This window comes from Phyllostomus hastatus, unplaced genomic scaffold (assembly GCF_019186645.2).
Source record: "Phyllostomus hastatus isolate PE091 unplaced genomic scaffold, TTU_PhHast_1.1 phas_contig_159, whole genome shotgun sequence".
NCBI lineage: Eukaryota > Metazoa > Chordata > Mammalia > Chiroptera > Phyllostomidae > Phyllostomus > Phyllostomus hastatus.
The window spans coordinates 21,150,216-21,438,573 of NW_025333640.1; the positions used below are offsets into that span (position 1 = coordinate 21,150,216).

Here is a 288,358-nt window from a genome sequence, read left to right on the forward strand (position 1 = left end):
TGAGAGGGCAGAGAAGGAAACAGGTGCTCTAAGAGGAAACAAAGTAAAGGAAACCAGGTGTGTGAAAGTGTGCTGTGTGCTGGGGGGCGAGTATGGCATGCGGCCGTGGGGTGTGCACATCTGGTTGGTGGTGGGAGAAGCTCAGGTGCCGAGTTTGGACTGGCCATAGGGTGCCAAGGTAGGCATCGGAACCTGGAGAACTAACTGGAGACACCAACAGAGCTATTTGAAGCTGGAGCAAGGGCTGTGTAGTCTTCCTTTTGTGAAGACTATAGAAAAGTGTTAAGTTTCTAATACTTATGCCTCTTTGTGGTAAACGTGAGTTTTATAAATCCTGCCCTTAGGATCCTGACTCCCCATCAGTCAAGATTTGTCAAATGTCACTATCTGTAGTTAGAAAATACAGTTGTAAGAAAAATTGGCCTAACATTTTGTTAAAATTAAAAATCATAATTTTGGATAAGCATTTCCAAATCACACATTTGATCTTGCATGCTGTAGATGGGAGTGTAATTGTTATAACTTTTAGGTGGATAGTTTTCTGCAATATATTGAAACTGCTTGACCTCTTTGGCTAACTGTTAGAAATGAAATTACTAGGAAACTTCATAATAGGAGTAATCTGCCAAGTGTACACAAGCAAGTTTATTGCACCTCTGTTCTTCAATAGTTACAGCTCGCCCAGCCGTCCTATTTATAAGGGACTGGTTTAATAGATTATGGTATCTTTGTGGAATTTATTTCAATCAATTAAGAGTGAAGAATGTTTTTGGACTAATAAGGTGTCCAAACTTTACTTCTATGTTAAAAAAAAAAGTGCAAGCACTGGTAAAACGACTTGTTAATGCTCTAAAAGGTAATGGGGAAGTAGCACCACATTGTTGTCAGTGACGTTGTGAGGGAGTGGGATTATGGGAGAACTTTCATGACTGGCTATATATTTCTATGTTTTAATTTTCTATAAGCATGTATTGTAAACTTAAATAAATTAAAAAAAAAAAAACACTACACTTGCATCCCTGACAGATTCTAATATGAATTCTAACCAAAGAAAAATCAAAGGCAGTCCCCGTTATTCTGCCTAGTGAGGCTTCAACTCGTGTTAGGCACAAGTACCAAATTCTAAATAGCATTTCAACAGTCCATTTCCCTGCTTCATGATTTCCTGTATCGTGGTGGTGTTCTTGAACCTTCTTGCAAACATCTACCATATGTAGTCATGAATCCCATGAAAATTTAAGTGGGATTTCATGTGTGTGCCCTTCTCTTTGGTAGAACCCTAACACAAATTAAACCCAAGCGTCTTCCTGCGCCTCCTTCAGTACACTCGAGTCGTAGGCTGTGAGCAGGACAAACAGCTGTGCTACTGGACTTCAGACTTATAACCACGTACCTCAAGGGGGCCATCGGTAGTGACCACTTAACGTATTTCCACAGTTAGTGCCCTTTGCTGCCTCTTCAGAAGGACGAGCTCCCCACCCAGGAACAAGTTCTGCAGGACACAGACAGTTGTGGCCTTAGACTAATCTACTCAAGGACTTGCTCCCCTGATTCACCCCTTTCTCTTCATAAATTCCTCCCCTCTTCACCAAACGATTCTCAACAAATTTATGTATTTAAATAAATATGCCTGACTTTAAAAAGACAATTGATGCTTGTCTTAAAAAACAAAACCCCTAACATTCCCTTCTAAGTATGTACCCAGTTTCTGTTTCCTTTTATCATCAAACTCCTAGAAAGTATTCAAAACCTTATCTCAACTTCCTCACTTCCCATTCTTTCAACTGACTCGGACCCAAAAATAATGAAAAGTCTGTTAAACATTGTTCTTAGAAATGTTGACACTATTGCAGATGTCCCCATTTTGTCCCTCCTTCCCTGCTCCCCCTTCCCCTCGCCCCTCCTCCCCTCTGGCTGTCACCACATTGTTGTCTGTGTCCAGAAGGTGAAGGCATTAGTCAATGCACTTCAAATTTTTCTAGAACCTACATAAGAAGGAAAGCTTTCACATGTTTTAAAATGTGGTACGCAAAGATACCCAAGATACCCAAGTGAAAATGAAGATACCCAAATCTAATGAAGCATAAATATGATTTCACATTGCTTATCAATGTCAGGGCGAACGTTTATGAAGTCTACTATAAAGGATCAAGGAGCACATACCCAAGTGAAGTCATCCTAAGAGTGCAAAGAAGGTTTATTACTAGGAAATAATATCATTTACCACATCAGCTTGTGTAAGTAGAAAAATTATGAGCAGAATGCAACTGGAAGCCAACCGGGAGAGAAAAAAAGAGCCTGGAAAAGGGTCGTGTTTTGACCTTCAGCCACACAGCATCCATTACAAAGTGGAGGACAGGATATGAGTCCGGGGCCGACTGCTGTAAACACCCAGCAATCGCTTATGTGAGAGTAGTGTAGATGTAGAATTCCAGCTTGAGATACAACTATAAGGATTTTTTTTTTGTTAATTTTATACATACTTTTGGTTGCCTGTTTTGGCACTCAAACGTTTTGAGTGTTTTGGGTGGGGTTGGGCAAAAAAATATCCATGATAACCGGAATGTGAGGTGTCGTAAAAGAAGTGCCACACTAGGTCCCCTCAGAATAGCCATAGAGATGCCGAAGAAGAGCAGTTCGTTCAGACCTGGGTCCCTGAAGAAGCTTCAAGAATCAGAGGCATTAGAATGGCACTTACATAACGAAAGAGGAGGAAAGGGGAAAGCATTCCCAGATGGACAAAGAGATCAAAACCGGACGTGTGAAAGGGTGAAGTGTGTTCTGAGAATAGCCAAGGTTTGGTGCCCCTGAGTAGAAAATAAGGCGTGTTGGTTTGGGATGGGGAACGAGTACAGTCACGTGGGAACAGGAGCTTGTTGGAGAACTTGAATGTTGAGCTAAGAATTTGGTTTCTGCCCTGGCTGGCATAGCTCAGTGGATTGAGTGCGGGCTATGAACCAAAGTGTCGCAGGTTTGATTCCCAGTCAGGGCACATGCCTGGGTTGTGAAGTCATCCTAAGAGTGCAAAGAAGGTTTATGGGCCCCCAGAAACCACACATTGATGTTTCTCTCTTTCTCCCTCCCTTCCCTCTCTAAAAATAAATAAATAAAATCTTTAAAAAATTAAAAAATATATATTAAAAAAAAGAATTTGGTTTCTTTTTCTGCCAAATAATGAATAGGCAAGGGGAAATCATTCAAGGACACTTGGAACCATGGAACAAGATCAAGACCAGGTGTATTTGAGGCCAGATTAATGACAGTAGAGGGCAGTGGGTCTCCACCTGGTGGGACCCATGGCCCTACCAACCAACAGACACTCAGGGGTCCTACCCTGGGAAATCTCTATAACACCTACTGCGAATCATTGCTTTGTTCTGCTCACATCAGCCAAGCCCAGTTTTGTTCAAATTTCTTTTTCTAGTATTCAAAGAGAGTGATTTTTAATACAAAATGTATATGTCCAAAAATGGTTTGTTAATTATATTAATGCTACACTCATAAGCTATTGAGGTAAATGTAAATTGCTAAGGTTATTTTGTGAACAATTTGACAATGCACGTTATATTTTATTCACCAATGCATTTTCAGCACCTAGAACAGTGTCTGACACTTAGTAGGCACTCAGTATGTTCTGTTAGATCACTGAAGTCAGATATTCTAAGTAACTGGGAAATTGGAAGAATTGTTTTCCAGTAATCTGATTTGATTTTTTTACTTTTGTAATGAAAGTTAATTATTGAATGAATTATTAAACAATGAAAGATTGAAAGTAATTTTAATGAAGATAATTTATACTTTTATGAATTTCAAATGTAATTAACAGTTAACACTTAGCAAACATAGCTTTAGAAGATACTTTGATGGCATGAAGCTGAATTTAAAATGTGTGAGTTGAATCTCACAGTATTTGCACTCAGAAAAAGTAGCAACTGGAACTGGAATAGAAATCACCCCTAGAAAAGCAATATCTGATCGATATCTCTGCCGTCATTTTTAGAAATATGTTTATTGATTTTAGAGAAAGAGGAAGGGAGAGGGGGAGAGAGAGAAAGACTGGTTGCCTCCCATTTGCGCCTTGACCGGGATCGCACCTGTAACCTAGGGATGTGCCCTGACTGGGAATCGAACCTGCAGTCTTTTGGTGTTTGGGATGATGCTCCAACCAACTGAGCCATGCTGGCCATGGCACTGACATCATTTTTAAAATAATGCTTGTGAATTTCTTTAAAACGTTCAGACAATTTCGTTTTCCCACAGTCAGCAACATCCTGATGATCCATCTTGTTACACTGTCTTTTCTCCTGATCAAATGGCTGCACCTCTAGAGGAGGCGAGGGCAGTGGTTCTGAGCACAGCCCACCCTGGTGTGACTCTCATCCTACCACAGATTGACAGGTGCAGCGCACCTGCTGGCAAGTTACTAAACTAATCTCAGTTTCCTAACTGGCTAAAGTGGGGTAATAACAGTACCAACCCCCTAGTGTTGTTGCGCTTCTTTAAAAGCCAAGTGTTCATAACGGGACTTGGCAAATAGTGAACACTCTATAAGTATTAACTGTTATTTCCCTGGATACGTTGACTTTCATCATTCTTAGTTGGTGCTGTTTTTAAGTCTTTTATAATTGCCTAAAAAGTGTTACAGATTCTTCACTCTCACTTCTAGCTGGAGTTGGTAAATTAGAGTACTACACTCTAGGGCATTGGTCTCTGCCAAGGAGATTGGAAAAGCTGCTCTTTTTTTCTTCACCTGCAAAGCAAGCCATCCCTGGACAGCACCACCTACAGTCTCGAAAGGAGCAGCTATGCCTTTTGCAGACTTCCCTTGGAAATGTGTTTCGTTATCTTCCGCACCACACACTTTTCTTCTCATACCGTGTGTGTGCGTGTATATAAGATATGTGATATATAAAATACACTTGAGATATTTGACTTTAATTGTTGTTTGTTTAACTTAGAAAATATTAGTGGAAACTTGTTTACTTGGTTATTTATAATGAAACAGGTGAATTTTCCCCACCATCTAACCTTCTACTAGGTACCTACCTATGCATTCAATTCTATACAAACTCCCTTTCAAAGACCAAAGAGACTGTGAGTTAATATCCGATAGCCAGTCTCATCTCCTTTCTTAGTAAGAGAAGCCTTATTTTGGGGGATAGGGAGGTGGGCAATGCATCCATCTAAAATTTAGCCACATATCTCAGACTGTATTGTGGGAAAGTCCTGGCTAGTTGTGTGAGACCTCCAGGAAGGTTGGTTAAAAGTTATTGATGCAGCTGGGAGGTATGAATTTGCATCCTTTCTTCTGTCAAAAACCAAAGGCAGTGGTTGGAAGTCCAGCCCTCATCTTGGGACCTCGAGATGGCAGCCAGAACGAGGACAATGGAGCAACAGCACAGAAGCCTGGGATCCCTTTGGCCACAGAGCCGTTATCCCAGCCCTGCACTGCTCTCCTCTGGACTTCCACCATACGATGGAGAAAGAAACTCTTATCTTCCTTAAGCTACTGTTACTTTAGGTTTTCGACTATAGGTAGCTATGTGGAATCTCAGTGGATAGAGAGGACCTGTTTTTCGGTGTCCTCAGAAGTGGATCCCCCTTTGGGCCAGTGCCCATGGGGACTCACCCAAGTCTCACGGCAGGGAGAGGACAAGGGTGAGGGGATGGCTGTTTTGTTGAGTGGCCAGTGGTCACAGTGCAGGCAACAGTGAGAGGAGGTTGTAGCATCTCAGCCAGGGGCAAGATGATGGGCTCACAGGAATGGCAAGGGACAGTCCCGCAGGTGTGGGCCGGCCTCCTGGTGCTGCCAAGGGCTGGAGCAGCACTGGGTCGACTCTCTCCTTTGGGAAGGTGATCAACTCTCCGTCCTATTCCTCTCAGTACTTCCCCTTTAAATCTTAAAATCTTAGTTTGGGAATCAAAAATAATAATACTATAACAGTTTCTTTCTCCTTGAATTCCTTGTTCTAACCATCTTAATTCTCCTTTGGACAATATGATCGCCTCTGACTGTTGGGTAGAAAAATCAGGAAGTAGGTAGAGGAAAGCACAAGATTAGTATTATGATTAGTATCTCACTACAAGTACGTCCCATCAGAATGTTTTCTAACATGTGGTAATATGAAAAAACTTTTACTCAAATCACAATCTGTGTAGTTTCTTTTTATCTTGAAAAATACCAACAAAAGAAAAATACCCATCAAACCTCCTAAGAAGTATCATCTTGTATTGAACATGCCTATTTTAAGAGAAAATTCTTGAAAGGAGAATCTATGAATACAGTAGCTCTTATCAAAAAGTTAGTGTGACCTTATCAACATTTAGTAAATTGTTTTAGAAGTAACAACCAGCTGTTTGAGTATATAGCCTAGCCTGTCTACCAGCTTTTTGGAAACTATTTATAATCACACTGCTTTCAATACCCTTGGTGACATTTGAAGTGAATGAAAATTTTGTTTTCAATAAGGAGTTAACTGCAGAATTTTCTATTTTGTTCTTACAGGGTGTTCAGCTGGAGGAGTATTCTGGTCACCCCTTTACCCTGGGAATGTTGCAAGAGAAAGAACTGAAAAAAATGGAGAGTGTCCCTGAGATGGTGGGGAGGCCACAGCCACTGCAGGTGAGGAGGGTGGAGTCAGAAATCCCAAGTACTGGTGTGACTGGGAGTGTTGGTGAGGGAAAGGGAACAAGATTCCACAGAGGGTCTGGGACCCAGTAAATGTGCCAGAGTTCACCTTCACTGGGGTCAGAGTGCCCCTCTCTGTTCCCCACTGGTGTTTGACAGATTTGGTATTCAGCTGTTTTCAACAAGAGTTCAAGACACCAGTAGAGACAGCTGGAGGGAGGTACCCCCGATGTAATGAAAGTAGCTGTTTTCTTGATTCCTGGTTTCTAGCTGTTGTCTTCTCTGTAGAAGATATTAGAACTTTGCATGATTCATTCACTTGTTCATTCATTCAGCAAACATTTATTGACACGCCATCCTACCCTCCTTCCAGCACAGATGTGATTATTCTCTGTTTTTATTTCTTTTAGTATTTTATTACTCCAGTCCTGATGACAGCTCATGTGGAATCCCAGGTGTCCGGATTCTCCTCCTACGATGGGCGGCAAGCCCCCTACAGGGGCCATGTCCACAGTCCAGTCAGGGTTTGTCCCTGGAGAGCATTCGCTCCACCAGCTCCTCCTGCAGTGTCTGCCCTCCCTTCACCTGCCCTTCCAGCAGAGCCCCGGCTGGTGAGTGGAGGCCTGACTTCCTGGCTTGTTTGCTTTCTTTTAAATAAGGAGACAAATTCTATGAACCACAACTTTCTTCTGATTTGGTCATGCAAACCAATAAAAAAAATGTGATCTCTGATAACTCTGGAAATAAACATACATGTTACTTTTATAAGGTGTAAAAAAACATATGTAGGTAAAAATACCCAAATCAAAGGCTGACACCAGCTTTACTTTTTAAAAATCCCCAGCCCAACTTTAGAACAGGCAGAAATTTCAGGATCCTTTATAATAATAGGCAGGAATTTCAGGAATATTCTTCTCATGAGGCGAAGTGAAAAAAACATTTAAAAATCTCTAACACCCTAGTGAGGCTTCTTTTCTTTAAAGGTTTGCCTCTTTCCATGCACGTTGCTGCAGGCTTTTCTGCGCACTGTGCCCTGGACTCCAGGAGACGTGTCCTAGTTTCCCTCTCCAAAGCTGCTCCGTCTTTTTTCCCCAGCCCGCGCCTTCTCATGGAACGAGATATAAACATTGCTGTAGAAGTGCTTGTAGTTTTTGTGCTACTTAATTAACAGACATTCAAAGAGTGAAATACACAAAGCATCTGTGCTGCTTTCAGGTCCAGAAGAAAATGGCCTTTTGCAATGACACATGTCCATATGAATGTGGACTCCCTTCCTTGCTTCTTCCAGTAACAGGCCGTTCACTACCTCGAAAGAATTTTGCATTGTCCATTTGCCTTGGAGTTTTATTTCTTCTTCTCAGATTCTGAGAATCTGAACCTCCTTGACAAGTCTACTTTTAAAATCAATCATACAAGAGAGTATAATTATTTTTTAAAACCTTGATAATCATTGTTGCTTTCTTAAAGATTATTCATTCACCTGTTTTGTCACGTAGATAAAACCCAAGAGAACACCCATCGTGATTTTCAAAGCCATTTTGAAATAATGGAAACCCTGCCCAACCCTTTAAAGAAAAGAGCTCACTTTAATGGATTTTGAAGGGTATCCTAGCAACCACTCCATAGTGAAATTTATCAATTTCTCTGAGAGAATTTTGCACTAAAGCCATGAAAGGGACACTTCAATTTTAGCTCCTTAGAACCATTTTTTTTTCTTCATTGTTCCAAGAATTGGATCGTCTTAGATATCTTCACCCTTGATATTTATTTTAATGACCATTAAAAACATATTTGGTGTTATCCTGCTTAGGCTCTTTTAATGGCACTGGATTTTACCAGATCATTGATAGATCGATAGATAGATAAAGGTAATATTTTTAAATTGCATAGTCTAAAATAATGCAAAAATAGAACATATGTTTGTGTTTTTTGGTTTTACTTCTGTACATGCAAAAATACGAGGCAAAACCTTCTTGATTCCAAGGAAACGGTGACCGAAGCTGAGTCCTGGGAAGCACATGCACACTCACTAACCTCATTTTTTCTGGACGCTACAAATGGGAGAGGATTTATTTCGTCGTGTTTTCAGATAGCAGTTGTTTTCACATCAATGAGTTTTTTTTTAAAAGAATTCTGAATGCAAATTAAAATAGGAATTTCTCCCAGGTGTGCAGACAAGTCAAGCATAAAAGAACAGGATGGCGCACACCTTCTGCAAACAGGATTCAGAATTGAAGAGGCTATTAAAATTAAAGAGCGTTAACAATGCCGCTCTGGATAACCAGGAAATGATGTCTGCATAGAAAAATTGTATGTGTGAGCAAGACTTATTCTCATCTGTTTGCTATCTTGAAAAGCAATATGAAATTATAATATGCACTAGCCTATGTGGATTTAGAATCTATGCATTGTTTAGAAGGCAGTCATTTGGTGTTGCCCAGGTATCCATGCGGATCTGTTTTGAGGACATAGATGTATATGGGCAGAGACTTACTTTAATTAGCCTTGTAATAATTTAGTTATAGGGGGAGAATTTCCATGATCTAGGAGGCTTACTCATAATGTTTCCTTAATGTGTTCTATTTCCTTAATGTGTTCTAGCATGTAGAAGTCAATATATACAATTATAGCCTTCTTCTGACAAAATGCCCATTAATAGATTTAGAATTTATAGCAAATACTTTTTCTTTTAAAATATTTTAGTAATATTTCATAAAGATTTGTTGATCTCACCATACTAAGTATTCTTTATGAAATTTATTTAAGTATAGTCTGAATTATTCAAAATTTTATTCGAGTTATTTTTTGGAGCTATATTAACATAAATATAGCTTTTTATATCTTTAAAAATTTTTTAGCCATTTTTAACTTGATAGCTTTAAAGATTACTATTTCTTAAACTTTGGATCTTTAGCTCATTGAATCCTGCTTTATTTGTTTTCCTTTACCTGTGTGGTCTTCTGGAGGGAGCTGGGTTATTCTTAGTTCTGGGTATGTCGTTGATAACGGCAACAAGAAAGTCTGCGCACAGGGTGACGGTGGTGGGAAGCGCCCACATCTTGGAGGTGTAAGATGTGGAAACCCATCCACTTCCCCGCATGTCCTCCTTCTTCGTCTTCTTTCATCCTCCCCCCCTGCCCCGTGCTCTCCAAGTAATCTTAGCCAGGGGGATTTAAGATTCCCATGGACTAAGAAAGCTTTTCCAATCAAAACTGTCTCTCTGTTCAAACAGCACACTTGAATCTCTATTGCCTTAGGCCACCTACAGTTTACAACTCACGGAACAGCAATTATTACTGAACAGCGAAGGCATGCTGAGTTTGTGCCATGTGTTCGCTGCAGACTGGCTGTTTGGAACTCGGGGAGCACTTTTCCCCAGACAGCGCCATCTTTGTCTCTGGTTTCCTGGGCTGGTCCGTGAAAGCCCAGAGGTACTGGACCAGCTTAACCACTGCTTAAGTCTTCCCCTCCTTCCTTTCTTGTATTAAAAACAAACAAACAAACAAACAAAGATAAAAACAGTCCTGGTACACTGAATATCTTTCTGTTTACATTTACAACAATCTCAAGGAATTATATTCTTATACAGGTTAGTTTTAAGCCACTCTATCCAGATGTAATTGAGATAAAGGGAGACATAGACAGAGAAGGCAAAAACTGGGCAGAAAGGAAACTTCAGCCTCAGAAGCCTCCTGGTGGGGCAAATAGGAGGCCAGTTCGGGGGAAAATGCCGGCCTGAGGGACTGAGGCAGACCCTTGGTGGGCACAAACTCTGGCTGAGTGAAAATTTCAGAAGTATGTTGACCATGCTGATGGGAGAACAGATGCAGAGAACCAGGCCCTGGGGGATGCATTTTATTTTTTTTTAAATTTAGGAGCATCTCCCTCAAACAAACAGCCCATGTGGGAGGCCGCCAAAAGATTCCAAAGAACGTGGGATATTGAATGGAATTAATTAGTAATTAATATTACTAATGGCTTTCCTCTCAGTCTTGATGTCCTCAAACCCGTTTTTCCTTCACGTCTTAAATTTCTCAATTTCCAACTCCACTGCCAAGGGGATTGCAGGCAACCAGCCACTGAACTGGAGATCGAACACTGAAAGCCATGAAAAACAGCATAGTGATGTTGCAATGCCCTGAATTCAAAGTCAAGAGCACTAAATGCATTAGAAACGAAACTGTGATGTTTTGAAAGCCGGTGCTTAAGGGAAGGCAGGTCTAATTAGAGGAGGATGGAGAGAGTCCAGTGCGACTTGTGGCTGCCGTCAAGGACTTTCAAAGCTGGAGGCAAAGGCTCCTTTTGAACCCGTTTCTTTTCAGTGTCTCTGTGAGTCTGGACCTTTGCCCTTTTCCCCTGCCTGGGTGTTGTAGCTTGGCTTATAAATGGAACAAAAGTATAACAAGAAATGGAACAAAAGAAAGATTCCTGAGATAAACTGGCAGAAAGTGGGAGAAAGAAGAAAAAGGAAGGAATCAAAGGTTATTGAGGGGAAAGATTTCTCGAAGCAGAAATGAGAGGAGGGGGAGAGACAGAGGGGAGGAGAGAAGTGTGAGCAGGGTGGGAAGACAGTGAGAGGACAGAGAAAGAGCACAGTGGGGAGGGGGCAGGCGAAGGGAGAGAGAAGGAGGGGAGGTGAAGAGAGAGAATGGAGAGGGGGGAGAAGGAAACCGAGGGCCCCGTCTTATGGTAGCAATCTCTTGTCAGGTGGCGAGTGCAGAGGCACACTGGATCTCACAGTTCTCTAAGCTGGGGCCAGAGTGGGGCTGGGGACCTGGGCGTGCTTTAATGCTGGCCGCACATTAGATCCACCCAGGCCTCGCTGTTTAAAAGCTCACCTGGTAGTTCCCATGCACGGCCAGCATTGAGAACCTCCAGGTAGGTCTGAAGACATTGGAGCAGCATGCAATTGACTGTGTTGTGTTTGTGGGATGCTGTTTGTAAGCTGGTTGTCACACTTAGGATCATGTCTGCACCTTCTAAGGAGCTGGACTCTTCAGAAACCATAGAAAAAACATGACATTCAACATAATGATCCAACAGCTTCATTCAACCACATCGTCTTTACATTATAAAATCTTTGTAAGACAAATGTTCTTATTCCCTCTTTGGTGACCTCTCCTGCTGCTCAGAGATACAAAAAGGGAAGGGAGCTCCTTAGCTTTTGACTGTCGATTCACATTGCCAAATTTCTCCAACAATATAGAGTTCTGTAATTGGTCAATACAAAAATTACTGCAACTGGATTTTTGAAGTGGCGGGGGGGACAAGAAATTTGAAAGAAAAGATCCTTACTAGTTAAGTTATCATCATTATTATTTGATAGCTATTTTGATTAAGCACCTATTATGTGTCAGACATGGTATTAGGTGAATTATACAGGGAATCTCTTGTCATTCACAGAACTCTCTTTTCAAGGTTCAAATGTTGTTGACAGTGATTACAAAAGTCAGCTTGGACATTTAAGAGTTTTTTCCACATCCCCTGAGAAATCACTGTGGTGTGATGGAATCTCTGTGTGAAGTTAGAAACCTGGGAAAACTCATTCATTCAAGTTGTGGTTTCTTCCTTTCTTAAGTGATATAGTCAGACTGATTGATTTTTTTATAAATTTATGAAAATCTTGGTAAGATGATATAGTGGCTATAACTATGAACTGCTGAGTGAATTACTAATGTTTGGTGGGGGGTGATGCTTTACAATTTCCACTATAAATGTTATTATTTTTAATCTCTACTCACAGCTCCCTTGTGAGGTAAGAAGGATAAATATCACCTCACCATGTTCACTGGGAACAAGCCTGGGAATGTTATTCTTTCTGAAGAAATATTACAGCAGGAGCAGTCAGTTTTTGTTTTCTTTCTTGAAGTGCGAGGCGGTGGGAAAAGTAAAGGAAAGATTCTGTGATGGCTAAAACAAATACACAAAGAAATGCAAAAGCTTGACTTTTTCACCATGCTTTGCAAACATCTTACAAATTTTCATTTTACTAAAGAAGAACATCATGTGAATTGTTCCCCTCTAAAATACTCTACTTGAAAAGGCAATTCAGTCTCCTAGCAACCACCACGTCTCCAAATGAGAAAAATGTCTGGAGGAAGGGAGAGAAACTACAATTACACATAATGAATAGAGCAGAATTCTCGTGGGCCTGGAAGAGAATCATAAAGGGCCTCTTAGCCCATTTCCATTCTCCCAGTGTCAGCTTTTGGGGTCCTCAGAGGCTCCAAGCAGGGTCACCAGCAAGGTCAAATGTAGTGGCCTGCCTACCCTTCCTTTCCTACCCTCCTCCTGCTGAAGAAGCAGCATTTCTATAAGCAAAGTCTGGAAATCCCCTGGGGCAGCACAGTACAATATAATACCCACTGGACTCATTTGCCTATTTAATTTTAAATTGGAATTAATTTAAGTCAGTTCTTCATTTACACAAGTCCCATTTCAAGTGCTGGACAGCTGCACGTGGTGATGGCTGCCACACTGGACTGCACAGACCTGGACAGCTTCCACCGCTCCGTGCTGCTCCATTGCGATGCTCTGCGGTGTCTGCAGAATGGATTTGCATGGAGACCTTTCAGTCTCGAGACATCCAGCTGGATGAGGAGCCTTGCTGTTGCCTCCCTGAGTTCTACCTCTAACTTTTGATTTTTCTCACCATATTTCCACATTCAACATTCACTTTTCCTATCATCCTCTTCAATAGGAAAATTGATTTTTGTAACTGGTACGATGTGTTACAACGTGACTAAGGGTTGTAGTGGGGAAAACTGAGAGGACAGGGACCTTTTTGCAATGAAGTGATTGATGTTTTCTACAGGTTTAAATCTAGTCAAGTTGATAGCAGCGACAGGAAATGCAGGTCACAATTCACACAATTCTCCATCAAGATGACTCAGTGGGGAAGAGTCTGAGAGCCTCAGATGTGGTTATTTTTCATTCCTGCTTTTGGATCCTGCTATTTGGCCAGCCTGGGAGGTGGTGCGGGCCCGCAGGCTTGGGAACGGAACAGGACTTCCAGGCAGATTGGGGTTTTCTCCTAGATTCCCTCACCTTCTCATACACTGACCTGATCAGCTTGTTCAGTCTCCCATCAATGAAACAACCTGGTGCCTTGGAAGAGAAGATGAAGCAGAAGGAGAGTGCGGTGGTCCTGCACTCGGAGCCCGTCTGCAGCAGCGACACACCAGGTTCTGGAGATGCAGACTGTCAGCGAAGCACCTGGCATGGACCGCCACCAGCACGGATTCCCCAGCTGGAGCCTTACTCCCATGTGGCATTAGGGAGGCCCAACAGATCCTCTGCATGTATGTCCAAAATGGACACTGTCCTTCTTGCCTGCATGTTGGTGTGTGGATGGCGGGGCTTCCCCGAATGCTATGGTAGGTGATTTGCATAGGTCCCAAGTCCAAGGAAGTTCTCATGATAAAGCTTTTCATTTTAATTCCATGGCTTTCCTCATTAGGCTAGTTTATAAATGTCTGTCCTATGTCACCAGAAAACAGTTCTACGTTGCTATTTTTCTTTTCTATAGCATTGCAAATTTTTCAAAACATCATTTCACAGACAGATCTCCAGAAGTCTTTTTTTTTTAATTTGAGAAAGTGTATGTCATGCTGAGAGGTGATATAGTAGAAGCAAAAGCAAGAATTCTCTGAAACTCTGAACTAGTATGCACGAGGTGAGGAGTGCTAATGAAAAGACAGATGCAAGGGCTTTGTGAGCTGCTGTATGCGTGAGACACCGGGCAGGACGTGATTGAACAGCAAAGCCAGCAGAGAGGGAATTTTCTGACATGCTCAGCATATAATACAGCACCCATATTTCTGCTCATGGGGAATTGATTTTAAATTACAATCCAAGCAAGGATTGATCCATAGCACTAGTGGAGGCTTAAAACCCTCCTTCCTTCGTGGCTGCAACATGCAGAAGGGAGACCATGGCAGAGGAAAAGCCAGGTGCATCAACCTAAATGAGGGACAAAAAGCCGTAGGTTCCTAGTCCTGTTTCCTTAATACCGAGAGCCGGCAGCCCGCAATGCGGAGCGGAGCAGAGCGAAGAAGCACAGGCCACCTTCCTGGAAATCGATTAACAAATAAAAATAAAAGAATTGTAAATAGTCTCCGTTTGGTAACATTTTTATGCAAGTCAACCTAGTCCTCAAGTCCGGATTTCTGCCTAGTTCTGGGGGAGAAATCTTCCCACTCAGTCACTTCTGGTGTGAAATAGTCGGGTCAGGATTTAAACTGACTCCAGTAGAATTTTCCTGCCCCCGCCCCCACCCCGCTTCACACGCACAGGTAGACACATACACACCCTTACCCTCCGCGTGTTGGAGGCCCGGGGCACAGCCGCTTTTCTCCCCCGCGGCTCCTGCTGCCGAAGGGTCCTTTGGGAAGCTGCCTGCCGGAGCTGCAGACGGGAACTGGGGCACGGGCCTGCGGTGCTTTTGGAGACCTAAGTGGGTTTGGGGTTTCAATGCCGCCTTTTTCTGGGATGAGAGTGATGAGGAGGAGGCAACGGGGTGGGTGGGGCAGAGACAGGCCGCTGCACTGGTGGTTTCTAAATACCCGTTCTTTCTCATCTCCCCGACCTTCTCCCTCCGGTCCAGGGAGGGCTGCCCTCTCCTCTCTGTGCGGAGGGAAACTGTGTGTCACTGAGCTCTTCCTCTTGACGTCGTTCACCGTGTGAACCCCGGGCCCCAAGCCCTCCCCTCTCTGGGCTTCTGGAAACACAAATCCTTGTCTCTCTCAACAAAGCCGGAGTCTTGCAAAACGAATGGTGTGCTTTCCAGGTTGTTATTTCTATAATAGATTGACAAAAATTAATGTAGCACTTTAATTAAGGTTAAATGATTAATTCTTGTTCTTACCCGTTCTCCTCCCGGAAACAATGCATGGCATTGATTCTCGGGTGAAAAGCTCTGGGCGGCTGGGAGCTATGAGGAATCGATGGGAATGAAGGAAGCACATCAGCTGGCAGGTGCCCCATTATCCGGACAGAACATCACTGACCCCCCACACCCAGGCCACCATCACCGCTGTGGCTGTGTGGCCTGCCACTTGTCTGTTTCCTCTTATAGTTTATTTTGGCTTTCAGCAATACCAGGCAAGAAATATTTGTCTTTTGCCCAGGGCTCAGCAGTCCTGAAAATCTCACTTTCGTAGCGCCCAAATTGGGGGTGTTTCATTAATAATGGAACATCCCAGAATTCCTGGGCCAGCCAGCAGTGAGTGGTGTATACCAGCATAGCAAACTCAGCTCAACAGAACAGATACGTCAGGAACAGAGGCAGAGGGAGTGGGAAAGAAGGACCTGGGCTCCTTCTGGCATCTGTCCCCAGCCCAGCCACCATCCCCCCTGTGGCCGAAGCTGGCCCCTTGGCCTTCAACATTTTTTAAAAAATCTTTTTAATGGTCAAGATTCTTAAAGAAGAGTAAGAAGGAAAATTGAGTTTCGGAGATAATGTTAAATTGTTTCAAGCACTTCAATTAGTGGAGTTATTAATAGTATCAGCGGGATGATTTCATTTTGCAAACACTTCTTTTTGGCTAGTGGCTGAGTGTGAAGTTCGTTCTGTGTCATAGACCCTGCTTCCTCTTTCAGCAACCCAAGCGCCAAGAAGCCTTCCCTTGGATTGATGATTTTTAAATTCACATCTTCGGCTAGCCTTGCCTCACCTTTTCCATTTCCCTACTTTATCATAGTCATGGTGGAGGGGGAGGGAGGCCGGTTGAAAAACAGACGGAAAGACAGCAGCTGAGCCAAAGAGCCAGGCCAGGGTTCGCCGTCGGCTCCGCCGGCCGATCGTTGCCATGATGAATCCACTCAGACTTCCTTTTTAGTATTGACGCACCGGTATTTATAGGGCATGAACTGGTAATTAGTTATTGACTGTGAAAAACAAATTATTTGTAAAGCGTTTATTTTAGGATGGTCCCTGATACAAATGAGCTTCAGGGTGACCGATGACTTTGCAGGACAGTCCAGTTCATTCCTATGTACAAAAAAGCCCCCTGGGGCCCCCACGCTGCTTATGAGAAATCCAGTTCTGAAGTCGCTTGAGACAATGACTCGGAGAACAGACTTAAAAAAAAAAAACAGACACTAGTCTAGGTGGTGAAATGTTAACTGAGAAACAGAGAAAGGAAGAAGAAGGGAAAAAAACCTGTCCCCCCCTCCCCCACCCAAAGCAGGATGAAGAAGAATTTGGGAATTTCTGCGTGTTCAGTGTGCTCCCTGCCCACTCATGCCCTCTCGCTGTTCAGGCAGCTCCTCTGAGCCGAGCCCTGGTGTCCCTGGGCACGGCACTGCCCCCCCCCACCTGCGTTCACTTATTTCTAATAGTTGTTGAAGCTGTGTCAGGGATTTTATTACACTATTCTTTCTGCTTTTGTATAGGTTGTAAAAGTCCCATCATAATAAGTAAAAAAAGAAAGAAATAGGTTGCAACCAGATCAGAGAAGTTTTTCTAGCTCTAACATTTTTTTTTATTCTGCTATTTGGAACAATAAAGTCTCAGCCAGTTTTACTCTGAACATTTAGCTTATATAACTGGTTTTTGAGTTTTATACAACTGCCATTTTCTTACTACAAAAGTAATGTGAGATGATTACAGTAATGTAGTTAATTACTGCCCTTCACGGCACCCTTCCCCAAGGTCCCACTTCTCCTCCAGTAATGAGGGGTGCTCACAGGAACATTTATATACATATATCAACTTGCTTGTTTTTGTTTTACTTATTTACAAATTTTGGGCTATTTATTTTTCACTTAATTAAGGTGGGGTTAAAAAATAATGAAATGAGCTAGATTCATGTCTATTTACTAGGGGATGTGCTTGATGTATCCGGTAATCGAGTGATAAATAAGCAGCCCAAATTTTGTAAATAAAAAAAGGAAAAACACCAGTGTTGATATATGTATATCACTGTTCATACGACCATCGCAAAAAGAGTGGGGAGATACCCTGGCTACTCATCCTTGGGTAGTTAAGATTATGCGGTTCATCAGTGTTTCAGGATGGACTTGAAATTTCAAAATGCAGTGTCTGATTCAAAAATGTTAGAGGAACATTCACCACCACTTGTGAAGTTGTCACTGGATCTGCTGCCCATTTATTCGCTTATTCTTTCAATAAGCAGTGCTTTAGGACTTTTCAAACTTATACTGCAAATAAAGTCGGTACACTGCTGCCCTCATAGACTAACAGCTGTGGTCTGGAACTCGCATTAATTTTTTAAAACCAGGGACTTTGAGAAGTTCTCCAGTAAAAGACCTGACCCTGCAAATGGCTCTCAAATAAACGTGTCCTTCAATATCCTTACGTTTTCTGGTTAAGGGAAACCAACAAAACTCACAAAAAAAGTCACTAAAAGTAGAGGCATAATTTGAAGTTTCTAGTGATAATAAAGTGCTGTTCATGTTAAGGCCTGGGAAAGAGGAATGGTGAAAGGAATGTCCAGTCCTCAGCTCTTCTTGTTTATACAAAATTTTATGGTTCAGTTTGTTTCCCACCTTCTTCTGTGATCACAAGATGGCAGTGTTTCTGAGCTTTGCTGATGTAGCAGTTTGACTTAAAATGGAATCGGGAAGAATTGCTGTAGGGAAGTCAGAACAAATGATGTGGAAGAACCTTAGTGTGTGAAATAAAACCAGCCAGCAAAGAAAAATCAACTGACTGTCCATAAGTCTGCATTTCCAGAGGGGTGAGTGTGTGCCTAGGTCTTGAATACATTTGAATGTTTATAATTTAGTGACGTTTTCTAGAACTCCTAACAGACGAGAGCTGGTTGGGAGGGCAGGAAGGTGGTGAGGCTGAGAAGTACTGAAAGGCAGTGCCTGCAGGACTAAGGAGAGTTGGTTCGGGTCCTCACTGAGGAGCCCCCGAAAGGTTTAAACAAGGTGAGGGGTAGGAGGGCAGATTGCACTCTGGAGAGATAACTATGGCAATATTTGGTAGGATGACAGTGGAGGGGAGGGAACATGCTTAGGTACTTAAGGCAGGCTAGCTAGTCAAGAAGTGGTTCCGAAGGTTTAAACAAGACCTAATCGTCTAGATTAAAGCAACGTCAAACATAGAGAAGAGTCTTGAACTGTATTTAAAGGTGTAGTCAATAGAACTCAGCGATTGTCGGGGGTTTTGAGAGAGAAGTCCTACTTTAGGTGACAGGGTAGATGATTACATTATTATAATTGAATGAATTATATCAGCGAGAGAGAAAACAAGTTTAGGGGGAAAGTGATATATTGGGATTGAGAGGACAATAAAATATCTTCTGGAGAAGACTGGGCACCAGCTGAGAATTAGAAGTTAGTACTGGAGAAGAAAGTGTGGGTAATCTTGAAGTCACGGTTTGGGGTTCCTCAGGGTCTAGAAAACTGAAGCCATAGAAGTGGGCATGTGCTACCAGTCTTGGGGAACAGGTTATCCCCCCAATAATAATCACCTTGGTAATAAAAATATTCTCTCTGGTAGCTAATGTTTTCTGAATCTTATGTAAGTTTTGAATGCATGCATTTTACAATGGCTTTCATATAAACTGTGTCTAAGGGAATCCTGAAACTTTTTACTTACAGCATTCTGGAAACATGTAATCCAAGGGAAAGAGATGTGTTTGCCACACAGAGGTGGCCATAAGGCAAGGAGTCTGGTCCCACCTCCCATTCCAACAACCACCTTTATGTTCCCCCCACTGCCCTTAAGTTTTAAACCATCCCTGGATATAAAAATGAGAAGAGAAGCAAGCCTGGGGAACTGGTTGTTAACCTGGCTGCCCGTGTAGCAAAACTACCTGTGGCTCTTCAGAAGAACACGCGTGCTTGAGTCCTGTCTAAGGCAACTTTCATTCAGCAGGTCCGGGAAAAGAAAGCCAGGAGAGAAAAGTGTTGCGTAAGCCACAGGGAACACGTTTAAAAAGGAGGGACTGGTCAGCCTTGTCTGGCGCATCAGAGGCCACATAAGATACGCGCGAGCAGTCCCTTGACCGTGGCCGTGGGAAGCCCACTGAAGCCCTTTCAAGGGCCCTGCTGTTGGCACATGGGTGGGTGGGGATGCGGGGGCATCATTTGCAGAAGAGAATTGGGGGAGTGTTCTCAAAACATTTGCTGGTTTAAGGGTTTGTTGAACAGCTGTGAGGACCCAGCTGAGGTTGGAAGTTGTGGATTCCAAGTAGTGTTACCCTGCATTGATTCATAAGTTCATTCAATACTGTGCTGGCTCTGGGGGTAGAGAAATAAACATGATATGCAAGCATCTTGCATTTCAAAGGAAAGGCAGACAATAAACAGGCAATGAAATAAGGGTGTTACTTTCAGAAAGGGTTAAGCACTACAAAGGAAAACCGACAAACCGCAGTGATGTGATACAGTGTGAGAAGAAGGTTACCTGTGGTGGCAGTTAGCTGCTAAGGAAGACCAGATAAAGGAGGAAGGTGCTTGGATTAATCCCAAAACATGTGGGGGATGGGGAGGCTATCGATGGGGCTGGAGCCTCGGAAGGATCAAGGGCCCAGGATGTTAAGGTTGCTGCTGAGTGATGGTTGACGCAATGAACTCTCTTAGCTGCATTGGATCTGGGTGACAGCAAAGGTTTCCCCTGAGTTCCCCAAGGTTTTTGGCACCCCTTATAGTAGCATTATTTATCGTGGAGCGTAATTAATTTTTGTTATCTGCTTCCCCTAGACTCCGAGTTCTTCTGAGGAAGGGATTTTGTCCTACCAATTTCTTCCTAGAATTCCTGATGTGTAACCGACTTAATAGGTCTGGAAGGGTTTTTTTCTGGAAAACCAACGGGAAAAACTTGGCTCTCACGCCCCCTTGCGGTAGTTCCATATACCCCAGTAATCTGCTTATGTCGGGAGACTGAATTCTCCCCAAATCAGGCAATTTGTTTGTCTATACAACAGAAAAGCAATGTTGGATAAATCTTCAAAAATAACCAAACAGAGTTCATTGACTTAAACTGCCTTCCTTATGTGAGTTTAAAGACTGCTGGAAGAAACCAAAAAGCAATCAGGAAAGGACTTCATATTTTTAGAGGCCCTGGCCAACAAGTGAGGAAAAACAATTTTTCTTCACATGTGAAGAAAAACAGGTTAAGATAATTCACCATGCAGTAATTTATTTATCCAACAGTACAGAAGACAATTGCATATTTCCCACACTGAGACGTTGTTCTTACTGCTTTATGCTTCTGTCTGCAAGCACCGCCAACAACGGAGGGCTTACATTCATTTAGATGCTGTCCCTTGGGAACAGCTTTGGAGTTTGATAGCTGGGCTTTCTGGAATTAATAGATATTTCAGATTTAAAAAATCCTAACATTAATTTAATTTAATTTTTTAAAAATATTTATTTATTTTTAGACAGTGGGAAAGGGAGGGAGAAAAAAAAGGGAAAAAACATCAATGTGTGGCTGCCTCTCACACGCCCCCTACTAGGAACCTGGCCCACAACTCTGGCATGTGCCGTGATTGGGAATCAAACAAGCAAACCTTTGGTTCGTAGGCCAGAGCTCAATCCACTGAGCCATACCAGCCAGGTCCTATCATTCATTTTAAATGTCTTTAGGTTTCAAAAGTTACTCATCATAAATTAATTAAAAATAGCTATCTCTAAAGAAAAAACTATAAAATTTAACTACTTTTTGTATTTGTCTTTAATTGCTATGTCTTTAACTCCTATCAATTAAATAGTCCAAGGGTTGAATATAACACTTTCTCAAATTGAATTGATAGGGTCCTCTAATATCTTATGAGTCCAAATCATGGCTTTAGACAGTTGTAGAGCTTCAGCCCGAATTGGAGATGAAAGCTCTCCTATGGCCATGCATCTTGAATGTTCCAGAGGCTCATGATTTCTCTCAGCATCACAAATCAACACCCTATTTTCCTTCAGGGCTGGTCAATCTATAGATATTAGACTTTCCCTTCAAAATCCTTATTTGACATTCTGAATGTGTTTCTCCTTATAAGCCACATTTTAAACGAGGTACTTATTGAACCAGATGAAGTTCTAGTTCTGGACAAGTTGGGTAGGTGAAACTTTTCTGTGTTCAACGCTGACATTTTCCTTGAGTAACTATTTGACAGAGGCAACGATTTCTTGGTATCTTTTCAGCTGTCTTGTAACACCCAACATCTACCCAGCATCCTTTGTTTTGTCTTCCTATCCTTTTGCATAAAAGAGACCCTGTCCTTTCTCCTGAAACAAACAAACAAGAAACTTCCTGATTGAATTCGATGGGACTTAAAACCAAAGCTAGCCCCCAATCTAGTGTGCCCACGTTGCGGAACCTCGCGCTGTGACCTTGCCTCTGTTCTCAGTCAAGTCGTGTGGGCTCCGCTTCTCCTTGTACGGTAAATCTTTATTTTCCCTAAATCAAAGTAGCTGGGGACGCTCATTTACATTCTGATTTATTGACTTGCTATATTGAGGGCAAGAGGAAAGCCATTTTGATATATGGCAATTTAAAATAATCGCTCCTCTCAAAACAGAAGGGAAGTTAGCTGACATGGAGGATCGGCCTGGGCTGGCAACGTGTCCCCACATGTCAGTGCTGTTCTCCGCCACACCACCTGCTGGAGTCCCCTTCAGGGACGCAGACCGGCGAGGTCACCGCAGCAGGCTATAGATCTTGGGCAAGTTAACAGGTCTGGTTTTGCTTGGTAATGAGGAGAGTGTCTCTGAAAAATGGGAAATTGGAATCTGTCACCTCTCTGCAAACGGATGAATGATGGCTATTGTTTTACATCTTGGTGGGGATAGCACAGTTTATTAACTATTCCTCAGCCCTGGGAGTTGGGTGTCATTCTTATTTTACAGGCAAGAATCTTAGAAGTGTGTTGTGAAGCATGGTTATCGAAAACAGAGTGAAGGAGGTCAGAGTCCTCTGAGGCTAGGGTGCGAGCATCGCCTGTCCTGAGCAGTTAGCCACAGGGAGGGAAGGTGATTCTTGAGGTGGTGCTGGCTAAGATGGTAAATCGAAATGCTCTGGGGGAGACAGAGTGACTCACGATACTGTGTCCCCGAGACAGACCCTGGTTCCCCAAATTCCTGACATCACAGTTCACGAACACCAAGGCCAATGTGCCCTCACCCAAAAAAGTGACAATACTTTTAATAATTCCTTATTTTGATTAGGAAGTACTCACTGAAGGACAAGAAATGTCAGAATTATCTTACAACACACATTTATTTATTAAACAAATTTTGCTGAAGGGAAGGTTTCCAGTTGTCACTCTTTGCTTCATTATATCAAAAAAAACCCTTTGGATAAATAATATTCCTCTTGACAAAAAAAATACAAAATCATAAACTTGGAAAAGACCTTAAAGGTAGTCAGTTCAAAACTATTATGCCATTTAAAATTACTAGATAATAATGAAAAAACTCATTAATTGAGTTTTAATTGAGAAAAAATATGTAGTGATAAAAAGTGCTAATAAAGTTGTGTTTTTAAATTGCCAATACGACCACTTCGTGAGTCCTGGCCAGCATTTAAAAAAATAACAATGAAAAATAATAAAAATTCGGAAATTAGGGTACATCTCACTGTGAGAGTGAGTCGGGTACCATAAAACTGTGGTTCCAGTTTGCTGTATGTGTATATGTGGCTTACAATGTAAAATGTATTTCTTAGAGTGGGTCAGAAAAGTTTGCAAACCACTGCCTTTAGCACTCAGTACGAGCAGAGGAAAAGCAACAGGTCCTCCGTGTGCATTAGCAGGCTTCCTGTCTCTTGGGCCAGTGACCCCACCATTGAGTAGATTTCATGGGCCTTTATACATAACACCCAGGTTGTTTCCAGAGTCAGAATTTATGTCTCTCCGTGATACAAGCCTAGCCCCATTTTCTGGCCGTCAGGCCAAGCGCTTGGCTTTAAAAGTAAACTTCGTGCTCTAAGCCCCTTCCACAACGGCTCTGTTGTCCTCCTCGGATGAATTGTGGCTGCCTCTCACTCACACCCGCAGGGCATGTCTACTTAAGATTTTAACACTTGTGTTCTCTGTGCACAGTATTCTTTAATCTTTTAAACGATGTTTTTTGGCAGGCATTTTCCTGAAACATTTCGTATAAAGATGAAACTTTTGGAGAATGTGTTTAAATCAAAAACGAAAACCTGTCTTGACGTTGTAAGAATCACATTCTCTGCAATCAATCTGCCCAAATTACCAGCAGGAGCTAATCCCTGGAGAGGAAGTTGGCTGGAAGCAAAACCGGAGGGAAGATGGCTTCCCCCTTCTTTGTCAGGAGAATTTACATGCTTAAGAGATTGTAGGCACTGGGAATATTGCTATTTGGAGGATGCAGGAAAGGGGGCAAACTAGCTATGTATTAGTTTCTTATTGCTGCTGTAACAAATTCAGAAAAATCAAGGTGCTGTCAGGGTTTTGCTTCTTCTGGGTGCCGAGGGGAATCTGTTTCCTTGGCTGTTCCAGCCTGTAGAGGCTGCCCGCGAATTCTGTCTCTCATGGTCCCTTCACACTGTCCTCAGCTTCCACGGTCCCAGCTCTTTCTCTGGCTCTGACCCATCTGCCTTCTTCTCTCATTACAAGGGCTTTTGTGATGACACTGGGCCCACCTGGACAATCTCCCAACCTCAGGATCCTTAACTTAACCAAGTCAGCGAAGTCCTTTTTGTCCTGTAAGGGTTCTAGGGTTCAGGATGTGGGCATCTTTGGAGGACCATCATTTTATCTGCTGCGGGGGACTAAGAGGATGCATGTCTAGGAGCATGGGAACGTGAGGTCCCCAGTAAGTCTTCAGATGGTTTTGATCTGTGACTACGGCTTTGCTGCTGGGGCCATGCTTGCAGAGGAGAGACGGGAGTCATCCCCGTGGCCCCGACAGTGTTCCAGGACCAGCAGCTGTGAGGCCTCTCTGCGGCCTTGCACGGCTCTGCCTCCTTCCTCGTGGGCCACGCTGCACACTTGCTCAGAAATGAACAATCACTTCTCTGATTGCCGGTGCTGGCTTCCCAGCATTTAACATTCATCTGTGTCTCCTGAAGAGCTTTATCATTTGGGTCTTTAAAGCATCTCTCCTATAGTATATATATATTTTTAGGGCTGTTAGTTTAAGCTTACGCCTTCTGCCTGGACTGGAGAGCAGGGCTTAAAAAAAAGGAAAGAACGGTGAATAAAACCCACAGGTGAAGCAGGTGGGCTGGGGATCAAAACATATGGTATGGGAGGTTGATGGCCTTCAAAGGAGATCTTGAAGATAAAGCACACAGCAAAAACTCAGAGGCTGGGCTTATATATAAAGCCGCGGAAATAAAAGCCCATGAAAGCCAAGGAAAGAAACAAAAAGAAACATTTGCAGACACAGGAAGCTGGGTTTAAAGAGCAGCCCCCGTCTCTGCAGTGATGGTCCTGCCAGCAGAGACGCTGGGGCTCAGTGCAATGGCGAAAACACCGTGTGCGGCGGTCGGAGTGCGTGTCTTTGCCCGCGGGATCAGGCCGGCTCTCCAGCAAGACCATGGTTTATTAATTGAGTGCATCTTGCCAGGCCAAGGGCTTCTGGAATTTCATCCTCTGTTTCATTCTCTTTTTTTGCACTATACAAACCATTATGGGAAATAAGGAATTGGCAGTCGACAAAGGAAAGTTGAGGAGCACCTGAATTCAGGACGCGGTTTTGGTCCCGGCCTCCCCAGGGAGGACAAGCTCGTTTTCCGGGGGAAGTCATTGGGTGGAATGGGCTCTCCCAAGGCTTTGGGTTTCTCGAGCCCTCGGACTCCAAGTCTGCGATTCCTCAAAGGACAGGTTTTCTCCTCAGGATTAGCTCAGTCTGCGATCTAAAAACAGCTTTAAAGCTATTAAGCTATGATGTTCTCCTTATACATTACAATAGCTATGGGAAACCTTTGCATGCCTTCGCATAAGTAAATTCATTCATTATTTAATTTGTGTAAACATCTGCCAGATTTTCAGGGCCAATACAGCAATCACAAATTGCTGAAAAAATATTTGGAAAATGTGAACAATGTAAAATAAGTTTATATCAAAAAAATGGAAATATGTGGACAATGTAAGTTGTGATGATAGAGATAATTTTTTTTCCTCGATTCACGTGTGTTCAGAAAGATCTGGAACATTCCTGTTATGATCCCATTACTGTGTCGTTGATCATACTAAAGAAAAACAAGGTTGACGTTCAATCTTGCATTTCTCTGTACACGCTGAATCTGAAGAGCCAGGGCAAAACACCCAGATCCTGTGTGACCCAGGAAACTTCATCAAGGAGCAGCACTGCCAGAGCCACACATGTTCCATGAGGAAAACAACCGAGACACCGACACGGCCAGCAGGCAGTGGCATGAGCTCTCCTCCCCAACGTCTGTGTGTTCAAGGAGTTTCTCGCAGATAGTATCTGTAGCCTGTACATCCCCCTCTGCATGTGCTAATCATGAACGCTGCTGGAATCCAGCAGGATCCACTTACTTCCAAAATAACTGTGTCTTGATCAAATAGGATTCATGTGTGCCTGTCGCAGTGCAGAGACACACTGGGCCGGATGTGGTTCTTTTCCCCCCGACTGCCTTGATTCAATGGGATCCAGGCATTTTCCAACTGAACAGCTGTGGCTTGGGGAGAATCCAGGTGTTTTTCTCACTGAATATTTGTGGGATTGGCAGGGTTCTGGGTATTTCCTTTGCTTTCTCTTGCCTGGAATTATTATAACATACATTATATGTATGTATTTCTGTGAACTTTGCTTTGTCCCAGGAAACAGATCAGCTTCCTTTACTTCACACAAAGAGCAATTACACCTAGAAAAATATGGACAGGATTAAATGCTACTTACATTTTTCCTTGCTAGCTATGTGCTTCATGCTGTGTTATACAAATACATACGTGAATATTCTGAAAATCCCTCTGAGTAAAAGTAAATACCTTTGCACACTGAACAGCTATCTCCTCAAAAAAGGTTGCTTTATTGGAATTGGGGGCATAACACCTGTTCTGACATCCACTTGTTAAGAACCTGTTGGACTTGGCTTTGATTTCTGACTGAAGAAGTAAGTCAGCCCCCCCTAGGTTTGGCAATGCATAGGCCCTGTTAGAAAATGGTGTGTGGTTTTGGTTTCCATTTCTTAAACAACCTATAGGGAAATTGGAAAGAGTTCAGACAAGAGAAACAAAATGATTAAAGGGTTGGGGAAATAAGGAGTGGGATTATTTCATCTAAAGAAGGGCTTTCGGGGAGGGGGCGGAGGATAGGGGAACAAGATGTGTGTGTGTGTGTGTGTGTGTGTGTGTGTGCACGTGTGCGCGCATGCACCAAAGACAGAGAAGCCAAATCTTAAAGGTTGTGTGTTTGAGCAGGTTTGATTGGCCTTTGTAGGCCATCTGGAGTCTGGTGGAGGCAGTGGGGAGAAGCTGGTTTGCCTTACCACTTACTGGGAAGGAGAATAGTGATTTAGGAGAAAGAAGGGGATTTGGGGGAAATTGGGGAGGAACTACTTTCACAGGGCTTCTGTGTCAGACCTACTTACTGGGTCATCTTCAAATACCGGGGGAACTTCAGTGTGTGCTAACTCTTACATTCCAGCTTTTACTAGATTTGAAAAATATGTTTTGATATAGTATATCTAAATCTACTTAATGATAAGCTATTATACTTGTCTCCAACCGTATGATGAAATGTTGGTATGAAGTTTTTCTTTATCTTCCCAAGAATCAGAGGAAATAATTACAGTTGACTTTTAAACACATGGGGTTTAGGGGCTCCAATTCCCACACAGCTGAAAATCCTTGTATGACTTTCGATTCCCCCAAAACTGAGCTACAGTCGTCCCTCGGTATCCGTGGGGGGTTAACTCCAGTGGCTAGTCCCCCGTGCCGACCCGCCATTTACACGAACATGCTGTTCAGAATTCTTCTTTCTGTTGTTCTTCCAGACTTTTTCAAAAACTGTTACTATGTCACTGCATTGATTTCAATGAGAATTCAGAAGCCAATCAGCTTTAAGCAGAAAATCACAGAGACAATAAGTGACCAGTGAAGAGCTCAAAAGGCCATGGACACTGGACAAAACTGTCTGGGTTGAGATTCCAGTTCCACCCCTTACACCTATTTGACTTTGGTCAACTTACTTGCAATGTCCTTGAACCTCAGTTTCTTTATCTGTAAGATGGGGGTAATAGTTATAATTACTTTCCTAAAAGGGTGATCTGAGATGCTTTGGACACTGCTTTGAGCACTTATTATTAACTATTTAGACTACTTAAATTAACCATTGCAGAGCCAAGGACTATCTACAGTCTGGGAGAGCATGCTTTTGACAATGGACTTCCCGTACTACCTAAACCACGTCACACCAAGTGAAGATCTGCTCTGGGCCTTTTGCCCATGGTAGTGTCTGTGCATGGTACTGGGAATTTTCCTTTTTCCCTCTCCATGCAGTCAGGGGGGCTAAGAAGTCAGAGCTTGACATTACTGAGAATCCCAAAACATGTCACCCCTCAAAATATTTCCTCACACAATATTGCATCACACAAACAGAAGGCAAGAGAAGTTAATGTTTACGGAATGCCTTCTGTGCGCTAGTTCACATACACTGTCTCATTTAAGGCTCATAACACCCCTGTAAATTAGATAATATAATCCTCAATTTGGAGAGGTGAAGTCTGAGGCTTGGCAAGGTTGAAATAACTTGCCAAAAATTATACAACAAAACCAGGGTTGCCCACTGCAAAGCCCTAATTCCTGCCAGCTACACTGCATATCTCACTACGCATCTCACAAGAGGGTCAGGCCCTCACCGATTTTTGCAGGCTGGTAGCTCCTATGCTCTCTAAAATTATTTTTTTTCATGTTTGAGAGATGCTCTTATTTCTTTCATTCAACTAAACTGAATCCTCTATTCTAGCATGCTGCTCAGGACAGCATGCTAGAGGGGAATTGAGAAATGGGCAGGAGACCTTGAATTCCACATGTTCAAAATATAAAGCCCAGAAACTAATGGAAAAGTAGATGCTTGAAGTTCCTGATTTTCCCTTTGTTTCTAAAGTAAGCCACTGTTTACAAAGATTGTGTCAGTGAAAGATGCAGAAGCATTAGCTGCCTTTCCTTTTAGACTCCAGTAAATATTTGACAGCAATACGGTTTTCAAAATAAGTTGAAGAAGTTAAAAAATAAGCTCACGAAGCCCCAGAGAGTGATTTAAAGGAGTAAATAGTGAAGACGCAATTCATCACAGTAAAGGATCTCACGGCCAATTAATTCTGAGTTATGGCTCCAAACCACTTCTTTAACAGACTTATCCTTCATCTACCCGTCAGTTCAACCAGCCAGCCACCCAGTCATCCACTACGTAGTTAGGGCTGGTGAGTAGAGGTCCATTACGTACTATGTGCTGTTCTAGGTGCTGGGATAGAACAGCACCTAAAGTGTATAAAGAAGGTTGAGATCACAAAATCTTATAAACAAATGAATAAAACAAGCTGATTTAAGGGACTAATAGGTGCTGTGAATGAAATATATGACAGGGCTCGTGGTGCAGAAGCTGCAGAGCTTGGGTGGTCAAGGAAGACCACTACACATTTGATGTGAGACCTAAAGGAGAAAGAGCCACATAATCACAAAGCAGAGGAAAGAACTAACTCCCAGGCACAGAAAGGTCCCAACAATTCAAACTCAGGCTGTCTTAGCCCATTCAAGCTGCTGTAATAGAGGACCGTAGACTGGGTGGCTTACAAACAAAAATTTACTTCTCGCGGCTCTGGAGGATGGAAGCCTGAGATCGCAGAGCCAGCAAGCTCCAGCCTTGGTGCAGACTTCTTTCTGGTTGCGGACTGCCTGCGATTTCTGTGTGGGGAGAGCAGGGAACAGGGCTCTCTCGTGGCTCTCATAAGGGCACTAATCCCAGGGCCTCATCTAATCCTAGTCACCTCCCAAAGTCCCTGCCTCATCACACCCTCACGCTGGGGGGTAAGATTTCACCATAGGAGTTCTGGAGGAGACACGGACATTCAGTCCACGACCACCACCAAGGCCAGAGAGAAGGCAGGACAGCTGGATGCAGAGTAGGGGGGAGGAGGCGAAGTCAGAAAGTTAAGTAGGGCCGTGTAGGGAGGGTCTTGTACTATTAAAAGGAGTCTGAATTACAATCCAAGTATAATGGAAATATGTCGGCAAGTTTAAAACCATCAATCTGAATGCTTGGTTGAGAATTATTTATACAGGGGCAAGAACGGAGGCAGGGGAACCAGTTAGGGTGAACTTGAAGAGGTTAAGAGGAAAGAAGAGTAAATACCTAACAAATCTCCTTCATGGTAAGGAGTCTGCACTGGTGAAAGGAAGCTGATGTATTTTAATGTTTCCATTTACACGTGACATATCTGCTATAAAATGTTTAATCTCTATGTGGGGGGAGATGATGGTGTGGGGGAGATTACCAGGTGCATACACTCCACTGTGCACTGAAGGGCCTCTCGCTGCTGCTTCAGGAGCCACCATGCAGGGCCTCCGGCCCGCCCTAAAGGAGAGAGCTACAGGATCTGGAAAATGAACTCTTCCCTCCCATCTGAATGCAAAATTGCAGAAACCATTTGCTACCATATGGCCACCCATTCTCCAGAGGTCACAGAGTCCTTCCTCAAGCATTCTTTATTAGAGGCCATTTATCAATTTCTACCAACTATTATGGACAAGTGACAGGAAACTTGCAACTATGGCAATTTATTGGCACTTTTCTTGGGCTCAGCCACAAGCTACCTCGAAAGCGTTCTGGTTCTCCACACTGCCTCTGCCGGCCAACTTCCTTGCCCAGAGGCGATGGTGGGGCGCTGGGGGGTGATGGGGCCGCAGCCACCCTGTCTTTCAGCCCATAAATCAGCATCTTAAAACATCCTGGAGTGTCGTGATGGCGCTGAATGTATAAAAAGTGTTCGCAGGCTGAATTCATTGTCTCCGTTCCTGTTGGCAGAGGGGAGTGACAAGACAGACGCTCACGTGTCGCTGAGTAGTAACGCGGCATAGCAGAGCGTAGTTTACACCGTGCGTGTCACAGATTTCTCGGGGTTTCTCGACGGTTTTCTTCAAGTTCTCCCTCCCCCACTTTGCAGTTATCCTGGCCCCAGCTGTGCATCGGCTTTTGACTTCATCTGCCCTTCTGCTGGGGATGAGCGTCCCTTGCCAAATGGAGCACACAAAGTTTGGCTCCCCGAAGTGATTACAGCCCCACCCTCTGTGCTCAGCCTGAGCCAAGCGTCTGGTCGGCGGAAGGGACAGTCGAGGGAATGGAAGGAGGGGGGCGCGGAGAGATTGCTCCCCTCGCCTCCCCCTGCCTGCGTCATTTTGCCCTCAAAGCCAGGGCAGATGCCCCGCTGCGCAGCCCCCGCCGGCCTGCGCAGCCCCCAGCTGCCTGGCACCCCAGATCTCCGGTTCCTTTCTCTTCTGCTTCCCTTCTCCTCCGACCCTGGCCCAGGCGAGAACGCGCCCTGCTGCAGAGCTGCGACTCACAGGTTGGGATTTACCCTCGCGTGCACCGCGTCACAGGGCTGGGAGGAGACCGGAGGGGAGGCGCCGCAAGCAAGCTGAGTCGGTCCTCTGCTCCCTCAGAGGCGGCGGGGAGCCGCCACCCCCGGCAGCAGACAGCACTGCCGACCCAGCCGCCTCCCCCTTCCTTCGTGCCTCCCTCTCTCGCTCCGCCTGCTGCGCTCAGTTTCGGCCTCCCCGCCCTTACTCCACCCCCTTCCCCTGCAAGACCCCCATCCTCTCCTTGTGCTTGAGCGCTTTAAATAAATTTCATCCTTTTTGGCAAAAGAAATAATGCACCTGACTTTACCAGGGGAAAACGACCCACCGAGCAGGACAAGGAACGGGAGAGGAAAAAAAGATGAGACTCGTTTAAAGAAATCCTGGGGCTGAAGAGGTGGCCGCAGCGGCAGAGGCATCCAGAGCGTCCCCCTCTGCGCGAGCTGCAGGCGGAGGACCTTGTCACCAGTTGCAGATGTAACCTCGGGAACTCCTGGGTCTGTGGGTTTGTTTGCCAAACAAAGTCTTTTCTTCTTTGGCTCAGACGCTGGAGAGGCTCCTGGATTTTCTGTCATCCCGCCACAAGCTGGCAGTTACCCAGGAGCCTTCCCAAGGACCCGGAGAAGCAATGAGCCCTTCTGCACCGAGGATGGGCGAAGGGCGTCAGCAGCAAGAGGCTCCCGCGGAGAGGCGAGGGTCACCCCGCAGGCGGCCAAGCGGCGGCGGCGACGCCAGGGCGCAGCGCTTCCTGCTCTGGTTCTTCCTGCATGCGTGGATGTGGGCGGTCTCGGGCTCGTCTGCCCAGGTGTTCAACCTCAGCCTTTCCGTGGACGAGGGGCTTCCTCCGGACACTCTAGTCGGCGACATTCGCGCCGGGTTGCCGGCCGCGCAGCAACAGGAGGGGGGCGGCTTCTTTCTGTCTGAGGACTCAGAGGACTCCCCGCTGCTGGACGACTTCCACGTGCATCCGGACACTGGCATCATCCGTACGGCGAGGCGTCTGGACCGCGAGCGGCGGGACCACTACAGCTTCGTGGCCGCCACCCTGCTGGGCGATGTGGTGCAGGTGGAGATCCGTGTCAACGATGTCAACGACCACTCGCCCCGCTTTCCCCGAGACTCCCTGCAACTTGATGTCTCCGAGCTTAGCCCCCCAGGTACGGCTTTTCGCCTGCCAGGTGCTCACGACCCCGACGCGGGGCTGTTCAGCACACAGGGCTACACCCTGGTGCAACCGTCCGACACTTCCGAGGACCCCGCAGGACCCTTCTTCCAGTTGCGGTATGGGACCCCCGGGTCGCCGCAGTCCTCGTCACCCCTGGAGCCCCTAGACCTGGTGCTGCTGCGGCGCTTGGACCGAGAGGAGGCGGCAGCACACGAGCTGCAGATAGAGGCATGGGACGGTGGCCGCCCGCGGCGCACAGGCCACTTGCGTGTGGACCTGCTCGTGCTGGATGAGAACGACAACCCGCCGGTCTTTGAGCAGGACGAGTACCGCGCCACGGTGCGCGAGGATGCTCAGCCGGGTGCGGAGGTCTGCCGCGTGCGTGCCACGGACCGTGACCTGGGGCCCAATGGCCAGGTTCGCTACAGCATCCGTGCCCGGCAGGCGCCCGGGGCGGGCGGTGGCGGCGGGCCTTTGGGGGATGCGGCCTACTTCGAGGTGGAGGAGCTGAGCGGCGTAGTGCGCCTGCAAAGGCCGCTGGATCGTGAGGATCAGGCCTGGCACCAGCTGGTAGTCGAGGCCCGCGACGGAGGTGTGGAGCCCGAGGTCGCCACTGTACGAGTGTCCATAGCTGTGCTAGACGTGAATGACAACCGGCCCACCATCCACCTGCTCTTCCTCACCGAGGGGGGCGCAGCGCAAGTCTCGGAGGGTGCCCGACCTGGCGACTACGTGGCTCGAGTCTCGGTGTCCGATGCAGATGGTGGCCCAGAGAAGGCAGAAGCTGGGGAACTTGATATGAGCCTCGGGGACAGGACCATCTCTCTGACCTTGGAGGGCTCGGAAGGAGCCTTCGCACTGCGGCCTGGCGGCTCCCCAGGGGTATTCTTCCTTTGCGTGGAGGGGCCCCTCGACAGGGAGAGCCGCGACCTGTATGATTTGCGACTGGTGGCCACAGATGCCGGGTCTCCACCGCTGAGCACGGAGGAGACGTTGCTGCTCCGCATCGCCGACCTCAACGACCAGCCACCTCTCTTCAGCCAGGAGCATTATGAGGCCTCAGTATCCGAGGCGGCGGGCCCTGGCACCGCGGTCGTGTGGGTCAGCGCCTCCGACGCGGACGAAGCTGGAACCAGTCACGCCAGCCTGCGGTACAAGCTGGTCCACCTTCCTGCTCGCTGCAGCCAAGAGGCTCTGCGGCCCATGGTGGAGTGTGAACCATCCTTCACTATTGATCCCCAAAGCGGCCTGATCAGCACCACCCGGAGTCTGGACCGAGAAGTCCAGGAGGCTGTAGAGCTGAGAGTGGTGGCTCAAGACCTCGGGGAGCCCCCGCTGTCCGCCACCTGCCTGGTGAGCATTACTGTGGAGGACGTGAATGACAATGAGCCCATCTTCTGGAGGCAGGTGTACAACGCCACCCTTGTGGAGCATGCCCCCGTTGGACACTGCTTTCTGCAGGTGAGTGAACCCGAGCCTGTGGGTCAAAGGAGGTTCCACAATGGGATGAAGCAGTAGTGAGTTTGTCCAGGGAAGGAGAATTGTGATGTGGTGGTTGTATCTCAGCTTGATAGCAGGGAACGTGGGCTTTAGTTCCCCCATACAGTGAGAAGAGTGGGCACCCTCTGGCCACCTAGACTTTCTTCCAGGGGCTCGGTCTGAATGAGCTCTAGGTTCCTTTCTACTTCACAGTGCTACTTGGATCTGGCTTTTGCTTATGGGGTCCTGGCTTCCTGCATGTCTGGTACGTGCACCCTGGCGGGGAGGAGCCACCCATTCGCAGACAACAGGGGAACAGCGATGTCTCATGTTTTGGGGCATCATTTTGGGGCATCCTAGGGAAATAAGGTGGCCCTCACAAATGAGTTTTTCACACAAGCAAGTATATGCCTTTAAACACTGAAACTCGTGTGCGTAATCATTTCCAGAGACTTCTTACACATCGTCCTACCTTTACTAGAAGCCTGCAATGGCTCATGGAGGACATCAAGTCATTTTTATGTGTTGTGGGCCAAGCTCCTCCGGTGGTGCCCTTCAGGGCCAGGAAGAGCGGCGGGGGCGCAGCCATCCTGCTTTTGGGTGTGCTACCTGTCAGAGTTCCGATCCCTCCTTCCCTCTCCGGATGTTGTGAGGCGCACCTGTCTGGCACCATTGCTTATGGAGTCCAGTTTCCTAGTTCTTGTCTGATAGGAAATAACAAACTAGATTTCCAAGGCTGATCTGTTTACTCCAAGAAAACTTGAGTAAATAAATAGAGCCCGGGAAGCAAACTAGTGAATGAAGTCCTAAAGCTTTCATTTGCTCTCAGGCTGGGTTGTTGTAAGACCTCAGTGGCTTATTTCCTGGGGCTTGGTTGGGGGCCGGGTGGGTGGGCAGTTAGCCTTTGTAAGTTATGTCTCAAATCGTAACCTTTGGGTAAGTGAGATGCTACTATATTGTAAATATGAGCTTTGTGACTGCTTCTACTTAAAAAAAATCTTTTGGATCTATGGTCAATAATATAATAATTTCCATCCTTTTTTTCCTGGCACAATTGGCAACTCTTTGAGCTGCTAGATTATTAAAAGAAGGCTTGGAAATCAATGAGTGCTTGCTGATGAAATGGACAAATCCACAATTGTCAGTGAGTAATACAATGGAAGATTGTTTAGCACTCAAGCAGAGGCTGATGCGGTGCGGGTGGGCTGGTCCTCCTCCACCCAAGGCAGGCCCAGGCCTGGGAGTGACTTAGATCGGGTCCACCAACATCCGGCTGCTCGGAGCTCAGCCACACGGCCTCAGGTGTACTGCAAAGGAAGCTGAGAGATGGAGAGGAGCCCGTGGGTGCCAGGGCAAGCTGGTGGTTTCCGCCCTGCGTTTCTAAAAATAGAGTCGTAACAGGTGAGAGGTTGGACTAGATTTCTCCCATCTGGAAGACCTTAAGGATCTTGACATAAAACAGTGCGACTTGGCTCCATTTGAAGGAAAATGAACATGGTGGGTTAATTGTCATTCCTTTGATTGCCACCTGCCTTGAGAGCCATTTCTAGCACTGTGAGATGACTCTGCCAGGAGGTGTGCATTTACCCCATGGCTGTGACTCTGTGTGTGGCATATCCATTATGGTGAGCTGAACTTGACTCGAGCGTAGGACTGCATCTCTCACTGCAAAAAAAAAAACATTTTGGGTTGCCAAATATCGCTGTAGATAGTATTAAATTGTGCTGATTAGGATTTCCAGAAATGCCAGCGATCTAGCCCCTCAAGACTGCAGAGAAACCCTCTTGTCCACTGGGCTTTCTGGCGGCCTCTCCGCTGCAGCGATGGGAACTTTCTGTGTTCTGTAAGCCCTCGAGCTGACCATGCTCCCTAAGCCTCAGTGGATTGTCTTCCATATGCTTTCTTTATATTCTTCTTCTAAAAAGTTAATTATACTAGTTTATAATATAATCTTTAATTATATTAAGTATATTAGTATCATGTGCACAATATAGTGATTCAATGCTTTTATAACCTTACAATGCGATCACCCTACTAATTCTAGTGACCATCCGTCACTGTGCAAATGCATCACAATATTATTGACAATAAGCCAGTTTTTTACCTTTTCTACCCATACCCCACCCCCCTCCTCTGGCCGCCATCCCTCTGATGTCTGTTTCTACGAGTCTGTTTTTGTTTTGTTCTGTTTGTTTATTTATTTTGCTTAGATTTCACATATAAGTGAAGCCATATGGCATTTGTCTTTTTCTGTCTGACATTTCACTTAGCATAATACCCTCTAGGTCCATCCATGTTGTCTCAAATGGCAAGATTTCATTTTTATTGCTGCATGATACTCCTTTATTTATGTATCCACATCTTCTTTATCCGTTCATCTATCAACAGGCATTTAGGTTGCTTTCATATCTTGGCTATTGCAGATAATGTTATAATTAACATAGGCTGTCTGTCATTTTACTCAATTTTTTATACCACTTTGTAAAAACGAACCTCCCCAGCTAGGCTTCAGATCTCACGGCCTAGCCTTTCTTCCATCATATCAGTTCTAACTGTGCCTTATTTTGGTTGCATTCTGCCAATTTTCTCCCTATAGAGCTCTTATCTGCCAAATTCTACTTTGTCAGAATCAAAACAATCTGAGAAATAACAGGATAAGAAAATTCTTTTCTAGATTCTCTGTAAGTGAATACCATGTTATCTAATACAACACACCCTTGAACCTTCTAAGTGTCTTGGTAGTTTCTCCACATCACTTATCTGCTCTTTTTACCGCTCACACCACAGTGCGGCCCCTGCTCTCGACCCCTAGGGCTGGCCGAACCTTTCTATATTCTCCCACCCAGACAGGAGCTTTGCAAATACTTCAAAGGTGGGGCAGATTTAATAGAGTATAGGAACCAGTCCCAGCCTGAGCCAGGTGACCTCTTGCCCCAAAGGGTTTTCACAATCTTGTGGGCACTTGCTTGGATTTCTTAATTCCTTGCTCCCCACTGCCACCTCCCCCTCACTATGTGGAGAACCCCTGCTTAACAACTCACCCCTCAGGAGCACCTTTCGGTATCTCTTGGTGCTTTCATGGCCAAGGCAGAGGGGAATTCTACTCTGCAGACAGACACCAAGGGGTGCCCCCTCCTAACCTAGTGTCTGTCTTGAAAGGTTCTCATTTTCCTCAGATTACTACTGTCAAAAAGACTAACTTCAACCCCAAAGGAAGACCTCATTCTCCACCTGCACTAAGTCCAATGATGTAAACTGCACTTACAGACTTTATCCTGTAACCAGGTCTTAAAACAACATGCCATCATAAGATTCTTCTTTTATATCCCTCAAATATCAGCACTGTATTCATGTACTCATTCATTTCTTGCATCAAACAGCATCCATGGAATGAACAACCTCCAGTGGACAAACACTCATTGAGTGCCTGTTGCATGCCAGGACCTGGTCTTGGTGCTGGACATGCAGCAGTGGAGACGGTGGGTGAGGCCCTTGTGCTGACAGAGTCCTACTGTCCTGACAGAGTCTTTCTGTCCTTCCCTGCACTAAGTCCTCGGGAATGAATGACATGTGCCCTGTCTCCCCCTGCTGATCACTTCTCAGCCCCTTGTCCAACCTTCCCCCATCACTAAATTCTGCCTTTCAAAAGGCAGTTAAGTTCATTTCAAGTCCAATGGGCTTTTCTTACTCATAACCTCCCTCATTGCTCCTAAAGCTTGTTGGGCCGTGGCCTCTCACTCCTCTTTCTTAGAGCACCTATGTCACCGCCTTTGTCGCCCGCACTGTCCCGCCAGGCCCTGTCCCTCCAGTTCCCCCTCTCCCTTTGTGCCACCCACTCGGTGTGCGACAGGCATCTCCAAGGGTTCTGTCTTCCTCTCACTTCTCTCTTTTCTGTGTTTTCTTCTTATATATTCCCACAACATCAACTTTTTTTATTTTCTCCCTCCCAGGGTCAACCTTCCTTATAAACTCCAGATTAAATATGTATCTACTTGGTCTGTATCTCTACTTGGATGTTTTCTTGACACCTCAAATCTAACGTTTCCCAAATTGAACTCATTTCCTTTCTAATAGTAATTTCTCCTTCTTTTAGTTTCCACCTTCATTAATCAGCTCCTTTTGGAAACTTTCCTATCTTTGTGAATGTGTCCTTTCTACAGATGTGTTTATGTGTTTGGTGGTTGTCTGTGTGATGTATTTGCTGTTTGTTAGCGTGGTTGTGTTTGCATTGTTGAGAATTACAGGGGTAAAGAACCAGGTCATGTCTCACTCATGTCAGCTGGATGACAAGCAGGTCTTGAGATTCCAAACCGGGGCTGTGGGAGAGAGCACCTGGCTGTGCCTGTTTGATTATTCTCGGGTCTGACTTTGAGGGGCCTCCTAGGAGGGGGCAGGGTCTGGACAATGGACCTTAAAAACAGTTGCTACCATCTGGGAAAACGTGAGAAATTGGATGGCTTGATTCCCACCATGCTGCATAGACTGAAAAGGACTAAACTATTCTCTTGTTTCTGATTCATTCTGTCTTTGAGGTTATTTCCCTTTTATTAATCTCCTAGCCTTTAGTAAAGTCTTTCTAAGTGTGTTTGTTAGCTTTTTCTTAACTGTGCTGTGGAGCTAAAAACTGGAGAACTGAACTGGTGGTGGTATGATATGGGAGGAGTTGTTAATTAGCTTCAGTCCAAGTGTCCAGGGCTAGTAGTCCCTCCCCTGAAGTCTGAGTGGTGACAATGAGACAGGATCCTAGGTGAGGTGGTTTTCAGAAGAGTGGGAGGCCCCTGCCAACTTTAGAAGTAAGATACTTTATTAAAGAAAATGTTTCCTAAAATCTTAGTGTCATCTTTGCTTCCTCCTCAAATTTGACCACAGTAGTGGCCAAGCCCTACAGTATTTCTTGCATCTGTCACTTTGTGTTTACCCACGGGCATCACCCTAGTCTGTCCACCACCACTGTTGCCTCTTGTTTGAACTGGAGAGATTGCAGGCACATCTCAAATGCCACCTCTTTGCCGTGAATGCTGTCTTGATCAGTCTGGCTCTTTCTTAATGTTCTTTATGGCTCTACAGGCATTTCCGTACATTAGTAACACAGAGGATTTTTAGTGCCTTGCGGGGTTGCAGTGTAATGGTATTTGAGTCCCTTGTAATTTCTGGTGTCCTCCGTCTCATGTACCAGAAGGTCAAAAACGTTGTTGAATTACATTGAAGAGCTACATAGCAAAAACCAAAACCTGCTGGTAGCAGTTACAACTGGTCAAGTTTTTTTTTTTTACTTTTTCACTTTTCACATTATATAGATCATATATAATGTATATATTATTTTATTGTAAAATTTATTTACTCGATGTATTTTATCATTGGTCCTTTGGAAATGTATTGCATTGATTTTCGCATCTCCATCAACTTACTACTAACATACTTTTATTGCTTAACTTACATACATACTAACAGACTTCCACAGTGTGCACCGCCTTGGACAGTCACATCAGCGTATTGCTTGTGAATGGTTGTCTTGTTCTGACCGCCTTAAGCGGACTGCATCTATCTGTACACGTGCATTGAGCGCATGTCGATTTCCGCCGCAGTCATTTGTGCTGGTCTCCAGGATGTGTCGAGATACCTGCCAACTGTCGTTTTCCCCAATTATCTGACTCTTCCTGGCTTTGGACCTTAGTTCCAGTATGTGCTGTGTGTGCCTGTGGTTCTGCTTTGACAGCTGTTAGGTACTCGGGGTCCACTGTAGACTTCTCTCTCAGACTTCATTGTGATATCTCTCTCCCTTTCCCTCGCACAACTACTGCCCAAGAGCAGTCAGCTGGATGTACTTCCTTTCCCCTTCCACTTGGGAAAGGTGATCAGATACTATATATGTAATAAGGAGGATATAATCTAGAATCTGTGGGATGTATCTCTAGTTACAGTCAATATATAATTTACTAGTAATTTGTCTAGTTCTTGGTTTTATAACTAAAGATGACTCCTTAGAAACTTCTACTGAGACAGCTTGGAAAAAAGACAGCACTGGAGTCAGAAAACCTTGATTCCAATTCTGACTCCACCATTTACTGCTTATATTAACTTTTCTGGCCACAGTTTCTCATCCATGAAATGTTGTGTATTAGTCAGGGCCCTCCAGAGAAATAATAAATAAAATATATCTTTATATATGTATGTATATGAGTATATACATATATATTATGGTGAGGAATTGACTAGAATGATTTTATATTGTAATACATATTATATATAAATTACATTATATATAAAAATATAAAATCTATTGAAATAAATTATATATTATACAAATGTATTATAGTATAATATATACAATATTTTATAATAAATTTATTTTATAGTATAATACAATAAACTTATTATATAGCATAGCATAATATGTAATAGAATATAAAATGTATGGTATGATATATAATATTTTATAATAAATTTATTTTACAATATTATATATAGTATATTATAGTATAATATGATGTATAAATTTTATACAATGTTATAAAAATTTATTATGGATTCTAAATTTATTATATTATATTTATATAATAAATTATAATAAATATATTATAATATATCTTAATACATATATTTACTTACCTATGTATATATTACCTATATATTTATACCTAAGTGTATATTATATATAAAATATATACAATTTATTAGGAGGAATTGATTCATGTGATTAGGGAGATAGAAATGTCTCGATCTGCTCTCTGGACACTGAAACAAGGCCAAGGGTGTAGTTCAGTCCGAGTGTGGAGGCCTGAGAACCAGGAGTCGGAGGGCTTGAGAAGTCTGATGTCCCAGCCATGCCAGTGAATTCATCCTTCCTTCTCCTTTTTGTTTTGCTCAGGCCTTCGGTGGATTGGATGAAGCCTCCCCACTTGTCAGGGATGGGAGGTGAGGGGGGACACGCTTTATTTATCCTGCCAATTCAAATGTTAATCTCAGCCAAAGACACCTCACAGATGTACCTAGAAATAACGTTTAACCAGATAGCTGGCATCCTGTGACCTCATCATAATGACATATAAAATTAACCATCTCATGTTGTAATTGTTTTACCAACACATTATTGTGAGGATTTGGGGTAATTTGTCCTATGTGGTAGAAAGTAGCCAGCATAGTAACAGTGAAGGGACCTTGGAGACGGGAAGGACTTTTGAGGGCATCAGGATGGAGGTCTCCATAGATATGGACTTTGTAGGGGGTCCTGTGTTGTGATATATTTTTATTTACAATTTTTCATGGATGAATGCCACCGCACATCTTTTCCTTTTTTCCATACAAATGTGTACATTGCTAGGCATGGTCACCTTGAAAAGTGAATTACTCACGATGGATTTCTGAAAGCTGTGATCAGTAACATTTCTTTTCTGAAGATTGAAATCTGACAATAAATTAATTTTGTTAACACCTACACAATGAACTTCTACTAATGAGCCCCTTGCCTTTTAAATTATAAATCGAAAGTGAGCAACTACAGAAGTAATTTGTACTTTCATAGCCCATGAGGGAAATTATGCTTAATCATTTTTACAAATACCAGGTTAATTGCTTAAAATCTTAATTAAAATCTTCATTTAAAAGGAATATGTGCTTTTGTGGTGCAGGTAGATCAGGTGAATATCTTAACAAATCCAAATTTTAATTAAAACTCTAGGATTACAGAGTCCAAGCAGGGATAATATGCATTGAAATAGTTATGGTGTTTCTGGTTCCTATAGCGAAGTAATGGAGGAGTTTCGAAGATGTGGGAGGAGACGGCCCATGAAGCATTTGCAGGGTGTGACCGAAGAGTTTGGGCTAAATGTACAGATGATGCATTATAGAACCGTGCACTGGAAACTTATATAATGTCATTAACTAGTGCCATCCCGATTGATTTAATAAAATAAAAAAAAAAACAGGAGTTTGGCCTTTGTTATGGAAGCAAGTAAGAGACATGGGGGTTTTTTGAATAGGGCTAGACTATGTAAAGTGAAGTTTTAGGAGCATTTGTCTTGAATCAGTTGAGAGGAGAAAGTAGGGAAACCCTGTAAGAGAGTCCTGATAATATTCTCATAATGATCTGCATTCAACCATGAGAACCTGAACTGAGGGAATGGTAGTGAAGTGTAATAAAAGGGATGGCCTTGCTCTAGCTCCTTCTCCGTCCACCCGGGACTCCAGCATACACCAAGTTAACCCTTGCTCTTCCATACCTGTGCACACATTATTGACACTGGATTAATTTAGCTACGTGTCCTGCTCCTCATCACTTGGACTGTGGAGCTTTGCTGGAGTAATTCTAAGGATGCTAGCTTCTACTGGAAGTGTAGGGTATCTGGGCACTCAGTACTGCTGGGCGAGTTTGTTGTCTTCACCTTAGCACCCATCCATAGCTTCACTTTCTTCAAGCATTGCATCTTGATCCCTTTACTCTTTATAGGCAACCTCCTGCTCAGTAGAGACTAGAAGGTGAAAACTTGCTTGTGTTTTTGCCTCCCATCATCAGACTTTTTCTGTATCTGTACCATCCAATCTCCCCAAGGACTAGGTGATTCTCCTCTGACCACATCAAAGTCATCCATTCATACTTTACATTATACTTCTCCCATCTTGTCTGACATTGCTTCTCAATTATCCCCATCCTCCTCTGCCTTTCACCCTCCCTCTAAAATGCCTCTCCAGTTGTTGACAGTCATCACAAGTCAAGTCTATGAGCATCTCACCCTGTTTGCTGCACTTCGTTCCTCAGTGCCTGTAAGATTGAGTTTGCTGCTCGTTGGCCTCTCTCTCTCCAGACCTGGCCACATACTAAGGGCCCTTTCCCACCCAGAGAAGGAAGGGTGCTGGAACTCTGCTGTTGCCTTGTTCAGTGTCTCGCATCTCTTGCTGATGGATTCAGGACCTCTTGAGCTAAAATTGTCTTCCTCAGCATCTATTAGTGTCAGGAAGTTGTGAAGAAAATGTGGCTGCTAAAGTATAAAAATGACATGTGGGATTTATTATTGCTCATTTCTTAATATTACATCCTATAGTTGATGGAAGCCATTAACTGTGTCTTTCATATGAGAAGTACGGGTTGAATCAGGTGAGACGGGACATTCTTTTGAACAGACAAAAATACTTTAGGCTTGATTATTGTTAAATAATCTTGCAGCTTTTACCTTTTTACTCCATGGCTTTTGGGCATCCTGACCCTGTCCTATGTGTACAAGAGGACACTGTGTCTTTCTTTCTCAGCAATTCTGTTTCAAATTTTCTTTTATGAAGCCCATGCCGCTCACTTCATTTCAGGCTTTACCATTTTCCCATAAAAATGCAGATCTCAGACTGCCCATTGATGAAGTGTGGGGAAGCTCTTCAGGAGAGAGGATGGAAGGGGTTTACTGGTCCTCATTATTTCCAGCTGTCCTTGTTTTGGACAGAGGAAGAGCGATCTAGCAGTTGAAAGCTTGTACTATGGAGCCAGGCAGAACCGGGTTTGAGTTTCAGTGCTGTCACTTAGTAACTTGACCTTGAGCAAGTTTCCAAACCTTTGCAGGCCTCAATTTTCTCATCTGTAAAGTAGGGATGATAACAGAATCTTCCTCAAAGGGGGTTTGTGGAGATAAACGAGATGCACATCCAGAGTACAGGGCAGTGCTGGACACAAGGCAAACCCCCAGGCAAGTTTATCATTGCATAGAGCTTCAACTGAATTTCATTAACCCGAGGAGCTATGTGAGGATGAAAGAAGTGTCAGCCTCCTGTTCTAAACATCTCAATGTCTGGTCATGTTAAATGGGTAGAAAATGATCCTGAACCTCAAATGACACTCTAGGAAAGCACACTGTCATAATTACTATGGGGACTTCAGTCCCAAATTTAGTCTGCTCCTTACCATGGCCTGCCATAGGATCTGTATGACCTCAGAGGATACCTTTACCTTCTTGGTTGAAAGTGAAGATTAGAGTAGCCTGTTCTCTGACATTTTTAAACGGTTCATCTGTGGACATACTTGCCTGCCCCAGGGCCTCCATTATCCTGGATGCTTCTCTCGCCTTCCAAGGTCAAGGGGATTTCCTAAGAAAGAGGTACTGCAGGGTTTGTCTTACTATGCTTGTCACCTAACTTATAAGTTATCCCAGTGAAGGAGAAAAACATTGACTTTTTAGGATATGTCAGACTTGCGTCTTTTTTTGGATCAATTATCCTGAGAACTTCTTTTTCTCATTCAATAGGTAGAAGTGAGGTGAATGGAAGAAAGAGATGCTTTGAATTTTCTTTTAATTAGAGTAAAGAGGAGCATTATCATTCATAGCACCCTTTAACAAATATTTATTGATACACACCACTTTGAACATGGACTTAATTGTAAAATAAAGTCATGGTGTGGTTTTGAATAACTTATTACAGGAATTTTACTAACAGAAGAAAAGGACATCAATTAAAATTTATTTGGATAACTCCTTTCACAAAACTGATTATTCCTTAGAAGTTCTTTTGCATAAGCAAAAGGAAACATATACTTAAAATATTATTTTAATATTAATGCAAAACTTTCTTAGTTGTATTTTTGTACATTGTACATGGGCTTGGTACCCTGAGATCCCTCATGTAATCAAGTTATTTGTTTAAGGTCACTTTACAGAAATTAGAATCCATGTTTTCTATTTTAAAAGATGTCAGTAATTGATGATTGTTTTTGATGATATTGTTGGTTTATTTTATACTAAATCCTCAGACCAGAAAGCAGCATCACTTAATGCTTTGGAGGGTGGGGATGTAGTGTGGCCAAAAGCAAGAAAAACTTGTAGCATAGCTGTTCACAAGGAGAACAAAGAGCAAAGAACAAAACAGAACTCAAGGCAATTTCTCATCATTTTGGTAACTGTTAATCCAAAAATTTGTTCAGTGCAGGAGACAATCCCTTACCTTTTAAAGCTTTTTTGTTCCAGTCATTTGGAAAACTCTTTGTTCTTCATTGAAACTGTATGTGTAGAAATAGCCATTGTTATGGGTAAGTTTTCAAGAGATCAGATATTATTTCTAGCCCTACCATAAATAGACTTAAATACTACCTGATTTTTAACAGTTGTCTAATTAGAAACTTCTCGTGTTGTACACTCTTCTTGATTGCTGCATTTGGAAACACAGAGGAAGTTTTTGTTTACATAGGGATTGACTTGTCTAGTTCTTAAGAATTTCTGTTATAAAAGGACCAAGTCATGAATCTAAGCTTATGCACTGTTTACTTTGCTTTGAAGTATAGATTATTTAAAGTACCAAACTGTTAAGAATAATACAAAGGCTGTTCTGTTATATTATGCATAAACAAGAACATGATATTTCAGTGCTGGCAGATGCTTTATTTCCTGGACTCATCTTGCAAGAATTTTAATGTGGTTTTTCCTAGTGCAGAATCTAATTGTCATGCTTATGTCTATTCCACTTCCATTGCCTCTATCAGCATCCAGCATGAAGAAGAGAGGTGACAGGAAGGGCAATTTATAAATTAATGTTTGACATTTATAAATTAGTTAATGTACTCTAGGTAATTTGCTTATTTGAAGTAAAAATATAGATTCTTTGTATATGGTAGCACACTTCTAACACCACAAAATGCATTTAATAAGTTCATCTTGAATTTTGAATCTTAGTGTATTTTAAAAGAAAGATAATTTTGGGGGGACATGATATTTACTTTTGACATACCAAGCAGAGTACAATTGTGCTCTTATTTAAATTTATAATATCTTAAGAAATATTTGCTATTATTTCTCTAAATGCAATTTAACATATGAAATATAGTTACCACTTTTATCTATCATATGAAGATAACCTTTTTAATGAGAATGTTAAGCTTGTTCTATGTATTAAGAGGGCTTTTCCTAAAAACTGCTTTTTCTTTATTTTTAAAGACTTTTTTTGCCTTTTTTTTTCCTGTGTTCCTGAGATTATGAATACACATGTTAGACCTTTTGGTCTGAGGTCTTAAGGCTCTGTGAATTTCTCTTTCTTACAATTTTCTCTCTGTTCTTCAAGTCAGATGGTTCCTATTACTTTATTTTCAAGTTCACTGTCTTGTTTCTCATCTTCATCCTGCTGTTAAGCACAATCAATACATTTTTAAAAATTCTGATATGGTAGTTTTTATTTGTACAATTTCTATTTTATTCTGTTTCAGAGTTTCCATTTTTCTGCTGATTTTCCCTCTCTTTTCATTCATTACAGGAATGTTTTCCTTTACTTCCCATAGCTATCACAGCCACTTTAAAGTCATGTGAACTGCAACATCTGGATCACCCTGGGGTTGGTCTCTTTGTTTTTTTCTCTTGAAAGTGGCTCACATTTTCCTAGTTATTCACATGTTGAATAATTTTGCATTGTATTTTGGACATTGTATACATTATGTTGTGGAGACTCTGGATTCTGTTATGTTCTTTTGAATAGTGTAGATATTTTTGTTCCAGCAGGTAATTAACTTGGTTGGACTCAAGCTGCAAACTCTGATTCTTGGGTACCAGTGCAGATTTCAGTTTCCTTCTGCTTTTCCTCATCTGGGCTTTTGCAATATGCTCCACACATGTGTAGTTCAGGGTTAGTCTGAGATTTGAGGACAGTTTATACAGAATGCACGGCTTGCACAGATGGTTTTCTCCTATCTGTATTTCCTTCCCATTTCTAATGTCTGTGGTCACCCCACACACTCAGGCTTCAGGTTCTTCAGTTCAGAGGGACTGTGTGTTTCCACTGGTGCTTTAACTATCTGAATAAACACCTTGACTGACATCTGTTTCCTTTGGTAACAGGCTTACAAAAAAAAAGAATAAACTTAAAAAATGGGAAACCCACTCCACAGCAGTGCATTCCAATTTTTTGTCCCCTTGTGAACATCTGACTGTTTTTATTCAGTCCCCAGATCCTTTGCTTTTTCTGTTTTATTCAGAGCCTATGGTTGTTACGCTCAGGAATGTAGGTTATCACAGGGGTGTAATTGGCCATACCAGAAGCAAAACTGCTTTTTCCTTAAATCCAAATTTCTATTAATTTCAGTGCGATTCAGATGATTAAGAGTTAATAATAAGAACACTTTGAAAATAAAGCCTGTAGAATTTTACTCTATTTATAATATATTAGATTAGGATTGAATGGCAGCTAATGTGTACAGTCACAAAGGTCTATTAAGTCATTGTTTCATGGATTAATGTTATTAGTAGTAAATGCTGGGAGTTTAAAATCACTTAAGTATATTTTAGCTTCATCCAGGTTCAACAAATAGTTTCATGTATTTATAATTCTGGAATCTTAATTGAACAGAAGATAATCCTTCATGAAAAAGTAGGAATAAAAATCAACTTCATGAACCAGCTCATATTTCCAACCACATTTGTGTTTGGCTGAGACATGCAGGAAAAATAATACACTGTGACCTATTTGAGGAAAATCAGGCCTCAGCAAGCCCTGTCCAAATTTCAAAAAAAAAAAAAAGCTTGTTAAAAATCATTAAGATTCAGCTTTAATATAACAAAAAAGCGTTGTCTAAGTAGAAATTCATTTTGCTATTTTCCTTTTGTAAATCAAGTCTCTAGAGCCAAAATGTCTCATGATTATGTTTTACTAAGTGCATTGTTCTCGTATGATATATAAGCTGGAACATGACACTTCTTTGGTAATTACTTTTTTCAGAAATATCTGTAACATAGATCTGATTATATTATTTATGCTTAAAGCTTTCAGTGACTGAATTAGTTGTAAAGTCAAGTTCAAAATCCTTGCCCAATCCATTCTGTGTGCCCTTCTATTCTTGTTCCAAGGAACTCTCCCTAACTCCTTCACATTTCATGAAGGCACCATGCTCGTTCTAACCTCTGCCCCTTGTTCTGTGTTACGGACCTGATGTTTGTATTCCCTCAGATGCTTCCATTGAAGCTCTAGCCCCCAATGTGATGACACTGGGAAGAGGGGCCTTTGGGAAGCAATGTGGTTTGGATGGGGTCACGAGGGTGGGGTCCATGGATGGGATTAGCATCCCTATAAGAAGAAGACAAGGCCAGAACTTGCTCTTTCTACCTAGTGAGGAAACCGTGGAAAACCGGCCACCTGCAAGCCAGGAGGAGGGCTGTCGGTAGAGCCTGCCCATGCCGGCTCCCTCACCTTGGCCTTCCAGCCTCCAAAGCTGGAAGAAATAGAGTTCTGTATTTTAAGCCAGCCAGTCCACGGTACTTTGTTATGGCAGCTTTATTATGATTATGACACTAATTTTTGGCCTTGCATGAAATGTGCTGTTCTTGTCCTCTGCCACGGGTCCCTCTTCTTCCAGTGTCTCTAACTTATTCCTTGAAAATATTGTGTCTTTGGGAAGCCCCCTTTGACCATCTAAGCTCCTCACACCACCCCTGGTAATGATGTCCTCTCTTATCAACACCCATAGACTACACACATCATGCAAGACACCTCCTTTGTAGCATACCTCACACAGGTGAGATCTTTCGTACAGCTGCCCACTGTACGCTCCATGAGATGATGGCAGAGCCTTATCTGTCTTGCTTACTGCCAAGTGCTTAGTAAAATACCTGGGCCCTAGTAACAGTGAGATTTGTTCCATGACAAAATGGCGTGACCTGCATGGAGCCCGCGTAAATGAGTGCGGACCGCGTCAGGAGTTGGGTGCAACCCACAGCGTTCTGCCGGCTTCATGAAAAGCAGTACTGTCATTGAAACATCGACCATAAGCCTTATAATACAGTAAGACAGTTACTATCCATTTTATTTTGTCATTTAGCACCAATTCTCATTTCATGTAAACAAACATGATTTTTGTTAGTGCCTCTTTATGCTGTTAGAATATAAAGCTATGAATTTTCCCTATTAGCAGAAACACCACTACTAGTCCTTTTGTTTCTTCAGTGTCTCAAGGTAACAATCTGCTGTTTCATCCTTTAACCTGCTCTCGAGCAGCTGATTTGAGGGTATAGCAATATAAACTTTTTTAAAGATATCTTCTCTTTTTTTAAAGATTTTATTTCTTTATTTTTAGAGAGGGAAGGGAGGGAGATAGAGAGAGAGAGAAACATCAATGTGTGGTTGCTGGGGGTCATGGCCTGCAACCCAGGCATGTGCCCTTACTGGGAATAGAACCTGTGACACTTTGGTTCACAGGCCGCGCTCAATCCACTGAGCTATGCCAGCCAGGGCAATATTTAAACTCTTTAATTTATTCTGACTGTTCTCTACCATGAAAAACAAACTAACCAGTTCAAACCTTTCTTTAAAAAAGAACGGTGGACATATTTTCTTTCTTTTTTTTTTGAAGGAATGCCAATATTGTAAATCATTTTTTTCAATCCTTTTGAACAAAATACAAGCCGGCTTATGAATAGCTGTGTGCTCGGTGAGAGGCAGGGGTGGGAAGAGCACAGATGGATTGCACCCTGTGGGGCTCTGGATGGGATAAAGCTGTGTCTTTGGAACCTTGTTTTATTCATTTAGAAAATGGGTTGATAATATGTACTTTGAAGGGTTATTTTGAGAATCAAAGATAATATACTTTAAACACTAGCACAAAGTAAGACTTAAAAGTCATAACTATTTCTTTTTTAAAATGATTTTTAAAGATTTTATTTATTTATTTTTAGAGAGGAAAGGGAGGGAGAAAGAGAGAGAGAGAAAATCAATGTGCAGTTGCTGGGGGCCGTGGCCTGCAACCCAGGCATGTGCCCTGACTGGGAATCGAACCTGCGACACTTTGGTTTGCAGCCCACGCTCAATACACTGAGCTATGCCAGCCAGGACTCATAACTATTTCTTACAAGTGGAGAGATGGAAGCTCAACCAGATATTGTTCTTAGGACTGGACCTGACTGGGCTGGGTGAGGTTTCTGTGCGAAGCAGTGAAGGATGTGTACGATACATAAAAGCAAATAGCAGGTGAGTCCTCTGTTTGTGGGGTTAATTTTCCATGTTTTGTTTATGTACTATAATCCACTCACCTTGTCTTAACAAATAATGAGATAGGGTGAGTCATGCCTGATACAGCCTAATCTTGAGAAAAACTGACCTATGATATGGCTGCATGAAGTGCAAAAAAAGTGTTGCTACTTTATTCCTTTAAGGTTTCAATTTATAAACCGTATGAATCTAGTGTTTCTATTGCTCTCCAAGGGTTAATTTCTAGCTTCGATGGGCAGAACTCTATACAGCATCAGGCATTGATATAGAACAGCGATTTTAAACCTTTTTCATCTCATGGCACACATAGACTAATTACTAAAGTTCTGTGGCACACCAAAAAATATATTATGTTTCTTGTCTGACAAAAACATATAATTTTGATTTATTCACACCAGACAGCTATTGTGTTGGCTGTTGTCATTATTTTATTTGACAGTCTAAGGGACAAGCCATCAGTGCCCCTAACTAAATAGTCAGGTACTGTGTGTTTTAAAAATTCTTGGGGCACACTGGTTGAAAATCACTGACGTATAAGATCCAGAACTACTATAAAATATCAAGGCTTCTTTTTAAATTGCAGTTTTTCTCCTTTTTGATTTTTGTATGTTAAATTTAGAATAAATATATGAATTTACAGAAGGAGTTAAGTACATTTATTCCTTTGATATGTATAAAGAATACAAAAATGATTTTATTCCTTTACTGAAAAGCAACTAACCTGGAAATGATGATACTGTAGTAGTGATCTTAAAAAGTATTAATATTTTAACTTTATTACAATTGGAATGTCAGAAATAATGTAAACTATAACTTATTGCATTTGGAGTCATTCTTCTGATTTATAACTTAGGGAAAGCCAAAGAATATGATATTAATATAAAAATGAATTCATTCCCTTATGAATGTTTTTGCTACAGAAGAAAACATGCTCATAATAACAGCTCCTAGTAAACATTTACTTAGTACTTCCTATGTGCCAGGCACTGTTCTAAGACATTTGAGTGAATTGACTTGTTTCATTCTCACAACCGTGCATGGAAGGCGCTCCTGGGATCTCCACTTTGTGGGTGAGAAAATGCAGGGGGAGAGCAGTTAACCATCTCGTGCAAAGTTCCCCAGCTAGTAAGTGGCGGAGTGTCTTGGGTCAAGTTCCCTGGAAACAGGTGCTGAGGTGGAGACTTGCACGGAGGCGGTTTCCTGGAGCGTGCTCTTGGGAATGACGCCTGGAAGCGGGTGAGGACAGTGTAATTGAGCAGAAGAAGGAGGTGAATTGTGCAGGTGCAGCACTGTCCTCAGCCTGCCCTCTAGGGAGCTCAGAGCTGAAGGAATCTTTAGATCCATCTTGAGCTGAATCTTGGGGTTCCCCAGAGGAAGGGGCATAACCTTTGGTGAAGCAGCTGCCTTTGGCTGAGGGCACTTCCCAGGAGAGATGCCAGCAGCTGGAGGCAAGCGTGCCTGGGGCCTGAGGCCTGCTGGGGACTCTGGCTCGCAGAATCTGCGACAGCCCACCTGTGACCGGGACCTTACTTAGAAAGCAGGGTTTTGCAGATGTAATTAAGTTAAAGCTTTCACAATGAGGTCATTCTGGATGGGAGGACCCCTCCTGCAACAACTGGTAGGGAATAGAAAAGAAAGGGAGGTTTGAGACACAGAGCGGAAGGAAGGCCATGAGGAGATGGAGGCAGGGACTGGAGTCCTGCTGCCACCAACCAAGAAACGTCCAGGAGTCACCAGGAGTTCTAGGCAAGGAAGGGTGATCCTAAGAGCCGCCAGAGGGGCGTGGTCCTGCCGATCCCTTGATTTCTGCCTTCCAGCACAGTGCCAGGACTGTGGGAGAACAGGGCTCTGCTGGTTGAAGCCCCCATTTGGAGGTGCTTTGTTGTGGCGGCCCTAGAGCTGAGTCCAATGCGTCTTGTTTCTCTGGACCGCTGGCTTCCTCACTAAGTTTATTCTGTCTGGGGACTGCACCCCGCCCCCCACCCCAGGCTTCTGTTAGTTTCTTTTCCTGGGGGCACTTAAAAAGGGATGATCAGTAGGAGGAACCATAGCCCTGCCCCTGTACCTGGTTTAGGGACTGCAACTGACACCCCCCCTTCTTCCTCTCCTACTGCCCATCCCAAAACCCCCTCCCTCCCAGCCAGCACCTCTCCTGCTCAAAGTGGTGTGACTCCGACCTTTGTTCTGAGGAGTCTTGAGCTTCTGATTACCATAACCCTTCCCAGCCTATATCTGCTGCATTTGTCCATTTTCTTCTACCAAAATTGGGCAAGACAGTACCCAAAAATGTTTCAGTGTATCGCCTGGGGGTCAAGTGCATTCTCCCTGATCTCATTGTGTAAAATCGGCTCAGCCTCGCCTTCATGGTCAGGGTTAAGGACTCTTGTCGGGGTGGTAACTTGGCACAAGGAGGCTGAAGTGACAGGACATCAGCCTAAGCTTACTTGAATGAGATTCTTGCTGTGTCCCATGGGGAAGTGCATGGCCACCCTGCGAACGAGGATCTCTAGACACACAGGGCCCAGAGTTGGGATGCTGGTGGTCAGTTATTTTTTAGCTAGGAGGTGGACTGGTCATTAGGTCCAGCTATATTGAAGGATTGCTTTGAAGTAACTGTAGACTTGTAATTTCTGGAGAGGATAGAGCCCAACTGGTCTGCTTCCCTCACTTTATAAGCTCAGGGAAGTGCCCCAGGATGGCACCATGACGTAGCAGGTGAGCAGAGACTAGAATACACCTTTTCTAGCCAGGAGAGTCATGCTGCTTCCCATTACTTCACGTGGATTAATCGTACTTAATTATTAAAATAAGTGAGTTGATATTTGAAATAGACACCTGTTGAAAGATTTTTAAATTCGGTTTCTAACTGAAAAGTTATTAATATAATGAAGCAGCCTAGTGATGGGAGATCTAACCCTGTGGAGTGTGGGTGCATGCATGCGCATGTATTGGGCAGGACTGGATCGCTGCTGACCCATGTGTATCTCATATCACTTGTGAGATCCAAGGCCATTGTGCAATGAATTCATGCTTCCCTCATTTGAGCTGCTCATTAAAAAATAAACATTATAAAATGCATTCAATTTTGGACATTTCAGTGAGAATAAACATTTTCTCTTGCAGTAGGTCTTAATAAAAATTTTCTTCTAAGTGCTGTGTATGCCAGAATTTTAGGGGGGAAATGGGCACTTCCTAACATGTTGATAAAAAGAGCAGTATTGCTGAAAAACATACCCAGAACCTTAGAGTACGTGTGTGCTTATCAGTGTTACCTGCTTGGTTGGGATTGTGGTGGATCGACGTGCTGACAATAGTCCCATTTGTCTTTAAGCACTTGACCGAGCTTATTTTTGGATGCTTTTATTATTGCAAAACTTAGCAAAACTCACTGGCACCAAGATTACTCTCATGCTGTCCCGTAATCACAAATGTTAGACTTGGAAGAGATCTCAGTACAGAGAGTTACAATCATTGTCAGGAGGATAAAACATCGAAGAGAAAGGGCCTTTTAAAACCACGGATTATTTGCATATGTGTGACACTGCTGACTGGCAGCCCGAGAGCTGCTTTGTGGTTTCATGTCCTGCAGTGTTGCTGTCACATTAATTAATAACTCCATGCAATCCAAACCACCTTCTTTGCCCAAAGCTGTGCTTTAAATAGCAAGTTGCCTTTGCTAGAGACTCACAGGACAGAAGACAGAGAAGAGTTGCAGGGGAATCCTTAATGGCATCACTGTTAATGACACGACTCCGTGCTTCACTCGGAAAGCTCCAGCCACGTTCAAATCACTCACTGAAATATGTGTCGCCTTCAAAATCTGGACCGTGAGCCTTTCTGTTCTCTGCTTCTGCCTGTATTTCTTCCTGCACTGCTTGTGAAGATTTGGCATAGATTTGCATTAATAAGCACTACTCTTCCAGGAAAAGTCCGATCTCAGAATCCAAAACATTCTCTCAAGTTTGGAGAATGGAAAAGACACAGAACAAATGCTAGGCACGCGACCACAGTGAGGCTTCGGTTCTGACGACAGAGATGCTTGCTCCCTGAGACAGTCGCCCTGTTAGGATGGTGCGGATGTGTCTCAAGAAGGGTCAAGGAACCTTAACGGTGACCCAGGATTTACTAACTGAAAAGCAAAAATTATCTGTGATTGAGGATGGCCAGGAAGGTCCTAAGATAAATCATTTCAAACACGATTAGAAGCATGATGACTTTTCTTTGTACCACTAACTTGAAAGTAAAGGGAAAGCATCATTGGATCGCAAGTGGGAAGGCTTTCACACCAGCTACCCTCGTGCTGTCATGTAAAACGAGTATTATCCAGAACACATTTTTTTTTAAAACCATAATTTATTTCAGACCTATGCTGGAATAAACTAAACATACAAGCCTTAAAAGATGCAAATAATATGAAGTAATCTCTGTATGAATAATTTAACAGACTGGGTAGACTGTGGAGCCATTCTGATACAGAACTGGGCTGTCAAAGACCCCGTGGAGCTGGGACATTTGTAATGCAGAGCTTTAAGAAAATCATTGTGGCCTTTACCCCCTTGGCAATGGTTATAACATCCAGCCAGCTAACAAACAAACAAACAAACAAACAAACGCTGTTCAATCCGGGGCCCGTTGATAGATATTTGTAGTTTCCTTCCCATCGGCCACCGCGAAGGGGCTGAAAGAAAGTTTTAATGGCGGATTTTGTCTAGAACATGGGTGCTAAGAGTCACTATCCAGTGGGACTTTTCCAGGGTTATTCCTCTTGATTGCTAGGTGTGCTTCTCCAAATCCAAGGTCTTTATGAAACTCCGTCTCTGCTGGACTGACCAGCAGCTAACGGTGTCCAAGTCTTACAATAAAAAAGTATGGGGATAAAAATCTCCTTTTCAAATCCTTAGCTCTGCTTTATTAATTGTTCTGAGGGGTTGGGAATGCTTGGAAAACGTAAATTCACTGTAAGTTTCACATGTCCAGGGAGCAGTGAAACTTCTAGTACTTTTCCAGTATGAGTTTTCTGGAGATACGTAGCTTATGAAATGTGTGACTCTGTCTATATACAGTGGCATCAAAACTCTGGGCCCTAAGTAACATCAGTTGGAAATAATGGATAAGCCGTTGGTGTCTAAAATCTTACGTGAGGTGACATCAGTTAGCTGACAGATCTAACTTAAAATTAGCCACAGCAGTTTGGTTCTTGTTGAATATTTAAACACTTACTTCCTTCTCTTTCTTCACCCTTTCCTCCCTTCGCTCTTCCTTTTCTTTCTTCTTTCATTCTCTTACTCAATCGCTCATTCATTGTCATTAGTTCATCTAGTATTGACTGGCCACCGCCTTCTTCCAAGCCCTGTTCTGAACCCTGTTCTAGGTACTAGAGATACAAGATAGAGAACTACTTTCAGGGGTTGTTTTCTTGTGGGAGAAGACAGACAGAAAATAAAAATAATAGAAAATAAAGTAGCAGACTTTAGTAAATGCTATCAAGAATATAATATAAAATATATTACTCTCACTGAAATGTTAAGGAGTGGCCGCAGGTAAGGTGGTGCTGCTTTAGCAAGAATGGAGAGAAGGCTTCTGAGGAGGGTGAGATTCTAGCTGCGACCAGACACTCTCTGGGGGACAGCACCAAAAGCAGAAAGGAACAGTAAGTACAGAGGCATGGAGACAGGCAGGACTTGTTATTGGTCGGTGGACAGAGGGATGACCAATGTGGTCAGAGCTTCCTGATCAAGGGGAAGAGTGGGAGAGCAGATAGGCAGGGACCAGGTCACGCAGGCTGTCGCAGACCATGGTAAGAAGTTTGGATTTACTCTTACTAAATGGAAGGCTGTTGGAGAGCTTTAAGCTGAGGCATGATTTGAAAGGCCCTGAGCATGAGTTTAAAAGACGTTGCTGAGATCACCATTCGCTGGATCCACAGAATGTCCAATTCATGAGTATACAGTAAAGAGGCTTTTTGCAGATTGCAATATTCAAGAAACTATGTTAAAAAGTTAAGCTTATCCCTGATTCTTGTAACAATACAATTTCCCCCATTGAATATGATTTGAGAGAAGTTCAAAACTATTCATAGTTTTTCTTCAGCAATTATACACTACTGTGTAGTATACATTTTTCTTTTAAAAATCTTATTTAAAGAGGTAATACATTTATAATGTCCCAAAGTAAACAAACAGAAATATTCATACTGAGAAAGTTTTCTCCCACTTCTGTCTCTGCCCAAGTCACCATTCACCATGCCCCCTACACATTCCCTCTTACATTTGTTTCCTGAGTCTTCCTAGTGTCTGTTTATGTAAGTATAAATATGTATTGTTATTTCCCTTCCCTGCCTCCTTCACCAAAAGGGCTGTGTGTTTGTGTATGTGTGTATTTTTTTCCTCGGGCTTTCTCTACCTAATTAAATCTAGAGAATTTTCCCTTTCCACACATGGAGAGTTTTCTCACTCTCTTCTAGCGTAGGAAGGGTTTTCACTGACTAGAAGAATAAAAATACTACATGCTACTTCATGGATGACTTCACTCATCGAGGGACTCGAGTTGTTTCTTATCTTTTGGTATTGTAAACGCTGCTGCAGTGAATAACCTTTTTCATATGGCATTCATATTCATGAGTTACAACTGTAAGGTTAACTCCTGGAGGTGGGTCTGCTAAATCAAAGTGGACCTTCCACGATACATAGTGTTGGTTGATGTTTGTGTTTGCTGAGTTGTGCCTTTGTGCACCTCCATTAACAGAATGTGGTAAGTTATAGTGTTCTTATGGTTGGTTTTACCGCTTCCTTACTATTTGCCCATACTTTTTCTTAGTCCTGGATCTCTAATTTATTTATTTATTTCTATCCTTCTGCTTTGTATATATTTTTGGGCAATCATGTGTAGGCTACTCTCAATTATTGGTTGAAGGAGGCATTGAATGAATACATAAATTTTACATACTTTAATTTTTAATGCACTTAATGCTCTGTGTTATGAATATTCTTTTATATTTCTACCCCTTCAACCACTGGACTCTAGGTGGTTCATAATACCCCAGGACATATTTTATAGCCCTTAGGAGACCAATGACTGATAGATGGTAGGCAAGGACTATTTGGTATATTTTTGAATAGTTTAAAGTATAACAGTATTATGCCCTGCCTGGTGTGGCTCAGTAGATTGAGCACCAGACTGTGAACCAAAGGGTCACCGGTTTGATTTCCAGTCAGGGCATATGCCTTGGTTGAGGGCCAGGTCCCCAGTGGAAGTTGTGTGAGAGGCAACCACACATTGATGTTTCTCTCCCTCTCTTTCTCCCACCTTTCCCCTCTGTCTAAAAATTTTAAAAATATATTAAAAAAATAAAGTATGACAGTATTACTACTAAGCCAAATAGAGCTAAGTAATACTTGATATTCAGAGAAGGAGTCAGTCAATAATTTAATGAATAAGTTATGGCAACTTATTATATCAATAGCAATAAAGAAGTATTGTTATGAAATGGACTAATCTTGTTTTATTCAACTGGATGCTATTATAAATATATATTAAACTGATAAACCATCAGTACATAATTTTAGAGAAAATGAAATTTTATACTGTATAGTAGATGAGAATTTTAATGAAAACATTCATAAGGAAAAGTGTCCAGTGAATAAATTGGAAACTTAACATAGAGAATTGGCTAGGCAAAAGCATGATTCTGGGGGAGATTAGTCTGCATTAGGGAGCTTTCAGTAACATAAATGCTCTAAGAAAGTTCTGAGAAACTTTTAAAATAAAATGCTTACACTTTTCTATGAGTAATAATATATGGTTGTACCTTATTCATTCAGTAATATTGCTACACATTCTGGTCTGATTCTTTTATGATTTGTGTCTAGGTGAGCTGAAGAAACATTCTAAAACATTTAAAATGTGATATGACTGCTCATGAAACACGTATGTGCAGTGAAACTCTGTCATTGGGTAGGAATGTACAGCCGGAGTGCTGCTCACATTGAATAATTCTTTGTCTCTGAAGCAACTGATCAGACACTAACAGGATAGCAGGCCGATGAGGTTTTGCTTTCAGGGTAATGATGGCCAGCCATTAAAACAAACTCTAGCCAATCACACTAAGTTAAGTGTGGACCTGCCAGATATTACACATCAGAGTGACTAAACATGCATGCATCTTCAAATTGTTTGCATGCTTATTCATGATCTTGGCATGAGCCTATGACAGAGCGAGTTCATCACACTTCAGGGACTCCGGTCTTAAATATCACTCAGTAAGCACTCATAAAGCACGGAAAAATGTAACCTTGCTTTAAACAAATCTGATGTACAAAAATCCACTTATGTTATGAAAAGAGGATTTGCTTTATAAACGATTTCTTTTTTTTTAAAGATTTTATTTATTTATTTTTAGAGAGGGAAGGGAAGGAGAGAGACAGAGAAACATCAATGTGCGGCTGCTGGGGGTCATGGCTTGCAACCCAGGCATGTACCCTGACTGGGAATCGAACCTGTGACACTTATAAACGACTTCTTTAAAAATTATCTTTAAATATTATTTTCATCATACATTTAAATTATGTAATTCAAACTATAAATATTTTTATTAAATTTTTCTAGAAACTTGTAAGTAGTTTAAGTATTATCCTTGAAAATTATTATACCTGTTTATGGTAAATTACAAATATTTTTAAAATTGTTGATATTTCTGCAAACTTCTTATAAGTGTTTAAAAGCTGGCTAATACTTCTGTAACATTTCCATTATTTTAGCAAATCTAAAAGATTAACTTCTCTGTTCAAATGACTATAATGGCTACAGACTATGCGTATTTAGAATTAAAACCATTTAAAATAAAGTCTTAATCAAAGTAAAATATTGAGGTATGCCTTATTTTGCTAATAACTACTATTACATAGTATCATTTCATGTCTGGCAATACTCCTTACTTGTTTGTACAAGACTCAAGTTAAATATATAACATAATGGTATTAACTCTATCCAGAGTATCAAACAACCAAGACATATATGGTATACTAAATGTATAAGTTACTTTGTATTCTAATGTACTTTATAAACATATGAGTAGATTTTATATTCATAAACAAATTTCAATCCTTGTTTTAAAAAAGTGTATACCAGATTAGTTGTAATGATCTTTGGATGTAATTGAAACTATCTCTTGCTGTGGATTTTTAGCAAAACTTTTTAAACCAGCAATTTTGTGTTAACCTTCATAGCTCTTACACTAAATTCTTAGAAATGCATCTTTTGTATCAGATCTGATACAGTTTTTGTGTATAATCTTTGACACCTGTGAGTATAGGAAAGAGAGGTAGTTAAACTCCCAACAAAGTCAAGAACTTTGTTGACCAAGTATTACCTATATTACTAGTAAAGGAAGTTGTAATAAAAAGGTGTTATAGTAAAATCTAGTTAAACCTTAAATGTCCTTTATATAAAAAGTGTAACATACACTACCTGTATTTCTTGAGCTAAAAACGTAAAATCTTGGATCAATTGCTTAAACTGAAGCTCTAGCATTAATTTTCTTCTTTGGTGACTAAGCATTTGGTATATAAGCAGTCTGGTTTCTTTAGTTGGCAAAGAATACTTCAGTTTCTCGGGCTATAATCCTGACCTAGCTAACATTTTTCACTTTGGTGAAACACACAGCTTTAGACTAGGTCCTACGTGTCTCGCTGGGTATGCCCAGAATGCAAGGTCCTGACTGCTCCTCACCTGGGCTGCTTCTCAGGCTTGTGTTTGCCACGAGCAGCCTTGGGGGATGAGATAGTATCTTCATTCAGGACTAAGATCAGGTTTGGTGACTGCTTGCTCTGAAACAATGGGCTTTTTAAGGCCAGGGTTCCTCTCCTGTAAAGCAACCTATTATGTGTGCAGGCATTATCTGGCCTTCCACCTCTCCCTTCCTAACTGGGCTTGAAGAACTGACTCGAATAGGCTGACATTATGATTACTGCTTTTGCTGTGAGTAATGGCCTTTTATCTCTGGTCCAGGAGTCTTGTGTTTTGTCTTTTCTCAGCCTCTGGCCTGGATGATTTAACAGTGCCTTGTGGTTTCTCTCAGTTTAGGGATCACAATTTTACACTCTGTGTTGTCTGATGTCTGAAGAAAAGAGTTGTTTCCTATATTTTGTTCAGTTTTCTAGTTGTTTATGACAAAATTAAAAGGCCAGTCTTGGTTATACCAAGCCTGGAAGTAGACGTCTAAGGATCACTTTTTTTCACTTTCTTCCTTCCTCCCTCCCTCCCTTCCTCCTTTCCTCCCTCCTTCATTCTTTTCTTTTCTTTTTTCTTTTTTCTTTCTTTTCTTCTTTTCTTTTCTTTTCTTTTTTTCTTTTCTTTTCTTTTCTATTCCATTCTTTCTTCTCCTTTCCTTCCCTTTCTCCCTCCCTCCCTTCCTTCCTTCCTTCCTTCCTCAGTTTACAGTTAGTTACCTATTAAAATTTGTCATCTTTTCTTTTTGTTCTTTATAAGCAAAATAAATATACTGGTTCTAAGCCTTTGACAACTCAACTCCACTATCTGGAGCTTTAGGAATCTGTTGTCATCCATTGTTTCCACTGCATTTTTCTTTTTTGTTTTTTATCTTTGTATTTCTGGTTATCTTTGATTATAGCTAGATATTGTATTTGTATAGAACTCCTCTGCAAATACAATAGTTTGCAGAACTATTTGTAAAATATAATTTGAGGCCTGGGACAATGAGGTGGCCAGACTCTGAGATGGTCCCTGTTGACCCCTTCCTTGCATGGTCTCCTTTGTTGAGCTTGGGTTGGATTTGGCAACTTGATTCTGACTGATAGGAAATGGCAGAAGTAAAGTATGTTACCTTTGAGATTCGAATTTAAAAGGCTATGCTGCCATGTAGGTCTCCCTCTTTTGCTCTTGAATCCTCTGCTCCAGGAGAAGACACACTGTGAGCAGCCTTAGGGTGAGAGAAGCCTGCATGGTGAGGAACTGAAACCTGCCAACAGCCACATACGTAAACTTGAACGTGGCTTCTCTCATCCAGACCCAGTCTCAGTTTAGATGACTACGAGATGCTTAGATGAGCACCATCTGGCCCCGTGAATGAAGCCTTTTGGAAATCCTGAGCTAGACCCACTGAGCTGCTCCTAGATCCCTGACCCACAAAAACTGTGAGATGGAAAATATTTATTATTTGTAGTCATTAAGTTTGGAATAATTTTTTAATGCATTTGCTAACCTAAGTCAGACCATGATCTCTTTTAACAGCTAGGATTTCTCTTTACTTCTTCCAGTTGCCTGGGGGTGCTGGCACTCGAGGATGCCTGGGGAGACTCGTAGCCCAGAATCTCTCCTTTCAGGCTCAGGAACTGAGATGATTCAGGCTGAGCAGCTGCTCCTTTGAGGACCTGTCTGTGGTCCACCCTGACTCCTCAGGTACAGCCATTAGAGACCCCAGCCCACAGTGAGGGAGTTCAGTGGGGCTCTCCCATCTCTTTCTAGGCCTGGGTACCACCGGCCTCTGTGACCGAAGCCACAGGACGCTGTTGCAAACTCTGCTCTGCCTCCCAGCCTCACTCCCTCCTTCCTCTGGGATTGGGGTGTATTAACCTGCTCCAAACTTGGGTGTATTAACCTGCACTCCCTTCCCTACCATCCTCCCAGTAAATCTTTACTATATCATGAGCTTGCTGAGACCTTCGATTGGTTATTTCTTCAACTATTTTGTCCAATCTTTTTAGTTGTCCTGTGAAGAGGCCTGGACTGTGTTACTCAGTCTGCCATTACTGGAAGTAGAAGTGAGACTCCACCTTTGCTTCTCTATCAGGGAAGTCACATACTTCTTCGGGCACAAAGCATAGTCAGCAGCAGGTTTCATGTGACCGCTGACTGAGTGCGGCAGGAATCCGGTGTGTGCCCTCCACCTGGCACTCTGAGGTGGCGGCCGGTCTGACGCGGCCTGCTTGCACGTCTTCCACGGTGACGCTGCTGGTTTCCGAGCAGTGCAGTGTTACCACCGGTGCCAACCTTCTGAGTTTTACTCTGGCCGACAGGGGTTGCATTTTGATGTCACGTGCATAATGGGGGTGGTTATATGACATATTTTCTAACATATTCCATCTCTGAATGTTCGTTATGATCTGCAAAGTTCATCTTGATGGGTTAATTTTCGCATGTGACTTCTGGCAAAGTAGTGAATAAGCTCGTGTGGGTTAAGTACAACTACAAATCACAGAAAATACATGTGTTTTTGAAAAATTCTATGAGGAGGGAAATAATAGTTGGGAATCTTAAGACCTTATGTTGGGGGGAAAGCCTATATAATTTTAAAAAGTAGATATGTGTATGCTGACTTAGAAAAACACACTGAGATATATATATGTGTGTGTATATGTGTATATACACACACATATATATTTTATTTTTTTATCTTTAGAGAGGGGAAGGAAGTAGAAAGAGAGGAAGAGATACATCAATGTGTGGTTGCCTCTTGAGTGCCACCCCACCAGGGACATGGCCTGTAACCCAACCATGTGCCCTTACTGGGAATTGAACCAGTGACCCTTTGGTTCACAATCCAGAGCTCAGTCCACTGAGCCACACCAGCCAGGGCCATACCAAGATATATTTTGAAAAAATAAAAGGAGCTATATACCCAAAGCTCCTCCATATATGTGTGTATATACATACTTGTAAATGTATATAAAATATTTAAAAGTTACAGAACAAACTGAGAAAGGGGTTTGAGGATTTGATATGAGATGAAGACTTATTTTTTTCTTGTACACTTTAAATTATCTGACTTTTTATGATTTCATGTGTCATTTTCCCAATTAACAAACTATTTAATAACACCGAGTGGACATATATTAGTAATGTACTTTTATATTAGCAGTAAAGAGTTATATGTAATTATTTCCCTTTATCATCTATTTTGTTATCTCTCTTTCCCATTGTCTCTACTAGATACTGGGTTTATACATTTATTTAAGTTATGGATGGTATGCATACTAAGTTTCAGAGTTTTCCCCTTTATCCAAATATTTAAATGCTTTCTGGCTATTTATGTTGGAGTTGCTAAATCTCCCTAAGTCACATTTCAGACTTCAGCAGTTGTCACTTCATATAGACAAAATCCAGAGCCAGAAATTTTGGAAGGAATTTAAATTCTATCACTTAATAGTTTTAAGACCTGGTATAAAAAAAACTTAACCAACCATTTTCCTCTCGCCTGTCTCCTCCATCCATCTGTGCTCACAGAATCAGTATTAACAGCTCTTTTCCAGACACTTAGTTTTCCGTCTGAAAACACGAATAATGGTAACATCTTTCTCACCTAAAGTACAGGTTTGTGATGAGGAACAGAAAATAATATGCATGACAGCTCTTGTAAGCTGTGCAAACTTAAAGTGTGATTCTTTGAAGTCCTTTCTCTATCATAAAGTTTTAAGCAGAGACCACTGCATGAGATATCCAATTTTCCATGTAGTATCCACGAAGCCAAACATTTAAGAAAAATCCATTGAATATATCAATTGCAACTTGAGGAAAAGAATGACAAAAGATACTCTATGGTGAGAAGATGAAAATTCTGGATAACAAAACAGGTTGGTTGTAGTAAGAGGCGGGAATGCAGGCATCTCATTTTGGGGGGCGGGGAGAGGGAAGTTCCTACCAAGTGGCTTCTGTCCCTCTCCTACCTCTGAATTTCAAGAGCGTGACCTGCCTCTTGTGTTTTGGGCTTTTGATGAGTTTAACATCACGTACAAGGCATTGAATATCAGCTCCTGACCCCAGGGAGAACTTTCTGGGAAGCTGTGGAAACTGAACAAGTATGGGAAAGTCTTCCTCTGGAAAACTTCCCTCTTTGACTATCCCGTGCACTACCCGTGAAAAGTTTCCAGGGTCTTGGTCTGCATGTCTCTAAACGATAAATACAGTTCCTGAAGGTTCTATCGGATGCAGCCAGATGGTAACGAGCTTAAGAGCACAAGGGGGACAAAAAAAGCAACATTGTAGCTCTTCTTACCACACGCAAATTTAAACCAGGATATTTGTAATATAATTCATTAAAAATAGTTTATAATTTTTCTCTTTAATTACCTGTATCTTCCTTGAGTTGTGATGCACCGTTACAGCATGTCTCCGTCTTTTCTACTTTATTTATTCTTTCTCCCTCTTATTCTCTCTCCCTCAGAAAATGTGCCTAGGAGGATAGAGAAATAAATGCATTTCTCAAAAGGTGGGTAAATACAAATTTCCTGTTGAAATTACAAACTACTGATATATCCTGAGGTGTAAAGTAGAATGATTTGTTTTCATGGCTCTAGAACTATGTTTTTTTTAATACTATCTCCATCAGCTTTATTTAACTATGGTCTGGGTAGCTATGTATTGGGTATATAGTATAAAAACTGATATGGAAAGAGAACAGAAAATATTTTATAGAAGAAAGGATAAATATGTTTTTAATTAAAAACTCTAGATTCTTAGAGGATAGGCCTAGAATTCTACTTGAATTTTGCCTTGGTCGGCTTGGTCTGCTGGAGCGAAACACAGTGAGTGGCTTGTTGGTGGCTTCCAGGGCAGACGTTTCTTTCTTGCAGCTCTGGAGTTGGAGGTCCACCCTCAGGGGGCCTGCGGGGGCAGGTTCTGGCCTACAGATGGCTGTCACCTTGCCACGGCCTCGTGGGTGGAGAGAGAGACACTGCGTTTCTCCTCCTCTTTGTATAAGGCCATGATGCCATAACGAGGGCCCTGCTTTAACGCTGTAATGTAACCTAATCACCTTCCAAACATCTCACCTCTGAACACCATCCCATTGGGACTGAGGAATCTGGGGGGACGCAACCGTTCAGTCCACAGCAAATTTTAGTGATGGCACCCCTCCCCTGGGTCTGGGCCTGGGACTGGTGAGGCTCCCACCTGCGCCCCTCTCCGCGCTCAGCAGGGCTGGTGGGAATAGTCTCCAGAGGGTCCTATGTGTGTCTAAGCCTCACGCTTTCCGCATGACTCTTCTGCTCTCCAAATTGCTCCTCCTTTTTTGCCTTTGAACTAATTTTCATTTTCCTTGGTCTGAAAGCTCCATTAAGAAACACTGCCATATATTAATTCAATTATACCTTTTAGTTGAAAGCTGAGGCTAAAAATAGGGTTTGTAAATATTATATGGATATTTAAGGCTAGTTTTATTATGCTTATTTTAATCAAGTAATGTATAAGTCAGCAACATTTTCTCATTATATCTCTTTTTTGTTACTGGTATGAAGTTACAGGCTGGCAGTAAAGTAATACCTAATATTTATTGAGTTCTATTCTGCGCTAGGCAATACCGTGCACTTTATATGGAATATCTGACTTAATCATCACAACAACCCATGAGGCAGGTTCTGGCTCTAAGCTGTTCTATAGATGTGGAAACTGAGGCTTATTGCCTTAGATTAGTGTGCCGAAGGTCAAACACACCACAAATGGTAGAGTCACATTACCTGTGCTGGGCACATCACTGAGGTTGACAACTTTCTCAGGTGACAAATGCCCCCCAGGAAGGAGTTCTGCTTCACACACCCACGGAAAGGAGTGGCTATAATGCCCATCTATGCGGTGATTCTATGTCATTCACAATTTAGTTTGTCTTTCATTCATCTGGCATACAGTGCAGTACTACACACACACACACACACACACACACACACACACACACACAGAGCATTGAGTAAATAACTCAACAAGATGTATGTCTAAGAATAGTGGTAAGGTTTGAGGTAATGAAAATAATACTTAACATTTACATAGCAGTAGGTTTTTTTGCCCTGAAAGCATTTCTAATTAAACCTTTGGAGACATTTGTAAATTAAATCCATATGATTAATGCCAGATAAGATGGGAAAACTGAAGCTGAGATTTATAGACAGCATAAATTTATTCTGACAGTGAAAATGCACCAGTGCCCCTTGAGCAACCTTGGTACTGCCCAGTATTCGTGGCAATATTGCTTCACCTTCTATGCAGAGACGAGCCCCAGTCAACCACGAGTTCAACAGGTGTAAAACCGGTGGCCTAGCAGGGTGAGTGAAGGGAAGAACCTACTAAGCACCAAGTTAGTAACTGTTGGGTTGATTGCGTTGATTTCAGTTCTGAAGGTTTTACTATTACATCTTGTTTGGGTTTTGTAAGTTGGAAACAATGAGTGTGTGTTTGTGCTCAGGTGTGTGTCTGTGTGTCTTCCCTAAGACCACAGAGAAGATGCAGCCATTGCTACAGACACCTCTGGAGGCAGAGAAGGGGTGGAAGACCTTGGGGTTTCCCCTCTGCTGGCCCTCAAGTCTCCTGTGATTATGCAAATCTAATGAAAGCAGCTGGCCAGGGAACCTGTGAGGTAACATGCAGGGTGGTCCTCTGAGACCCAGAGTGGAGCTGGGGATGGGGAAGTAAAGGATGAGAGTGCCCACACACAAGTGCCAGGGGCCGCACATGTAGGGCAGAGGTCTGCATGCTCTCTGCCTTTGTCCTCCCTTCTGTAACCAGGGAGGAGAATAAACTCCTGTGCTGGCTGGAGGACTTTCCTACGGTTCTTTCAACTCTTCTTTGTTACCATTCTTACGACACTTAAAATTTTTCTTAGTAATGGTGAGACCTTTGAAAGCAGGAGTCTTATCACTTCGGTGTCTGCTTCAATTTTAACCTTCCCTTTCAGGATTTTTAAAGGAGGGTTTCCAAGTGGACTCTACCCTCAGGGGTATTCCATTCATGATGAGAAAATGCATTAGAGGAAACATAACCCCCCTGACGAATCCAACTGTGAAATCGTGTCTCATTGGTGGGAGCCACTGCTCCTGTTCTGGCCTCTCTCCACACGTGATGTGCGGGAATTCCTCACGGCTCTTCACAACTCTGTGAAGCCCCCATTAGGCGACTGTGAAAATGCTGTCTTCTTGGAAATCTCTCATTATATATTTATGTGTGTGTGTATATATATATATAAAATGAAAAATCTCTCATCACATATATTTGCAATTTAGGAAGCAGTTACTTTCTGTTGTTGAGTCTCTACTTGCTTTTTTGGGGGGAAAAGATTTTAGTAACTGAAAGCATTGTAATAATATATTTTTTGTTTTGAGGGGTTGGATTTGCTTTGCACATATCTGTGGAGTGTGTGTGTGTGTGCATCTGGGAAATTGCAGCCTTAAACCTTAGAGGAGGATGTAGTGTTTGGACTGGTTCCATAACCAGTCCAATGAACTTGAGAATCAGTGAGCATTATAACCGATCAACTCTTTAAGTCAGAGGATGAAGTTTGTTTTATCTTCTTTACACTTTTCAGTATATATAAATATACACACACATATATGTGTATATAATGCATATTCATACATTACTTGTAGATAATTTGGTTGCAACATGGAGGATCATTTAACAACTATCTAAATATACATTTTATATTTTAATATGGTATATGCAGGAGATGACATTTAATGTCATAACTGAGCTCATCAACTTTTAGAACTTCATGAGCCCAGACCTGAGTAGCCAATAATCACCTTTTGAATTTAAAAAACAAACAAACAAACAAACAAACACAAAGTGAATTTCAAAAGGGGGAACACTGTGAAGCACTTCAATTATAAACCATAAAGACCAGCTCTTCCCTGTGAAATGACGGCAGGGAGGGGGAGGACCACGACAGCTGTTTTCCGGTTCGTCCTCTGGCAGCGTGAAGCTCCTACGTCCTAAGTTTGTGAACCCAGTAACTTGATTCTATAATGAAAATTTCATTCCTTTGGAAATTTGAGTCTGATTTCCTATTTAAAGAGTTAGCAGATTTTCTTTAAAATTTTAGCAAAGTATTGTTTCCGTTTGGGCAAACGAAACTTGTTCTACATTGAAATACTTCATTTTTAAATAATTACTGTTATTCTAATTCTCTACAGTTACCCATCCCTTTTGTGTTGAGTATTTTTTCTTCTCCTAACACATTTCAATTAGGAAGGGGATGAATGAAACTGTAGTTTTTATAAAATAATTCATATGAAGAAACATTTATTTCTGTATCTGACTGAGGACTGATGTGGGGTAAAAATACTTAACCAAAAAAAGTTTGACATAAAAACACAAAGCATACCAATGTAATTGCAATAATGGAATTATGCTGGCGTTATTCTATTTTTGCATCTGGTATCAATAGACTGATTTTCCAGATCAGTCGTTCTCAACATTCCCTGGATCAGCAGCATCCACATCACTGAACTTGTCAGAAATGTGAATTCTTGGGCCCCATCCCAGATCCACTGAAACAGAAGCTTTCAGAAGGAGGCAGGAGGAAAGCAATCTGTGTTGTAACAAACCTTCCAGGTGATTCTGTAGACCCCAGAATAATGATCATAATTGGGTATCCCTTTCCAAAAACCAAGATTACTCTATTATGAACCAGGTACAATAAATGGCACAGATAGTGTAAAGAAGAAATCATTCATGCTACTGCTGCTGGTTATTTGATTTGTAAGGTTCCTTCCTCTTGGGGGAAAGGTGGCGTGACTGTTTTTGGTTTCGGGCAGTGATGGTTCTCAGGACGGTGATCTGTACACCCTTCGTAAGTTTGGCCGCCGCAGCACTGCGGCCCTGCCGATGCGCTGGAGAGAAAGCAAGTGTGGGGGATTCTTCAGGTGGAGTGGCACGTGATTTCCTCTGTGTGGGGTTAGTAACATAAAAGAAGATAATAGATATGAAAAATGTTTGCACAGTGTAAAGCACTATACAAATGTAATTTATGCATTTGTTCAGTCCACGAATGTTAAGTGCCAAAGGAATGTTAAGTGTCTAGTCCCAGTCCCGAAGGCACCGGGGAGTCAGCAGTGAAGGAAACACACACCCAGCCTCACGGGACTCGTGCTCCGGGGACTTGCGGTTGTATTTAACTGTGTCTATGTTACACACACAGCTAACAATGAGTACTTACAAGTAAACAGAAGTTGATTCGTAGAAAAAAAAATTACAGTTCAACACAGGCCCCGGGAGCAATGACAACTGACCTGCTGTTTGCTCAGTGGTATGGCAGTTTCCAACCCGTCTAACCGCAAAGTGAGAAAACAGACCTCTGCAAACCCCAGATAGATGTCAAGAGGCCCATTTACTCACCCAAGACAGACTTCGTGCCTCTGTGTGTCCATCTTCTCTGCTGGACCATGGATTCCTGGAGGATGGGGACCACGCCTCAGGGAACTCTGGACACCAGAACCTACCAGATCGTTGGCAATAAATACAAGGGGCTTTATGAATGCTCATTGCATTAATGAGTTTAATGTGGCCGTCTGGTTTCTAGCCCCACAGCCTTTTAGAAATAGGAAATGAAAAGACAGGTTCCTGGTGGAGACATGAGAGCTGGGAGGAGGGACTCTTGACAATTTTACAGCAAAAGCAAAACAGAAAATCCATTTCTAAAAAAGCACAGAAGCGCAGCAACCTGGAGAGCAGACTAATCACTTTATAACACAGAAAATTAATCTCTAAATGTAAAGAAAAGACCACCATGCATCTGAGTGTGTAAGAGTTACAGAAGCAGTCGCCTAAAATGAAAACCATCCACTCTCCGGGACACGTGGCTCCCCGGAGTGTCTGGCTAACCGGAGCCCCAGAGCTTTCGGGTTGTTTTTTCAATTAGAACGTTGGTTGACTCGCTGCAGTTCTCAAAAACGACTTCAAGTAATGACACTTAGTGTATTGGTGCATCTAGTATTATCATTTTCATTCATTTGAATTTGATCACATTCTCTTCCAGGAGAAAATATTATACCTTATGGTTCAGCTAGAGAAAATGTACTCTTAGTTTTCAGAAACATACTTATGAATGTTTTCCTATTTATATTACTTTTAACCTTTTGAATCCTATAGCGTGGTGATTTTTTGTGGCTGAGAAATACTTTCTTTAGCATGCATTAATGTCTCTTTGACACACTGTGCTAAGAGGAAGGAAAGACTGTCTGGCGTAAGACAAAGCTGCAGGAGAGTTCTCATCCGGGGTCTAGTCCCGGTCTGCCGCATAGTAAATGTGGGTCTCATCTGAAGCACTAAAATCTCGTCAGCAGCTGTTTCCTTATCTGCAGAGGGGAGCCAACACAAACGTACTGCACAGAACTGTTTTGACAATTAAATGAAATAATGTGTGTGAAAAGCATTTAAAAAACAAGGACCCCTTATAGCATTGGTGGGAACCTATATCATAAAATATATGTTAAAAGACAGGATCCAAGCAATTACCAAAAATTTAATTTTTCCATTCCCATCGCTTCCTTCCGATGATATCTCCCATGACAATTTACGAAGTCAGATGATTCTTTGTTTATGTAAAATGGCCCAGATCCAGTTGTTCTCATGAATGGGCCTGGACCTTTCTCAAGTAGGTTTGCGACTGAGCTTAAATGGTTGGTAAATTAATTATAAATGTTAAGGAGGAAATCAGATGTTATTAAATGAGCATCAGTAACAGAAAGTAGGTCTTGACCTGGTGCATTAACAGTGGGGGTTTTCAAGGCTCATGGAAGTGTGTGTACCACATTGGGCTTCTGACATACTTACAGACAGATGGGATGTTTTTCTAAAGATCTCTCTTATTTGAAATTTTTGTCTTCACACAGTTCTTTAGCAGCTGCCTCACATTAATGTCTTTGGAGAAAAAGCCTGCAGTAACGCATTTTGACAAGGAATAGTTAGAAAGCTGTGGTTCAGCATAAAAGAGGAAGTCAGTTATATGTCACTTATGAAGTCCGTGGGGCTTTGCCTTTAATCCCTTTAGATCCAGGTCACAGGCTTAGGTTGGCAGGGCAATTTAACTGCAGTTAAGATGATTTTCTTCCTGAAAAGCAACTGTATTGTGAACTGCTATTACTCGTTCATACCCTGGAGGACACCAGTTGTCCTCGCATTTGTGAAAAAGAAAAATATTCAGAAGAGAATGGAATACCTGGACCTGGAGACTGGTGGAGGGAAAAAACCTGGGGCCTGAAAGTGCCTTTTAGGGAGGCGAGGCCTGCGGGGAACTCAGCGGTGAGTGACGGGGACAGAGTCCGGGCACACCCAGAAAGGAGCAAGGAGGTGGAGAGAGAAATTTGAGGCTGAGAATGCAGGGGAGGGTGTCACAGACAACTTTACCTGCGTGGCGGTTGGCCTGGTTGTGATGTCCAGGGTGCTATAGAAACAAAATAAATAAATGTTTTTCTGATGATAACATGATTCACATGTAAAATGATGACCCAGTTCATCCATAGAATGTTATTTTTAAGCCTTGATTTGTAGTTCGTGGGGAGATCACTGACTTACCTCTCTGGTTAAAATCATTTCCTTTGGACGACTTGAGCATGTCGGGCTGAGTACATTAATAGCAGGAAAGTGTCTGTGTGTTTGTGTATCCATGCTATTTAAACCAGGGGAATGGATAGAATTATTGTACCATATGAAAGCAATTACAGCTTCTATTAATATTTTGTGCTCATCCTTTATATTTGTCAAATAATTTAACTAGTAGTTTTGGTGTGTGAAAGCTAAGAACTATGTTAGTATTTGTCACATGACTACTTTTAAAAATAAGCAGCTGCTCAGCATTAATGAAATGCAATGAGCTACATATCTACAATAACAATATTCCCTTCTCTTAAAACCTTATAAAAACCAGTCCAAAGTAGTCGTATTGGTTATCATGTCAGTTCAGGTGCTAGGGCAAGTAGACTCAAGACTCAGTGACAGAATTAGACCTGCAAGAGGGTCATTGGGAGAGAAAGCTGTAAAGGATACAGGGTGATGGAGTGGGAGGAGACACAGACTGTGCTGGAGTGCGATGGAAGGAGTAGGGATTGGGTAGTTCTGAAAAAGGCTCAGCCAGACCAATGGGGTGTCTCCGAACAAAGACTGCCCATCAGAAGAGTCCCACATTGGGCAGGACTGGTCAGCCTTCATACCCCATCATGCTCAGTCATTGGCTGGGAGCAGCTAGGGTAGAGTGTGGCCTTGGCAGCCAGAGCCAGGTTGTGGCAGCCAGGGGCTGTTGGCTGACGACTCTCCTGCCAGCAGCTTCTCTCCTGAAGGGAGATCTGAGCAGTCCAGTCCCATGGCTACCACACTTATGCAATATACAAACTAACTTACTGTCAAGCTTTAAAATTGACAATAAAAATATTCACCCATGTGAATATTATTACTGGTAATTGGGGATTGTTAGAAACACACTGGAATCATCCAAAACCACAGAATAACCAACATGAAATTGTATATTCTCTATAAACCTACGGGCTCATCTTATTTTATTTGAAGATTTACAACCATTATTTTATTTTAATATTTATTTACATCTATATCTAGGATCTAGAGAGCAAGTCTAGCTTTCTTTAAAAGTAGTGCTAATTGCTTTCCCTAATTTTAAATACAATGCATGCTCATTTTAGACAAACTGGAAATATGAGAAAACCTTTTAAAGAGGATGTGAAGCCCTGCCTGGCGTAGCTCAGTGGATTGAGCGTGGGCTGTGAACCAAAGCATTAAAGGTTTGATTCCCAGCCAGGGCACATGCCTAGGTTGCAGGCCACGGCCCCCAGCAACAGCACATTGATGTTTCTCTTTCTCTCTTTCTCCCTCCATTCCCTCTCTAAAAATAAATAAATAAAATCTTTAAAAAAAAAGGATGTGAAAATCACGCTTTTTTATTTTTCCCAATTAGTTTACCTTGAATATTATTCTGTATAAGTTTCAGATGTACAGCAAGCATAGTGGTTAGACAATCATGTACTTAAAAACCACTCAGTTCCTTGATTTTGGTCAAGATGGGGGTATAGCTTTGCCTCCTTCTGCAACCACAAATAGAATCACAACTAACCTCAAAACAAAAGACACCCAGAACTGCCAGAAAATTGAACTGTATGGAAGTCCAACAACCAAGGATTTAAAAAAGCCGTATTCACCCAGATGGGTAGGAGGGGTGTGGATGGGGAGCCAGGACAGAAAGGATCCTGTGTGGTGTGGAGCTGTGGCAGTGCTGGTGGAGCAGGTGGTCCCACATTCACATGTGGTGGATAAACATCAGGAGGGATACTTTAGGAGTGAGGGACCCCAGCCCCAGACCAGACCGTGCAGCCCAGGGTTCTAGCACTGGAAAGAGAAATCCTTATAACTTGTGGCTGGAGAAACCAGTGAGGGTTGGGGTGATGCAAGAAACTGCTGGTTGCTCAGGAAAGTCTGTTTAAAGGGCTTGCATGGTCTTAAAACATGCACAAACCCACCCACTCTGGGATTCAACAATAGGGTGGTAGCTGAAAGGGCTCCAGTCGCATACAGGGAGTGGGTGAAGTGACCAGAAACAGGACCAGTGTTGGACGAACCTCCAGAAGCTAGGCAGCAGCATTGTCTCCTCTCCAACACACTCCCCCCACAGCACCACAAAGTGGTGAAGGGGGTTGCCCTGACCTGGTGAATACCTGAGGCTCCATCCCACACAACTTAACAGGTGTGCTAAGACAGGGAGTCAAAGCAACTCTACCTAACACACAGAAACAAACACAGGGAGGTTGTCAAATTGAGGAGACAAAGAATTATGGCCCAAATGAAAGAACAGAACAAAACCCCAGAAAAAAGAACTAAATGAAACAGAGATAAGCACCCTATCAGAGTCAGAGCTGGAAACACTGGTAATCAAGATGCTCAGGAAACTCACTGAGTATGACAACATAAGGAAGCAATGAAGCTTACACTAAGTGAAATAAAGAAAAATCTACAGAGAACCAACAGTGAAAGGAAGGAAGCTGGGATTCAAATCAATGATTTGGAACATACGGAAGAAATAAACATTCAACCAGAACTGAATGAAGAAACAAGAGTTCAAAACAACAAGGAGAGTATAAGAAGACTATGGGTTGTCTCCAAAACTGCCAACATCTGAATCATAGGGACACCAGAAGGAGAAGGGGAAGAGCAAGAAATTAAAAACTTATTTGAAAAAATAATGAAAGAAAACTTCCCAAATCTGATGAAGGAAATAGACATAAAGCCCAGGAAGTACAGAGAGTCCCAAACAACTTGGACCCAAAGGAGGACCACACCAAAACACATCATAATTAAAATGCCAAAGGTTAAAGATAAAGAGAGAATCTTAAAAGCAGAAAGAGAAAAAACAAAGAGTTACCTATGAAGGAGTTTTCATAAGACTATCAGCTGATTTCTCACAAGCAACTTTGCATGCAAAAAAGGCCTGGCAAGAAGTATTCAAAACAATGAAAAGCAAGGACCTACAACCAAGATTACTCTATCCTGCAAAGTTATCATTTAGAATGGGAGGGCAAATAAAGTGCTTCCCAGACAAGGTAAAACTAAATGAATTATTTACCAAGCCATTATCACATGAAAAGTTAAAGGGACTTATATAAGAAAAAGAGGAAGATCAAAACTATGAACATTAAAATGGCAACAAACACACCTATCAACAACTGAATCTAAAACACAAAAACAAACTAAGCCAACAACTAGAACAGGAACAGAATCATAGATGTGGAGATCATTTGGAGAGTTATCAGCTGGGAAAAGGAAACAGAAGAATGGCAAAAAAGATACAGGGATTAAGAAGCATAATTTGTAGGTGCAAAATAGGCAGGGGGAGGTTAAGAATAGTATAGGAAATGGAGAAGCCAAAGAACTTATATGCACAACCCATGGACATGAACCAAGAGGGGGATTGCTGGAGGGATGGGAATTACTGGGGGGGGCGGCAGATAAGGGGGAAAATTGAGACAACTGTAATAGGATAATCAATACTTAAAAAAACCACTCAATTCCAACACTGAAAATGAATATACAGTTAGCTTTTGTGGTGTTTCCTTTGTGATTTAAAAAAAAAATGTGATATGTAGCAGAGATTGTTAGTAGGATCTCAAATAGCCACTGAATTGGTGGGATGGGCTATCTCCTATGAGAAAACAGCAGCCCCCCCCAGGAAGCCCCTCAGCTGTGAGCTGGGCAGTGACCTGACACGTCTGCCAGTGCCTACACTGGGGGCGAGCTCATGCTAAGAGAAGGAAGACCCAACCAAGATGCACTGTCCCATTACGAAAATCCCAGCCTACCTCTAATTACTCCCTTGGTGACTGCCATATATTTATAGGTGTCTGTTAGTCCTGAAGCCATGGAACTCATGTCTGGAACCCACAAAAACCTGTTTCAAAAATGCTATGGCTCAAAGAGTGTGGCTTTGGGATTACACCAAATATACCTCATAAGGGCAGGCTCCCTTGTGTCGCCATAGATCACCTCAAAGCTGGCACTTGGGCTGATAGCATTGATAGAGCAGTCACAGTGCCCGGTGATACAGGATGACACTTGGAGAAACCCAGCAGGCTGGGGGGTGTTCAGCACATGCCCAGAAGATCACCGGAAATGCTTAGCTGGCGCAGGAGTATTTAGAAAATCTTAGGCAGTGCCCAGAGGTAATGCAGGGGTGAGAGCTCCTGTATGGGCCGCAGCCATTGAAGTTGGGTTGTGACTACCACTAGTCTAACCCCGTGTGTCTCACAAAGCCTGAAAGCTGTATGTATGAAGAAATATACTCTGTGTGTGTGGACATGCCTACATGTGTATGGGTGTAAGAGGGTGAAGGAGAGAGGAGAGAAAGGGAGAGATTGTGTAGTTAATGGAGATCCTATACAATTTTATTCTATTTTTCAGTTTACATTAGAGTGAATGGATGCTTGCCCAAATCATTAAATTTTCCTCAAAAACATGATTTTAAAAGGGATGCAGGATATTTAATGATATATGTTTGCTCTCATGTTTTTAATTTTCTTATTGATGCATATTTTGGTTTTTATGGGGTTTTTTCAATGTCAAAGTGTGATGAACATGTTTGCAGTTATATCATGTATCATATTTTTGGTGATTTCTTTAAGGTAAATCCCTACAACGAGATTGTCATGTCAAAGGATGTTCTCATTTTAAGATCCTTAATACATACCATGCAATTGCTTCCAAAAAGTTTTGTGAAGTTTACTCCCCCATTTGCAATGTATGAGATCGTCCGCCTCATTAAATCCACTTCATCATAGTATCTACTTAAAGCAGTCTTTCTAATTCGACATGTAAAAATATGAGATTGTTTCAACTTTTTGCCAGTTAGGTTGAAACTTTTTCCTGTGTTTTCTCCTTGGTCTTCTGTGAGCTCCACCTCCTTTTCTCGTAGAATGTCAACATTGTTCATATTCATGGGGAAAAAATCCTTTTTATATTATGACCTTTTGTATTTGTTCCATTTTTCCTCTTCTTGCCTTTTTACTTTATTTGCAATGTTTTCTTAATGTATGGAAGTTTAAAGGTTTTTTTTTGTAGCCAAATCTTTCTCTCTTTTCCTTTGTGACTTTTGGATCTTCTATCCCTAGATTTAAAAGAAAATCAGTTAAGTACTTGGAATAAAATCAAGTTGGAGTCTCAAATTAAACCACATGCCAAAATTAATTCCAGCTGGCATATGAAATTAAATATAAAAGGAGCCATAAAATTCTGTTTGCCATAAACAGGGATTGGCTGGTCCCTCTCACTGTCTGCTTTGTTGCTGTTAATGTGATCCTTGCAGCTCACAGAGGGAGAGCAATTTGAAGTGTGCAGGTCCTTCTTTGACTAGGTTCAAATGGCCAGTCTGAGGGATCTGCCAGCCAGAAGAGCAAGCTCTGTTTTCAGTGAGTAACTGGTGCATATGAAATCCCTGCACTCTAAAACACTAGTCACCAAAGAAAAGACAGAACCATAGCAAAAAAGTTCTAAGAAGAACGGAGGGAGTATACAGAACTGCAGTGGGCAATAAGGAGAGGTAGCTCATGTAGCTGATGACATGTGCGTCAAAGGGGCTGTGGGCTCAACGCAGAGAGAGGAGAAGTTGCCTGAGGGCAGCAAAGAGGATACATACCTCACTGCCAGCCCACTGGCACCAGGAGTGTGGGAGGAAAATGACTGTCACCCAAGAGGGTATCAAGATTACCCATGTCCTAGAAGGGGTGTCCAACCTTTTGGCGTCTCTGGGCCACACTGGAAGAAGAAGAGTTGTCTTGGGCCACACATTAAATACACTGTGACATATAATCACACAACAAAAGTCTCATAATGGTTTAAGTAAATTTACGATTTTGTGTTGGGCTGCATTCATAGCTATCCTGGGCTGCAGGTGGCCCGTGGGCCACAGGTTGGACACCCCTGTCTAGTGTGTGGGGACTGCTCTCAGTTACACCGAGAAGGTCAAGGGAAAATTCAGAAAAGAGGGTAAGAGCACAAGGGGGCTTTCCTAATGGCAGACCTGGATTATCCAAGGCATGGCGAAGGGCTTGGGGGGTCCAGGAAGGGCGTGTTCATTGAGTCAGTGAGGGGATGTATGGAGCCATGTGGGGTGAGGGCTCTGGTGGTCGGAGCTCTGCCTTCTGTGGAGACCAAGGTCAACAGGATGGAGGCATGACGATAAGATCCATCCTGAAGGGCGCTTAGGGAAGACTGATGATGAGGTAATTCTAGCCTCCTACTGGGGACCCAAAAACCACAAGAGCTATTGTCCAGGCATGGGTATTTGTGTTTATTAAGGAATAAAGAGCTTTCTTTTATAAAGTAAACAATGTTTTATAAATAATCTCTGAGACTTTGAAATGGAAAACAAAACATGACTGCCTAATAATGACATAATCCTTTAAATACAAACAAATTAAAAAATTTAAAACAAACTAAGAAGTGCTAACTCTCATAAGTGTTGTGTTATAGTTTTTCTTAATTTGGAGAAAAGATATCCTGCTACAGAGGCTTTTAAAAATGAAAAGAGGAAAAAATCTTTCTGACAAACTTTATCCTTGTCATACTATGTGCCGATGGCCATCAGAGCAGACACAGAGAGCTCAACTGTTTCTCAGTGCACTTTTATTTCATGACACAGGTTTTGCACTTTGCATGGTTTTAAAAACAGACTTTACATGTTTTCAGTAAGCTGGGAAAGACACAGACAATCATTCATGGTATTTAATTAATTCATGCACCATTATCATCTCTGCCTCCGAAACTGCTGATCCAGAGTCTTATTTATTTTTAGCTCTTCGAGCATCAACAGGTTGCTCCAGTTGCTGCATAAATCTTCTGAACACACCATGTTATCATACTGAAGAAATCTTGGCGAAAGTTTTAAAATATGATCAAACCAATTTCCACTTAGCTTTTAAGTCAATGAGGTTTTCCATTCTCTTTTAGCGCATGATTCCAACAAAGACTTCGCATCCTTTCTTTTAAACACCTCCTAATATCAAAGGACTTCAGTGCTGCAGTGCCTCTTTATTTTTGTCTTTGCCAGCAAAAGTTTGTGTCATTTTTCTAAAATGCTGGCAAAGTTCAAAGAGACTTCATAGTAACTCTCCACTTACTGGTGATATATATGTATGTGATTTTTGCACGTTATAACTCCAGGCAGCCCACGCTTTTCTTCCTAATGACACATGTGGGGGAATAAACATGTGAAAGACATTATTTGGTGAAACAGAGAAAGTCTGAATTATGTGGCAAGAACAAGGTTCAATTGTGATTTTTTAAAAAAAAATGCCTCCTTTATATCTTCTTTTTTGTGTTTTTTTTGTTTGTTTTTCTTTGTTTAATTTATTGGGGTGACACTGGTCAATAGCATTATGTAGGTTTCAGGGGTACAATTCTATGATACATTATCTGTGTCTTGCATTGTGTGCCCACCACCCGAAGTCAGACCCTTTTCTGTCACCACGTAGTTGGCTTCCTTTACCTCCTACCCCCTCACCCCATTTCCTCTGGTAACCACTCTACCATGGTCTGTTTCTTTGTATTTTCTTTATGCTGAGTTCTTTGGTCTTAAACTTCTTAGCCTGCAGAGATAAGAAGGGGAAGACTTAACTATTTCTGGGAAACTAACAGAATGATTTATGATTTTTATGTCTCATAAAAATAGAATACAAATATGTTCAGTAATTTGTAGAATTTCATCTAGTCTGTGAATCTTTATTTTCCCCAAGGGGCAACAGTTGGATTTTGGAGGAGTGAAAAAAAAGGTAATGACAATGACTTTTGGCTTTTGTAAGTATCAGGGTACATAATTAGATATGCAGTGTATAAGTGATATTTAAATTTCACTGGCAAGTGAGAAAAATGTCTAAAAAGGCTCTTCAGAGGGAAAATACTTCTAAAAAATATTGAGAAAGAGATTTAATCTTTGAAGATAGAAATTTAGCACCAAAATAAAATGTGAGGTAATATAGATTGATTTTGAAAATAATTCCAATTGCATGCTCTCCAAGTACAATTTCATTTGTTTGAAAACCATGGATTTGATACTGAGTTTTCTGTGCATCAGCCTGTTTTTAACTCACGCTGCCTCGTTCTACACCAGGCGTCCGAGGCAGGACGTTGGCTGGCTCAGCGTTGCTCTCCTGCTCCTTTCCTCCAGGAGCTGACTGTCTTTTGCGGGAAATGAGATAAGGAAAGTGCAGCACTTGCCACGGAACACTCGGCAAGTGCAAGGGTAAACGGCTGTGCAATCACAAAGGAATAAATGGTTTGCCAGGTGTTTAGGAAGGGATTCAATAAAGGGATGACTTTAGACCAAGGAGTTTACAGACTTGGATGGTAAAGCAATTGCATCTTTAGTTTCAATTAACTCCATCCGAAATGTACTGTTTCCTTTAATTAGGATGTGACAAACCACAGGAGGATTACCAATACCTGGACTTCGTCACCAATAGCAATCATAGATATTTCCATGGGACATTATAGTTGTTGCAGATGTCTTAAAATACTGTTTACGGGTATAACTTTGAAATTATAGTAGCTACCTGACTCACTTCTAGACCTTTTTATTTAACATGTTAACACAACACATACTTTGTAAATCTCACATTTAATCACTTGAAAATTCAAAACCGGCATTTGACAAGGGGCACCACAAAGTTAAGAGGAAAGTGGCAGCATGGGGCGCCTGTATAACAGATAAGAGATAGGTATTCATGGTGAAAACACATCTCCTACAGCAGAGCCGTGGGGTTATGGAGACAGGCCATGGCCAGTCGAAGAGGGTCTGTGAAAGACAGGCTGCAGGAGAAGATATTGACGTGGCCAACGCAAACATGAGAGTGCCTCTCAGGTTCTCAGGGAAATATGAACCCAAAACAACCATTTAACAACATTTTGGCAAGTTGCCAAAACTAAAGGTGACAATGTTAATGATAGTGTGGGGAAATAAACTGTTTCCTAATGCTGGTACAAAGTGGTAAGTCCTTTTTTCGGGACAATATGATAGTATCTTTCAATTTTTAAAACATTCTTATAATTGAAATCCCATCTTCAGAAATTTCTTCTATGAAAATACTGGCATATATGTGTGTGTATATATATATGAAGGTTTGGCAAAGTAGTGTCTTCATTACAAAAACCAGAGGCAACTTCAATTAGTCCATCCATGGGAAATTTATTGAATACATTGTCAAATTCTTATCATGGTGTCACATGCAGCTACAGATACTGATAGATACAGCTGTGTCTGCTGACAAGGAAGCTCTTCTAAGACATACTGTGGTGTGGGAAGCCATTGGAAAAATAAGTGTGTGATCTTGTTTATGTAAAACATAACGAAGCCAAAACACATCCCAATCCAGAGAGTTTGGAACACTATCTTGAAGGATATGGGTCAATTCTTCATAGACATGCCTGCTGGTGGGGGGAGGGGGTTTGTTTGGATGAATGACCAGTTTGTTTCTATTTCTCTATAATGTTTGGACTTTTTATCTATGTACTACTGTATAATTAAGTAAAAAAAGGAAAAGAATTCTGGGAAATGACTGCATTTACAGTGAAAGCAAAAGTATAAACTACTAGGAATGAACCAACGAGGAAATGTGCAGGACTTGTGGAAAGAGAACTCTTAAATTTTATTGAGGTATATAAAATAAAGCCCAAATAAATGGAGAGATGTACCATGTTCTTGAATTGGATGATTCAGTGTAAGTTTATAGATTTTAGTGCAAATCTAGTCAAGACCCATGGGAAATTAAACTTGACAAAATGATCCTCAAGTTCTTCTGCAAGAATAAAACACAGGCAAGAATAGCTAAGAGAATCTGTAAAAGAGAATAACGAGCATGTGCCTGTGCAGCCAGATAGTAAAGTGTTCTAAAATTAAAATAATGGAAATAGTGAGCCCCTGGCACATGATTAGATGAAATGATCCATTTAACAGAATGAAAAGCCGAAAATTAGTCGGCTATCCACTCCAACCTCTTGGACTGACTGGCATTTGTCTACTGGAGACTCGACGTCTCTGTCATTCCTACCTCTTCAGTATACTTCACATGGGCTGCCATCAACCTTGACTCCTTTGCACTTTCCATGGCACGTGGCACCAATCCAGTGTTTGGAACTCTGTTAGTTAGACACGGCGGGAAGCGGGTGGCCGTTGGATGGAGTTCACCTGGCAAGGTGATTTTTAGTGGCAAATGTCTTGTTACTTTTGGAGGAGGATCATATAGGTGTGTGCCTGGGGAGTAGTGTGTAGAGGAACTGAGGAGGGTCATTTTTTTTAAGTAAAATTTATATCTCTAAGAAAAGAGGGATCATGGGAATAGTGTGTTTCTAAGGAGACGGAAGAACACTTTCTAAAGGTTTTCCCATATATAGTGACATAAATATTGTAGAGAAGAGAGAGGTGTCTGCTCTAAGTCACTGAGGAAAAACAAACTAAACCAGTTTTAAAAAATGTGCTACTCAAAATCAAAGAGGCTATCGCACAAATGGGTTGTGTAGATTCTGAAATTTTACTCCTCAAAAGACACCTATAAATGGTAGAAGAAAAACTATGGTATTGTCGTTGTCTCAGTCAGCTCAGGCCGCTGCAACAGAACTCCATGGACAGGCGGCTTATAGACAACTCTGCACAGTTCTGGAGGCTGCGGGCCTGAGATACAAGTGCCAGCATGGTCGAGTTCTGGTGAGAGTCCTCTTCTGGTTTGGAAACTGTCCATTTTCCCTTGCACCCTCCCGTGGTTTAAAAGAGGAGAGAGAGAGAGAGAGAGAGAGAGAGAGAGAGAGAGAGAGAGAGAGAGAGAGAGAGACAGATTGAACACTCTGGAGTCTCTTTTATGATGACACTAATCTCTGAGGGTCTCACCCTCATGACCTATTCACCTCCCAAAAGTCTCAGCTCCAAAAACCATTACATTGGGGGTTAGGATTTCAATATATAATTTATTTCAATATATAAATGTTGGGAGGGATACACACATTGATTCCATAACAGATTAATAGGCAAATATCTTTGTTTTACTGAGTTAATTGACTTGGCACAACTGCTCTAGGGAGTTCCCAAGGGTTCGCTCATGTGGCAGTTTGCCACTGTCTCCGCCCCCAAAAAGCCTGGGTTAGGCTTGTTTTGGTTCAGGTTTTCAATAGATTGCTGCTGCCCTTTCATTCCATTGAATTTATCTTTCCTAGCTTTTTTCATCGTTAGGGAGGTCAGTGGCAAGATCTAGATGGCCAAATGTCGGATGTGTATCTAAAGCAGTGGTTCTCACCCTATTGCATGGATTCTGATTAAATAGTTCAAGCGTGGGGCCTGAGAGATGGTGCATGTTTGACAAGCTCCCCGGTGCACTCTCTGAGCTGGTCCAGAGACCACACTTTGAGTAGGGCTTAAACCGAAAAAGAGCCAAGGAGGCCTGACTTGACTTTGGAATCTAGACCAGCGCTGTCCAACAGAAATTCTCTGTGAGCCACGAGTGTGAGCCAGATATGTACGTCAGTGTTTGCGCAGTAGTCACATCAAAAGAAGGAGAAGGAGCAGGAGAAATTCATTTTAACAGAATATTTTATTTAAACCAATATATTAAAATCTTATCCTGTCAACATATAATCAGTATAAAGTTATTGAGATATTCTGCCTGCTTTGTTTTAGGTTAATTTTTTGAAATACGGGAGGAGGGAGGAAAGGAGAGAGAGAGGAAGAATGTCAACGACTCTGTAGAGGCGTCCCTTCTGAACCTGGGAGCCCGATGAGGATGGAGCTGGGGAACAGGTCTCCTGATTTCCCTCTCTTCCCTCCCTCTGACCTTCCTTTTTGCCTTCTATTGGCTGAGCTCACTATCAGTCTAGACAGCAAGGGAGCCTCAGGGGGTGATCCATACAAGGTCAGCCCTAAAGGGCACAGGGTGGACAAGGGTGGAGACAGGATCAGGGGGTCTGGTGGATTGATTAAGGTATTTTTCTCCTTTTTCTTATATCGTTTTCTCTGTTAATCCAGAACACTTTTATATATTTATTTATTTTACATTATTATTTTTATTGTCTTTTTCCATGACCATGTATCCCTCCATACCCTCCTCCAACTCCACCTACCCCCTCCCCCAACAATCATAATCCTGAACGCTTTATTCTAAACACTTTATTCTTCATATCGGTTCTTTTTGTCATCACCCTGCCCATTTTAACATGTGTATTTAACTTAAAGTGTAAATTATACCTTTACCCCCCTACTGAACAATGTAAGAACTTGAACTCCTGTTTTCTCTCCCAGATTAGATGCTATTATGGTTTATTTGAAATAGTTCATGTAACACCATTTTTCTGATGAGGAAAAGGAGGCTCCAGAGGCGTGCCCTTCCCTAGCCCAGGCAGAACTCCGCTGAGGGTCGTTCGTGGTATCATACGCTTGACTCCGAGGATGTGAATGTAAAATATGATCCACGTTATAACATCCAGCTGAAAATGTGAAAGCACTGGACTGACTCTGAATGTTGCCCTTTAGACAAAACTAAAAGTATTGGTTTTGTTATGATTTGCCACATGATCTCTTAGAATTTCACACATGTTGCATACATTGCGCTTTATTCAAAACATTTGCTATAGTCAAGGCATTATACTGATGGCTGTATTAACTTCTGACAGGGTGTCTGTCACAGGCAGTTTATAGCTTGATGAATTCCTTTCGTTGCAAACACAATAGATGGCAGGAGAGATATTAAAATAGGAAACCAAAAATACAGATCCAAGCTTAGAAAGAACGCCTTCCTCCCTGTAGAACAGAAATGAAAACTAGTGACCGGAGCCCCAGCCCTGGGCTTGGTGGGCACTGGTCCTGGGACGGTCTGGAAGCAGGAAGTGAGGCCAGGGTTCATCATCTGCAGGCAGTCTGGGGACTCAGACACCGCCAGGTGACCCAAACCTGAGCCAGACCTTGAGGCTAGGAGTAGGACGTCCCAGGGTCCCCATGGGCAGAGGCCCTGAGATGCCATTATGAGTCCTAGGAGAGATCCAGCCTATCAATGCTACTATCTGCATAGAAAAAAATTTTAAAAATAATACTATTAAAGGATTTTTTATTGCAGAGTACAAAATTAACATAAAAACTTAGGAGCATTCTGACATACCAGTAGGAAGCAATGAGAAAATGTGAGAGAAGGTAACTAACTAACCTTTACACAAAATACATCATCTAACAAAAGATGTCTAGGACGTTTTCTGAAAGAAGCACAAGCTGGTATTGAGGGATGCCAGCTGTAGAAGCACTGCTTTTGATGTAATCGAAACGTAACTTTAGTTGTGTCTCTTATCTCCCCTTTACAATATATACAGACAAGGAGATCTTTTCAGCGCTGGGATTGCAACTTGAGCTGTTTCTGTCTTTTCTGGTTCCTCTCAGGTAGTAAGTCCTGTGTTCTCTTTAGGCTACACATGTAGTCTTCTTTTGTAAACAGATTCCCCCAGTTCCCTGTCATAGCCAAAAATCAGAATCTAATTTAGTGTTAAATCTCTTCCAGCTGAGGTCTGTTTGTTCTTTTTCTTTCATTAAGAAAGAAAAAAATGGTAATGTCCCCCTCAACTGACCTGTGGATTCAAAGCCACCCAATTAAAAACCCCAGTGGGTTTTTTGGGTGGAATTTGACGAGCTGATTCTACAATGTCTGTGAACAGGGTGAGGGCCGAGGCCACCAAGGCACTTCTGAAGAAGGAGATCGGGACACTTGAGCTACCAGGAGAGAAAGCTTGTAATTAAAGCACAGCAACTGAGACAGTGTATCGCTGGCGTCGGAATGGACACATCAACCAGTGGAAGAGCAGAGAGTCCAGACGCAGACTCGTGCATATGGACACTTGGTTTATTTCAGAAAGCGGCACCCCAGAGCCACAGGGGAAGATGGTCTCTTCCCATCAATGGTGCTGGGACAATCGGAAATTTATAGAAAAAAGAAAAGAAAAGAAATTGAATCCCCCAAACACAGCTGTAATAGATGATGCTGAAATTGAATCCCAAAAGTTGTTTTGGACGATATGAGGGTGTAGAAAGTTTTGTAGACTACTGATGCCACCTCACATGACTCAGCTTAGATTGGAAAAGGTACGACAGTTCAGACTTCGGCACTGTGAACAGGTCCAAGAATTCTGTAGTGTTCTCCGCTCCACAGGAGAGACTTTTGGGAGGGCATAGTTAACTCCTCAGCCTGGATGATTAGTTCTCACATTCCCTTGAGGAGGATCCTGTGAGGTCATATCTTAATTTCATTTTGCCTGGCATTTCCATGTACCTGAACAGAACCCCTTGCAGGCACTGAAACAGACTTTGCTGGGGAGCGCTTTTGGATTTCTGATGGATGCTCTTCAGGCTTGAAACGATTGTCCTTTGCTCATTTGCTTTTCTAACCTATCATGAGTTCTTAGTGGACCTTGAGACCTTTTCACGGACTTAGTGTGTGGCCTAATATTTCAGGGGCCTCCATGTGGCCAGTTTAAGCAAGAACATTTCATAAATTGACAACAATAACAGGGCTTAGACCTACATTGGTGCCCTCCTTCCCTACGCAATGTGCAGCATGGAACATTGCACATGTATGCCTCTTGCCTCTTCACTTAGATCTCACAGTGCTGGAGACAGTGATCATGATTTATTCAAGGGGCACCTCACTGCAATGTCATCTCATTATCATAATCACAGCTGACATTTATGCCTATTCTGTGCCATGCTCTCTCAAAGACTTTATACTACCAAAACCATTGACAAGACACCACCATGAGGTCAGTTATCATCACAATCCCTATCTTGTAGATGGGGAAATTGAGGCACAGGTGTGGGGTGATTTGCTAAAGATCACACAGCTAGTGGGAGGCAGACCTCAGGACAAAACCAGGGGCATCCTGTTCCAGAGTCTTGGCTGCTCTCTGCTGTATAATGATTTTTATTTTATACTGAAATCGATTACAGAAAAGAAATGTTGAGGTTCTATGGTAACAGAAACAGACCGTGACTAACTTACACAGGATAAGTAATTCTTGGAAGGATATTGGGTAGTTTAAAAAATTGAACCAGCATCTAGGAAACTAGGAAGGAGTATGGGCAAGAAGCGGAGAAGCTGGGTCGTGTTGCAGGAGGAGTCTGAGAAATCTGCTGCTGCTGGTGCCCCTGCTAAGGTAGAGATATTTTGGGGTTTTTTAAAAGATCTTATTTATTTATTTTTAGAGAGAAGGGAAGGGAAGGAGAAAAGGAGGGAGAAAGAGAGGGAGAGAAATATCAATTGGTTGCTTCTCACACACCCTCAACTGGGGACCTGGTCCACATCCCATGCATGTGCCCTGACTGGGAATTGAACTGGTGACCTTCTGGTTCACAGGCCAGTGCTCAATCCACTGAGCCACACCAGCCAGAGCTAAGGCTGAGTTCTCAACTGTTCTGTTGTCATTGCCTCCCTTGCTCAACAATTTAAGTTATCTTATAGAAACTTCCATTTGGCCAAGCCTCAGACACCTGTGCATGTTTCCTCTGCCAAGGGTGAGGACAGGGTATGTGGCCTCCTTTGGCTTTTGCAGTGAGAGTAGGACCTGCTTCCCATCAAAACCGCTCACTGGAGTCTTCCCACAAGGTTAATGCGGGGGACGGGGTTGATGTTGCGCAGCCAAACAATGACAATCAGTCATTGCGGCTCTCCCATTTACTGTCATGTGTTCACCCCGCAGCAGCAATTCCGCCCACTAGGTGCTTGCCTCCCAGGCCCGGCAACACGCCCACAGACAGGCGGGCTGTCTGCACAAGCCAGACTTAGAACATTAAGCAACAACCCTTTACTGTTGCAGATGTTGCCTGATGGTGCTCTCACTTTTGAAGGTTTTCCTGAACATTTAGAGCCATTGTGATCAAAAGTCCTGCTAGAGCCTTGAACTTAATTATATTCTTTTTTTTTCTTTTCAAACTTATTCCTACTTACGGGTTCTCCAAATCTGTAAATAGCACTGTCTTTTACCCAATTCTCTCTTTTCCATTCCCTTTGACTCCAACATCCACATATTTACCCCAACATCCACATATGGCTTTAAATGTCTAGAATTGCCCCTCTCTTTTTATTTGCACCTTTGATATTTTTTGCATGACTTGATACCTAAGTCGATTTCACATGTCCAGTCTTCCCTCTTCCAATCCGCCTTTGTCGCTACCAAGTTAATGTGCTCTGGAGCACAGCTCTGTCCACATTGGTCTCTTGCTCCATGGTATTCGGTGACCGTGGCAGCTGAGGGTGAGTTCAGAGCACCACGTGCTGTGGCCTCAGACCAGATGCCCAGCCCAGCTCCCCACTCCCCACCTTCATGTACACTTCCTCCCGGCCAAGCTGTGAGTACTCTTTGTTGGCTGCTTGCAGAGTGCATGGCAATTGGTGAGCTTCAATTACAGATTTGATCACAGAAACCTTATGTGAAAAGGTTTTATTCTTTCCATTTTACAGATGAAGAGGAAGAGAGTTCAGACTGTGGGGCTCTCCCAAGGTTGCTGTGATAGTAAGTGGTAGAACCAAGTTGTAAGTCCACTCTTTCTAGCCCAGGGGTCTCTGATCTTTCCACTACACTCCATCACCTCTTTACATTGGCTTTTTCAATTCTCTCTGTCTAGAATTCCCTTTCCTGTCTTTCTATATGATTATAATTTCCCCATTTTTAAAGAAAATTCCAATGCCACCTTCTCAGTGAAACATTCTAACTATAGTTCTGAGTAACGCCACCTCCTCTGATTTCCTCTGGCATTTTATCTCTTTTCTAGAGCAACACTGTGCACTATGGTTCCTCACATACGGGACGTATGCGAGGCCATGTGTGATGTTTCCTGCTCGCTCCCTTACATGATCAAGTGTTAGCACTGATGAATGCAATGCTTCCTGATCTAAACAAGGCCTAATGTGAAAACTGATTTTAAAGGAGCAGTGTTAGTAACATGAGACAGCACGGTTCTTCAGAAAAGACAATAATGCTGGGAAACACAGAAGGCAGCAGGAAGAGAGGAGGGCCGGCTCTGAGAAGGGTTGACTCTACACCAGAAGCCGTGGGCATGGGTCTGCGGGAGCCGCACTGGGCTGGCGAGGACACGACATTGTGGATGTCGCTCATTGGCAGGGTCACCAACCGTCTGAGTCCACGCAACAGACATCACATGTTAATATCACTGACACTAAGGATAGCTTTTTTTCATACTTTTCACTATCTGCCACTAAGAAATAATTAAAATCGAAGTGGGATGTAACGGTGTATATTTACATGAGATGTGATATAATAGAGCCTTCTGTCTCTTGTGTGTCATTTGAGGGGGTAGGCGACAATAGGAGAGCCAAGTAGGGGCTGAAGTTCAGGGCTGAGGTCCCAGGAATAGCCTGGTATCTAATTCTGGTCTACACAGCCTATACGTTAGTCCTTAGGAAAAACAGAGACCAAGAGGTCAACTGAGGAAGGAAACTGAGAAACAGGACCAGAGATCCCCCTGCCTGGCCCTCGGGGTGTCCCAATCCTAGAGAGCAGGCAGGTGACAGTAACACAGTGTTTCAGTAGTAAAGTGGAGTGTGATCCTGAACTCTTCCTTATTTTTTGCCCGGGGTCGGAGTGGCCCCCAGAGTTCGGGTGGGCCCAGCAGAGAAGCAATTAGATATACTTGGCTGGGACGTAAGGGGCCTGTGGGGTTCGGACCAAGAAGCTGATGACAGTATTACTTTTTAAAAGCCCTGTTTAAAGATTGGTCATGGTTCATTTAAGCGCTGTGGCTTTGGGAGTTAGCTCACAGCTCTGTGTTCTGCCTCAGTTAAGTGGAGCCCACTGAACCAGAAACGCACTTTCTGTTATGTGACGTGGGGCTCTGCTGGGGTGGAGATGCCGTTCCCTCCAAGTGTTAAAATGCTAACTTCTCCAAATGGACCAACTACCAGGTCCGTTTCAGAGCCCCACTTCTAACACTTTAGGGAACCTGCTAATTGGTTCTTTGGCTTCCACATAGAGCATTGATTCTGTATTCCCAGTAGATGTTTTGCAGCAACGTTTGGAAAAACAAGCGATCATGGTCGATTACATTCTCCCATCTGGCAGAAGTGTGGCTTTAACTTAGTTTAGGGACTTGGAACACAGAAGAATCCTCCAAACACCATTCGGGGGACCGGGGAGAGCCAGGGCTGCTATTTCCAAGCGTTTGTACGATGCAGATGTAGCACAAAGCCGCTCTTCCTCTGATGGTGTCAGAGCTTTTGTGAAGTAGTTTTTCCTCTTCTTCAGCTGCGCCTTTGGGATGACTTTGAAGGTAAATCTCTTTACGGAAGGGATAGACCCCACCGGGCCCTGTTGCACAGCCATGGTGAATAATTGCTGTCACCTGTTACGCGGCCTTGATCCCTCAGCCTGGAGATCCTGTTTATCTGCCACTGTCAAGGTGTGCTTATCAGGAATCTGCTTCCTGCACCACGCTCTTCTCTCTCGCTGGGAAAAGATGTTAATTAAAAAAGAAATAGAGCTGCCAAAAGTGAGTTATTGAGTTCCATGGTTATCTTTGGACTTTGGACCAATATATCTCAGCATGATCATGGGGAGGGGGGCTGGGGGGGGATCCTCCAGCCAGCGTCCTCCTGCGACTGTTCATCACCTGGTAGAGGAGTTGGCAGTGTTTGCAGATAACGGAGTCCTGAATCTTAAATAGGACGGGGCTCGAATGAAGATTCCCTTCCCATTTTCAGTCAGACGTCTGATCTGAGGTAAAGGGTTAGGTACACAGGCCTCACAAAATGACTGAGGGCCGAGACCAGTTCAGACAAGTTGCAGTTTTTAAAAATCCCGAGTGTCAGTGCTCATATATTTCTTCAGTGCGAATTTGCGCTGTTTACCCTGAAATCCAAAACATTCTAGTTTGATTTAGTAATTCAATTTAGTGTCTGCATGATTCATTTTCTCAAAAGAAAATTCATTTGGGTTGTTTAGATCCGCAGCTGGCTTTCATCTGCATGTTCCTGCTCTTGCATGGTTTTTTGTTCCTGCCCTACTATAAATTCCCGTTTTTCTCTAGCCTATATTTTCTCAAGCTCCTTGTAATCAAGGCAACTGAAGCTTTTTATTTGCTTTTTTCAGATACTAGACACATTTGCTTGGTATGTTAAGCAGTTCTTTCCTGGGTTCATTTTTACTATTGTTTACATTCAGCTCAGTGGCTGACTTCTACTGCTGCCCTGAATTAATAGCTGTTTAGGATCCAATTTAACTCTTTCTTCCTCTTGACGTTTTTGTTTCTCAAAGCTCCTTTCACTTACCTGCTGTTTGAGCCACACCTGCTGTTATCTGTAAGGGAGTCCTTTTATACTTGGATGCCATTTACACATTTACTAAGTAATACATTCAACAGGCCTTGGTTAAGCTCCCATTATGTGCATCAGAAGTACAATAATTTATCAAAAATGAGCTAAAGGTACGTTTTAAATGCCAGCAAGCTTGAAGAAAATAAGGGAGGATGCTCTAAGCGCCCGCTGCTGGAAGTGCGGGCCCTGGGGCAGCCGCACTGGCCTCCCCTGGGAACTTGTGGAGCATGCAGAGTCTCGGGGCCCACCCAACTTCGCTGAACCAGAGTCTGGATTTTATTCAGGTCTCAGGTGGTTTGTTTGCATTTTAAAGTTCAAGAGAAATGTGCATGGGTGTATAATAAAATTTATTTACTTATTTATCTATTTATCTATTTATTCATTTATAGTTGGCATACAGTATTATAGTGATTAGTCATTTTTTTCAGTTACAATTGACATTTAATATTGCTTTATATTAGTTGCAGGTGTACAGCGTAGTGGTTAGACATTTATGTGATTTATGAAGTGATCCCCCTGATAATCCCAGTACCCACCTGGCACCATACACTATTATTACAATATTACTGATTGTATTCCCGATGCTGTACGTTAGATCCCCACGACTACTTTGTTCCTGCCAATTTGTACTTTTAAATTCCTTCACCTTTTTTACCCAGCCCCCCACCCTCCTTCCCACCTGGAAACCCTCATTTTGTTCTCTGTATCTATGGGTCCATTTCTGTTTTATTTGTTCATTTATTTTGTTCTTGAGATTCCACATGTAAGTGAAATCATATGGCTTTTGTCTTTATCTGACTTATTTCATTTAGCATAATACCCTCTAGGTCCATCCCTGCTGTGGGCCAATGTTAAGATCTCATTCTCTTTTATGGCCAAGTAATACCCCATTGCACGTACAGGTGGAGGAAAAGAAGGTTTACAGTTAGTTGTTTGTAGGGAAAATAATGCAATAATTAATCGATAATAATAGAAGAGTGAACTGTTCCACACACTCACAACTGTAGACCACCTTTTGTCGCTCTGTATGTGCCACGTCTTCTTGACCCATTCAGTGATTTGACATTTTTATGCTTTACCGTGCGGCCACCCCACTGATGCTGGCAGTCCCCTCTTACCGTGCCAAACTTATCACAATATTTGGTCTCTGTTCTTTGAGTCTTTTTTGTTGTTGTTGTTGTTGTTCATTTGAGGTTTTTTAAATAATACCATTTTAAGTATGCATTAATAGGTCTTAATTATTTGATCATTGTGGCAAAAACGTGTCCATGTAGGACAACACTGCATGAGGTTTGTTGGTGACGCAGAGAAGCTCGGCGGGATTCCAAGCCTTCCGAGTCAGAGTGACATAGTGCAGAGGCTCTGAGCCAGGCTCGCTCTCTTCAGTTTGTTCACAGTGCACCAGGGAGTACCCAGTGTAAACTGGAAAGCATGACGGAGTCCTCCTGTCCCTCTGACAAGCCACACACTGGGGAGTGTCCCGAGAGGTCAAAGTATGGTCCTTGCGTGGTTTTTTAGCCATGTGAGTCCCATTTGTATGGCTTCTAACAGAGGCTCGCCCTCCCATGAGTGCATTCGTGAAAATATTATAATAAAAACGCTGCAATAAAATTCGCATCCGCGATCCATGCAGCTGAGGGTGGCTGTAGTGGGGAGCGGAGAAGTGACAGAGACAGATGGAGCCAGGGTCTGACAGGGAAGGGGCGATTCATGTCAGCGTGACCTTGGAGCACAAAAACATCTGGGAAGTAAAGCAAGTGAAGCCGACTGGAGATGTAAACCTCTGCCAAGACTGTGTAAGAAAGGTGCAGTGAGGGATCGGAGTGGAGGTCTCCTTCCCTCTTCCTGGCCTCCAGCTTGGAGACTGGGGGGAAAAAACCCAACAACAGAGAAACCCTATTGCTGCACATGGGGAAATTGGCTGTATGTATAGACATGCATTAAGTCTGGTCTTGCCCAGTGCCCCTTTTGGGGAAGGAGAGTGGGTGGAGCTGCCGTGTGATCTGAGAGCACGTGAACCTGCAGAGCATTCAGTCTGCTTCTGGAGTCTGCAGAAGTCAGAGAAGTCCTCTCTAGAGACAGGAACAAGGGGACTTTGTGAGGATCAGACAGAGAAACAGTAAGACTGGGAGAGTGTGAAGACTTAGAAACAGAAGGAAGACCCTTTCCTCACTGGCTGAGGAATAGCACCAGAGGTCTTAAGGAAAGCAAAGATACTGGGCAAATGCAGCCCCTCTGGCCCCATCAGCTTCTAATGCCCAGGTGTAGGGTCGACTGTGAGGTCAGTGCTGTCCCTCTAGCTTCTTCTGGGCCTCTTATCCCAGCAGAAACAGACACCTGGCCAGTGCACAGCGGCACCTCCGCTTCCTGGAGGTCACAGCACCCCCAGACTTCTTCTGTGGTCCTTCCACCCAGGCTGTTCTCTGGGTCCCCGCTGCTCCTGCTGTCTGCAGTCTCTCCTCCTCCTGGGCCCCGTAGGTGCTCCCAAACCTCACACGTGATGCTGGCCATGCTCCTTAGCACCCTCTTCCTACTCGTTCTCCTGTGTTCATCTCGTTTCTGCAGCATCGGCCTGCAAACATCCGTGAGTGAATATAAACCTATTAATAAACATTTCTGAGGAATTATCTTCAGTATGTTTCTAAACCATATGCAAAAATATATATGTAAATGTAAAATATATGAAATATTATAAACATGTAAAACAAAATATGCATTAAAGTATATATAAGAAAATATTAGAATATAAAAAATGGAGGAGGTGGAAGCATTATTAAAATAAATGTTTTCTTCCCACAACTCTGTCTATTCCCTCGGCCAAACCTGGAGGTGCACCTGTGTTTTTTGGAGACCCCTGCTGGCCAGGAGCTGCATCATGGCTTCCCTCACCTCCCGACTGGCTCCACCTTACTGATATCCAGGGACCCCAATACCCAGGGTCAAACTTGCTTGAGAATCTTTAGCTGAAAGGACTGATTTTCTGGCTTCCCCTCAGTACCAGAGGTCGGGGATAAATAAATACCTCAATAACCTCACACTGCCTCTGCTTGCTTCTCTGATCAAGGAGGCATTCTGTCAAATTCCTGCTCATTTCAGAGCAGATCTGGGAGTCGGCATGCCTCTCACTGGTGACACCCCCAGAGGTAGTAAGTCCTTGTGAACTGGGAGGGCCTGGGTCTCTGAGATATTTGAGGATATTGAAAATGAGGAGGAAGTCAGGAAGTTCTATTGCAAATGAGTCATGGGCTTTCGTCAAATGTACATGCAATTAAATTTATGTGTAGGCCAAAACAAATTATGAAATGTTTCACCAGAGTTTGAGAGCAAAGGTTAGACATGACTCCTAAGTCATGGAAAAATACCACTCAAATTAGTACCAAATTCCTGAAAATATTGTTTATCTTGATGCTTAGTTTCCTCATCTGTTGATTTGCAAATAATAACCTCATTAGATCCTGCAGGCTTCTCACTCAGATAATTCAGTGATAATGTATTTAGCCAAAGGAAATAGCCGTTTGTTCCACAGTTAAACAGCTGTGAAAGTTTTTTGGTGGACATATCACAGGGGACAAGCCTTTTGCCACACCCACATGAGCTCATTTTGGAACCGTGGACCCAGCTGCAGCCGGTGCACAGCTGTTGGGCATTCCCCGGTGGCGTGACGGCCATGGCACATTCAGGTCTCTCTGAACTCTATGCATTTGCCCACATCCCTTCGGTCATCCCCACCTTCCACAGCATCTCCCTTAGGAACGGGCTGGGCAGGCCCTCCCTTCCAGCCTTCCCTTCACCACTCTCTCTTGAATACTCCAATTCATTTTTAGGTATTTGTATAAAAAGAGGCCTACCCCCGCCCCCATTTTGGTAGGATTAATGTCTTAATACTTTAAAAGCATAACTGTGGGCAGGAAATGGGGAGGTTGTAGTTGGATGGCAGTCCAATCACAGTTAGGGATACATTTGTGTTTTGAGTCAGGAAATAAATGTGCAGTGATGTCACAGGTGCTTCTTGAATTATGGCTTGATTCTTCCACAGGTATCGTGTTTCCATTGGCAGGGAAAAAGGTTGTTTGGAGATGTCGTTTGCCTTCACTCTGTATTATATTCTCTGGGAGTTTTCTGTTTTGCTTTCCTTAATACTAGAATCTCAACTTCAGGAAAATAGTATACAGAATTGTGCATTTTGTCTTTTGACTGGGCTGAGAAAAATCTTATATTCAGGCCCTGAGTTAGTACTTTGTTCTTCGCCTTGAAAAAGTGAATGAATAATCAACTTAGTGCTTTGGAATCGTCTTTTAAACATACAGATATATTGCTCTGAATTGGAATATATCCATATCTCTATCTGCATATGTATTTCTCAAATACTTATTGACTGCCTCCTCTCTCTCTCTAGCATGTTCCAGAGGTTGAAGGTAATAGTGTTGAACAAAACAAATGCCTTTCATATGGAGCTTATTGTTATTTGGGAGAGGGGTAGGACACAAAATAGTAAATAAATGAATAAGATTATTTCAAATATTAAGGCAAAGAGAAAAATAAAGCAGATGTGTTCATCATGGTGCCAGCATGAAACAGGGAATACTTAAATAATAATTTGATCTAGGAGACTGTTCTGCATGGCATGGGCCCAGCTCCCACTCAGAGATGCACAGGACCCACGCCCACGGATAGGTTCTCCCGTGGGGAATCAGGTCTGCAATGTGTCTAGGCCGCTTTGAGTCTTACTTTTTGCTAAAACTCCCTCACCCTGAATTGAGGACATTTACTGCAAAGTAACTTCCTACAATCCATGCTAAACCTTCCAAGGATGAGTGTAACCAGTTCAACCACTTTTGCCTTTTCATTTGCAAATATCCCTCTTCTGTGATGTGATTAGCAGCCTTGGCTCCTTTGTTTTCTGTAAAAGGTAACCACCTAAAGTGAACCTGTGCATAGCAAATAAGGACCATCATGTAATATGCTGAGAAACTCAATAAAGGCCAGTCACGGCAAGGGCCAAGGCTTTTGCCCCCCTTGAGAGAAAAGCCATGCTGTCCCTTTTCCCCTGCCAGACTCAGTAGTCCGTGTGGATGTCTCATTTCATCCATAATGACGTGGACACTGTGGTCCGGTGTCTGCATCAATTTGAGAACAGTTTAATCAAGGTCTATTTACAAGGATATGGGCAGGGACAGGGTAAGGAGACCTTATGAATTAGTGCAGTACCTGGAAGCTGATAGCAGAGCACACCCTGAAATGGAGGACCCAGTTACCCCAAAGACAGAGAGGCTCCGTGGAGAGGGCAGCTGTCCAGGGGCCCTGACCTGCAGTGGGGTCTCAGCCAGCTCTTGTGCCCCTGCAGGAAGGAACTAGGGAAGGAGGTTGCCAGCCTCATAGGCTCCCCGTAGGCCTGACCCCATCAAAAGTCACATGGAGAAGGAGCCACATGATGTAACTTGTATGTGTCAGTTTTCTAGGACAGAGAGCCAGTGGGAGAGAGGTGGACTCTGTCGATATAGAGGCCTAGGGTGGTGTGTGTGTGGGGGGATGGGGATATCCAGAGGGAAATGGAACATAATATGTGGGGTACACAATGGGTGGTGGTCTAAGATGTCATATTGCTTCTGCCACAAGTGTGCCTACGGTTTATTCAAGGTGTTCAAAAATAAGTTTATGAAAAGACAACTAGAAAAATAAAACTGGTTATAGGTGATAAAACTGTTATATACCGTAATGCTTATATTTGAGAACAGGAAGTGATTGTTTTTACTTTGGAAGATGAGGGATCATTTCACGGAGCCAGTGCAAATGGAATTGAGCTTAAGGAATGGATAGATTGTTACTATTTGGGAAAGAAGAAGGAAATATTCCAGGACTATAAAATACCATTGGCCAAAATGCACAGGTGGAACACATTTTAGGAACAATTTGACTAAAGTGGGTGAATGATTCTACAGTCCTTTTAGACTCATAGACTTGCAATGAATATAAACCTCCCCCCTTCTAAACTCCCACTCAGTGCAGAAATCACATCTGTAGGAACTGGCTAGCTTCCTTTCTTCTTCCCTCTCTGCTGCTCTTCCCCCTCCTCCTTACCTCTGTGCCTTTCAACAAGCATTTACTGAGTATCTACAATGCACACGGTTGCAATAAGCAAGCAATGAGATTTCTCCCTAATCAGTTAGGGAGTTTAGTTTCCATCTCATAATCCAGAGGGTCTCTCAGGGATTGAACAAGATGGTGACACTGAGAGCTAACACCAAACACTTTGTATGCCCGACACTGCTTATTCAAGAAGACTTGGTCTGTGTTATGAAGAATGCATTAGAGACTTAGGAGAAAGGGTTACTGAAATGATCTTCTGTGTTTTGCCCTACAAAGGTACACTTGACTGTTTTAAAAGATGTGCTCATTTGCTGAAATAGTAAATTGATTGGATAACTTAGTGCATATTAAGTGTGCCTAAGATTTTAATTTTGCAGAAATTACAAGAGGAAGATTTTCTTAGCGGGAGACCTGTAGAGATTGAGTTTGGGTCCAAAGTGATTTCCTTCTGCTCCATGGGAACATCTCCTTCTCATTCTCCTTTCTGGGATTCCAGACCTCAGCTCAGCAGCAACCCAGGCAGGTTAAGGCTTCTACTGGATGGCAGGAAATTGAGAGAAGCAGCCAGACTGAGGGGCGGGGGTACCTTGGGAGGCCCAGTTCCAGGAGAGGCTGAGGTCTCAGGGGGCTGAGTGTTGGTTCCGCTCCAGAGTAGCTGGGAAATCTGACTTTGCACTGTGCCCTAAGAGATATGGTTCCTTAGAGGCTTGCAGTGGTTTCTCTTCATTTCCTATGTTGACAAGACGGGATTCATTTGGAAAAAGAGAGCTTCGTGGTGATTCACAGTTAGCTAGTGTGTGTGTGTGTGTGTGTGTGTGTGTGTGTGTGCACATGCGCTCGTGCACTTTAAGCTCTTTAGGAACTGAATTTCCCTTATAACTTTCAAGCATTTTCTTTTGAACTTCAGGCTAGTTTAAATAAATAAATTAGTATAAAAATAATGATGGCTGACATTAGCAAAGGGCAGTATATTTTATTTTCCCTGCACACTGTATATGAATTATAGATTGGTCACCTATGAAAGTTTTTCCTCAAGAACTATTAACCTTCTTGGGTGCTAGTCATAATTAAATTCATTCATTAAATGTAGCTCAGACACCATCATAATATTTAAATTGAAGTAATCACTGGGCAGCAAATGAGATGCTATTAATGTGATTTGAAAATGATGTAGCTAAATGTATTTCACACAGGAAAGAAGTATTTTAAATTTGCATTTCTACCATGCATAACTGGAAATCCAGGGTTTGGAAAAGTTAGTGTTAAGGTGATACTAAGGTTAACTTTCTCACTTTTTAAGTTGTTTTCCAAGGTTAATTCCGTATCAAATGCATACAGAATTGACAGATACTCTTGAGCAGAGTTCTAGGGACTGCCCATGACACAGGTGGTCTGAAGGTGAGGGATGGGCTGCATTTGGGGGTTGGGAGCGGCAGGCAGAGTTCAGGTTCAGAAACTCTAGCCTTTGGAAGGAGGTGGGGGAAAGAAGGGGTCAGAAAGAGGAGAAAAGGCAGGATGTAATAATGGGAATGCGTGGAGACAGGCTTTTGCCCTGTCCCACCACCCGAAAAGGGTTCCCCTGGTGACTGCTACTGTGGAGTGTGGGCACCTCTATGTCTCTAGGGACTGCTTTGCAAGCATTGGAACAGTGGCCTTCCAGATTCTGGAGAGAGGAAGTGCTGTAGAGAAGACCAGGGGTGGGGGTGGGGGTGGAAAAGAGATTGAAGTGTGTGCAGAAGATCTCGCGGATGCAGTGGGGATGTCAGAGTGTGTGTTCTCAGCCTCTGATGGAAAGTTACCAGGACCATTTTTTGTGACTAACTGCATGATATGCTCTAAAGCATGTGGAAGAGCAGAGCGTCCCTGACTTTTAAGTTCCTAAGTTCTTGTCAACAAGAAGGAGAGAAAGGTTTTCTAAGTATATTCCATCTGGAATGCTTTCTCCGTGCTGGAGTCATCTGGAGTGGAGTTACCACCACGCACCTGCAGAGCCTCTGAGTTTTTCTCCTGGAGAAGTAGATTGGCAGTGACATAAAAAAAGGAAACCATAGTAGCCTTTTTGCAGCAAACTAACAGAGACCAGACACAAGACTGTTGTTGAACCAGAAATTAAGATAGATATGATTCAGCCTCTTAAAGTCGGATCTGTAATAAGTGAGCAAGTTCCCATGATGGGGAGGGAGGAAAAAGAACCCTTAATTCTAAGCAAAAGACCCTGTGGGCCCAGAATTTGGGCATTTGAGTGTGTACCCTGTCTTCTCCCACATTGCCCTAAAGGGGGGTTTTCTGCCACCATTTATTCTCTGGCTCATGGCAGACCCCAGTAAGTGTGGGACAGCCTCAGACTGCCAAGGACTTGGGAAGTGTGGGCACCTCCATGCTTCTGGCAGGGTTTGATAGCCAGCTGTGTTCGTGAGGGAGCGGATTTGGGGAGCTGGCATCATTCTTCCCTAGTGAGAAATGCAGACCCCAGAGGAGGGGAAGATTGGAACCTGATGCTGACTGCTTCCTTTCCAAGAGAGACACTTAGATCCTAGCTCCAAAATTTGTTAGAAGAAACTTTGGTGAATGCAGTCATGTGCAGCCGGGAAATTGGTAATGTCGCCAACACACTAGCAGAAGAAGAAAGGAGGATGGGATCTGTGCTGCAAGTCAGAAGAGATTCGCTCGCCACAAGCAAATATAACTCATGATCCTTCTGAGAGAAGAGTATGTAATAGATTTGTCAGGAGTCCAGAAAGTTTCCTTGCAGTGAGATGTAATGAGATAAAGACGTTTAATCAATAACATTCCTGTATGGAGTTGGCTCTCACAAGAAAAACATTAAGGGCGATCATTTGCACTTCCGGCCACAACAAAGTGGTCCCCTCACCATAAACAACTCTAAAACCAGACAGAATAGATGAAACAACTGTTCTCAGGTGTTAGCCAATAGGCAGAGTAGGACTGAGATTCTCAAGCAAAGAGAAACACGTGAGATGAACCCCTTATTGGCCCTGTCTCAGGGCACATCTGTCATTGTGGAGAAGCGAGGAGGAGCCAGAGACAAGCAGCCGTCTTGCTGAACTAAGAGGTAATGGTTGGGTCTTGGGGGCTGCTAAGGCTTTGTGGGTAGCATGCTGGAGGAGATAGACTTGCTCAGAGGGGACCCACAAATCTGTGTGGGTGCTTACACCAGATCTGTGGCCCTGGCCTGGGCCGCGCACATGCCGGCCAAGGCTGTGCAGTGTAGCAGGGAGCACTAGCTGTGGGGATGAGAGGTGACGACCCAGAGGACCGAGTTTCTCCAGCGCTAAGAGATACTGGAGGTTTATCACAGAGGTGCGGGGACCTTGCTGAATAGTTTGGACATTCTTTTGACATCACAGAAATTTCACACCCTGGGAATAAGAACCATGCCTTCAAGTAAGGGCCACACCCTAAGCACAGAAAACACCACCTCTTGAAAGGAAAACAGCATAATTCAGGCCCTTTACAACGTGTCACACACCATACCCAGTGCGCAGTAAAAATTTTTTCCAAACATGTAAAGAGGCAGGAAAATGTGAGTCAGAAAAAAGTAGACCTCAAGATGAACCAGAGGTTAGGTTTCGTAGACAGGGATTTTAAAATAGCCATTATAAATATGTTCAAGGACTTAAAAGAAGGGAGGTTTGAATGAGGGAACATATGGGGGATGTCAGTAAAAAAATAGAAACTATAAAAATGATCTAAATGGAAAATCTAGAAATGAAAAGGACGCTATCTGAAATAAAAAGTGCAATCTGAGGAATGGAAAGAAAAATGATTTTTTCTAAAAAATGAACAGAGCCTTAGTGACGTGTCAGATAGTAGACAGGGTGTTCTTATGGAAAATAATACAGTAATTAATAAATAATACAAGAATGAACTCTGTATTCACATCCTCACAACTGTAAACCTACTTTTGCCCTACCCTGAAGTGTATTACACACATAACCAGAGTCCCTGGGAAGAAGGGAATGAATGGGGCGATACAAAACATGTGTATTTGAAAAATAGGTCTAACAGTCCTCAGATTTGGAGAAAAACATCAATTTACATATCTAAGAACATCAGCTAATCCCAAGCATGGTAAATAAAAGGTGAAATATACTTAGATACATCATCATTTAACTGCCCAAAACTAAAGATAAGGAGAATACCATGAAAGAAGCCAGAGAGGGGAAGGGAAGAAGAGTTCAAAGATAAACTATATCAATAATAAACATAAGAAAGTTGGTGCGGCTTTGTCTTCTCAGGTGAAGTAAACAAAAACTATTACCACAGATCAAGAGGGATGTTTCATAATGATGGAAGGACAATTAATCCTGAAGACATAATCATTCTAAATGTAATGCATCTAATAACAGAGTTGCAAAATCTGACAGAACTAAAGGGAGAAATAGTAAAATATACAAGCTGGAGATTTTAGTAGCCCTTCTGAGTAATTGATGGGTTAAGCAGATTCAAAAGCATGTAGATTTCAACAGCTCTCTTCCCCACTTGGCATTTATAGAACCCTATATCCAGCAATTGCAAAGCACACATTGTTTTCTAGTATCATGGAATGTTCAATATTAGAGGTCATATGCTGGCTCATAGAAAAGTGTTTGCACATTTAAGAACTTGAAACCATAGAGACCATGTTCTCTGGCAACAGTGAAATTAAGTTGGAAATCATATCAATAGAATTTCTAGAAAAAAAACACAAATATTTGAACATTAAGTGATTCTCTAAATAATCTATATGTACATGAAGATATTGAAAAGGAAATTAGAAAATATTTTGAACTGAATGATAATAAAAATATAGCATTAAAATTTGTGGGATGCAGTTAAAGCAGTTATAGAGGGAAATGTATTGCTTTACATATTTCTATCATAAAAGAACAAAGTTCAAGATAGAGCAAATCAGTAAATAGAAGGAAGGAATTATAAAGAGAAAAACAAAATTCCATAAAGTAGAACATAAATATTAGATAAAATTACCATGTGAAAGTTTCTTTGAAAATATTAACAAAATTGATTGGCCCCTGATGAGAATAATCAAGAAAAAAATTTAAAAAAAATTATCAATAGTAAGAAAGAAAATGAGGATATTACTGCAGATTCTATATATGCTAAAAAGATTATTATACAAAACTTTATGTCAATAAATCTGATAGTTTATATGACATGAAAAATAACCAAATTTATAAAACTGACACTAAAAGAAGCAAAAGTCTCAGTAGCTCTAGATCCACTCAAGAAATAGAATTTGCAATAACTACCCACCCCTGTCCCTCAAAATGAAAAAGCTCCAGGCTCAGAAGGCATTATGGGTGAATTTCGTCAGGCATACCAGAAATTAATGTCAATCATACATAAACTAAATAGAGGGTGTGGGAATGTTTTACAACTCATGTTATAAGGGCTGGGATAATCCTGACTTAAAACCTGATCAAGACATAAGTAAACAAAGTTATTATGAGTATATTTAATAAATATAGATTTAAAATTCCTCAACAAAACAGTAGAAAATCAAATCTAATAATATATGAGAGGTTAATAAAGCCAAATAGGGTGTCTCCCAGGAGCACAGGGTTGCTCAGACTTGAAAATCAATGTAAATTAGCCACATTGACAGAATAGAAGGAAAACCTTATATAATCACCTCAATACATTCAGAAAACATATTTGACAAAATTCAGCACTTTTTCAAGATTTTAAAAAAATCAAGCCTGTTTTCAACAAACTGGATATAGGACTTGATAAAGGACATCTGCAATAAAGTTATAACTAACTTCATGCTTGACAAGAGATGTGATTTTTTTCTCCTAAGATGAGGAAAAAGCAAGAATGCTTATTTTCATCACTTTTATTTATTTATTTACTTAAAAGATTTTATCTTTATTTATTTTTAGAGAGAGGAGAAGGGAGGGAGAAAGATAGGGAGAGCAACATCAACGTGTGGTTGCCTCTCGTGTGCCCCCTACTGGAGACCTGGCCTGCAACCCAGGCATGTGCCCTGACTGGGAAACGAACTGGTGACCCTTGGTTTGCAGGCCTGCACTCATCCACATCAGCCAGGACTCATCACATTTATTTAGTATTGTACATGATTGTCTTTAACAGAACAGTAAGGCAAGTTAAAAAAAAACAAAAAATTGAAAAGGATGAAGTAAAACAGCCTTTATTCATAGGTTACATGATTGTTAAACTCTAATAAATGTATAATAATTAATTAATAATCAGATTAGCAAGATCATTGGATACAAAATCTATATACAGAAAGCAAGTATTTTCCTGTTTTTGCAATAAAAATAGTCAATGAAATTTTTAAAACTCAACTTTTAAATATTATCAAAATTAATATACCTAGAAATAAATTTAATAAAAATGCATAGGTCCTTTAAAAACTACAAAACTTTGCAGAGAGAAAATAAAGATCTAAATATGTAGACCTATAATATTCATAGACTAGTATAGTTAACACTTTAAGATGTCCTTTCTTCTCAGATTGAACTACGGTTTTATCAGAGCCCCAATCAAGATTCCAACAGACGTGTTTGACAAGTTGCAAATTGATTCTAAAGTCTGCATAGAAGTATAAAGGATCTAGAATAGCCAAACATTTTTAGAAGACAAAATTGAGAGACTTGCTCTAACTGATTCAAGACCTTGTATAAAGCCATATTAATCAAGAAAGTGCACTATTGCCATAAAGAAGGACAAATCAGTGGGACAGAATTAGAATTTAGAAAGCTATCCTTATAATTGGTTTTCAACAAAGTTATCAGGGCAGTTCAATGGTGAAAAAAAAGTCCTTTCAACAAATCACTGTGGAATAATTGGATATCCATAAGGGGAAAACTTGGCCACAATCTCACAGCATACACAAAAAATCAGTTTGAAGTTGCTCATAGCCTGAAATGTAAAAGTGAACACTTTCAAACTTCTAGAAGGAAACACAGAAGAGTATCTTTGCACTCTTGAGGTAGGAAAAGATTTTGGAGTGACAACCCAAAAAAGCCCAAACCATAAAACAATAACAAAAAAGTCTGATAAAATTGAACTTCATAAAAATCAAAAAGTTCTGTTCATTAGAAAATACCATTAAGAAAATGAAAAGGTAAGATGCATATTGGGAGAGTATATTTGCTATCTTGTAATAATCACTAATAAAATATTAAACAAGTCTATAAAAGACAGGCAGAATACTTGAGTAGACGCTTGACAGAAAAAAAGAGAGATGTAGGAATGTCCAATAAATCTACAAAAAGTGTGTGTGGGCTCAATACAGGATTCGCCCAGCACCTGAGACAAGGGCTGAACGCCGGGGGCCCCTGGCCAGAAGGAATGTGTGTTGTTCTGGGAATGGATTGTAACTCCCTCCTTATCTCTTTCTGGGAGCCGTTTCTTGTCCTGTGACTGCTTCTTGACCTTTTCCTTCTGCACGTACACACTGATGTAATGTAGCTCCAGGCCACACGTAGGTTTGTGCTACCTGGACCTGAGCTGCCTTTGTCTGGGGCCCCTTAAAACAACCTCAGACTGGAGGAGGTGCAGTCTCTCTCGCACCGACCCACATGGGTCAGTCCTCCAGGTGGTTTTTTTCTGAATATCATGACTACTTGAGCTCCTCCCTGGTTTGGGGCCCCTGTGCTACAGTGTGCAACGTGTCAACGTAAGAAAGGTCCAAACCTGTAAGAATTTTTATGAGTTTATTTGAGCCAAACTGCTGACAATTGCTGGGAAGCAAAATCTCAATGGATTGAGAAAATATTCTGGAAAATGGCAGTTTTACAGCTCACTATATACATCAGAATCAACAGGGAAGATGTAGGGGGGTTACAGGAAATACACTGGTGATAGGTTAGGGAGGTGAGAGAAAGAAAAGCAGGGAAATCTCTCGGACTGGATAAAAAGTGACAAGAATAGACACATACCAGTACAACTTTTACACAGTGGGTATAGGATAGTTAACAGTTAACAATTAACATAATAAAAATAACAATGAAGGGATTTGTGGTCTCTGCTCTTGTGTTGTGGTTGTTCTTTGAGAGGGGGGAAGGAAATTACTTTGACATTCCAAAGGTATGTTATTGTAGATGCAAAAAAAAAAAAAGACAACAGGCTCAGTTAAGGGGATGATTGACCTTTGTTAGGAACATGACATGTTCCTGGGACATGACTACCCACCACGAACTGCTTTTAGTTACAAAGTTTTCATTTCAGACCATCCTGTCTGGTTACTTTAGGTCTCTGAGTTTGTAAGGCTGCCACGCAGGTCACCCCTGAGCTTGTCAGGTTTAGTATATGACCCCTTTTCATCTACACACATCATTAATCATTAAGGAAATGAAAATTAAAGTCATAATATTATACTACTTTACATACACTAGAATGGATAAAATTAAAGAGTCTGATAACATGAATCTGGATTAGGAGGTGGGGTAGCTGGAACTGCTACATATTGCTGGTAAAATACTTTGGGGGAGTGTCTGATAGTTTTATATGAAGTTAAATATACTATTACCTCATAACACTGCAATTCCATGGCTAGATTTTCACCCAAGAAAAATGTCAACATATGTCTACAAAAAAACACGAACCAAAATGTTTATAGCAGCTTCATCATAATAGCTCCAAAATAGAAACACCACAAATGTTCACGGTGAATGGAAAAATAAATTGTGCCATATAGATATAATGTAATACTACCCAGCAGTGTAAATGAATGATCTACTGAACCATGAAACACTACGGGTAAATTTCAAAAACCTAATGTTGAGTGAAAGAAACCAGACATAGAAAAGCACATATATGATTTTATTTATGTGAAGATAATGAAATAGCAAAATTAACCCATGGCAACACAAATTAAAATGGTGGTTGCTTACGGGGATGGATAGTGATTGAGTGGAGGAACAAGGGAACTTTCTGCGGTGACTGAAGTGCTCTGTATTTTGATTTATGTGTTGATTACATGGGTATATAGGTATCTATGTCTGTATCTCTTTATATCTGCATCATTTATCTATATCTATCTCAAACCTCATCTAACTATACCTTAAGATCAATGCATATCACTGAATAAAAATTTTACTATAATAGGAAAATGAAGAAAAAAAGCTCAGAGTAAGAGACTGGACTCTTTCATTTCATTTTCTGGAGCTACACACAGTCGGAAGCTGGCAAGTCAGGTGCGTGGAGGGGTGGACAGAGAATGATAGGTGGGCGTAGAGTAAAGAAAGAGGTGAACACAAGCACAGCAGAGCAATGGAGAGAAGGAGGGACCTCATAGCCGTCATGACTATGAAACCTGGGGGAAAGGGAAGAATGTTTAAGAAGGATGTTTAGGGAGTTCTGTTTGCTTGGAACAGTGTGAAGACCCTTGTCTTCACTTCAAGAAACCCTGAAGCACTTCGATATTCTTCTTGGCTTTCAGAGTAGATCATGCTGCTTTTGAAAGTGTCACCATACTGAGACGAGGCACAGAAGGATTCAGATTTTTAAGGGCTTCAGATAGCACATGCAAGGGTGCTTAACTCTCAGTACTCTGTCAGGTTGGTCGGGGGCGCTGATACTGAGGAGTGTAGTGCAAATTTGTAAATTGCTGATTTCCTGGGTGAAAAGGGGTTTTAGAGGAAGTCTGCAGGCTCCTTATATCATCAATCAGTAGGGATGGTCTTGAGAGCCCAGTTGCTTTAAAGAGAAATCTGGCAAGTGTTTTATAAATGAAAAATCCCAGTGATTTCTTTATAGGTCACTAGTACAGTGTGAACCACCTTGTGGATTTATGTTCTCTTGCAACTTGTTCATAGTGGTTTGGAATGGCTTCTTTATTTCTTTGTTCCCAAGGGACCCCTGGGTTTCCCTGACTGGTGTGAAACAGCCTGGAGCTAGGAAACCTCAGCAGAACATCCTGGGCACAGCTGCCACTGACTTTGTTTACTGCTCAGCCCCTAAAGAACAACTACTTATGGATTCAGCTTTGGTGTAGGAATCCCTTGGCCACCAACTCCCCCTGCTGGCCTGGAATTTGCATCTTACTACTCATTTGGAATGATTTTTTTAAAAAATTTCTCCATTTGGTGTAATTTTTTAAAAATCTCCTGGGAATATGGAGATAGCAACCACAAACAAAGAGAAGTGTTTACTTATGACTAAGCTCCATAAACCTTATTACCATAAACCTTATTACTGCACCCAGTCCCCATCATCCTGCCCTCCTTTCTGTCTTTACCCATCACACCGCTGGCCCTTCTGTTGTCACAACAAGATCCTAGTTCTCAACTTCACATCCCAAGGTATCGCTTCCAGCAATGAGGCACGTGTCAAATACTGTGTTTTTTCCTAAATGCCGAGCATTTGAAATATTCCCATAAAATATTTCTAACTATGAACAGATTTGTGCTCACTAGGTTTTCATATTTTGGGCGGCAGGTATTATTAAAATCTTGCATGGCATCTGATTGGAGGGGAGGATTAAGAGCACAGGGGGAAGGGTGAGTAGGTAAACACTGAATTATTCTGAACAGTTCTGGGAATCATACCACGTTTTAAAATCGACCCAGAGTGGAAAATGGAAGGTTGCTTTCAGGCATGACAGTCTAGCATTTATAGCTCGATTTCTGTTTCCAGTTCTCCCAGAAGACAGATATCGTGAAATCTTTCATGAAATTCCAAATCTGCTCTTAAGATGATGTTTTTTGGAGGCATGGAAAAAGCCCACAAACACTGAGGGCTGTGGCAGTAAAGGGGGAAAAAGGTCTGTTTGCTATTCTCTTTGGGCCCAGTGAGAAGGAGGTGGGAGCGGGGAGCGGAGTCCTGACCAAGAATCTGATCACGTTTGAAGGAAAAACCGTCCTTCTGAAGGCTGTCAGTGCTGTGCTCCCAGACCTAGGGACCTGCCGTGAACAGCCTCTATTGAGCAGACTACCTTAATGAGCATTTGAATTGGCAAATCTAGTCTCAGGCTTTAGTTTTGAGTAGGAATGGAGAATTAACTTCTTATAGTAAATTAATATGACTTCGGTGATTGGGGCTGACGGTCATTTGGGGAGAAGGGGACCTACTTGGGAGCTTCCTCCTGGGATGAGAAGGACTAAGAGTGACACTCTCATGGGGATAGCCTTATAAAGATTGGCACTGAATAACATTTAGGTTCCAAAAATCACTGAAGCACTTTGGGAGTTATTCCATATCGTAAGCACATTATCCGAGACGTGCTCCATGGCTGAGCCCTGAGAGGTGTACTGGAGCCCGGTGGCTGAGAACTGCTGACCTCAGGGCGACAACGGGGGCTGCAGGTGTGATGGGTGAAGACGGGGTGTGGCCAGGAAATGAGAACTGGGAATACTAGTAACCAAGTTTCACTGAGCGTCTACTCTGTGTGAGGCTTGGGGCACTTTCTGTGCATTATTTCATTGACTCTTCACCCTGGGAAGTGGCTAATAAGCCCATTCAACACAATTAGTAAATGGTTCACCCAGATTTAAATTTCTATTTAGTGCTTTATTCTTATAGGGCATAGCGAAAATTTATCATATATAATTCTTTATTTGAGTAAAATTAAAATCAGACCAACAGATATTGACTGGTCATAGTACAAGGCCCTGTAGGAAACATAGATTTTACGCTATTTGGCCTTAAAATAGAAGGTGATTCTGCCATTTGGGACATGGATGAACCCAGAGGATGTTATGGTAAGTGAAATACTCCAGACACAGAAAGAAAATTACTGCGTGATCCCACTTATATGTGGAATTTTAAAAAGTCAGACACATAGAAGTGGAGAGTAGAATGGTGGTTACTAAGGGCAAGGAGGCAGGGTGGGGGGAGGAGTGGGGAGATGCTGGTCAAAGGGTGCAAGGTTTCAGTTGTGCAGGGTGAGTACATTCTAGAGATCGACTGTACAGCATAATGGTATTAGTTAGCAATAACGTACTGTGTACTGGAACTTGCTCAGAGAACGGATATCAGGTTCCCACTCACGCATGCACACACACACTTGCAAAGCTAACTGAAATCACTAGGCTAATTACCTGGACTCTAGTAATCATCTCACTACATATATGTGTGCCGAAACATGTTGCACATCATATATATTACATATCTGTACACACACACACACACACACACACACACACACACACACACATAGTTGTTACTTAAAATTTAAATTTAAAAAGAAGATAGAAAGGTGAATGTATCAGATGTGACTCCTCACCCTCTCTGGAGCAAAAACGAAGAACAAAGCATATCTGCTTCTACACTCATTTTTATCTTCTTTCCCAGTCTCAGTCCTTGGTCCACTCATCAACCCTTTGTTTTATACCTTCAAACTCTCCTCTCACCAGCTGTATCCCTTCTACCTAGTTTTCCTCTGTCTGGCTGAGAGATAAGAAGCTATTTTGAGATGGTGTGCCGGGTTTCCATTATTCATTTTTTTGAGGATGCAGGCGAAGGGAGATTACTTCTCAGCCCTTCCCTCATCTCATCTTAAGAAGCTGTTACCGTAAAAACAGAATGTGTTGGCAAAGGTGAAATATAGGTCTCAGGAGATGCTATTTTTAAAAGAAAACCTCCAGTAAAAAGTAAATGTTTTGTCTCTCTTTGAGAAAGTTAACTATGGAATGAGTAAAACTTGGACCCTAGGGCTTAAAGAGTAAAAGAGTGCCCACTAAGGAGGGACCGTTGTCTGGAAAAACCAGAGGACACAGTGTCATGTTATTAGAGGTTTGTTGTAGTTTTGTGAAAAAGCAAGTCTTATTTGATATGAAGCTGAAAAAGTGGAAGTGAACTGTTTTTATTTCATATGATGCAATATTTTATTTAAAACAGAGCTCATATTTTAACTTCAGCCATTTTCAGGAATACAAATGGGCTCCTTCTTGAATATAGAATAGATTTCCTAGACATAGACAGCCCTAATTTCAAACATTTGGCTTAATTTATGAAAGAAGTTGAGAACAGAAATAGAGACAATATCCAGTCATTAAGTCGTAGCCCGGATTATATGTGTGGTGAAATAAGATTGGACAAATATATAAGATACGTTTGCCTAATAAATGTTCACTCATATAGCCATTTATGTCCTTTTGCTATTCCAACTTTTATGGACCTTCTAGTGTCATTAAATAAAGCAGATATTTGACTGCACATTCTCCTTTATAATGCAATGTCCTTGCCTACTTTTAGCTTACACCGCCTGCTTCTGTGCCCCCTCAACCCCACCCAGTGTGGGTTAGACAGTCATGGCTCTGATTTTTTGCTAAGGCTGTTAATTTCACCAAGGAGACCCTCCTCTTCTCTTAGAGTACTCACTTCCTACCAATTCATTGAAATCCTTTTTAAACAAGTAAGGTTTAAGACACACAACTCAAATAGGGAGTGATCAGCATCATAAGAATGAAAGAGGTCCTATGGGAATTCAGTGGAAAGGAAGATTATTTCAGCTGAGTGCATTAAGGGAAAGTTCTTGGAAGAGGCGGCAACTGCATTGGGCCTTTATATTAAAGAATGAATGAATTATGAGTAGGATTTGGTCATATTGATGTAGAATGGGGAAGGAATGCCATGCAGAAAGAACATCATGAGACAAATCCTGGAACAAGAGGTGTGTGTAACAGTTGGTTGTATTTTTTGATGGGAACACATACATGCATTACAAGTGAAATAGGAGAAAATAGGTTATAAAGTTGGCTTAGGGACACCATGGAAACTGTGATGGTGAAGTGTTGGCATTGGAGACTACAGACTCTTTCCCTTCCTGAGTTCAGAGCCAATTAAAAGATCTCAGGAGTCAACAGATTGGGACATTATTAGCAGTAATGCTAATTAGAGGCTCTTCTTTCAGACTGGTGGCCAAGTGAGCTTGCTAATTAGACAGAATTACCAAACAGGCATGGGAAGCTAATTCAATGAAGAAACATCGTTTCTTCTTTAAATAATCACTTACCATCCTCATACTGTCTTTGTCTCCCTTCCTATGCATTAAAATGCGAGGCCAATATTTTCTCCCCAAACAAAAGCTTTCAAGCCCAGATGTTGACTCGGAACATTGTGGGGTGAGTTGAACAGCCGTCCGAATGGGACTTGAGTCAATCTGTGGAGATTCTAACTTGCAAGGCATGCTTTGCTTTTAATTCATTTTAGCAGCATATTTCAAGTGATCTTTTGGCCCCTTCTTGCCTAAAAATACTTCCTAAGTTTGCATTCCTTGGCCAACTATCAGTCATACAGCTGTTGTGTTTATAATATCCATTTCTGTACAATGATATTAAGTAAATGTGTTTTGTGCTCTACTTAATTAAAAGACTAACAAAGCTACTAACAAAACTCTAAAAAATTCAGAAAGGTGAAAGTAAAATTCAGGTAATTGGGGAAGATGAACATGAAGTAGCACAGTAAGACGGAGGCAAGAAGAATTGAGTCCATAGAGTAGAATCTGCAAGATCATGTACATGCATGAGAGCTGGTACCAGTTCTCAGGGTGACAAGATTCCTGAAGTTGCCCAGTTAAAACATTCCTGGTGCCCAGGAGAAGCATTGGCTTTCCTGGAACTAAAGCCTGGGGGAATTTTTTCCTGTACATCTTTATAAAAGGGAACACTGAAATGTATTAAAATTTCCTTTAAGCAGGGGTGTCTAACCTTTTGGTGTCTCTGGGCCACACTGGAGGAAGAGTTGTCTTGGACCACACAATAAATACACAAACACTAACAAAAACAAATTCATAACGTTTTAAATAAATTTATGATTTTTCATTCATAGCCATCCTGGGCCACATGTGGCCTGCAGGTCACAGGTTGGACACCCCTGCAAAGAGTATGCTTATGACAAATACACAGTTCTGTAAGTGTTTGTACAGGGGGTGGGGGGCAGAGCAGCATAGCCCGTGCTTCCATTAGACCTACGTGCACCATCTTCTCTTTTCCCCCCGGGAAAGCAAAGCTGCTGAATGGAGTTTCAGTTTCCAAACCTTAACGCTTGCCAACTGTGATTACAATGCCTTGCAGGTGTGAAAGCAGCATTAACTATGTTTCTGAAGGTCAGAGTCCACACTGGAACTCATAGCCTGAAGTTATATTGTGGCTGCAACCTCACTTGGCCTTCTCACTATTTGTTTTCTTGTTAGAATTTTCAACCCCGCTGGCCGCCCTGGACTTCAGAGTGCACGTGGTTGTGTTTGTCTCTGAGAGCGTGCCCTTCCCGGGAGGACCTCCAGGCATAGATTCAGGGTAGCTTTTTGTCTTACAAAAACATGTACAGGAGAAGTACAACTACAAGATAAAAGTGTCATGATTCTAATTTACGATACTCTTTCCCAAAAGAGAATATGATGCTTAAAATGAATCCTTTAAAAAAATTCAACAACCAGCTCCCCTTTTTGGACTCTGTAGACCTTTCAAGGTGTCCTTTGTGGGTGGAGTGGGGAGAAGGTGGCCCTTAAAATCACATAACATAGAAGACATATGTGTGTATACATATATATGTATGTGTGTATATGTACAGAGAGAGCCTTATATATATGTACACACACACACACATATCAGGTTCAATAGAAAGCACTGTTGACAAAAACATATTTAAAAAGCAAAGTTTGCCATGAGCACATCCCAAGAGAGAACACCTGTTAGGAGTTGGGGGTATATTCAGATTTTTATTTTCTCTGGAAATATGAACATTTATGTAACTCTGCACAATAGTCTTCTCTCTTGGGTTAGGCAACTGGCCGAGAGGAAATGAGCCTTACCTCTGAGCGGGCCCAGTGGTACACCTGGCCCTTCGCCTGCATCTCCTGTTGTTGGTGCGGAAGGGCCACAGGGGCACAGGTGCCGGCTGGGAAACTCGTATCTGGTTTTCTGCTGCTGCTGGCGAACACACAGGTGGAGCCACAAAACATGTCAAGACACCTTTTTAAAAATTTATTATTTTTATTTTTCAGTTACAGTTTACATGCAATATTATTCTGTATTAGTTTCAGGGGTACATATTTCAAGTACTCCTCTGGTCTCACACATGGTTATTACAACATTATGGAATATATCTCTATATAGATGTGACTATTCTGTAACTGCCATTGTAAAGTCACCTTTGTGCTTGAGATTTCTGCATGCCACACGACACATATAGTGTCAAGAGGGTGTCTGGGGCTCCCAGCCTCGCTGCCCATTTGCCCTGTTGTCTGGTCTGGGCTTTTGTTCCCATTTGCAAGTGACCCTTCTCTTCCAGAGGCATTTGCCTCAGTCTGTTGGTCTTTTTAACTTGTCCTCTTCTTCTTCTTCAGCACCTTATCTTCTCTTGCAAACCCAGCCCCAGAAACTCTCTCATCCGTCCTTTTTGCTTCGGGAGCAGGGATGAGTCTAGTCCTGAGGTGCAGGTGGAGGCAGAAGGCTTCCATCTGATCCGGACAGCTGTGGGAGGCCCACGGCCAGTTCAGACATCTCTCCCGATGGGGGCCGACACTGACCCTGGTTTATGCTGGCGGAGCCCCTGTGCCTCCAGGATCACTAGAAAAGGCGTGCATGCTCTTCCCTTCATCTGTGAGACTGTAGACTCGGCACAAATAGGACCATTGCAGCATATAGTTTTCTATATTCAAAAGTGGGATCTTACTGGACCCATACGTTTTTACAACTTTTGTTTTTAACAGTGTATTCTGTTTATTTTTCTGTGTGTGCACATGTGGATCTGCTGTATTCTTTTGAACAAATGCATACGGATCCATTGCATAGTTTTAAATGAACAGACTCCATTTTGGTGGATCTTTTGTATTGCTCCCAAATTTTTACTGGAAAATGAGAATGTCTTCAACATTCACTGGAGGAGAAAAGCATTTTTGTCTTTCCCAATCTAAATGGTAAAAATAATATAAACAATAATGAAAAAGATTGAATCAGAGCTCATCTAATTATTTTTGAAGTTAAGTATTTTTATACGTTTAATGGATTGTACTTATCTCACTTGGTCTTTCAGCATCATTTATAACTTCCACTTTTAAGCTAAAGGACAGAGTCTATAACTATTTTGCTGGGTGTTTTTTTTTCTCACAGTTAGGAAAATGAGTTGGAAGGGTAACTCCTAGGTTTTTTACTTGAGTCACAAGATGGATGGAGATGCCATGTGATTGGTAAAGGGTGAGAGAGAAGGAACTTGGGGCAGAGGGTGGGAAGAAATTGAAATTTATATGTGGACGTGTTGCACATAAGGTGCCCATGAACTGTGTCTAGTGGGCAAGTTAGGGAAGCCTTTCACATGTGAGTGTGGGGCACAGGAAAAGGGTTCACACTGGAGAAATGAAACAGGGCTTGTGCTAATACAGGAGAAATGTAAAGTTGTGAGACTGGATGAGATCACCAAAGAGGAGAATCCAGAGAGAGAAAAGGAGATTTTTACTCAGCAGTTTGAAAGGACTGATGTCTGTGCATATCAGGTATATTTGAAAATAAATCTCCTTGTGAAGCCCTTGAGGTAGGGAGAAATAATAGGAATAGGATGTGAGCTTTTATACTCCCTGTTTGTTCTGCCAAACCTTACATAAGGTTCTCACTGGCCAAAGAATTTACATCTGAACTTCAGAAAAATAAAACCTTAGAGGAAATATTTAGCAGAGATCCTCTTGTGAATTTGTTTGTCATTTATGGATTTATGGTATTAGACATTGTGAATATCTCTGGTAATCATAAAACATTTGTAATGCAAGTTCATTTTGGGGCACACAAAATGTTTCTGATGATATAATTCTTTGTGTTTGTAGATACCTGTAAGAATACTATGAAGACATTCAGTTGAAGATTGATTTGTTTTTAAAATATGAGTTTTCTTTCCATGTTATAGTTTGGTGATAGAGTAGTATAAAGGATTTGAAAATGGTGGTTGTCTTGAACAAATACAGGTGTTCACACTGCAATACTGCTTGTGAAAGTGTCATAATGCAGAGGTGAATAGTACCTGTAAGATGACAAGAAGAACCAGAACTAAGAGAATTTTACTCTTGTTACCAATGCTGTTAATAACAAACAATTAAAAAGAGACTTTGGGGGGAGTAAAGAAAATATGGACCCCAAACAAGTACAGCAAGAGCACAAGGCTTATAGGGTATGTTAAGCAGACAAGGATGAGGATGTTCTGAGCTACAGAAGGAATGTGCTGATGGTTAAGGTAAAGGCAGGTCAAATTTATTAGAGTTGTCCCTCATGGGCAATGCCCACTACAGGCGGTGTGTGTGGTTTGAAAAGAGGAGTGGTCCAAAGACTGAGCCCCAGGGCACTAGAATGTTCAGAGGCTGGGGAGAAAACACAGCCAGTCAAGGAAACTTAGTTATGGTGGGAAAAGGAGAGTTAGAGAGTGGGGTGCGATGAGGAAGGGTTTCATCGAGAAGGAGATGGTTAACTGTGTTAGGAGTGGCTGGACAGTATGGAAAATAAGGACCTGGTCTTGACTGTCAGACTTGGTAAGACACAGGTCGTTGGTGAAGTTGCCCAAACTGTGTTCGGAGAGTGGCATACTTGCATATGGGGACTGTCCACTGTGGACCCAATGCTGAATCCAACTGTCACTGGGACATTTTTATCCTGTTTTAACTGCAAAATCAGCGATTGGCCGAGCACTTCAAATGTAACAGGTTATTTTGTCATTTCTTTTTCTTTTTTTCTGCTTTCTGTTTGAGGTTCTATGTGTGGGTTTGTTGTGTCAACAACTTCGTTTCTTCGGGCAAATTGTTATATACTCATGGATATAGCACATAATTTTGGAAATTATAATAAGAAAAAATGTTAAAGTGAGTTAATGTTAAACTTCATCTAAAGTACAGCTACTTTTCTCTAGGACATTTTTGGTGTTTTGCTCATTTTTTTTTAAATTGGGCTCTCGGGCTTCTCCGTAAATGTCACTGAATTAAATGATATGATTGACAATATATCATCCTATGACTTTGGGGTGACTTTGGGATTTGAAGCGCTGATGTGATTGGCTGGGCAAGTGACTGCCAGCAGAGCTGCCCAGTTGTGGAAGAGAAGACTTTCCTAAATGGGGTTGGGGGGAGCTATTCTGATGAGGGAAATGCAAATTGATTCCCTCCACTGTGGAACATGCAAACATGCTTTCTAGAGCCAGTGTCCTCTGTTTATCTCCTGTCCCCCTGACACGTGCATATGGAGGAATCCTTACCCAGGGATAAAAGGAATATCTTTCCTTTAACACTTAAGAAAGTGGTAAACATTCTTTATATTTCAAGAAGCTAATAATGGAATCCGGGAGGTATTTATATCCTATTAACATTTTGCATTTTTATAGTGTCTCATTAAATTTGTGAAACATCGGGCTAAGGGAGAGCAGTTCTGAGTCAGAATCATTTTAAAATAAAATCATCAAGCTCATCTCCATCTACAAAAGGTAAATGGAGAGCGAGAAGCACACAGGGATGCCACTGATAGCGCTGGAATATGCCTCGGAGCAGAATCAAAGATAAAACCCTCCAGAGATCTCTAGATCCTAACTTAGCCCCATAACGTTGTGATAATAGATGCTGGTCAGATGCTTCTCTGATTCTCTGATGTAAGCAGCTGTCTCAGGAGAAAGGGCACACTAAGCCTACTTATTAGTCAGAATTTCCTCCTGAAGGTTTGGGAAGCCATTTCCACTTTCAATAGAATTTATTTAAATTGCCAACATTTTATGTGTTGGTCAATGGGTATTGGGAATTATAGACCTCATAAAGAGGCAAAATTAATTATAAGCATTCAATACCAAATATTAGTTGGTAGAATATGTTGTTCTGAAATATTGGGTCAATATTTTTAGGGGAGTTTGATTACAAACAGAGAGGAATACATTCTTACTTTATGATTCTGAAACCCAGAATCTGAATTGCTAACCTAAATTGAGATCAGTAGTCTTGTCTCACTTTTTATTCCTTATATTTTGCTTTACCAAAAGTCCAGATGAGAAAAAAGTGTAAATAAGGAAACTTGTTCTATGTAAGCTAAATAACTTGTTAATATGTGCTGTTAAAGGCTAAGAATGAGTTTTAGAATTCAAAGTTCATTGTACTTATCTTCCAATCAAGCCAAAGTTACTGAGAATACCATATGGTTTTAGAAGATATATTTGGTGTCTTTGGGAACTTGAGGCTACTAAATCATTAACAGCTGCCAGAATGGAATAGACCAAATGTACTTGGAATTTAGTCCTTTGTAGTGGGGAAGTTTGTGGGTTTCCTGGTTCAGCCCATCTGATGAGAAGAATAACTCACAAACATGTTAGCTAGTTGCACAGGATGAAATTTTGCCAGAGAACATGATAGATGAGAGTGAAGATAAATTTAAAAGACTGTGTCATTAGTTGAAAAAATTTAAAGACAAAGAGGAAAGTAATATTGCCAATTGTTAAAGAGTTTCATCAGGTGCAGGGTTCTCAACCTCGGAACTATTTACACTTGGGCCAGAGAATTGTTCGTTGTGGGATTTGCCCTGTGCCTTGTCAGATGTTTGACAACATCTCTGGCTCAACACTGGATGCCATCAGCCCCCTCTCCCCCGCTGTGACAATCAAAAATGTCTCCAGACATCATCAAATGTCCTCACAAATCAAAATTGCCCCTGTTGAGAACCATTGGGCTAGACTACACAATATCCCCAAAAGTCGCATCCAGTAATTTGCTCAAGGTAGAATGGGATGAAGAGTCCTGCCTGTTGAGAACTTTGGTGGTTGAACATGTTACTGGGATGGGGTTTTGTTTGGGAAACATAATAATTAGGGTATAGTTTCTGAATGTATATTGTGTAGATGATGAGTAGATCAATTTTTAATAGCCAGAGTTAAATTGACTATAGTAGAAATACTATTAATGTGGGTGATTGATTGTTTTCTATTGTGCCTCCCTCCAAAAAACCTGTAGGGCTGCCCAGGTAGGGTCACATTGGGAAGTCTTGTGTGGGTATGACTTTCCACTTGCTTAAATTTCACCACATAGTAGAGGCTACTTAGAAACCTACATAATTGTACATGCTTGTCTTCAGATGAAGACACAGAGGCACTTGTGACAAAGACTGTATTCACCAAACATCTTTGCAATCCTTCACTTTCCCATTCTCTCTCACGGTTAGGTTGAAGCCATGTAACTAGTTCTGTGCAGTGAACAGGATCTGAACTTAACTCCTGGGGTGACGAAGTTCAGAACAAGAATGCCTCCTCCACTCTCTCTTCCACTGTCGTAGTGACATTGGGGCCTCAGCAGTACGCGTCCTATGAATCGAAGAAACAGCCGCTCCTTTTCTTTCCTCTTCTCTGTTCTTTTTTAATAGGATATCTATTAGGGGGATGTTGGGCTCTGAATTATCTGCTTAATTCTCTTTTATTTCCAATTGTTATCACTGTATCTATTTTTCTACTTTTGGGAAACCAGTTGGAACCTGACCACATGGAATAGAAGGTTCAGCTAAGACTCAAGAGCACTGGTTTTACTGCCAGTTGACTTTCTTTGTGCTAATGCTGTTCTGGGGAGAAAGCCATGTGCATGTTAAGTAAACAGTTACTTGGAATGGTGTTGCATGCAATCTAACAAGGTCTGCACTAGAAGAAGTTTAGGAGATTTAGGAGGTTTTGTTTTGTTTTTTTCAATAAATGAAGGGCGAACTGACAAGGGGTAGGACTTGGGAGGTAGGATAATAGGATCCTTAATAGTATGTCCTCTGCTGTCCAACTGCCTGGATCTGAATGCCAGTTGTAACACTTATTAGCTACGTGATCTTCAGCAAGCTGCTTAAGCCCTCTGAGCCTTACTTTTCTTATCCGTAAAGCGGAGGTCATTACAAGTTATAAGTATGTAATATATATTAAGCAATTAAGATAGTACCTGTTCCATAACATGTAGTTGTCTCTTTCTTTCTTTCTTTCTTTCTTTCTTTCTTTCTTTCTTTCTTTCTTTCTTTCTTTCTTTCTTTCTTTCTTTCTTTCTTTCTTTCTTTCTTTCTTTCTTCTCTTCTTTCTCTCTCACATTTATCTTCCCTTAAAGTGTTTATTTTATTGTAAGTACTATTTAGATGTTTGCTGTTAATTGAATTGCAAATCAAATGCATTATACTGAGCTCTTGAGCTCAAAAACATTTTAAGTTCCCTATAGCCTATTGTATTTCTCACTAAATACTCCTATAATTAGTATAAATACGTTTAAATGCCTTTCATAATTCCAGTTCCTTCTCTTTCCCACCAGGCACATGCCCACTGCTAACATAAAAGGTATTTATGGGCAAAGAGAAACATGCCCTTTCCTCTGGTCAGTGAGTTATTGCTCCACATCAGTGTGTGTGTTTCGGTGAGCAGACTGTGGCCTGGGTCTCATCCCTGTGCACCCCCTGGTCCATGAGGCCTCTGTGTAGGACTCCGTCTGCAGGCTCTGTGGGGGCCCCGGTGGGGGTTTCACTCCTGCAAGGAACCGGGTATGGGAAACTCAAGCCTCATACTCCAGGGTGAATTCTGTCAGTTGGATTTTATGACTAGTAATTGTGCTACTCATGACCCTTGGTTTATCTGCCCTTCCCTTACTGTTCTGAAAGGGTGGGAGTGGGTTTTGAACCCATCACTTAAAGGGCTTCAGTATGAAAGGGAATCCAGAGATACATTGTCAAGTTGTTAGCTTGTGGATGTTTTTAAACCCTTGAGATTAGATGGAATCACTCAGAGATAGCGAGAGGAATAAGAAGCAAAAGGCCAAGGGCTGAGCCCCAAGGAACTCACACTTTCAGAGGCCCTGTGAAAGATTAGGGATGGGTAGAGGAGACTAAATGAAAAGGAGAACTCACAAAGTGAGGGGAAGTTGTCACAGAAGGTAAGGGGAGGAAGAGATAAAGCCAAAGCCCACACTCTGTGGAAAGCTGTGGGGGTTGGTTACTTGGTTGTGCAAATCATGACAGTAATTTGTGACCAGCTGAAGAGGGCTGCTAGCATTCTTCTTTCCTCATGGGTCCACCCCCTGTCTCGTAGGTAAAGGCCTCCGACGCAGATGCAGGATTCTACGGCTTGGTTGAGTACTCTCTTTATGATGGGTTCCAGAGCTATGAAGCACCTCGAGCCTTCCAGATTGATCCCCGTGATGGGCGAATCTGTGTTTCCCAAGACACCGACAGGGAAAGGGATCCAGCCACCTATGATCTCTTGGTGAAAGCTAGAGACGGGGTAAGTCTTATGCATGACATTTTGAACAGACTCGAAAGTGAACCACTGTGTGTACCTTAGAGAGTACCAGTGATTGTCAGTGGCCAATGTTGTTTCATAAATCACTACCTCTGTTTTTTTTGCTGGAGAGTTTTGAGGCAAATACCAGCCATCATGTTATCTCATCCATAAATACTTCAATAATATCTCCAACAGATAGTGATTTTTAAAAAATGTAACTATAACAAATTAACCTTAATTAATATCTAATATCCATTCCATTTAAAAATTTCTGGATTATCTAAAAGTGTTTTTTAATAGTCTGCTTGTTTGAATCGAGATTCAAATACGTTCACAAGTTGATTTCATCACTTATCTTCCTTAAGTTTCAACCTGTGGTAGTCAGCCCCTGTCCCCTTTACCTTTTCTCATAAGATACCTACTTTTGGAAGAAATCAGGTAATTTGTACTGTAAATGTTCTACATTCTGAATGTGGCTGATTATATCCTTGGGATTCATTTAGTATGTTTTTTTTAAATCGTATTTCCTATAAACTGGCATTTAGAGCCAGAGACCTGATTAGTTTGGGGTGCATTTAGGTGATGCCGTGTGCTTCTTATTGCATCAGCAGACACATACCATTATCTCATTATGGGTAATGATATGGTGATTTTGAATTCTATTATTCCTTTTGCATTTATTACGTGGAATGTTCAACTAAGAAGAATATTCTCTCATTAACTACTTGATTACCCTGCTACATGATTCATACAGGAAAGGCAAGTTATACTTGATTATTTCTCCTTATTTTATCAGTTTTTGGAATAATGAGTTGGTGCGTTTGCCCTTCCCAAAGAGTGCTGATGATGTTTTCCTTCATCCCTTCATTTCCTCTATCCCTTCATTTCCTTCAGCAACACATGAAACAGATTGAATATGTTTAAATTCTGGGATTTTAACATATTCGATCTGTTTCATATGTTGCCCAACATCTCCTTTCTGAAGTACCTAATGACCCATCTTAGATCACTGAAGGCCCCTTTCAATTGGCTCTTATGTCCTTCTTTTTTTCAACTTTTAAATTGATATTTGAAAAACACACAGAAGAGTGGACAAATGATAAATACAGCTTCTTGGATTTTTGCAACACGAGCACATGCGTGAGAGCAGACGAAGAGATATCACTAGCAGCCTGGAAGTGCCTCTCTGGGCTTCTCGCTGTAACTCTGCCTTCCACCCTCCTACCCTTGAAGAATAAGCACTATTGACTCTGAACACCACACATTGTCTGCCTATTTTTAAACTTTCAGTGCATGGATTCAAATGGTATGGGTTTTTATTGCTGCTTTTGTCCAACATCCTTTGCATGAATCATTTATGCTGCTGTGTGTATCAATAGTTCACTCATCCTCATTGGTTTAGAGTATTTTTTCCTGTGAACTCACAGTAATATTTATTCTGTGATTGAACGTATCCATTTTTATTGCACGTAGTGCTTCTGTTAACTATCTCATATGTTGCAATTTGGTGAACAATGTAAACATTTATAGTGAGTGTATATTTAGGAGTGGAATTGCTAGTTTACAAGAAAACCAAACAACTTTTCAAAATGGTTGCACCAATTTATACTCCCACCAGGGAATTATGAGAATTTCATGTGCTTCACATCGTCCCCCAACATTTGGTATTTAATGTCTTTTTAATTACAGCAGTTCTGGTCCTTGTGTAGCGGTACAGAACATTGGGGGTTTACTTTGCATTCCCTTGAAGACTAATGCATTGAGTGCATTTTCATATGTTCATTTGGCTGTTTGTTTAACTTGTTTTGTGAAGTGTCTGTTCAATACTTTATACATTTTCTATTGTACTGTTGGCTTCTTTTCTTATTGATTTGTATGAACTCTTTGAGTTTTTGGTGTTCAAGTTCTCTCTTGTATACATTTCTTACTTATGTCTTCTACCATTCTGTGGCTCGCTTTTTCACTCCCTTATTGGTGTCTCTTGAGCAACAAAAGTCCTTAATTCTAATAAAGCTCAGTTTATCCATTTGTTTCCCTTTGCAACTAGTACTTTTTCCCTTTACAACTGTCGCTTCTTTTTTATTTTTATTTTGTTATTGTTGTTCAAGTAGTTGTCTCCATTCCCCCTGCACCACTCCCTACAACTGTCCTTTCAAGAAGTACGTGCTTACCTTAGGGACAGGAGGTATTCTCTTATGTTTTCTTCCAAAAACTTTATTGTTTTACCGTTTACGCTTACTTTTTCAAAATAAGCGAGAGGAAAGCTTATTTTTTCCGCATGTGGGTATTCAGTTGACGCAGCACCATTTGCTGAAATGATCATTCTTTCCTCGCAGCACGGAAGTATCACTTTTATCATGAATCCTGTGACTATATATGTGTGTGTCTATTTTTAGACACCTTATTTTTGACTACGTGTCAACTTTGTACTATCTCCATACCCTTTTAATTTTTTAGCTTTATCGTAGGTCATAATACACATATTCTTTTAGCTTTGTTCTTCATTTTCAAGATTGCCTTGGCTACTCCTGACCATTCACATTTCCCAGTACATTTTAGAAACAGCGTGTCCAATTTCCATTCCACTATAGCAGAGATACACACTGTTTTGCACTTTTTATTTTCAGTTAAGTCTCTTTTGGAGACTGTCTTCATTTCTTTTTGATCTGCTTACTGACTGCTCCTTCGTGTAGATGGGCACTGCTAACACCTTTCTGGCTAATTTTCTCTTTTGAAATTAATAGGAGAATCTACCTACTTATGACATGAGTTGATGGGACAAAAATGAGTCTAAATATACTTACTATAACTAAACATGTAGAAACTCACATGAAAATGTTCAGTAAAATTACTATGATCTATTACTGTACTCAGTAGAATCACTGTGAGCTATTTGATTAGATTTTACCAACCCCTGACTATGTGAGTCCAGGAATACTTGTTCCTATGTAAGAACATGTGGGAAGCAACAACAGGAATAAGCAGAGGAGCTTAAATTCACTCAAGTCTGTGCGATTATTTAAAGCTCAATATATGCACACAAAAATATTTATCCAGGGCTTCAGAAATGTATTCTTAGTAGATTTTAAAGCAATTATAAAAGGCCGTCTCGGAATTGCATAACCAGTTTAAATCCAATACTGCAGTAGTCAAACATCTGTTTCTAATTAGTTGGTTTCAGATGATTTTGTAAAAGTATATATAGAAATTATCTTAACAGAAATAAGATTGTTTGATGCCAGAAAAAAATTTTGCTGCCAAAAAGTAGTGCATTAATTAGGAGCATTTTCAGTGGAATAAAGGATACCAATCCAGATATTTAATTTAAACCTCCTTGCTTACTTCTTTCTGTCTCCATATTGAATCTACTCTCCACATTTACCCTATGGAAATTCCTTCCTTTCCTCTCAGCTTACCAGTGTCTATGGCAACATTCAAGTGCATCCTTAACCATGTCACTCTTCCACAGAGCTTTCCCAGCTTGAACAAAGGGGATGCATTTTTTCCCCCAGCCAAAAGCTATTTTCTTTTCAAGATAGCTAAGAAAGTGTTTACAGGCTGTGTAGTGGCCTTGGTAGTTTCTAGAAATCAAAGAAGAAACGATCTTCAGGGTGATGATTGCTGTGGTCTGAAAGTTTGTGATCCTCCAAATGTAGAAGTTGATGGTATTAGGAGGTGGGGCCTTTGGAAGGTCCTGAGGGTGGAGCCCTCACGAATGGTGTGGTGCTCTAATGGGAGGGGCCCCGAGAGCTCCTTAGCTCTGCCATCCTCTGAGAGCACAGCCAGAACCTGGCAGTCTCTGGGCCATGCTGACACCTCAATCTTGAACTTCTAACCTCCAGAACTGTGAGAAATAAATTTCCATTGTGTATAAATCTCCCAGTCTTAGGGCATTTAGTTACAGCAGCCTGAACGGACAATGATGTATGTGAATCAGAATATTCTTTTGTAAAAACCTCTTGTTTCATAGGAGGAAAATGCTCTAACAAAGCACAACATATTCTAGATTATTAGACCAAAGACATCCTTCCTGCAGGTACTTCATATTCAAGGTTTCATCCTCTTGTTTGGGTGATTCATCCTGAGCCCAGCCCAGGGACAGATGGCAGCTCGTCTGCACCCTGCCTGGTTTACTGTAGGTCTCATTATTTAGGTGTGGGTGAGGAGATAATTGCCATTGTAGGGACAGTTTGTTGTACTCACAGATGCCAAGAGGAAGGCATGCCACACCAAGGGAGGGCGTGTGCGTGCACATGAGAAGCACTGGGATCGGGAGGCAGAGGGAGAGAGGAGAAACTTCAGGCAAGGGTCTTTACTGTGGTTTCCCAGGGAAGGAAGGGGAGATGCAGAATAAACAGGCTATGATTGGCCAGTTTGGATAGGTTCAGTGGACTCCTGGGGCAGGGGGAATGCCTCTAGTTGTCTGGTACCTGGCTGTGGAGTGATTAGGGCAGACGCATGATGGCCTGGAGTGCAAAATGCCAATAAAGGAGGTGGTCAGGGGTGTGGGCTTTGGATTGGTTGGTTTATTTTTGAGGAGCATGCTCAGTGGATCCTGGTCAGTCCCTCCGGGATCAACAAGGTCCTGGATGTCAAAGTGTCAGAATGCAGCAAATGAGTGCATGGAGAATCTGCTGCTCCAGTGCAGAGTCCCCTTGAAGAGGAGGGCAGAGGGTTCACTGGCTCTCCTGGTCTCCTTAAGGCCACACAAAGGAAGATTCCTGTAGCTGCCTTGTCTCACTCCAATTTATTGGAAGTAGCACCCAGTGAAACTGAGGAAATTCACCATTTAATTTAACTGCTGTCCCAGGATAGCACCTTAAACCATCAAAGGAAGTTTTTGGCACCCCGGGTAACTTTCAGCATTTTATTCTTCTTTGTGTCAAGCCCCATGCGGTTCCACAAAAGCTTCACTCAATTCTCAGTCCAGGGCAAACAGTCCTCAGACTCTTCCTCAGATGCCACCAATGAGCACTCTTCCCCTTCACCCTCCCCCACACCTGCCCTTCTGCTGTCCTCATCTCTCACGTTCATCTCCTCCTTTCACACCCCGTAGCTCATCTCCACCCTTTTCCAAGTTTATCTCCTCCAGATGCTCCTGAGTGTGTGGATCCACCTCCAGCGTGGTCTTCTGTCCTTCTGTCCAGTCTTTGGGGCAAACTGCTTCAATCATTCCTCCATCCATGTGGACCATGCTTCATGGTCAGTGCGGGCTTGGGGTGAGACCTCGGCTCATCAGAGGGCACTGGCTTGTCAGAATCGCCTTCCTCCTTCCGGTGTCTGGGGCAGAGGGTGCTTGTTTAGCAGTGATCACCGTCACACCCTCTGTGGCCACTACCTGGATCACCCCCCGGACCCCCAGGTGCCGGCTTCCCCACATCCCACTTTGTTATCTCCTCCAGGCTCCACTTCTTTTGGCTTCACCTGCGTTTCCTCTGCTCTGACCCAGGGCCCCTCAGCTGTCCCACAGACCAGCAGTTCTTTGTGGTGTCATAGAATATGGGACATTAACGGAGCTGTCCTCCAGGCTTTCTTCCTCTTCCCCACCACAGACCCCCTGGGGGGCAGTGTCTGGTGATTCAGGGCCGTCGCCATGGTGATGCCTGATGTTAGGGGGAGGTCTCTGAGTCCACACCCATTTGCCTTTTCTTCCTTCCCCAGACTTCAGTCAGAACATATCTGAATGCAGAGTGTTCGTCCACCTTTGTGGACTGTTTCCAGTAGCCTCCATAGGTGGTTAATCCCCCCGGGAGTGGTGGACATTTGGCAGCCCAATCTGGGTGCAAGCCCAGTTGCTCATAGGAACAGCTTGCTCCATAGGAATGGGTCCAGGTTACAGGCATACAGGTCATTGTAATGATATAATCCCTCATACGCTCATGAAAACTACCAAAAGAATTAGCTGTCTTGCAGGCTACTATCCAATGCCCGCTTTGACCTACAGACCCCTGTGTCGATTTGACTTGTGCCCAGGTTTCTGTTGCCAAATGCAGAGCCCCTTAAAGATCCGTGTAGTAAAGAGAATCGATTCATCTTTCTCGGGATGAGCAGACAATGACACATTCAACGTGGATAAAAGTGGGGACACAGTGTTTCTGTGGTCTGCATCTTTTTAGCATCTAGTGTCTGGAAATGGGCTATCAGGACTTCAAAGTCTCCTTCTTCTGTGGTGTTTGGACACCTCCTTCTCTATTTGGGTGGCCGCCTTCTCCTTCTTGCCCATCATGTCAGTCCACAGAAGCGCAGGAAGACCCAAGAAGAGAGCTGCGCATGCAGCCCTCCTGAAAATGAGTTCTCCTGGAGGCATGTCTGGCCATGCATTTTTAAAGACAATATTTAGAAGAGTCTTCCCCCTTCCTCTAAATGACAGGCTTTTAACAGCTTCCTTGTTTTCATGTTGTTTGGACCTAAAACTGACTCCCACGTTCCCCTCAGGATAGATGAGAGCAAGCAGCAGGAGACTCTGTGTGTGTGTATTGTCCACTGTGGGGTGTTTATTCTGCTGCCTGCATACTATTTATATATTTCTTCTGTGATGAACTGTGCATGTCTACAAGCTGAAGTCCACACCCGTCGTAACTGCTCTGTGCCATACCTACCAGCAGCACACGTCCCTGATCGAAAAGGTTGGCAAAGATGAAGACAATGATGTTGACAAGGACTGGGGAGGCTGTCCCTGAAATGGTCGTCTAGACTGGATCAGAGGAATAAGTGAACTCAGACAAGGGATTTTAGGTTCAAGATGTTGGATTCTAGGCCATAATGCATTTATTTAAAACAATAAACTGCACTTTGACAAAAGACCTTCAACTTTACAGAATGACCTTGACAGTTTGTGATTTTCCCTTTATCCTTTCTCTTCCTAACACGTCTTGAAAGTGCTTTGGAAGAAAATTGCTGTGAGCCCATTTTCTGGTGGTCACTAAGATATTTATTTGTCTATTGAATAATTTTTTCTTATAAGATACCTACATGTTCTGGGCTTTTTTTTCTACTTAATCTTGGGATGACTGTCAATATTTTTAAAAATTCAATCACTTCTATTTCACTGGTATCACTTCTGAAATAAGCTATTTTTGCTGTAACTGTTGCTGCTATTCATCTCATCCATGGAAGCCATGAGAGTGCTATACAATTATGTAATGGAAACAAACAATTGGATTACATCGGAAATCAAATGGGTTTTCATGATAAAGCTCTATAATTTAATTACTCTATGTTTATATATAAATCCCTCTTTCCTTTTTGCATTTATTTTCATCATGTGAATGTCTCTTTTTCTGGTGTGTATGTTTAATAACATTCTATTTCTACTTTTTGTGATGTCTTGAATTCTGCAGCTGAAACCTGTGTCTGAGATAAAGGTATTTTGTCTCTATCTTACCGCTCCAGGCCCTGGGCAGGGCCGTGTCACACTAGCAGCACAGGAAGGAAATTGATTTTGCCCTTCGCCATCATATGTGTTCATGACGAAAGTCGGCTATGGAGCTTGTGCTGCCGGGTTTGTGTATAAAGCAGAAAGCTCTCTAGAAGCGAACTTACTGAGTAAAAGGGCACACTCATTTTTTACCTTTTTGCTGCAGCTTTATTGAGGTATAATTAATAAGGTGTACAACCTGATGCCTTTGAGATTTTGTTATCTATCTGTAAACTGGATTGAATTCTGACTTTTTTTAGTTTCTTTAATATTTGGCTATGACTCATCAAACCAGCATTTCCAGTTTTCTGCCACACTTCTGAGTTGGAGTCACTGAGAACAGAGAGTGCCCTTGAACCTCATTGGAAGGGACCATAGCTCATCAGTCCTCCTTGCCACCCCCTTGCAGCCACCCCTCAGGGTCCACATTAAAAAGGGCTCCTCCACACTCAGGAACTACACACTAGCTGGGGCTCTAAAATCCTACTGCTTTTGAGGACCTAACTCAAGAATCCCCTCAGCACTGAGGTTCCCACCGTTCACTGCTCATAGCTCAGGTCAGCTTCTGAATAATACAGATCTACATCCTTTATCTGCAGTCCTGAAACCCCAAAGAGCTCACTTTGGGAAGTTTGAAAAACTCATTTGATGAGAAACCTGACTTGAACTGACATGAGGCTATCCATGGGTTTTAATTTATTTTATCATTTTATTTTATCATTTTATTTTATCTTATCTTATTTTATTTTCTCTTTCTTTTTATTGTTGACACTATCACAGATGTCCCCATTTTCCTCTCCTTTGCCTGCCTCCCCCTTCCCTATGGCGATCGCCACACTGTTGTCGTGATTTTTTTTATTGCTGCAGAGTAATAAGTGCCTGATTATGGGGTGCTGCTTTAGATCTTACCAGGCATATGCACAATATTACCTTTATAAAATCTGAATAATTCAGAATTCCAAGACAGATCTATCTGGCCCCAAGTATTTAGAATAAGGAGTCTATAAAATCTCATAATTGATGGCGATTAACCACTGTAAACGCTTTCAACGTGTTATGCCTCTTCTTCCAGCAACAGGCCTGCAAGGTGAGCAGGTAGCCCTGCTTTACAGAAGAGGCCACTCTGACTCAGGAAGTCCCTGGCTTTCTTGAGGCTGTGGCCCCAGATGCGGGCAAGGCGGACAACAGACCCAGACCGTTTTTGGCTTTTGGACTGTGGGCCACAAACCCGGTCGTACAGCCTCGGTCTCCTCCATTGTGAGTCCTTGTAAACTGGGACTCCGTCTTCCTGTATCCCTAAGGCTGAGTCTATGGTTGACATTGCCCCTCATATAGTCTGTAAACAAGCCTTTCGTGAAAAATTGAATTGATGCCATAGCAATCCTTAAAGAAATCTCATCTAAAAGAAGTCACCAGGGTCTTCGGGGACACACCTGCAGATCTGCTATTTACAGTCTCGTTTATCTTGGGAAAATCCTTAACTTCTCTCTGCTTTGGTTTTCTTATCTGTTAAATGAGGGAAACCATAAGAGTCTGAAAAAGGGAGATTATAACACTCAAAGGAGAAACTATATGTACAGTACACTTAAAACATTCACAAGGGGTTACTATGACACAAAATTTATCCCATTTGATAAATTCAGCAGCTAAAAGTTGCAGTCTTAAGAAAGGAAGACTAAGATCTACAGTACCGCAGGAAGATTCGTTGTTCTGTGATGATACGCTTCTCACTTTGTCCATCTAACAGGCTGCCTGGTTTTGGTAGCACTGCCTGATTTAGCATCTTCATGGAGAGCCTAGGAATTAACATCTTGGTTCTCAGAGATCTTAAGTGGAGATTTCCTCACCTTTTCACATCTTCCCCACTTTCTCATTACTTCTATTACCTGTTGTTTCAGCCCCTTCTCAGACCTGAGGGACGTCTTGAACTGGAGCAGAAAGAGAAAAGGAAGGGGAACGGGAAGGTAACAGGAAGTCGCAGCAGGAAGGACCACCATTTGGGGAAACAGCGGGGTCTCTGTTTGACAGTATGCAGTATTATCTGTCTGCTTGCAGTATTGTCTGTGTGCTTACAGTCAGCCTGCAGTCCCTGTTTCTCCTCCCGGCCTGGGGACCTCCGGACCTTCGGGTTTGCTGAAGATGCAGAGCCAATCTGCATTTTACTCTCACAGACTACACGGAACTTCCATTGTTTTTATTTCTCCTGTTTTACTTCATCACCAGCATGGCCCCAGCACTGTATTCAGCGGAGAACAAGGAAAAATCATACTTTCTAAAGATGTATTTCTTACTTTATTTTAGTCCCCAAAGTCTGGGGTATATGGGAGCCACTTGCAGATCCGTCCTTAACGACATCCCACATGACACTCCTTCTCGCCCTCGCGTGAGCTTCCTTCCGACCTGCACGGCAGTGGGCCTCCCGCTCCTGTCCAAACTGCCTCCCCACTGTCTTTCTCTTTCCTCCTCAGTGCCTCCCTGCCTCAGCAGAAAAAAGAAGAAAAAAATTTAAGGGAGAGAGGGAGAGCAAGGGAAGGGGGGAGGATAAGTGAGTGAGAAAGCCCAGGCTGTGACTTACCAAGGATTTTTGTCAAAGATGAAAGCATCACAGTGTACCAGATACAAATGGAAAATGGGGCTTGAAAGCAGGAACATATGTTTTTACTCTGGAAAAGTAAAAATTACAGAGGATTATTTTCTTCAGTTGTATGCTCTCTGTTTCTCCTTGTTTTGAGATGGAGGCAACAGAAAATAAACAGTATCAGACCTGCTTCTCGCTATTTTATGCAGTGTGTTACTTTTCCAAAAACTTGAACAAGTTTAGTTCAGAGTTCCGAACTAAATCTGGCCCCAGGTATTTAGGAGTACTATCTTCAGTGCTACCACCGATGATCCCAAACGGCCCCTGACTGGTTTCCCTCCTTCCAGCCTTGCTGGCCTTCAGCCTGTTTTGAACATTGCAGTCAGAGTAACAGTGAAAACTGAGGTCAAATCAAGCAGCTTCTCTTTTAAAAACTCTCCAATGGGGCAGAGCCTTGGTCCTTTCAGAGGCTCTCGGAGTCCTCCACAGTCCATCCCTGCCTTTCGGTTCCGAAGTAGGCCTGGGACGAACACTGCGGCACTTCTGCCTCAGGGCCTTTGCACTCGCTCTTTTCTTCTGTTAGGCTTCTCCAGTCCATATCATTGAAGTCTAGCTCACCCTAGCGGTCAGTCTTTAATTCAAATGGCACCTTCTTAAGGAGGCTTTCACCGATGACCACTTCTCAAATTGTATCCCCCACCAATATTTCCTTACCTCTTCTCCTTACCAGTTAAAAATTGCTCTGGAGATAAAGTTGAATTTTTGTTCTCTTTGGATATCAGGAACACTTTCTTTGAATACCTTTGGCCTCTAGTCTGAAATTATTGCCTCATAGATGCTTAAGTGTAATAGCATTCATATTTAAGAATAAGTGCTGTCCTGGCTGGCGTAGCTCAGTGGATTGAGCATGGGCTGCAAACCAGGCATTGCAAGTTCGATTCCCAGTCAGGGCACATGCCTAGGTTGTAGGCCATGGCCCCCAGCAACTGCACACTGGTGTTTCTCTCTCTCTCTCTCTCTCTTTCTCTCTCCCTTTCCTCTCTAAAAATAAATAAATAACATCTTTAAAAAAAAGAATAAGTGCTGAAGTATAGATACCATGATAGTACACATAAACTCATCTTCAAGGAGCTCATCTTCAAGTTTTATGTGTTTCAAAAGTCTGTTCTAGGATCTTTGTCAGTTATTCCATATCCCAGTGTTCAGGAGAGACGCACTTATAATCCCTTCTCGTTCCTCAACAGGGTGGACTAAGTGCCCAAGCTTTCGTTCGTGTGGACCTAGAAGACGTGAATGACAACGAACCTGTGTTTAACCCGTCCACCTACGTGCTGAGCATTAGTGGCCAGACCCAGCCAGGAACTGAGATCGTCAATGTGCTCGCCACTGACAGGGATTCTGGGGTATACGGAACAGTGGCTTACGAGCTCATTCCCAGTGACCTGTCATCCCTTTTTACCATCGACTCTACCACAGGTACGTGACCTTGGAACACCTCTCCTCCAAAATCAACATCTTCTGTGAAACAGCCAGAAAATTACTGAGTGATTTCTTTTTTATTAGCAAGAGGTCACGAGACTCATATCACCTTCCACAAGGCCGCGAGGTATATTGCGAGGAGCCGGGGCTATAGTTAGATCAGACCTGGGTCGGAGTCTCCGCTGGCCTCCCCTGGTCTGAAGATTTTCATTGGCCTCAGTCTCCTTACCTGAAAAGAAAAGTAATGCCAAATACCCCTATGTTGCAGAGTTTTCATGAAGATTAAAGGCAGAAAATTATGAGAAACAACTGGTCAATAGTGGTTTTTTTCCTCTGTGTGCCATCTAAGAATGATTTGCATCATTTCAGTGTACAAATCATACTAGTGCAAAGAGTCCCGGACAGACACCACTTTCTAATACTAGGTCTGGCATTCCCTTAATCTTTCTGGGTCTTAAGTTTCCTTGTTTTTTTTAAGTAATACCTAAAGCTCCTTTTCGTTTTCTAATACAGTAATTGTGTTCCTGCCAAAAAAAGACCAGTGAGCAAACTGAGTGTTCGGTTTTTTTTAGAAATGATCAGTATTTAAGTTGTTACTCTCTTCTTCCTATCAGATTCTTATTAACAAAATGATGTTTGAAATAATTATTACTAGAAAACATAAAATTTCAAGTATATTACATTATAATACTTTTGAGATGTTAGAGCTATTCTGGTCCAAAAATCAGGCTGCAAAAAAAAAAAAGATTTTTTTCTCTTTTACATTTCTTCTTCTTTTAACAATCTCATTTTATTTTGTAGTTAAGAACACTTAGCATGAGATCCTCCCTCTTCACACATGTGTAAGTGGACAGTCCTCTGCTGTGGACTGCAGGGATAGTGATGACAGCAGGTCCCTAGACCTCACGCACGTTGCCGAACTGAAACTTGGTTCCCACTGCCGAGCACCTTCCTGTTTCTCCTTCCCCATCTCCTTCTGGCAACCACCATTCCACTAGCTCATGCTACGAGTTTGAGTATTTTAGATACTCCATGTAAGTGGGAAAACATAGGACTTGTCCTTCTGTTACTAGCCTATATCACTTCACATAATGTCCCCCAGGTTCAAATACTGTCACATGTGACGGTATTTCTTTCTTTTAGAAGGCTAAGTTATATTCTGTTATATATATATATACCATGTTTTCTTTATTCATCCATTGGCAGACATTTAGGTTTTTTCTGCATCTTGGCTAATGTTGTGAATGGTGCCTCAGGGAATGTGGGGGTGCAGATAACTCTTTGAGATTGTGTTTCTTCGTAGAGTGCCTGATCTGAGCACCAGCAGAATGTGTTTCTGTCGTGATGAGGGTGGCGTCAGGTGCCACGGTAGGCATGCTCTGTGCGTTGCCTTATTGGATCATTAAAACACCCTTGGCAACAACCGTATTCATTAGCAACAAACAGCAATTTCCACACGACGCCTAATCTCCCTAGTTAGCGGCCCCCAGAGGTGGACAGTCACTGCTCCTTGCCTGGGAAGTGCACTCCATCTGGAGTGTGTGACTGTTCAGGACTAGTTGTTTACAATGGCAGTCTTTATAAGGCAGAGCTTTCCTCGCTGAAAACAATCCACTGGCATGGCCCCTTTAACATTTAAAAGATCAGAAGAATATACTTTTTTGGGAAATTGGTCTGCTTATCTTGGCTTTTTCAAAATTCCTCTAAACTGAGGACCTTAACTGCTTGTCAGAGTGCCAGGCCCTCTAGGGCAGTAGCATTGCCAAACTTATATAGGTCAGCCAGTAATCAGGGCACAGAATCAAAAAGCACTTAGCAGATTGTTTTTAGAAGACATCAACACACTCATCACCTAGTTTCCCCAAGAAGATCTGGAACAGTGAGCTGCACGGTGCCCTGTTTCTAGAAGATAGCTCTGTTGTCGTGCTGGCTTCAGTCAGCCGCGGGCTCCACTCCTGGCACCGGGCATAAGACAAATGCCATCGTTAATCATGGAGAACACTTTACGTGAGTCATTATCTAGGGAGGTATCATGCTATTTGTTTTTTTTTTAAACAAAGACCAATTCTGTAATGGAAGTAGCTTTGGGTGATTGTTGGCTGGTACCTATATTATTTCATATCGGTGCATTTAGGTTGTAGACATTTCTCAGTCTAACAGTACTTAGAATTTAGTTGCACTTAATCACAACTCATGAGAAATTCATAAGGCCTGGTAATGCTATGCTTTAACCTTTAAATTGAATGGCATTATGACTATAGGAAAAAGATTGCCTAGTGAACAGGGAGTCTCCAATTTGAACGGTTGTGTTCAAGTTCATCTGTTGGCGGACTGCCACTCCACACACATTTTCTCCACTGCACATAACAGGCTTTCCGGCCATGCTGTAAAGGTGATCTAACTGTTGGTGTTCTCAAAGAACAGAACAAGGAGCAGTTGGGAATATGGTTTTCCTCTTCTGGACCCACATGTGCTTTTGTTGTAGTCTACAGAAAGCTGGGTTTTCTTGCTTAGCCTGTAAGGCCTATCTCTACAGAAGCTACCAGTGGGAACAGTCTCAAGGAATTGCGTATATATGTAGATATGTATATGTATGTGTATATGTAGGTATATCTATCTATTTGTGGAATAAAAGAACAACTCACATGTTTTAAATTGAAAAATGATTTAAATCCTTATTGCGTTCTTGTAAGAAATTGCAAGACAGTGTCATTGATGATACAGAGCAAAACTTCACTTAAAACCCTCTTTCCCTATCACACTATGCTAGGTGGCTCTGTGGCCTACCCTATTTGTCCTCAAAACTATCCCAGACTCTTTCCTCTTCTTTCCAGAGTATATGTGCTGGCTGCCACTTTTCTAGATATATATGCTAAATAAATACTCATATACATAATGTATACATTTATATAGAGTTTTATAATTGTGTAGATTATAGTATTTTTAAAGATTTTATTTATTTATTTTTAGAGAGGGAAAGGAGGGAGAAAGAGAAAGAGAGAGAAACATGAATGTGCGGTTGCTGGGGGCTGTGGCCTGCAACCTAGACATGTGCCCTAACTGGGAATCGAACCTGCGATGCTTTGGTTCACAGCCCGCGCTCAATCCACTGAGCTACACCAGCCAGGGCAATTATAGTTTTTATATAATTGATTATACAGTTGAATGGTTTTATAGTTATAGATAATTGTATGAGAAGAATATTGAGAATTGATGAGCGAATTTCTACATTGTTACATCTTCCCAAGTTACTCTAAAATTCTCTCTTCAAGGCATTCATTCATTGGCTCACGGGTCCCTTTGCCCTTTCATTTTGATGTTTCCCATATCAGGCGTGCTACCCTGTCAGCTTACGGAGTGTGTGTTACAGGCTCATGTTTTCCTGAGGACAAGAGATTTTTCCATTGACCTATTTGTGCCACAACCAAGACTCCTGTGTTAAAAATAGAGCCTTTGACTTACTGTGTTCATCTGGTAAGAACAGTGTTTTGGAGAAAACTGGAAGGGGGTGTGGCAACGTCATGGTTGTTTTCTCTTGTGGGTTTATCTTCCTGGTCTGTTTTTGGTTTTCTAAGCGTGTTGTTAGTTCAAAGGACATTTTTGTAAAATGTGTTGAGGCACCAGGAGAGAGATATTGAGTTTAGTTTTCATTTCTCTTATTCTCAGTTCGTTGGGTCCCTTTGATGTGGGCACAAGGCGGACCACAGTGTTTTGAGCTTTAAAAGGAGGAAGCACAGAGGCATATTTATTAATAGCTCTTTTTCATGTATTTTTAATCCCATTTGATGAAATATATGTAGATTTTTTCTACATTGTTTGAAGTATCCCTTTAGTACATGAAAAGAACAGTTTTTTAGCTTTTGTGTTTGTGCTGTTTATTTAGTAATTTTACACTGAAACAAACATGACTTCTAATTCAGATTATTTTAAGGTGACAGAGATTGTAAGCATTTGTGTTGGTCATTTATTGTTGTTTAGCTATTTTTCCCACAAAATTAACTGTTAGTTAAATTCTTGTGGTTTACCTCTTTTTATAGAAACAAGTTGATATAAAGAAAAGTCCATAAAAGTTCTAAAAAAGAAAGTAACTTGTCTACTCAAGTCAGAAAATGGAAGCAAGTTCATCCTTTTAATACATATTTATTCAATGACTGTTTATCTATGAACCATGCACTGTTATAGATGTTGGGAGTGCATCTGTGAATAAAACGAAAATTCCTGCTCTCATATATCTTACAATAAGAGCTTATGCTGCCTCGCTTCTTGTATGATCTATGTTTAGTTGTGATGTACACAAAATCCAAATTCAGCACTACAAAAGAACAGATAATTGAAAGAGTAACCGAGTGAATTAAACTGCCAGACAAGGGCTGCTATGTCTCCATGATTAGCTGTAATCTTTTGTTTGTACGGGCGTGTGGATTTTAATATGGACTCTAAGTAATGTAGCACAGACTCTGTTTTTCTTTCTTTCAAGGGCAGATTCTTTTCCAATGTTAGTTTCATGCTCAGATTTCATACCACGTAATGATTCTCATAATTCTTCATGATTGTCACTTTTCTACATATAGAACATTCTGATATGTAGTTAAGAAATTAATACCACATCTTATTTCTTAGAGGATGTGAGCCTGCTCACGCCAAAAAATTCTTTCTTTCATTTGCAAGACAGAGACTAAAATTAATCACAAGCACCTAATCAGTGCATGTCACTTTTATAGGAAACAAAAGCACGCTAGAGAGTTTTCTTACGTGTTTTTCCAATATAAGATCACAGACTCTTGGAGATGAAAGGGACCTTAGAATTCAGCTCCCTCATACAGTAGAGGAAGAAATTGAGCCAGAAAGAAATGTGGTGTCTTGCCTAAAGGTGCACAGTTGGTACACAGCAGACCTGAACTGGAACCTGGTGTCCTAGACCTGTGATCTGTCCCTGTATTGCTCCATCTCAGATAATAATACTTTGAAACATCTTTTCTATTTATTGTCTATTTGAGCCTCACACAACTTATGGGATGAGCAAGGTGGATGTTTTTATGCCCATCTGCAAATTAAGAGAATGAAAGCCCTTTGAGTCTTAGTGATTTGCTCAAGGATGTAGTTGGAAACCCGACACTTGAATTTACTTCACAAACTTCCATTTCAAGGATGTTTCTATTAGTATGACATTAAAAAAAACTAAAGATAAAGCTAAGATAAATATAGGCTCCATTGATTTCAACTTAATAACATAAAAAAGATCTCTCATTGTGACTTCCTACATAAGCCTATTGCAATTCTAAATTACCTGTTGATTTATTTACTCTTTGGCATTGAGTAAATACAACTGAGTGAAAACTTCCAAGACAGGTTAATTGTTCAGTGGTAAATTTTATTTTTATTGAATTCATTGGGGTGCTTTGATTAATACAATTATATCGGCTTCAGGTGTACAATTCTATAATCATCATCTGTATATTGTATTGTGTGTTGTTCACCACCCCAAGTCACGTCTCCTTCCATCACCATTTATCCCCTCTTTACCCTCTTCCACTTCCTCCCACCTTCCCTTCCCTCTGCTAATCACAATACTGTTGTCTGTGTCTATGAGGTTTTTTGTTTTAGGGTTTTTTTTTTTTGCTTAATCCCTTCACCTTTCTCACTCACACAGCCCCCCAAACTCCACCCCTCTGGCAGCTGTCAATCTGTTCTCTATAGATTTGAGTCTGTTTTTATTCTACTTCTTAGTTTATTTTGTTCATTAGGTTCCACACATAAGAAATCATATGGTAGTTGTCTCTCTCTGACTAGCTTATTTCACTTAGTATAATGCTCTCCAGGTCCATCCATGCTGTCCAGAAAGGTAAGATTTTATCTACTGATGGACACTTGGGCTGCTTCCAAATCTCAGCTGTTGTAGACAACTCTGCAATGAACATAGGAGTGCATATATTTTTTTTGAATTAGTGTTTCTTTGGATATGTTCCCAGAAGTGGAATTACTGGGTGATAAGGCAGTTCCATTTTTAATTTTTTGAGATATGTCCATACTGCTTTCTACAGTGGCTGCACCAGTCTGCATTCCCACCAACAGTGCATGAGGGTGCCCCTTTCTCCACATCCTCACCAGCACTTGTTGTTTGTTGATTTATTGATGATAGCCATTCTCAAAGGTGTGAGGTGGTATCTCATTGTGGTTTTAATTTGCATTTTTCTGATGATTCACTCAATCAGAGTGAATCATGTGTCTGTTGGTAATCTGTATGTCCTCTTCGAAGAAGTGTCTAGTCAGGTCTTTTGCCCATTTTTTAATTGGATTGTTTGTTTTTTGGGTGTTAAGTTTTGTAAGTTCTTCATAAATTATGTATAATTGTTTTAGGTGTCAATATTAGATAGAATTTTGAATCCATTCTATTTTTGTCAGCTTCTACAACTTAGTTACCCAGATTTGTGTGCAAAATAAAGAGTATAATGTCATCTATTTGATAAGTTTATATATTCTCACAAACTGACTATAGGATACATATCATAAATGCCAATTACCGGTAAGAAAGTAGTATTGATATCCCATAATTTTTAGTCTTTCTTTGTTTTTGAGAAAACCACACTTATAGACTACATGTTTAGCAAAGATCATGATTTTGTGCTTGTTTTTGTTCTTAACTATCCCACAGCTTACAATTTTAATAATGACCTACAGATTTTTTCCTAACTAGGAATTACTACCTTGGTTAAGAGTAGCCCATCTTTTGCAGGAGATTTGATCCAGAAAGTAAGTATTACTTAGTTAGCAGAACATGATTTTACATACATTAAATTTAATGAAGAGAAGACCTTTTTAAGTTGTTTCATTAGTCTATCGGTGAAAATAAATTTTATTCCAACAGTGTCCTCTTTTAAATAAAAAGTGACAAGATAAAGATAACAAATATCATTGCATGTTATAATTGGTATGTATACATCTAAGCACCCAGTAATTAAACCTGAAATAATCAGTGCTCTGTAAAAGAATCTGTGTAAATCTAAAAGAATCTGTTAAAGTTGGTTCCCTGAATGTGTGGTTAATGGTAATTTTCAGGAGTTATGAAAAAATGAGAGCCAGTTAATCTCTGTACTTAAAAATATTAAAATATAGCATCATAAACTTTAAGCTGATGAAATATATAGACAGAGAGCTATTTATTTACCTATTTCATTACCTATATTATGAATATTTACATGTAATATTATGTATTATAGAGCTACATTTTCTGGCTCCTCAACTTTAATAAACAGCTCAGTTTATTTAAGAATGTTGAATTCAAGTAAATAAGTTTTCTAGTTACTTTTATATTCAAACATCAAAAAAGTGAATGTTTTGAAATGTCCAGTATATAGAAGAATGAACTTAATTTTAATACTTTCCTAATCTAAGTGGTGAGTGTTCAAAGAAATTCACTAGTTTCTTCCTGGTCTTTAGTAGAAATTGTTTTGCTATACAAAATTGACTTTGAAGGCCAACTAAGGTAGTCATTGGCTTCAAGGAGGACCAGTAAAATTTATACATGTAAGCATTAAATGGACCTTGTTCAAATGTAAAAAGACAGATTTGGTCATTTTGCTCCCCTGCCTAAAATCTTTAATGACTTCCTATGGCTTCTTGGCCAAAGACCAAGTCCTCCTTATGGTCAACCCGGCCTTTCGTGATCTGCCTGCTTTCCTGTGTGGCTTCGGGAAATAATTCTTCTCTTCAGTCTATACTCCTTCCTCACACCAACTACTTCTTCTCTTCTTCCTCCCCCTTTCTCCCCCCACTTTCCTATACCATGCTTCCTTCTGCTGGCACCTTGCATATTTTTTCTTTTGCCAAGATTATCTGATTGTTCCCTCTCCTCTCCTCTTCCCAGACTCACGTCTTCACCCAGTTAATGGCCTAAGTCATCCTTCATGTCTTGCTTTATGAAGGATTGTCAAAGGAGGTACTAGAAAACTAGTTTTATTCCTCTTCTGAACTTTAACCCACCTGTCAAAGGTATAAGAGATTGACACATTAGAGATGAAAGGGTTGATGATTTGTAGAGACCTGCCGTGGGTTTGTGGGTTTCCCCTAGGGTGGTGGGTCTATATCTGACAGTTAGTACTGAGAGAATTTAGGGTGTGTTTTCTGCAGTCTGGAGCAAGCAGGCTCAAGTCCGCCTCTCGCCTGAGAAATCTAAACAGGGAATGACTGCCTGGAACAAAGGAGAACTTTCCGGGGTGGAGACACACTGTGCTCCAGGAGTTTGTAAAGGCAAAGGGTACTTCACAGTTTCTCCTGGGTCATTTGGGATGGAGATAGCTGGTGTGGAGTTGTTTCAGACCCTGCCCAGAAAGGGCCAGAGGCAGAAGCTCTGAGCACGGCCAGCTCTTCAGGAGACAAGGAACCAGAGAATGAGCAGTCTGAAGACAGACGTGTTCGCCTCTGTTACAGCAGCTTCGGGTCAGAGGTCTGAAGCAAGCTGGAGGGGAAAGAGAGAAGCCAGCTCTTTCCAACCCACAGCATGTACCCCACCTGGACTTAAAGTTTAGCATCCTGATCATCGTGTAGACTTTTATATTCAAATTATTAAATCGAGACCGTTATGTGACTTAAAGTAACAGAATTTTAACTGGTCGATAGTGATCATAGAAGGTGTAAGAGCTACTTGAATTCTGACTTAGGGGCAGGGGGATTTGCCATACAAAATAGATTTCAATAGGAGAAAAAAATAAAGTTGCTCTGTGATTGCACCCCCTGCGCTGTGCTGTGTTGTCATGCTTGTCATGTTAATGACAGCCGGACAGTATCACGTCTGAGGTGGAGAGATGGGCTACAGAATGCAGAGGAGCTACAGTAAGTGGGGTGGCTTATGAAGGAATTTAAAAACATGACAGAGAAGTTTAACTTTGATTACTACAGGAAATGAGAAGGACATCAAGCTTTTGAGCACTAGCACATTGTGGTGAAAGTGACATTTAAGGAAAATTACCCTGGCAGCAGTGGGCTAGGTGGATTTTAGGACTAAAAATTTGAATGGAACATACACATTGATTAACAGGAAATACATATTGATTACATAAGTATGTAATGTGTTGCACATATTTATGACAGCTGGATATTATTCTCTAAGGGTCAAGTGAAGAGGTTTGCACTAAGGAGATAGTAATAAAAACATAGAGGAAGGAAGGAATTAAGGGTATTTTAAAGGGGAAATATAAGAATGGTGACTGATTTACTAATGAAAGATGATGAGTCACACATAATTTTAAAATTTTAACTAAGATGATTGAGGATCCGACTGAAGTCAAATTGACAGATTCCAACCTAGAAACAGGCATGGAACTCTAATTCAGGTGGGAAGACATGGGGGGAAACTAGGATAAAGTACCTATCAAAGAACCTATGAATATTCTGAAGGAGAGTATATAGCAGTGGTTTTTAAATTTTAGAGTAAATAAACATTCTTGGTGGAGCCTATGAAAAATACAACTCATGGATCCTTTTCCACATCTACAAATCAGAATCTCTGTGTAAGAGCCTGGAAATTTTGATTTTGCAAGTATGCCTGGTGACTTAATGTAGGTGGTCAAGAAACACCCTTTGAGACCCTCCAGCAAACAGAACAAAGAGAAATGCCTGGAATAGAGAAATGCTTAGAAGTTTGAAGAGTAGGAAGGACCACTGTAGGAATCCAGGGATTTTTTAGGAAAGGAAAAAGAAAACCATGATATAACCAAAGGAAAGAGTACAAAATCGAGAGGACACCATGACTGTAGGAGGGAAAGAGAATGAGGTCGGAGATGATGCCCCATCTTTCATTCACGTCTGTCTGTATCTTTTCTTTGTCAGGCGTGTTTCTCATAAACATGTGTTTGGATTTATCTTGAAATCCACTCTGATAAATTTTGTCTTTTAACTAGAGCATTTTTTCCATTTATATTTTTTGAAGTCTTTCCCAGTTAAAATCTGCTGTTGGTAGTCAGTTTCATGCATGCTAACATATTTCCTCAGATGTTGTGTGTGTGTGTGTGTGTGTGTGTGTGTGTGTGTGTTACTGTGGGCTTGGATCTTTATCTGCGAGAGTTCTTTGAATCCTGGGGTTGAAGGTGGATTCCTCTGGAAAGTATTTGTGGCTTTTGTTGCCCAAGGATCTTACCAGTCTATATCACGTTAAATTAAATTCTTGGTTTAGCAATTGACAAACAGGTTTCTTGTTCATATATTGACTACCCCATCACTACAGAAGAATTTGGGGTAGATCAGCAGTTGTGTATATATTTTATGTGTATATATATTTATTACATGTGTTGATATATATGCATGTATATGTGTATACAAATGTATATGCATATGTGTGTATAAAATGTATTAATGCAGACACCCTAGTGTGAAGACCTTACTTTTAAGACTGCTTTGAAATGAGACATAGAGGAATAAGATAATGAACCTTGTCTTTTCAAAACCTAGTGAAAAACTGAGAGTGAAAGAATTTACCTTGTATGATCAATCACTATTTTAAAAAGCATGGAAAAATTTTTTTAACAAGACACTTCTGTTGCGGAAGTAGGACTCTTGACCCTTCCCAGGTCAATTTATTCTCTGAATGACTAGTATGTATGTGAGGCTCCAAGCTAAGCACTCTTCATAATAGTTAATACTGGTGTAATGCTTCATTGTTGACACTTAATGGAGTGTGTTATCTCAGCCCCATTTGTGACAGCCATTTCTTACCACTGGATTTTGTTGACATGACATTCTGGGCGGGTGATATGCTCATCAGGCCTGACAGAGGCATCACGATTTATGTTTTTCTGTTGAATTGATATACTTCTGAAATGTCCAATGTTTAAGCTCTAGGAAGGCATAGTTTAACTTGACAGATGGTGGACCATCATTTTGCAAATATGGTTAAATCTTTGTTTAGAAAGTGGATGTATTAGTCACGGTTCTCCAGAGAAATGAACCCAATAGCAGCTATCTATATAATCTATATTTATATCTATATCATCTATATCTATATCTATATCCATATCCATTTCCATATCCATATCCATATCTGTATCATCTATATCTATACCATCTATATCTGTGTCTATGTCTGTGTCTATGTCTACATCTATGTCAGTGTCTATGTATCTATGTCTGTATGTACATCTGTTTCATCTATCTAGAAACACCCTCACACATACACACAGAATAACGCTTGAACAAATATCGGGGCACTCCATAGCCCAGCCGAGTCAACATAAAATTAACCATCACAGTAGAATCAACAGATCAGATGCTCTATTGCTCATCAGTATTTATTGCATGCTATCTGTTTTTTAATTCTTTCTTTCCCTTCCCCAGGAATTATTTACTTATCGTCCACCCTTAGTCATTTGGAATCCTCTACACTTCTGCTGATGGTCCGTGCTCGAGATGGTGGCGGGCTCCCATCTGCCATTAATGCCGACGTCACCATACACATTCTTCAGACAGCTCTGGCACCGGCTGAATTTGAAAGGCCTAAGTACACCTTCTCAGTTTATGAAGATGTGTCTGAAGACAGTCCTGTTGGAACAGTGAAAGCAAAAGAGTCCTTGAGTAAGTACTCACTCTTTGTGCTGCATCGAAATGCCCTGTTGGAACATCTTCTGTATTTCCTTAGGCTGTAGAGCCTTGTATTGAATCTCTCCTCTCTCCATGCAAGAAGAGTGAAGGGAGACCACACCGTCTGTGGCTTGCTCTTTGTCCTTCAACGTTTTTTCTACACTATAATTTTTTTCTAGTCACAAAAATAATAGGTACTTTTAAAAGAAAATTTAAAACAAAAAAAACCCCTCATAATGTGGAAAGTATACATCTCCTACAGCTCACTCCCCAAACACACACACACTTTTAAAATTTTTTATGAAACTATATCCTATTATCTTTTTTCTACTGTATAGTTGGTACTGTATTTTTTTTACTGTATAACTTTGCAGGTAACTATACATCATTTTGTCTCATTTTAAAAGTTTGAATGATATTTCAGCTTAGATATAAAATATGTTTTATCTGGGGGAGAGGAGTATAAGGGGATGAAATAGTAATGGAAAAAATTTAGTAAAGGTTATATATTTAAAAAAAAATTTTTTTAACATTTCTCTTTTTGTATCCATTGGAATGATTTACAGTACTTTGCTAGTCCAGATAATACCAAAGCAATATCCTTGTGTGACTTGTGGAAGTCTCTCTGCAGGAGAGATTCCTAGAAGGGAATTATTTGCTCTGCCCCGCTCCCAGCCCCCTCCTTGTCCTCCCTCTGTCCCTTCCCTGAGCTCTTATGGAGGGGAGTTGCCATTCATAGGTAGATATCATAGAGAAGCAGCAACACAAACTTAACTTGGATCCCTCAAATATGTTAAAAAGACATCCAAATAATTTTCTATCTTTTCTTTTTACCTCATGCAAGAGGAGTAAAGAGAGAGAGTGAAACCTGTGCCTTGCTTTTTGCCCACTGGACATTGCCTTTATCCATTAAAGCATGTTAAACCGCGTGTCCGCTTTCCACAGGCTTTGGAGAGCTGAGCAAGATGTAAGATGTTGCATTGTATTCTCTGTAGATATAGCACACATTAATATTCTATTTTCAGATTTTAGTGTTCCTAGTGAGTGCATTCTTTTGACATATAATGCTTGCTTAATTTTTTTCTTCTTCCATTTTTTTCTTCTCCTTTTTTATTCAGATTCCTCAGAGCCAGTGTTTTACCGAATCTCCTCTGGCGATGAGCACGGCAAGTTCTCCGTTCACCCGTGGCTGGGCACCATTCGAACCCAGAAGCCTCTGGATCACGAGACGCAGCCCGTGTTTGTGCTCACCGTCCAGGCGCAGCTCGGCAGCCCACCAGCCTGCAGCAGCACAGAGGTCAACATAACTGTAATCGACGTCAACGACAACCACCCAGTGTTTCTTAAAGCCTCCGACGAGGTAAAAGTACCGCGGCTCGCACTGCCTGGCACAGCCTTGTACCGTGCACGTGCGGAAGACAAGGACAGCGGTTGGAACGGATTCATCCGCTACTCGCTTGCCAGCCAGAACCCCAGCATCTATTCCATTGACCCCAGGCTGGGGGTGGTGTACCTCAATGGCAGCCTGGACGGCGACGTGCCCCAGAAGCACACGCTAACTGTCATGGCCCAGGACCTCGGCGTTCCTCCCCGAGCTTCCCTGTTCACGCTGACAGTCATTGTGGAGAAACAAGAATCGAGCCCATCCTTGATTTTTGGAAATTTGGTCTATCAAGTAGAAGTGAGCGAGTGTCTTTCGCTGACGACGCAAATACTGCAAATACAAGCCTACCCAGTTGGCCCACAGCGCGAAACCTCCCGGCTTCTGTACTCGCTGGAGCCCAGCGCAGACTCCGCTGTGTTTGCCGTTCACCCTTACACAGGCTGGATTTATTTGCGGCGACAGCTCGACTATGAATCCGCCCACGCATATCATTTTAGAGTGTTTGCCCGGATCCCAGGGGACAGATTGTCACACAATGTGAGCACTTCAGTAATTGTTCACGTTCTGGATGAGAATGACAATTCCCCTACTTTCTTGCATGATGTGTTGTTTTTGAAAGTGGAGGAGAGCCCCCTTCCCCAAGGGGTCATAGGCAAAATTACAGCAATTGACAGAGACTCGGGAAAGAATGGACAGCTGTCATATTTCCTGTTGTCCGATGGAAAATTCTTCAAGATGAATCCTCATACAGGTAGCATTTCGTAGCTTCCCCTTATTCTTTTCAAACTGGAATTGACAAAATCCAAATCTAGTTATAACATTAGTACAAACATACAGTTAGAATCACGGTTTTAGTACACACCATATTGATTACAGTTCTTCTGTGATTTTAAAGTGAAGTGAAAATGAATAGAATTTTATCCACAGTGATTTGTACTTCTCTTGCCTCTCACCCACATATTGCTAGTATATGGCTCTTATTCTAAATGAGAGACACAGTCAGAACTGGATTGAATAAATCCTTTTGTAATGTCTATTTGTTCACCAACCTTTTTCATTTCTAAATTTTAAAAAGTCAGATAATATTTTGTAAAATATAGGTGTCATTGATGTAAAAATGGATGCAAAATTTCAAAGCCACTTTATTAACATACTTTCCCCACTCTCATTATGATAAGGGAGCCAAGGACAGGTGCTTACAATGAGTTCTTTCAAGTCTTTCATACTTAATTATGGAATGAAATATAAAAATGTTATTAGAAATATTATAAAATTAAATGTAAAAGTGTTCAAAAATTGTATAGATTTACAAGGACTTGATTTAATCCCTGAAACCACTTACAAATGAAATAGGTTCATGGTACAACTGTAAAGCTGGGGAAACCGACTCTGACAACTCAAGTAACATGCCCAAGGTCACGGAGCTGGAAGGAGATGAGAGGCGGTCACCATTTGGTGCAGTTCCTGGAGATACCATGCACATGGCCTGCGTAAGCGACACCCCGTGCCCAGTAGTGGATGGAATTTGAATTCAGTTCTCATTAACTTTATTCCAGAGACCCCTGCTGTGTGAATTGGGGAAAAGGTGCTCTTTCCTCCATCCTCCAGCAGATGGAGCTTTTCCCCAGGGTACACGGCTCACGGCGAAAACCAGGGAGCTGGAGTCCAACTCCCATTCACTCCTAATCTGATTCTCCTCCACAGGGCACACACTGCACAGCTATGCGGGATGGCCCTGCTCGCTCTTCACTTTCCTAGGCCGGTTTTCCAAGTCTTCTATTATACTCAGTGATCTGTTTTTCTGAAAATATGGAAACTACATCTGTTTCCCCTATGATCGTCTCTCGCCTACAATAAGTGCAGGGCCCAGGGTTCCTAATTTTGTTGCAGGGCTTTACACAGGTAACCTAGCCTCAGAGCGTGGCTTCCTGACCATGAATAAAGGAGGTAGTTCCTGACGTGCTCAGACCAGACAGAGCACTTGGCCCCTAATGGCTCTTGACGGTAGGTAGAGGCAGTTACAGTTTTGTGTCTGAATCTCCAATGCTGAAGTGTGAGGACATGGCCTAGAAGTGAGTTCTGAGCAAGAATATGTAAAATACGGCTTGTAAAGCATCCAGAGTTATTTGGGAAGTCACTATCCATCGCTACACATATATTTTGTGAGATAATGATGAATAGCTGTATATATAAAATAAAAATCATAGCCGGAGGAATGTATTTGATTCTCAGGGAGATATTTACCATTGGTTTAAAGAGATGATAACAGCAGCCGTGTGGGTAATGATTGACAGCCTACAGAATGCTTCTAAATGTACAAATGCATTTGCTGCTGATGGGCAGCATGCCTGGTAAGGTCCTTCCGTGTCTGAGCTGGAGAAATTGGGACCCGGACTCAGAGGCTGTGATGTGCAAGCTGAGGAGCTTCTTTCTGGTATTCCATGTGGCACTATGGAGGGGGAGATGCTGTGGTTTAAAATCTTCTGAGTTATTAATGAATTATCAGAGTATTTTATCATCTGCTTCTATGAATTCAGTTTTCATTCAAATGGTCAATGGTAGTAGCTGAGTTGAAATAGGAAGAATGGCAAATTTAAAGTGTCATTTTTAGGAGAAGCTTCAGAAAATTCTCTCAACAGTAGAGTGAAACTGCAAATGTACATGGTGTTGGAAGTTGTTCTTTTACTCCAAGGTTGGTAGTGTTTGAGTTTCCTTCTCACAAACGATGTTGAATGTGGTGCTCAATGCCAGAATGCTAGTACACAGTAGCAGCCTCTTTTTTTCTCTGCGTTCCTCAGGTGAGCTGATCAGCTGGGTGGCGCTGGACCACGAACAGCAGGTGCACCATCAGCTGACCATCCTCGTGACCGACCACGGCTCCCCCCCTCGAAACACCAGCATGGTGGTTTATGTCTCAGTCACTGACATCAATGATAACAGGCCATACTTCCCACAGTGCTTCCCCGGGAAGGAATTACACATCAAGGTTTGTAGGGTGCAATAGCCTTGCAATGAACTTGTAGTATTCTTAGTTATTTGTGTTGAGCACCATCTTGTGGTAAAAAGCATGAATTTATCAAATTAGTCACCATGTGGCAGTGCGTTCATTTCTAGAAGACCTAGAAATTGTGCATGTGTCTAAGAAAATCCTATTTTTTAAAAAATAAAATGGTGATATGTGCCATTTGTGATCTAACATCCAGCTGTTTTATGATTAATGGAGGTCTGCCCTTTGTATGCAGACACCATGGGTCCCCGTTATTAGTCATGCTCAGACAATGGCTGTGTCTCCAGTAGCGGGCATGCATCTCTCCTTGCAGAGCTCCTCACAAGCAATCAGTGTGCATCACTAAGACGGGCAGTGAGAGGTAGCGGAACAATCTGTGGCTCTAATGTGGAGAGGCATGTATCCAGAGATTATAGAAGCTGATCTTTTTGAGGACACATGCAGAAACTTCTCATTATATTTATATTATCTCATCTTTTTCATTGCCATGTTGTTGTATGTTTTATAATGTACACAGTGAATTAGCATGTTAGATCATGGACATAATTAATAAGTACCTATATCTTGGAAGTGCTCATACTTTTAAAAAATGAATGGGTTATATGAATAAAAAATTTGGAAGCTATAGCTCCCAAACAACCGAATTGGACATTCAAATTGTGCCCAGATATGCATAGGGTGCTGAGGAAGTTAATAACTTTAAACTCATCTTCCAAAGTCATATTTAAAGAAAATTTTACCAAAGCAAAATATGATATTATCATTATGGCTGAAATCATGTCATTAAAATATCTCATGACTTAATTAGGCAGTAAGATTTTTAAACATGGAGTTCAACCCCACATATAAATGTCAATATTCTAGGAAAGTTTCTGTTAATTAGTTATCTTTCCTGAATGAGGTATGTTTCCTGAAATAAAGATTTTGGTTTACCTTTTGCATATTTTAGACCTTAACAATAACCTTTTAAAAAACACCCTGAGAGGGTGGTGAATGAAAAGATGCTAAAATTCTTAAAATACATTCAAAATCTAAGATTGTTTAGTTAATTTGATTTCCTTTTTCACCCCTCAGAATTAGTTCAGCTGCTGTACATAATTTGTGCAAATTGTGTAAAAGATTTAAATTGTAATGTGGATTATTTTCATGGGTTTCTATCCATATAATTTTTACATGGTAGACATTTGAATTATATGTAGACCTAAAATCATTTTTTTCAAATGCTTAGTTGTAGTGTCTTCTTTCACTTAAGTTCATTGCTTTTTCTTTTAAAACTTTTGTCAAGTGATTTCTAAGCCATTTGTTTTATTGACAGGTTCTGGAAGGTCAGCCAGTAAATATGTTGGTGACAACTGTGTTTGCAAAGGATCTGGATGAAGGAAACAATGCAGAAGTCATGTATTCAGTAACTTCAGGTAAACGTCACTACCCATAAAGAGTTAAGAGCCTTTAGAATTTTCTCTTTTGTTTATTAACTATCTCTCTCCTTCTGGGAACATAGTTAACATTGAATTTAACACCAAATTACAAACAAAGTACATTTATTATTGTCTAGAATCACCTTTATATTTAACAAAACAATTTAAAGTTTAGCGAAAAACAACCCACTGACCATCCACCTTAAATGAATAATTTTTAATCATCTGAAGTGTGAATCAACATGTATTGAAAGGAAAGCAGTAGTTAGTGGATAGAAAGTGGTACTAGTATAAAGAAATGTGATTATGAATGCCAAGCATCTATGAATCTCTATGAAGACTATCTTAAGGTTAGAGTAAATCACACTAGAAAATGTCATACATGTACATAATGTGTGTATAGGCGGGAACTTCACAGAGGCAGGTGTTCTTTTGTGTTTTTATTTCAGAACCTACAGACCTCAGATGTGTTCCAGTGATTAACTTTAGTTGACATTGTGTTTTTACATGATTTTAAAAGACATCCAGTGCTTTGTCATGTTTGACAAAAACATAGGAAAGCAAGAGGCAACATTGCCCTTACCTGTAGATAAATTGTCTACATGAAAATCCAAAGGAGGCTATGGGAATTAACAAGACGCAAAGTTTCTGGAACAATGTCACTGTACAAAAGTCTCTAGCATTTAAACAACTAAGCAGGTTTTCAAAGATGTCATTCACCACGAAGTTGAAGCTTCAGGTCCCTTCACTTGCACAGGCTCTTCAAGGGTGGGCTGGGAACCATTGAGTAATTTATATTTGTAATATTGTTCTATTTTCCTTAAGGAGGCACCCTTGAATTATATAAGTTTCAAAACTTTTGAAATCAGGATCATCCTGATTAGAGCACAGGCAGGAAAACTCCAATAAAAGATGTTTGAGACCTTTGCGTAGAAAATTGCAAACTATTAACAGAAACAGGAAAGAAGAATGAAATAAAAGGCCTGTCGTGTTCCGGATGGGGCGGGTTCAGTCCCTGCAGGAAGACGCAGTGGGCGGGCCAGAGAGAAGGAGCCTGCTGCGGAGCCACACGGAGGCCTCCTCTTCCTCCGGGTTGTCTTCTCCCCTTCGGAGATGCCTTGTCCTTTTCCAGTTCTCCTCCCGTTAGTCAGCACTCAGCTTTCTCTCCCCACCGCCTTACCCTATTCTAATCTGGTCCTGGAGGGAAGAAAAACAGGCTTGGCTAGCATGCATTCAAGGGGCAGTTAGTCTGTGAGATCTGTGTCACTTTTTTGTTCCTGTTTTAATTGGGTTTCGAAGAGAACATATTTTTTGGCATACTTGTAAAACATAATGGTGTGGAGAGATACACACAAACACACACACATGCAGATTAATAAATGAGGGTATAATCCTGATATCATAGCATTGTTTATAAAATAAGAACATGCTGTATATTATTCACGGATATATGGACTAGAAATACAAACCCTTACTTTAGAAAAGAAGCCATCTACAGAAAGGATGAGGGGAGTGAGGGTTAGAAGTGTACACAGGTCCTCTTCTGTACTTAAACGCAGCCATTTCTTTAAACATTTTTAAAGAAATATTGGGAATGGATCGATCTGGAAGGTGTTTACATGGATGTCCATCATATATTTCTGCAGTTTCCAATATTAATTTTTTTAAAACTTAGCTTCTAAAATGATACTTGGGGCATAGACATATAAAAATATGGCCTAGCAATATAAAAATCATGGTATTCCTACTTCTGTTTTTAGTTTCTCCAATTCCAACATTGAAGCAACTACAAAATATAAATAAGATTAAAAAATAAATATAATAGGAATGAAGATATGTATCACATTCAGTGAAAGTATTCTACGGTATTCCTGCGAGAAGAAAGCGAACAGAACAAGCATGGAAATCACAAGTAATGCAGGGATGCCTTACCTTATTGCAGTTCACTTAATTGCTCTTTGCAGATACTGCATCCATTTTATGAATATAAGATTTGTGGCAGCCCTGTGTTGAGCAGTTCCATCAGCACAGTTTTTGGAAACACTTGCTCATTTCCTGCCTCTATGTCACATTTTGGTAATTCTCACAGTATGTTAAAGTTTTTCACTATTGTTATATGTGTTATGGTGTTTTTGTCAAACATGACAAAGCACTGGATGTCTTTTAAAATCATGTAAAAACATAATGTCAACTAAAGTTAATCACTGGAGCACATCTGAGGTCTGTAGGTTCTGAAATAAAAACACAAAAGCACACCCCTCTCTATGAAGTTCCCACATATACACACATTATGTACATGTGTGACATTTTCTAGTGTGATTTACTCTAACCTTAAGATAGTTAGTTTTCATAGAGATTCATAGATGTTTGGTATTCATAATCATATTTCTTTATACTAATACCACTTTCTATCCACTAACTACTGCTTTCCTTTCAATACATGTTGATTCACACTTCAGATGATTAAAAATTATTCATTTAAGGTGGATGGTCAGCGGGTTGTTTTTCACTAAACTTTAAATTGTTTTGTTAAATATAAAGGTGATTCTAGACAATAATAAATGTATTTTGTTTGTAATTTGGTGTTATTTGTTATATTTGTTCTGTGATCTTTGATGTTGCTATTGTAATTGTTTGGGGATGCCACAAACCACACCCAGGTAAGCTAGTGAACTTAACTGATAAATGTTTTGTGTTCTGGCTGCTCCATGGACCCGCTGTCCTTGTTTCTTTCCATCTCCTTCAGCCCTCTTGTTCCCTGAGACACAAAAAATATTGAAATCTCCAATTCATAGCCCTGCAGTGTCCCCTAAGTGTCCAAGTGAAACAAGAGTTCAGGTCTCTTATATTAAATCAAGAGCTAGAAATGATTAAGCTTAGTGAAGAAGGTATGTTAAAAGCTGACATAGGCTGAAAGCTCGGCCTCTTATTCCAAAGAGTTAGCCAAGTTGTGAATGCAAAGCAAAAGTTCTTGAAGAAAATTAAAAGTGCTACTCCAGTGAACACACAAATGATAAGAAAGTGAAACAGCCTTATTGCTGATATGGAGAAAGTTCAGTGGTCTGGATGGAAGATCAAACCAGCCATAACATTCCCTTATGCTAAAATTTAATCCACAGCAAGGCCCTAACTCTTTTCAATTCTATCAAAGCTGAGAAGGGTGAGGAAGCTGCAGAAGAAAAGTTTGTAGCTAGCAGAGGTCGGTTCATGAGGTTTAAGGAAGGAAGCTGTTTTCCTAACATAAATGTTTAAGGTGAAGCAGCAAGCACTGGTATAGAAGCTACAGCAACTTGTTCAGAAGATCTTAAGATAATAATGAGGATGGCTACACAAAACAAGAGATTTTCAATGTTGGCAAAGCAGCCTTCAATTAGAATAAGATGCCATCTAGCACTTTCGACCTAGAGAGAAGAAGTCAATGTCTAACTTCAAAGCTTCACAGGATAGGCTGACTCTCTAATTAGGGGCTAATGCAGCTGGTGACTTTAAGCTAAAGCCAATGCTTATTTACCATTTTGAAAATCCTGGGGTCTTTAAGAATTATGCTAAATCTACTCTGCCTGTGCTCTAAATGCAGAACAACAAAGCCTGGATGGCAGCACATCTGTTCACAACATGATGGTTTACTGAATATTTTAAGCTCACCGTTGAGACCTGCTGCTCAGGAAAAAAGATTCTTTTCAAAATATGACTGCTCATTGACAATGCACTTGATCACCCAAGATCTCTGGTGGAGATATACAGTGAGATTAATTGTTATATTTATGCTTGCTAATACAATATCCACCCTGCAGCCCATTGACCAAAAAGTAATTTTAACTTTTAAGTCATTATTTAAGAATACATTTCAAAAGGCTATAGCTTCCATAGATAATGGTTCTTGTGGTGGATCTGGAAAAATAAATTAAAAACCTTCTGGAAAGAATTCTTCATTCTAGATGCTATTCAGAACATTTATGATTCATGGGAAGTGGTCAAAATATCAACATTAACAAGATTTTGGAGTTGATTAGAATTCTCATGGATGACTTTGAGGGGTTTAAAACTTCAGTGGAGGAAGTATCTGGAGATGTGGTGGAAATACCAAGAAACTAATATTAGAAGTGGAACCTGAAGATGTGACTGAATTACTGCAATCTCATGACAAAACTTAAGTAAATGAGAAATTGCTTCTAATGAATGAGCAAAGAAAGTGATTTGTTGAGATGGAATATATACCTGGTGAAGATGCTTTGAAGATTGTTGAAAGGACAACAAAGGATTTAGAATATGACATAAGCCTAGTTGATGAAGCAACAGCAGGGCTTGAAAGGACTGACTCCAGTTATGAAAGACGTTTTCCTGGGGCTAAAATGCTATCAAACAGCATTGCATGCAACAGAGAAATTGTTCATCAAGGGAGTCAGTCGATGCAGTGAACTTGATTGTTGCCTGATTTTAAGAAATTGCCAGAGCCACCCCAGCCTTCAGCAACCACCATGCTGATCAGTAAGCAGCCGTCGACATCAGGCAAGACCCTCCACCAGAACAAATATTACAACTTGCTGAATTAGGGGTGTTCCACCTGCAGCCCGTGGGCCAAATGGGGCTCAGGATGGCTGTGAATGCGGCCCAACACAAAATCCTAAATGTGCTTAAAACATTATGAGATCTTTTTGTGATTACTTGTCACGATGTATTTAATGTGTGGCACAAGACAACTCTTTTTCTTCCAGCATGGCCCAGAGACACCAAAATGTTGGACATCCTGGTAGATGGTTAGCTTTTTTAGCAATAAATTATTATTTAATTAATATACATACATTTTTAGACTATAGTAGAGTATAAACATAATTTTTAAATACACTGGGAAAGGATAGTAAAGGGAAATATATGAATGGGAAATTAAGATTGGCTGTGAGTTGACAATTATTGAAGCAATGTGATAGTCACATGAAAGTTCATTATATCACTTTGTCTACTTTTTTATAAGTTTTAAAATTCCATACTAAATTTTAAAAACATCTGTTCTGTTTCTTGTGTACATTTTTAGTATTACTTTTTATGTTTATATTCTCTCACAGAGTTTAACACAAATACATCTTCCAAATAATCACAGATGTATTTGGATTGTTTTCTTCATTGTCAATTAACATTAATTTCTTAATTTTGTGTGTGTGTGTATAGAAGATAGGTCTGATCACTTCAAGATTGACACCAACAGTGGTGAAATCAGAACAACTGCAATACTTCTATATGATTATAGACCTTCCTACAGGATGACTGTAATTGCCAGGGACCAGGGTGTGCCTCCTCTTCAAGGACAAGCAGTTATTAATATTCAGGTAATGTTCTGTCATCGACATAAAAAGTGGAAGGGTGTTCTAAGGTGCCATTTGATTTCTATACATCTGTATAGAGAGAAGATTCACTAAATATATGAATACTGTTTTTAGAGAGCATTGCACATATGTGTGCCTTTTTATTATCACTAGAGAAATGATTAAACTCAAATGAATTTTTATTTGAACTTTGCACAGGTCTTGAGAAGATATTTACCTTCATCACTGTATAAGCATTTGTTGCTTTGTTTTAATAAACAACAAAAAAATGTCTTTTCTTTTACTTTTTTCTAGTTGCAAAGAGCTGGTAAATTTGCCAGAGAAACTTTTACATAAACAAATGGTCAATAATAAATCACATAGTTCTTTTGTAATATTTTTAAACTTAGGAAAGTCACTTGGGATCCATATTCTAAGGCGTCACTTTAATCAGAATGAGCCAACAAGTTGTGGGAAGACTTCATAGTAGGAAAAAATTACGCCAGCAAGTCAAAAATAAGATGACTGTGCATAGTCATTTCTTTGTTTGTGCACATGAAAATCAGTAATATTAATATTGGCATGTATAAAAATCAAGACTATATAGCCCCAAGAGTTCTGTTTCCAAATTATATTCTTTATTGATTGAGGATGTATGTTAGGAGAAAATTCTATATCATAATTCTTCAAGTCCCTGGTTGCAAATAAACAAAGACACACGATTCATAAATGAACACAGATGTTGTCATTATGGATGTATTGGTCTCTAGGATTTACAGTAATTGGGAAAACTAGCTATTCCACATTCTTACCAAAGAATCACAAGACTGCTGTTCAGCCCCACTATACTATATAGTATGGCTTCACCAACATAGGCTGTATATCATGTCACACATTAGAACAAACAGGAAGTAGAAAATTTTGTACTTTCTTATCTCCTGGATATTAAGCCATTTTCAATCACCACAGGCACACTGGAATTATATAATAAAAATAAATTTTATCACCAGTTAATGTATGTATTTCACACAAATAGAAGGAACTATTTTCCAAAATAACATCATAACATGTGCTGATTCAACTGTTAAAAAATACCTAAGGTTAACAACTTCTTTTAATTCTTATTTCAGGTGATACCACTATCCAAAGGGAGAGCCACCACTTCTCAGAATATTCGACATTTAGTTATACCAGAAAACTTGAAGCCTGCAAAAATAATGAGCTTGGTAAAGTCATCTGATCACTTCCAACAACATCACAATGGAAAACTACATTTTAGTATCGCTGCAGAAGACAAGGATGGTCACTTTGAAATCAACAGCTTGACAGGGGACTTGTTCCTTTCTAAAGAACTCGATTATGAGATGACATCTCATTATCTTTTCAGGGTAGTTACTAAAGACCATAGCAAAACCCCTCCCCTGTACAGCACAGTCTTCCTTAGTATTGACGTGGAGGACCAGAACGACCATTCCCCATCTTTCCAGGATGAGTTCATTGTGATCAGCGTAGAGGAGAATGTCCCCATAGGAACTCTGGTGCACGTCTTCAATGCCAAAGATGGAGATGGCAGTTTTCTGAACAGTAGAATCCAATACTTCATCGAATCCCACCACCCCGGAATCAATCCATTTCTCATCCACCCCTCCTTTGGCACGTTAGTCACCGCATCCCCCCTTGACAGAGAGAGAGTTCCGACTGTAGTCCTGACAATAACTGCATCCGACCAGGCCGTGAATGTGACAGACCGGCGACTGAGATCGCTGGTGGCAAAGGTGGTGATTTTGGATGTAAATGATCACAGCCCCACTTTTATGTCTTTCCCCATCGTGCATGTCAAAGAGGATGCCACAGTGGGCTCCTTGGTGCACCACATAACGGCCCAAGATCCCGATGAAGGAAGGAATGGAAGAGTGACGTACAGCATTCTCTCAGGAAATGAAAACATGGCCTTTATGCTCGATAAGTCATCAGGTATTCGTCACTGTCGATTAAAGCTTCTGATCACTTGCTTACATCTCTCCTTTTCATGTCCCTCTGTTAAAATGACAGTTCCAAATGAACAAGCTTTAAAGAAATGTGACTTGATTTTGCCTTTAACTTATCTATTGATAGGCGCAGAAGTTGTATTCAGAGAACCAACTATAATTGGCCTGTTTGTTAATATTGCTTATGCTTTATAGCTAGCTCACATTTCTTGGGATGAATCTACATAGATTCATCTTCTTTGCCCCCATTGTGAGTCCTCACAGAGTAGGAGAAGGTGCCAAAAATACAAAAAGGCAGAATATGACTAGTCAACAGCATTATTCAATGGCTTTAGCATGGAAAATTATCTTTAAGATAATAAATTTACAAACATACATTTGTAAATAATTGGAAATAATGTATTTTTATTTTTAAATTTAATTGAATTAATTAATTTTTTTAGAGAGAGTGGAAGGGAAGAAGAAAGAGAGGGAGAGAAACATCAATGTGTGGTTGCCTCTCATGTGCCCTCTACTGGGGACCTGACCTGCAACCCAGGCATTTGCCCTGACTGGGAATCAAATCAGCCACCCTTTGCTTCTCAGGCCGGCACTCAATCCATTGAGCTATACCAACCAGGGCTAGAAATAATCTATTTTTAAATGCCAGTGTTGATTTGGGCATAAGACCCTTCTCATGTCAATTGTACCACTTTATTTTTTGCAGAAGCATTTATTCCTTGTCAAGGACTGTACAGCATGTCACTCACTGTTACTGCACTTGCCTTGCTATTACCATGTTGCCAGATACCATCTACTAAAAGTTTTGGTGTAGTTTGATGGAAGATTATAGGTATAAAGTGTTATTCTTGTGAAATTGGGAATGAACAGCCCTCAATCCGATTTTAAGGAGATATTGAAGAGATGGACTACCATCTCAATCTCTAAAAAAAAACTAAAATTATTTCTGCATGAGCCTCAGAAAAAAAAATCTCAGATGTATGCCAGTTGGCCCAACTATTAGTAAGACCATGATTTGGAATGGGACTGAATGTGTAGGATTTGGAAGTCATGATTATAGTCTGGCTATACACTGCTGAACATTTTTATCAAAATATTTATTGAATCCTGTACATATGGTTCCGTTCTGAGGCATGCGTGAATCCCACCTAAAAGCCCAGCTGACAGAGAGATAGTCCAGACCTAGTTACTGATTGCTGTTAGAGCTGGGCTCTCCAAGGACCCGTTTCAACAGTCCTTAAAATGTTTTCCATGACAGCTAAGGCAGGTCTATTTCAGATTGTTAAAGAGGATGGATAAAATTAGAACTGCGCCTCAAAAATATAGGTATCACAGATCTTGAACAATTGCGGTGGCTGTTTCAGCTGAGGTCTTTTTCAAAGACATAAAATGATGATTGCTGAATGCATTACTGTGTTTCTCTCACAAGGCTCATATTTCTTATAAAGAAGACATAGCAAATTTTTCCATGGCTTTTGGCTGTGAAGTATGAAATAATACATAATTACTGGAAAGCTGTTTTACAAAATCTGAAGCAGTAAACTTCTTTAATTATTTGATGAAAAGTTCTTCTAGGATGGGTGTGTGTTGGAGAAGCAAACAGCAATCCTAAAAGAAAACATGTGACAGCTGGAATCACGGACAGTGACAGTGTGCGAGACTTTACAACACTTTGCTTAAATGAGTTACATGCTTCTATGGCAATAGGATGGAGACACGCTTTGTTCATGAAATGTGTCTGGTTATAAAGTCTTTACTGATCTTTTATTAATAAAAAAGACAGTTACCAGAATAAGTATGAAGAGAGGATAACAAAAACTAAATTTTTTAAAGACTAAATATCTTAAAGAATGTGGCCATACTCACGTTTTTGCAACTTGGTCACTTTAAACACAAATTGCCCTTGACCTGAAGACAGTTTTTTAAATGAAGGTAGAGGTTGGGTACAGAAATCATTTTGATATAATCTTCACAGTAAATAATGGTATACGATAGACTACTTCTGAATTTTCATGCATCCTTATAATTTATAGTTTAAATTAGGATGACTTTTCTGATGAGAAAATGTCATTTTATTTTAGATAATATATCAATTTAAATTTAGTTTCATAAGATTTCTTTTTTTGTTTGTTTTCCTTGAATTTTTTTAAATTTTATTTTAATCATTGTTCAAGTACAGTTTTCTCCCACTTACTCCCATTCCAGCCCACCCAACCAACCCTCCCCCTCTTTCCCCCCCTTACCCCCCACCCCTAGTTTTTTGTCCATGTGTCCTCCAAATTTGTTCCTGTAAGATTTCTTATTTAACAAAGAAAGATTCTGAATTTTTAGATGTAGGTAGAGAGAGGTTGGCTATTCTAAAGAATATTTATTATATATCACCTTTCTCCACTTTCAAAACAGGCTTACTAACTACAACTTGCTCTCTGGATTATGAAATTAAAACTGAGCACATTCTGACCCTTCTGGCGCTGGACGATGGGGTCCCAGCGCTGTCTTCGTCCCAGACTCTGACAATTACTGTTCTTGACGTAAACGATGAGACGCCCGTGTTCAAGCAGCCCCTATACCGAGCTTCAGTTAAAGAAAACCAAAGTCCAGGGGAGTTTGTCACAAGGGTTGAAGCTATGGACAGAGATTCAGGTAATTGAAAATATGGAAACTAAGTAATTAATGCTAAAAACAAAAATTGATGTAATTTAAACTAGTTATGCCCCAGAAAAATGAAACACTTGTGAGTCATTTCAAACTTCTCATACCTCTTTAAATGGCATTCATATAAAATTTATTCACGTGTAAAGATAATGCGTGCTCTTATATAGCATTTTCTCATATTGATCTTTGTCATTATTTATAGTAGAGTGATACACACCTAATTAGCATAGAATTTATTGATTTGATTGTGATAATAAGAAGTACAGACTAGGTATCACCTTTTTTTCAGACTCTACTAGATACATTGAATGCAGGAAGGCAAATGGTTAGTTCCTCTCTGTAGAGTGTAACATAACAGAAGAGACAGGATGCTGATGCCAGACTTCCTGAGTTTGAATTCTAGAACTGCCATTTACTTGAGCTGTGTAACCTTGACCAAGTTACTGATCCTCTCTGTTCTTCTGTTTGCTTATCTCTAAAACAGAGATAACAGTAATACCTGATTTATAGTTTCAAGTACCTGGTACAATAAATGGTCAATAGATGTGTTAACTTCTGTTTTTATTAGTATTACTACCATTAATGCCAACTGCTGTGTTGAGACAAATGACTTTGAAGTAAATAGTTACCCTGCTTAGAAATCTGTAAATTCCTAGAATTTCTTAGAATGACTTAGAATTACTTTTCAATGTCACTGACCTTTTTGGCATTTAAGTTTCAGTAACTTTAATAATATCCTGTTTTTATTTCAAACAAAATAATTATACAAATTACAGTGAAGTATTTTCCATTAACATCATATGCCAAATTTTCCCACCTGAATTAATATGAGTAGTTTAATAAGCCAGAGACTCACATTTGTGCATAGCAAGTGGCCTTATGTAATCAGTGTACTATTTTGTTCTTTATAAAAATAGTAATAGATGTTTCTATGGAGAAATACTATTAATAATAACATGTCCCTCCTGTCTCAAAGGGGTAAAAAATATATATTTCCTTGAATTTTTAATGTAAATTGTATACCATTCAGATGCATTGCCGTTTTGGAAAACATCACCTTTTAATGAAATACATGCATTCAGATGTGATGTTACAAAAACTTTCAAGGGCTAACCTAATCTCTCTTTTGACCAGAGCGGGGCAGTGTGATCAAACAGTTTTTCTTATTTTGCTCCGAGACACAGGACTGGAGTGTGCTAACAACTGCTTGTCCCAACCCTCCCTGCAGAATTTATTTAGCACATTTCTCACGGTATGGTTTTTAGGGTGATAGAGACAAGGGAGGATATACATAAGCCGTGTGTTTCACTGTGATTCTGGCTCAGTAAAGTTCTGTTAGTGTGTGCTCTCATAGAAGTCGAACAATGCGGGGCTCGGGGCACCATTGAAACCACTTCCCAGAGCTCACAGACAGACGTGCGCTGATCTTGTCGAGGGTGTGCGATTAGCAATCAGTAAAGTGTGTACAATGCTTCCTCCCCTTGACCTTACTTTTGCTTCTTAATTTTATTGTTTTGCAATCGACTTTACTGAAAGGATTACTTTTGCTTTAAATGTTTGAAGAGGGAGGAAAGAGTTTCTCTCAAATTGGCATATATCGACTAAAGATGATTACCATAAAAATTCTTTCTGATTTTTACTGTCAAGTTACTGAGTGTTAGTGTTATTTTCTTTGAGAACTAGTAGTCTGCAACCTGTTACTTGAATTGAATGTTCATTATTCCAGAGATTACGATTTGCTGGACAGAGAATTTGGATGTTAAATTATTGTTTTTCTGGCTTTGCACTTATGCGTGCTTTAAATACACATGTAACATCTTCCTGAGTGCCAGGTGCCTTCACATGTTTTGGAGACGATTTCAGTTTACTGGAAATCTTAGTGTTTTTAATGAGGCCAGAACTGTTAAGCGAGTAGTTATGTAAATGCATGTGAATTTGTGTGTATGCATGTGATTTTGAACATATTTCCCATTGGTCTTTTTTTTGGGGGGGGATGGCTTATTGGGTTAAAACCATGAAAAAGGATTATGCATGAGAATTAAATGATGTAGTCAATATTTTAACATACCGGCATCACATAGGAATTTATGAATGGTTTACTTTGTAGTGCATATTTAAAAAAATAATATATAGCATTACTTAAGACCAGAAAGCTTAACATATGTTTTCTAACATTCTACCATGTAGTTTTTAAAAACGTAAGCCTAAAGTGTTGGCCTTCAAAACCCAAGGGAATCTAAGCACCGAATGTTTATGATGTATGACTCACACCAGTTCTAACAGGAGTTTTTTCTTATATTAAAATGGGAAAACAACTACCAGGTTTTAACTAAGACATTAAAACTGCTACAGCATTTGGTGCCACCAACAAGAGCCCCATTGTTTGTGAGCAAGGGTCTTCCCCAGATGCCCCTCTCCGCTGCGGAGAGGACAGGGCGCCCCGCCAGGGAAGACAACTCACTGCGGGCTGATAGGTTTCCTTAAGAGTGGAAAAACGAATATAAAATAATTTAACAGCAGATTGCCATACAGAAGTGTGGAATTCTATAGTGAGATCCTTTTCTCTCTTCCATAAGAATGTGTCCTCCACCTGGGTTTATCTTGAATAAACTCCATATCAGTTTCTTGGAAAATGCCTCATGCTAGATGAACAACCACATCCAACGCCCTGCACTTGGGACAAGGGAGAAACCTTTCACTGTGAGAGCATTTCACCTCCTTCACGGAGCCAAAGGCACCATTCGCTGTCAAATGCATCTAGTTTTAGAAATGATAAAATGTGAAAAAAAAAAAGCTTTAGAATTAATGAAATAGTAAACAGAAAAAAAAGAGTAAGGACCACTCATGACCTCACTCACCCAGAGAGAATCACGGTAGAAATTGATATGCAGTCTTATTTCATTTAATCCACGGTACTGTAATTATATACTTGTTTACTTGTCTGCCTGTCCATTAGGCTGTGGACTTCTCATGGATCCAGGGCGTAGTTTATTCACTTTCATCCCAGGCCCCTTATGTACCACTCAGGATCTACGACTTAGGAGCTCAGCAAATATTTTTAACTGCGTGACCTGAGACCTTGAAGCATCTGTGAAATGTGCTCCTTCAAGTCGCCTTCACGCTTCAGAATTTGTTCATTTATTTATCCCTTCATTCAATCTGCCAGGCACAATACTGGTTTTGCTTCAGAAATGTCTGGGTTGCAGGGCATCGTACAGTTGAGGGATCACATGAAAAATGATCTCCCTAAAAAGCTTATCTGAAAAGAGCACTCTCTTGGCCAGAACTCTTTATTAATTCCCTATGGTTTCTACGGGAAAGTTCTATTGTCTTTTAGCTTTACAACCAGGCGTTTTTATGAAGTGACTCCAGTTTTCCTCCGCCCTCATCTCCTATCACTCTCCCGCCCTTTACTCCAGGGCAGGGTTCTACAAACTCTCCTCTGCGAAGGGGGAGAGAGTAAATGTTTTAGGCTTTTCAGGCCACACGGTCTCTGTTGTGGCAGCAAAACAGCAACAATAGATAATACATACAGAAATGGGTGTGGCCCTGTTTCAATAAAAATTTACAAAAGCAGGGGTGGGCTGGATTTGGCCAGCAAGCTATAGTTTTTGTTGACTGCTGGTCTAATGCATGTATCTATTTAACACATCTAAGTTACTTGCTACTTTCTGCTCATCAGATCCAATTATGATGCCGTCAAAGTAGTGGATCGATATGATACTCTACCGGATGCGAAGATGATCAGTATCTTTGCCAGTAGATGACAGCAGATAGCGGAAGGGTTTGCCCTACTGAAGTACTTGGTGGTTCTTGCCGGGTGAAAGCAAATCACTTCCATAGTTCTTACAAATTTTTGTAGAGTGTTGGTTTTAAAAAGGTATTCCCCATCATCTACAGTCTACAAAGAGACAACTACTAGAGGGTTTTTAAAGGATGCTTGTGTCCCTCTAAGCAATGTGTCTCTAAGGGTCCTTATGAAGGCAGAACCCCCTGAACTCAGGATATGTAATGGGGGGCATGGCAGACACAGTAAATCCATCGTAATATTCCCATTTCCTTAAGCTTTCAGTTCTTTGTGGTACAGAACAAGGGAAGATCAACCTCAATGATAGGCCAGTGTCAAATCCAGCCAATCGAAGAAACTGTCAAGAGACATAGCCATGCAAGCGAACACATTAAATTCATAACCTCTGGTAAGCACACCATATCAATAAATCCAGCCTAAGTCAAAGCTCTGTTTTATTTTCCTGGATTTCACATCCTTAGAAATGACTTCCACACATATTCCCCAAGTTTACTCCAATATAAGTTAGAGAACTTGATGTTCTTTTGAAACAATAAGCTGTCTCCAACTGAGTCAGATTCGTACATAACCACCTGCAATACGTTGAGATCTGACTGTAGCTATGGCTCTTCTGGTCAGTAAGCCTCCCCTTGCAAGAAGTTACCCCTTGTATCTGCCACTCAACTTGGGTGTGATCTCAGGGAGATGGATTTTAGGGCTCCCAGAGAAGATGCCTGGTGCTCTGACTATGGCTCAGCTGCGAGTTTAAAGCCTTAGCTTATCATTTTCTCTCTGAAAGTTCCTTGTACATTCAGAAAAAGCTATCTCATATCACATTCTTTTTTACTGTCATATGGCCCAAGTCAGCACCATTTGGTCCTCGAGGAATTTGAGTCCTTTAATAGTCACTTAATGCAATCCAACACGGGTGATAATTTAATTGATTGTGATATCATTGCAGCAAGTGATGAATTACTAGTATTCCATTTCCCATGGCCAAGGAACTCAGCAGTGCATTCAAGGCTTAAGACATAATCAAACCAGTCCCAGAGTTCCTGTCACTTGGGGCCCACTGCTGGTGCCATGTACTGTATCAGTCAGGTGCAGTCAGGAAAACTGATGTTCCTACACAGGTGTTGGAAGGCTGGGTAAGTGAAAGGGGAATCTTGAGGTAACCCAGGAAAAACACTGGAAAACAAGGAGAAGAGGCTGAGGTGGTCAGAACCTCAGAAGAAAATGAGAGTGAGAGCTTTGCAGAGCATGGCCCTGGGAGTACCAAAGACACTGGAGGCTGTGAGCAGTTGCTGTAGCCAGGTGAAAGGGCATCACAGCAAATGGGAGGAGGAAGCCCTGTCTCCTCTCCTTCTGACTCTGTCTCCCTGCAAGGACCCTTGGGTGCCCATGGTCTTTATTCCCCCTTACCCGTTAAATCCTGCTCATCATTAGGGTCTCGGCTTATACAAAAGGCAACTTGTACTTATGTGGTCATCCTTATCAGGTGGAATCATAACTGCCTGCTTACTTACCTGTATGCAGTGCTGTACTGGAAGCACTGTGAGGGCAGAGAAGTTGTCTTCTTGCTGTCAGTTATATTCTTAGCACCTGGCCTCGTACCTTGACACTTACCATCACCTTCTGTATATTTATTGAGTGAAATAATTAATGAACAAATTATGTACCTGTGATAAGTCTTCCCTGATCCACTTCCTCAGTGATTTAATATATTCTGCCACATTGTCTATAACTCATTGATTTAATTGTCTCCCCCACTGGAGGGTAACTCTGAGGGTCAAGATAATTACTTATTATTCAGTGGGACCTTTCCAGTGCCTGATACTCAGGAGATGTGCATTATATAAAGGGACACATGAATGCATGCATGTGTGCATGCGTGAATTAAACTTCCAAATAACTGGAGCTCAATGCAAACACACGGTGTCATCTGTGTAAGAGTGGACACTGAAGGCATTGGGTTGGGAGGAAGGGAGAATGAATTCCTTTTATCTCCTTTCCTCTCTTTTTCTCCCCCTCCCTCCCTTCCTTTCTCCCTTTTTTCCTTCCTTTCTGTCTTTTTTAACATCATTCAACAATATCTGAAGGTAAGAACTAAAATTGGCAAGTAGATTTTGTAACCAGAAGGTCATTGATGACTTCAGAAAGAATAGCTAGGTATGGCAGTGGTTTCAAGGTAGCTGTGGAGAATGGACAGTATTTTTAAAAGGCACTTACTTGGCTGTAAAGAAAAGGAAAAAAAATCTTGAGTCTTATAGCTAAAGAAGACTATAATTTTAGGGAACAAATTAATGAGAAAGATTAGAACTGACAGGAAAATTCCCAAGAAGGTATTTGAAGAATCACTTGACCATGAAGACAGAACATAGGACACAGAGCTGAGCACAGATGCAGGAAGTTGAGGGGATTCTTTTCCCAGCGCCTCCATTTTATCTGGGACATGGGTGGGGAGGGTCTGTGAGAGTGAGCCAGGAGGTGTTTGAGACACAAATAGGAGAGAGGTGACCAGGAAGATTTGGAAAGATGGCCAGGTGACAAGGACTTTCAGTGGCCTCAGTCCATGCTGTTGTGACGTTTCCTCCAGCTCTAGGTATCTGCTGGGTATTCAAGGAGGGCAGAGAGATGGCTGGAGTGATCCTGGGTCAGAGCTTTGCTGGTCCCCTTTTGCAAAAAGCCACAGGACCTGTGGAAATCTGCAAGGTGGCTAGAGCGAGAATTCAAGGGATGGGCCTGGACAGGACAACAAACGAATTGTAGAGGAAGGTTATCCCAGACTGGGAGAAATGGAGGTATCATAAGGCATCTTGAGGTCAAGAGCAGACGTACGTGTGTGCGCCCGTGTCTGTGCGCATGCCCGTCCTTCAGTGGGTGTGGTCGTACGTATACCGCACAGTAGGCTCAGGTCCAGCTTTCCAAATTGCTTAGCAAGGTCATGGAATTCGACTAAATAATCTCTATTTTATTTTGTTCTCTTAGTTTTCAAGTTTGGTGATGCTCTCTTCGTCCTGGTGGATTATAAGGGTGTGGAGGAAGAAGCAAGGAACTGAGTTCCAAAAAAGCCACAGTAAAATACTTTAAATTTATCTCACAGTATTTAAATTGTGGCAGGTGTGAAGCTTGGAGTGTGAAAATGTATGCATGCAAACTGTTGTTATAAAGAAAGACCTTATCGATCTTTAATAACACACCAGGAGGGTTGGCAGTGAGTGATTATTTTACAGATCAAAGCTATATCAAATAATAGAAACAATAAAATCAGAAAGTTTTTAAAAAGTCAGGGAAATTCTGGTTATAGTGGCAAAACACATCAGAGAACAATGGAAACAAAGGAAGAAGGGGAAATATAAAGAATTGAGTTTATGTTGAAACATTTAAAGATATTTTATAGTATGACCAGTGGGGGGGATTAAAAATATATAATATTTAGTATATAATATTGTGTGTAACATATAATAAGTGAGAAATTTATTTTAAAACTAAAAGGTCCAAAAATTAAAAGGTGCTGTTCTCCACATCAGCTCCATGTGGCAGAGGCACACCTGTTTGAGCTCCTTGGCGGATCAGCTCCTCACCTGATTTTGCTCACCAAATATTCAAGGAACACGTAAAGTAGATGTAAGATGGTACTGTTCCCATTTTCATAATGTAGGAAGAGACGGACAGGAGTAACAGCCTAGAATTTTCAGGAATTCTGTCCTGGCTAGAAGAGAGATGATGTGGTCATTAGGAGATGAAAGTAATCACCATACTATTAAAGGATCATTAATGTAATACTATGACCAGTGCTTAGTGATAGAATGAAATATTTTGGTAAGCTCTGGCCATATCATATCAAATATGTTGATCCTATCTTATTAGACTTTTAAAAATGTCATTCAAATGCCTGCAGATTATCTCAAATATCTTTTGTCTTTCAAGGGACATAGTAAGAAGATGTGTGTGTTTATTTTTGTATAAAATGGCATGATATTCCACTCCTTCCAGCTCTCGTTCCTATATTACATCCACTGGATCATAGTGAAATTTACCTTTTAAGACTGGCAAAATGGAGATGTGTTCATTGAATTTTTTTGTTGCTGTTGAGAACAAAGAACAACATTTCATCTTTTATTAAAGTGTAAAGTCATATATTCTAAGTATTATGTCTATGCTGAGATTCTTGTCAGTTAAGAAAAGAACATAGAAAAGTGATTGAAAGGAACTTGTGTAAAGTGCAACTAAGCTACAAGGACAGGGGATAAACCTGTTCCAGTTAGTGGGATGAAAGGTCTTCAAACCCCATGGGGAAATGGCCTGATTCTGTTCCCAGGGGAGAAATGAAACCACAAAAAATATGAGAACTATTTGCAAAGTATGTAATAATGCAGCACTTCTCACTCCAGAAGGAGAGTGAATATTAAGTAGAAAACAAAACAAAAAACATGCAGAGAAGCCACTCTCAGAGCTCACCGTCTGCATTGGGAAAAGAACAGAGCAGCAAAACTGAGCACAAGCTTGGAAATAGGAGGTCAATTCACAGAAACTGTCCTTTGCCCTGTAGCTTACAATTATGTCATGAAGCCGCAACCAGGGTGTTGGAAAGAGTAATTAAGAATATGTTGGAGAGTTGCACACTCATAAGAAAATTTTTATGGGAGGGAAAAAATCTTAAGCATTCACTGTGGGGAAGTCTCATAAGACTTTTGAAAAGCAAGCATTTTGGCTCATGAGAACTTTATTTGGCAAGAGCAGCCAAGAGAGTTGTTTTGTTTTGTTTTTTAACTTTAATTTGAAGGTTGTTTAAGCATCTTGCCTTTTTCATGTATCGCCTACTATGTTCTTAGGGAAAGGAATAGGAGGACAGAAGAATGGATTCTAGAGGGATAATTGCTAAAATTTTTCTTTATATTTTCCTTAAGGAATCAATTCCAAGCTTCAGTTTGAAATCATGCCAGGTGCATCATTTGGGTTGTTTGAGATAAATCCTGACACCGGCGAGGTGGTGACAACCACCACACTTGACAGAGAACTTCAAGAAGTCTTCACCCTCCGAGGTAAAGGGATCCCTGGGGTCAGCTGAACAGACAAACAAACAAGCACCAGCAGCGGGAAGTTTTACGGATCAGTAGGGCGTCTTTAAATAAAACATCATTGACCCAGTGCCACTGGGTTAGTCTGGCATGGTGCCGTTCGGTTAGGGCAGTGTATTTATTTCAGGTATGAATTAACAGTCCCAACCTGTGCCATTTTCCATCCCGTGTCAGTGCTTGTACGAGACGGGGGCGTCCCTTCCCTGTCTGGCACCACAACCGTTCTCTGTACTGTGGAAGATGAAAATGATCACGCCCCGAAGATCATTGTCCCCACCCACGACATTGAGGTTCTGGAAAACCAAGAGCCAGGGGTTGTCTACACTGTTTTGGCCTTTGACATGGATACTGGCAATAACGGAGCCATCAAGTATCATATAATCGGTAAGTATTTTCTTTATTAAAATCCCCCTCACGACACTGACTGAGTTGACACACTGTATGGTGATTGTTCTGTATTTGGAGTCTATCGCAGTGTTGGCAAAACACACACCCAGTTAGAACTGATTGGTGCGCTGGATTTCCTCTCTGCCTCCTTCCTACAGCCATCCAGAACCACTGCTCTCAACAACTCGTGTCAATTTCCCTATAGGACAATGCATTTTATTGCCCTAAATTATTTACCATTAGTGGATGTACAGGTGGAACCAATAGCTTTTTTTTTGTTTCTCTCTTATAATCATTTATTTTTATTATTTTGAGCAATTCAGACTTTTTTCAGGTCTTTCTAGTTGGACCTAGAACACACATGAATGGGCAAACGATTCCAAGGTCTGAATAGCAGTGGGATACTTCAGACCTACCACCATCCACCAAAGGTCAAGGTCTTTAGGAACTTCTTCCCCAAAGGATAGTCTTGTGACATGGCTCCCGTTGGATTGGAGACACGAGCATTTCTGACAGAATAACTTCCGCGTCAGCACGGTCAGCTTGAGCGAGCCACATCTTATTCATCTTAAAAAGAGAGATTGAAGAGTCTGATTTTTAGCACACATCAGAGAGTGCACAGGACGAAGGGAGCTAAGGAGAGAGCAGTGCTTCGGGACTGCTTCTGATGAAGAGGAGCTGCTTTGAGGTCTTGTAAACGAAGTTTTCGGACTGGCTTCCGGAAGCTGTCGCTTTCTGCATGTCATAAATGCTATAATCGAGCTCTGTTCTTTGTACCACCCATTTTACAGTTTTATTGCCTTTTCCCCTGATTATAAAATGATATATCATAGCTGTAGAATATATACATATATATAATTTATAAAAACCAAAAGTAATAACCAAAAATCTTATGCCTTGCAGAGGTAACTCAGTATTTTGAAAAACACTTTTCTGTGAACCTCAGTGAACTACAGACACCATTTTTATACATATCAGAGAATTTATGCGCACTAGTCTGTTGCCTCACTTTTTAAATGAATATACGGTGTAAATCTTTCATGTCAGTGAATATGTATTTCTAATGCTGTCTCTTATACATATGCATAAAATCATCTATTTCACTCATCCCTTTTGGTGGTCATTTAGATATTGAACAGTCTTACTATTATAAAAACTCTGTGTTGAACAATACTTATATTATTCCCTTATGATAAAGGCATATCATACTGCCATCCCAAAGAATAATACTCCCTCCAAGTAACTTATATCGATAAGTCCAATTCTTATTTCTTCCTTCCTCTTCCAATAGAATAGATATTTTCCTCTTCTGTAAACTCCACTTGTTTTCTAAAACTTCTCAAATTATCTGTGGTTTATATTTTTAAAATTTCCAATCTGTTGTGACTGATACTTTTTATAAAATACAATAAGTATGAGTCACTGGGGAGAAGAATCAAAGGCATGCAAAATGCAAACCCCAGTTTTTAAGAACTGTTATTGTATTATGCAGACATAAAGTCATTCTCTTGAGTTGCTATAAAATTTTCTAAATGCTCGCTCCCCATTTCTGCATTCACCTTGTCAAGGACCAATCACAAACACCGTCCAGACTGCACCTCTCTTCTTCCCTGGCATCAGGGATGTTCCTAATCTGTGCTCATGCCCCTCCCTTTCCTGCATTGCCAACGTTTCTCCTCCTACTGGCTTTTCCCACCACTGTTTACCAGTCCTTCCCATCTTGAAAAGCATCCCCCCTCAGAAGCATCCCTTCAGTCACTATCTCTTTCCTTCACATTCAAGCTTCTTAAAATCATCTGCACTCTAGATTCTTAAGGACGTGCATCCAGAAACTCTTGGAAAGCGTCATGTAACCCTGAGAGCACTCAGACATCACGAGAACTGGTCTAAACACTCTAATCTCTCCCCTGAGCCCATCATGAATTCTTCCTGCCTTACTCCTTCTTTTTCCTCCTTCATTTTTTTTTAAATGTGGCCACTTCCTCTCTGCACCTCTGATTTCAGAACCTCCTGTACCCTAATCAGGCTTTGATGCTGCTGCCCAGGACTCTTTCTAAAACAGAAATGTGATGCATGACACTTGCCTGTCTGCAATCCCTCAGGAGCTCCCTGTGGATTTTAAGATAAAGTATGAACTGTTCAGCAGTGTACACAGGGCACTTCATATTTGACCCTCTGCTTACCTCCCAAATCCACTGCAAACCCCGCTCCTACCCCCAACACTCTAATACCCAGGGGGCCCTGTGTTCACTAAAACATTCACAGCCATTAACTTCTCTTATTCCAGGGGCTTCACACATGCTCTTCCCTCTTCCCCTTGCTCTTCCTTCTCTCTGAAACATGGGGCCTTTCTCCCCCTCTACAACTCAGTTTTGATGTCACTCTTTCTAATAAGCACATCCTGCCCATCCTAACACAGGACTATGTGCCCTTCCGTTGGGGGTCCCTGTGGCCCGTATGTAGGATTTTAACACTGCACCTAAATGTCCAGGCACTGACCCCATTTCCTCCTCACTCTCAGCTCTTAGAGCCTGGGATCATGCCCTGCTCTCCTCATATCCCAGCATCCAGAACATACTTGGTATATGGTAAGTGTTCCTTAAATGTTTGCTAAGTGAATGCGTGTTGATCACCCACAGATGCCACAGCAATGTAGTTTGTCTGGTCATCCCTTTGTTTGGGTCAAGCTAACCATGCCTTATGAAGAAATACAAGTGCAAATTCCTTCTCCTCAGCCCCCAGCACTACCTGTGACTGTAGTGTTCTCTGAATGCCAGTCTACTTCATACCCATGAGCCTCTGGCAGACTCCGGTGTATTTCCACACTATCGGGAACAGTGCGCCTCATCAAAACATAGGGCCAGCAAGTTATTGAACCACATTCCTCCTGACTAATGTTCAGGGTGACTTTCAAATGTCTTTGAAAACTTTTTGTCCTATGTTCAGTTTTAACTTTTATTCCACTTAGTACCATGGATAATAATACAAGAAAGATGCTTTTGAAGGACGCAGAGACAAAACACTCTCCTTGCTTATGTTATGGAAGAAATAGACAAGTGTTCCACTATCTCTAACAGAAGTGGTTCATGATTCACGCACAAAGTGTGTGGAAATGTAGAAGAGAGCTTATTACTGTCACATAAGTGCCATGTAATCTGTAGTGAGTCATTTTTGGGAAAATTACTGCTATCAATCTGTTAATTCATGATTGATATATAAAAATAGACATTTCATCCTATTTCTTAACCCTGCCTACTATTGTTTTATTTTATACAAAATGTACATTTTAATCCTCTCAAAAGGAAAATATATGAATATAAATGCTATAGATGCACATGCCTGAAAATCATACTTCTACAAATCACTCAAAGCAGATGTTCTAATTATGGGTTGAATTAAGACAGATACTTAATTATATCATTTTGTTCATCCCTGATAACAGAAGCTTCATGAGGATAGGGGCTTTATCATTCATGTGCACCATTACAGCCTCAGTACTTACAAAAGCACTGGGATGAAGTAATCAGGAAATAAATATTTGTTGAATGGATCAATGAATATATATGTATACATTGCTGGCTAAGGGCAGCTACTTTTTTAATTCAAGTGAATTTTGAGTTTGTTTGTTTTTTTGATAGATGGAAATACCGATGAGTACTTTGCTATTAATGAAACATCAGGAGAACTCTCAACCACTCGCACTTTGGACCGGGAGCAAGTCAACAGTTTTGCCCTTGTCATCCTGTGCTCTGACCTGGGGGACCCACCGAGGAGCTCCATCGTGCAGGTGCAACTTAGGGTCTTGGATGACAATGACCACAGCCCTTCCTTTCCCGCACTTCATTACCAGTCCTCCGTGAGAGAAGACACTGAAGTGGGCACGGTGGTTCTTGTGCTCACCGCTGTGGACAAGGATGAAGGCCTGAATGGGCGAACTGTGTACTCTCTGGCAGATGAGGCTTCTGGTGCCTTCACCATTGATCCGGTGGCAGGCACTCTGAGAACGGGCCATACGCTTGACCGAGAAGCCAGATCTGAGTATACATTCAAGGCAGTGGCCAGAGACTGTGGCATCCAGGGCTCCAGGAGTACCGCAGTAATTATAAAAGTGTATGTCACTGATGTAAATGACAATGATCCGGTTTGGGAACAGAACCCCTTTGACGTTTTTCTTTCCCCTCAGTCACCCATAAACCAGACGACTGCCATTCTGAGAGCCAGTGACCCAGACTTGGGGCCCAATGGAACCGTCACTTTTAGTTTTGCAGAGACCCAGTCCGTGTTTTCTATTAACAAATACACAGGAGAGATTCAACTTCAGCAAAACCCATCTTCAGGATATTTTCCGATCTGGCTGCAGCTTAAAGTTATGGACCAAGGGGTCCCTGCTCGGACAACCACTGGTCTCTTGGTCATTCACATGGAAGGAACAGAGGTAAAGATGTCCTTCAGCCACCACCTGTATAAAGGGATTGTGACTGAAAATTGTGAGGCAGGTGAGTGTCCCTTTGAGGGTTTTTTTTATTTTGCAGTTACTTTGGCAAAATACTTAAAACTAAATATTGATTATACAATAAGAATGTTATTGTAAATTCATTTATAATTTTTTAATGTAGCTAATTCTTGGTATCCTAGTTTTCATCCAAAGTATATCAGAAAAATATACTCAAATATAGTAAAACACACAAGTGATCATTTTTCTTCATAACACTAATTGTTTTTCAATAATTTCCACACATCTTATGGGAAACATTAAAAAACCTACTAAACAGATCAATGTAAAATATCCTTCTACACACACACACACAAAAAGCTATGTAGATAGTTGTGAATTTTTAAAAAATCAATTTAGGTAATTAGGTCCAACTAGAGAACAGAGAATTGAATCTTCTGATTCTTCTGGCCCACTGGAGGGCACACAAAGGGACTCGAGGGTTTGGGGGAGGGGCTTGGTTTAAAGGTCTGATGCGTGTTGCGCGCTTGCCCATGCCAAGTTTTGGTTTTTGTTTGTCATTTTATCGTGATTCAGTTTCACGTGGTACCTCCATAAACCACTGTTTAGAAGGCAGCCTGCATTTTTCTGAAATAAAGTTTTTTCATTTTACAGTGAAAATATATTTTGCACATTATATACTGCTTCCTATATGAAAAAAGAACATTCAATTTAAGGTTGAATATTCAATTAGGGTTGTTCTCAATTGCAGATCATTCTACGTTCTTTTGAATTAAGCATTACTCAGAAGTCCTATTATGGATTCCAAACATAATTAAGAGTAAATTGTAGTTATCTTCATTACGTGAAATATTAGTGCCTTCAAAAATAAGTCAGAAATTTTCAATCTATATTTATTCTTATGTGTAATGGGACTTCCACCTAAGAGTTAAATGTTAAGAAATATGAGATTCTTCTTAGGGTTATATTTCTATTCCTCTTAAGAGACATAAATACCAACCTCATAGCAAAGCCTGATGGAAAGTAAAGTTAACATGTTCTCAATAATATAGCACAAAATATATTAATCAATCTTGAAATTAATCTGATAAAATCATACAATAAAGCCCAGCCTTCATCTGCAATGCAGATAATACACATTTCTCCCTAAATGTCTTTGACACTTGGTCTTTCAGTCTCTATTTAAATATTTTAGCAACTGAGAATTTAGGACAGTGGTTCTTGAACTTGAGTATAAAACCAGTGATCTATGACCCTCCTCTCCCGCTGCAGATTCTACTTCCTAGCTCTTGCACGTTCTGAGGAAGTCTGAGGTCCAGACCCCATTGTTTTTAACAAGCTCTGCAGGTGATTTGTTGCACGTCGAAGTTAGAAAGCCCCTTTATTTGGAAAGTTATTTATGTATTGAACCCAGATCTGCCTCTTTGTGTCTATCCATAAATCCTCGTTCTGCCCTCTGGAGCACTCCCCTGCTATACACAATCACTGTTCAGATGTTTTATCTTCTTCTTCAACACATTTTTTAGAGAATTAAGTGCCAGGTACTTTTTCATTGGGATGTATCAGTGAACTAAAATATATGCTGCTTATTCTTGTGAGACTTACATTCTTGCAGATATAGAGAGACAATAGCAATCAACATAATAAATAACTGAAGTATAATATATGTTGGATGGTGGTAAGAGCCATTGAACAAAGGAAAAGCAGAGCAAGTTTAGACGAAGAAGGGAGTGCTGGAGGGGTGACAAGTTGCGGATAAGATCGAACATCATTGACCAAGTGACACTTGGGCAAAGACTCAAAGAGAGGAGGTAGCCATTCCTATATCTGGAGCAGAGCATTTCAGAAAAGAAGAAAAGCTAGTGGGACCCTACTTGGTTTGTTCAGAGACAGCAAAGAGGACTGCGTGACTGAAGCAGAGTAAGTGAGGGGGAGAACGGGGGAAACAGCGGGATGAGAGGTCCTCCAAGAGGACGGGAGGACTTCGGGTTTTACTTGCAATAATTTTCTCTTCTCTAGTTCGTTCACATGTCCTTCACCTAAGAGGGTTTCCAGCCACTGCTAGTGAGCGTTCACACCCAGTATAAATCTTGAAAGCAATAGACATCAAATATGTTATTCCTCAAAAGAATCGGCATGGAAGCCCTCATTGTTACTACAGTTTTTTACTGTATGAAATTTCTAACTACACCTAAGGCATTTCCTAATTGCTAAGGAATCCTTTCTCAATTCTCCCAGGACCAATTTGCAAAATTAAACCTGAATAAAAGGCAATGTATAAGGCACCCCAAAGAAATGGTTTCAATATGAAGTTAAGTTAGAGATTAGTAAGCATGATAATATTTCTGGTCAAATTCAGAAATGACTTAATACTAACACCAACAAAAACTGCTGTGGAAGGGGAATTTGTCCTTTTTCAGTGTGCCCTCATTTGTGTCACAGGCTCACTCTGGTGCTGGCAGGAAATGACCCCGATTTTAGCCTGTTTCCCATCATTCCAGCAGCATCTCATCAAATCTGTACACCTTCCATCTACTGCCAAACGTCACAGTTGGGATTAATCAGCATGGGTAAGAGTAACCTGAGATGAAAAGTTAGGGTAGAGGATGGTGAAGACCAACTTACGTTCTTATCTATGAAGCTCGGCCTCCAGTTATGATTCCACTAGAAAAGCTAATGAATAAGTGGGTGGGAAGCCTTCGCCCTGCCATCCTCATCATTGTGTTGCCTTTGACCTCGAACCAGAGTTGTCCTTAGATCTCTTGTATTTGGAATTATTGGATAAGTTTGTTTTCAATAGAGCTTGACACTTTCTTCATTAAATCTTATATATAAGGAAGGCTAGAAATACTTCTGGCAGTATTTCTATATGGTATCCATAAATATCCAGGTAGTATACATTGCAGGACATCTAAAGCAGTAGGTTGGGACCTCACTTTGAAGACTAACTATGACATGTGTGAAGGACATGAAGTCCAAGTTGAGAGGTCAACCAAAAGCATCAGCATACAGCAGGGAGAAAAAGGGAGAGGGAAAGGATGTCAGTCAAGAAGGCTGTTGAATCTGATGGTACAACTAACTACGCCTAGATCCTAGGGCCCTGTGAAAAACAATGACAAGGTGCATAAAATATTGATTGACATTTTCAAGCTGGCCAAAGCTTTGTCTTGAAATGAATTCATTACAGACCACCAGATCATATCCTAGACATCAGAAGGTGATGTGTGTGTGTGTGTGTGTGTGAATTCCAATGGGTTTAAAAGAGTGTGAATCCATTGATCAGTGCTAGAATGACCTTGATATAAATTATTTAATATGATTTGATAGCTTCCAGAATGATTTCCCTACCAAATATGCCTGAAATTCTAATTTTATCTTCAAACAAAAAGTATATGCCTATTAGAAGCTTAAAATTTCTGTGGGTTACTCAAAATCCTATCAGAAGGCACCACTTGACATCCTCAGTGAATCATTTTTGTATTATCCTAAATTTTCACCATCCTAAACTGGTTTTAACACTTAGATGTGTTTTTTAAAAATATTTTACTTATTTATCTTTTTTTAGAGAGGGAAGGGAGGGAGATAGAGATAGAGAGAGAGAGAGAGAGAGAGACATCAATGTGTGGTTGCTGGGGGTTATGGCCTGCAACCCAGGAATGTACCCTGGCTGGGAATCGAACCTGGGACACTTTGGTTCCCAGCCCGTGCTCAATCCACTGAGCTACGCCAGCCAGGGCGCAGATGTTATTTTAAGAAAATAAAAAGTTAAAACTAATGACTCCAATTTATTTATATTTGTTTAACATTTTTTCTTAGAAAGCCCAGAAGTTTGAGTTTTTATTAACTTTTCATTCACCTATTAACAACATTAAACTTAAAACATCAATTGCTTAAAACAATATATAGTTCAGTAAAGAGTTTCCATTTTGAAAGCAACCTTTTGGTGAGTAAAATCCCTTTGAGAGCCAGTCATGAAATGTTCACTTAGTCATAGAAACAGTCCTTTTTGGGGGCACCAGCTGGGTATAAGAGAGGCTGCCTGTACAATGGTATGAGGGGACAAGCTGAAGTCTGAGTGGCTCCCCAATCTCTCCTCTTCCCACTGCCGCTTTTCAGCCCAGGGGAGAGGGAATCTAACTGCTCTGAATCTTTCTAAAGTGAACAATAAACCCCTAGGTTGTCCACGATGTTGCAATCCACTAAAACAGTTGAAATGAGCCTTCTAGAAGTCAGCTTTTATTCTGTTTTATGGCCAGTGTTTTGGTTGTCCTGAGGATGGTGAATCAGCAACCGTAGTCCCCAGTGCAGACACTTCACAACTTTGTGCGTTTCTTTGAATTACCATGAGGAGAAAATTGTAATAATGAATTGTATCAAAGTTAATGCCCGGATTAAAAGTTAATACTCAGATGTTAAGACTAAAGAGTTATAAAAGACTTGAAACAAAATTAAAACATGATGACCCCTGGAGGCATCCTAACTAGTAAAATATGTTTAATATTATATCATAAATAAATCAGGTCTTGATATTTTGGAGGAAATCTTCCGACTCTTTGGCAGTTGGTTCAGTAATGTCTGGCTCCTACGTCTGGAAAGGCTGGCCCAGGTATACAGAATATGGGAACTGTGACCCAGGGGTGTCCAACCCGTGGCCCGTGGGCCGCATGTGGCTCAGGGTGGCTGTGAATGCAGCCCGACACAAAGTCGTAAATTTACTTAAAACATTTTGAAATTTTTATGTGATGACATGTTGCAATGTATTTAATGTGTGGCCCAAAACAAGTCGTCTTCTTCCAGTGTGGCCCGGAGGTGCCAAAATGTTGGACACCCCTGCCTGAGTGTGACGGCACTTAGGACAGCCACTCCTGCTCCCGATGGAGATGATAAACACTCCCCAGAAACGCTGTAAGGGTTAAATGAGGTCATCCCAGGGTGGTAACCAATGCTTTTCTTCCTGTTTTGTTACCTTCCTTCTGTCCTAAATCTTTAATTAAATGCTATTAAGTTATCCAGGTACAAATCTTCACCAGAGCAGCCCATTATTACTAAACATTTATTTAACATCAATGAACTACTTGTAGTTTTGAAAACCCTGCGATTCCATTTGGTTCCATTTTGTCTCCAGACCAGATAAGAGTTATACTTTCCAAGGTGCCAGAGTTCCCATAACTATGGAAGTAGTGTCTCTGTGTCACCCACAACTTTGGAACAGAATTTTTATGGTAATGAAAGAAGGAAGGAAACATTATCTGTTATTCCTACTTCATTATTTAAGGCTGGTCTCATATTTGGAATGAAATTCATTGGAACGAGTTCCATCTAACTAGCCATTTACAAGGACACTGAATTTCATTGCCTTACCTGTGACTCTAAGATAGCTCTGAAGGAGACAGAAGGAGAACAGCAGGCTTTAGGCAAGGTCAAGTTCTCTCAGGAGACAAGCACCTCACAAGGCAGTTTTTATCTTTGTGAATTAACCCCAGTCCCACATCTGGACTTCAGCCCTGTTGGCTCAAGACCTCATTGTATTAACAAGACAGGGAGTTCTTTCCCCAGGCCCGGGACTTACTACCAATATGAAGGAGACATACAGAAGTCAGAACTCAATTGCTTTTATTCCTATGAAGAAAAATGACAGCAGCCATGTCAGGATGACCAGCTCTCTCTTCTTTAAGAAAAAAGATTCAAGAATCCAAACTGTAGTCAGAAAGTTGCTTGCTAATTCCGACAGTTCCAGCAGGCTGTGATTTGTGTATTAAACGTCATCGACCTGTGTTACTCAGAAAGGGCTCACAACGTGCTCCCTAGTGAGATTTTGTAATTTAGCCACAGCCATCTGAACTTGCATGGTTCATCAATTTCCTTCTGATTCATACATTTTTTTCTGTAAGTGTCTTAACACCGTAGTCAAGGCTTCTGCCCAGGGAGTGATTGTTTCTTTATGGTGATTCTGCATGACTCTTTTCTGAGCCATTATGTATTCTTTGTAGTATAATAAGATTAATATATTTTAAAGACTTCATTTTTCCAGAGAAGTTCAGGTTCACAACAAAGTTGAGAGAAAGATACAGGGATTTCCTATATATCCCCCGTTATCAACACCTTGCACAAGAGTGGTACATTTGTTAGAACGGATGAACCTATACTGACACGTCACCATCACCCAAAGTCCATAGTTTACGTTAGGTTTCACCCTTGGTTTTGGACAAATGTATCATGACAGGGATCCATCACTGTGATATCACACAGAGTGCTTTCACTGCCCTGAAAATCCTCAATGCTCTGCCTGTTCATCCTTCTACCACCTCTGCTCCAGACCCTGGAAACCGCTGATCTTTTTGTGCTGTCTCCATAGTTGTGCCTTTTCCAGCACGTCAGATAGTGGAATTCGTACTGTATGCAATTTTTTCCAATGGGCTTCTTTCACTTCATAATATGCATTTAAGGTTCCTCTATGTCTTTCACAGCTTGATAGCACTGAATAATGTTTCACTGTCTGGATATAGCACAGTTTATTTATCCATTCCTCTCCTGAAGGACATCTTGGCTACTTCTAAGTTTGGGCAATTATGAATAGAGCTACTATAAAAAAATCACTACTATGAAACATATCCACATACAGGTTTTTGTGTAGACGTAAGTTTTCAACTCCTTTGGGTAAATTCCAAAGAGAATGATTGCTGGCTCTTATGGTAAGAGTATGTTTAGTTTTCTGAAGGAACTGCCAAACTGTCTTCCAAAGTGGCTGTGCCACTTTGCATTCCTGCCAGAGTGAAGGACAGCTCTTCCCGTTCTACACCCTTGTCAGAACTTGTGCTGTCAGTGTCCTGGATGTTGGCCATTCCAATAAGTGTGTGTTTAATAGTATTTCATTGTTATTTTAATTTACATTCCCCTGATAACATATGACATGGAGGATCTTTTCATATGCCTATTTGCCTTCTGTCTATCTTCTTTGATGAGGTGTCCTTTTAGGTCTTTGCCCGTTTTTAAATTAGTGTGTTTTCTTATTGAATTTTAAGAGTTCTTTTTATATTTTAGATAATAGTCCTTTATCTTTTCCAACTATTCTCTGACAGTCTGGGGCTTGTCTTCTCACCCTCTTGACATTGTCTTTCTCAGAGCAAAAGTTTTAAAGTTTAATGAAATAGAGCTTATCGATTGTTTTTGTCATGGATTGTGCCTTTCATGTCATAGCTAAAAAAATTGTCACCAAACCCAAGGTTATCTAGGTTTTCCCCTATGTTATCTTATAGGCGTTTTGTAGTGTTTTGTTTTGCATTTAGCCCTATGATCCATTTTGAGTTAATTTTTGTGAAGGGTGTAAAGTCAGTATCTAGATTCATTCTTTTTTTTTTTTTGGTTGCAAATACTCAGATTTTCTAGCACCATTTGTGGAAAAGACCCTCTTTGCCTCCTTGTATTGCCTTTGCTCTTTTGTCAAAGACCAGTTGACTCTTTATGTGGGTCTGTTTATGGGCTCCCTTCAGTTCCAGCGATCTATTTGTCTGTTCTTTCACCAACTGCACTGTCCTGATGACTGTAGCTGTACAGTAAGTCTTAAAGTTGTATAGTGCCAGCCTTCCAACTTTGTTCTCCTCCTTATGGTTTGTATTTTTTATCTATATTTCCACCCTTTTCTTTTTTTTTCCACCCTTTTCTCTATTGTCTCTAGATAAGGCCTTCCATCTGTTCTGCAAAGGCATCTGCTTGTTTTGTATAGCATCAGGATAATTACATCAAAAAGGTAAAGAAGAAATGTTGTGCCTTTGGCAAACAAAACAGGTGTTCCTACTACAAACTAAGAAGGTTCATAAGGAAGTCTGCCCCATGGAAAGAAAGAAAAACCCATCTCTTCTAGTTGCTGGGGAGTGTGGGTAGGACAAGGGAGAAAAGGGGTAGGAAACAAGTAGTCAGCAGGCGCATACCATCCCCTCCCCTTCCTGGAGCTGTAGTCCTGGAGGCAGCCACTGAGATAGACCAAAGGAAAAGCTAACAGCAGAGGATGCCTTACAACTTGGGGAGGACACGGCTTCTTACGCTATTAGAGGACAAGTGACAGCAGAGTAAAATGGGTAAATGTTTAGGTAAAGAGAAGGCACAAGTGAGTGCCCCATCCCTGTTTGGCTCTCACAAGTCCCAGAAGATGTCCGTTGGTCCCAGCATTTCCACTGTGGACACAGATGAACACAGAGGATAGGCCAGCCAGCCTGCTGGGGGGACCGCTGTTGCAATAGATGAGAGGAGCCCATCCCAACTCTGTGCAGTGGACAGCCTGAATGCAGGGTTGGATGACCCGGCAGGGGGTCTGCAGTCTCAAGAACAGCAGCGGTGGGGCCGGGTGAGCAGGGCAGAGTTCTGAGCCTGAACACGACATGACTGAGCAGACTCCTTCCCTAGAGACGAATCTGAGAGCCAGTAGACAGCACACAAAAGTCCCCTCTCATCACTGCAAGTCCCCACCCACCACCCACCACCCACCCATGTCATCTTACAGAGGAGCAGCACAAGAGGAAGAGAATCTCGAAGACTAAACATGTTCCCAAAAAACACTAAATCATCTAAAAGTGCTGTTTAAGAGGAAGAGACTGGCATGACCTTAAATAGTATGTTTAAGATGGTCGGTTTTTTGACTATTGTTTTTCAGGGTGGAGTTCATAAGAAATATTAGATCAATCATGAAAAATTTTTTAAAAACTCTTTGCACATCTTAAATTGTTCTGTGCAAAACTGTGCCTCTGCTTCCTTCATTTTTAACTCTTAAAGACACTCATATCTCTGTTCTTGAGATGTCCCTCATTTTTCTATCCTTCCCTTTCACACTTCCTATTAATGTTGACTGTATACTCAATACTGCACACTCAGTATTCAATTTTTGAAAGATATAGGAAACAAGTGGTCTGTCTTATAAAAGACCTCAGACATCTATTTCATCTCTTCTCTAACAAGACAGTTACGATGAATTAAATAAGCACTTACTAATCTCTAAGGCATTTGCCAACACGATCATCAATGGTTATAAATGTAAGAGGGGAGATGAACATGCAGCCAGAAAGAGCTGGGAGAAGCTCCCTGCTGTGGATGGCAGAGGCAGAAAGAGCTCACTCCTACTAGGTGTTCACCAAACGTTTGTTGAACTCATTTCACCATTTAACCATTATACTTTGAAAACAACAAAAACGATATGCCCAAACGAGAATACAACCTGGCACAAAAATGGTGGGGCAGGTACTGAGTTACAGGCAGGGCAAACAGTTCATGCAGAGGTGTGAGTTTACCATCCTGCAGAGTAAGCCCTCTGGAACAGGTGGACAGAAGTGCTCATGAGCTTTCCAGTGGCAAGATGGAACAGAGAGACCCTGATGGCCTTTACATTAGCAAAAAGGGGACCAAACAAATTTTATTTTGTAGAAGACTACTTTGGAGACCTTGTGAAAGGTGGTCGAAGGGGAGCAAGACGAGTGTGGAGGGGCCCGTGGTAATGCACGTGGTAAGTGACCAGGGCCCAGATAAAGCCCTGGCAGTGGGCCAAGACAGGTGGAGTCAGTTGTCATTAATGTGGTGTCTCTATCAGGGATGAGTTCTAAGACTTTTTTCTAGTCACCCATCTTGCCGATGTCACTCTTTTGCCAACTTTTCTTCTTAAATGATTGAACTAAGTTTAGCACTTCAGCGGCTGGACATTTAAGAGATAACAGATCATTTAAAATCATCCAAATGTTTGAAAATCTGTTTCTCTCAAGTCAATCATCAATTTTTTAAAATGTTTGCATTGCTTAGAAATACCAAAAATAAAACTCTAGCATTATTTACTCATGGACAACTCATAATAAAATGTTTTCATAATATTTTACCTAAATGTTTCCATATCTATGATTTCTTTATCACAGAATATTAATATTTAGAGAATTCTGCTTTTTAAAATAGATTCTTTTTTAAAAAAAGGTTTTATTTATTTTTTAGAGAGGGAAGGGAGGGAGGTAGAGAGAGAGAGAGAAACATCAATGTGCAGTTGCTGGGGGTCATGGCCTGCAACCCAGGCATGTACCCTGACTGGGAATTGAACCTGCGACCCTTTGGTTCGCAGCCTGCGCTCAATCCACTGAGCTACGCCGGCCAAGGCTGAGAATTCTGCTTTTTAAAAATTATTTTATTGTTGTCCAATTACAATTGTCTGCGTTAACCACCCACTACTTTCCCCAACCCCAGCCATCCCCACCTCCCTCCCCTGATCCCACCTCCCATTGGTTTTGTCCATGTGTCCTTTATAGTGGTTCCTGAAAACCCTTCCCCCTTTCCTCCCCTCTGGCTACTGTCAGATTGTTCTTAATTTCAGTGTCTCTGGTTATACTTCTGCTTTTAAGTGAATAGTTTACTGCTGCTATAGGTGGCATTAGTTTTTAAAGTATGTTTTTGTGAAGAAGGAAAAAACCCCAAGGACATTACATATATCATACTTTTTGATGCAATGTTAGACATGAAGTAAAATTCTTAAAAACCTGAAAGTATAAAAAATAAATTCTTCTTTATGTTTTACTTACATTATAGGAATTGCAGGTGCAGTGTTGGTGTTATATTTTACCATTTCTACCTTGGTGTGAATTGAGAAGTAATTGTAAGTTTCCTCTTGGTGCCCAAAGACAAACTTTTATTTAAAGTGTGCATAGTAAGCCAAGATCTAGACGGATTCAAGGCCCTTTACTTCCTTCCTGTTGGTCAGCCTGCCTCAAATTTAAACTTTATCAGACAAGGAAAGTATATAAATATTTGTAGCTCTTTGCTGACTTTGGCATCTATTTTGAAGTATTTTCATTGAATGAAACTGGTTTTGCACTACAATTTCATTGATATTATGAACATTTTATGTGCCAAAAAACTAGGCTGGTTCCTTTTACGGAAGTGGCTATATGTGGTTCTTATTTGCAGTTCTGTTCCTCTACATGTGAGTGATCTCCATGTTTTCTGTCATAACTGGGCTTGTAATAAGAATCCTAACCCCTGAAAAAAGGCCATCAGCAAGATTGTACATCTTGCCTGCATAGCTACTTTTCTTCTTTCTGCCATTCTTTTTTTAATTTTATTTTAATTGTTGTTCAAGTACAGTTTTCTGTCCTTTACTCCCATCCCAGCTTACCTACCCATCCCTCCCCACCTCCCTCCCATTTCCACAACCCCAGTTTTTGTCCATGTGTCCTTTATACTTGTTCCTGTATACCCTTCCCCTTTTCCCCTGAAATTCCCCAGAAATTTCCCCTGAAATTGCCTCCCCTCTCCCCTCTGGTCACTGTCAGCCTTTTCTTAAGAATATGTGACAAGCCACTTGAAATACAATTCCCTGCGTTTAAAACACAAATTGCGTCAGGAAGCACCACACTGGGCTCAGCACTGACGACAAAACACGGCGCCCTGCTGTGAAGGCACGTTCCCACCCAAAACGTAAGACATTTTGGTATTCACAATACGTCTTCTGAAATGTAAGAAAATAAGGCTCAGATGATAATGAACGTGTGTGGTAACTGGATTCCACCATGATTGGTTCAAAGACTTTGTCACTAAATGATTTCATAACTGCCTTCAAAAGAGCAACGCTTTGGAAACCCAATAAACGATGTATAAGCTCTGTCACAGTTTATGTTAAGCATCATGTTTTTAAAGAGAATAGGAAATCACGTTTTGGCGTTCCATTCCTTCCCCACAGCAAATTCAGTTTATGCCATTTTCACCGAACTTCAGTTCTGCAGATCATCTCACATCCTTGTTTCCTTTAGTATCCATAGCACTCACTGCGTGTTTCTTTGGGCATTAAGTATTGAAAAGGCTCCTGGGGAAAATATTGTCCATTCTAGCTTATCCTTCCTCTCCTCTTTTCAATGAAACACTTTGAGTATCTAGAAAAAAAAGACAGACCCATTTAGCTTAGTTTAGAGATCGCTGTTACCACGACCCCCAGCAGGAGGGGTTTCGAGCCTGTTCCCCGGGGCCTGCACAGTAAGACTCGGTGAGGATGCCCAGCAGCGGTCTCCCACAGGTGCTGTTTTTTAACCACTGCAGTTCCCATGACCAGATGGGATATCATAGCATTGAGTGATTTAGAAAGATGCTGCTGCTTTAGAAGGGACGTGTGGACAGAGAAGCATCTTTCTAATCTCTCAGGCTAGGATACTTTAGTGACCACCTGCCCGCCTTGAGTCTTCTCTTTTTTCTCTAATACCTCCCTTTCCCCACACTTACTAAACATTTACTGTGTACAAAGGAACAAACTTTTGATACATGGAACAGCATGCTTGATTCCCAAAGTAGGCTGAACAAAAGGAGACAGCCACTGTTTATTCACAAAACTCACCTAGAGTTACAGAGTGCAGATCAGGAATGACCTGGGGCCCAAGTGGAGAAAACTGACTCTAAAAGAGCATGAGGGAACTTTTGGAGTGGTGGGCATTTTCCAACCTTGATCTTGATGTGGTGACCGAGGTATGCAGAGTTGTCAAATCTCATAGAACTGTTACTTAAAATGTGTGTATGTTGTATATAAAGCTTAATTTAATAAAGCTTATTAAATTAAAAATATTTTTAAAAGCAGGACAGGTAGTCATAGGAGGGAGACAAAGGGGCAAGCAGGGCAGGAAGCAAAGCAAAGGTGAGCAGCGAAGGGCAGGGGCCATTACAAATGAAGACACCGAAGTGCTGACTCGGGGCCCAGACGGATTCTCGGCGACCCTTCCTGGGAAGCGCCAGTTCTGATCACACCAGCCACCACCAGTACTTGCTGTTGCTTTTTCCATGCTGGTAACCAGTCTGTTCCCTAGAACCTGAAATGATTACCTTCTTTCCTTGTAATTCCAATGCCTCACTCAATTTTTTTTCCTTCAAGTTCTCTCAACTACTCCTGCAGTAGTACCGTGACAGTCCTTGAATGAACTGATTTAATGCAATTAATAACCCAATTACCCTCTACTTGAGTTGCTTTTACCTGCAACCATACTGGACACTGGGTGAGGGAAGATTTCTAATATTTGTACTTCTATTACCCCCTTCCCCACATTCTACTTACGGCTCAAGGAAGTGTGTCAAAATATGTCTTTACTCTCTCCGGTTCTTTTCATTTCTTCTCCCGCAATCATAGTTTATTGTCTCTTGCTTGGACTATTGCAGTGTTACCTTAATTGGTCTCTCTGCTCTATTCTTATGCCACTTTGTTCTCTACATAGCATTCAGAATGATATCTTTTAAAAGTAAATGCTGCCCTGGCTGATGTGGCTCAGTGGATTGAGCACTGGCCTGCAAAATGAAAGGCCGCTGGTTCAGTTCCCAGTCATGGCACATGCCTGGGTTGTGGGCCAGGCTCCCAGTAGGGGGCGTGTGGGAGGCAACTGATCAATGTATCTCTCACACACTGATGTTTCTCTCCCTCTCCTTCTCCCTCCTTTCCTCTCTTTCTAAAAGTAAATTAAAACATCCTTTAAAAATAAAAAGTAAATCCTATTCTTTTACTTCATTCCTTGCTCCCGTGACTTCCCACTGCACTTAGAATAAAATGCAATCCCTGACTAACTAGAGACCACCTTTACCTTCCACCTCTTCCATTACTCCTATTCATTGTGTTTCGGCAAACCACACCCTTTCCCAGCCCAGGGTTTTAGCAGTTGCCATTCTTCTCCTAGAATCCTTTTCTTCCCATTCTTTTGTCGGCTTCTGATGCTTCAAGGGTCAACTGGAAGGTCATTCCTCTAAGACCTCTCCAAAGGAATGTCCACCTCCTGGCAACCGAAGTGTTTTCTGTCATATAACCTGGTTTATTTCTTTCCAAGGAACTTAGCAAATACAAAATCAACCTTGATTGTGTATTTATTGAATGGCTGTTGTCTGTGTCCCCCCATCAGTTACTAACCACCATGGGGATAGAATCTTTTATATCTTGCTTGTCACTATCTCCCCAGAAACCAGCATGAGATCAGCTTACTGAAGGGACTCAGTAAGTAATCACTGAATGAGAGACCACGTGAAAATGTAGGCGGCACGTAATAAGTACCCGGTGTTTGCTCTTGTTTCCCCCTGGAATTTTCTTTTTCTAAAACACTTTTTTTTCTACCTCATTTTTACAGGTACTTCTATCGTGACTGTAAAAGCTTTTGCTCCCAACTCCATTCGAGACAGCATTAAATATTCAATTTTTAGTGGAAATGAAGATGGCGTTTTTTCCCTGTGCCCCAACTCTGGTAAGTCTTCCCTACCCAATGACAATTTTACGTCCTGCTTCACTAATGTTATTACTAAGAAATACTTCTCCAGAGGAAGCTCAAAATTTGAAAAGTACAAATTGTTACAGGTAAATAGTTTAAAAGGTAAATGAGAAATTTTTTATGGTAGCAGATGGGAAATTGTGGGAAATCAAGAATGATTTGTTTACATGTTCTCGCTAAGAATTCTATTCTTCACATGTCCAAATTAGATAGCTCCTATTCTACTTTTCTAATTTTTGAGATAAATTGGTTCCTACTTAAAATTCACCCATCTACTTGGGAGAACTGGAGCTATAGCACCGAGATCATTAATATTGACGCTGAATTGAAAATAAGCACGCATGTCTAGTCTTTTCATCAGATCCCTCCGGTTCGCCACTGAATGTCAACAATGCAATGAGAAAGGACAGCTGGAAAGGTTTCTATGCAGTGGTAAAGAAATTACTTCCACATACAGCATGTATTAAATTTAGTTTTAACAAGACCATTATTGTGTTTTAAATGAATACCAATTGATTATTTGAAACATATTTTTTTGACTAACAACTATGTAGTAGATACGGATCTACAGCTTCATTGTCAACCCTCAGGAAGAATGTTTTTAATAATTTCTATATTACCATAGAACTGCCTTATTTAATCTGTACTGCATGCACATGGGAAGAATTGAGAAGGGGTAATTTCTTAAGCAAATGCCTCCTCGTCCAGAGTAGTGCTATGACTTTTTAATCCTCCCAGTCCTGGGTCAGGAGCTTTCTGAAGTGGCCTGCTAGGAGTCTGCATCTCTTCATCTCACCATTTGGTTAAAGGGCGGTACAGGAAGTCTGTTGGCAAGAGGGCCATTACAAGCATCACCAACCTTAAGTATCCAGCAAGCAGTCCAGGTGCCTGAGGGCTCTGGGAAGACAGCTAAGATTAGAACTCTGAGGGAGAAGGAGCCCAGAGCTTGCATACTTTCCCAGGCTACCCAAATCTTTCTGCTCTTTCACTCCTGGCACGGCCCACGGTTGGCCTTGTTTTTCTCTAGAGTCTTTCATTAAAATGCAGATAAAATATCCACGGAAAACAAATTTTTTCAATTTAAGTAGTTATTTATTTATGTTGAAATTTATTTCAAAATGTCATTGTGTAATAGCTATAAGATGGTATGTTAAGACACATAAAACTGTGTAATAGGCAACAGTAAAATAAAAACCTACCTACTTGTGCCCGTCTTCGGAGATGAGACGTTGGCACTAGAGCCTCAAAATGCCCTGGGCATCCCTCTCACACCTCTCCCCGTTCTCCCCAGAGGAAATCAGCAATCAGTCATCTGAATCTGGCCTTCATACTTGCCCTTATTTTTTCTTTATAATTTTCCCACTGTGTTTGAATCCCTAAACAGTATGTTATTCAGTTTTACCTTGATTTATACCACGGAACTGATTCACACCTGGTGTGCTGCGCTGTGACTTGATTCTTTTGCTCAACATTTCTACTCTGATTTATGGTGCATAAACCCTGTTGTACACCTTTAAGAGAAATTGCAAAGAATGACATGTGTCTGCTGCCAAGGTTATAAAGTGGAACACAGCCACTGTCATCAGTACTCCCTTTGCGCCTCTGTCTAATGGCATCCTTCCTCTCTGCGGCTTCAGGCTGACCAGCGTCCTGCTTCAGGAGGAATCATTGCCTTGTGGCTTGCAGCAAATGCATTCCTACGGATAACTCTTGAATGTTGCTTTTTTCTAAATTTTCTATAAGTGGATTCATATTCTTGTATTCTATAGGATCAGAATTTGTAATTCTAAGTTAGAGGCATTCATGTTACTGTATAGTTGGGGTCCTTTCATTTTCACTTCTTTCTGATGTTCTGCTGTAAGTCTATATCACAACTTATTTATCCATTCTGCTATTGATGGGCAGTGAGGTTTTCCTGTCTGGGGATACAATGACAAGTCCTGTTAGGAACACCTGGTACACAGATAAGGAGTTCTTTAGGCCTCAGAGTCTACCCTGGGCGTATGCCTCGGAGGATGAATTCTTCAGCTATGTAGATAGTGCAAGATTGTTCTGTGAAGTGGTTTGTCCCACTTTACATCCCATCAGCATTGAGTGACAGCTGTCAAGCTTGTTCATGTCCTACTTTCTGTGGCCAACCTGGTGTGTGTGAGATGGTATCTCACTGTGCTTTTTATTTGCATTTTCCCTATTACTAATGAATTTGAGCAATGTTTTTATAGTTTATTGACCTTTTCTGTTTTTTCCTTTGTGAACTTCATGTTAACATCTTTTGCCTAACTTTCTACTGGGTTTTGTGTTCTCTTTCTGAAGTGTATGGATTTTAAATATATTTTGTTAGTATTTTTCCCTTGTTTTTTGATGCAAACATTTTTTACTGTTTGTGACTTATCTTTCACTGTCTTCATGGCATGTTATGATTTTAATGAGTTAGAATTAATCAGTCTCTTTGTAAGTTGTTTAAGAAACTCTTTCCATGAACTCATAAAAATATTCTCACATTGTCTTTTTAAGTTTTATAGCTTTCCTATAATTAGGAAAAGGTTGTCTTCAATAGCTTTATTAAAACTTATTTATATCTTTAGGATATCTAAATTTGAGTTAGGGATAATGTTTTCTCTTTTCTTTCTTTCATTTTTTTTTTCAATGAGATTGCCAATTGTTCCCAATGGCATTAACCTCCTCCTGTGATCTGCAGTTTCACCATTGTCACCGATCAGGTTTCCATGACTTTTTACTGGGCCGTCACTCTTCTTCACTCATTTCTTGTGTATCCACACACTGACCCCACACTCCATTGCATTGGCTTTATAATAAGTCTTCATATCAGGGAAGCTGCCACCTCCCCCCAATATTTACCCCATCTTCATATTTTTCTTCATGAGTGTATTAGCTGTTGTTGACCCTTTGCTGTAATATAGATGACTGATTTCACTTGTGAAATTTTATACCCACACCCACTGGGGTTTTTTCCCAAGAAAAGGAGGTTTATTCATGAATTTGGGGGTGATGTACAGCTGTCTATATCTTCATGCATATAGCCCACATGCATATAGCATGCACACTCAATTTCAGGGTAATCCTCACACAAATTAACAAAGAAATTGTCAAAACAAATCAGGTGACTCCAACCGAGAACTGAAGTAACTTCATCATCAGGCCACACTGTCCTCCTTTCAAATCTCAGAAAGCCCTGCACAACTGTGCATTGTAGATAATCATCATCCACTAAAAATTTCCTTTTTAAAATTTGCTTTTCTCCTTTTTAATTGTGGTGAGAACATTGGACGTGAGATCTACCCACTCACATTTTTAAGTGTGCAATACAGTCTCGTTAACACCAGGCACAGAGTTGTGCAGCCGGTCTCTGGAACAGACTCATCTCCTATAACTGAGAGTTCCTGCCCAGCGAACAACAACACCTCATTTCATGCCCCCCAGCCCCTGGAGCCACCTTGCTGCTCCCTGTTCCAATGAGCTTGCCTCATTGGATGCCCCACGGAAGTGGAGCCATGCAATAGTCACCTTTCCCTGGCTGACTGATTTCACTTCACATAATGTCCTCCAGGTCCATTCATACTGTCCCACATGACAGGCCTTTCTTCTCTGTTAACACAGATTTATGTGCTATTGCAGGTGCACACCGCATTTTCTTTATCCTTCATTCACCGGTGGACATTTAGGTTGGGATTTTCCTTTAAATTGTATTAATACAAATTTCAGTTTGGGGAAAACTTTTATCTTTAAAGTATTATCTTTGAAACCAAGGATAATATAGAAAATCACACCAATATTTTTCTTTAATATGTTTTGATAAAGTTTTCATTGTTTTCTGTAGCAGGCTTACATATTTTTTGTTAGATTTAGCCTAAACACTTTATACTTTTTCTTATTAAAGTAAGTGGAAAAATGCTTTTTCTAAAGTGCTGGTGTACATATTTGAAATTGGTTTCATATTTTAATTTTGTGTCTAGCAAACTTGTAAACTTATTAATTTAGATATGTTTCTGTATAGTCAACACATATATCATTGTCTGAAAATGACTATTTTCCTCTGTGTTTGTTGGAAGTTATATAGCTATTTCTCTTCTTTTAATGGTTAGCCTAGCTATTGTAATATATATAATTAAAATCTAACATTAACTAATATCTTGCTCCTGAATGATACAAGAAATTTAGAAATCTTTAGCTCCAAATATCTTTTTAATTTATAAGCTTTTGTTGACCAGTATTTTAGCCCTTTCAAATTAGGCATTATTAATATTTTAAATAGACTTACCTGCTTCTTTGTTACTCTCTTTGCTAACTGTTCTTTCTCATGTCTCAGACTTTTCTCTAGTACCATTTCCTTTCTCCCTGAAATGCATCCTTTAGTGAGGGCCTATTATAGTAAATTTTCTCAGATTTTGATCATCTAAAAATGACTTTATATAATCTTTGTTTTTAAAGATATTGTTTCTGGGCTTAGAATTGTAGGGTCACAGTTAATTTCATCATTTTAAAGATATTATCCTACTGTCTTCTGGTTTCTAATTATTGCATTAACAAGGAAGCTTTTGATCTAAATACAATTTATTTGTTTTTTTAGAACCACAGTTAGACAAACATTGGGCAGTATCATTCTCTCCTGCATCTCCTTTTCATATTTTTCCTCTCTCTCTTTTCAGTCTAGGGAACTACTATATTTTTTACTTCCAGATGTTCTCTTGTGTTCTTTATCAAGTCTTCTTGGTCTTTCAAAAACATAATCTCTTATTTCTTGTTCATGTTTCTGAGCTTCTTTTTTATATATGTAAGCATATATGATAATGACATATTCTGTGGCCAATAATTCCAGCATCTGAAGCATTTGAGGATGCATTTTGCTCTCTGTGGATTTGCTAGCTCTCATTCACAACACCTCTTTTCCCTGTGTCTTTTGTGCGTAACTATGAACTGCTCATTGTCCTTGAAACATTTTGGTTTTTTTTGTTTTGTTTTGTTTGTGAGGATCTTCAAAGCCTGGGTTGAATTTCTTCCCTTTAGACAGGATTTTCTTTCCCTTCTGCAAATCACCTGGATATATCATCAAGCAACGCTTACCTTAAATCTAATTATTGAGGGTTTTAAAAAATACACAGCTACGATACTTTGGTCACCATACATTCAGGCTTAAGCTAATGAATGATCGGCAGACACTTTCTTTTCTCCCTGCCAGTCAACGCCAAGGTCAAAAAGAGCAAGGTTCTGTGCATCTATTTTTAATTTATTTTTAAATATTGATCACTCGTTTGGTGCATTTGGAACTTCCGGGTTCATGGTTTCATTTTCATTTTCCTATTAGAGCCTTCAGCTTTTGTGGGTTCAGTCTTCTCCCCTGTTTCTCCATGCCTTGTGGAGCTATCAGAGATGAATCTCAATGGAAGAAGCTGTGTCAGAAATCCTTTCAACAAAAATAGGATTTTAGTGCTCATTTACCTTCCCAGATTACTCTTTTCATTTATTTTTTGTCCTCTGAGGATTCTCTACTACTATTTCAACTCAATAATGCATTTCAGCACACACACAATTTACTAAGCATTGCAGTTGTTTTTTCATGAAAATAATTTCAATATATACTTTATCCTATTGCTGTCATAAAACATTTTAAAAAATCATTAAGTATGGCATCAAATTTATATCTTATGCCACTTCTGCCCAATCAATCATTAAACTCCTATCTAAAGATTTTGTGAATATATGTTCTTTAAACTGTATACCAGTTAAAGTAGAAAACTAGTATGTATGATATATCAATGGAGTTTAAGTTGTGGTCACTTTTCTTAGTGGTAAAAAAATGGGAGAAAGCCATTTTATCAGTTATTGGTTGAATAAGTTATGATTAGATGGATTTCTGATGGGCACCGTGTTTTCTGCTCATCTGTGCCAGAGTCTGCTCTGTGTTCCATAGACACAAACCAAAAGTTTACTTTTTTATCCAAACATCCTGTCACTTTAGCTTAAAAATATCTACTATTCACTGCCTAAGCCAGCATGAATTTTGGAGTTTGACTAACCCTGTGTATGTCAATAACAGATGGTAGTATTCATTTCATTATTTGGTCGATTGACATAAAACAAAAATGATCAAACTTTCAATGTTTCAAGGATATAGCTTTAGCAGGAGAGAGTTTAAAGGCTTTGGGATAACATAAATATTTATCACATTCTGCTTTGGCTGTGTATACAGGATGCATGTGCACAGTTTGTAATTGACTGAAAAAACCTGAGCATGCTATCAAACGTTTAGCATTTGAAAACTCTTAACCTCATTTTGATGTGTATTTCATAACTTGGACAAAAGCAATATGTGTACATGCATCAGAAGGAAAAGATTACTACAGTTTCATTCTCAAGTTGTTGTGTAACTGGCACTCCAACATATGAGAATGAACATGAATTCGGGGCTGGGAGGCCCTTACTCTAAGGAAGACGTGGTCTTCTGCCCATACTATCAGTCAGAGCCCAGGAGTACTTTCATCTCCCTGGTGACAGTGAGCCCTTGATGTCTCTGAGAAAAATGTGCGTGTATCATCCAAGGCAAAATGTGGATCTGGTAGGTGCGCCAGCCGCGAATTATCTCACAGACTGGTTATTGTCTTTTCCACTTGCATAACTTTCACAGCATATGCCAATTATTATGCCAAAAATAAAAACCAAGCAAGGAAAGCATTAGAGCTGCAGATCCATTCCAAGTTCAAAATTCCAATTATCAAAGCCTAAACACAAGCCTTTTATTAAAAACCCCACTTTGATCTGCACTGTAATTGGCACACTTTCTACTCAGTGACATTGGCAATTTAGTATTGCATTTCCATTGCATTTCCCTTCACTGGCAGCAAGAGCGCATGATAGCAAGCGCCCTGCTCAGTGGAGTCAGAGCTCTAGATGAGAGCTTTGGACCCACCTCAGACTGGGGGTCCTCTGCTGTTTGGGGGTGAGGGCTCTGCCCTTGTTTCATGGAGGTTTCTCAAGACCAGCTACCTTCATTACCTGCTCATCAACATACAGCTTAATGATTCTCTAGCTGCCAATAGTTAGATGTATCCTAAATTTTGTCAGGGGTGTTGGTAATATCAGACTGTGGTTTGTAAAAGTAATTTGGTTTTAGTTCTAAACTGGTAATTAAATCTGTTGACAGTAAATGAAAGTGATTTTATGAAACTTTAAATTTGGTAGTATAATGAGTTCTTCATATAGAATATAAATATTTAATTTCTCTTAGTAGCAGAACAGAAGCTATAAAATCCCCCCCAAACTTACTTCATACCAGAGTGAGAACATTTCTTGGGTGGGTTGGTTGCCCAGGGAGACTGGTTCAGAGAGAGCACTGAGAACTGGGACTTCCAGACCACAGATCCAGAAACAGGTTCCTTCACCAGAACGTAAAATTTCCCAACAATCTACAGCTATTAAATTTGCTCTTTCTAAGTACAGACCTTATACAAAGATAGTAAATCTACAACTGGTGATGGAGGGGAAGAGAGATGTAGGTACAGCACTGGGATCTACACCATCTGACTTCAAAGAAACATTCTAAACATGCACTGTATAACCTTTCACAGTGACCCAATGAAGTCATTGTGAATATCCCCACTTTGCCCAAAAGGAGCCTGGGATCTGTAGACCCTGAATAACTGACTGCAGGTCACAGTTACTGGCGGTGGAGCCAGGTAATCGACCTAAATTAAGTAGCCAGGTCTAGGATCTGCGCTTGGTTTCAGGTTTCCCAAACTCCAGATCGATGCTCATTCAGCAGATCCTTACTCGATGGAATCTCTGACAGTGAGAGCCAAGTAATTCATAACGATAAAAAGAATAACAATAAATTCAATAAGAAATCGGCTGAAAGGAGGTGGAAAAGATAGAGTAGAAAACAAAGAAAGAAATGATATCATGGGAGGAATTTCCTTAATTTGGGAGAACACCTTGAACATGGCACAACCCCCAAGGGTTACTTCCTCTAGCCTGGCTATGCTTTTCGTACAAGGGCGTGACAAACGTGCTTGGGTACCTTACGTGTGTCAGAACCTGCTCTGTGAGGTAAGTACTGGGGACAGGATGGTGTAAGAGACAGGTAACCATCCTCACCTTGCAGAACTTCTGAATCAGGAGTAACTGGACTGAAGTGGTTGAACAAAGCACAGCCGGTGTTTGGGGTCTGTCTGTTGAGTCTGTTGAGGGCGGACAGTGATGGTAGGGGGGCGGGAGGCCTGAAAAGGTCTCCGAGGAGGCACAGAAGTATGGACTGTTTGTGGCAGATGGGAGAACCTACAGGGCAACTCTGGAATGAGCCTTTGAGAGGACATTTATGAGTGTTATGCCCCAGGCAGAGTGACATGATGGGACTTCTGAGGTGGGAGAGGCAAAAAATGATGAAATGCATTGCGATAGCTATGGAAAGCAATGGAAGGATTTTACCCAGGGCAAGAACAGTGTCATTGTTCTTATTTAATTCAGACTGGGAACTGGATTGGTGGGGAGACCAGGTACGTGGCTGATGCAGGGGACAAGATGGGAAAAGCCAGTGGCTTGGAGGAGGGCCGGAGCAGTGAAGATGGAGAGAGGTGGATTCAAGAGATGCGTGACAGGGAGATTTCCCAGGCATGGTGGTGGACCAAATAGGGAGAAAGAGGGTTTAAGAGACAGCGCCCGAATTTCAGATATTTTATAGCTTTTTTGCCTCCTACATTCTTTGCAAACATCCGCACGCCCTCACCTCTCTTCTCACGATGCCCCCAGTCAGTTGAGGAGGGAGACCAGCCAATAGGGGGCTTTGAGGGACAGGCAAGCATGTGAACACAAAGGTGATTTGAGACTTTTTCAATAATAACTACGTCAATGTTTTGTCTTTCTTTCTTCCTGGGAATAAAAATAGGAGAACTCACTGTGAAAGAACCCAAGTTTCTGGATTTTGAGGTCAGAAGAGAAGTACGACTCATTGTGTTAGCTGAAAGCAGTGGGCACAGGGCTTACAGCAAAGTAGTCGTCTTGATACAAGATGTGAATGATAATTCACCGCACTTCGGGCAAAGCGTTTACCAAGTGCCGGTGTCTGAAGGCCAGTTCCACAACGCTCCCATCATACAGGTAACAGAAGCATGTTTTGTGCATGCATGTATGTGGATTATCATGAATCAATGTGCATCAAAATATGTCAGGTCTTTTTTCGGGCACATAGATTAAAGTTTAAATTTTTGCAAGGCATGTCCAGTGTTTGGTGGATGAATGAAACATTGGGTTAAAGGAAGTTTGGCATTTCTGAGTTCACTTGTCTCCCTCTGTTTATTTACGTTCAATTTGTGCCCACCTGCCTACTCTGGGGACTTGAACCCTGGCAGGGAATCTAGAGGGGGCACAAAAACAACTCGTTTTATAAATGCACACAATTTAGTGGGGAAATCAGAAATGCAAGTATATAATTTAAATGCACATAATTAATGTCACAGTACAAGTGTGCATTTAATGTGTTGAGAGAAAGGAGGGGACACAAACTCTTCCTGGTGGAAAGCATAGGGCTTCACAGAAGAAGGACATTTGTACCAGGTCTTAAAGTGCATTTAGGTGCTCCCAAGAGGAGCTGCCACCAGGCGGGCGTGAGCTGAGGCACAGATGCGTGGGTGCACTGCCCGAGTCTGAGACGTGCAGATGTTTCGTGTGTGAAGGGAAAGATGCGCTGTTCTCAGGCCTCGCCTGCAGGTCCTGGGAGAGAATTTGTTCACCAGGCAGCTTGGCTGCAGCTCTCAGTCCCACGCTCCTTGGTAGTCTCTCCACCTGGATGGCATAGAGTATAAAAATAAGTTTAAAGAACTTAATTTCATCGGTCAACTCATTCATAAATAAGATCTTGAATTCACTAATGGTTTTGTGATCAAAATGTAATGCAGACTAAATAACATATCTCCATGGAGACCAACGGATAACTTTAGTCCTCAATACTATTTTGATAACTTGTCATATGAATGACCATGGGGTAAATTGGTTAGCATTAAATCAACTTTGTTTTGTCTTTTTAAAGATCCTTTTAGAAAGAGACTCTCAATATAACATAAAAAAAATCAAGCATGGCTTCCTTTACAGGCAGTACTTTAAGCAGTAAATAAAAAAAAGCAAATGACAGAGTATCATTCACTACGTGGAGGTTTCCTCTATCATTTCTTTCCCTTCCTGGTGCTAGACTGAACCCACATATGGTACTGGAAATTTCCTATTCAAGCAAACTAGATTTTTTTAAACTATGTTTTCCTCTTGCCTAAAATTGTAGCTCAAAACATGTGCGACTCCTACTGGGACTTACTTGGAAATCCTTTGAATGAGTACACAGACTTATTTCCTACCCACTATCCACTTTATTGTAAAGTGACATATAAGCTTCAGTAGTGATGCAGACCCCGGCCTGCGGAGTCTGTGTGTTCTGACTGCGACAAACAAATTCACATGGCCTACAGAAGTCCTGTGGAGAAAAAGGGACGGCATGACTGCTCTCTAAGTGAGAGAGAGGGCCCCGACCCCTGCCTGGACAGGCTTTTATTGTTCTTCTGGGTACATTACACAGAGGGTGGTCCTCATTTACTATACACAGGTTCGCTTTACATGGCTACCTTATACATAAAACAAAGGAGAGGATGTTGCTAATTACTACAAAGAAAAAGGATATTTGCAAATGCAAAGGAAAAAGTGATTGAACTGGTTACACTCTATAGTTGGGAGGTTTAGCTCAGATTTTAGGAAGTTACTTTAAAGGTATGCAGTAAGCATTTGCTGCCTCAATTCGGGGTAAGGGAGATTTAGCAAAAGCAAACCTCATAGCAGCTTAGGTATAATGCAGGTCTGATTCCCCATGGGAAAACCTATCCGTGAGTGTGGGTCCTGTGTGCCAACCTTGCTTGCTGTCAGTTTTCCAAATCAGGGGCTGGACTACATTTCCCATACCACATGGACAGGTTGCCTATACAGCAGTTTGTTGGTGTTTCTTTGATCATCATTTTTTAAATGTATTTGACAATCTGTGATTCTTTCATAATACATTTCTTGAAAAACTGACAAAATTCACGTTGCAGAATAAACCCTTATCTCATGCAAGAGTCGCTTCCTCACAGGTTTTTGCTACTGACCTGGACAGTGGGTTGAACGGCCTCATCGAGTACTCCATTCTTCCTGGCAACCAAGGACCAGCGTTCCAGATTGATGCGCAGAGCGGCATGGTAACCGCAAGTGGGATTCTGGATTACGAGTTGACTGACTCCTACAGGTTTGTCTTAGGCCAAGATCCATTTGATCAGGGATCTGCTTTGTTTCTGACAGCATTATTGTTGCTTTGAGCTTGGCTTTCTTTAATATAAACTTAGCTGTAAAATGTGTTTTCCTTTTGATCCAATATATGATCGCCCTTTGGATATACTGAGTCTTAGAAAGTATCTGAAGTTTTGGAAAGGAGATTAGACTAGAACTTTAAGGTTCCTTCTAGTTCTAAGATTTCACAAATTTATGATGCCATTAAGAACCAAATGGGAGGTTTTTAAAAAATCAGCATTTGTAAAATGTCTGTTGAACCACTAAGCACTCTGCAAACGTTTGTTCTTATTGTTTTGAAAACAGTGAAGACTGAACAACATTGCTCTTTTTAAGTCTTTATTTTTCTTTTGTGCACAAAATTGTAACCCTGTCACCAGGACCCTCGTTGCAGAGCTGTGTTCTAATAGAAATGATCTCATTGAAAGCACCCATGAAACATTAAACATTTTCTTTTTGGTCTAGAGTCCAAGCTATGCCAACCTTATACAGAACTCCATAAAAGGGAGAATAACAGTGTTACAAGTCTCCTAGGTACTTAAAATGTCAGTACTACAAAACTCTAGCCATACATACAGAGACATTTATGGCAACTCAGTCTGTAAAAGAAAAAGATGAGGTAACCTAACATGGCTGTGAATGGAGTCTGCTTTAAGAATGAGGGCTGAGTCTTCTGTGGAATACAACGAAACTGATTTTCAAAGAGGAAGAGGTACAGCTGTATGTGCTAATGAGGACAGCGCACTAGGATGTGTGACTACATGGGTGAAATAACAAGGAGCACCCTAGTGTTCATGCAGCAAGGTGTTTGAGCCAAAGCACACCCACATAATCAGAAAGACTTCAGGAAGGAAATGGAAGAAACTGTTAACCTTGTTTGACTCTGGAGACGTGGTCGTGTGAGAAGCCTGGGGGTCAAAGAGATGCTTGACTTTCTTATTTCTTATTTTAATGTGCTCCGTGTTGTCCTATTTCTGTATCCTCTTCCAAAAGGCCTTGCACATCCTTTAATCCTCCCAGTCACCTCCCAAGGAGGCCAAGTTGGACAATTTCTTATTCACTGAGAAGTCAACAGACGCACAGTGGGTTGCTCGGGGTCACAGACCCATTTACTGTTCCTTCATGGACTTGTGGCCAGGCATTCGGAGCCTGAGTCGCACTGTCTCCACTGCATGCGCCACAGAGCTGACCTTCTGTTTGGGGTGGTGGGGGGGGGGGTGGGGGGAGGTCTGCAAAAGATCCAGGTGTCAATAGCCCCCTGGGCTCTGCTACATGTACATGTGGGTTTTATGAGGAGAGTGCAGGATACCCCTGTGGGTGAGCAGAGAGCTGATTAAAATGGGTCTGTTACTGGGAGGATTGGATTCACTAACCTCTGAAAAACTTCCCAAGTCTAAAACTTTAAGTGCTTCGTTCTTTTTGTTTAATATACCTCAAAATTATTTTTAGAAACTTAAGACCTTACTCTATTAACTAGTAGGATTTTTTATAACATTTTGTCATCAATCTTTATCATGCTTATTGTATCAATATATCAAAACTGATTGTGTGGTAAAACCAATCCCTGCCCCTTGGTTTCTATAGTAAGTTTAAGCACTAAGCTTTTTTTCTCTCTCCATAGGTGACTGTAGGTAAATCTCAGCCTAGTCGCCACCTGAGTGATTACACATTCAGAGGTTATTCAAGGTCTGCTGTGGTCCAGGAGCTAAGCCTTTCCCAATCATAGAGTTCGGTTACAGTGTCCCTCTTACTCAATGGGCCTAATTAGCATTAAATCTAACTCCTTCCAGTTTTTCCTATGTGCGTCATAGTTTCAGAGTTCCTGACATTTAACTCAGTTCCAGTATTTAAGAGTGTCCCTCCCCTGTTCCCCAAGAAGAATTTAACTCAAGGCTGAGAGGACCCAGAGAAGTTGAACTCAACACATAGAGACACACAGACACACACACACACACACACACACACACACACACAGAGTCTCCAGGTGGGATCTTCCCCTTCTTCCTGTGGCTTCACTTCCTCTTCATCTTACATTTAAGTGCTGTACCTAATATTTAAGGCAGTGGGAACTATAGGATGATTTCCCCCTAGCCTGCTGTCCCTTTAGTGAATGCCTTGGAAAAGGAATCATTTAGCTTTTAATTTTTCTTTACTTTAATTTTCTTTAATCCTTTAATTTTCTTTAATTTTACTTTAATTTTACTTTAATTTTTCTTACTTTTGAACTATTGTTATTTTGTCTCATTAAGGAAAATATTCTTAATTCTAGTCCTCTGTTTTACAATATAAAATGAAGGGGGGAAATAATATTGTCACTTATGGTTGTATTCAATATAAATACATTAAATAACAATTAAATAATTTTTAGTCCTTATGTTAAGCCACATGTAAGAAAACTCAGTAGAAAGATGATGACAAATTATAAAACAGACCCTAAGTTCTGTCTGACTGGTATTTCTGAATTTTAAAAACTATTTACTGAGCTTGGGATATAAAGATACATGAAATAGTTCTTGTTTTCGGGGAACTCAAAAATTGAGTGCACTTATAATCTGTGGCAGGAAGCGTATTAATAATCACAGTAATTTATGGAGCACTTGCATTATGTGTTGAACTGCCATAATAGATTTAAGATTTATAGAAGAAGGAAACTGAAGTTCAAAGAGGTCAGGTCTGCCAAAATTACGTGGCCAGTAAATGATAGAATCGAGATTGTTGTTGGTGTGAATGGTCATAGTAGGGCTTCCCGTTGCATCATGAGAATGCATCTTAGAAGTACACACCTGTATTTTATAAAGCATAAAAATACTTTAGAAATTTAAAATAATAATAACGTAAGTTCCAGCTTGTAGTTGTGAACTAACACAAGGCTAGGAATGAGCGTGCAAAAATGGGACTTGAATCATTTGAAAGCATTTCCACTGCTTGACTGACAACCGACAAGGAGACTGATCATCCCTATTCAGATTGATAACTGGATAGTCCTGGGAGCCTTGTGACACCTCAGGGCCAAGATTTTTATTGTTACCAAAGTAACATGCTTTTTAAAATCAAGCAGTAGCATAGAGTCTATCAACAGACTGAGATGAAAAGCAGCCACCGTGGCATCACCAGGAGACTGACATTTCTAACTGCTTTTCTCCATTATTACAAACACCAATATGTCTCAATTTATAATTTTAAACATTATCTCTCAACTTCCTGTTATAATAGATATACATTTAATATTTTGACCTTTATATGTCCAGTTCTCTCTCCATATTCATTCATTGGTTTTCATCTTATTAATAATCAGTGTTCACATTATCTGATGCTATAAATGTTTACTTCAGAGCCATGTCTTACCCATATTCCCTTTCTTACCCTCCCCCTGTTCCAGAGTTAATGGTTTATCTTTCCTGTTTGCTCACCCAGTTCGCTACATCCACGGCCTTCATTCCTTGTCAGTGCTCCAGTAGCTCTGTCATGCGCACCCATCTTTCCCCCCACCCCAGATGCCTCTCCTGTCAAATATTCTGTCAAGTCCCTGTTGTTCCCGGAGACCTGTCCTGCTGCTCTCTGCCCTCCCGGTCTAGCACCGACCGTCTGCATGGGCTGTCACGCCTTCCGCAAAGCTTCACTTTGCTTTGCTGCTCTGCTGAGCTGAGCCCATGCTGCAGACCCCATGTCTCCCTCCTAGTGTTCTCTTCCAGTAGCTTCGTAGGAAAAAGTGCCAGGGAAGTAAATTCTCTGAGTTCTTGCAGATCTAAAAATGCCTTTATTCTACTCTCACATGTGTTTTATACAATGGGTGGTATGGAAGTTTAATTTTTTTTAAATAATTTTGAAGGTATTGTTCTGCTACCTTTTTAAACTGAGTCTTCCTGTTGAGAAGTCGGGTGCCATTGTGATTGTATGTTTTGTAAATGATTTGTTTTTTTCCTTCTCTGTGGGGGTTCTCAGGTGGTTTTCTTTATCCCTAATGTTTAGAAATTTTGTGATTATATACTGTGATGTGGGTATTTCCTTGTGCTGAGTACTTGGTGTGCTCTTTTAAGAAGGAGAAACCTTTCTATTTTCTTTATATTATTTCATTGATAATCACCTCTTCTGTTTTTGTTGTTGTCATTGTTTTGTTATGTTTTCTTTTCTGTTCTGTTCTTACGTGGTGTGCTCTTTTTTTTCTCCTGGACCATATTCAATCAATTGTTGGACGGCCTGAAGCATCTTTGGTCAATAATATTTCATTTCCTACTTCCCATTTCTTGTTTTGTGTGTTGGGTTATTTTTGTTTTATTTTTCAGGGAGAACGCCTTAATTTTAACCTTCCAAGCTTTCTTTTTTGCTCTAGTTAAAAAAACGTTTTCGGATATTGTTTATATTTTTATTTCCAAAAGTTCTTCCTTGAATTTGAGCTTTTCCATGGCATCTCATGCTTGATTTATGCACGCATCATCTTCTGATATCTCTCTAAGGACATTAATTTAGAATTAGAATCATTTTTACATTTTCTTTTGTACTTTCATGTTCTCTGTTTCTCTGGGGTTCATGTCTTCCTTTTGTCAATTTTGCGCTGTTTTTTCATGCTGGAGGCTTTCTGTCAGTAACTGGGGATCCCTGGTTCTGAGAGAGACAGTACCATGGCTGTGGACATCTGAGTGGGCCAGAAGAGCTTGCTGACCAACACACTGCTTTCGGATGAAGCAGAAAGGGAGTGGACCACTTTCCAGGATGACATGCAAATGACAATATAGAGAGAGTTTTTTTCCTTTGAAGCGGCTTCGTTTCTCCAGGCACAATCCCTCAATATTACTTACTCTGCGTTTGATCATCAGGAATTCTTTTGCCTGGCAGTGAAGAGCAATAGGCAAGGGGACTTGATTGTTCTGTATTTTGAGTTTAAAAGAATCTTCCAGCTATTTTCTAACTCTTTCTCACCTCACTGTTTGCCATGCCTTGAGCTTCTCTTTGGATAAATGGGAGCGAATCTGCTTTTCACTCATCCTGATGTCTCTTCAAATGCATTTTAATCTGTACTTTCCTCTGACCCACTCATGAGTAACTACTTCTTAATCTGCTTGCATTTTTCTGGAATTCATTAACACTTCTCACCCACTCCACCCACTAATATCTTCTCCCATTTCTTTTTAGCTCTATGGACAAACTTCTTATTTTAAATCCTTTTGCTATCATTATAGTAGAATCTCAGGGAGAAGAGGAGATAGAACTGTGTAGATATAACCAGAAGTCATTGCTCTTCTTTTCATAGGTGTTTCTGATAGTGGCTGATACCTTTGTTTTATTTATTTATTTATTTATTTTTAGAATTTCAGAAGGGACACCTCATTGTTGGTAGATATTTAAGATACTGTTGAGAGAGAGCTTTGAAAAGTTCTGTATTAACTTCTTTAGTATTTGTTAAGGAAATCAGCAAAGATCCTACCTGGTCTAAGCCCCATTTAAACCTTAACATGGCAAAAGAAGTTTCCCCTGGATAGGGCAGCAGAAAACTGCTCAGGACTACAGTGAGCCTGTTCTAAGTCTGATCCGTCTCATCTATAGTGTCTGCTGATGACATTCATCAGGGTAGGAGTTCTGAGACATGGAGCCAGTGGGCTGCCTACAACCAACAGTTGCACAAAGACTGCCCAGGAGCCATCATAAGAAACTTAAGGTCTTGCAGAGGTTATGTGTAGAATCTCAGTGGATCTGCCTTTATAATTTTGGGGAGTTTTTTAATCCAATGAGAAATCTTTTCCTTGTCCTTTTATTTTGAAACGGAATCATATATTTTTCTCCATATCAAAGAGACCCACTTTTTTTAACCTGACATAGGCATTCCATAGAACCCCCGAAGTTGTAATGTTGTGAAAATAAGGGTGGTTATGGCTAGAGTAGAAGAATAAGACATAACTTTGATGTCTTGGCTGAGACTTTAGTATGACACTGGGGAAGGGCAGGCAGCAGGGGAAGAGAACATTGTGAATGTATTATTTTTAGTAAAGTATTTCCATATGTACCTGACTTATGTTCATCCTAACAAAACAAACTTTCCCCATGGAATTAGTCCTGGGCTCCAGAAGTGTGAAACTCAAGTTATTGTACTGATGTCCCAACATCGATAGTGTTGAAGGCAGCCTGTGTACGTCGTGAATGCTAGGTAAAGAGTAACCATTTACTATTAAGTGGAATTTAAACCAAGAAAGAGTTGATGCTTATTTTACATCATTTTTAAATTTAAAGTTGGAAAAAAAGAAGACTTATCAGATAAGCTAACAATGGAAAAGAAAGAAAAAGTATGTCAACTTCCAAGACTCAGTTTCTTAAATGGTAGTAGCATCAAGAGCTGGCTAAGATGAATACCACCTCTGAAATAAAGATCATTTCGGACTGACAACTCACTTTATCCCTCAGCTAGCCTCCTGGACCTCCCAGTCTTTAGAGGAAAGAGAAAAATAAGCTGATGATTATGCATTAAGGAGTGATATATACGTAGGCAGAGAGGCAGGTTGAAGGAGGATCACGTATATAGTGGAGCACGAGCTTTCCAGTCAACCGAGAGCTGGGCTTGAATCCTGGCTCTGTGATATATTACATTTATAATCCTGAACAAATCTTGAGAAACCAGTACTCAACATATATTAAAGAAAAACGGATAAGGTAGTCCACCAGCCCTTCTAAGAGCTCATAGAAGAGACTGACTAATAAATCATTAAGAACAAAGGCTGATGAATGTTATGGCAGAAGAATGTACAGGGTGCTATGGGACAGAGAATGGACATCCAAATCAAATGATAGGTCAGGGAAGGCTTAATGAATGTGTGAGCTTTGACAGACCAGGAGCATGTAGGGACTGGGATCCAGGCAGAAGCCAGATCATAGACAGTCCTGTGCACATGTTCAAGGCTAGTACTGCCTCTTGTAGACATGGAGAGCCAAGGAAAGTTCTTAAATAGGGAGTCGGGTTTTCAAATCAGGATTTTAGATAGAGAATTGAGTTGCAACATGGGGGTCGGATAGGAGTAGCTAGGACTTGCAGAGAGGAGACCGGTGAGTAAACAAGCACTCCAAGTGAGAAAGGTCATAATGAATATACACCATTCCAGGTAAAAATGATGAGGCTACAGAACCAACCAATTTGTTCTGGTTTGGTTAGGGCTGTTCTAGCGTTTAAAAATTCTGAAAGTCTTATGTCCCAGAAAACGCTTTAGTCCTCGGTCAAGCAGGATGGTTGATCAGCCCTCCTGAAGCTCTGAAGGTAGAAATGAATGAGATTTTAAGTGATACTCAGGAGGCAAAGTCTGTGAGACTCATAAATAGTCGGGTGTGGCAAGGGTGGTGACAGAGCAGGAGAAGTTGAAAACACTAATAATGTTTCTAACTTGGTTGCTGGGGGAGCTAGTTGTACCATCATCCAAGAGAGATTGATTCACTGCATGTGAATTCTTTCAGATCCTGGACTTTTATGTCTACTTTATAGTCCTAGCCAATCATGTGTTTTTTGTATGTGTATTAAGCATGGCAATTTCTTCTCTCAATTCTGCAATTTTTATTGTTTTGCAATTTGGGTCTGAAAAATAGATCAATATAAAGCAATCTTTTAGTGGCTTAATCTTTTGTCGATACAGTAAAATAAAAATATGTAGCAATACACAGGCCATGTGTGGCAGAATAGAGATAATCTATTTATCTAAAAAAGAGATCATGGGGTTTGTTATCTTTTAGTTTGTTCTTAGTAAGAAGGGACTGAATTTGATGGTCAATCTCCTAGAAATGGTGCCTTGTTTTTGACACAAATGCCTCGTGACCCCTGGTGGCTCGCTGGATTTGCTTCTCTAAACATGTCAAAAATAAGTAAATAAATTTCAGGTTACCATTCTTCTTAAATAAATTTTAAATGATACCATTCAGAAAAAAAGCCAGGAGAAGAAATAAATGTAGCTAGTCAGCTCGTTTTTAAATTTTTCAACTGGAAATTTGATGTTTATGTGGTTTTTCTTAGTCTTTGGATGATGGATAACATTCTTTGATTCTTTTCCAAACCAGCTTGATTGTGCAGGCCACAGATAAAGGGATGCCCAGGCTTTCTGGTACCAGCGTGGTCAAGATACAGGTGACTGATGTAAATGACAATGCCCCAGCTTTCCTTCCCCTTGAAGCAGTGGAAATTGCAGAAAGTAAGTGTGGCAATTTGGAATAGGGGTTTTGATGAACTTGTGTGGTATTATCTGCCATATTTTCAGCCAGGTGCTGTATTAAATATGAGTACTAATGCTCAACAACATGCAACACAGATAGCTTTCATCTTCATTTTACAGAATAGAGCCTGGATAGTCAAAAGCTAATTAATCAAATGTCCAAGAAGTTCAATGTTAAAGCTGGGATTTGCATTCAGATCAGCAGGAGGGCGGTTCCCCATGCTCACACCACCACTTCACATAGGTTCTGCTTTGTGTTCCGACATTTCATAAGAATGAAACTTACTGTATGAAGAAGCATATTTGGTTGACTGATAATCATCCTAAAGCTTCTCTGAGAAGAAGTGATCTTAGACTGTGAGCTTTGTCAGTCTTTGCCGAATACTAATAACAAGTAATAAGTGAAGGGAAATGGATATGCATCATGCAAAGTCATCCTTTTCCCCTAGTGTAAACTAAACTTCATTATCTACAGACAAAAGTTACCACATTAGTGGTAAAGGCTGCAAGTACCAAATTTTATGTGATATGCTGATTAATCTTAATTGTTTGGGCCTCTGGATTACCAGATGACTCCATGGATGTGAATCCCAAAGTTGCTTGTGCTCAATGGCCCCAGTGGTAAAACCCACCCAACTCTTTATAGATACAGTTGCAAATAATATGGTCCCTCACTTGCCTCTCTCCTTTCACTCTTTTAAAGAAATTATTTATGTATTTATTTATTTATTTTTAGAGAAAGGGGAAGAGAGGGAGAAAAACAGCAATATGTGGTTGCCTCTTGCACACCCCCTACTGGAGACCTGGCCTACAACCCGGGTACCTGCCCTGACTGGGAATTGAACCCATGACCCTTTGGTTTGCAGGCTGGCACTCAGTCTGCTGAGCCACACCAGCCAGGGCTCCTTTCCCTCTTAATACCAAACTTATTCCTAACATGTTCTTATCATTATATGTCCCTTTTCTAAACAAATTATAACCATCACCATTCACAGAGGGATGTATTTCAGAAATTTTTATATATAGGGATATCTACACATAGCCTAAATATGCTGAAATATTCTATTAATTAAAAAAAAGTCTTCAGTTTTGCTTGCTACCAGTTTTGCTTGATATATTTTCATGTGCTTTTACTGAAGGCACTAAAGTACATGCATTAACATCAAAATGCAATGGTGCCCAGCACAAATATATCATAAGAACAAACAACATAAACTGAAACATATTGATTGGGGCAAGGTGTGGTTGGCACACATCAAGAACGTTCAAGCTTGAAATGTGAAATTATGAGTCTTATGTACCATGGAATTATTCTCAATACCTTGGCATCTTCTTTCTACCTGTCCCACACCTGTAAGCTTACAAAGTCCTTTCCATGGCAGATCAGGCTACAGAACACATACAGTGTGGAAGGCATTTAGCGTGTCCTCTGTTTTGTGATTCGGGGGCTTATAATATTAAAATGTTGTTTTCATAACTGGCACAATGTATATTTTTTCTATAGCATTGATAACTTTGAGAGTCATATTTTAAGGGAAGGAAGCAATGTGTGTGTGTCAATCCAAAAGAAATCATTTTGCAAGATAAGTACAAGGCACCAAGTATTATATCTTTCTAACTTCAGTATCCAAGCACGTTCATTTCAATCTTCCCTACTTTTCAAAATCGTTTGTTTGTATTAATGTTTTGAGTAGTAGCCTTCTCACCACTCATATCCCCTATGAATATATGATTTAGATACAGAAAATATAGAGCACAAATAAGTGGTTTAGAATGTTTCTTGGTCCTGGAATTGCATTGTAAATATACGGTGAAAAATGTAATATAAAAATTGAATATACCCTACCTCCTCAATTCCCTACTCAGTGGTAAACTTTCACTTTTATTGGGCTTATAAATTCTTCAAAGTTTTTGTTTGGTTTATAATGAGCTTTGAGTGAGAAATGATGCCAAGAAACAGCAAATCATGTTGGACTTAAATTTTTTTTTAAATGCTTGGATTGAACTATTAAAGAAAAGTATTTCAAAGGATGAATTTTAATGGAGACTGACATTGGTCATGATTATTTCAGATTCTTTGCCTGGTGTAATTGTGACTCGGATATCAGTTCACGATGTGGATCTGAATTCAGCGTTCATCTTCAGTTTCGCGAAAGAAAGTAATCCTGGGACCAAGTTTGCTATTGATCAGAACACTGGAGTAGTGGTGCTGGTGAAAACACTGGATTTTGAAGAAGCTACTGAATATGAGCTGCTTATCCAAATTTCTGATTCAGTGCACCACACAGAGGGAGTGCTCGTCGTCCGTGTGTTGGACGTCAACGATAATCCACCAGTATTTTCTCAGGATTCCTACCAGGTAAACAGCTCAAAGAGATGCTGAGGCACGGCCCAAGCGAGAAAGCCTACCATTGTGGGCAGACTAATTTAGACACATGGCGGTCACTGTGTGGAGTGCGTACGTTGATGCTGAGGGCTTTACATCTAATATCATGGAGAATAGAAGTACACGTGACATCGAACATAGCATTCTATGCAGTTTCTTAAGTATGGATCATATGCCATCATGGAAACTATGTCATCGTTCTTCCAGTTTTCAGGGATGGGAGTCCAGTTGTTCATAGCAATTGGAACTTGCTTCTTATTTTCAAAGTCACAGATGAGACAATAAGGTGTCTGGATTATCAGATTTGGAAAATGTTTCCTTTCCTAGGCATATTTTTAGAATATTTTGGAATATTGATTAATATTTTGAAGAAACAAAGTGTGAACAAGAGTATATAACATGGAAACTTTAGTTTTTATGTTGATAGAAGTAAAAACAATGCTAACATTCAACTTAGTACTTGGAAATGGGCTGTAGGACTCTTGAATGTAACTCAAGCAAAGTTTCTGTGTAAACACAGAAGGGAGAGTAACGTAAGGAATGATCTTCTATGAAGGCTTGCTAAATTACAGAATGTAAATAAGTAATAATGTATATTGGTGAATGTATTAACTATCTGCTACCACACAGAAATAATTTAGAGGAAGTTTTTTGTAATAAAAATTGAAGCAATTAATTATATTTTTTCTGAAATCTTGGACCACTATATAATCTTAATATGTCAGCTCTCTATATGAACATGCCTAATAAAGACAAGTTCACTGTGTATTTTTCATAAGCAAAATAAATAAAATGGTCTCATGTTTTGTGCCCACCCATGAAAATACCGATAGCCTTTAAGCACAAAGTCCACTTCTCTCTCTCTGTCCTGCAGGTCACCATTCCAGAATCGGTGGCTGCCGGGGGCTCTGTGCTAACAGTAGCAGCCACTGACTTAGAAAGCAACGAGTACATTTCTTACAGAATTCTTTCATCTTCTAAGGAATTCTCAATTGATCCTATGAATGGTGAGTTATTTATGGGGGTTTCAGTGTTTGTAGGTTTGAGTTATAGGATGGAAACCTGAAATAATCCTTTTCAAAAGATCATTTATTATATGCTCCTCAAATACCCCTACCCCTGGTATTACAGATGCCGCCATGTTATTTCTCCTTGTGTCAAACGCTGTGATACCAAGTCCCAGTGCTGTTTCTCTTCTCTGGCATCTCTGTGGCTGGAAAGCAACAGGAACTGATTAAATGCTGGCAATGGCTCAGAAGCTCAGAGACCCCATAGAGTGAACAGTCACTCCATCAGTCCAAACAAGCACAGTTCAGGTGGTCATCCCAGGCCTCAAACGGAGCAAATAAAGTTGAAAGTTGAGCGCATTAATTTAGTTTGGAGGACTTCTTGTTACTGGAGTTTGGAAGCTTCTACTGAAGCCCAGTACAAAAAGTTCAGTAATAGCATCATACATTCAATAAGGACCAAAACAAAAAGAAGAAAATTATTTGGGCATCTTTACTAAGTAAAACACATTGCGGTGTTCTGGTTTATTTGATGCCTTCCAAAGCTCTTTGTGTTTTCATTAGAGCAAGACATTTGTGGCTGTGAAATGCATTCAGGCAAGTGATTTCAGATTAGAGCAGTTCAGCACTATGCAGAGAAAGCTGAACAGTGAGTAGACATTAAAGCTAAATCTGATGAAGACGAACAATTAACAAAGCACTGTTGCTAACAGGGCACACCACAGTCAAGAGCGACTCGGACACAACACAGTGTGTAGTCCTCGCCTACGCCCACTGCTGCATCACTTCCCAAGTGAGGGCTGATTTTTCAATGACCCTAGGGATGGTGGATATTGACTAGACTTACGTGTCAATTATATCTCCATTTTTAAAAATTTAACCTAAGGACTATTTGAAAGGAGAATTCAGTCACAAACCACCAGCACAGAATCACCCGTGGAATGGACTGTAGGGAGAAGTAGATGCTGTTGTCACACGTGTGGATGCATGGCTGCTGTGTGGATGTAAACGTGTTAGCAGTTTGGCCTACCTTCTCCTCCCTCCCTCTCTCCTTCTCTCTCTCTCTCATACACACACCCCTTACTATTTATTTACTTATTTTTACTTTAACATAGAAATAGATTTAATATCTATAGTTGTCCCCAGAGGATGTCAACTGCTTCCCTGGCCACAGCAGATCACAGTGTGGACAGTGGGAGGTGGTCCCTTTGCTGGACATGTGCTGGTGACAGACTGTGCAGTGAGGTATCAGTTAGGTCATCTTTGAAACATTAGCTGGTATCAGCTTGGTGTTGTACATGGTGGGACTCCACCTGAAATGTGGCATGTAAGTGACAGCATTTTGTATTCTTCCTCAGTGACCACACTTAAGAAACATATTTCTCTTAGAAAAATGTTGTTACATATAGAGCTGTGAAAATATATATGTCTATATTTAAAACAAGATTAAATATTACTGTATTAAATATATTTCATCAGCAAGGGGAAATCCATATGCTGAATTAACCAAGAACTTTAAGAATGACATCTCTATACTTAAGCAATAGTCATAACTCTGCATTATCATGTTTACAACTTTAATTTTGTTATAATTGTGTCAACCAGTGTTTCCAGAATAAATGTAGGAATGCTGGAATGTCTCTATACATGTGTCTATGGGTAGTAGAATGGGATATATATTTTTCAAATAAGAATACATTTTCTTTAAAAAATAGCAATGGAGCAACTTACTATACAAAAAAAATTAAGAGAAATTATAGCAAAATCATCTGCAAGCATCACACATATTTAATAGAGTGAATATCATGAATATTATGTTTGGCTTTTTTTAAGCTTTTATTTTTTTAAGATTTTATTTATTTTCAGAGAGAGGGGGAGGGAGGAAGAAAGAGAGGGAGAGAAACATGGATGTGTGGTTGCCTCTTGCACACCCAAAACTGGGGACTTGGCCCCACAACCCAGGCACATGGCCTGAATGGGAATTGAACCGGAGACCTTTTGGTTCTCAGGCCAGCACTCAATCCACTGAACCACATCAGCCAGGGCTTCTGTGTGACTCTTAAGAGTTACAAAAGTATAAATTTTAATTTTCTATTTGGAGTTAATCTTGGTTGTAACAAGTAATAAATAAACAAATAAGTAAATAATTGGTAAATATTTGATAAATATCTGCTAACTAAATGGATTATGAAAATGTAATTTCACAACTTTGAGATGCTACATCTTGTTTTGCAGGCACGATATTTACTAACAATCCTATATTACTTCTGGATAAACAGTCAACAGTTCAATTTCTTGTTGAAGCCAGTGATGGTGGAATTCCTGGCCTGAGCGCTCTTACCTTAGTGGAGATAGAAATACAAGATATGAACAATTATGCCCCTGAATTTGCAGTAGAATATTACAATCTTAGCTTGAGTGAAGATGCTCAAATTGGAGGCACGCTCGTCACCTTTTCAACCACTGACCATGACTGGACCCCTGAAAACACACGTGTTGAATATTCCATCATCGGTGGTAATTCACAGAACAATTTCCACATGGAAACTAGTCTCATTCACTCAGAATATGCTGAGAAGCAAGTTGGTTATCTGGTGCTACTTCACAGGCTGGACAGAGAAGCAGCTGCCAGTCATCAGCTGGTCATTCTGGCATCTGACCACGGCTGCCCTCCGCTGAGTTCCACAGCCATCGTGTCCATAGAAGTGCTTGATGTCAACGACAATCCACCTGAATTCAGCAGTCTGAAATATCACGCCCACGTCAAGGAAAGTACCCCTCTAGGGAGTCACATCACTGTGGTCTCTGCCAGCGACCGTGATGTGGGTTTACATGCAGAAATCATCTACCACATAATTTCTGGAAATGAGAAAGGACATTTTCGCTTAGAAGAAAGAACTGGCATTCTTTATTTGACTAAACCTTTGGATTATGAAGAAACGATAAAATTCACTTTAACTATCCAAGCTTCAGATGAAGAAAAGAAACACTTTTCTTTTGCAGTTGTGTTTGTTGGTGTCCTAGATGACAATGACCATGAACCTCATTTCATGTTCCCAAGCGTGAACTGTGTTGTTCCTGAAAATCTGCCTGTCTTCTCTACCGTATGTTCTATAAATGCTTTGGATTTTGACGCAGGTCCTTATGGAGAATTGACCTATTCTATTTTGTCTCCCTGTTCTCTCACACATGGGGTGTCTCATGACCACGATCCCTTCCTCATTGACCCTCTAACAGGGGACATTCATGCTAAACAGACCCTTGACTATGAAAATGACAATAAATACTGTCTTACAGTTCAGGCAAAAGACAGAGGTGATTCAGCAGCCTCTTTAGTGGTTTGGGTGGATATTGAAGGGATAGATGAATTTGAACCCATTTTCACTCAAGATCAATACTTTTTCAACCTCCCAGAAAACAACGTAAGACAGTTGATTGGCAGAGTAGAGGCATCAGATGCAGACGCCGGTATCGATGGTGTCATTCTTTACTCCCTTGAAGCTCCATCTCTCTTCTTTTCCATAAATAGGAGTAATGGAAATATTTATTTGACCAGAGCCCTTCCCCTAATTAGAAGTCATATCAGCAAAGAAGACACCATTGAAATGAAAATAATCGCTCATAGCCCCAAACAGGACTCCAAGTTTGCCTCTTGTACTGTTTTTGTGAATGTGTCTTTTTCTTCAGAAGGAATGCACTTGGCCTTGTCAGCTAGCAGCTTCTCCATCAGCCTCACAGTCTCCTTTTTAGTGTTCCTGTTACTCATCTTCACGCTAGTTGTCCTGATTTTAAGACACAAACAAAAAGACACAATCAATAATTATGAAGACAAGAAGGCGTCATCATCCTTAGATATTAGTATAAGACTGAGCAGGGACGCCAGCCTGCTCAAGCCCTTCCAGACAATGAATGACGGCAGTAAGGAGGCGGTGCCGGCGGACTCCATGCCAGAATGGTTGAGTTTAATAAGTATCATGGAAAAGGACGCTGTAAATCTGTACAGGCACTCAAACTCCAGTGGCCACTGTTCTGTGGAAGGAGAGAGTGCAGAAGATAAGGAGATCCAGAGGATAAATGAGCACCCTTACAGAAAGGACTCTGGCTCAGCTCTGAGTGACCGGGAGTCCAGGGTACCGGACTCGGGAATCCCGAGGGACTCAGACCAGCTCTCCTGCTTGTCTGGGGAAACCGACGTGGTGGTCACTGTCGAAACAGCAGAAACCAGACACACACTTGAGGAAGGCGATGGAGGAGAAGGCTGTGGCCCAGCCTATGTTCAAAATAATGTGTTACCCCAGACACTGAAGAAAAGAGAGGTAAGAGTGGGCATCCTGGCTGAGGTCAGGAAAGAGCCTGTCTTTATTTCGGGTGATCCAGAAACAAGATGTACAGCCCTTTCAACACAGAGAACCTCTGGTCATGATGTGAGAGGCACCTATCACTGGGATTATCTCCTCAGTTGGGAACCCAAGTTCCAACCACTCGCCTCTGTATTTAATGATATCGCAAAACTAAAGGATGAACATTTACATAAACCTGGAATTCCCAAAGAGAAGAAATCATTCGTTTTTCCACCCCCTTTGATAACAGCAGTTGCCCAACCTGGAATCAAAGCAGTCCCACCAAGAATGCCAGCCATAACCCCAGAGCAGGTCCTGCAGAAATACCTGCACTCCCCACTTCTCCATCACCCCAATTCTCTGCCAGGAGCCATGGCTCCCAGTTTTTCTCCGTCTCTCTCCCTGTTGACGACACAGACTCCTGCCGTGACTCCACTGTTGTCCTATGGAGAATCGTTAGGAACCCATCTAAGTGATGCATGCCGTGAACTTAAAGCAGAAGATGAAGTCCAAATATAAAACCATTGTGATGTCAAGCACCTGTTCACCACTGGTCACGAATTATTCAACAGAACATTCTTAAGCAAGCTCCTCTCGTCAAGACTGAGTTAATTTTATCTACAAGTGAGTGATATGATTTAGTCAGGGTTTTTAGAACCTCCTCATTTAACTTTCTCAGATGCCAGCCTTAATGAGACGTTACCCCCTCTTTTAACCATTATGGTTTGCTCTCAGGACTCATTTGTATATGTTAAGTAGTGTATATTCTGTCATACCTGGTTTCCTGTGTGATTAGATTTCCAAAAAACACAGTGACTGCCAACGTGTTTATGTGAAAATAAATGGAAATAAAGTACAGGTGAAGTCCACTCAGTCACATTACCGCTGATTGCACTGCTATGTCTAAAACAAACTAGTGAAGACGGAATAAGGAATGAGTGTAGAACAGAAAGTAACAGACGAGAAATTTGGAAGGCTAGTCTTACATTTTAAAGTAAAGCAATTTTCTGTATATCTGACATGTTTGGAGATGTGGTTCTTTACTTTCACCATTGACCATGCTTGTGGGGTTTGGCCATAATTTGAATTTTAATGTAATGTGTTTGGGAAATTTAATGAGAGATTAAGAATGAAATTTGTCCTAACTCTGTGCCAAAAAAAGTATTCTCAATTAAATGAAGCAGAAATGTCTGTTTTTGACAGAGGGCCAGGGTTGGTAAAAGCAATAAGTGTGTGGTTGGCTGTCACCTAAGACAGGTTTCCTTGATCATCTTTAGAAACAGAATAATGATTTTTCTTCTTTCAATATTCTGTCTTATAACATTGTACGGGTACAGACAGTAATGTTTGAAGTGATTTGTAGATTTTTTTCATTTTCTTTTCTTCTAGATATAGTAACTTTTGGTGAGAAATAATTTATCCACTCAAGGTCAGTTCTAAATGTTTGTGTAGATAAAATTGTGTTATTAGCTAATAATAATTTTATAGAGTAATTTAGCAATATATTTTTAAATGAAGTTTTTTATATAAATATTTCTACTATAAAAGTTGAAAATGGATGTCAGAAGTCTTTCTTCCATTTGTTCCTGTTCAGCTTTAACTGATGTTAGATGGAGCAGTTTGGCAACATGGTTAAAATCATCCTGTTTTGTACAGCTATGGTTTCAGAAATAGAGTGGTGTTGTGTGGCACTCACATTTCATGCTATATTCTCCTCTCTGGTCAGCCTGGGAATCCATCCAAAATTCTGACCCATCCCAGGAAAGCAGAGCACCTCCTGACGATGATGGCCGGGGAGTCATCCATGGTAGGCAACATGACCTGTCTTTGAAATAAGAGTTTAGGATTCTCAAGGGCATCTGGTATGGTTTTCTTGGTGGTTAGTGTGGGTGGGTGTCTGCTATAGAGATATATCCCTCATTTTTTTTCAATAGGCCTCATCCATAAGATTATGTGAGATAACTCATTTCTCTTTACTGAAAAACATTGCAGGGTGCTGTATTTGGCATCTAATTTTGTAGGTAAATTATTCTAAGGCTTTTTATGCTGATTTGATCAATTACATATCTCTGCTGACTCCTAAATTGAGAACCAGTGTATGAAACCACATTGGAAATTGTATGGAACATAAAGGTTTTTGGTCAAGCCTCGGATTCTAGAGAACTGTTACTTAGGCATGAAACAAATATTAAAGGACAATGCATGTCTCTCCTTTTCTTCATGGCATCTGGGAAAGAAGACTTCTTGGTTTTCCTAAAAAAATAATTATTTTTTCTAATATTTATTCTCTTTGACTTCCTTCAAAAGATTACTCTGAGCCTACAAAGGAATTTTATACTGATTTTTTCTAATTATATATGGATGCTTGTTTTGCAACAGAATTATTTCTAGGAACCAAGAACATCTTATTGTTTTCAATTAAACAGGTTCTTTATTTACTTATGCCTAAAAAGAGTTGTCCATCTACTCTTCCTTAAGTTATTTGTCTGTGATTTATTATTCCTTCTGGACATGATTCTGCATTTTTAAAAGACATTTAATAAAAACAGGAGATGTGAAGTATTTAGAGCCATTCCTTACCAATAACTAGTGGATTTTTAATTGATGACTTTATTAATGCTATATCGGACGCCACACCACCACCAAACAAATGCTGCAAGTGGGGTTAAGAGTAAAAAATGTAAACATGCTGGTTAAGTGTTCGCAATAAATCATATGTCAGCCCTTTCAACTGGAGTGGTTTTTTTCCCTAAATAAACAATATAATTTGTATAGTTTTCCTTCATGTCTAATATTAACTTGCCTCATATGTTCTGTGTTACTTTGCTGATCTACACACTGGCTTTAGCGCTCTGGAGGGGGTACAGAACTTGTTAGTGGAAAATCATATTAAGCCCCAAACTCATAAGCTATAAAATAAAAGACAGTTGTCTCTTGTGGAATTTTGGCTGCCTGAAATTCTGGACTTTCTTGTTGGCAGCCTTAAAAATACTGGTGTAAATCAGTACCAAATGGATATCAAAATTCCATGTCCTAGTAGTAATCATTGAATTGGCTTCCAAAACAGATTCCTGGGCAGAGGAAGGGAAAAATGCTGTATCTTCGGGGACTGGATCATTTAACTGTTCTCTGAAAATATTAAAAGGCCCTGTAAACTACTGGCTGCCTGCATGTATCCACCCCTAGTCTATCGTAAAGGTCCAGCTGATTGATGCAGGAGATGTGTGTTTCCCAGCACCTTTCCCTTCAAGGTCAGTGTCTTCCAGAAGTTACAGTGATGAAAGTTCATTACTAATTTGAAACTTATTACATCCTAACATGTTTTGTTACATTTGTTTTGTTTCACCGCTTTACACATTTTTTAACTTAAACTGAAAAAAAAACTAAGACATAACTAAAAGGATCTAAGATGATCATTTACTTCAAAGCAATGAAGTGAATATGGTTAGTGGATTTGCACATGATTATTATGGATGAGCTCATTGGGTTTATTTTCACAGTGTGTTTTCATTGAGCTTAAAAGTATAGAGCCATCTGTGTGGTCATAGCTGAGGAGAGTTAGTATGGAAAATCATTCTATTCAGGAGGGACACCGTGATCAGTGAAGTTGTGAGAAGTTGTGCTTATGACCAAAACCACTATCCCATATGAGTCACTGAATGGAGGCAGCTTTCACCCTTTGTAGAGTTGGAAGGAGAGGAGAGAAGAGAAAATAGAGGGTGAAATCTGAAAAGGAACAGTTTAGGGCACTTGTAGAGAAATGCAAGAAGGGAAAAGGGTAAGGACTTATAAAAACATAATTTTACAAAAATAAATGTAAAGATTTTGCTGAGTCAGTTTCCCATTATAGGTTTGTCTTGTTGAGAAATCTTTTTTTCAGGAATTTTTTTTCTACTCCTTCCTTTCTGTTCCTTTCAAGTCTCTTATCTCCATTGCTCCATTGTCTGAAAATTTAGGTTTATCAAGTTGTGAACCTAAAGCCACGCAACAGTGAACCAAAATACATTTGATCATGAAAACCTGAGTTTCTTTTTTAGTGAATGGTAGAATAAAAAAATTGGAATGATTACCCTGCCTTTTCCCCCCACTCTACATGACTTTGGCATTGAGAGTGACACAATGTTGAGTAGGTGACTTTACGCATCTACCAAGTAATGAAAGTTCAGAAGGCAGTTGGAGCAGAATATGGAATTTTAGTACCTTTGTAATCTTGTCTTTTTTCTGGTAGCTAGTCCTTTTTAAAGCTGAGTGCTTGCTTGATACTCATGATTTTATATTAAAATATTACATTTCATATAACTTTTAAACCATAGTATATAATATACATAGTCAATAGTTTGTTCTTAAATATTGTCAATTTTATTTAAACTCTTGTGTAATAAATTACTTTGATTTCATATAAGTCAAAGAAATGTGTCTATTAGAAACAAAATCATGGCAATGTTAGCAAGATCTAGCAAAAAGTGACTGGAGTATTGAACTATATACCTTACTCTTATAAACTCAGCACTTGGCTATTTGATGACAACTTAGTACTTCCTACTATTTTGATCTTCATAATGTTCCTCATTTCACTCAATATATTCCTTAACCAAAACTGTGAAGTGAGTAACAGAGAGGGAAATCATACCAAATAAACAGCAGATGCACAAGTGCATCTCTTGAATGAGAAAGCATTATTTTGGTTAGAAAACTAACTACATGGATTTCGTTGTTAGATAGTAAACCCTCAGGGCAAAATCCTGGTCTCAACTTGTATTATGAAATACAGATGTTTCTTAGAATGAATGAGTACATATGTGAACGGGCACAGAGGGTACTATAAAATGAGAGTGTAATACATAGGTCTTGAACCCATTAAGTGTGAATTCTAACATAGTTCTGTGATTTTAGCCAATCACAGGGCAGAGGGGAAGTATAAAGGGCCTATCAAAATACTATAGAACATCTTAGTCAAAGTCAAGGAATTCCTTTTATAATCTGGTTTGTGTTCTCTTTTTCTTTCCTTTCCTCACAATAGACATACATTTCTTGTGAGTTTTAGTCATAATAAAAACAAATTATAGATGACATTCAAAAGCACATTGTTTGAGACAGTCATATTACATGGCAAAATGTGCACAGAACAGCTTAACACATAAATTTTTGTTAAAAAAACACCCAGCTTTATTAATGGATTCTTTCTTAAAATAATAAAATGACATCTCACTGAAAAGCCAATATCTTCCCCCAATGGAGATACTCTAAACCCTTTGCTGTAAGCCAGGAATGAAAAAATATGTCTAGTATCCCCATCAAAATCTAATATTGTTCAATTAAACAAGAAAGCAATTAGAAACATAAGAATTTGAAAATACATGGTAAAAATTTTTCTGTTTGTAGACTATATTATTATATTTCTGGAAAACTCAAAATAATTGATGGAAAACCATTATAAAAATGAAAGAGTTCAGTAAATTTGCAAGATATAAAATTAATATGCAAAAGTAAAGTAAATATGCTTCATATAGATGAACAATAAACAGTTATAAGATGAATGAAAGAGAAAAATCTATTTATTTTTATTATTTTATTTTTTCAAGTGGAAGCCACTTTGATTTTGAATTTTTTAAATTGATTTTAGAAAGCAGAAAAGGGAGAGAGAGAAACATCAATTTGTTGTTCTACTTATTTATGTATTCATTTGCTGATTTTTTTCATTTTTATTTTATTAATTTTTGAGAGCGAGAATGGGAACCATTGACTCTTTGCTCCACTTATTTGTGCATTCATGGGTTGATTTTTACATGTGTCCTGACTGGGGATACAACAAGCAACCTTGGCATATCGGGACAGTGCTCTAACCAACTGAGCTACTCGACCAGGGTGAAAAGACTCTATTTAAAACAGAAATAAAAAAAAGTGAAATCCTCCCCAAAATGTGTAACATCCACCCGAGGAAAGTTAGAACATTTCCTGAAGGCACAGAGGAAACTCAGATTGTTTTTGAATAAACTCAATACTAGACTCAATACTAGAATGATGTATGTTATTCCTAAGTAAACTTAAAAATTAACCTGCTCTTAATATACATACCACTTTTGTTTTCTGGAGTTAAATAACTTGATTTTACAGTTTAGTTTGAAAAATAACAAAAAAAGTATACCTATAACACACTGAAAACATATGAATTCTGTGAGTGTGTGTTTATGTGTGTGCAAGTGTGTCCACATGCATTCACCCTACCACTATAAAAATATGCCATGAGGTTCTTTATAATTAGAATGGGGTGGTTTGGGCACATGACAAAAGACTAATGGAACAGAATAGAAAATCCAGAAATGAATCCAAGCGCATGCAAATGTATCCTGTAATGATGGATCAGCTTGCTGTATACCAACTCTCCTGCTCAGAGTAAGCAAAAACCTGAATAACAATGAGGAGAGAAACAGTTTTGTGTATGTATATGTGCAAGAGACACCAGAGAGCTATCAAGACAGTGTAGACCTGAGAAACCATGGCCCTTGAGAAAACAGAAACTCAGAGATGTATACCTAATATGCTGTGCCACCAACCCCCTTGAAGCTAAGCAGAAAATGTCCACTATAAGGTTGAGAAGCTAAGAGAGATTGCCCATAGTATGTAAATATCATATCAATAATTGTTTAAAAATACAACTAAAATAAAGAACTCAATAAATATGCCAAATATCAGATTAGACACAGATGAAGAGAGAATTAGTAAATTAGAAGATAAATTAAAAGAAAATTTGTGAACTAAAACAGAGACGTGTTTGGAAAACACTGAAAAAAGAATAAGATGTGTGGAACATGGTTTAAGAGTTCCAATATGTGTATAGAATCCCAAAAGGAGAGTGGGGAGAATAGGTAAGAGCAATATTTGGAAAGATGATAGCTGAGAATCTTTCAAAACTGACATTAAATCACAATTTGAAATATGCTACAAACCACAACATAATTTTTAAAAACACAGTTAATCACATAACAGTAAAATTGGTACAAAACAAAATGAAAAATATTTAAAATATTCAAGGAAAAATAACACATTTTCAACACACTTAATGCATATGGAAATATTATATATGATAAAGGCAGCACATCAAATTAGTGAAGAAAGAATTTTTTTAATAAGTGGGGTTGGGATAACTAAATAACCACCTAGTAAAAAAGATTAAATTGAACATATTAGACCCCAGGATAAATCATACAAATAAATGCAATTAAATGCTAGACATAGAAATGGAAAAGTCTCCAACAAGAGTCAAAATCCAAAAGCAATGAGAGAAATGAATGGTAAGTTTGACTAAAAAACATTTTGTGTGGCATAAATCTCTAAATCAATTGCAACATTCAGGAAGATGGTTCTCTGACCCTATGTTCAGCTCTGTGATAAGAGAGGTGGACCTTGTAACTGGTAAACACCTGATGGAGAAAGGCCAGTTCCGGACATGAACAGATGTCTATCACCATAACAACATAAATTAAATACTGTTGTTTGCATTGCATGTGTACCTATAAAACTAATAGGTAAATATACCATATTGGTTAAACCATGAGTTTACCAGTTTAAATGGTATTTCAAAGAGTGGAGTGTGCTTGTATACTAAGCAAAAGGTTAACATATTATAATATTAGTAAGTGAATCTTATTTGGTCTTTAAACTTCGAATTTTATATTTCATTTTTAATTACTTTATTTTCTTTTCTGTCATTTCTAGTCTATCATTTATTTTTCTCCTCAGCTAATGTAAAGCAAATAATTTGCTTAATGTTTAAAGTAGTTCTCAACAATGACACAAAACTAATTGCACTTTGATTATTTTATAAAGTTTTATTTTCTCTATTTTAATTTATTTAAAAGTATGGTTTCTATTTCTTATCTAAAAACTCTGGGAAACCCTATACCACATGCTAATTACTGAAAGCATGTGTGCTTAATTTTATGATATGAACAAATTGAAAGTAATGAAAATAAAAGGCTTCAGATTATTGTCAAATTATATGCTATGTAAAAGGGAAATATGTTAACCTTTGTGAACTTAAATAACAGCCTAATTTTATTGAGTGTTCATTATGTGCCAGATATTGTGCTAAATGTTTTATGTGTGCTTTATTTTGTTTAATCTTCATAATGACCCTTTAGAGTAGATGTGGTCCCTTTTTACCAATAAGGAAACCATGGCTTAAAGAGCTAATAATTGGTGGAGCCTAGAATCCAACTCAGTGGTGTTACTAGAAGCTCTTCTCTTAACTCCGTTACTACACTGCCTCACTTGGAAGTTCCTTGAGGATATATGTTTTCTTTTTTTAATCATAAAGTTCTATTGGCTCCATTTTAAAAATTCTTTAATATGTGCAGGTCATGTTTAAAAAATGACAAATAGCCATGTGGCAATTGGAAGAGGTGTTTCCTTGTGTTGAGATCTATGATCACAGGCAATTCATAAATTAGGGATTACTCTACAGACACACAACTAGTATGATTTTTTTCTGATTCTTACCTTTTCTTACACAGGAAAAAATTATTTTAAAAGTAGAACTAATAATATTTATGGCCAAAATGACTCTGAAAGTTGGCACATTGCTTCAGTCTCTACTGTAAGCAAATAGTACCAAAAGATAAAATGTTTTAAGCAGAAATAAAAATAGAAGTGACATAGGTTCAAAAACAAGATAATCCTTTCCATTGCAATACCCAGTACAGTTCAACATATTTTATTCTCTAAGCTGGTGAATTCCATTTCTAGATACACTAGGGGGAAATCTCACAAGATATTGTACAAAAGTAAACATAAACCTGATGCCGTCTGCGTGGCTGAAGCTTAGGCTTGCTCTACTCCAGGAAGCAGGCACTGCTAGACATGGACAGGCAGGCTATAAAGGTTCTACCGAAGACAACCGTCACTAGGATAACCGCTTCAAGTCGGGCTGAGTAGGGCCGCCGAGCTCCCCGCCTCCATAAAAGGATGGACAAAGATAGGTTGCTGACCACCTGGGCTGGTAGTGAGTTGGAGAACTTGAGAACTCAAAGAATAAATACTCAATTTCATTATTATTAAGAATTAATCTAATCTTCCCATGACTCAGTGATTAGTCTATAATATCCAATAAGATAATACTACTAAGATACATGAACCTTTGAAAGTAATTATAAGCTCTGACTCTGGAATCCTTATTCCCTTTGATGTCAGAAAGGATAGAAAAAAACTCATATTACTATTTTAAAGTGCACCTGCAGTTGTATATAATTCAATAGGACCAGAAAAAAAAGAAGTAACAAGTACGTATTTGGAAAGAAAGAGAAGAAGCAGTCTTTATCTTCAGGCAATACAACTCTCTAAATAGGGATTCTGTGTGTAAATTATTAGAGAATTCAGCAAATTTGTGAATACAAGATCAGTATCAAATATCGTTAACATCCATACATGCTACCAATACTCAGTTAAAAGGTCTAATAGAAGACAAGTTCATTCACAACAACAACGAGGACTATAAAATACCTAAGAATAATTCTAACAACATTTTAAAGACCTCCTGCAGAATTTAAAAAATATTATTACAAGAAGTAAAAGACCTAATTAAATGAAGGTAGATAGTGGAAGGAAATAATAATTTGAACATGGTAATTCTGTATGAATTTGTCTATGAACTCAATGTAATTCAATCAAAAGGTCAATATGCACTATTGGGTAATTAGACAATGCTATTTAAAAATTTATAACAAGAGAAAAGACTCAAAATAATGGAGACAACATTCAAGAAAAAGAAAGGATGGGAAGGGAGGAGTCTTCTTTTTTTTAGTTTTTTACCAGATACAAACAGATGGAATAGATTAGAGGGTCCTAGAAAGATAGATAGATGATAGATAGATAGATAGATAGATAGAGGCTTACTAAATAAAGAAAATGTGGATAATTTAATTAGTGTTGCTGAAGTAATATTTGTATCTAAAAAAGAAAATGAAATTGGATATTCTCCTCACATATGGTAAACTGGTGTGAAAATTAAAACTTTTTGAGAAGAAAATTAAAGACAAAACACACAAATACAAAAGGTTGTTAAATATAATTAAATTAAGAATGAGTATTGAAACAAAGACAACATATGATCAATAAATTTGATTATAAGAGAATCTTTAATTTAGAAGAAGGCATTTATACTCTATATCATGATAAAAGGCTAAATATCCATAACATAACATTAGTAAGAAAGTAATAGCTTAATAGAAAAATGAACAAGGATAGTTACAGAAAAGGCCAATAAATATGTGTTCAATAAAGAGTACGCCTATCAGAGTGGCAAAATTTATAAAAATCTGACAGTATTAAATGTTGACAGGATTATAGAGAATCAAGACCTTTTACCCAATGCTTGTGGGAACTTCATAGTTTTCTTACATTGTTAGGTGTTATAACCATCATAGAAAGCTGTTTGACAAGATTTAGTAAAGTTGATGATATTCTTTCTTGACAACCTACTTAATTCCATTTCTAGTTATGTACTCTAGAGACACTCTCCCTTACGCATAGAAGAAGACATGTATAATAATGTTTTTTGCAGTACTGTTTCTAAAAGAAAAATTGGAAACAATATAATCATCCTTTAAAGGACTATTGATAAACACTTGTGGTATATCCATAATGCTTTACAGTAGTTAAACTGAATGAGCTAGATCTCTCTGTATCAATATGAGAAAGTGTTTAAAATATTGTATTGCAGGTTAGCATATACTATATGATACCTCTTACATAAAGTTTAAAACAAAAAGCAGTGCTATGTAAATTATCAATATATACATATGTAATATATATGTTAGATTAGTTTAAATTCATGCCTACAAAAATAAACGAATTCACAATGGTGCTTACCATTGGGAAGAGAGGGGCATGTGTTTGTAATATTTTGATCCTTTTAAAAATCTGAAGCAAACTGGGCAACATATTAAACTTTCATGGGGCTGAATGGTTTGGAAATATTTTAAATTAAAAATATATAGTACTGGTTACAAATATCAGTTATCACATAAGAAGATTTTACTTTAAAAACCTGGCCTCCTCTACGTTCCCATTGCTAGTTCTAACTCAGGAAAACTGACTTCTATTCTAAAGGAGGGTGCTTTCCCCACGCAAACTGTGGCAATGAACCTAATTGTTCAAGTGCGGTGGAAAATTTGTTAGGTGTTATGCTTTCATCAGCATCTTCTGCCAGTGATTTCTCTGTGCTTTCACTTTACAAAGAATGCCAGCAGGGGAGTGCAATCGTGTAACTGCACAACATTACTTAGGGGTGAACCACAGACTCCGAGGACTGCCAAGGTTTCTTAAATACAATTTTCATTTTGAGCAAAGAGTCCCCTGTTTCTGTGATGAATGCGATGTGGCATTTTCTGATTGGCAAGTGACACAAGAAAGCACTGAGGGAATGATCATGTCAAAGTTCAATTTCATAATTAAGTGTAGTTTTGTTTGTGACCTTAATTGCATTTGTTGGAAGCCAGCTCCTTGAGTTCCCAATCATGTCTGCATTTTTACTTGCCCTATGTAAAGATGAATAAGAGGAGGTATGTCTCCAAAGCAATAAAAATTTGGGAGATTTATTTGGTAGGGATAGCCGTAGAATGACTATTCCATTATTTGGCTGCTATTGTTTTCCCGGGAAGAGCCGAAGTCTTTGTATCGTCTGGGCTTTTTAACTATAGCCAACCATTTGTCCTTTTAGCGAAATGCTGCTAATCTGACACTTCTCCCTAAACTGCATTGCCTCAGTTAATGCATGGACTTGTTTAAGTGTCCAGCTCCTGGACATAGCTTTATGTATGCACAGATGTTTTATCCCAGCACAATCTCACATCTTCCTCTGGAATAATACACAGAAGTTGAAAAATATGAATATGGACCTGACAGTGCTCTGTATCCTGAAAACTGTCTTACAAGTGCAATAAAACAGTTCGGCAGGCAGGGAAGGGTCCCCTAATTGTAACTCCATGTTCCTTTCCTCTAAAGGAAAAGGGATGCTTAGTGGCTACTGGCTCTTTAAGCATGATTTCCTTCAAGGAGAGGTGGATGGAAAGAAAGGATATGGTACTCACAAAGGCCAAACAAGCCTCAGTTTTCTCATGAGGATGAACCATCACAAACCCACAATCAGTGTCTGGCAAGCGGCAGGTTCCCGATGTACCCGTGATGCTTCCAGAAGCATAACTATGCACTAATGAAAATGTTGGGACGGGCAGTTCAGCGTGCCCTTCTGCAAGCCGAGACAACTGGGTTCCACCTGCAAGCAAATGTCTGCAGCACCGCTGAGTGGCTTGTGGAACAAATGATTACCATGTCTATCACTGGAATGTCTCTGTGGACACGTTTGCCTAAAACCATGTATTTATTATTCATAATGTCATTGGTGAACCCATGGGCTGGCAGGGATTCATAGCATGAGGGTGGCTTTGGGAGAAGACAGAGGAAAGCTGCCTCTTGGCATTTCTGTTTCAATTAGAGGTGACAGTATTCATGTTTATGACTTCAAGCAAACGAGTTCACAAAATAAAATTTTTTGTAGACTTTTCTCCCTGGAGCCCAAATGATCTCAGTCCCAGCATGGATTGAGGTAGTACCGTATATATGATATATGTCTTAACTCTCCATTTTTTTTTTTGCATTTCAAAGTTATTCCAGTAAACCTAGAGTGCACCAAAAGATATAGAAACACTCGAGCCAAAAATCTGAATGTAAATTTTGTGTTCACTTTCACAAGCAGCTCTGCTGATTGATTGTCTCCTCACCCCACTTCACCATCACCTCGCATCAGCCCAAATGGCCTGCCTCCTTAGAACTCTTTGCTGCCCTGGCTGCTGTAGCTCTGTGGACTTGAGCACAGGCCTTCGAATCACAGGGTTGTCCGTTCGATTCCCAGTCAGGGCACATGCCTGAGCTGCAGGCCAGGTCCCCAGTAGGGGGCACGTGAGAGGCAACCACACATTGATGTTCATCTCCCTCTCCTTCCCTTCCCCTCTCTAAAAATAAATAAGATCTTTAAAAAGCAAAAACTCCTTGCTAAGGATTAGCAGATTGTTTTCAGGTGGAAGAAAGGAACACAAATGATAAAGACAGAACATTCTGCATCCCCAGAAAAATGGTGTGCCTAGAGAAAAGTTGGTTACTTGCTTATGCTTTAAGTTGTGTGGGCTGGAGGAAGGGAGGAAGAGTCTAAGAGGAAACTATCCAAACCCTGTGGAGTGTGCTGTTATTCCATTTGACAAGCCAGCTTAATTGTGTAAGTTCATGGTCTTCATTACCTCTTTGAGAGCACCCATTCTCTAAAATGATGCCATTTTTCCTAAATTGAGACATGTAAATGCATCAGGATTCAGAGAAGCTTGGTCCTTCTGCTGTGCTAATACCCACCTAATAGAACACAGGCAATGCTCCCTTTAAGTCAAGGGTAAGAACAGAGAAAGTCCCCTGAGTGAAGGCAGGTTGCTGTCAATAGTCAGTCTCAACTTCTTCCAGGACAACTTTGGACAGTTACAGAAGAGGACATTAACACTTGCACCCAGCACTGTAACCTAGATTCCTGCTGGGGTTATTTAAATGTTCATTTAGATGTTAACTTCCATTGCTTCAAGGTTTATGTGGCTTAAACAACACAATCAAATGTGTCTTGTTTGCCTGCCCCCAACTGGCCGATCTTCCCTGGAGCAGCACTCACTCACGTGGCTTCTCCTCTGCCCATGAGGAGGCCACCCTTCCTTCCTTGGGTATTTGGTTTTCAACATCTGAATCTGGAGAGACCATAGCAACAATATTGACAATCTCTTTTCATTGGATATAAAAGGTTGTTTAAAAAAGATCATAGTGATAATAGTGGTCATTATTTCTACCACTGCTCATTGCAAAGGAACAATCAGAAATAGTTAATTTAAGATTTTTAAATTTGTTTTTTATATATTTTAATATATTTTATTGATTATACTATTACAGTTGTCCCATTTTTTTCTCTCCTTTATTCACCTCTGCCATTCACCCCCACTCCCATCATCAGTCCCCCACCTTAGTCCATGTCCCTGGGTCGTACATTTAAGTTCTTTGGCTGCTCCATTTCCCATACTATTCTTAACCTCCTCTATTTTGTAACTACCATTTACACTTCTTATTCCCTGTACTTTCCCCCCCAATCTCCCCCTTCCCCCTCCCTGCTGATATCCCTCCATGTGATCTCTATTTCTGTGATTCTATTCCATTCTAGTTTGCTTAGTTCATTTTTGTTTTTGCTTTTGTTTTGTTTAAGTTTGGTTGTTGATAGTTGTGAGTTTGTTATCATTTTACTGTTACATTTTTTATCTTCTTCTTTTTCTTAGATAAGTCCTTCAACATTTCATATAATAAAGTTTTGATTATGATGAACTCCTTTAATTGGATCTTATCTGGGAAGCATTTTATCTGCCTTTCCATTCTAAATGATAGCTTCACTGGATACAGTAATCTTGGATGTAGGTCCTTGCCTTTCATGACTTTGAGTACTTTTTTCCAGCCCCTTCACCTGCAAGGTTTCTTTTGAGAAATCAGCTGATAGTCTTATGGAAACTCCTTTTCTCTTGCAGCTTTTAAGATTCTCTTCTTATCTTTAATTTGGATAATGTGATTATGGTGTGCCTTGGTGTTTCCTTCCTTGGGTCCAACTTCTTTGAGACTCTCTGAGCTTCCTAGACTTCCTAGAAATCAATTTCTTTTGCCAGATTGGGGAAGTTCTCCTTCATTATGTTTTCAAATAGGTTTTCAATTTATTTCTCTTCCTTCTCTCCTTCTGGCACCCCTAAGATTTGGATGTTGGAATGTTTAAAGCTATCCTAGATGTTCCTAAGCCTCTCCTCATTTTTTTGAATTCTTGTTTCTTCACTCTGTTCTGGTTGAGTGTTTCTTTCTTCCCTCTGGTCCTAACCATGTAAGCCCCGGTTTCCTTCCTGTCTCTGTTGGTTCCCTATGCATTTTCCTTGATTTCACTTTTCATATCCTTCATTTTTCCCTCTATTTTGCGACCATACTCAATCATTTCTGTGAGCATCCTGATTACCAGTACTTTGAACTGTGCATATGATAGGTTGGCTATCTCTTCATCGCTTGGTTGTATTTTTTCTGGAACTTTGGTCTGTTCTTTCATTTGGGCCATTTTTTCTGTCTCAGTATTCCTGTTGTGTAGTAAAGGGTGAAGCTTCCGGTATTTGCCAGGTTGGGGCAACCCTCCATAATGCGTTGTGATGCTGTATGTGGGGGAGGGGTCCAAGAGAGAATAATGGCCTTAGTCAGTTCTTGGCCAGCTTTCAGTCACCTCTTCCACCACCCACAATCAAATTGGGCCCTTCTGGTGCTGATTCCCAGGTGGGTGGGTTTGAGTACATTCTAGGATCCTGTGGGTCTCCCCCAACAAACTCTCCTATGAAGCTAGGAGCTTCTCCTGCCGCCTCAACCCCCACAGGTTTTTATAGTCAAGGTTTTGAGGCCTTATTTCATTTCCCCACACTGGAAGCCAGGGTTGTGTGGTATATCTCACTCCCCAGCTGTTCTTCCCAGTTTATCCACAGGCAAATGTGAGACCACTCAGTCCACCAGCTGCCACCTTGTCTGCCCATGTCCTCCAGCCATTGCCTTGCTGTGAGTCCCCTCTGCCCTGGCTGCCCATCTCTGCCCCTCCTACCAGTCTGGATGAATGTTTCTTCTTTAAGTCCTTGGTTGTTGGACTTCCATACAGTTTGATTTTCTTGCAGTTCTGGTTATTTTTTATTTTTAAGTTTGTTGTTGTCCTTCTTTTGGTTGTGCGAGGAGGCAAAGTGTATTTACCTGTGCCTCCATCTTGGCCAGAAGTCCTAATTTAAGATATTTTTAAGGACTCACATATTCTTCATATAGTAGAATATCAGTTAATAACATAAGATCATTATCTATTAAGAACAATAATAACAATGTCTGGAATTATTATGGATAAAGAGCAGGATGTTATAAAGAACTAGACTTTGGACCCAAACTCCCATATGATCTGGGTAACCCTAGAAAGTTATTTACCTTCAATAGTACATTAGGAAGATAATTATGCCTTCCTCCTATGGTCGTTAATCCATATAAAAAACACTTAGGATAGTGCCTTGCACATAAGTGCTCCATCATTGTTAACTGTTACCTTCCTTAAAGGAGCATTTACTTTAAGTAAAGACAGCCCAAAATCTATATGAACACTGGTACCATATATGTCTGATTACTTTCTCTTAAGGGATTCAGTCACTTTTGAAGCATATGATTTTGTGGGGTCTAAAGAAGCTTAACATTTAATAAATGTCAAGTGGCCCTCAATCAAAAGACTCTCCATAATGAATGTCAATTAGTTATTCAAGGGCCTGCCAATAGAATTTACCCTTGTCTGTTAACACACGAGCATTCCCCTGGCAAATATGTTTACAGAGGAACAGACACCTTGACTCTCTTCTTTCATCTAGGAAGAGCATTCTTTAGATTTAATCAGTTTTAATCAGAGACATGCAAGTAGAGATGTAAGGAAAGTTTTTAAGGGTTTGCAAATTCCTTAAGGAACAGAAACAGTCATTGTTTGAAATATAATCAAAGGTAATTTTGCCACAGTAAAAAAAGCATCAAATAATCACAATTAGCTTTTCCCTCTAGAAAAGTAACACAATTTGGGGGGAACAATTTTTAAATGATTTTTTTTCACATTTTTCTTAGTTTTTGATCTCCCAGCTTCTTCTATCTCAGACATATTGCTATCAAAAGACCTTCCTTTTTCTAGGGGGGCAGGGGAGAGGGGACAAAGAACTCTATGTGAGTAAATAAATAACATCATTAGAAACAACTAGAAATTCTAGAAAAGAAACCTGACTCAACATTATTTTTTGTTAGAGAATTTTAAAATATATTTTTTCTTACAGTTTCCCCATTTAACAAAATGACTTCTTGTGTTCAGCAGAGCTTCAAAAGAAAGAGTCAATCTATGCATCACTCCTGCTGGCCCTCCCCACCCCATTCCCTTCCCTCCAACTGAGGAGGTCCCTTGGGGAGCACGGACGGGATGAGAGTTAGAAACTGACTGTCCTTGTCCCTTCCTCTACCCTCATGGATTCACGCAAGTCACTCAACTTCCAAACCTGGTTCTTCACCTAATAGTTGGGGACTGCAAAGTAGCTATCTCCAAAATCTCTTCCAAAGCTAACATTCTATAACTTTACTACTTTTAGATGTCTTAATTGGCTGTTCCAAATCATCTAATACAGAAATCATTTATATTTGCCTTTGAAATGTGTTTTTGTTCTTATAACTGAATCTCTTTGAAATATGGCCCAGCCTATTCAATTAGAAGCCCCTCTTCTGGGTCTTTCTTTGCAAATACTTCCCAGCCTCTGAAAAAAGTGGAGCATAATACTCCTAGGAGAACAGCAGTTTGAGGAGATGATTAAGTGTTAGGGTTAAATGACTGGTTAGACTTTATCACATGGAAGGACATATAAGGATAAGCAGCATTTTAATATCAATAATTGATTCTTTTGACAACTGATTACTTTTATTTACTCTGTCCAACTTTTTTCAGTACATTATGCCTGGTGTAAAGTAGACACAATTGAAACTAAACAGCTGTCTTACATTTATGAACCTCTAAAAGTGAGCTTAAGGATGCACTGGAAACTCTCAAAGTCCCTGAGACAACATCAGAGAAGTTGACTGACTTGCTTCAGTTCCAAGCACATTAAGGGGAGAGCCTGGGGGGCTAGGAACATTGATGCCCTGTGATCTGTACACATTTTCACAATTGGTCTCTTGTCTGGCTTTCCCTGGGTTACATCCCTTATCTTGTACCCTGGCTCCCACAGCTATATCAAGTTCTTGTCTGGGGACTCTCCTGAATTCTAGCTGGCTCTTGGGTCTGTCCCTGTCCTCTTACTGAAAATTGGTGTCATTTCCTGGCAGCTTCAGTAACTGCTTTGTCCTTGCCTTTCACCTTCTTCAGCTATTGTAACCCTGGCTCTGAAGCTACAACTGTCTGGTCCTTGAGATTTATACTTCTCTGTTTAAAGGTCATAAATAACAATCAGTCTAGCCTCACAAATCCATTAGATGCCTGGCACTGCTCTAGAAATGGGGGTACCCTAACAAATAAGGAATTAGTTCTAACTGGAACTGCTAACAGTTAGAACTAATGGCCTGCATTCCCAGTCTGTGGCTGTAATGAGGTGCAGAGCAGGGGTCCCCTGAAAATAACAGAGTGTATCCCCCACAAATCTTGATTGAGGGGAAGGGGAAGTGGATGATACAGCATTTAAGATACTTTGCATAACAATGGCAGGTTAATAGCCTTGACTTTTCTGAAGGGAAGAAGACTGCCATCCAGGGTGAAAGGTGTACATGACCATATAGTGACTCATGACATAGTCAGGGGAGGTGGATGCCAACCACCCAGATGCCTCTGTGTCACTGAGAACTCTTGCCCTGACTAAAGATGGCAGCCAAGAGAAGATAAAAGATACTGGGGAACTGGCAAAAATGACGGACACTAACACATCATAGGAAGGGCTGATGCTTGGAGCTGAACTGTGACTGGAGGTGCTGAGTCACAGACTTCTGCTTCTATGAAGGATGTACAGAGAAGTCACTCTCCTGGCACTGTGCCTCCCTGCACCCCACCGTGACTCAGTATAACATGGCATGTGTTTCCCTGAACCACTGCAAATGGAGGGAGAACAATGCACCCCAGATCCTGAAGGAAAGAGCTGCTGCAAGAGGATGGAGACTCTGAAACCCGTAAGTACATATTCCAGAGAGGATGGAGATCTGTTTGTGTGGCTGACTTAGGAACAGATTAGGATATGGGGAACTTCTGGGCATGCTTTTGGCTTGTAGCCTTTTGGGGAGCAAGAGGGATACTGGTCTTCATGGGAGGGGAAGGTTCTGAGCAGGAATGCTCTTGGCCCCTGAAAGGGTGGAACACTGTTAATAAAAACCTGTTTCCTTCAACATTAATTGTTGAGTCATGCGTCAAGGCTGCACATGGCTGAGCCCTGGTGTGCTCTGTTGCACAGCCTCAGGGTCATCAGAGGCTAGTGAAAAGCTACATATACTCTGGGCATTTTCAACTGTAGGGTCAGTTCCAGGGCTTGAAGGGTTTTATTTGCTTTCTTGTTTTATGTCTGCATCTGTTTAGCATCTTCCTTGAGAACATAGCACACACACATACTGTCTGCTGACCAGACATGATTTAGTGATAATGACTGAGATTGGAGCTTCTTTTTTGCCTTCTTTGGAGAAAACATTACTGGTAAATGAGAGCTCGTCATTTTCATTTCCTTTTAATCTGTCACTGCTTAAAGAGAGTTCTCATAACAGTAGACTTGTGTTACACAATTAACATGTTGTAAGTCATTTAATATATTGTCCCCAGATGGGAGATGCACAACAGGATATGTGACCACAAGTCCTCTTCCAGAGCTTAGCTAACAAGTGGGTAGGAGGTACCAGCACAGTTTGCCAATTCTCTGGATATATTTTAGTTCATCTGCTTGCAAAATCTTTCTGTATCTTATTTTTTTAATATTGTCTCAGGAAAAAATTGACAAATAAGCTATAAAATTATCACTTTTATACATGAACAAAGTGTTGGTAGGTGAGTCAGTATCTCCCAGGAAGGTCCCTGGTGGTGCTGAGCCCAGGGACTGGAACTCTGGCATGGGTGGGAGGGGCGTGTATAGGTGTGTGATATTGTGATTTATAGTAAGAATTATATATTTGGTTTTTGTCCCAGTTTCTGGCACAGAGACCCTAAAATTTTTGGAATTTCTTAAGTGATAAGAACAATAAAAGTATCTTTTGCTTTGTTAAAGAGGGTACTTTCGGACCACACCTAAAGATGGGAGCTGGTTGCCAGTGGAGCCAGCCATGTGATTAGTGGTTTGGAACTTTGTCTCAACCCTGATTTCTGGGGAACAAAGAGGGGCTGGAGGTTGAATAGGTTGCCTGTTGGTCCGAGATATAGCCAATCGTGCCTGTGTAATGAAGCCTTCATAAAGCCCCAGAGGGACAGGGTTTGTAGAGCTTCTGGGTTGGTAAACATGTGGAGGTGCCAAGAGAATGGCGGCCACCCAGAAGGGGCATGGCTGGTCTGCTCACCCTTCCCACACACCTTGCCCCATGAATCTCTTCTGTCAAGTTGTCCCTGAGTTGTATTCTTTTAGAGTAAACCAGCCTGGTAAGTAAACTATTTCTGTGAGCTTCTCTAGCAAATTGATCAAACCCAAAGAAGGGTTCATGGAACCTCCCTGATGGTCTGGTCTGACCTTGCATAGAGGCACCCAAGCCAGCAAGACAGGACAACAGAACAAACAGACCAGGGTGGGACAGCACCCAAGTAATAGGTCAGGGACAGGATAGTGCAAGGAACTAGAAAGCTATGGGAACAAGTCCCAGGAACTAGAGATGCATGGGACAGAAACACCCAATAAGAGAAGGAAGAGAGTAGAGCAGTTCAAAGTAACCAATTACAAGACTACTTCCCCATAGTGTACATTTTTTTTTCTTTAAAAACCCTGCAAAGAACCACCTGGATGGGAACTGGCCTGAGCTAGGAACTGGCCTCAGCTAGGCTGCTTCCCATCCCTCGCTCCTGAGGGACCCCACTTTCAGTAAACTCCTTGCTTTGCTATCAGCTCACTGTCTTCTCGTGGTTCCTCAGCAGCTCCGATCTCACACTCCCATCTATAGCTGGGTAGTCAGAAGCCCTCATGATAGCCTGGACTTGTGACTGAGGGCAGGGAGGCCAGAGTCTTGTAGACTGAAACCTTAACCTATGGGACCTAATACTATCTCTGGAGAGATACTGTCAGAATTTAGTTGAATTCTAAAACACCAGCTGGTGTCCTGAGCATTGCTTAGTGGTGTGAAAAGCTCCACCTACATTGGAATTGGCTGTCAGAAGCTCAGGGTGTTTTCCAGCTCTGCTTCCTGATCTTTCCTCTTTCTGTCCCATGAGCTTGGTGGTCTGGGTGGTCCTTGGTTTCCTGGTCCCATTATCCAGACACCCAACCAAGAAGGCTCTTACTTTTGTTACATTCTGCCCACTCCTGTGTGCGGTCCCAAGGGCACTTTCACTGTTAGACCTTTCCCATTCCCTGAAAAGGGGGTCATGAAACAGGGTGCTGAGCTAGAAGTCCCCAAGATGGGAAGTCCCCCACTAACCTGGCTTGGGGGCAGGGGAAGTGGAGCAGGGCCATTGAGAGTTATGTGGCATATCTAAAGAACTTGGCCAGTGTTTTAGTGATGCTAATAGCTGTGCCAGGAGCCAGGGATGTGGGTGTGACTCTCATCTGTGGAGGCAGTCCCCTGCACATCATAGGACCAAGCCTGCCCAGACTAACAATGGCAGCCAGCACAGGCAGAAGGAACCAGTGTACTGGCCCGTGTAAACGTTTATGGGATGAGTCAGAAATGGGGTTACAGAGGAAGATCCATGTCAGGATTTAAACCCAAGTGTGGGGCAGCCATGCTCTCTTAGCCATGCAGCTTGTGAGTGGAGAAGGGGGTCTTGGCCACATGGTTTGAAAGGATACAGAAAGACCCCCATGAGGAGGGCCCATGTGGTTTTGGATTAAGAGCAGGAGCATAGCCAAGCATGGACAACTGAGAGAAGCCGGAATATAGATGGGAATGCTGAGCTGTGGACTTCTGGGGAGTGTTTGTTTGTTTGTTTGTTTGTTTTCATGAAAGACCTTACCTCTGACTGGCATATTTTGAAACTAGCCTGATTTAACAAAAAGGAGGCAGAGCTGTATCTGTTTATGGGGTTTTTTTCCCTAAAGGGAGTGGGATTTAATGGCAGAATTCTGCCATTGTTCTAAATCTAACATAAATAAATAGTTCCTTCTTTTTCATAAGACTCTGGCATTGGGAGTCACAGCTTTTTGGTGGTGGGCAATAGAACCCAGAGTGGTTCTGTTTCAGTCAGACCCCAGGGAGAGTTCCCAGAGATGCTCTGAACACTCTCCCTAACATTGATCTCAGGGACAAGAGATGAGGGGGAGTCCATGGAATTTGAACCTCTGTGTGCAGATAAACACAGGAAAGTACATCCATGTCAAGGCCAGATAAGAGTCTCACCTTTAGGGAGAGGACCCAACAATGCCCTGGGGAAGGACAGTGCCCATCTTCGTGGGACGTGCCATTGATAGCAGCCCATGGAGCTTCCTGGGCACTGCTCTTCTGAACTCAACCAGGGGCCCCTTGGTCCCTGGTGGACACAGAGGAGATGCTGGTGGAGAGAACAAGCACAGAGACTGGTCTGACCCTGACCATGGGGCACCATTTTCTTCACCTTATTATGCCTTTTGTTATTGTAGGGCAAAGGATTCAGAACCAGTAAGGGCAGCAGGAGGGCAGGAAGACCATCCACAGTCTAGACTGGCATCCTCCAGCTCCTAGTTCCATTGCTAACACCTATATTTGCTTTGCTTGCTCCCCAGGGCTGGGACAGGGACAGAACCCCATGTGGAAGCCAGCTGGGAGGGTCCCTGCCACCCTGTGTAGGAAAATAAACCACAAATCAACAACAGGAGATCTGCACTCAAGGAAAGATTCTTAGAATAATTCCCAGTTCTAATAGGGAACCAAGTGCGTCAAAACCAGATGATTTCATTTGGGCTGATCTCTGAAGGGGGGCTGGAAGAAAAACATGTGATTCGCCCCATTCTGAGGGATTTAGCAAAGCATTTTTATCAACTGTGCACATGTCCACGACTCTTCTTGAAAAGTTTATAAACTCCTTGAACATTCTGACAAGGACAACATCAACAGTGACCAGTAACTTCATCCTTTCAACCCACTGGTCACTGTCAGAAGCAAATTCCAAACATTACTAACTAAGGAGTTGCTTAAACAATGGGCAGGTCTCCCAAGCAACTAGTGTCGCTTGTTTTGACAAGTCACAAGCGTCCAGGATCTGGCTGTCTGTGTGTGAGGCTGGATCTGGCTTTTCTTATCTCCCTCCCAAGCATCTATCACTCCTGCGTGCACAGCCCACCATGTCTGGGAAGTACTTTAAGGGATCGTAGTTTATGTCCACCCTCACGCTCACACCAACCTTTCCAATAATGGTAGCCGAGGAGATTTTAAAGGCACCTCAGTGAAGAGGCCACATAAGCTCAACTTTTAAGGCCGACACCCACAGTGAGAGTTAGCTTTGCAATGACAGAAGTTGCAAGACAGTTATTGTGCGCCAACACTGTGTGGAGTGGTTCCTACAAAGCCTTTGGCAGCATCAGCATCACAGAGAGGAAGGGCAGGGCTTCTCTGCAGGGCTTCCCAGGAGTGGAGAATAACAAAAGGGCTGAAAGTGTTCTGGAGTTGAAATGGATATTCAATTGAAAGAGGACATGGTAAGAAAGCCCAGAGGAACTGGGAAGAAACCTACCACTTAGTGAGAATGCTAAGGATAACGTTTCTTACCTAATTGCTGCCTGGTGTGTTGTGAGTAGGCCTCGCATTTATTTCTTTACACTAGTAGCTTTAAAAGAGTGGAGGAGAAATAAACAATCCTACGATAGTAGCGAGTCTTAGAGAGCTCTCTCAACTCTAAGCCATTCTTTGAAGAAAACCCAAAATGTGGTGGTGATGGTTGGACAATGTGAAAGTATTGAATGGCACTGAATTGTACACTTAGAAAAGATTAAAATGGCAAATGTTATATATATCTTGCCACAATAAAAAAAAATCAAAAACATGCAAGTATGTAGAAATGACACCATTGCAGGCAAAGTATGAGACGCTTTAAGACCCAGGTGGGAGAACCAGAGGGCTCTGTTTGGTTAGACTTCGGGAGCTGGGCGAGCAGCCCAGAAGGGCTCACCATCCTGGAGACACGGTAACTGCACTTTACAATGGAGATGAATTCACTTTTCTAGTAATATAAACCACTTTCTTTGGCTTTTGTTAGGATGGAGATGGAAGGTAGGGCCTAGGTTTTGGGGCATCACTGAGAAAGATGGGCTGCTAAGATGTTTTGAAAAGAGCTCACCTGCTCTTTCCTAAATTTCACAATAAAAGTAGATCTGAAGCTATATCTTCTGCATAGCAGAAGTTGCTTAGGTAGCCTTTATATTTGATTTTCTATTATTTCTATTCAGTTTGTTAAAAGATTTTATTTATTTAAATTTAGAGAGAGAGTAAAATAGGAAGGAAGAGAGAGAAAGAGAGAAACATTAATGCATGAGAGAAACATTGATCCATTGCCTCTTGCATGTCCCCAGCTGGGGACCTGACCCACAATCCAGGAATGAACCCTGACCAGAAATTAAATGGGTGACCTTTGGCTTTGCAGGGAAATGCCCAACCCACTGAGCCAAACCAGTCAGGGCAGTATTCCTGCTCTGTTTAAGGGTGCTTGCTGTCTCGTCGATTGGCTGGTGAGGACCCAAGAAGCTTGGTTCTGGAGGCAGGAATACCAGGAGGCTGGACCCAGAAACAGTGAGGAAGCCCATGTAGACACCTCGGATGAGAGAAATGGGTCCAGATAGTAAACTGGGAACATCAGGAAATGGAACACAGCTGGGGCAGAAAAGTTATAATGGAATGAGATTCCATAACCAAGGCCTATTGCCAGCAAAGGGTCAAGACCATCGATTCAACTTAAGGCAAAGGCAAATCTCAAGGCCTGGAAAAACTGTGAAGGGGATTGAGAGTTTAGGGAAATTAAGACAAAGGAAGTATACATACTGGTTAGTAGTGATAAGGACTACCTCCTTATACAGAGCAACAACTCTGTGCCAGGCAGAGTACTGAGCAAGTTGCATGTATTATATTTAATCCTCAAAGCACTTCTAGGAAGGTATCATTGCTCCTATTTTGCAGATAAGAAAACAAGCCCAGATTAAGGGAAGACACAATTTGCATAGTAAGACCTCTCATAATTTTACTTGAAGGTGAAGCAACCTTATCCTCTCTTTCTCAGTGATTTTCAGCGGTGGCAAGGGCCAGACCACTTCAGCATTTTGACCTAGACAATCCTTTGCTGCACTGGGTTATCCCACAATTACAGGACATCTGGAATCTTTGGTCACTATATATTACAGGCCTATGTATTCCAATCTCTATGACAACCAAAAAGACTCTCCCTCATGTCCAGTTTGCCCCACCCCATTGCAGGAACACTGGATGCTCTCTCTTGTGTGTCTAAATGAAAGTGCAACACATTCTACTTGGCTCACTTGTTTCAGAAAAATAAAGACATGAAAACAGCTACATTTATGGAGGAAAATATATAAGTAATATTTGCTGAGCGTGTGTTCTGTTTCAGGTACTATTCTAAATGCACCACACATTTAAGTATTTTACTTTGCTTAACCTATGAAGTAGGAACTATAACTTTCCATTTCACAGATGATGAAACTGAGGCAGAGTGGTTAAATAATATTACCCAAGGTCACACAGCCGGTAAATAGCTAAGTCAGTCACTGAGCACATGCAAGTCCAATTTCAGAGCCCAAATATTCTCTTGATTACTTCGCTGAACTACTTTTTCTGATGCTGGATCACACCAGGGGCCCCTGCAGCTCACAGGGTTTGTTTGTTTGTTTGTTTAAATTACTGTTTGTGGTGGAGGTGGTTTGTTTGCTTTGTTTTGTTCAACTAAGACCGTCCCGAAATTAAACGTTGATGCCCTCTCTGCAATCAACCTTCAAGGTATGTCCACTTTCCTTTAATAGCTTTTTTTTTTTCTGTTGTTGAAAGATAACTGCCAAGTTATATGTAATAATTTAATCTGCTAATGTCGTCACAGTCATAGGATTCTGTTAACTTAATAATAGTCGTAAGACTCACCTCATTGGGACACCCCTCTCTCAGAGGTCACGGTTTTGCACTGTGGGTTCTCTTCAAACCGGCAGGACCGTGCATGTTCTGGGCAGGCTTCGTCCGCCTCGTCTGGTGTGGGCTGGGGTCTGCTTCCAGGTGAGATGCTGAGAAAAAACGAGAAACCTCCCCTGTAGCATTTCTTCCTCCCAAGTAGAAACTGCTATCGAGTTTCTGCCTGTTTTTGTTTGCTCTCCAGTGTCTTCAGGTAGTTGTTGTCTTTTCTCCAGAGCTGTTATGTGAAGGGTATTTGGTCCAATAGGAGCTATCCATCCACTACCAGAAACTAGAATCCCGTTGCTCTGGCTTGGGTTCTTTTAATATACAAAGACAATGCCTCATACTTGTCCAACATCAGTAATTTTTCTGTCCATTTTTACTGAGAAATCAGATCTTTCAGAAGTCTATTTTATCTCAACTATACAAAATGACTTTATATCATGCCCAAATATGAATAGTTTGCTGTGTAGCCTCTCCTCCAAGTCATTTATTAGTTCCTGATGTCTGTACAGAACTCTCTTATGGCCATTTCTATTGAGTTCATTTACCTACACTGTTTGTTTTCTATCTCTAAACTCTTTCCAAGATAAAATGGCCTTTTCGCTACACCATGACCAGATTTTTTAAATAACTTACGTGGAACTTTGTCAAAGGCCTTTTAAAACTCTCAGTAGACTGTAGCAACTAATTGTTTATGCTTATGCCTTTTTAGCTTGTTAAGGAAATCAATAACTTATTAACATATTTTAAAATCTTCCTTTAGAGAACCCACATTGCCTCATGGGTTTTTTTTTTAAAGGTTTGATAGACCAATCCTTTATTAGTTATAACCTAACATCAGCTTGTCTGGAATAGAACTGTAGCGTAGTGATGTAAAGTCCTTGGATTCTCCCTGTATTTTTTTCTTTTTCTTTCTTTTTTCTTTCTTCTTCTTTTTTTTTTTAAACTGAGATTACATTTGTAATCTTCTAGTCCTCTGGCAGGAGAGCCCTAACAAGTCAAACCGAACATTTTGGCCACACATCCCTAGTTTCATACCTCAGTTGCTTCAAGAGTGCCATCTGATTTTGGTGCTGTAAACTAAATTTATTTTGCTAATAATAACAACTCTTTATTGTACATGCATTAGGTGCCAGACAATGTTCTAAGTGCATGATCTCATTCTGTCCCCCAATAACCATATAAATTGCCTCTATTCCCACTTAGAGATATAAATCTGTTGGAGCACATTCTAGGTATTGACCACCATTTGAGCTAAAGCTTCTAATTTTTTTCTACTTAGAGGAAATTTTAGAACTGTACATCTTCTTTCTCAGTAAGCCCTCCAAACACAAGTCTTCTTGGACTGTGGTTTAAGCTGATGCTACAAGAATAATACAAGTTTTCCTTGGGGAGGGGGATTTTAAAAAGTAGGAGAAATAGCAAAGATAGGAGGTTGTCACTCAGAAAAGGAGAAATGCTGAAGCTGCCAGCAGAGACAGTCAGCATGTTGTGGATAGTAAATCATATGTTATTACTCTCAGAGCCTCATTCTTTTATTAATGTTTGAATAAAACAGGCATGTTTTATAATGGGCTTTTTTTTTTCATGTGTTTCTGGCTCAATTTATCTACCCCATATGTTTTGTCTCTTTCCTATTCTGGGTTATAGGTTTTCTTATCTGTCACTCAGTTTGAGACACCCCCTTGGGCCTTGTTTTGCTCTTGAGATGGCTTTTCATTATTTTAAACCTTGCTTTTTGTCAGAAGAGTCTTTTCCTCTATCACTGTCTTTAAAAAAAACTATTTTAGTTTTCCATTTTTCTCTTTTCATCTGCCTAGCCCGTTGTAATGCATTTTCATTCTTTGTGTTTTTAATTACAAGCTTCCTCCCACAGTGCTTTTTCTCTGGTCCCTTCATCATTTTCCTGTATTCTTCACAGCTTATTTTTTGTTTCTACAATTAACTGGCTTACTGAATTGCCCTAGCATTTATGATATCTTCTGTAGCAGGGTCCTTTCCCTTTCTTCTTTCTTTAAGCTCCTCAACAGCACTCAACCTGGTAATGCACCAAGTTGAAACGGAAGAACGTCATGATTTTCCCATTGCTTCTATTCCCTGCTTTTCAAGACCTCATCCTTGAACTTGCTCACTCTGTTTTTAGACTAGACTCCTATTTTCTGCTTAAAAACATGACAGGTGGCCCCAGCTACTGTGGCTCAGTTGGTTGGAGTATCGTCCATAAACTGAAGGGTCATGGGTTTGATTCACGGTCAGGGCACAGGCCCAGGTTGCAGGTTTGGTGCCCATTTGGGTAACATGCAAGAGACAGCTACCCCGCATCAAGAAATATCAAGAAATCTCTCTCTTGCATTGATATCTATCTCCTTCTCTCTCACCCTCCCTTCCCCTCTCTCTAAAATCAATAAGCATGTCCTCGGGTGAGGATAAAGAATAAATGTGACAGTAGCTAGAAGTTGTATTAAATAGTTCAAGGTGGCCCACATTAGTCACACTAATTGGAGTACCTGGAGGAAAAGCACATCAGAACAGAAGGGTGGGAAAGAACTCCCACTGACGAAAGCACAGTGTCCATGTGTTAAGAGGGGGCAGAAAATGATGCTCTCAATCAATGACGTGAGAGATGAGCTGAAGCCATTTTTGTTTGGGGTTTCCTGACATTGTAAATCACTGAAAACACAAGCCATATTGAAAACTATAGTTTAAAAATATTTTTAGAGTCTTATTCCCTTCCTTTGGAGGTAGTGTTTTATGCCATTTTGCATTTATTTCATTCTGATTTCCAAAGTGTTTTTCATATCGCCTGTTAATTTTGTTCATACTGAGGGGAAAAGTCTGCAGGGAAGTTATACCCACTTTACAGGTCAACGCACTGAGGTATGGGATTGCACCTGTCTGACATGATAGGACTGGTAACAAACGGGGATTTAATCTCTGTCTGTTGAGTCGTGTGCTTTGTCAACTTCCATTACCCTGCCACCTTCCCCACCCTACCTCTGCACGCCCAGCTCTTTATTTTCATGTGCTTTAGTGAAGCTGATCCTATATACTCTGTATATTGAAACCTCAGCTAATAACTACTCTAGTCTGGAGTTAGTTACTATCCCTGAGAGGTTCCAAAAAAGTGGCAGGAAAAAAAAGACAACTTAAAGGAAGAAATGACAGTGAAGGTTTGGTGCACAGTTTAATAGGGAAGATGTTTAAGAGCTGCACATGAGTAGGAGGCTAAGGAACAGAAGGCCAGATGTTTTGTTTTACGTTGCTGCCTTTAGAGGTTTTACCATGGTGGACTTCGCGTAGGTCAGTGGCAGTTGTGACCCTCCTCCATGCCTAGAGTACCCTAGAGTCCAAACTGCCCCTTGCATTCCTTCCGAGTTGAGGGAATGACAACTAAATACTCCCAAGGAGGCCGATTTTCTTATCACAAGCATCCTAAAATTCTTTCAACTACTTTCCAGATATCCTGTCTTTTGTCAGCTGTCTGATGACTTTCTCCCAAGCCTCAGAGGACTCCGATTCTGTGTTGTCATGAAAATAGTTCCAATCCCTTTTTCCTACCATTGTCAAACTTGTGCTCAATGTCACCAATCCCACCACTCACGTTTAGCTCCCTGAACTCCATTGGGCCTGAAATCGTGCTGAAGAGGTAGGAGGCAACTCCCGGCTTTCTCCGGGTGAAGCAGGCCCTGTCCCATGGCAGGGCACGCCTTAGCCTTCCTCACTAACCACTTCAGAGGAAGGCTTCTGCTTTATCAGCCTTTGGTGGGGGTGAGGGGAGGCAGTGAGGAGGGAGGGTGGGAACAGATACACAGCTGAGCAGACGCATTCTCTGGCCACCCGATCCTGCCAAGACTTCACAGCTCCATTGCATTAATTGATAGGAGAAGCCAGCTGGATGGTGCCGACTGTGGGCTGTGGTCACAAATCTTGATCCAGTCAAAGCTGATGAAAACTTCTCTTGGAAATACTTTGTTCTAAAGCTAACTTGAGTCACAGATCTGGTGTGAAATAGATCTTGTCCTGTTTCCTCGCCATCAATCACTTTTCAGACTTCATCCTGCAACACAAACACGCCGGGTCCATTGAGTCTGCCTAAGAAGCAGCACAATACATTTTTAATGGCCAATAGTGATGTATCTGAAGGAATCTGTTTTCTACCACCTTCTGTAGCCCAGTAAATGGCTAAGTGAACTGTTCCTTCCATAGCCAACAATTCGCTTCTCCAAAGAGCCATGCAAACCAAGAAAAAATATATCATAAATGTTATTGAAAATAAACTATTTTTTGAGACGATGAAAACGTTTTATTCATTTAAATTAAAGCAGAATGGCAATGGCCTACTTTTAATTCATGTTGTCTATGAAATTGAAAAAATGCATTCATCTTGATTTTTCCATGCTCATTGTCCCTGTTTTAAAATGGTCAGCTTAATAGCCTCTTATTTGTTCAAGTTGTTTAACTTTCAGTGTGTTTTTGACCAAAAGTTAAATAAGTGCATTGATGCACCATCATTTAACATGTGGCCAGTGGTACCTTTTAGTGAAGCCATTTGTCCTCACTGAGTACGCAGAGGCTCAGAAGGCGGTTTCCTCCTTGATAATGCAACAATGTTGTGCTTGGGGATTTGGAAATGGGAAGAGAGTATTTGCTAATACAAAAACTAACAAACAAACAAAACCCTCAAATCAAAAAAGTACTAACAAAAGAGTTAGAAGCCAGCTTATGCCATCATTTAAAGTACAGTATGTATGAGGGTGTGTCCATGATTTTCAAAATCAACTTGACAACTGAAAAGAAGAAGACTGATTAACACAGGTTCCAAGGAGTTTTGCAACCTGATAGTAAATCATTTCTTAATTCATTCTTAGACCTCACAAATTTGAGATGTGTGAAAAGGCATATGAAAGCATCTTCAGCCCTGGCTGGTACAGCTCAGTGGGTTGAGCACCGGCCTGGAACCGAAAGGTCACTGGTTTGATTCCCCATCAGGACACAAGCCTGGGTTGAGGGCTAGGTTCTCAGTTGAGGGTGTGTGAGAGGCAACCAATGGATGTTTTTCTCACACATCGATGCTTCTCTCCCTCTATTTCTCCATCCCTTCCCCTCCTTTAAAAAAATAAATCTTTAACAAAAAAATAAAGGGTCTTCATTTTGGAGATAGAACCTTAGTAATATTTGTTTTTATCAAACTCTCCAAATTAAACTAATGACTTATGTGAACATCAGCTTTTGCAAGTGGCACAAAGTTAAGAAGTGTTCTAAATACCTCAAATTGGTGACTATATAAGAAACATCTTGTCTCAGAAATGAGGATGTAGCATTTATTTCTGTGGCCAAAATCAAGGATATACAGATATATTATACAAGTGTCCCTTATATTGTACATGTCGGTACTGTTATTCATTTATAGGTACTTATAATTAAGTACAGGATATCTCAACAATACTGCAGGCTCAGGTCCAGGACACTGCAGTAAAGCGAGTATGGCAATAAAGAGGGTCACACAAATTTGGGGGTTTCCTAGGGAATGTAAAATTATGTTCATACTACACTGTAGTCTGTTAAGTGTACAATGGCATTATGCTTTAAAAATGTACATACCTTAATCTAAAAAAATGCTTTTTACCTAAAAGATGGTAACCATAATCTGATCCTGCTAGAAAAATGGCACCAATAGACTGCTCGATACAGTGTTGCTGAATTTGTAAAAAGTGTTCGAAGTGCAATAAAGTGATGTTTGCCTGTACTTCACCTTGTGCAATATGTGTAGGCAGCACTTGTGTTTTTGTATAAAATAATATTCAAACCACAAGACTAGATTATGAAGAATTTAGTTTACAGAATATTTCTTAAAGAAATCAGATTTTTTCTCTTACAAGGTACATATAGAGTAGTCCTGAATAGTTATACATGTAATGAAGTGGAGAAATTATGGTTCTCAATAGGCCTGCACTAAAGTCCCAAAAACCTTTATAAGAAAGAGCATTGCTAGACCTGGAAGTGGAATAAAAACTAAAAGAAACTTCCATCTTTCAGCTCTTATTTTGAAGAATAAAAAACTGCTTTGAGAATCAAATATTTTCTTAAGAGCCCAAAACCTTTTCAATGAGGAAAAAATTTTCAATTTTCTATTAAGTAGGAATCCTGAGAGTGCTGTTCAAATTATGTAAAATTCTGGATTAGCAAAGTACCAATTAAAGAGGAATTATAGTAAAATAGAAACAGACGGAACAAGCTTAGTTCTAGAGGTACTTGGAAAATTCAGTCCCAAAGCAGGATGCTGGAATGCACCGTGATTACTCTGTGGGTAGCGGCTGTCTTCTGAGATTAGAAGGGGCCAGACGGCTGAGTTGCCATATCGGAATGGCTTAGCGCTCTTACCCAGAATCTAGTTTGAGGGGAAGATGAATTGGAACTTCAGTGTAAAAATGAGCAGCTGAGCTTTCATCATGGGAGAAAGAGAAGATTTATAACTGGACACATATGATAGTCATTGAGTTTGTTATTGATGGTTTTTAACCTAAGTGCATTGAGCATTACAGATATCACACAAGGAAAAAAGAGGCTATTCTTTGGGTTAGAATGAGCTCAGAGAAAGAACCAAGAATTCCTCTGGTGGACCTGAATACTCTGGGTGATTTTTTCCTTGCTCCTTATTTATTGCCCCTTTGGTCTTCTTTATCCTTCTGTTAAGGGCTACGTATACTCCCTGAGTTGCACAAGCTCATAGTGTGGATTTAGGAAGAGGAGAACACATCCAATTCCAGTTGGAGTTCTGAACTAACTGAAAAATAGAGTAGGACTCCTGTAGATATCCATCAAAAAGTCTGATTTAATAACGTTAAAGCTATCTATTTGTTCAATAGACTTTAGGTGACGCCCCAAGTGAGCTTGATAATATTATTCTGAATTAAACATTCAGCCCCTGGAACACACACTTTCTGAAGGTAGGCATCTCCCCAAAAGAAAGCAGAAGACCAATCCTGTCCCCCAAACAATGAATGCCCATAAATGGTAAAGAGAATTCAGGGGTGTTGCTCTACTTCAGTGACTCTCAAATGTGTTCCCAGGCCTGGGGGACGCAATTACTATTGCAGTGTTCTAACACTGGTTTTCTGTTGCTTTCATTCCAATCATATTTTTAATTTAAATAATTCTGTTTTCCTTTATCCTTCATGTATTTATTTATTCAACTGTACAGGCTCATGAACATTTATTTATCCTTTGAATTGTATACAATATTATCACTAATTATTTTATTGTTCAAATTATTCCATCTTTGGCTATTGGAATTTCTTTTATATTGGCTCATGTGTCCTTTTGAGATTTCCTTATCTTCTAACACTCCACAATGTTTCAACCTCATATTGTAGTTGTTCTGTCTCAGCCCCGGAATCAACCAGTTCTCCAAGGAACCCTGGTTCCTTTTATTGGAGAAGGTATTTAGAAACCAAGATCTGTGAGTGCTGGGTGTACTCATTACTGCAAAAGTGTTGCTGCTTCTAGACTCTGGAGCACAGATATATATATATATATGTGTATCAATTCATGCCTGTTGTCTGTCATCATTTTTTAAATATGTGAGCTCATATGAATACCTTCTAATCCAATCCAGCACACCACATTGTTCACTCTAGAATCTCTCCTTTACTTATTTGTAATTTCTTTCTTTGACAGTGGGAAACCTGGCTGTCATTATCTATAGTGTATGAGGTCTGTCGGGAGAAAGTCCAGCCATTGTTAATATAAGGAGAACAGTTTGGGTGACATCAATGTAAGCTGGCAGCCAAGGAGAGTGGACTGGAATGCGCATTCATGAACAATGACGACTTCGCTGTACTAGTCAGTGGGGGTGGTAGACACCATTGAGTGAGCATGTGTACTGTGTGGCCATCATACTTCAAAATCACTGACAGAGCAGAGCAACAAATCGGCATCAAATTTTGCATTAAGCCTGAACATTCCTCCACAGAAACTATTTGGATGGTTCAGAAGGCCATAGCTATGGGCAACTGGAGATTGTCATCTCATGCAGAGTTTTGGGGGGAAACATCAAATCAGCCAAGTGACTCAGCCCCCTTTCAGCCCAGATTTGGTGCCCCGAAACTTCTGGCTTTTCCCAAAATTAAAATCACCTTTGAAAGGGAAGAGGTGTCAGACTCTCCATGAGATTCAGGAAAATGAGATGAGGCAGCTGATGGCAACTGGAAGAACTGTGTGAAATCCCGAGGTGCCAACTTTGAAGGGGACAGAGGCATCACTGTCCTGTGTACAATGTTTCTTGTATCTTGTATTTTCTTCAATAAATGTCTCTATTTTTCATATTACATGGCTGGATGTCTTCTGGACATACCTTGTATCTACTTATTTGTTCAACTTTAATATACATGTAAAGAAAATTCAGAATTGCTAACCCAGACCCTTGGGGGAACAAATTTATCAATGAAAGCAGTGTTTGCATAAATTATTTTTTTAGCTTCACAGTATCCAATAAAAACAGTTTCCAAAGTTACTTAGATCATCAACTTTGTTCCTTAACTCCTGTCTTTATGACTCTTTTTTGTAATATAGTAGGATATAGTTATCACAGTGTATATTCCATCTTAAATCCCCAATTTATTTTTAAACATATTTTATTGATTATGCTATTAAAACTGTCCCATTTTCCCCCCTTTATTCCCCTCCACCCCACACCTCTCCTCCCACCAGCAATCCCCCACCTTAGTTCATGTCCATGGGTCGTACATATCAGTTCTTCGGCTTCTACACTTCCTATACTATTCTTAACATCTCCCTGTCTATTTTGTACCTACAATTTATGTTTCTTATTCCCTGCACCTTTTCCCCCATTCTTTCCCCTCCACCTCCCAGTTGATAACCCTCCATGTGATCTCCATTTCTGTGATTCTGTTCCTGTTCTTGTTGTTTTCTTTGTTGTTTTTTTTTTAGTTTCAGTTGTTGATAGTTGTGAGTTTGTTGTCATTTTACTGTTCATATGTTTGGTCATCTTCTTTTTCTTAGATAAATCCCTTTAACATTTCATTTAATAAGGGTTTGGTGATGATGAACTCCTTTAACTTGACCTTATCTGGGAAGCAATTTATCTGCCCTTCCATTCTAAATGATAGCTTCACTGGATACAGTAATCTTGGATGTAGGTCCTTGCCTTTCATGACTTTGAATACTTCTTTCCAGCCCCTTCTTTCCTGTAAGGTTTCTTTTGAGAAATCAGTTGATAGTCTTATGGGAACTCCTCTGTGGGAGGAGTTCTGTCTCCTTTCTCTTGTAGCTTTTAAGATTCTCTCCCTATCTTTAATCTTGGGTAATGTAATTATGATGTGCCTTAGTGTGTGCTTCCTCAAGTCCACCTTTTTTGGGACTTTCTGAGCTTCCTGGACTTCCTAGAAGTCCATTTCCTCTGGGGAAGTTCTCCATCATTATGTTTTCAAATAAGTTTTTAATTTCTTGTGCTTCCTCTTCTCCATCTGGCACCCCTATGATTCAGATGTTGGGATATTTAAAGTTGTACTGGAGGTTCCTAAACCTCTCCTCATTTTTTTAATTCTTATTTCTTCATTCTGTTCTAGTTGAATATTTCTTTCTTCCTTCTGCTCCAAACCATTGATTCAAGTCCTGGTTTCCTTCCCATGACTGTTGGTTCCCTGTGCATTTTCCTTTATTTCACTTCTCATAGCCTTCATTTTTTCCTCTATTTTGCAACCATACTCAATCAATTCTGTGAGCATCCTGATTACCAGTGTTTTGAACTGTGCATATGATAGGTTGGCTATCTCTTCGTATAACTTAGTTGTATTTTTTTCTGGAACTTTGATCTGTTCTTTCATTTGGGCCATTTTTCTGTCTCAGTACTCCTGTTGTGTAGTAAGGGGCAGAGCCTCAGGTATTTACCAGGTCGGAGCAACCCTCCATGATGCTTTGTGATGCTATATGTGGGGGAGGGGCCGAGAAGGAACAATGGCCTTGGTCAGTTCTTGGCCAGATTTCAGTCACTTCTTCTACCACCCACAATCAAATTGGCACCTTCTGGTGCTGATTCCCAGGTGGGTGGGTTTGATATGTTCTAGGATCCTGTGGGTCTCCAACAAACTCTCCTGTGAAGCTGGGAGTTTCTCCTGCTGCCTCAACCCCCACAGGTGTTTTCATTCAGTGGCTTCGAGGCTTTATTTCCCCAAGCTGGAACCCTGAGTTATGAGGTCTTTCTTGCTTCCCAGTTGTTCCTCCAGGTTTATCCGCATGCAAATATGGGACTGCCCAATCCACCAGCTGCAGCCTGGTCTGGTGGACCAGCTGCCGCCCTCCCGGGTTCTCCAGCTGTGGCCTTGCTGGGAGTCCTCTCCACCCCAGGCTGCCCATTTCCACCCCTCCTGTAACAGGGTGCAGCCAAGAGGGGAGCCCCAAATAGGAATTTGTAATAGGGTCCAGAAGAGCTTGGAGATAATTGGTTCCACACCACAGGGCCACACCTGCCTAGAATGCTGGCAGCTGCGACCAATTGTGAGAGGAGGCGGAAATGGGGCTGCAGAGGAAGATTGGCGCTGGGATTTAAACGGAGGAACGGCAGCCATTGAGAGTCTCTCTTTTGGGATCACGCGTCTGTTTAGGACCATGCGGCTTTGGTGTCTTGGTTGGGACCACACAGCTTGGGTGAGAGTCAGGACCACGAGGCTTTGGAAGTGCTCCCTTTTGCCATGTGGAGGGTGCCAGGAGGACTGTGTGCATTTGTGGGGAATTTTAATTTGTGTTATTTCAAATAAATAATAAATTCCTTTCCTTTTCACTGATCTCTGGTATTGAAAGACATCTTTCCTCAGGCGACAGACAAAATGAACCCAGTAGGTGGGGAGGAACCCCTGGAGAAAAAGGGGGGATCTTTCATACCGTTCAACCCCCTCCCCTGTCTGCTCTGTAACACTCCTACCAGTCTGGATGAATGTTTCTTCTTTAACTCCTCGGTTGTCGGACTTTTCTACATAGTTCAATATTTTCTGGCAGTTCTGGTTGTTTTTTAAATTTGTTGTTGTCCTTTCAGTTGTGTGAGGAGGCAAAGTGTATCTACCTATGCCTCCATCTTGGCCAAAAGTCTTAAATTCCCCAATTTAAATCCAATGTTTTTAATCTAATATATTCAACCACATAGATGAAATGGACACATTCATTGAAAGAGACTGACTGCTGTAACAAAATGCCATGCATTGGGCAGCTAAAACAATAGAAATTTATTGTCTCATAGTTCTGGGGCCTAAATGTGCATCATCAAGGTACTGGGCGATTGCCTTCTTCCGAGAGCTCTGAGAAAAGCTGTTCCATATCTCTCACCTAGCTCCGGGGGGTGTTCTGGCAGTCCTTGGCATACAGAAGCATCCCCCGGATCTCTGCCTTTATCTTCACAATTGCTCTCTCTGTGTGGTCACGTAGTCTCCCCTTCCTCTGCTCATGTGCATTCTTATGTAAATCACATGGTAGGTGAAACTGCAACACTCGATCTGCAGAAGTAGATATGAGAATCTAGCTATCCTCTATTAAGTGAAAATTGAAGAAATTTATAAAAATGTAAAACAATGTTACTCTTCTCACTACATTTCTGTTTTGAAAAATATAGTTAATTTTCATAAACAGAGTATGTTAACATGAAATGGATTCATTGCTGTTATTTTTAAATGAATGAATACATATTTTAAGAATTTGCTCATCTAGTACTAATATAGTAATTGCTGATAGAACTTATGTAAACAAAAACTTTTGTGTTGCAGGTTGAAATAGGATTCTTCCATGGAGTCGTAAGAAAAGAATTTCCAGGGACTCACACATAGGAGGACTTGAGGTATCATGGCATGTTTATTGGTGTGAAAACAAAGGGAGGGCATAGGCGCACCCACAACCCAGTGGCTCAGTTCTGTCTCTCTGCAGAGGAAGTCCGGCCTCTGGAGCCAATCACCAGTTGCCCATTGCTGAGGCTTTCTGAATCATCCAAATAGTTTCCGCAGAGGAATGATGGGAGACCCAAAAATGAAATGTTAACAACGCCCCCTGCTCCCCTCCCCAAAAGAAAGCTCACATAAGTTGAGTAAAGTCACATTCTCTTTATCTCATACTGGGGGAGAAATCAGTTAAAAACAAAAAGTTGATAATAATTCTGACAACAGAGGAAAAGTAGCTCTTTCCTCTTTTAAACAAATGACTTTTTCTCTGTGCAATTTCCTTTAAGACGATTCTGTTTTATTCACAAAGAATTATACATCCAGATTCCAATGTATTACTCGGAGTGGGAAAGCTAGCAACTGAAGCATAAAGCCCCACATTTTTGCAATTATCTTTCTTTTGCATCTTTCCCTCTTATTTTCCCCAGCAAAGGAGCAGAGCTGAAACGTGGGGCAGGGTATCCGAGGAAAGAAGTTACCAACTCTCATGGTGAAAATGTGCTGATTTTAAAAGGTAGTAAAGAGCATCAGTGATAGAGTTTTGTGGACTCACTTCTTACTTCTCACAAAAATACAGCTGTTTACTGTTGATTTTTATGCTACTTAAGTCTATAAAAATATTTTATTCAGACCATAAATAGTTCTGCTCCAATTAGCTTTGGAGCTAATTCATGTTATGTCTGTGCCCTCAGAAGGCAGTTTGGAAATAAAGGTGAAAGTGACATGACCTCCCAGGAAAAATAGCGAATAGTGTAATACAAGTGGGATTTTCCTCCTCCTTTTTTTTTTTTTTTTTTTTTTTTGCATTTCAGTTCATGGGAAAGCAGATGGGCTTTAAAAATACAAAATGTATGCTCAATCTTCTTTGCTAAGCTTGACTAGAATTGGTTAAGAAAAGAATTTATTAACAAATGGAAATAGCACAGAACACATGTGTTATTTCCTAATTAAAGACTCCAAAAAAATTAATAAACACCAAATGTGGAGGCCTAGACAGATTCCTGCACCAGCACGGGTGCGCGCACACACACACACACACCCTGCTGTGTAGAAGGCGTTCCCTGGTGTCCACTGACCCCTCTACAGCAGATAATGACACGGCCGCCCTGTGTGTAGATGCCTACATTCGAAATCCAAGCCAGTTCCTTGGGATGTCAGAGCATGGATAGGAGCTACGATAGCCTTGTTTTTGAAGGGACTGTGACCTTCTCCATGGTGCTTTTGGGGGAAGGAGTGAGCCTAACAGAGACTGTTAGCTAGTCTCTGGGTCTTGGCCTTATGGGAGAGACTGAAAGGGAGAGGTGTTCCCAGAAATGGCTGAGAGCAAGGGAGTCCATGAGACAGATGGGAACCACAGACAACGAGAAAAGCCAGATGCCCATCCTTGGGATGCAAGTTAGGGATTATATAGAGCAAGAGCAGAGAAGACTTTTTGGACACGTCTGGCAATCCCATATGGAATCACTGTCAGCCATGACAGTTATGTCAAATGCTATATCAAGACTGAGGTAATGGGGTGTAAGAGAAATGTCCTTGGGAGGGGACAGACATCCAAAACCACAAGTCCAGACACTTGAATAAGGACTCCACCTGGACACTGGTATGAGTGTGATTTAAAAGAACTCAGAGCTTGAGCTTGGCTGTACCATGGGCCGTACTGAGAGCCCTGCCAGGCTTCCACTCCATGGGACCCGTGCTGCCACTGCAGCCAGCTGGCCTGAGGCCGATGCCTGTCTCTCCACCTGCAGACAACATCAGTGACTGGGACTTGACCTCAGAGGCTTGCTCTGCTTGTTGCTACTGCATAAGCTCCCCCTCTCTACTCTGACTCTGTTGGCTTATTGGGAAGGTCCCCCCTCCAATAAACCTGGCATTATGGAAAGACACAAATGTGGGAGTAACTGCTTTTGCGGATGCTGCATGCTCACAAGAGTAATCAAGTTTGAAAAATTGGTACAAATTATAAATCTTATAAATCAGAGGCTAGGCGAAGGTTTAGGAACCAAGGAGATTAGGTGCCAATAAAAATGATAGTATGATGTGGATTTTAAAAATGGAGTATGATGCAAGAGAGCTGAGGATAGAGACTGTAAATGAGTCAGGAAGGCACCAGCAGTAGAAAAGCTGGGCCCCTAAATGAGCATTGAAGGGCTCAGAACGCCTCCATCCTGCTGGAAGTTCAGCTTTAACTGGCAAAGGTGTTGTCAAAAGAAAACTGGTCTGGAAATAGGTTTTTCCGTGGTATGGCAGGAAATGAATTTTGGGGACACATACATAGGACAGTCTGAGCAATCATGGCAAGATTTAATAGAGCAAAAAAAAGGAAAGACTTGGGTGATTTCTCATCCACAATCAGTGGCTCAACTCTGACTTGCTGCAGAAGAAGTCCAGCCTCCAGGACCACAGGCCCACACCTATCAGGCCCAGGAGGGCCAGAACCCAGAAATGCATAACTTCTGTGTCTTGTTTCCCCATTTGTATGACTGCCACCCAGTCTCAATGGTGTGCAAGCCACAATCAGCACAGTGTTGTGCTTCAGCCCCATTGGCTGTTGAAGAGAGAGAGAGCATAAGAGCCTCTGGTTAAGCTTCAGTTGTATTTCCTTGGGCTTGGGAGAGAGTAGGCTTTCTTTTGAACTACCCAATCTCTCTCTTGGGTCTTCCCAGGGCTGTGCTGGACCTTCCCTCTATCCAATCCCTCTTTCCCAGGTTTGTCTCCTCCCCTTTATGGTTGTTGTTTTAGCTTCTACTGCACATGCACCCTGGAAAGAAATTTCTCCTTCCTCATTTCTCGCCCCCTCCCAACTCCCAGTGGCAGCTGGAAAGCTGCCATTTCAAAGCTGCTAATCAAGCTTAAGTACCTGATTCCATTTGCTCCTTTCCTTCATTAATAATTAACTACTATAACAAAGGAATTGCAAGACACTGCTGGCTCCGGGGGTCCAGCCTAGGAATGGCCCCTATGTTACAGGTACAAAGTTCATGTACTCAATGATTCAAAAGAAAGGAGCAAGGAGAGGTTTATTCATCAGAAAGGCCTAGCTTGAGAAGATGGGAGAATTAATTATCAAATCCATTTTGAGAGATCAAAATTCAAGAGCCTTTTTTTTAAGATTTTATTTATTTATTTTTAGAGAGGGAAGGGAGGGAGAAAGAGAGAGAGGGAGAGAGAGAGAAACATGTGTGGTTGCTGGGGGCCGTGGCCTGCAACCCAGGTATGTGGCCTGACTGGGAATTGAACCTGTGACACTTTGGTTCACAGCCTGCGCTCAAACCACTGAGCTACATCAGCCAGGGCTTCAAGTGTCTTATATCAAGGGAAGGAAGGCTGTGTGCAGTGAATCTGTGACTGGGGACCATAGACAGCCAGGCACCTAAAAGGAATCCCAGGAAATCTGGAAATTTCTAAATCCCTTTGTTCCTTATTGACTCCCACTGATCTGCGTTAGTTAGGGAAGTCATTACTTTGTGCTATTTCCCAACCTCTTTCTGACAAAGGGGCTGCTCAAGCCCCCAGTAGAATTCCTCTAGTTCATCAGCATTTCTGTAGCAGGAGCTATTAATCTGAAGGCCTTCAGAGAAGGGAAGCGCTTCACTGTTGCACTGAGCCTGGTGAGGAGACACCTGACTTAGAGGAAGACCTGACCCCTTTAACAAGCCCTCGCTGTTTTCTGGATTGTTTATTTTGTTATTTCATGATGTTTCACTTAGCTTTTGTGATTTTTTTAAGCCTCAGAAAGGAAGGGGATGACGAAATATTTACCCAAACAGGTGTGGCTGTCTTACATCTTTCTACTCTTTGTGCCAGACTCAATACAACACATTTTTAAAAGCAAACATGCAAGCAAACCCGAAATGGGCTCTAAAACCATTTAAAAGCAATGTGGATCTTTCCTGATGCTGTCTTAGAGAGAGGAGAAGCAGATAACATTGCACACATTTAGAAAGCAAAATTGCCTGATCATCTTCTTTGAATTTTTCTTTTCATCTAGAAATTCCACTCCTTGAGGCAGTCCCTGCCTTCGTGCCTCCGTCCTCACCTCTTACTCCTCTCTTTCCTCCCTCCTGGCCCTCTGCACCTTTGCTCCTCAGATCTTGGCTTCGACTGTTGGCTTCATCTTCTCCCCCATAGCACAACTTGGCCTTCTCAGCTTTTCCAGTTCTTTCTACTAATCACCTCTTCTTTAGCGTAACTACCTTCAGGTACCTGACCTGATAAAGTGTCCTTTCTCTTTAGAAGGCAGGAGAACAGAAGGATTTTAAATTCTTAAAATTTATTTTTTCCTGTGTCACATGGAATTCCAGTTGTTGCTTTGACTTCTTTGCTCAGCATGATACAAATTAGAGTCCAGAATCTCAGTTTAGACGCTGGGGTGAAATGGAAAGAGGACTGAGTCCAGCTGGGACTCTTGGGCTGGAGTCCTAGCTGTCGTGAGCAAGGGAGCGTCCCTGAAAGCAGTCACTCACACACATTTGTGTCTTGCCACAATACCAGGTTTCTTAGGCAAGACCTCCCCAATAAGGCAATAGTGTCACACGTAGGTTACACACAGAAAGGGTGAGCTTTTGCAGTAGAGCAAGCAGAGTGATCATCTGGCATGAAATGCTGGTCACTGGAGGTGTCCTCAGAGGAGACATGGGCATGGGTCTCAAGCCAGGTGGCTGCAGTGGCAGCACACATCTGGTGCAGTGGAGGTCCAGCAGGGCTCCCAGCATGACCTGTGGCATGGCCACGCTCGAGCATCAAATGGTCGAAGCTCTGAGTTCTTTTAGTCAGCAATGGGCTGCAGTCCCACTCACATCAGTGTCCAGATGGAGTCCTTATCCAAGTATCCAGACTTGGGGTTTTGGGCGTTCCAGGCCCATCCCAAGGGCGTTCCCATTACACCTCATTACCTCAGTTCTGGGCAGCGTGCCACTTGACATAACTGTCACGGTTGACATCAACTCCATATGGATTGTCCAAAAGTGTCCAAAAAGCCTGTTCTATACAGCAGCCCAGCCAGGAAACTGACTGATGTACCTGGCAAGCCCAGAGCTTTTGTGAGCTTCGAGCAACATGAAGATGCTGACCTAACCGACAGGAGTCTAACGATAGCCAGCACTCATGTAATGCATCGCAGATTACAAAGTGCTTTTCACAGTTACCATATCATTAAATTTTCACTTAGTCCGTGAGGCCTTGGGGTCTCTGTCTGTTAGATGATGATAATCAGAGGAATTTAAATAATTTGTCCAAGGTCACACAGATAGAAAGTGCCCGAGGCTGTATCAAAGACACAGACTGTGATGTACAAGCGTGAAAATTTAGTGCTTAGAATCCCCTCTGAGGGCCTTTTATTTATCCATTGAAAGAGACATAGTCAAACACATTTCAGGTCAATGAGACCCAAGAGCTTCAGGAACAATCAGATATTTCTATAGTATTTTAACTCTTTACGGAAGTTCATTCCTACCTATTAGTTGTATTAGCTAGACATTTCTGCAAGTTCAGTGTTCGAATCTTTTGGATAAGCTGATATACAGTGGAGGCACTACTATCAGAAGGTCAATGTGTTGCTTCAGTAGTTTCCAAAATGTGCCAGTCACTGAGAACTGTGTGAGGATGCAGATGACCACACCCGGTCCTAGACCTTCAGATGGTCCGCAGCTGGGGCCCGGGTGACCTGGGCAAACAGCTGAAGGTCTACACATAAGCAAATGCTGCCCTTGTTCCTAGTCCCTGGACATCCATAGCAATGGAGTCTTCTTGACAGAGGTGGAACAAGCTATTTCTGCCACGAAGTAGAAAGCAGAACACACAGTTCCTCCCACGACCTCTCTGGGAGTAGACTGCCGTGGTGCTGGAAGTCAGAGGCCATTTCCTTTAGGGGAAACATAAACTTGCATGTTATTGTGAAATGGTTTATGCTGAGAAAAAAAATCATTTGAAGTTCAGAGAGCTTGGGTGGGTGGGGAGGAGTGATGAAAAAGCAAAGAGACGAGGCACAGAAAGACCAAGGGCATGAAAGACAGCATGCCCACAGCGTGGCTGCACAGCCCCCTGGGAAGAGCTGGCAACGATGGGTGCCTGTGTCCCACCTCCCGAGAGTCTGATGTAATTGGTCTGGGTGCAGCCTAAGCATTAAGATTCTTAAAAACTTTCCAGATGATTCTAACGTGCAGCCAAAGTTGAAAATCACTCTTTTACAGTGTTGCCCCTGCTGGCTCTGCTAAGCAAAAAAGATGTGAGGATTGTATGCAAGTGAAAACTGTAGCTGTAAAATAGAATATCCAGTGAGCCCAAATGGGACTAGAAAACTTTATTTCCCATGCTGCTGCACTCCTGGGGACATAGGAGGTATTGACTGGATCGACATATAAGGTTTTTAAAGGAGCAGCATTATGTCTTGCACTTTGGTCTCTGACGGCATAAATGCATATTCAATGGATTTAGATAATAGTGAAATGATTGCAACCCTTCTGGTGTTTAGTGTGCATGTAAAAGTTTATGGTTTATTGAAATGGGAACTAGCAGGGGTCTCCTACCCCACAAACGGAGTCGTTAACGGTGTGCGGGCCGTCTGCTTAGAGTCTAGAGCACGGTTCCCTTTTCTCTGTGGGCTGCAGAAGGGATTTGAGGTCAGGAGTTTTCACGATTGCCGCATACGTAAAATCCCAGCCATAATGTTGCAGTTCCGTGAACTTAGTGGATTACAGTTGTGCGTTCTGGCATGACTTCCAGCAATAGTCCCTACACAGGTGAAGTCTTGCTGTTTGACACTCACCTATAAAATGTGTTATAATGACCTCAAATAAGGGAAAGAAATGAAAAATAAAATCAGCCACAAAGGCATGTTGCAATGAGGTAAGGTTTGGAACGGCTTTGGCACATGCAGTGTTCTATAAAATCAAGTCCCAGACTCAGCCTTTCTTTCATTTTTAGAAGACCTGTGCAAATAAAACAGTAATATTTCTACGATAAAAGACTGTGGCTTGCGAGTCCATCACAAAAGCAGTCTTAAAAGAAAGAACCGGGGCCTGCTTGCTGGTAGCTTACCCTGTCCAGTGTGTAGCCAGCATCAGGCAGTCACCACAATCTCTAGGCTGTGTCTTCACAAGCTCAGGGAGTTGCGTAAGGATGTGTAGGATAGCAGTCAGGATGTGCCACAATAAAACACTTAATTTTCACATGCTTAACCTCCATTGAATGGCCAAAAATAATATCATCAATATGATTCCAAGGAGCAAGCTCATACACAGCAAACTCGAAAATAAAGCGAAATATCCCAACCACCATCTCCTACCAAACTGGACTCCAAGGCACCTTGCAGAGACGTCTTCTTCAAGTCCAAGGAACATCCCAGACTGGTATGCCCATTAAACTTTCCTCTCGGCTCTCTAAGTGATTGACAGCTCAGCTTTGAGTCCAGTAAAGCTGGGTTCGACTCTGTTATTTATTGTCTGTGTGGCTAGGTAAGCTGCTCAGCCTCTCTGGGAGTCAGTGTGCTAGTTTACAAAGTGGGGTAATGATACCTAGCTACGCCATAGGATTGTGGTAAAGACCAAGAGAGGCAATGCACCTGAAGGCCCTAGTATGGTGCCTGGTACAGAGTAGCTTCTCCATGGTTGGCAGCCGCAGTGGTCATAGTCCTAATTGTCTTGGTTTTGGCATTGAGTGAATGTTCGATGTAGGGATGAGGAAAATTAAAGAGGGCTTTCACATTTGTTGCTTAGTAGCTGTATCCCCTCAGCCTTTATGTTGCTACCTTCATTGTCAGGATGCTCTCTTGGGTTTCTTTATTGCTTTTTGCCCCAAAATGTAATAGTAAATTTTCTGACATTGGGACACTTTCTGCATTTTACCATTCACCTAGCCTTCTTTTCTTAGTTTGTCTTCACTAAGGAGAGAGGGAGAGGGAGAATGAAAGGGAGGAGGGGTGGGGAGGGACGGAGGGAGAGAGAGAGGAGTGGGGAGAGAGAGAAATTTTAGTAAAGTGAGATCCTTGGAAATTCAAGGCCCTCCAGACTGGGCTAGAATGGAAGCTGATGCTGGAATGGTGGGAGGCAGGGCAGCTATGTTTTATTGTCTTTCACTGCCTTTCACTTAACACGTGGTCAATAAATATTTCTGGAAATGCATGAATGAATTAGCTCTGATCTGTTTTGTGCTTACAAATATTTAAGTGAAGTAACAATGACAAATTCTGCCCTGAATAGCTCAATTCCTGGGAAAGTCTTTAGGATTTATCCTGAAACTGTTGGCTTCATGAGTGTCTGGAATAAGGGGTTTACCCATGCATAATACCATCATCAGTGTGTTGGCTGCAAATTTCATTATGAATAGAGTGGACAGTTACAAGCATTTTTTTTTGGCCTCTGAACATGTGGGCCTCTTTCCCATGTTTGGGAAATCTTCCATTGTATCGGTCTTAATTGGAAGTGGTGTGCCTCAGAAGCCCTGAATGCCTGCCTTCTTCCAGACCCTTAGCAATTGGCAGAGATCTAAACTCAGCTCCACAGAGAATCACCATGGGGTCCAAGGGTCTTAAGTGAGTGAGACCCAAAGGGCGGAGGGAGTTGACAATACCTGCCAGAGGCAGGGAAAGTGCTAGCCTCTGGCCTCCAGTCCCTAGAGAGCTATCAGGGTCAAGGTCCAGGGATGAAGCCAGGTGTCCATCAGCAGTGCTGTGACAGCAGCATGCTACCCACCTGTGTTCCGCCTAAATACTCACCTGGTCCTATTACCCTTCTCAGGTCTCTGTCCATTTTCTAAACCTGGTTTTACAGACCTTTGGTTGAGTCTGTAATTTATAAGGTATTGTACCAATAAATTCCTTTTCTACTTAAATTACCCAGAGTTGATTTATACCATTTTCAACCAGGTACTTGGGTACTCAGAGTAGATAGAGTTTTGTGAAAGACATACAAGAGCATACATTTTTTTAAAATGCAATCAATCTCTCTAAATCAATCATTATTATACTCTTCTTTAATTAAAATTAGAGTCTGCTGTTCATTTTTATACAATGTCTAGCATGGAATCTCAGTAAATATTATTCTTGAATAAATGAATGAAGAAAATGCAATCATTAAAATTAAGAACTCAATGGATGAGCTTGGTGTCTGATTGAAAATGCAAAATATGGGCGCACTGGAAGAGAGCTGAGTAGACAATATTCAGGATACAGCAACCGCAAAGAAACAGAAGTTTGTGGTTTATATCCCCATGAAACTTACAATCTAGCTAAGAAGAGGAGACTGACATCCAAGAACCAATCGTGAACAACAAAAGATATAATTGTATATAAATAAGGGGTAAGTAGGGGAAGGGATGGAAGAGTGTGCGCATTGTATATGCTTGACATTCCTCCTTCGGTGCTTGTCTGTCAAATTTTCCCTCCTTTGCCAAGCGTAAAGATGTGGGCAGGAAATGGTCCAGAACAGAATATCCATGTTCTCATTGTATTAGTTTTGATTATGTCAGCTGAAGCATTCATGCTCTGGGTCTGTATACTGACAGAGCCATAATACCAGGGGGTTTTTGTTGAGGTTTGGTTCAGAAATAGCTATTGTGCTCCCTAATTAGAGAAGACAAGGAACCAGAAGTCCTCTCTGGTAACATTGCGGATCCCAGTCACTGCGGAAGCCACTCAGTCATCGAGACCGTTCCTCTGTTCCTGTACCTGTCAGCAGACACATTCGAGTGAAGATAATTTACGAAGGGCCTGAGAGAGACAGTTTCCAAATGGTGTAGGGAAATCACAGATAAAAGTGAAATAGCTTGGGGTGGTTTCCTGTTCTGAGGCCAGCAGGACAAGAGAGGGTGGCCACCCAAAACTTGAAAGTCAGGGAGAGATGGCCACCGAAGAGGACCTGTGATCTTGAATCAGGGGAGACGGCCTCACCTAAAAAACTGGCTGAAAGGGAACCTGGAAAATAAACACCCTGACCTCACTCTCCTCTCTAACTCCCTGAACAACTATAAGCAGAAGCCAGAGGGCAAGAGAGGCTGAGAGTAGAGTCCATTCAGAGCAGCCTCCAGAGGCAGAGCGCAGGGTGGAGAAGGGTGGGAATGAATTTGGAGGGGAAAGGGAACGTTATCTAGCACACTACAGAATAGTGGTTTTCAAAGCAGCACACCCTTACCTAATCTGAGGGATACATGAGGATTTCCTGTGGTACATGGCAAATTCTAGGTCCTTGAGTGGTAGTATTTTTTCCTAATATTCATCTGCCTGAGAATGTGCCTTTGGTTGAGGCAATTTCATCCCCACCTCCCCTTTCATAAATGCCCTATTAACCTTTTTTAAAGGCATATCTTACCCATCTAAAAATAAAGATCTACCACCCTGGCTGGCACAGCTTGGTGGATTGAGTGCGGGCTGCAAACCAAAGTGTCGCAGGTTCAATACCCAGTCAGGGCACATGCCTGGGTTGCAGGCCATGACCCCCAGCAACCACACATTGATGTTTCTCTCTCTTTCTCCCTCCCTTCCCTCTCTAAAAATAAGTAAATAAAATCTTTAAAAAATAAAAAATTAAAAAAAATAAAGATCTACCTCATCCATACTATGTATTATAATTAAGTATGAAAACCTTTCAAGAGACTAGCAAAGGTAAAATTTGAAACATTGATTTCTGTGAGGTCTCTTTCATTAAAATTTATAATGTATTTAATTCATTGTGATCAATTGTGGATTACTAAATTTGCAATGCTTACTCAAACCAGAAACATTTTTTTTTTAACATTTAGAACAGTGGTTGCCAACAGTGGCTGCACATTATAACTACTGGGAGATACTTCAAAACAACTTAATGCCAAAGCTGCACTCAAGACCAATTAAATAAGAATCTCTAGGGGCAGGACCTATATGAGATCAATTATTAAAGCTCCCTAGGCAATTCAAAATGCAAACAAAAGTGAGAACCATTGACTTAGAGCCTTAGAGAGCTATTAGAAACCATTGGTGCCCTGGCTGGTGTAGCTCAGTGGATTGAGCTCAGGCTGGGAACCACAGTGTCCCAGGTTCGATTCCCAGCCAGGGTACATGCCTGGGTTGCAGGCCATAACCCCCAGCAACCGCACATTGAAGTTTCTCTGTCTCTCTCTCTATCTCCCTCCCTTCCCTCTCTAAAAATAAATAAATAAATAAATAAAAATCTTAAAAAAAAAAGAAACCATTGGTCATAGGGAATTAAATTTATAAAGAATTATATGCCCATTTTGTTTAAGAATAGTATTCTATGATGATCAATAGATGTTTAGGTCTAAAATTATATTACATAGGTACCCTACATTACATAGGATAAACCTGTGGAAAGTAAAATGAAAATAAGCAAATAAACCAACTCAAGGAACAATACAAAATTTCCAAACGTATAAAACTTTTTAATAAGAATTGAATAATGACATTTACCAAATCTTGTTGGGCTGAAATGGAATCACCTTTGGCAGATCATGCTTTTGATGAGGCCATTCAAAAAGCTGGAGAAAAAATACAAGCAAAAATTCTCTTCAGGGTCATCAAAAATCTACTAGGGTGACCCAGATCGGTGGGCCAAGATCTCAGAGAGAAAAAGAAAGAAAGGTGAGCTGACATTCTTTGAAACAAATTTCATACTGAGGCATTTGCTGATTCCCGGACAAGAGGCTGGAACTCAAGTGAAGTGAAGGGGCCCAGGGGGCAGCAGAACTTTAGTCAATCCTGTGGGTTTGGTAGGCAAAGAATTCCGTTGGGATGCAAGGCCTGTAGGCCTGGAAGGGCCAGGTCTTGTATCTGGTCTTGCAAAGGAAACACAAAGCAATAAGCCCAATATTTGTCTACACCCTCAGAGGAAGTGCCAGATATTAATCTGCTCAGGTCAAACTGCTGCATAACTAAGCAAAACCTTCTGAAATGCAGAGTGGTGTTTTCCAGTAGTCTCAGAGGACCAATGAGACAAAGAAGTTTGGACCATTTTTCCAAAGACAAGGACCGTTAACAAACATTCCAGAAATCTACACTCTAGAGCAAACGGACAAGCCAATCTCTTAACATGAATTTTTAAGTCAATGAAAATATTAGCAAATTAAATCCAGATATATATCCCCCCACACATACATAGATAATGACAGTGTATTTACCTGTTGGCAAATTAAGGAAGAAATTATACAATTATCTCAATAAATGCAGAAAAATATTTAATATAATGTGATACTGATTCATGATTTTAAAAAAAACTTTTAGCAAACCAAGATAGAAAGGATAATTACAAAATTGTCTTTCTGTGGTAAAGAATACTTACAAAAAATCATATTTAAGTGTTACATACTGACAGCTGCCTCCAGGGCATTAGAAGGGCAAAAGCTCACTATCAGCTTTCTTTTCAACACTGCATTTGAGGTCTTATCCATTTCAATAAGGCAAGAAATATAGTTTTAATAAATGGAAAGAGAGAAAACTGCCATAAGAAGATGGCAAGATTGCAGGCACAGAACCCTCCCTAAGGGGGCAGGTAGAGGTGGAAGAGGATAGAACAGGGAGAATAAACGGTGATGGGAAAACATGTGAAATATAAGTAAAGCATTTTACCGGGTTGCTACACACACGATTAGTATATAAAATTTAAATGTACCTCTATATTTCCACAATAAAGAAAAATGAAATGTAAAAGAATACAATTTATTCGTTACAAATGTAACTGAAAACTACAAGACATTATTGAGAAAATCTGAACAAGATCCATCTTTCTGAAAGAACAGTCTAGCCTTAGAAACGTCACTGCACTCCTGTCACTCACTGTGTCACCTCACGCTATCTGGATCCTGTCCCATAATTCCATGGAAACTCCCATGAGAAAGTTGGCTAATGATCTCCTAATGGACAAACCCAATAACCTAGTTCAGTCCTCATCTTCTTCAACTCACCTGTACCATTTCCTCTGTAGACCGAGTCTTTCTCTCAGAGCTGCTCTTTGATACCATGGAACATTTCTGAACTAATTCTCTCTCTTGTCAACTCTGTGTCCTTTTTGCTTCCTCTTGTCATCCAACCCTATAAATGGCGGGGGGTGGGGCACGGGGTATGGTGGGAGGTGGTGACGATCCTTCAGCCTCCTTGCTGAGAATGCCTTTCACTGCATCCCATACTTTCTGCTTATCATCTCATTCATTCTCATAGTGCTGGCCTTACACATATAAACTCCAAATACATAGGGTGTGGCAAAAGTAATAAATAATAATACAAGAATAAACTCTGGAGACCTACTTTTACCCCACCCTGCATGTTGCTAACAAGACCTGAGGTCTCAATAGTGGCCCCTGGGTAGTATCTGTTGGCTCCTAAGTCATTTGGTTATTTATTCAATCAACAAGACAATGCTTAACTTACACAGTGTTTTGTATATTTACATGTTTGGCATTAAGCTGGAGTATTTTCAATTTTAAGGTTCCAAAGGGCAGAGGGCATGCACATCTAACTGTCCCACTCTTTAGTAATGATGATGTGGGTAATTTGAGAGCTTTATCTTTTTTATCTCTTTGAGTCACACAATAACATCTCGAGTGGTCATTTTCCCTGATTATCTCAGCTTTTCACCAGTGATTTGGTCTCTGGATATAATGGCACCATATGTGAAACCAGTCAGAAACAGTGCTTCTCAGGCAGTGTGTGAATCAGCGGCCACAAGTTTGCATTTTGGAAATAGTTTCGGCAGCTGGGGAAATTATCCTGAGCTAGCCGAGACTGTTATCTCTGAGTGGAAAGAAGGAGTCATAGGCGGGTGAGGTGGGGCAGAATGAAATCAGTACAGAAGAGGTAGCAATTAGGCTAACTCAACAGCAACATGGGAAAGGTTAGAAACAAATATTCTGCTGAAGCTGAATGTGATTTAGAGCCAGAAAATTGCTGGGAAACCACATAAGCCAAACCTCTCATTTCACAGATAAGGGGCCCAGAGAGGTTGCTATTTAGTCTGTTACACGAGTAAGTCAATGACAGAACCACACCAGGACTCCACATTTCCAGTTCCAAGTCCAGGATGCTTCCAGGACACGGCTGCTGGTCTCTCCGATGGGACGTTTTGACTCGTAGGATTCTTTCAAAGCACAGTCAACCAATGATTTAGCAATGCTTTCACAGAACATCAAAGAGGACAATGAAATCTTCAGTTGCATATAAATTTTTTCCTTCAGCCAGAGTCTTAACACCATCCTTGATGAGATGATCCATGTGCTGACTCACCCATCTTCTCAGCCTCGTGGTTCCTTGACCTTAACCTTCATCCCTACATAGCAGTCCACACTCCCAGGCCCTCAGTCCAGATATTGCCACTACCAGGAACTGTCGTATCAGTAGAATTTCACTCTCTAATTTCTCTCTCCAATGCTTCCTCTTCTCACACTAGTTATGTCTGTTCTGTGAAACTTCCAGGCATACCATGCCTCCTTACCTTCCCAGACTTGACTTGGCTTTCATTTTCTCACCTGCTTTGGACCCTGGAGTCAGTAACTGCAACACATTCTTGACAGCACCCGTAGGTCCCTCACCCGCATGACCTTCTGAGTATTGGGTCTGACAACTCATAATATAACTCGTAATCCCATCACAGCCACTGTCTCGTTCCTGACCTGCTGAGTTCAGTTGAAGACAATAACAGTTGTAACAATTAGCCACTGGTGTATATCTATTTGTCACTTCCACCTTTGCTTGGGCCCTCATTCCAGCTCATCAATATTTTTATTCATGGCTTTTCTTATTTTCCCATATATCAGTCATATTAGAGTTCTCAAATTAGCTCCTTTAATCTTGTGTGACTCTCAGAGATGACCTTGTCTTCTAGGAAGCTAAAAAAATGGGACCCACTGACACAAATTCCTTCAACTTTCACCTCCCCAAATCCAAATAAATAGTCACCTACTTGACCACCTTTAACCTTCTCCAAAACATACGGGGCTATTTACACACAAATGCCTCGGCTCTGTCTGTTCCACTTGTGTCCTCTTTCCCTGCTTACTGTGTGGAGATGTTAGAAATAACCATTTCACAGGGAGAAGCTAAGTTTTCCTCCTTCCCTCTTTTTAGTTTTAATCCAATGTCTTGGCCTATTCTGTAAGTTTTACACTCACGCACTCACACAGAGACACACGCACATGAATTGAAGTCTGTATAAGCAAGTAAAATTAGTGTCTTTATTTAGTATTGGATCATCTTTATAGAGCTCAGGGACTAATAAATGTTAGTGCATTTTAGGTCTGTGCATTGTGTTCCTATACAATCTCCTAGGGGCAATTCAAACTATTCCACCAGTAATGAAATGCTGATTCTCAGCAGTTAACAGCACATAGTTAACCTACTGACATCATATGAAGTGAGAGTTTCCCAAAATCCCAATCTTTTTATTTCCAAAATTTCTAAATCAACAAGTCAGCTTTTGGGTCACTTTACAAGGCACTTCTGATACCTATGAGCTCCCGGTATATTTCCCAGAATTATTTTAACTAAGAAGCAACTGCTCAAATGAAACTTCCCTCATGAACCCCATTTCCACTGGGAGAAATTACTTAGCCATTGGCCCGGGGTCCTGGCAGAAAACATTCTCTATATTTCACATAGGAAGGTTTAGAGAAAATATAAAGGTATGAAATCTCCCTGAATAAATCTCAGTATTTGTCCCTCCTTATACATGTGTTCATCTGAGGGTGTTACAATGTTCTGTCTTTCATAAATTTGGGGAAGACAAACGCTCAGACTTTCCCAGGTTTCCCTAGGCAGTTGATCCTGAACTTGGATCAGCTGAATCCACAGAGAAGGATGGAATGGAGAAGAGGGAATTTGCCATTATATTTATGGTGACTTGTTCATGACTTACTTCCCAGACTTGGCACATGACATGGTGTCCACAGATGTACTCCTTTCCCAAATCTGTTTGGAACTAATGGATAATGGTCCCTGAGCCAGTCTGGGCTGACCCCCATGAATGGTGCCTTTTTGCAAAGCTATTTTGCCCTGTGTCAGAAATAACTTTGTATAATAACTCATTATTTTTCTTTCCTGAGTCTAAATAAAGATGCATGTCATCTGATAGTTTATGAAGTAATGCACACATGCTCTTAATGTGGTGAGCAATGCACAGGGCTCGCCTTCTTCCTTTCCCCACACCAAACAAAAAAAGAAAAGAAGAAGGAGAAGAAGAAGGAGGAGGAGAAGGAGGAGGAGGAAGAGGAGGAGGAGGAAGAGAAGGAGGAGGAGGAGGAGGAGAGGAGGAGGAAGAGGAGGAGAGGAGGAGGAGGAGGAGAGGAGGAGGAGGAGAGGAGGAGGAAGATGAAGAAGAAGGAAAGTTACCTTACAATAAATTTAATAGGAAATTCTAATGGTTTCTGGTAGAATTTAAGAATGTGTGTGTGTGTGTGTGTGTGTGTGTGTGTGTGTGTGTTACCTTTTTAAAATAGTCACAAGATGGAAAACTTTTGGGAAAGTTCACCAAGTTTAAAAGGATTTATGAATATTTAGTACCTAGGGCATTTTGAAGATTTCAAGAAAGAACAGGCATCTCCTTTTGTGCGTCCTGCCAGGGTTCCCACTGATGTTGCCGTGGCCCAAGCCCCTCTGTGTACCAGACCCCCAAACAATAAGCACAGCAAATTAAATGTGGCTCCAGTGGTTTTGGACCCAATCCAGTGAGTTATCTTTATTAATGCACTCAGGGAAAAGGTCTCACTTTTATTACATTGTTTCCCTCAAGATAAAGGCAGTCAGAGCACTGAACAAAAACACACCAAAGAAATCTCCGGCTCTTGGCAGCCAGGTTAATTTCCCTGTGTGCTTGGTGCAGTGAGGACTCCGCACCCCCCGCAAGCTCGCCCACTCAGGGTTCCAAAAGCACCCCCCTCCCCCCTTTCTCATGCTGCCTCTCTTTGCTTACTCTGACATTTTCTTGGCTTTAGCTGAAATTTTGACACATAAATCCCACTTGTCAAATGATATTGTAAAACAAGCATCCAAGTGTCAGCACACGGCCCTACAGTCTGGGGACCAGAGAGGAGAATGAGGAACACCTAGATGGCGGCTTTCATCTGCCTCCAGCCATCTGCAAGTAATTTGAAACCAGTTTCCAACGCAGCTAGGTTCTTTGGCCCGGTAACACACACCCAGCAAGAAAGAAAGGGCCCGAGTCATCAGAACCTGTTAACTCTGCAATGAGTAGATAAAACTGTATGTTTTTAAAACCTGCCTCAGACCAGCCCATTAGCATTCAGTCAGATGGTCTGCAATTTCTTTGTAGTTACAAATCCTACCAAACTGCTCTGGCCCATCCAGACAGCACATTTGCCAAACACACCCAGCCTTTTGACCTCACATCTCTGGACTTGAAAATTGCTCAGATCCTGGTAGGACTGTGAAGCCGAAACTCACATTCCTTATGTGATAGAGACTCGATACAGAGCTTTCCAAATTTGACAAAATCCTCATTATTTACCGTTAATTGTTGAACAACATGGGTTTGAACTGCACAAGTTCACTTAAATGCAAATTTTTTTCAATGAATACCTGCCCAGATTTCTACCTATGTGGTTGGGGAGTCCAGGGATGCACACTGTGTGCACTGATTTAGGGCATTTTATACAGGGCACTTGAGCATCCCTGCATTTGGGTATTCACAGAATGGGCAGGGGGTGGGGGTCCTGGAACCAATCCTCTGCAGACACCAAGGGACAACTAAGTTTGGGGGGAGTCAAAATTTTTACGCGGATTTTCAACTGCTTTAGGGTTTTTGTCCATTCCCCTAACACCTATGTTGTTCAAGGGTCAACTGTCTATAACAATATCATTAACAAGTTATAAAGCTGAAAGAATGCTATCAAATAAGAATAAAAAACAAGTTTTGATCATCCATGCTGGAGGAAGTATTATCTTTTCTCTCAATAAAAAAAAAGATATAGCAAATGCACTGTCATAAGAAGAGGTGATCAAAGAGTATGCAGAAGAAAAAACGTAGGAATGAAGTATTTTAGAGGTGTGTCATGGGGTTAATTTAAATCTATATCATTTTTGTAGTATTTAGTGTAATACTTGCTGTGTTGTCAAATTTTGTAATTTGTTGTGATTGCCCATCTCATAAAATAATATTCATTCCATATCAAATCTTTTAACAATTTTTATTCTTTTTCTCCAAGAAGAAGGGTTAAGTCAAGGAACAAGAATAGAGGACTCGTGGGCACGGACAAGAGGGTGGAGAATGACTGTGGGAGCCAGGGCCGGGGAACGGGGCAGAGGAGAACAACAGGGAAAAAGGTAGGACAACTGTAAATGAACAACAATAAAAAATAAAAATAAAAGAATAATCAGAGAGAGACTCCAAAAGTATACAAAATGGGGGCCCCCAAAACTTAAATTTGCCTGTGGAGCCAAGAAACAAACTGTTCACACCTCTGATTACAGGGGGCCTGTGCAAGCCCTTAGAAAAAGCTGTGCTAGTTTATTTTCAGATACCCCATCCCTTGGGCTCCTCAGCCTCCAATCCTGGTCTCCACTTCCTGCCTGCCTTCCTCCCAGAAGCCCACTCTGTCGCCTGCGCCCTGCCCCTGCTCTCCCCTGCCTCTGCTCCCATAAGCACTCACCTGGGCAAACTCATCCTCCGGGACCTTGCTTCGGGTCAAGACTAACAAGCCCTGCTATAGTTTACTATGTAATCAAAAATAAGATCTGACTAAACACTAGATAGATAAATTACCCACACAATTGGTCCTTGGTTCCCAAACCTCTGAAGGTATACCTAGAAGTAAGAACACCAGCGCTTGGAGATGCCGCGCAGGAGGCCCTGCCTGCCTCTCTCAGGGCTGCAGGTTGCTTTTCTGCCTTGCGGGCAGCTGGTCGGGCGCTGGTTCAGGAGACCTTCCCAAATGGCACCTGGTGTGGATGACCCTCTATAAAGGCAACAGCTGCCTACTTTGTTTCTGTTGTTTAGACCTTTTCACAAACTATTGCCAAGGTGCTTGGATAACGTAGTCATCCCGGAGGACAAACTTGTGGGCTTCAGTTTACAAGCTTTTGGGGACTTCCCACTCTATTCTGAGGCCCAGGACAGAAACAACCTCCACAGCCACTCCTCCCCCCCAAACCTCAGCCCCTTAGCAGCCCCACACCCAGTTTGGCATGTACTTACCACTCAGCATTAGAAATACCACGGGGGTCAGCCTGAATTGTTCACCTTTTCCATCTCATGCTCACCCACCCCGAGGCCCGCCTGCTTCAGTGGGCCCCAACCCGGGGCGGTCGGCAAAGGCACGTGCGAGCGAGAGTGTGAACAGCACCGCCCCTCAGCCCCATTAAAGACAGACCCAGGGAGCTGTGCTTTCTGGAACATGGGACTGGGGATGTTTGACATGTCCGCAGGGAATGTCAATGACATTTATTCCTTTTTCCCAGATACAGTTTCTACTCTAGTTGGGGACCAGTCTCCCTCGTGCTATGTTATCAGTCTGCTTTCATAGAGCTTCCCTTTACCATCTGTGCTGAAAGGGCTCACTCCTCTGTGCTTCGGGATGCAGTCTGTAAGTCCCCAACATTGTCCATCTTGACCGTGACAGCCTGGAGACTGTCATCCACTCTGGGTCCACTGACACCACTGTCCACACAACAACCAAACTGATCTTTGCAAATATAAATCTAAGTATGTTACTAAGAGCCTGTCCTGGGCCTTGCACGGTGTGGCCTTGCCATGGGTCTTGGTCTCCTTTGGCACCAGCTGGCACTTCAGCCATGTGCTCCTCCAGCCTGCCCTCCCGAGTTCTTTGAAAGTTCCACATTATCTCTGATGTCCATGACATCTGCAAATGCTGTTTCCCTAATACTTATTGCCCAATCAGGAAACCAAGCATATTCTTAAAGCCAATAAACCCTAGACAACCAAAAAATGAGCAAAACAATCTTCAGAGCATGGTAAGCAGTTCAGTGAAGTAATTATATTTAAATGCATGCTTCTGGGAGGGTGGCTGGGAAGGAGGGTACCATCGTCGTTTTCTGAGTCCCACTCTCAGGGGTTCCCACTCTGGGTCTGGGATGGACACAAGGAGCCATGTGTTTCACAGTCTCCCAGGTGCTGCTGGTGCTGATCACCTGTATCTGCAACTCAGACGCACAGCAGAGTCCCTGGCGGAGCTCGGAAAAGCACAGTCACCTGGGCTCATCCCAGACCAATTTGATAGGGACGTCTGGGGACCAGCCCAGGTACTTCCCCTCCTGTTAAGCTGATTGAAATGACACCTACTAGTTTAGGCATCAGGAATCACAGTCCTAATCTAGTCCCAGTTTTCCCACTTCAAGCAACATTCTCCACCTCAGCCAGTCAACGGTAACTTTTTACCTATACTTTAGATATTGACTGGTGTCACTTTCTTTCCTATAAGCCTGAATATATCCACATCTCTTTCCTTCAGATTGTTACAGTAGATCACAGATATGATGATGTAGGTATTAATATAAAATTAAAGAAAATTTTTAAATCTTATACTTTTTCTTAATTAGAATGGATACGAACTCATAATTTATATACATTCTAGCACTGTCTGCCTAAATTAACTAGAAATAACGATGCTCCAATAGGAATGAGCATAGTTAATACTCAGCTATTGATTTCCAAACACATCCCACACTGTAAAACACCAGGACCTGTTCCACCACGGCCTGTTCCAGTAACAATTAATCCCCGTCTAGGGCAAGGAAAACACAAGGGACAGTGCAGTGTGAGGAAACAAGGAAATGCTCAGGTGCCGGTAGGACCACATCAAAGAGACATGAGAGCCTTCCTGAAGCAGCTTCTAGCAGCCAAATTTGGAACATTGGGATATCAGAAAGAACAATGATGACAGTGAGTTATAATATACTGAATTTTAAAACATGTTTTTGTAATGATAATAGAGAAGGAACAAGATTGAGAAACAAAAAAAAAATCTGTTCTTTGTAGAAGAATACCAGCTGATAAGTGAAGAAGGAATAATAACAGCGTTGGACAAATGATCAGTTTGCAAGCTCCAAGGAATAATTACAATGGGCAACGATCGGTGACGGGTCATGAAAATATAAGATGAGATGTTGTTAGGGAACAGATTAACCACACAGTCAAGTCCCCCGCCCCAAACACACAGAGACTATTTACTAACCCCAAAGCAGGAAATGCACCTCACTGGAGAGACCACTCCAGCCAGCACTTTAGACAGGCGACCATGCAGGGTCACCAGGGGGAGCACAGTCTGACATCACAGACTCCCTGGCACACGCATCCGGAAATATGAAACAGCACTGTCGTGTTCTTGCCAAAGAGCCTGAATCTAACAATGAAAAATCAATCAGGAGAATCCACAATGGAGAAGATTCCATGAGAAGAGTAGCCTGGGTTCTTCAGGAAAAGTCATTTTCTCAAGAACAAAACAACCAGAGAAAATAGAAATATGAGAGACCCGTTCTAGAGGAAAAGAGACTGAGGGACAACCAAACTCAATTGATCAACCATGACTGACGCCTACATCAATCGGTGAATAAATACAACCAAAGCCATTTGGAAAACAACTGGGGAAATTTGAATATGGACTTCCTCTCACATGATATCACGGACTTATTATTCATCTGGGGATGCAGAACAATGGTGCTGTGGTTATGTCCTTACATGTAGGAAATGCACGTCAAGGTCCACAGTGGTGAAGTGTCACAGCGTTTGTGACTTACTCACAAATAGTTCAGTAAAAACAAATAAACAAGGATAACTGATAAACATAGATGTGGGGTATATAGATTTTTTATTACACTGGTCTTTGCCTTTTGTGTAATTTACAAATATCCAAAATAAAAAGGTTGAAAGAAACAAAAAATAACTGCCTTGATCAATGAAGCAAAGACCCAAGGGATGTACTGTATCTTGCCATGTATAATGCATCCTTTTTCGCCCAAATTTTTGAGGGAAAACTAAGGATGCACATTATACATGGGTAGTATTAATTCCATATCTATATATATGTTTTTAATTCTTTTATTTAGGCTTATGGATTAAAAGTATAACTCTAGAAAGCAATAACAATATCCATATGCAAAATAAAACATATGCTAAAATTCCTTTATAATACAAAAAACAAGTATCTAAATATAAATAAACAAAAAATTGAATTACAAAATTAAAACAAAAGATTTTTGTTCCTGAAAGTCTGGGCCAAAAACATAGGTGCACATTATACACAGCAAAATATGGTATTTATATCCCATTGAACAGCATTCTGTACTGTGGTTGGGACAGATTAGACTCGGAGGTTGTCGACCCGTGGTGGCCTTTAGTGTTGCTGGGAACACGCAAGGCACTGCTCCCCAGGCCTAGGTTTCCACCGCACAAGGCCAGAGTGCACTCTCTGCATTTCCCTCAACGGAGTATCTGGAAGACGCAGGCAATACTAAACAACAGGAGTCTGTGCTTCCCAGAAGTTTGAGCAAAGGCATTGGGCCAAAAGGTTATTAGTTTTAATTCTAGCTAAACCACTGGCAAAATGGATGGCTCCCCTCAAATTTCTCGGGAACGAATGGAAAACACAAGCTTCCTTAGAAACCTGCTACAGGATCTCAGCGGGGTTGCTTTGGGAGGTCACTTTCCTCCATGAATTAGTTCAACAAACAACCATTTATCATCACTCATTTCTAACCTAATCATGAGCATCACATTTAATCAAATTCAGGTGTAAGGGAAGACAAAGACTTGATATAAAATCCCATTGCTTTTTAAAAAAATTTGACAAGCGTTTGTGAAAGCATGGGCTTATTTTTTTCTCCTCCGCTAGATGTTTTGCAGAGAGCTAGATGTTCTTCAAAGAATGTCGCGGACAGAGAAGGCCATGTCTAGACAGAGAAAGGAAAACAGCAAGTTTTCCAATGAAACAAGTAAAAAAAGTGACCCAAGCCATGCATATACTAAGGGCCCATCCCGATCAAAGGATTCATTCTACTCCATTCCAATGGTAAGAGTATGCTTTGAATATTCCATTTTAATAAAATTCAAGCCAGGCTTATGGTTGCTCAATCTTTGTAAGCAGGTACCAAAAGTCTGGCCAAATGTACGGAAGCGGATTCCCTTCTGTGAACCGCCACAAGAACTTTGATGTTCATGCCGAGTAGATGGAATCTAGGTTGATTACCCTCTCTTCCAAAAGACCATCCCTTTCTTGGTAAAGAGCACGCTTCTTGATTTATCCGGCTTGGAAGGACACCATGAACTCAGCATTCCAAACCTGCTTATTAAAAATCCTTTTTCAGCCCTGGCTGGGGTAGCTCAGTAGATTGAACACTGGCCTGCGAACCAAAGGGCTGCTAGTTCAATTCCCAGTCAGGGCCCAACCTGGGTTGTGGACCAGCTCCCCCATAAGGGGCACACAAGAGGCAACCACACACTGATAATTCTCTCCCTCTCTTTCTTCTTCCTTTCTCTCTCTTTTTAAATCAGTCTTAAGAATCAGAGATTCTCATGCAACAAATTAACTTTTGCAATTTTTTTCATTAACAAAATCTATTTTTAAGATAATCCAAATGCACTGTGTATTGGCATCTTCCATTTATTATTAACCTTTTTTAAAAGAAAAAATTAAAACCAACCCTCTGTTACTAGATTTCATAGTTTGGAAAATGAGTTTGTCTTCTGCTTCCCCACCCACCTGAGGTTTCTCCTGACAAACTCTCGCACAAGGTACCACCTGTTGTTCTTAAGACTTAACTGTGTAATTGAAAAATAAAACTAACAAGCTATTCCAATGAAAATTCATGTAAATACCTCAGTACACAACATTTTTTAACGAGTTACTACACATAGCACCTCATTCCCGTAAGCACTCAGTGCAAACATCTTGCCTTAATCCAACCACTCACGTATTCTTCAGACCTTGAGCCATCTTGATTCACTCCTGAATCTCAGCCGACACCGTTCTAAAAGGGAGAAGGAATCAATCAGGCTGATGTCACATCAGATAAGACGAGTGCAGGTTTTGAAATGCTGGTTTGGCACGCAGGAGTGGAATTTAAGACACTCTCTGTATAAAATTCTTCCACAGCAATAGGCAAGTTGGTCAGGGACCCAGGCACTAGGAAAACATGTTTGTTTTTTGATAACTCTGCAAGGTAAATTTCTTTATTCCCTCATTAAGAGTTATACAGGGCAGTTACACAGCACCCATCGCTGTCCATTGTAAAGAAAATGCTAGATGGGTTGTTTATTTCATGCATAGGAACAGCCAACCAAACATGCTAAACTACTTAAAGTAGTTTATTGACACTGGCAAGGAACAACAAGTTAGAAAAGCAAATGACGCAGATTGTATACTGTGGAGTTTTCAAGGTTTCTCTCTCCTCAGACCCCTTTTCTTTAGAACTGCTCTCTACATTAAAGACATGTCAAGAATTTGGAAGGCAACAAGCAATCAGGTTTTTTTTGTTTCTCCTAAAGCTATAATTTGGTTATGGGCCAATCCCATACAGTGGACTGTTCAAACTTGACCAGTTTTACTCATTCCAAATGGGAAGGTCTGTCCAACAATTGTTGTATCCAACAATGAATACCTATGGGTATTGGTTAGGTCTTCAAGCCTGCTGCTTCTAGTGAGAAATCAAGCAAAAGATCTGCAAAGAGTGGCTCTCACAAGGCCAAATTACAAGGCAAAAGATACAAAAAATAACACTAATATCATTCACATATTTAGTTTTCACTTGGACCAAATACTAGTTGATTTTATGTTCTACATGAAAAATAAAGTGAGTCTCAGTCAAGCACTCGTATGGATAAATCTTTAAAAAGACAATATATGAATTTGAGAATATGCAGAGAAGCGTAGCATTGCACATGTGATAAGCGGTTCATCACATCGTGGATCGCTACGGCCTCCTCGGGCCTCCTCGTTAACACTTTGGCATGGAGGTAACGCACACAGTGGAGGAGAACACAACAACACTGGATTTTGTCCTGTCACTTACGAGTTCTGGGATTTTGAAAAAGTTCATTAGCCTCCCTCTGCCTTAGAAAGCAAAATGTGGATGACAATAATGCGTCCCTTTAGGTAGGCCGTATGAAGATTTGAATGAGAAATATCCCCCAAATCATTAGAACAGCTCTTAGCATACAATAAATAATTACTAATAGCTATTCCTTTTAAACTCTAGAAGCTTCCTTTTTATTTTTTTATTTTTTTAATTTTAATTGTTGTTCAAATACAGTTGTTGTTTGGTTCACAAATACATCATTGTAATTCACCAGCAAGTGGTTCTTTGAGAAACCTTGATTTTTTTTTCTGACTTCATATGACATCTGTCTAGTCTGCTAAGACATCTCTATTCCCATTGATAAGAAAGGCTGCATTTCCACGCTGAGGGCATGACATGTAGGATCTCATTATTCCTCAAAATAATCATATGAGGCAGAAAGTGTGACTATTCTTATTTCAAACATGAAGGACTAAGGCTAAGAACCCAGAGGCTACCTAAACAGTTAAGTGATGGAGGCAGCATTCAAATCCATGAAATCTGACCTTAGATAAGAACCATCCACTTAGCCCTGACCAATGTGGCTCAGTGGGTTAGGCATCATTCTGCAGAGCAAAAAGTCTCGGGTTTGATTCCCAGTCAGGGCACATGCCTGGGTTGTAGCTTTGATACCCAGTTGGGGCTCTCTCACACCCAGGTTTCTCCTTCTGTCTTTCTCCTTCCTTCCCCATCTCTAAATATAAATAAATAAAATATACTTTTTTAAAGAATGACCAACTGAATATCTGCCAAGCCCTATATTGAGTTATTTATAATTACACGGTAGAGAAGAAAAAAATATTTAGAGGGCAGAGAAAAGAAACCATGTGCTTGGGACTCACATCATGAGGAGGGAGGAAGGTGAGCCCAGTGGAGTTTGGAGTCTGCGATTTAGCGCCTGCAGGACAAGAGAGCCGTGGTGATCTAAGAGCACTGGGTCTCCTGGCTGAGAGTGGGCAGCCATCACGTCTGTACACACAGCACACATGTAAACCACATTCCAAATCTGCTGTTGTTCTCGCCTTCTGCTCCTGGAGTGTGAAAACAAAATCCAGACTCATGGAGCTAATGTACTGCACTCTGAACTAGAGATAGATTGTAACAGGGAGAGAACAGTGGGCCTAAAGGTCTATTTCTACCCCAACAAACTGAGCTGCTGGGAGAGTTTAGGCCGAGTATCAGCCACGGCTCTGGTTCTCATCATTGTGTGGACGTTGGACTCATGGAGTGTGAAGTGGTCCTAGTCCTTCTTGGTGTTTATTAGCTCATTTCAGCCTCATGAGGATCCTACGTGGCAGTACTGTGATCAACCCTGCTTTGCAGAGGGAAAGCCCAGGCAGTGTAACTTTCAGCGACCTGCCTCACCTTCCATCGTTGACAAAGGAGCAGGATTGCAGCCAGGCCCTGTGACAGCCGGCCTAGTCCCTGGAGCCCCACCAACACGGGAAGAAAAACACCCAGTCCCTGGCCCTTCGGACTTCATGACATCATGGCACATGCTCACCCACACTCACACACCCTCACACTTCACTGTTGCCCAAGGTGTGGGTACTTTTAAGGTAAAAAAAAAAAGAAAGAAAGAAAAGTAACGTACATGGTTGCCAAGGACTGCAGAGAGGGAATGGAGGACTCTGTGTTTCAGGGGAAGGGAATTCCAGCCTAAGAAGATGAAAAGGTCTGGGCATGGGCAACCTGTGACGGCTGCACACGGTGAATGCTCCGGATGCTACTGAACTCCACACTTGAAAACGGTTCCAGTGACAAACTTCATGTTCTGTATAAATTCAACTCAAAAAAACTACGGGAGTCAAAGGCAAACACTTTTGTAAGGGCCCTTTGACTCCGAGAGTCAGTTGTGCGGAGGCTGAGAAACCTTCGTCAGGAGCTGTCGTGGAAGGCAGATGGTGTTCTGTTACACTGTGTATGGATTTGCCGGGGTTTATTTTTAGAATCTGAGTGTTTGTTGTCTGCTCCTCACAACTCCCCCCCCCCCCAAACGGAATACATACAGGACAGAGGTTCGATAAGCTCCCGAGAATTCGGCAGCCTCCAGCAGAAGAGTGCTTGTCAAAGCATTGGTCTGAATCTTCCTCGGGCCTGGGATACAGTTTTCATTGAATGACGGCCATTGTTCAAAGCGGCTTTGCAGGCTGAGGTGGTCTTGTCATCTCTCAGTGTTTTCTTTAGAGGAAAAGTGATATATTCCCAATATGAGCTCTGCTAGATCATTCGGAATTATAACACAACCTTCAAGTGAGAACAGATTTTCAGATTTAGAAGATAATGTTTTGCCCACTAATCAGCAAGATGGAAAAAGAGAACAAAAACCTTGGAACTAGCTTAAACCCCAAATTGTGGCATGTGGGCCTTCTGTCCCTTAGGATTATATCTCTCAATGAATCAAAACCTTACCCTTGAAGGTCGAGGTTTTCATACCAACCAAGATAAATAAAACTATTACATTTTCTTCAGAATGTCTGTTAGGAATATAATTCCACATACCTGCTGGTTTTTGAAAATCTGCTCTTAAAAATGGAAAATAAAATTTAATACCATGTTATTACTTACAGTTGTTGTTGGCAAAGCTTCTAGCTGCCTTCTGAATTTCAAGCACTACCCAGATTTGTTTTTCTTTCAAAAAAGGATTTTTTTTAAATGAAAATCTCTAAGTACAATTGCATGCAATCCTATAAAGGATACATTTTATTCATTTCACTTCCAGCTTGATTTTTAAAATGTTAATTTTGCAACATTCCAGAAGGAAAAGTGCCGTGCATAGTGTGACACTGGCATTTACGCTGCAGGATCAACACTGCACATATTCACGTGACCCTGTGCCCGGGACCGTCATCTAAATCTGCATCGCTGCAAGCCTCAGGGGCCTCTATCTTTGGAACCCAAGTGCTGGAAAATCTTTTGCAATACTTAAACTTTTATTTTGCAAAGCTGTTGATGGTGGTAATTATAGAGACATGTGAGAAAGAGTAGAAGTTTGTTTCACATGTTTTGAAAAGACTAAACTCTTTCTAGACGTCCCAGCGAGGCTTCCCTTCATTCATCCGTCAGTCCTGCATGTACCAGACACTGTTTTAGGCAACGGAAAAATAAAGGTGAACAAAAACACATCGTTCCATTTTTGTGAAACTGACTTTTTAGTAAGGGGATTAGAGCTCACACCCCTAATTGAACAATAATTCATGAAACTGTGAATTATTTAATTATCATTGTGAGTGCTTCGAGGAGAACCAGAGTGTGCTATGAAAATTTAACAGGAGAATCTGGCCTTGTTTGGGGTCAGGGAAGATTTCTATTAGAAAGGGATGTTTAACACATTGTATGCGGGAAACGTATTTATACATTTTATGTTGACTGGTAATAGAGCGCGCAATAAAAACTATCTGCAAACAATATGTATTAAGCTCACTGTCACTGATAGGTCTCACCAAGTGTCCCCAGACCTATAAGGGAACCCACATCTCCCGTTCTAGACCACGCTCAGGGGGCCCTGAACCTCAAAATCCCTGTCCAAAAGACCTCAAGCCTGGTTCTCAGGCTTCTGGGGGCCTCTTCCCTGGGTCTGTTGACCCAAGGGGGACTCCTCAGCATGGCCAGGAGGGTAAGCGTGGATGAACTTTAATGTGTGTTCACAAGTCCCTTCATGATGAGAAAAGGGACCAGGGATGGGGAAAGAAAAGAGATGAGGCTTTGGCCCCTGGTCAGGAACCAGGAATCGCTGTCCTTACACTATAGCATTCCCATGTGGAACTCCAAGGACTGTAAGAAGTCTACATTCAGTCTATAGTACGTGAACTTCTCTATGCACTCTTGCCTTGAACCCTGAAAATGTTAGTGGTGGTTCCATTTGATCTAGGTGTTGCAAGATGAGTTAGAATTGACTGGGCAAGGAGGGGGGAGGAGCATTCTGGTCAGAATGGCCCATGTGAGTGAAGGCTCTGAGGTGGGAAGGAACTGAGAGAGAGCCAGTGTGTCCAGAATGCAGAGGGAGTGTCACTGTGGCCTGACGGGAGAGCTGTCCAGAGCAACAAAGGGGCATCCTTGGAAAAGATATCATATTGGGCTGGCCAAAAAGTTTGTTTTGTTTTGTTTTGTTTTCTATAAAATGGCCCTAGTAAGGGCTTAGTTGTCTTGAATTTCTTTCAAAACAATTGTTAGATTGTATTGTGACAGCCATCCTATCAGTGTGCATTCCTAAAAAAACTACCAAAATTGGTGAATTTTTATGTAACCACTTTAATAATGGAGATGGAAGAAAATACGCAACATTTTCAGCATTTATGCTTTATTATTTCAAAAAAGGTAAAAATGCAAGTGAAATACGAAAACAGATTTGTGCCCTGTATGGACAAGGTACTATGACTGATCAAATGTGTCAGAAGTGGTTTGTGATGTTTCATGCTGGAGATTTCTCGCTGAATGATGCTCCACAGTCAGGTAGACCAGCTGAAGCTGATGGTGATCAAATAGAGACATTAATTGAGAACAATCAATGTTGTACCACACTGGAGATGACCGACATACTAGAAAAATCCAAACCAGTAAAGTTATTGGTGAAAATGAAAAATGTGTCTTATTTTATGGAAAAAACTAAACAGACTTTTTGGCCAACCAAATATATTTTCTGTCCATAAGTAAAATATTATAGGTTATGTGTGCATTGCATATTTTTGAGTAGGTATGAAATTATGAAATGACTTATATCACTAAACTATAATTTATATACAATATATGCAAAAAGTTGAGACATTTTTAAAAATAATTTTCTATTAAATACTGAATTATCAGTGTTCCATTACCTTCATAATCCCATGAAATATAGACAATTATTCTCCATGTCCCTTAAGTCTCAGGCCTAGGAAATAGGATCTATTCCCATTCTATTTGAGCTCAAATTTTATATTCAATAAATATCCCTAATAGTCATTCATCTGTTTATTAATTTAATTCAGCTATAGTTTTCTCCACTGCAGTACATGAATAATAATAGTATAATAGAGATGTTGGATGAAATAAACTGATATACATAAAGTACATAGACAGTACTAAGAAATCACCAGGCACATAATAGGATGATGTGGTCCCTGAACCCCTAAGAGATTTCACCTAGCAGAGACACAAATAAACAAGTACTTTTGTGATAAGTAATGTAAGAGCAGCAAGGTTTCAAAACCTCAGAAAAGGAACTAATTCATTTTACCTGTTGGACAGGGTAAGGTTTCACAGAAGAGGAGATGCTGGATCACGAAGATTTCATTAAGCCCAGAGGGGAAAGGACAGTTACCCTGATCGACCAAAAGGATGAAGGCATGCATATTAGGGGAACAAGGGGTCATCCGCGTGGCCAAAAACAGATGGGTCTAGTGCGGGGAGTTGGGCTGGGTGGGACTCAGAGTTGACCCAGGTTAAGAAGGGTCTTGTGTCTTATAACAAGGAGTTGGACCTTCCTTTTGTAGGGCAGTGTGTCTCTAAGGCTGGCCCTGGGATGTCAGAGTCCCCTGGGGTGGAACGATTAAAATAAAATTTTAAAAAAAAAAGGATCCCAAGGCTCACTTCAGAATGAATGAATTGAATACAGGGCCTGAACTGTTTAATAAAGTGAATAAAGAGATCTTGCTAAAACCTACATACATTACAAAGTTTTTTTTGTTGATTTTATCTTTATACTATGGACTGTATCATTTTCAAAGAATGCATACCAACATAGTAAAATTCTTGTAATATAATAAATATGCACATATATACAGGGTGGGGCAAAAGTAGGTTTACAGTTGTTTATATGGAAAAAATACAATAATTAATAATTAATAATACAAGAATAAACTGTTTTGAGACTTGCTGTCAAGATGGTGGCACAGGCAGACATGGCTTGCCTGTTCACACAACCACAACAAAAATACAACTAAGCTATAGAATAACCATCGCTCAGAACCAGCAGAAATTGAGTTGAATGGAAGTCTGACAACTACAGAATTAAAGAAACCGCATCCACCCAGGCTGGTAGGAGGGGCACAGACATGGAACAGACTGGCCCCACATGCATGTGTGGTGGATAAAAATTTAGCAGAAATATCTCAGGAGCGAGGAGTCCCAGCCCCACACCAGGCCCCCCAGCCCAGGGTTCCAGTGTCAGAAAAATAAGTCCCCACAACTTCTGGCTGCAAAAACCAGTAAGGACTGAGTCAGTGGAAGAAACTTCTGTAGTCCCAAGCAGTTCCTTTTCAAAAACCCACACAAGGACTCACCTACTCAAACTCCCTCCCTCTGGGCTCTGGTGAGGGGGTGGTGACTTGAGGGGCTCCAGTGGCATTCAGGGGGAGGCTGAGGTATCTGGCATCAAGGCAAGAAAAGGCCATTGTCCCTTTTCTGGGCCCTACCCTCACAAACATGGCAGACTGATGGTGTATCTAAGATTCTATCAACCTGGCTAACACTGTTTGACACACCTTGGAGATCCCCAGAGATGCTGCCCCACCCAACTTATCCAAGCACCCAAGCTGCTTTTCCTTTTGAATGGTCTTAGCTCAAGCTACACAACTTCCTGAAACCTCTCAAACAAGCAACACCTGGCCTCAGTGAGCCCCAGGCCCTGAACTAGCAGCCTAGATTCACAGCTTGGCTTCACCTGGAAAACTCTAAGCCCAGACCAAGTAGAAGCCATATCAGATTGCTATGTAACTCAGACAGGTAGCCCCAAGAAAAACACAGGTCAGGGCTGACCTTGGCCTGCACCACCTGGGAAACTCCGGGACCAGCACACCCAGTAGACAGCTATATACCACAATGGAGCACCACCACCCTGCTCTGCACAGTTGATCTTCCACAGAAGGCAGAGGTTTGTGGTCAGTGGTCACAGCCAGTCCTTGTGGCTGACTGGGCTAGGTAAAATCCCTATGCCAACAGCAACTAAGGCTCAACAACAAAAGGAGGGTATACTCAGCCTTCATGAGGTGTGCACCTCAAGTACCCAGCTTGGATGATAGAGGAGGCTGTGCCACTGGGCCCTACAGGAAACCTACTATATTAAGCCATACTACCAAGAGTCAAAGCAGCTCTACCTAATACATAGAAACAAACACAGGGAGGCTGCCAAAATGAAGAGACAAAGAAACATAGCCCAAATGAAAGAACAGATCAAAACCCCAGAAAAAGAGGTAAACAAAATGGAGATAAGCCATCTATCAGATGCAGAGTTCAAAACACTGGTTATAAGGATGCTCAAGGAACTTAGTGAGGACCTCAACAGCATAAAAAAGATCCAGAGAGAAACAAATGATACACTAATTGAAGTAAAGAACAATTTGCATGGAAATAACAGTAGAGTGGATGAAGCTGAGAATCAAATCAATGATTTGGAACATAAGGAAGCAGAAAACAACCAATCAGAACAACAAGAAGAAAAGAGAATAAAAAAATGAGGATAGTATAGGTAGCCCTTGGGACAACTTTAAGCAATCCAACATTCACTTCATAGGGGTACCAGAAGGAGAAGAAAAAGAGCAAGAAATTGGACATCTATTTGAAGAAATAATGAAAGAAAACTTCCCTAATTTGGTAAAGGAAATAGATATCGAGTTCAGGAAGCACAGAGAGTCCCAATCAAGATGGATACAGAGAGGCTCACTCCAAGACATTGTAATTAAAATGCCAAAGATTAAAGATAAAGAGATGGGAGAGGGGTGAGGGAAAATGGATGAGGAATGAGGAGATTAAGAAGTACAAATAAGTCGTTACAGAATAGCCATTGGAATCTAAAATACAGTATAGAAAAGGGAATAACCAAAGAATTTATACACATGACCATGGACATGACCAAGTGTGGGGAGATTGCCTGAGGGAGTGGGGGTTGCTGCATGGAGGGGGGCAAAGGGAGAAAAATCAGGACAACTGTAATAGCATAATCAGTAAAATATAATTTAAAAAAGAATAAACTTTGTGTTTCAAGTATTCACAGCTGTAAACTTACTTTTGCTTCATCCTTTACTCATTTAGTAGACTTTTAAAACTAGACCTCTAAGTGTAAAATAAAGATTAGAAGAACATAAAATAGTGATTAACTCTGAGGCTCCAAGGATGGTGGCATTATCATTGATGTTTGGATCCTTTGAGCTTCTCTATGATTTTGAACACTTCTAAAATGAACTCACCTTAGTTCTGTACTTTCCGAAAGCCCCCCATTGTGTCTATAATTCGGGAGTGAGGTGGTGCAAGAAATGGGGCGAGACAGCAGTGGGGTGGATACCTCCTGCTGGGAGATGAAACCTCTCTGCCCCAACAGAACCACCTTCTTCTTCCTTTGTGCTCCCCCACCATCTATTGAGATCTGCCTCCTCCACTAACGGCACGTTACTCCTACCTGTAAGTTCAGCACCTAACAGAGATCAGAGATGTTTCACAGTGGCTTCGATGGGTCTTCAGTTCTTCAGAAGCCTCTCCTGACATCCCATCAGGCCCAACTAGCAGGATTTCAGAGCTCTGGGTTCTGCCGTTGGGGAGATGCCCGTACCACTTTGGAAACTGATCTGGAAGAGCTATAGACTGGCCTAGCCAGAAGGTGTTAAGACGTAAAGAGAGGGCTCCCTGCTCTAAAATACCCACACTGGCTCTGGGCAATTTACCACCATACCTTCATTCCTCGGGGTCTGAATTCTTGTAACAGTCCCCTATTAAAATGCAAATACCTTTGGGAGGTGTTAAGCCCTTGTCAGCAAACACCTTGCTTATTAACTAACACCTGAGCTGACAGCCATCTGAAAGCAAGTGCCTGTTGGGAAATCAGTTTCCAGAGAGGTGGGGAAATGCTGCTGGCAAGTGGGAGGACAGCTGGGACCTTAGGTTGACAAGGTTCAGAATTGAAACCAAGAGTCCTTATGACTTGGATTAAATTTAGCATTAAACCCTAGCTCTCGAAATTATATCTATCATCTATCTATCTATCTATCTATCTATCTATCTATCTATCCTCAAAGACGTAGCCTTTTCCCAATAATCAGCATCGCCCCCCCCCAACACACACACTCCCCAGGCATCAGAAGGTAGTAGCTTGGACCAAGGGTCACAAGGTCTGGCAGGCTAAAGATAGCATGTTGACCTAAATTATGTTTCAGTTCCTGAGGACTAAGGTAGAAAGATCCCCCTGGCTACTTTCCCATGAAACCAGGCAGAGAGACACCAAAATAGACCTCAGAACTCTCCTGGAGGCCTGAAGAAAGGCTTTATTACCCTTACCTCAGCTCTGACCAATCAGCTCCCAGCATGACCCTGAACCCCTAATCCACAGTGCTTTGTGATTATGCCCTGTATAATCTGCAACCCACGTGCCATTGGGAAGTTCAGGCTTCCGAGCATTAGCTTCCTCTTCTAGTTGGCGCCATTTACCAAAAAACAGTCACTCTTTCTCCACTGCAACAGGCACCGGGTGGAGGGAGTCTTTCTGTTCTGTGACAGAACGTCACCAGATTTCCTGGGCTGCATCTGGCTGTAGGAGTGGGTTGGGACTCTCAATCATCAGAGGACAGGCTGTTCAGGTGGTAGGGAGGGCTCCAGGGGCCTGGTGGTCAAGAGAGCTTGGGTCAAGGTAAAGGCCATAGTGGGGCATATGGCAGGTAGGGGTGTTCTCAGGCCTCGGCACTCCCACCCTCACAGGGAGCTCCACTTTGTCATCCAACCCCGTGCGGCACAGGACTAGAGATAGAAAACTCAATAATAAGGGTTTTTTGTTGTTTTGTTGTTCTGTTGTTTAGTTGGGTTTTGTTTTTGCTTTTTTTGGTAGATAAGATTGGTTGCGATTTTTTGGTCATCAGTGTAAATAGTCACTGTTTGGGCCCCCCACTATGCACCTCAGCATCTCAGCATTTAAATAAAGAACGTAGGAGCTATTTACTCTTTTGTCTGCCATTAATTAATCTACATATATTCAAGTCTTCTTCTTTGTCTTCAAACATCAACTTCATTTCCTAAGTATTTTAAAAACTATTTCTGAAAGCCTTCCTGTTGGTCTGGGTCTTTCTGGAAATGCCAGGACTAGAGAAATAAGCTAACGTTTCCCACTTTTGTATATATTATTAATCACCACAACAGAGCTAAATGGCACTCTGGATTGAGTAAGAATGCCTGAACAGTTTTCAAATACTTGGGGTTCAAAAAAACCCAGCATGCATTTTGCCAAAACATTTGCTTTCCTCTTCATTTTTTTAAACCCCTGTTTATTTCAAGGAGCATTTATTCCGTGTGTTCCTAATGCATTGACACTCAGTTCATTAAAGCGCTGCCTAAGATGGGTCTTCATTGTTGAGAGGACCAGCAGGCCCTTCTGCTTTGATCGGTGGGTGTGCTCTGCCGGCCGCACCCTGCTGTCTGGAATGACCCAGCCGCTTCCCAGAGGCGATGGTCCAGGATGTGTAGGGCCTGGCACAGAGCTCAAGTCCCCCAGGCCCTGGCATCACGGTGCCCTGTGATTCAGACATGGGCCAGTTAGTGGTCAGGAAGGTCCTTAACATTTTAGGGCTCTGGTCAGAAAGTGAATGTTTAGGAATTCCACCCCTGCCTTTGTGAATCTTGGTAATGCTGAGCATGTAGGGGCCAGGCTAAGCCCACATGACCTTCTTAAATATCAGTATCAAGACAGAAGAGGTGATTAGGAGCTGAGAATGTCCCTAATTTTCTCCATTTCTATAGTGGCGGGGAGCGAGTCAATACTCCAGAAAAGTTAATATAGATCTGCTGAATTGAAATTGCTTAGTTATTAGCAAAAGGCACTCTCCACGGACTGTCTCCCCACTTTGTTCTGGCTGCGTTGCCTTACCCTAAATGCAATTGTGTTTCCAAAAGGAGGCGGATGATGAGGCAGGCGATCTTGGTGTGCGGTGGCGGCCTCACTTAGGCTCTGGTAGACTAGCTCAGGGTGGACTGTTTCCAAAATTAAATATCTCCATGCATGTTTCTAGTGGTTTTCCATTTATACAATCTTACCACACATCAAGCACTGAACAAACTTCTCTGTGTACATTATCCCATTTGTAAAAAATTGATCAACAGAAACCTCATTTTAAGTGAAGTAAGGAGGCCAGAAGGGGGAGCCCTCACACCCTACGATGATCAAGAAATACAACAGGGGTGTCACACTTTGTAGTAGTTCCCGCCGACTTCCTCTTCCCCTCTGGGATAGAGACTTCTTCTCCCTTGTTTTAGCAGCAGACTTGCACACGGGCCCCACATGGTTGCATGATCTGGGTGGCAATTCCTTGTTGATCCCAAATAAACCCATTTGGCTGGAGAAATATCTGGCTGACTTTGTTTACAGTCAACACATTTAAGCCTCACCACTGTCCTCACAGGTAGATATCATTACCTCCACGTTGCTAGCTAGCTGAGCAAAATGAGGTGTCGGAGAAGCAACTGGGTCAGGTCATGAGGCGGAGCAGCAGGTCAGTGGTGGGCAGGCAGCATTTGCTCTCAGACCCACTAGGTTGTTGTTTCATAGGAGAGTCCAGGCTGGAAGCCAGTCTCCCCGTTATGGGGAAAGACCACACTGCCACCTGTCTACTGGAGACCAGCCCTCCAGGAAAGGCAATTATTTTGACAGAACTTGGAGGTGAGGGCAAGTGAAGTTCTAGGGAGGGTGGTGAGAATTTCCAAGGGCCAGGCTTAGTTTTAGGACTAGAATGGGCTCAAGGTGATTTTGCCCATCTTCCCTCAACTCTCTATCAAGAAAACTTTCATGAGTTTATTTGAGCCAAACAGACGATAAGTGATGGGAAGCAAAATCTCACTGGTTTGAGAAAATACTCTGGAGGATGGCAATTTTACAGTGTATTTTATACCTACATCAAAGGAAGAGTCATAGAAGGGTTACATAAAATTCATTGGTAGTAGATTAGGAAGGCAAGAGAAAGCAAAGTGGGAAAATCTCTGAGCTTGGATAAAGAGTGAAACGAAGAGGCACATACTTCTTTTACATTGGCAGGGATAGGATAGTTAACAAGGAACATTTACAGCACATAGAGATGGTATTTGGGCGATTAAGA

The 288,358-nt window shown here is 41.0% G+C and overlaps 1 protein-coding gene across 1 annotated transcript; it reads left to right on the forward strand.

Annotated features, from left to right (window-relative positions):
- The first annotated feature begins 31,738 nt into the window (after positions 1 to 31,738).
- On the forward strand, positions 31,739 to 214,801 carry DCHS2 (dachsous cadherin-related 2). Its single transcript, XM_045831515.1, has 20 exons — positions 31,739 to 33,736; positions 119,350 to 119,541; positions 130,781 to 131,012; positions 142,341 to 142,577; positions 143,702 to 144,718; positions 146,766 to 146,953; positions 148,290 to 148,389; positions 153,559 to 153,716; positions 154,823 to 155,666; positions 158,084 to 158,323; positions 167,033 to 167,167; positions 167,378 to 167,587; positions 171,229 to 172,086; positions 186,146 to 186,259; positions 195,180 to 195,391; positions 197,401 to 197,552; positions 205,619 to 205,749; positions 207,843 to 208,129; positions 209,031 to 209,163; positions 211,399 to 214,801. The coding sequence occupies exons 1-20, from the start codon at positions 31,739 to 31,741 to the stop codon at positions 214,020 to 214,022; spliced, it is 10,062 nt and encodes a 3,353-aa protein (XP_045687471.1). The 3' UTR covers positions 214,023 to 214,801.
- The last annotated feature ends 73,557 nt before the right edge of the window (positions 214,802 to 288,358 follow it).

Bases quoted from the DNA above. Each gene is read 5' to 3' on its own strand.
- DCHS2 (XM_045831515.1), top strand. From the start codon at position 31,739: ATGAGCCCTTCTGCACCGAGGATGGGCGAAGGGCGTCAGCAGCAAGAG. The intron at 172,087-186,145 runs GTGAGTGTCCCT...TCATTTTTACAG, and splicing joins GACTGAAAATTGTGAGGCAG to GTACTTCTATCGTGACTGTA. The intron at 197,553-205,618 runs GTTTGTCTTAGG...TTTCCAAACCAG, and splicing joins GAGTTGACTGACTCCTACAG to CTTGATTGTGCAGGCCACAG.